The sequence below is a fragment of the Oncorhynchus nerka genome, linkage group LG27 (genome assembly GCF_034236695.1).
Source record: "Oncorhynchus nerka isolate Pitt River linkage group LG27, Oner_Uvic_2.0, whole genome shotgun sequence".
NCBI lineage: Eukaryota > Metazoa > Chordata > Actinopteri > Salmoniformes > Salmonidae > Oncorhynchus > Oncorhynchus nerka.
The window spans coordinates 26,397,109-26,684,735 of record NC_088422.1 but is presented as its reverse complement, the minus strand read 5'-3'; the positions used below and the strand labels follow the sequence as shown (position 1 = coordinate 26,684,735).

At 43.1% G+C, this 287,627-nt stretch overlaps 15 protein-coding genes and 3 pseudogenes across 27 annotated transcripts in view; 11 read left to right on the top strand and 7 right to left on the bottom strand.

Annotated features, from left to right (window-relative positions):
• Positions 1-9,572: 9,572 nt before the first annotated feature.
• On the top strand, positions 9,573-27,732 carry LOC115111485 (protein phosphatase PTC7 homolog). 2 transcript variants are annotated; one of them, XM_029637578.2, is made up of 6 exons: positions 9,573-10,255; positions 15,979-16,158; positions 22,817-23,015; positions 23,872-23,995; positions 24,124-24,246; positions 24,469-27,732. In XM_029637578.2, the coding sequence occupies exons 1-6, from the start codon at positions 10,054-10,056 to the stop codon at positions 24,505-24,507; spliced, it is 867 nt and encodes a 288-aa protein (XP_029493438.1). In that variant the 5' UTR covers positions 9,573-10,053; the 3' UTR covers positions 24,508-27,732. The 2 variants fall into 2 exon arrangements, with proteins under 2 accessions (XP_029493438.1, XP_029493437.1); XM_029637577.2 differs by having other exon boundaries at positions 9,576-10,255; positions 24,124-24,253.
• A 5,665-nt stretch (positions 27,733-33,397) lies between these two features.
• On the bottom strand, positions 33,398-37,763 carry LOC135565105 (cell cycle checkpoint control protein RAD9B-like; annotated as a pseudogene).
• Positions 37,764-49,667: 11,904 nt separating this feature from the next.
• On the bottom strand, positions 49,668-59,026 carry LOC115111010 (ubiquitin-conjugating enzyme E2 G1-like). Its single transcript, XM_029636897.2, has 6 exons — positions 58,897-59,026; positions 55,115-55,217; positions 54,911-55,008; positions 54,603-54,781; positions 54,374-54,476; positions 49,668-54,264 (listed from the first exon to the last, which is right to left on the bottom strand). The coding sequence occupies exons 1-5, from the start codon at positions 58,937-58,939 to the stop codon at positions 54,390-54,392; spliced, it is 510 nt and encodes a 169-aa protein (XP_029492757.1). The 5' UTR covers positions 58,940-59,026; the 3' UTR covers positions 49,668-54,264; positions 54,374-54,389.
• Positions 59,027-63,134: 4,108 nt separating this feature from the next.
• LOC115111484 (anaphase-promoting complex subunit 7-like) lies at positions 63,135-68,639 on the top strand. Its single transcript, XM_029637576.2, has 11 exons — positions 63,135-63,589; positions 64,635-64,821; positions 64,992-65,111; positions 65,267-65,378; positions 65,490-65,643; positions 65,772-65,914; positions 66,074-66,191; positions 66,821-67,017; positions 67,165-67,389; positions 67,530-67,680; positions 67,801-68,639. Exons 1-11 carry the CDS (start codon positions 63,489-63,491, stop codon positions 67,988-67,990), a joined length of 1,698 nt encoding a protein of 565 aa, XP_029493436.1. The 5' UTR covers positions 63,135-63,488; the 3' UTR covers positions 67,991-68,639.
• Positions 68,640-68,940: 301 nt separating this feature from the next.
• On the bottom strand, positions 68,941-99,825 carry LOC115111483 (sarcoplasmic/endoplasmic reticulum calcium ATPase 2-like). Of its 2 annotated transcripts, XM_029637575.2 has the most exons (21): positions 99,356-99,825; positions 95,962-95,979; positions 95,672-95,754; positions 93,414-93,518; positions 91,755-91,893; positions 82,762-82,842; positions 81,944-82,029; positions 81,140-81,604; positions 76,457-76,545; positions 76,233-76,335; positions 76,004-76,135; positions 75,788-75,907; positions 75,449-75,667; positions 73,531-73,866; positions 73,195-73,415; positions 72,895-73,097; positions 72,616-72,701; positions 72,387-72,520; positions 72,127-72,244; positions 71,912-72,032; positions 68,941-69,677 (listed from the first exon to the last, which is right to left on the bottom strand). In XM_029637575.2, the coding sequence occupies exons 1-21, from the start codon at positions 99,471-99,473 to the stop codon at positions 69,664-69,666; spliced, it is 2,991 nt and encodes a 996-aa protein (XP_029493435.1). In that variant the 5' UTR covers positions 99,474-99,825; the 3' UTR covers positions 68,941-69,663. The 2 variants fall into 2 exon arrangements, with proteins under 2 accessions (XP_029493435.1, XP_029493434.1); XM_029637574.2 differs by having other exon boundaries at positions 68,941-72,032.
• Positions 99,826-102,586: 2,761 nt separating this feature from the next.
• ift81 (intraflagellar transport 81 homolog) lies at positions 102,587-124,589 on the bottom strand. 2 transcript variants are annotated; one of them, XM_029637572.2, is made up of 18 exons: positions 124,012-124,589; positions 123,486-123,589; positions 122,220-122,400; positions 121,516-121,605; positions 121,318-121,383; positions 120,884-120,994; positions 120,540-120,624; positions 119,747-119,910; positions 119,492-119,587; positions 114,817-114,963; positions 111,857-112,006; positions 109,973-110,101; positions 108,228-108,317; positions 106,252-106,338; positions 105,971-106,042; positions 105,782-105,867; positions 105,340-105,385; positions 102,587-104,361 (listed from the first exon to the last, which is right to left on the bottom strand). In XM_029637572.2, exons 1-18 carry the CDS (start codon positions 124,153-124,155, stop codon positions 104,179-104,181), a joined length of 2,031 nt encoding a protein of 676 aa, XP_029493432.1. In that variant the 5' UTR covers positions 124,156-124,589; the 3' UTR covers positions 102,587-104,178. The 2 variants fall into 2 exon arrangements, with proteins under 2 accessions (XP_029493432.1, XP_029493433.1); XM_029637573.2 differs by having other exon boundaries at positions 124,002-124,073.
• A 299-nt stretch (positions 124,590-124,888) lies between these two features.
• On the top strand, positions 124,889-165,041 carry LOC115111481 (breakpoint cluster region protein-like). The gene is given in 25 exon segments (XM_029637568.2): positions 124,889-125,016; positions 125,203-126,397; positions 126,400-126,846; positions 142,444-142,622; positions 143,427-143,531; positions 143,736-143,921; positions 144,691-144,798; positions 144,984-145,041; positions 145,282-145,334; positions 146,134-146,274; positions 152,584-152,705; positions 152,846-153,011; positions 154,769-154,888; positions 155,089-155,164; positions 155,263-155,367; positions 155,516-155,590; positions 156,132-156,229; positions 156,325-156,456; positions 158,689-158,748; positions 159,082-159,191; positions 160,557-160,696; positions 161,088-161,222; positions 161,371-161,476; positions 161,622-161,784; positions 163,105-165,041. Coding segments are annotated over 24 exon segments (3,882 nt in total). The 5' UTR covers positions 124,889-125,016; positions 125,203-125,490; the 3' UTR covers positions 163,195-165,041.
• A 3,259-nt stretch (positions 165,042-168,300) lies between these two features.
• On the top strand, positions 168,301-195,825 carry LOC115111480 (cytospin-A-like). 4 transcript variants are annotated; one of them, XM_029637564.2, is made up of 16 exons: positions 168,301-168,512; positions 174,702-174,861; positions 175,242-175,380; positions 175,497-177,139; positions 179,332-179,539; positions 179,850-179,923; positions 180,128-180,303; positions 181,609-181,793; positions 181,949-182,052; positions 183,087-183,177; positions 183,724-183,819; positions 184,054-184,204; positions 185,003-185,105; positions 188,190-188,306; positions 190,583-190,642; positions 191,327-195,825. In XM_029637564.2, exons 2-16 carry the CDS (start codon positions 174,712-174,714, stop codon positions 191,414-191,416), a joined length of 3,387 nt encoding a protein of 1,128 aa, XP_029493424.1. In that variant the 5' UTR covers positions 168,301-168,512; positions 174,702-174,711; the 3' UTR covers positions 191,417-195,825. The 4 variants fall into 4 exon arrangements, with proteins under 4 accessions (XP_029493424.1, XP_029493427.1, XP_029493426.1 ...); XM_029637566.2 differs by lacking the exon at positions 168,301-168,512 and having other exon boundaries at positions 170,492-174,861; positions 181,609-181,775; XM_029637565.2 differs by lacking the exon at positions 168,301-168,512 and having other exon boundaries at positions 170,493-174,861.
• LOC115112603 (U2 spliceosomal RNA) lies at positions 172,222-172,379 on the top strand (annotated as a pseudogene).
• A 10,795-nt stretch (positions 195,826-206,620) lies between the features above and the next one.
• LOC115111479 (adenosine receptor A2b-like) lies at positions 206,621-217,242 on the top strand. 2 transcript variants are annotated; one of them, XM_029637563.2, is made up of 4 exons: positions 206,621-207,039; positions 208,917-209,001; positions 211,310-212,033; positions 215,277-217,242. In XM_029637563.2, exons 3-4 carry the CDS (start codon positions 211,699-211,701, stop codon positions 216,256-216,258), a joined length of 1,317 nt encoding a protein of 438 aa, XP_029493423.1. In that variant the 5' UTR covers positions 206,621-207,039; positions 208,917-209,001; positions 211,310-211,698; the 3' UTR covers positions 216,259-217,242. The 2 variants fall into 2 exon arrangements, with proteins under 2 accessions (XP_029493423.1, XP_029493422.1); XM_029637562.2 differs by having other exon boundaries at positions 208,917-212,033.
• Positions 217,243-221,516: 4,274 nt separating this feature from the next.
• LOC115111009 (uncharacterized protein C22orf15-like) lies at positions 221,517-227,718 on the top strand. 2 transcript variants are annotated; one of them, XM_029636895.2, is made up of 5 exons: positions 221,517-223,572; positions 223,840-223,926; positions 224,742-224,864; positions 225,093-225,167; positions 225,335-227,718. In XM_029636895.2, the coding sequence occupies exons 1-5, from the start codon at positions 223,548-223,550 to the stop codon at positions 225,466-225,468; spliced, it is 444 nt and encodes a 147-aa protein (XP_029492755.2). In that variant the 5' UTR covers positions 221,517-223,547; the 3' UTR covers positions 225,469-227,718. The 2 variants fall into 2 exon arrangements, with proteins under 2 accessions (XP_029492755.2, XP_029492754.2); XM_029636894.2 differs by having other exon boundaries at positions 221,517-223,926.
• On the top strand, positions 226,170-245,177 carry LOC135565104 (beta-ureidopropionase-like; annotated as a pseudogene).
• Positions 243,601-248,382, bottom strand: LOC115111477 (protein GUCD1-like). Of its 3 annotated transcripts, XM_065011507.1 has the most exons (7): positions 247,160-247,536; positions 246,862-246,972; positions 246,547-246,631; positions 246,278-246,443; positions 246,032-246,123; positions 245,665-245,906; positions 243,601-245,350 (listed from the first exon to the last, which is right to left on the bottom strand). In XM_065011507.1, the coding sequence occupies exons 1-7, from the start codon at positions 247,164-247,166 to the stop codon at positions 245,259-245,261; spliced, it is 795 nt and encodes a 264-aa protein (XP_064867579.1). In that variant the 5' UTR covers positions 247,167-247,536; the 3' UTR covers positions 243,601-245,258. The 3 variants fall into 3 exon arrangements, with proteins under 3 accessions (XP_064867579.1, XP_029493417.1, XP_029493418.1); XM_029637557.2 differs by lacking the exons at positions 246,862-246,972; positions 247,160-247,536 and adding an exon at positions 248,301-248,382; XM_029637558.2 differs by lacking the exon at positions 246,862-246,972 and having other exon boundaries at positions 247,160-247,529.
• On the top strand, positions 247,894-249,335 carry LOC115111478 (small nuclear ribonucleoprotein Sm D3). 2 transcript variants are annotated; one of them, XM_029637560.2, is made up of 4 exons: positions 247,894-248,040; positions 248,326-248,451; positions 248,713-248,905; positions 249,172-249,335. In XM_029637560.2, the coding sequence occupies exons 2-4, from the start codon at positions 248,326-248,328 to the stop codon at positions 249,234-249,236; spliced, it is 384 nt and encodes a 127-aa protein (XP_029493420.1). In that variant the 5' UTR covers positions 247,894-248,040; the 3' UTR covers positions 249,237-249,335. The 2 variants fall into 2 exon arrangements, with proteins under 2 accessions (XP_029493420.1, XP_029493419.1); XM_029637559.2 differs by having other exon boundaries at positions 248,322-248,451.
• A 9,836-nt stretch (positions 249,336-259,171) lies between these two features.
• Positions 259,172-265,893, bottom strand: LOC115111008 (P2X purinoceptor 4-like). Of its 2 annotated transcripts, XM_029636892.2 has the most exons (13): positions 265,621-265,893; positions 265,056-265,203; positions 264,837-264,908; positions 264,641-264,713; positions 264,273-264,369; positions 263,770-263,850; positions 263,404-263,545; positions 263,008-263,144; positions 262,750-262,840; positions 262,543-262,608; positions 262,346-262,450; positions 262,095-262,202; positions 259,172-261,907 (listed from the first exon to the last, which is right to left on the bottom strand). In XM_029636892.2, the coding sequence occupies exons 1-13, from the start codon at positions 265,851-265,853 to the stop codon at positions 261,431-261,433; spliced, it is 1,830 nt and encodes a 609-aa protein (XP_029492752.2). In that variant the 5' UTR covers positions 265,854-265,893; the 3' UTR covers positions 259,172-261,430. The 2 variants fall into 2 exon arrangements, with proteins under 2 accessions (XP_029492752.2, XP_029492753.2); XM_029636893.2 differs by lacking the exon at positions 263,770-263,850.
• Positions 265,894-267,222: 1,329 nt separating this feature from the next.
• Positions 267,223-269,300, top strand: LOC115111475 (taste receptor type 2 member 40-like). Its single transcript, XM_029637555.2, has one exon. The coding sequence runs from the start codon at positions 267,245-267,247 to the stop codon at positions 268,208-268,210; it is 966 nt and encodes a 321-aa protein (XP_029493415.1). The 5' UTR covers positions 267,223-267,244; the 3' UTR covers positions 268,211-269,300.
• Positions 269,301-269,328: 28 nt separating this feature from the next.
• Positions 269,329-272,389, bottom strand: gstt1a (glutathione S-transferase theta 1a). Its single transcript, XM_029637556.2, has 5 exons — positions 272,208-272,389; positions 271,581-271,668; positions 271,244-271,400; positions 270,421-270,597; positions 269,329-270,235 (listed from the first exon to the last, which is right to left on the bottom strand). Exons 1-5 carry the CDS (start codon positions 272,317-272,319, stop codon positions 270,035-270,037), a joined length of 735 nt encoding a protein of 244 aa, XP_029493416.1. The 5' UTR covers positions 272,320-272,389; the 3' UTR covers positions 269,329-270,034.
• A 13,262-nt stretch (positions 272,390-285,651) lies between these two features.
• Positions 285,652-287,627, top strand: part of LOC115111470 (stromelysin-3-like) — a 17,052-nt gene continuing 15,076 nt past the window's right edge. The window contains exon 1 of the mRNA XM_065011506.1: positions 285,652-285,933. Within this exon, the coding sequence (XP_064867578.1) occupies positions 285,823-285,933 (111 nt within the window). The 5' untranslated portion in view covers positions 285,652-285,822. The remainder of the gene's footprint in view (positions 285,934-287,627) is intronic.

Sequence of the window (287,627 nt, the reverse complement as noted above, 5' to 3'; positions counted from 1 at the left end):
ATGTTGACCTGTTTAAAGGTCTTATTCACAGCGGCTGCGGAGAGCGTGATCACACAGTCGTCCGGAACAGCTGGTGCTCTCATGAATGTTTCAGTGTTATTTGCCTCGAAGCGAGCATAGAAGTAGTTTTGCTCGTCTGGTAGGCTTGTGTCACTGGGCAGCTCTCGGCTGTGTTTCCCTTTGTAGTCTGTAATGGTTTGCAAACCCTGCCACATCCGACGAGCATCGGAGCCGGTGTAGTATGATTCGGTCTTAGTTCCGTATTGACACTTGATGGTTTGTCGGAGGGCATAGCGGGATTTCTTATAAGCTTCCGGGTTAGAGTCCCACTCCTTGAAAGCGGCAGCTCTAGCCTTTAGCTCAGTGCGGATGTTGCCTGTAATCCATGGCTTCTGGTTGGGGTACGGTCGCTGTGGGGACGACGTCAACAATGCACTTATTGATGAAGCCAATGACTGATGTGGTGTACTCCTCAATGCCATAGGAAGAATCCTGGAACATATTCCAGTCTGTGATAGCAAAACAGTCCTGTAGCTTATCATCTGCTTCATCTGACCACTTTTATTGATCTAGTCACTGGTTCTTCCTGCTTTAATTTTTGCTTGTAAGCAGGAATCAGGAGGATGGAATTATGGTCAGATTTGTCAAATGGAGAGTGAGGGAGATCTTTGTACGCGTCTCTGTGTGTGGAGTAAAGGTGGTCCAGAGTTATTTTCCCTCAGGTTGCACATTTAACATGCTGACAGAAATTTGGTGAAACAGATTTAAGTTTCCCTGCATTAAAGTCCCCTGCCACTAGGTGCGCCACCTCTGGTTGAGCGTTTTCCTGTTTGCTTATGGCGGAATACAGCTCATTGAGTGCGGTCTTAGTGCCAGCATCGGTCTGTGGTGGTATGTAGACAGCTACGGAAAATACAGATTGAAACTCTAGGTAGATAGTGTGGTCTACAGCTTATCATGAGATACTCTACCTCAGGCGAGCAAAACCTCGAGAATTCCGTAGATATCGTGTACCAGCTATTGTTTACATATATGCATAGTCCGCCACCCGTTTTTTTACCAGATGCTGCTGTTCTATCATGCCGATACAGCGTATAACCAGCCAGCTGTATGTTGATAATGTCGTCGATCAGCCACAACTCCGTGAAGCATAAGATATTACAGTTTATAATGTCCCATTGGTAGGTTAATCTTCCTCGTAGATCGTCAATTTTATTTTCCAATGGTTAGCTAGTAGAACGGAAGGCAGGGGGGATTTTATTAGATCGCCTACGAATTCTCAGAAGGCAGCCCGACCTCTGTCCTCTTTCTCTGTTGTCGCTTCACGCAAATGAGAGGGATTTGGGCCCGTTCCCGGGAAAGCAGTATGTCGTTCAATATGGGCTCGTCAGGCTCATTAAAGGAAAAAGCTTCTGCCATTTCATGGTGAGTAATCGCTGTTCTGATGTCCAGAAGTTATTTTCGGTCATAAGAGACAGTAGCAGCAACATTATGTGCAAAATAAGTTACAAATAACGCAAAAAAACAAACATAAAAACACAATTGGTTAGGAGCACGTAAAATATCAGCCATCTTCTCCGGCACCGTCAGGATATGTACACAATTCTTGGAAGCTGGAAATTAGGCCCAAATCTGGATTTCACATGACTGGGAACACAGATATGCATCTGTTGGTCACAGATACCTTGGCTGTGCGAAGTTGCTGGATATTGGCAGGAACTGGGACGCACAGTCGTACACATTGATCCAGAGCATCCCAACATGCTCAGTGGGTGACATGTCTGGTGATTGTGCAGGCCATTAAATAACTGGGACAGTGGCCTTTGATTGTCCCCAGCACAAGGCGCACCTGTGTAAATGCTCACTAACATGGATGTAAACAAATTTGTGCACAACATTTAAGAGAAATAACATTTTTGTACGTATGGAACATTCCTGGGATCTTTTATTTCAGCTTATGAAACATGGGACCAACACTTTACATGTTGCATTTATCATTTTGTTCAGTCAACATTTTCACCATTTGTTTGCCATGCGCCGTTGATAAAAATAGCCTTTATTGCAATGCATTCGATTTATCCATTGATTTATCATTGTTTGCTTTTGTCAGTCAGCTGTTTAGAGGCTCATTGCTTTGTTTTTCTACTGCGCGCATGTATTGGTGTTGTCTGTGCCATCTGTGGCCAGAAGAAGTAGACCATTTATGTATCTGTATTATTTCCATAGTTACACTTAGATCCAGGAATCATGCAGGGTTTAAGTTCAATGTTCTAATTCAATTGTTAAATAGTTGATAATTATTAATAATTTAAATAATTAAAAAATAACACGGTCATGCCATTAATGTAAGGAAAGAAATTTGGTGTTTTATGTTACAGGATCTGTGAAGACTCCAAGCATTCAACTCGTGAATTTATGGACAACTCATAAACTACGGTGGAAACATGGTTTGATTCAACTCGTGTATTATATTGAAAGAAGGCTACCTGTTCTGCGTGTGTTCATGGGTGCCTCTGCTGAGAGGGTAGGCTACCGGCAGGGGTGTAGGCCTAGTGGAGGGTAAACGCAACTAAACGCAGTTTTACCCACCATTTTCATAAAATGTTATTGAAGGCAACCAAATCCCTTACATTAGTCTTAATATAGCTGACTTTATTCACACAAAAAGTTGACTTTATTATTGAAATATTGCCACTTTAAACCACTCAGACAGAACTGACTGGGTAGCATTAGCAGACAGACGATGTGAAAAGGGGTCCCCAATTTTAAAGTCTGGTGGGCCTCGAAGTAGACATTTTCCATTACTGCCACAAGGTGCCAAAAATCCAGCAGACTCTTCGTCCAGCAGACTCTAACCCTCGCTCCGCAAAGAAGTCATCATGCTTTTCTGTCATCAAAGTTTCATAAATATGAACTTAATTATTTGAAAACGTATTTAAACAAGTTTAAATGTATTGAAAACCTGAAAAGTAATGGATGATTAAGTGTCAGAATCGATGACCTTATAAGGAAACTCAAATTGCGTAAATGAGATGGAGTTGAAGGTGCACGTCGGAGAGGGAAGCCGAGGAGCGCGCATGTTTGAAATTGAAAAGTGTCACGACAGCGTTTGATAAAGAATAACATCAGCAGCTGCATTATACGTGGGATGCACAGTTTAGCGCTACATCCCGAGGGGTTCGTGCTGATTGTACGGAGATTGTGACAGCCGGGTAAATGGCGTTCCTTAATTAAGAAAGGGGGGGACGATTGACCAACTGAAGGGGACGATTCCTGGTGTTTGTGATGCTTGTCTTTTGGTGCGACGCAGACGGTGGTGAAACAGAAGAGTCATTGTCTGTTCTTTTGAGTTTTGATGTTGTGTCTGCCTGACAAAGTGATGTTAGGATATATAAGTTATCCCGTAAGAGCTTTTGTACCGAATACATTACGTTATTACAGGTGTCAAGCTGTTATAATTATTATGAAAAAACAATATCCCCATTTTAAATAGAACTGTAACTAAGTAAACGTATACTTTGTTTTATTATATCTGATTAACAATATGAGTTCATAAGGTGGGGTTGTGAGACACGGACAAGGAGTAATTAAAGTTAATGAACACCATTCCAACTAGGAAGAAACAAATGGGTTGTGGACTGTGTAAACACATAAGGTCGTTAACCTATGGTTGAACCTACAGAAACTTAGCTCTGGGGTTTTTAGATAAGACAGTGAGTGCATTCCTAGGTTTTCTGTTAATTAGAACTGTCAGCTCAGTGGTGATCGATAATGTTGAGGGGTCAAAAGTTACCTGGGAGTGTGTTAGTAAGTTAGAATTAACTCTTCACCTCACTTTGTCCCGGTCAAGAGGAGGAGATTCTGTTAAAACAATGAAATTATGTCATGATTTGTATATAAACTGTTGCTCGTGGTAAAGTGGCAGCGCACTCCGAGAATAAATTATGTTACCTATTATTGAAAGACTGGTCTCCTTCAAATTTTATGCAAACAAGAATCTTACAAATTCTCATAAAATAGATTAAGGGTTTTCAATTAATGAAAACACATTGGCATCATTAAATTACAGTAACACAAGCTAATGTCATACTTTCTAGGTCCATACCCAAACAGTTCGAAGTACTAATTTAAAAAATGACTCTCTCCAGAAATAAGTCTCACTGTTGCTGCCTGCTACCGACCCCCCTCAGCTCCCAGCTGTGCCCTGGACACCATTTGTGAATTGATCGCCCCCCATCTAGCTTCAGAGTTTGTTCTGTTAGGTGACCTAAACTGGGATATATTAACACCCCGGCAGTCCTACAATCTAAGCTAGATGCCCTCAATCTTACACAAATCATCAAGGAACCCACCAAGTACAACCCTAAATCTGTAAACAAGGGCACCCTCATAGACGTTATCCTGACCAACTGGCCCTCCAAATACACCTCTGCTGTCTTCAACCAGGATCTCAGTGATCACTGCCTCATTGCCTGTATCCGCTACGGGTCCGCAGTCAAACGACCACCCCTCATCACTGTCAAACGCTCCCTAAAACATTTCTGCGAGCAGGCCTTTCTAATCGACCTGGCCCGGGTATCCTGGAAGGATATTGACCTCATCCCATCAGTTGAGGATGCCTGGTCATGCTTTAAAAGTAACTTCCTCACCATCTTAGATAAGCATGCTCCATTCAAAAAATGTAGAACTAAGAACAGATGTAGTCCTTGGTTCACTCCAGACCTGACGGCCCTCGACCAGCACAAAAAGATCCTGTGGCAGACTGCAATAGCATCGAATAGTCCCCGCGATATGCAACTGTTCAGGGAAGTCAGGAACCAATACACGCAGTCAGTCAGGAAAGCAAAGGCCAGCTTTTTCAAGCAGAAATTTGCATCCTGTAGCTCTAACTCCAAAAAGTTCTGGGACACTGTAAAGTCCATGGAGAACAAGAGCACCTCCTCCCAGCTGCCCACTGCACTGAGGCTAGGTAACATGGTCACCACCGATAAATCCATGATAATCAAAAACTTCAACAAGCATTTCTCAACGGCTGGCCATGCCTTCCTCCTGGCTACTCCAACCTCGGCCAACAGCTCTCCCCCCGCCGCAGCTACTCGCCCAAGCCTCCACAGCTTCTCCTTTACCCAAATCCAGATAACAGATGTTCTGAAAGAGCTGCAAAACGTGGACCCGTACAAATCAGCTGGGCTTGACAATCTGGACCCTCTATTTCTGAAACTATCCGCCGCCATTGTCGCAACCCCTATTACCAGCCTGTTCAACCTCTCTTTCATATTGTCTGAGATCCCCAAGGATTGGAAAGCTGCCGCAGTCATCCCCCTCTTCAAAGGGGGATACACCCTGGACCCAAACTGTTACAGACCTATATCCATCCTGCCCTGCCTATCTAAGGTCTTCGAAAGCCAAGCCAACAAACAGATCACTGACCATCTCAAATCCCACCGTACATTCTCCGCTGTGCAATCTGGTTTCCAAGCCGGTCACGGGTGCACCTCATCCACGCTCAAGGTACTGAACGATATCATAACCGCCATCGATAAAAGACAGTACTGTGCAGCCGTCTTCATCGACCTGGCCAAGGCTTTGCGACTCTTGTCAATCACCATATTCTTATCGGAAGACTCAGTAGCCTCGGTTTTTCTAATTACTGCCTTCCCTGGTTCACCAACTACTTTGCAGACAGAGTTCAGTGTGTCAAATCGGAGGGCATGTTGTCCGGTCCTCTGGCAGTCTCTATGGGGGTGCCACAGGGTTCAATTCTCGGGCTGACTCTTTTCTCTGTATATATCAGTGATGTTGCTCTTGCTGTGGGCGATTCCCTGATCCACCTCTACGCAGACGACACCATTCTGTATACTTCTGGCCCTTCCTTGGACACTGTGCTATCTAACCTCCAAACGAGCTTCAATGCCATACAACACTCCTTCCGTGGCCTCCAACTGCTCTTAAACACTAGTAAAACCAAATGCATGCTTTTCAACCGTTCGCTGCCTGCACCCGCATGCCCGACTAGCATCACCACCCTGAATGGTTCCGACCTAGAATATGTGTACATCTATAAGTACCTAGGTGTCTGGCTAGACTGTAAACTCTCCTTCCATACTCATATCAAACATCTCCAATCTAAAATCAAATCTAAAGTCAGCTTTCTATTCCGCAACAAAGCCTCCTTCACACACGCCGCCAAACTTACCCTAGTAAAACTGACTATCCTACCGATCCTCGACTTTGGCGATGTCATCTACAAAATAGCTTCCAATACTCTACTCAGCAAACTGGATGCAGTTTATCACAGTGCCATCCGTTTTGTTACTAAAGCACCTTATACCACCCACCACTGCGACCTGTATGCTCTAGTCGGCTGGCCCTCGCTACATATTCGTCGCCAGACCCACTGGCTCCAGGTCATCTACAAGTCCATGCTAGGTAAAGCTCCGCCTTATCTCAGTTCACTGGTCACGATGGCAACACCTACCCGTAGCACGCGCAATAGCAGGTGTATCTCACTGATCATCCAATTTGTAAGTCGCTCTGGATAAGAGCGTCTGCTAAATGACTTAAATGTAAATGTAATCATCCCCTAAAGCCAACACCTCCATTTGGCCGCCTTTCCTTCCAGTTCTCTGCTGCCTGTGACTGGAACGAATTGCAAAAATTGCTGAAGTTGGAGACTTTTATCTCCCTCACCAACTTTAGACATCTGCTATCTGAGCAGCTAACAGATCCCTGCAGCTGTACATAGTCCATCGGTAAATAGCCCACCCAATTTACCGACCTCATCCCCATACTGTTTTTATTTATTTACTTTTCTGCTCTTTTGCACACCAGTATCTCTACCTGCACATGACCATCTGATCATGTATCACTCCAGTGTTAATCTGCAAAATTGTAATTATTCGCCTACCTCCTCATGCCTTTTGCACACAATGTATATAGACTCTTTTTTTTCTTTTTTTCTACTGTGTTATTGACTTGTTTATTGTTTACTCCATGTGTAACTCTGTGTTGTTGTCTGTTCACACTGCTATGCTTTATCTTGGCCACGTCGCAGTTGTAAATGAGAACTTGTTCTCAACTAGCCTACCTGGTTAAATAAAAAAATTAAATAAATAAAAAGCTTATGGGCATGTGGCAGCTGTGTGTAGGAGGGAGGTTCCTAGGTGTGATAAGTGTGCAGAAGGGCATGAGACAAAGGAATGTGTAGCATTGGAGAAAGTAGTGGTGTGTGTTAATTGTAGGGGTGTCCATGGGCTGGGGATCAGAAATGTCCTATGCGAGAGAGGCAGGTTGAGGTTTCCAGGCTTAGAGTAGTGCATAAATTGTCATGCTGAGGCAGTGAAGATGGGTGGTGTGAGTAGTAGATCTGTACCAGTAATGAGGGATAGGCCAACAAGAGATATGTTTCAGTAAGAGTAGATATGTACCAGTAAAGAGGGATAGGCCAACAAGAGATATGTTTCAGTAAGAGTAGATCTGTACCAGTAAAGAGGGATAGGCCAACAAGAGATATGTTTCAGTAAGAGTAGATCTGTACCAGTAATGAGGGATAGGCCAACAAGAGATATGTTTCAGTAAGAGTAGATCTGTACCAGTAAAGAGGGATAGGCCAACAAGAGATATGTTTCAGTAAGAGTAGATCTGTACCAGTAAAGAGGGATAGGCCAACAAGAGATATGTTTCAGTAAGAGTAGATCTGTACCAGTAAAGAGGGATAGGCCAACAAGAGATATGTTTCAGTAAGAGTAGATCTGTACCAGTAAAGAGGGATAGGCCAACAAGAGATATGTTTCAGTAAGAGTAGATCTGTACCAGTAAAGAGGGATAGGCCAACAAGAGATATGTTTCAGTAAGAGTAGATCTGTACCAGTAATGAGGGATAGGCCAACAAGAGATATGTTTCAGTAAGAGTAGATCTGTACCAGTAATGAGGGATAGGCCAACAGGAGATATGTTTCAGTAAGAGTAGATCTGTACCAGTAATGAGGGATAGGCCAACAAGAGATATGTTTCAGTAAGAGTAGATCTGTACCAGTAATGAGGGATAGGCCAACAAGAGATATGTTTCAGTAAGAGTAGATCTGTACCAGTAATGAGGGATAGGCTAACAGGAGATATGTTTCAGTAAGAGTAGATCTGTACCAGTAATGAGGGATAGGCCAACAAGAGATATGTTTCAGTAAGAGTAGATCTGTACCAGTAATGAGGGATAGGCCAACAGGAGATATGTTTCAGTAAGAGTAGATCTGTACCAGTAATGAGGGATAGGCCAACAAGGGATATGTTTCACTAAGAGTAGATCTGTACCAGTAAAGAGGGATAGGCCAACAAGAGATATGTTTCAGTAAGAGTGGATTTTTAGCATTTATAGCAATGTTTATCAACTATACTGCAGGGATGGCACTTAAGTCGCAGAAAATTGAGGTTGTGGTGGTAGCTGCAGAGAGGTATTTGGGTGTGAGAGACTTGACATCCGAGGAGTTACAGGGTGTGTTAATTAAGTGATGTCCCATCCTTTCAGGTTGGTGGCATTATATTTTTTATTTAACCTTTAACAAATCAAATCTAATCAAATCAAATTTTATTTGTCACATACACATGGTTAGCAGATGTTAATGCGAGTGTAGCGAAATGCTTGTGCTTCTAGTTCCGACAATGCAGTGATAACCAACAAGTAATCTAACTAACAATTCCAAAACTACTGTCTTATACACAGTGTAAGGGGATAAGGAATATGTACATAAGGATATATGAATGAGTGATGGTACAGAGCAGCATACAGTAGATGGTATCGAGTACAGTATATACATATGAGATGAGTATGTAGACAAAGTAAACAAAGTGGCATAGTTAAAGTGGCTAGTGACATAAGAATGCAGTCGATGATCTAGAGTACAGTATATACATATGCATATGAGATGAATAATGTAGGGTAAGTAACATTATATAAGGTAGCATTGTTTAAAGTGGCTAGTGATATATTTACATCATTTCCCATCAATTCCCATTATTAAAGTGGCTGGAGTTGGGTCAGTGTCAATGACAGTGTGTTGGCAGCAGCCACTCAATGTTAGTGGTGGCTGTTTAACAGTCTGATGGCCTTGAGATAGAAGCTGTTTTTCAGTCTCTCGGTCCCAGCTTTGATGCACCTGTACTGACCTCGCCTTCTGGATGATAGCGGGGTGAACAGGCAGTGGTTCGGGTGGTTGATGTCCTTGATGATCTTTATGGCCTTCCTGTAACATCGGGTGGTGTAGGTCAGTTAAGAACACATTCTTCTTAACAAGGCGAGTCAGTTAAGAACACATTCTTATTTACAATTGCGTCCTAACCCGGCCACCCCTGGACCAATTGTGCACCGCCCTATGGGACTCCCAATCACGGCCGGATGTGATTAGGCCTGGATTCTCATTAGGGTCTGTCGTGTCTCCTTTTGCACTGAGATGCAGTGCCTTAGACCCCTAATCCACTTGGCATGAGGTAGGACTAAATATATTAAAATAGTGGAGTAGGGTGGTATTATTATAACATTTTTTTGTTAGTGTAGTGTTATGGTATGTGTTTATTTATTTGTCAAGCAAAGTATATAGTAGGTGGTGGTAATGCAATATATTGGATGCCAGCCGCCGTGAAACCTCCTCGAAGAAGAAGTAATGAGATGGACGTCAGCAGTCACAAGACCACAACAGAGTAGATCACTCTGGCTCGCTCCCCAGTCGCAGATGTGTATAATGTGGGCTGTTCTACAGGCACGATGGCTATGACAAACTTGGAACGTCTCTTGGGATCTGGATGTGTGATCTCCGTTGAATTACGGCACAGGCGTCACTAAATTTGCAAGAACTCTTCAGACTAAAGAATACACGTCTCGTCTGGGGGCGTTATCACATCAGCTTGCGCGCGGCTTTGTCTGTGCATGGCTAATGTTATTGTCAGGCTATCTAGCTGACTAGTCCAAGCATCACAGTAGAACGCTAGAAAGACAATATTGTGTGGCTACATCGGCGCTAAACTAGCTAGCTTGGCGCTTTAGTAGGAGCTGGTGTGTATGTGATGTTGTCCGTACTTTCGTACGGTAGACTTGTTGCCAGAGCTGTTATTGGCGGACTCTCTCAAACGGATAGCAGTGACTACAGCCTGGTAACTGCAAGATGCGGGTTTGGGAAGGATTTTCGAAAAGGTATCTTGAAGAAAGGGATGTGCTATGGTGACGACGCTTGCTTTATTGCCCGACATAGATCTGCCGATGTTTTGGGTGAGTAACAAACTAATTTGGCAAAAAATGCATAAATTACATTGACAACTATTCTGTAAAGTGACGATGTAACCTGTCAGGTTGTTTAGCTTGCTTAATAGCTAGCTAACAGGCCAGACAGTGCACATTTGCTAGATAGTTTGTAATCTTAGTGTTGCATATTGTCAAACAATAAAAATAAAAAACAGGGACACAACTTTTTATTGTAATGACCAATGCATTAACTATTCGCTTAGCTTCAAGCCAAGAAAATAATGTACTGCTTCAAGCCAATATTTTTTTTACTGCTTACTGGGTTATCTGCCATCATTGCCATCTCATTAGTATCAGCCTTGTTCTGCTCCCCTTTGAGGGGTCCTGGAAGTGAGGGGGACAGCCATAACCATTTATGGACTCATTAAGAAATATATTAGACAGATGGAGAGTATTGGCAATTGTTTAGGACTTAAAATAAAATGTTATTTGTGACATGCTTTGTAAACAACAGGTGTAGACTAACAGTGAAATAGTTACTTACTGGCCAGTCCCAATAATACAAAGAGAAAAATAAATACACAATGTGTAAAGATAACTTGGCTATATAAAGTACCAATTCAATGTTTGAGGTAATTGAGGTAGATACAGTGCATTCGGAAAGTATTCAGACCCCTTGATTTCCCCCCCCACATTGTTACGTTACAGCCTTATTCTAATATGGATTAAATAAATAAATCCTTAGTCTACACAACACCTTTTGCAGCGATTACAGCCTCGAGTCTTCTTGGGTATGACGCTACAAGTTTGGCACACCTGTATTTGGAGTTTCTCCCATTAGTCTCTGCAAATCTTCAGGTTTGATGCGGAACATCATTGCACAGCTTTTTTTGTGATCAGGGTCAAGTCTGGGCTCTGGGTAGGCCACTCTAGGACATTCTGAGACTTATCCCGGAGCCACTCCTGTGTTATCTTGGCTGTGTGCTTAGGGTCGTTGTCCTATTGGACGGTAAACCGTCACCCCAGTCTGAGGTCCTGAGCGCTCTGGAGCAGGTTTTCGTCAAGGATCTCTGTACTTTGCTCCATTTCATCTTTCCCTAGATCCTAACCAGTCTTCCAGTCCCTGCCACTGAAACATCCCCACAGCATGATGCTGCCACCAACATCCCTCACCGTAGTGATTGTGCCAGGTTTCCTCCAGACATGATGCTTGGCATTCAGGCCAAAGAGTTGTTATGTGAAGGATGTTATGTGCCTTTTACTGAGTAGTGGCTTCTGTCTGGCCACTCTACCATAAATGCCTGATTGGCAGAGTACTGCTGAGATGGTTGTCCTTATGGAAGGTTCTCCCATCTCCACAGAGGAACTCTGGAGCTGTCAGAGTGACCATCTGGTACTTGGTCACCTCCCTGACCAAGATCTGTACCTCAACGCAATCTTGTCTCAGAGCTCTACGGACAATTCCTTCAACCTCATGGCTTGGTTTTTGCTCTTTTTTTATTTGACCTTTATTTAACCAGGCAAGTCAGTTAAGAACTAATTCTTATTTTCAATGACAGCCTAGGAACAGTAGGTTAACTGCCTGTTCAGGGGCAGAACAACAGATTTGTACCTTGTCAGCTCGGGGGTTTGAACTTGCAGCCTTCTGGTTACTAGTCCAACTGTGGGACATTATATAGTCAGCTGTGGGACATTATATAGACAGGTGTGCCTTTCCAAATCATGGCCGATCAATTGAATTTACCACAGGTGGACTCCAATCAATGGAAACAGGATGCACCGGAGTTCAATTTCGAGTCTCATAGCAAAGGGTCTAAATACCTATGTAAATGAGCTATTGATGTTTTTACTTTTTATAAATTTGCAAAAAAAATCTAAACCTGTTTTTGCTTTAATAATGGGGTATTGTGTGTAGATTGAGTATTTTTTTTAAAATGTAATCCATTTTAGAATAAGGCTGTAATGTGGACCAAGTCAAGGGGTCTGAATACTTTCCGAATGCACTATATGTACACACATTGAGTGTACAAAACATTGGTAACACCTGCTCTTTCCTGGAGATGAAAGCTATGATCCCTTATTGATATTGCCTGTTAAATCCACTTTAATCGGTGTAGATGAAGGGGAGGAGACAGATTAAATAATGATTTTTAAACCTTTTGCTTGAGACATGGATTGTGTATGTGCCATTCAGAGGGTCAAGGGGCAAGAGTAAATATTTAACTGCCTTTGAGGGGTGTGGTGCCAGGTGCACCTGTTTGAGTGTGTCTAAGAATTGCAACGTTGCTGGGTTTTTAACACTCAAGTTTCCCGTGTGTATCAAGAATAGTCCACCACCCAAATGACATCCAACAAACTTGGCTCAACTGTGGGTAGCATTGGGGTCAACATGGGCCAGCATCCCTGTGGAATGCTTTTGACACCTTGTAGAGTCTATGCCCAGACAAATTGAGGCTGTTCTGGGTACAACTCAATAGTAGGAAGGTGTTCTTAATGTTTTGTACACTGTATAACTAGGAATAGGGACTGGGCAACATGATGGATAATAAACAGTAGCAGCAGCGTATGTGATGAATAAAGAAAATAAAAATAATAGTCCGGGTAGCTATTTGGTCAACTTTGAAACTATTTAGCAGGTAGAATCTGTTCAGGGTGCTGTTGGTTCCAGACTTTGTGCGTTAGTAGTGCTTGCCGTGCAGTAGTAGAGAGAACAGTATGACTTGGGTGGCTGGAGTCTAACCATTTTTACGGCCTTCCTTTGACACATCCTGGCATAGAGGTCCTGGATGGCAGGGAGCTCAGCCCCAGTGATTTCCTGGACTGTACGCACTACCCTCTGTAGCGCCTTGGGGTCGGATGCCAAGCGGTTGCCATACCAAGCGGTGATGCAGCCAGTCAAGATGCTCTCAATGGTGCAGCTGTAGAACTTTTTTTGAAGACCAATGCCAACATTTTCAGCCTCCTTGGGGGAAGAGATGTTGTCATGCCTTCTTCACGACTGTGTTGTGTGCGGTCCATGATGGATCCTTAGTCATGTGGACACCGAGGAACTTTAATCTCTCAAACCACTCATCTACAGCGCGGCGACGTGAATGGGAGGCTTCCTTTTCTTTTTTTCTCTTGCTTGTTTATTTAGTTTTTACTATGTAGGCTACAACCAGTCCATCTCAGACAGATTTGGTTTTTCATTCACACATTACCCCAGGCCACAATATATAGGGTGTACCTAACTGGTCCTGGACCTCAGGAGAACACTGTTACAAAACATTCATATATACAGGTAAGTGCCAAAATAAAGCTAAAGTTCGGCACCAAAGTCTACACCTCTTCGTCGGTGATTGGTCAACATTGGAGATTCTTCAATAAAGTATTTGTCATTCAACGAGTGACGACTCGTTTTCATGCATATGTTTATATTGAAAAATACTGCACCAAACATCTTAATGTAAAATTGCGCGACTAAAATATTTTTGGCAAAAACGTCCAATCAAATTCGGACTATTTTGAGGAAGTATATAGTTGCTATGGTGTCTCAAAATGGACAAACAGTACTATTGCTCCGTGTCTTCTCATTTTTCAAGCAAAGGTCTTTTTAAGTGAGTATGCAAACACACTCGTTAAAGTTCGACTAGGCGCCAGGCGAGCTGAAGCATGCTGACGCCTTTTTAGGGTAATGTGTGTGTGTGTGTATATCTCTCAGTTGAAGTCATAAGTATACATACACCTTAGCCAAATACATTTAAACTCAGTTTTTCACAATTCCTGACATTTAATTCCATGTCTTAGGTCAGTTAGGATCACCACTTTTATTTTATGAATGTGAAATGTCAGAATAATAGTAGTTATTTATTTTAGCTTTAATTTCTTTCATCAGATTCCCAGTGGGTCAAGGTTTACATACACTCAATTAGTATTTGGTATCATTGCCTTTAAATTTTTTAACTTGGATCAAACGTTTCGGGTAGCCTTCCACAAGCTTCCCAAAATAAGTTGGGTGAATTTTGGCCCATTCCTCCTGACAGAGCTGGTGTAACTGAGTTAGGTTGTAGGCCTTCTTGCTCGCACACGCTTTTTCAGTTCTGCCCACACATTTTCTATAGGATTGAGGTCAGGGCTTTGTGATGGCCACTCCAATACCCTGACTTTGTTGTCCTTAAGCCATTTTGCCACAACTTTGGAAGTATGCTTTGGGTCATTGTCCATTTGGAAGACCCATTTGCGACCAAGCTTTAACTTCCTGACTGAGGTCTTGAGATGTAGCTTCAATATATCCACATAATTTCCCTACCTCATGATGCCATCTATTTTGTGAAGTGCACCAGTCCCTCCTGCAGCAAAGCACACCCACAACATGATGCTGCCATCCCCGTGCTTCACGGTTGGGATGTTGTTCTTCGGTTACTTTTAACAATTTCCACAAACTTATAAACATTTACTGGAAGAACTGTGCAGATACAAAGTTTGGTACCAGAATAAAACTGAGGGAGATTTTACTGTAATTCTGTTAGTTTTGCAAAATATGTTTTTTATTTTTTCCCCGGCATTTAAAACATTATTTTCAAAGTTTTCATTTACTTTGTCAATTGTTCAAAATAGTCATTGTGCATAGGGTTGTATTGGTTGTTGAACTTTGGTTTTAGTTTGGCATACATTTTAAAGGGAAGACATCGGCGTCTCCACGTAATTCTGTTACTGTGGAATTGCCCCGGCCATAACAAAAGCCAGAAAATCCCCCTTGACTAGATAGAAAATCACCATCCACTTGAGGCTACATGTTGTTCTCTGTGTGGTTTGGGAGGAAGTTGTGAGGCATGCCATGTCTCCTCGTTGTCACTACCGGTAGCCTCAGGTTGGCAGGGAGAGAATGAGGGAGAACCCTCCTTGTATGGTCACAGCAAGAGCCGATTTTTATAGTGTCTGGAAGCAGCTGGATAGACTTGCCTTTCTAGGAAAAACATGGACTGCCAGACTAACTTCCCACACTTTAGGCAGAGGGACATTTCAAAAACCAGAGAAAACAAATGTTTCATGTTTTTATGACGTGGGATAATGTGACCTCAAGCTAGTGTAGGGGCTTGTTGATAATGTAACTTGACAACTGTTGATAATGTAACTTGACAACTGCAGATAATGTCTAACTTCCAGTTTTGCATAGTTATCAAGTTGTTTATGTACCAGACTGGCCAAATGATCAATGGAGATTATTCCAGGAAATAGGCCTGTTTCTCAAATTGACCTTTCGTAATAATAAGCAGGTCAAAGAAATGTTTATCTGAAGTGTCCCTTGTCTCATTCGGAGCGGCAGGTAGCCTAGTGGTTGGACTAGTAACTGGAAGGTTGCGAGATCGTATCCCCGAGCTGACAAGGTAAATATCTGTTGTGCTGCCCCTGAACAAGGCAGTTAACCCACTGTTTCTAGGCCGTCATTGTAAATAAGAATTTGTTCTAAACTGACTTGCCTAGTTAAATAAAGGTAACATTAAAATTATTCTGAGCACTGTTATGCTGTACACTTGGTGCATTGTTTTGGTGTATGTGCCTATTGTTTCTCCCGTCACAGCTGCGTGACAACGTCTAGTTCTTGTTTCCGACCAATATGACCTCTTCCTTTTGTAGAAAACGTCTCAGCCAAGAAACTGTAGTCTTCTGGGAATGTCTTAGTCAGGAGTGTTAAGAATAATCATAATCCAATCCTGATTCTTTCCTATCCTGTGTTATCCTCTTTTTAACCAAACTGTTTGTGGTCTCAGGCGTTGCAGATGGAGTGGGGGGTTGGAGAGACTACGGGGTGGACCCATCCCAGTTTTCAGGGACCCTGATGAAGACGTGTGAGCGGCTGGTAAAGGAGGGACGCTTTGTTCCAGGCAACCCTGTGGGCGTCCTCACAAGCAGCTACTACGAGCTCCTACAGAACAAAGTGCCTCTGCTAGGTGAGTAAAAACAGCCCTTGAGGAACACTGTTTTGTGAACCTGGAGGCTGGTGCAAAAATAAATCACTAGTATCCGCCTCATGCTTACTAGATTAGGCATTTAGAGTAGAGCAGCGGTTTCCAAACTAGGGGTCATGACCCTGATATGAAAATGGGGTCGTGGGAAAATTGGCAAAATCTGAAGGAAAAAAATATACACTACTGTTCAAAAGTTTGGGGTCACTTAGAAATGTCCTTGTTTCTGAAAGAGAAGCAAAAAAAATGATCCTTTTTAAAATAACATTGTTAATGTTGTAAATGACTATTGTAGCTGGAAATGGCAGATTATTTATGGAATATCTACATAGGCGTACAGATGCCCATTATCAGCAACCATCATTCCTGTGTTCCAATGGCACGTTGTGCTAGCTAATCGAAGTTTATAATTTTAAAAGGCTAATTGATCATTAGAAAACACTTGCAATTATGTTAGCACAGTTGAAAACTGTTGTTCTGATTTAAAGAAGCAATAAAACTATCCTTCTTTAGACCAGTTGAGTATCTGGAGCATCAGCCTTTGTGGGTTAGATTACAGGCTCAAAATGGCCAGAAACAAAGAAATGTCTTCTTAAACTTGTCAATCTATTCTTGTTCTGAGAAATGAAGGCTATTCCATGTGAGAAATTGCCAAGAAACTGAAGATCTCGTACAACGCTGTGTACTACTTCCTTCACAGAACAGCGCAAACTGTCTCTAACCAGAATAGAAAGAGTGGGAGGCCCCGGTGCACAACTAAGCAAGAGGACAAGTACATTAGTATCTAGTTTGAGAAACCAACGCCTTACAAGTCCTCAACTGGCAGCTTCATTAAATAGTACCCGCTAAACACCAGTCTCAACGTCAACAGTGAAGAGGCAACTCCGGGATGCTCAGACGAGCCAATAAAAGATTAAAAGGGGCAAAAGAACAGATACTGGACAGAGGAAGATTGGAAAAAAGTGTCAAGGACAGACGAATCTAAGTTTGAGGTGTTTGGATCACAAAGCGGAACATTCGTGAGAAGCAGAAAAAATTTAAAGATGCTGGAGGAGTGCCTGATGCCATCTGCCTCCACCATGCTTGACAATGTGATGGTCTGGAGGTGCTTTGGTGGTGGTAAAGTGGGAAATTTGTACAGGGTAAAAGGGATCTTGAAGAAGGAAGGCTATCACTTCATTTTGCAATGCCATGCCATACCCTGTAAATGGCACTTAATTGGAGCCAATTTCCTCCTACAACAGGGCAATGACCCAAAGCACAGCTCCCAACTTTGCAAGAACTATTTAGGGAAGAAGCAGTCAGTTGGTGTTCTGTCTATAATGGAGTGGCCAGCACAGTCACAGGATGTCAACCCTATTGAGCTGTTGTGGGAACAGCTTGACCGTATGGTACAAAATCCAACTTTTGAGAGGTGCTTCAGGAAGCATGGGGTGAAATCTCTTCAGATTACCTCAACAAATGGACAACTAGAATGCCAAAGGTCTGCAAGGCTGTAATTGCTGCAAATGGAGGATTCTTTGACAAAAGCAAAGTTTGAAGGACACTATATAAATTTAAACATCATTATTTATAACCTTGTCAACGTCTTGACTATATTTCCTATTCATTTTGCAACTCATTTCATGTATGTTTTCATAGAAATGACCTTGTTTTCCAAGTGACCCCAAACTTTTGCACTGTAGTGTATATACAAAATATACATAGATGGATAGATCTATCATATCGTCTTTTTATATAAAAATCATTGCATTGTGGATAACCTTAAATATACACTACCGGTCAACTTTTAGAACAGCTACACATTCAAAGGATTTTCTTTATTTTTACTATTTTCTACATTGTAGAATAATAGTGGAGATGTTAAAACTAAATTAAATAAATATGTGAAATAACACATATGGAATCATGTAGTAAGCAAAAAAAAAGTGTTAAATATTTTTCAGTTTATTCAAATAGCCACGCTTGGCATTTTCTCAACCAGATTTACCTGGAATTCTTTTCCAACCGTCTTGAAGGAGTTGCAACATATGCTGAGCACTTGTTGGCTGCTTCTCCTTCACTCTGCTGTCCGACTCATCCCAACCCATCCCCATTTTGTTGAGGTTGGGATTGTAGAGGCCAGGTCATCTGATGCAGCATTCCATTGCTCTTCTCCTTGGTCAAATAGCCCTTACACAGCCTGGAGGTGTGTTTTGGGTCATTGTCCTGTTGAAAAACAAATTATAGTCCCACTAAGCCCAAAGCAGATGGGATGGCGTATTGCTGCAGAATGCTGTTGTAGCCATGTTGGTTAAGTGTGCCTTGAATTCTAAGAAAATCAGACAGTGTCACCATCAAGCACCCCCACACCAGAAAACCACCACCTCCATGCTTTACGCTGGGAAATACCTATATGGAGATCATCTGTTCACCCACACCGCGTCTCACAAAGACATGGCGGTCGGAACCAAACATCTCCAATTTGCACTCATCAGACCAAAGGACAGAGTTCCACCGGTCTAATGTCCATTGCTCGTGTTTCTTGACCCAAGAAAGTCTCTTCTTCTTATTGGTGTCCTTTAGTAGTGGTTTCCTTGCAGCAATTTGACCATGAAGGCCTGATTCACACAGTCTCCTCTGAACAGTTGATGTCTGTTACTTCAACTCTGTGAAGCATTTATTTGGGCTGCCAACTCCTAATGAACTTATCCTCTGCAGCAGAGGTAACTCTGGGTCTTCCATTCCTGTGGCGGTCCTCATGTAAGCCAGTTTCATCATAGTGCTTGATGGTTTTTGCGACTGCGCTAGAAGAAACTTTCGAAGTACTTCAAATTTTCTGCAATGACTGACCTTCATGTCATAAAGAAAGGATTGGATGTCGTTTCTCTTTCCTTATTTGAGCTGTTCTTGCTGTAATATGGACTTATTGGTATTTTACCAAATAGCCCTTCTGTATACCCCCCCTACTTTGTCACAACACAACTGATTGGCCCAAATGCATTAAGAAGGAAAGACATTCCACAAATGAACTTTTATCAAGGCACACCTGTTAATTGAAATGTATTCCAGGTGACTACCTCATTAAGCTGGTTGAGAGTGCCAAGTGTGTGCTAAGCTGTCAAGGCAAAGGGTGGGTATTTGAAGATTCTCATAACTTTCTTTTGCGCTTACTACATGATTCCATATTAAAACTATGACATAACACATCTTCTATTATTCTACAATGTAGAGAAGAGTAAACATTTAACTCTGTTTTAAAACTTTTGACCGGTAGTGTAAATGAAAGATTATTCAAATCTAAAATATATATAATTCAACTAGACAGCATCCTTGGATCATGGGAAAAGGCCGCACTTGACCATTGTATCCCTCTGCCATATGGAAGCATTGTATGATACACCGAGAGCAACTGGTGGCAAAAGAGCTGAGCACAGAACTGACATATACTGCAGCAGGTAATTGATTGTAATACTGAACAAAAATATAAACCCAACATGCTACAATTTCAGAGATTGTACTTCGTTAGAGTTCATATAAGGAAATCAGACAATTGAAGTAAATTATTTAGGCTCTAATCTATGGATTTCACATGACTGGGACGCATACAGATATGCGTCTGTTGGTCACAGATACCTTTAAAAAAAGGTAGGGGCGTGGATCAGAAAACCAGTCCGTATCTGGTGTGACGCACTGCCTGAGGCAAATGGTGGTCACATCTCCTTTACAAAGGTTTGATCAGCCTGTTGATTGTGGCCTATGGAATGTTGACCCACTCCTCTTCAATGGCTGTGAGAAGGTGCTGGATATTGGCGGTGAACTTTAACACGCTGTTGTACACGTGGATCCAGAGCATCCCAAACATACTCAATAGGTGACATTTCTGGTGAGTATGCACGCCATGGAAGAACTGGGATATTTTCATCTTCCAGGAATTGTATACAGATCCTTGCGACATGGGGCCGTGCATTATCATGCTGAAACATGAGGTGATGTCGCCACAACAATGGGCCTTGGGATCTCGTCACGGTATCTCTGTGTATTCAAATTGCCATCGATAAAATGCAATTGTGTTCTTTGTCCATAGCTTATGTCTGCCCATACCATAACCACACCGCCACCATGGGGCACTCTGTTCACAATGTTGACATCAGCAAACTGCTGGCCCATGGTTGGACGTACTGCCAAATTCTCTATAACGACGTTGGAGGCGGCTTATGGTAGAGAAATTAACATAACATTCTCTGGCAACAGCTGTGGTGGACATTCCTGCAGTCAGCATGCCAATTGTACGCGCCCTCAAAACATCTGTGGCATTGTGTGACAAAACGGTGCATTTTTAGTAGTGCCCTTTTATTGTACCCAGCACAAGGTGCACCTCTTGTAATGATGCTGTTTAATCAGCTTCTTGATATGCCACACTTGTCAGGTGGATGGATGATCTTGGCAAAGGAGAAATGCTCACTAACAGGGATGTAAACAACATTTGAGAGAAATAAGCTTTTTGTGCATATGGGAAGAAAAAAAATCTTATTTCAGCTCATGAAACATGGGACCAATACTTTACATGTTGTGGTTATATTTTTGTTCAATGTACATCAAACCACATCCACTGCACACATGCCTGTTTTCATATCTCCACATATTTTTGCAATCAGAGTATGATAATGTTCTATTTCACATGGAGGCTTGGTTATCAAGGGGGGAGTGTTGGAAATATTTTTTTGTATTGAGAGAGGAATGGTTGTCATTCACAAACAAAAAACTAGCTTCGAATGGAACATTTTGAAGTCAACCAACTCGGAATTCCAACTCGTGAACAGCCGACATGATCACTGACGTCATGATTTGACCTTGTATTTTTCAGAGGTCCCAGTTGTCTTTAGAGCACCATCAGTGCTCTCGTTTTAAAACCAAATATCGTTCCAGGCTGGATGTTACACCAGAGGTGAGGTGCGCGCTGTCAGCCACGCCCCCTGACTTTGAAAAACTCCAACGCGACATGAATCAAGCCACACCCATCTCATTAGTGGTGGTGAGAAGAAACATAGTCAATCGCAAATTAGTATAAAACAGCCCCACATTAAAAGTATGTCTTCAACACACCATCACAATCAGAAATACGTTTAGAAAGTTTTTCAATTGACTACCATAGCCCCAAATAAAAAAGTTAACATTGGCTGTTAAGTACATTTCATTCACATTTGGGATCGCAAGAATTTTCAGATATCAAAATGGTGTCGTGGGCCTAAAGTTTTGGAACCACTGCAGTAGAGGGAACAGTCATGGGATGGGCTGTTATTTTCGGTCTGTGTGGTTAGACTAAGTGGCATGGGGCGCTGCTATTTAGATAGGATATTTGCATCATGAGTCAGATAGCTGCTGCATGCCTCTTACTATTTTTGTTGTTACTATGTAAAGACTAGTAGCCTATTCCTACTACCAGCAACTCCGCTCCAGAATCTCGTCTTGATCAGTGCTTTGCTAGAATGAAGCAGGCAGAAACATGTGGGAGAAAGAACTGCGTAAGGAGTCCAGAACGGTCTGTCTCGGTCTGTACTTTTTCATCCCATGTCGCATGTAGAAGACAAAAACAAGTTTGTGTTGTATTTTTCAATTGCGGTCATGAGGCCAACAGTAATTGTATTACTATTGGAAAAACATTCAAGACCGGGAGTCAGAGCGTGAGGGGGTTATATGGAGCACCCATAGCACATTCTGGTGGTCCAAACTAGATGACTCCTTAGCAGGGTGTGGCTGCACACAGAGCCATGTTTTCGCCGGTTCGGTTTACTTTTATGTTTCCTTAAATTTTATCCTTCCAAGGCCTCCCGAGTGGCGCAGTGGTGTAGGGCAGTGCCAGCTGTGCCCCTAGAGATTCTGGGTTCAAGTCCAGGCTCTGTCGCAGCCCGCCGTGACCGGGAGGCCGATGGGGCAGCGCACAATTTCCTCCGACACATTGGTACGGCTGGCTTCCGGGTTAAGTGGGCAATTGTGTCAAAAAGCAGTTTGGCTTGGTTGGGTTGTGTTTCGGAGGACGAACGGCTCTCGACCTTCGCCTCTCCCGAGTCCGCACGGGAGTTGCCGCGATGAGACAAGACTGTTTGGAGAAGACTACTTAGATACCACGAAATTGGGGAGAAATCTATTCAACTTCATTAGTTACAGATAGAATCACTGTCGTGGAAATTCTTACACGGGGACACCTGAAGTCAATCTTAAATGAATTGTTTGTCAGTGCACCGGAGAGGTTCCAACCAACTCAATGCACCATAGTACACATGTCAATCAAGAGCTCTACCTGGGCAGTCCCAGCAGTTGTCTTATATATGGCTATACAGACAAGTTATATTTGCATTAATTAATCATTGCCTAGTTAAATGAAGGATTTTTTTTTTTATATATATAAATGTGACCGACCAATACTGTTTCATAACATGTGACAGACCAAGACCTCAAGGCTTTTTTCTCTCTAAGCTGAGCCCTTGAAACGGAAATATTTAGTTCGTTCTCAAACACGGTCTGGGCAAATTGCAGCTACTGATAGTGATCATTTGTACAGTCAGCCACTTGCATGAACACAGAAATTGGTTATTAGAACAGCACAAAAATTCAAATCCCCATTACACCACCCATATATTCATCCGCTTGTGTTTCCCTCCAGGCAGCAGCACGGCTTGTATCGTGGTGCTGGACCGGCAGAGTCACAGGCTTCACACAGCCAACCTGGGAGACTCTGGCTTCCTGGTGGTGCGGGGAGGAGAGGTAGTGCACCGCTCCGATGAACAGCAGCATTACTTCAACACCCCCTTCCAGCTCTCTATCGCCCCGCCTGAGGCAGAGGGGGCTGTCCTCAGTGACAGGTCAGTGGATTCTGTTGAAGCCATATTTTGTATTGTAAAGAAGCTGTGGTTTGGCTTTGAAGCACAGAGAGTCTCAGCATTGGTTCAGCCCTTGAGCTGCTCCCTGGTTTGTCCAGTTTTGCTGCAGCTTTGAGTGTCCAGTACTGCCACAGTCCGTGTGCATGCAGGCCAGGGGCAGCTGGGGCCGTGTGCTGCTGTCTCATGCCATCAGCTGCGCTAGATACTCCAGTGTGGTGTGGGTGTTGGATCCCTGCTACTGTCCCAGCCAGCTCAAAGTGTCATCAGACACACAGAGGGGTTAACTTAGGGCCCTCCTCACAGCAGCCAATCCCAGGTCTGCTGGCCCAAAGGCTTTCTGACCCCTGTATTCTAGAACAGGGAGATTATTTAAATTGGTAGGTGTTTTGTCCTATTTCACATTATACGCATGTGTGAATTGGAAATGTTTTTTTTGCTTATCCCAACTCCCCCCGTGGGCTCACGGCCAGGGTCTGCCGTTATTAATGGTGTCCCTGGAGCAGTTAGGGTTAAGTGCCTGAGGCAGCATTTTTAGCCCTTGATGGGCAGACAAGATGTTCATTGTTTTATTTAGAGCTAAATCTGTGACTGTAATCATGATTATTTTGAAACTTGTATTACTAAAGCCTTAATGGAAAGACTGCTGGGTTACAAATGGTTTGTATGACAGCCATGACTGGCGGGGAGTCTGGGGCAGAGAGAATTTAAGGCCGCTTTCCAAGGAATTGTATAATCATGACAGGTAACTAATGCGCCGCAAGACTTATTTCCCTACGTTGTGTTGATATGCTCTTGTAAGACTTCCACACTGACTCAGTGTCTCTCTGTGCCCCTTCAGTCCTGATGCTGCAGACAGCTCCTCCTTTGACGTCCAGTTGGGGGACATCATTCTCACAGCCACAGATGGCCTCTTTGACAACATGCCCGAACACATGATCCTACAGGAGTTGAAAAAACTGAAGGTACACCCTCTCATAAATCCTTGCAGTACCTGTGTGCAACAAACATGTTTACAGTAAGTAGAGTATTGAAGTGGAGGAACCAGACATTCCAAAAATGTTAACACTATCCTCCATTTTGTTTTTTGCAGAACACTAACTATGAGAGTATCCAGCAGACAGCCAGGAGCATTGCAGAGCAGGCCCATGTTCTGGCATACAACCCCAACTACATGTCACCTTTTGCACAGTTTGCCTGTGACAATGGACTGAATGTAAGAGGTAATGATTATCACTTCATGTGAGTGGAAATTGGAGACAAAGCCAAGGTAGTCCTCATTTCAGTCCATTGGCTCCATTCCTGCCCTGCTTCAGGGAGAATGACACCCAGAGAGGAATAAGAAGTGACTGATCCCTTGTTTTTTTACTAGTTTTCCTTCCATTAGGGATGATACATTTGATTGTTCCCTGACTGCATCTCCTTCTCGTTCCCACAGGAGGAAAGCCAGATGACATCACTGTGTTGCTGTCAATAGTGGCAGAGTACCCAAACTAGAGATTGTATGGAGGCTAGTATTGTCTGCCTCTTGAAGATGTCAGACTGCTTTGGTTCCTGCTGGCGGGGATTAAGGACTGATGTTGGTGGCTGAGCTGCCCTCCTGAGACCATCATTCCTCCAGGATTCAATCAGGCCCATCTCTCAGATGGAACACTGACAATAGATGCACTGACTTCACCATCAGAACTGAGTGTTAATCTTTAATAGATTGAAGACATGGATGAATAAAGCAGAGGGTTGTCTGACACATCTGCTAGGCTACCTGCTGCAAAGTATCGATCTTGGAAAGTCTCTAGTTGTCTTTGACCTAATCCCTGTTCAATGGGATAAAGGATGTAGTCGTGTTGAAGATGAAGCTCTGGCTCTCACATGAGGAACAAGTCTGTTATTTTGAGATTTGGGCTGTAAAACAAAGCCCAGAAGGTAGAGATTAAGAATCTGGGTCAGTAGTAGCCAGTCAAGTTGATTGGGTCAGGAATGAAAATCTATGGATTGTACATGTGAGTGTTCCATCATGAGCTGAGCTGATTTGAAGACCGTAAGTAACATCAGAATACGATACTGAAAGAGAGGGGCTCTCCAGTTAGACTGGTCCATGACTCGCTGACCCCTGTCCCGGTCAGAGGAATAAGGCAACCTCCGAGTTATCTACAAAAGAGAACTTTAGTTCAAGAGGACATATGAGATGGATGTGGTTCTGTACAGAGATGAGAGATTAATGAATATACTGTACATAATAAACATTGCATGAGAATAAAAGGAGTAATAGCACAAGCAATAATAATTTTGACTGTATAAGGAGATGGTGACATAAGCAAAGGACTTGTATAACACAGTATCCACTATAACAACAAGCAATAGTAACAAACAGTAAATCTTTAAGGTTCAATATCTTCACTCACCACTGTCCACACACTCATCACTCTTGTCCACTTGGAGAGAGACTGAGGAGGCTCTGACCTGAGCAGGCAGGACTGTCAGGTGTCCTGCCCTCTAGCAACATATTGGTGATCTAGTAGCAGAGGGCACTGGGTTTGGGGATCCCTTAGTCTCTCTGGCACCAGCAGTGATTGGTAGAGTGAGCTGCATAAATTTAGAAAACTCACAGGCAGGAGAATCCTTAAGATCTACCATCAAGTCTGAATAATAAGGCCTCAAACAACTTTCAGTGACTCAGATTAAACAAATCAAATTAATAATACATTATATTGAAGGGCAAACATTTTTATGTAGGCATAAGGGCATGTGTCTATGTGATGTGAATGAATGTTGTTGAAATGTTTTGGTATATTTTTGGACAAGTGACATTTTAAGTTGTTTGACTGATCTAATGGATTGTATGAAGACCAGGTGCCGTTGCTGCATATCAGTTTCTGACTGTTCACTGTCCCAGGCCTGCTGTTTTCAACTCTTTTTCTCTCACTCTCAACCTCAATGCTCTGCTATGAAAAGCCAACTGATATTTACTCACAAGGTGTTATACTGTTGCACCCTCTATAACCACTTTGGTTATGACTCTGCTGGTCATCTATGACCGTTTAAACATCTTTAAGAACGATCTGGCCTTAATGGCCATGTACTGTTATAATCGCCACCCGGCAGAGCCTGGTTCCTCTACGTGATTCCAGCCTTTCTAGAGTTTTTCCTAGCCACTCACTGTGCTTCTACATCTGCATTGCTTGCTCTTTGGGGTTTTAGGCAGGGAATCTGTATAGCACTTTGACGACTGCTCTTGCAAAATGGGCTTTATAAAATTTGAGTGCAATTTGGGTTGTACATGGACCAAGTTAATTGTTTCTAAGGATGGGACATTTTGACTTGATGTTTCTGTTAAACCTATCCATTTTTATTTGTCACATACACATGGTTAGCGGATGTTAATGCGAGTGTAGCGAAATGCTTGTGCAGTTTCCTAGGAACGCGAAGCGAGGCGGCCATCTCTGTCGGTGCCGGAAGTACTCACTCCTGCTGTGATGCAAAGGGTGTGACTGCAAGTGATGTGGAAGATTATTGTGTGATAGAGTAACCTCTAGCCTGTCTGATTTTATATTGTATACATGTGGAATGTTTTATTTTTATTTCATCTAGGCTACACAGCTTTCTTTAGTATCCACTGGGATGCAATGGTAATGACCATTTACGCACAAGGTTAAAGAAAGCATATCTGAAAACTCACAGTGGATGTTGGTCAGGTGACCATGTTTTTTAAAACTTGTTTGGTAGGAATCTGGACTGCGCACAGCTTCAATTTAGCTTTAGGCATAATTGTTCACAATCAGCATTTGTCTCATCAGTTGTCCCTGCTGTAAAGCTCCAATAGGACATTTCATTAAGTGATAATAATCAGGTCACTTATTTCATCTTTTAATTGCAGGTTTTCATTGTTGCTGCAGACAAATGCACTGTGCATTTACAACATTACTTGTGTGCAGCAACATTTAAAGAGTAACATGTACTATGCACATGTTGATTTAAACAGCTAATGAACACAGAGCAGAAACTGACAAGTAGCCATATGATTCACACTTTTCCCTTCATGCCCTGCTGTCTTAATTAATTTACGCCATCTGATCGGAGACCTCTCATTCCCTTTCAATGTGTTCAATGCTTTTCACCATGGGACATGTGTGAATGAACAAGCTATTTTTAAGGCTTGAAAAAGTATGACATGATCTCAGAATCCTTCATATTCTGTGTATCATCTGAGGTACCCTTGGTGGTGTTCTTGTTGATGTAATGGGTGCACCCTCACTAAAGGCTACTGTCCTGCTTCAAGGGCTCTCCCCTAACTAGGAAAAAAATATTGATTCTGGTACAAACTGGCTATCAGGTATTTCATCATTAACAATACCCTGCATGCCTTTCATATTGCGCAGGGAGATGAAAGGCATCTGCACTGGATGACAAATGTTTTTGTAAGCATTATGGCACTAGAGGTTGACAACCTCACCAACCTTAAAGTACAAGCAATTCTCCCTGCAATTCTCCCTGTCAGATGGCACTATATCAAAGCTAGCTTCCCCATGATGTCCGGGTCTCCACTGGCCTAGTGACCTGACCAGACAGTTTTGTTCTGTTGGCCAATTCTAGACTTCAGTTCAAAAAGCAAAGTTTGTTACAATGAGAGCTGCTTGTATCTTTATTTTGATTGTACAGTTCAATGCAGAGGCAGGTTCTATTAAACATGTTTTCAAAGCTGTCATATTTAAAGAGTATAGTATTTATTACCCTTGTTCTTTTCCTTTAACAGAAGACCCTTGTCATAGGTTCTTCTTGTGTCAGTATTGTTTGTTCACTGGTCTCTGAAAGTTATATTTACTTGCACAGTAGTCTGAACATGTCCTGAGATAATGAACACATCTCAAAAGCACACGAGCATCTAGAACAAGAACAGGCTACAATTGTAATACCAGCTAGGTAAGCTATACTGCTATACTGTTACACATGATCATGTGTTTCTGATAGAGAACTCTCCATAGTTGTTCTCTCTTCAGATGGAACCCTGAAGAGAGGGTAGCAATTCACTACTGTGACTTGTCAATGCCTCTGCCTCAGTACCACAGTGGACCAGACTCACTATGAGCCTGTTTCCCTCGCAGTTGTCTGCTCTTATGCAACCAGAGGAAACTGCCTGAAGCTACAAGAGAATGCTCAGTGTGATCTGTATGTTTAGTTACACATTCCACAGGTGTGGCATCCATGCGCTTGGCTTGAGGAATGTTTTCATGGACAGGTCTAGATCAACTACACTGTACATCACTTAAAAGAGATTCTGATACTTTTTAGCCAGTAGTTCTGAAAGTAGCACTCACGAGCCAAAAGTGGACTCATGTGCAGATATGTGCACCACATCATTGCTCTCTCTCTCTCTCCTGTGTGTACATCTTGCTAGCTGTCACTCATGTTTATGCATGTATGAACTACACATCCAGCCCAAAGTGGGAGTTAAAAAATAAAAAACATTCTCGCAAAATGTCTGGAGTCTTTTTGTTTTTGATGTCTGACTTTCAAATCTACTCTCCTCCTTGCAAAATATGCACATATACCATTGGAATAACTTATTTGTAAGTAAAAAAAACAAATGGCCATATTTTATGAACTATCATTTAAAGCACTCAAATTTAAATATTAAATACAATTACATTTGTCATGACTGTCCTGTGAGGATCACAATGGGTCAGATCGGCTTGGCAATGGTTACAATAACCAGACCTTCTCTCACCCACAGAGGAGGGAACTGGGCCGGTTTGACAGTTCACACCCTGTTGTAAATTTCAGGAGAAGAGGGCTCCTTCTCCCCCTCCAGTAAAATCCACCAGAGGAATGTCTTTGTTAATAGGCTTTTCCCGCTGATAGTCAAAAGTGGAGACTGGAACAATAATTCTAACATAAGAATGTGGGGAGCTATAAAAAAAACTCATACAATTTTTATGACATCACAAAATGAAAAGCAGTATGGATGAAATACTGTAACTTGAAAGTATGGCCTCCTGGGTGGCGCAGTGGTTAAGGGTGCTGTACTGCAGCACCAGCTGTGCCATCAGAGACTCTGGGTTCGCGCCCAGGCTCTGTCGTAACCGGCCGCGACCGGGAGGTCCGTGGGGTGACGCACAATTGGCCTAGCGTCGTCCGGGTTAGGGAGGGCTTGGTCGGTAGGGATGTCCTTGTCTCATCGCGCACCAGTGACTCCTGTGGCGGGACGGGCACAGTGCGCGCTAACCAAGGTTGCCAGGTACACTGAGTTTCCTCTGGCACATTGGTGCGGCTTGGATGTGCGCTGTGTTAAGAAGCAGTGCGGCTGGTTGGGTTGTGTATCGGAGGACGCATGACTTTCAACCTTCGTCTCTCCCGAGCCCGTACGGGAGTTGCTACTACAATAGTAGCTACTCCAATTGTTATTGGATACCACGAAATTGGGGAGAAAAAAAACTTGGAAAGTATATCCCCTTTATCAAGTTTCCATATAATATGAAAAATGTATGTATTTTTAAGATATGAATGTGATTTTTGGAGCCATAAGACTCCCCAAGAGAGAGTTAGTTTTACATAACTTTGTGCACAGTAAGTAGCCACGCCCCGATTGAGGTCAGAGAGCATGTCAGCCTGATGGAACCGTCCCCTTCGGCCAGAGTGCATAAAAGGATTGCCACAAAAATAACATTACAACAAGAAAGACGGGGAATTGCAGCCACGTCTAAAGTGGTTTAAACGCAGAATCTCAGAGACCAGGAAACAGGGGCTAAACATTTGAAATGGTTGGAACTTTGAACCTCAACACAAGGTGAAGAAATAAACTCACCTTCCTTTGGACCGGAACATTGCCGGGTTGCAGCTGTTCATGTGAAGGGGTCTGAGTCCTGAACCCTGAGTAATCGGCACGAGGCGTGGGCGAGAGGCTCGCCTCCCAGACAATCACTGGTGCGGCTGGTTAGCTGCCCTCATCACCAATGGGAACCACCGACATGGCTGGCCATCTTCCAGAGTGAACAACAGTAGAAGATTGATGTGATAGTTTAAGCTCTTTAGAGTTTAATTCAAGAGATGGTAATTATTTAAATAACCTCTTCCATGGTGCCCCAAATCCTAATGAGTTAATTGTTACATTATTAATTGAATTGGGTAACAATTAAACATAGTTAGTTGATTAAATAAATAACAGTCATCAGATTAATGAAAGTAAAGTCAAGACACTACACAAAGGAAAAAGACAAAATATGGTCTGCTGAAAAAAATTGCAGGGTACAAAAATAGTTATTGGCTGGTTCATTGTTCTATGGTAACTTACAGTGCACCACTGACACTGTCATATCCCCCCATCTTCTGTATCACTGGAACACACCAGACTGGGCAGCACAAAGGTACAACCATCACCCTGCTCACAGGACAAGGTCCCAAAGAGGAGGGAGCGAACCTAAGGAACCAAAACACAATTCATTGTTAATAGACAGCTGAGCAGACTACGAGTATGAGAAAAACAATCACCAAGCTGTAAAACAGTTTTCAACATATTGTCAGCAGTATGGTCTGGCAGTTCTTAGGTACAATTGCTGGGAATATTAAGGCTGTGCAGCCCGCCAGACACCTTGTATCCATCACAATTCATCCTGTCTGTCTGAGGGCAATCACACCTCACATGGTGAGTCATTATTGCAAATGTCTTTCTAATTTAAAGGTTGAAGTAAGGCATTATCCATAATTTGGCACTTACCAAAGTATAGTACCAGTCAGAGCCTGCCAAAATACCAGAACACAGTGGCTTGAGGGCACAAGCGGAGGTCCACCAAAGTTCAAACTCTGTTCTAATTTATCTTTGGGGAACATTTCTATTAAATCAAATCAAATGTATATAGCATTTAGCCCTTTGTACATCAGTTGATATCTCAAAGTGCTGTACAGAAACCCAGCCTAAAACGCCAAACAGCAAGCAATGCAGGTGATGAAGCACGTTGGCTAGGAAAAACTCCCTAGAAAGGCCAAAACCTAGGAAGAAACCTAGAGAGGAACCAGGCTATGAGGGGTGGCCAGTGCCGGGTGGAGATTATAACAGAACATGGCCAAGATGTTCAAATGTTCATAAATGACCAGCATGGTCAAATAATAGGTCTGGGACAGGTAGCACGTCCGGTGAACAGGTCCGGATTCCATAGCCGCAGGCAGAACAGTTGACCTTGGAGGAAGCAGGAGTTGTGATGCCAAGACCTCTGTGTGTGTAATGTGGTGTTCTGACTGTCAAAATCTTCTTTCATGAAGGCTGCTCCACTGAACACTGGGCTTCCCTGGCTGGATATTAGCAACTTGCCTGCAGAGGGAAACCCCTGGGCCAGGGGGGGACCAGCATCTGCCTCACCCTCTGGAAGCTCTGCAGAACTTCCACACCCGAGAGCATATAAGGACCATTACTCTAAGTCTGCCTTTAGCATTTCCCTCTAGTGACCTGCCTATCTTTATATACAGTTTAAGATTTAAAACAGATTATGCCTGTCAGTCTTAAATCAATATACATGAACTAACTACATTTGTGATAGTCAACAAACTAAAGCAATAGGTCTACTGTATTCTAATAGACATACAGTAGATACCCAATAGAAGTTAGATGAGATAGCGTGCAATGTCTGGTGGATGTCCTGGATGGGTGGGAAACACGGGCCCGGTGATGTACTGGGCCGTTTTCACCCTCCGCTGGAGGGCCTTGCGGTCGTGGATGGAGTAATTCCCTTACTAGGCCGTAATACAACTGGTCAGGACGCTCTCGATGGTGCAGCGGTAGTATTTGGAGAGGACCCGGGGTGGCTTGCCAATTTTCATGCACAGCGACCAAATGAACCAATCAATGAAAAGAACACCCTCCCTACAATCAAACACGGGTGAAGTTTGACAATGCTGTGGGGTTTCTTTGCCACCTTTGGTACTGGGGGCCTTGAAGTGCGCAAGGCATCATGAAATCAGGAGATATTTGTGTGTTTTGGAGTCCAATGCTCAACCCAGTCCAAAAACTGGGTCTCCATTGAAGGTTGTGGGTATTCCAGCAGGACAACGACCCCAAACACACATCAAAAAGCACCCAGGAATGGTTCAAAAAGAAATGCTGGACTGTTCTGGAGTGGCCAGCAAAGAGTCCAGATCTGAATCCCATTTAAAACCTATGGCGAGATCTGAAAACAGCAGTTGGTGGAGGGAACCCGTCAAACATTGAAGAATTAGAGCAGTATGCTGCTGGAGAGTGGGCCAAATTACCAGTAGAAAGGTGCAACAAGATCGTTTATGGTTACAGGAAACATTTGTCTGCAGTTATCTTGGCCAAAGGCTGTGCAACCAAGTACTAGCTCCAGGGTGTCTATGCCATTTGTCTTAATTTAAAAATTAAAAAATAAATTGTAAACTTAAGTTTACAAAATAAAATTGGTTCTGCAATGTTGAAAATCCAATAACAAGGTGTGGAGACCAAAAGTGTTTTTCAGTTTCAACTTATTTGAAGAGAAATAGGGAATTATCTAAGAAAAGTGCAAAAGTGTCACTATATTTGGCCAGAACTATATGTACAATTCATTTGAAAGCTGTGGGTACATAACACAGGACATGTTTAAGCTTGGGGAGAGAGAGGGAGCCCTGACAGGCGTTAACTACATGGTCAACATGGTCTGACTGGGACGGGTGCAAAACCCACCTCAGGCAGCTCAGAGCAGACACTTAAGAGAAATAGATAGAGGCGGGCAAGGAGAGCCACACTGAGTGACATCATCGCCACAGCAACGTAACAGGTTAGTGACTGTAGGGGATGTAGGGATTACAGCCTGTCAGTCTGTCTGGCCTCTAACCCAGCCAGCACGTCCTTGCCCCAGATAGCCAGGCTCTGTTAAACTACCACGACACTGTTCTGTAACACAACACCCACTGATGCACCAAAAAAAGCACACGATGGCAAACTGCCTCCAGTAAGGATGACATCACTGGCACAGCTAGTTCTAGGATTCCAATATACTCTACTGTGACTGTCACATGATTGGACAAGCGCTTTAAGGCTATTTACGGCTGTTTGCTTTTTTATATGCTATTGAGAAACTGCTTCTCCCTAGGACAAAATGTCCTCCATTTTTCCACAACATGCTCCCTAACAAGGGCTTCCCTATCTATTTGAAATAATTTTGCCAATGTCTATTTGAAATAACTCGGCCACTTCTACATAAAACATAATTTAATTTACCCTTATGGTTGCCCTGGTGACGACATAATAGACGATGCAGATAGAAGCAGATTAAGAGCAGCAAGTGATACTGGTGATGTTGTGTATTACACAATGATGCACCAAATACAGAACCTCCCCTATTGGTGGTGGTGTAATTACTGTATAATAAATGGTGATGGGTACCTTAGTGCAGCAGGAGCCTGGGCCTCTGTAGCCTGGGAGGGGTCCTGCTCTCTGGGTGGACAAAAGTAGCCAACACCACACTGACCTCCAGCACCATATCTTCCACACTGAAGGACACAGGCCTGACAGACAGCAGAGCACAGCATCAGCATACCTGTAATCAGGGCACTGAGATTTCTCCAATCATGTGAACAGACCGGGAAAAACTCTGGACCTTATTTAGGATCTAAGTAAAAAGAGGTATAATCACAAGGACCAGGATACTTACTTTCATGCAGCGTGTGGGCAGACAAGTGGGCAGACTCCCGTAGACCATGTGATTAAGAAAATTACAGAAATCCCTAGAGAAGAGGTTAATATATTAAACACATGCATGTTTGGAGACAACTAATGTTCATCATTAACTGATGTCTCAAAGTTTGATCATTCACCACACATGAATTGATTTGATTTGAAAATAACAGGTCATGGTGTATCACAACATTCTGCTACACAACATTCTGCTACTCTGCTAGACAGCAATGTACATTAGGTGACAGGGCAAATTTGACCAATGTCATGCCTCTTCAACCTCATTAGGCTGAAGAAATATGTATTGGCCCCTAAGATCCTCACAAACTTTTACAGATGAACAATTGAGAGCATGCTGTCGGGCTTCATCACCACCTGGTACGACAACTGCACCGCACGCAACCGTAGGGCTCTCCAGAGGGTGGTATGGTCTGCCCAACGCATCCCTGGGGCAAACAACCTTCCCTCCAGGACACCTACAGCACCCGATGTCACAGGAAGGCCAAAAAGATCATCAAGGACAACAACCACCCGAGCAATGGCCTGTTCCCCCCGCTATCATCCAGAAGGCGAGGTCAGTACAGGTGCATCAAAGCCGAAAGACCGAAAGACTGAAAAACAGCTTCTATCTCAAGGCCATCAGACTGTTAAATAGCCATCACTAGGCGGATACCTCCCAGTTACTCAACCCTGCACCTTAGAGGCTGCTGCCCTATATACATAGACATTGAATCACTGGTCACTTTAATAATGGAACACTAGTCACTTTAGTAATGTTTACATACTGTATTCTATTCTACTGTATTTTAGTCAATGCCACACCGACATTGCTCGTCCTAATATTTATATATTTCTTAATTCAATTCTTTCACTTTTACATTTGTGTATTGTTGTGAATTGTTAGATACTACTGCACTGTTGGAGCTAGGAACACAAGCATTTCACTACATCCTCACTTGCATCTGCTAAATATGTGTATGTGACCAATAAAATTGGATTTGATTTGTTGATGTGTATGCTAGCCATGACCTTTGAAGTTGTAGAGGTCAATCACAGTGAAAGGGGTAATCATGTTTTCAGTTGACTCGCTGTTTCCCAAGCCCAGAAACTAGAGCCCCTGTGTGTGACATTAGCCCCTCTAACACACTGTGACAGGTAAGAGAGCAATGTAGAGACTGGCTCACTGTCCAGCAGGCTAGCAGTCCATAGAAACAGCTAAGCATGGCTTTGCTGGGTAATGAAGGGACTTCACAATAGGGTACCCCAACAACATTCCAGGATGTTAGGGTCGGGTGAAAGGTTGTGGGTCGAACCACAGATTGAAACTCATTATTTGTACTTTATATTGACACAAACAATTATATTTCAAGTTAACACATATTTATTTTGCTATTGGATCAATGTTTATGTATACTTGTCCTCTGAGGACTTGGGTTTATCTGGAGCATGCATGAGAGTTAGGTAATTAATGCATGTGCTCTACTACTTATTACTGTCTGTTCACAAAAAATCTACACGTGCAGAAAAAAACATATCATATTATAACTTGATTCATTACTGTCATAAAACAAAATCTCACCCAGGAGGGGTCAATTCTATTGAAAATTATAGGGTACAGAGTCTCCTGGACACTTGGGTCTAGTGCAGTAAATAAGACCCCTTAAAAATGAATTAACCCTGGGTCTGCAAGAATAGACAGTGACTCGCCCATATATTTACAAGCTCATGTGACAGAAAATGTAGGACCTTCTCAAAATAACCCCGTTATACTCAGCTCCTTCAGGCAGAAGGTTATGTCTTAGTCAACTCCAACCTGGAAGTAGTCAAACTCACTGGGATCTAAAGACATCTCAGTGTGCATGGCTTTCATTCCATCTGCACCCAGAACAATGAGGAGTTATGAACAATATGTTTCTGATGTTTGTATGTTTTTCATACTGTGTAGACAGTGCAGTTTCCTCTTCACCACTTTCCTCTTCATAGTAGTTTTTCAGATGGACTCTCAGCGGAGACATGGACAGAGTGATCTCCTCCTGAAACACCGGGAAGTGCATCACCATGCTGCCTAGATGTCTGGCCCAAAATAATAATAGAAATGTAATACAATAATAATAATAATATATTATACAAATGTTAATTAAATAAATAATCATCATATACCCTGTAGTAATTCCTAGACAGTATCTGAATCACTCTTCATAAACGTCATATGAGGAGATAGATTGGGGTATGTTATGGCAGCTCACCTGGCCTGGGTCTTCAGTACGTTGGGGCTGAGGTGAGAAGGAAACACTGCTTGCAGAGCTTCACTCTCCTGGAAACACAGGTTATGTGTTTTGGTGATATCTGTCACAAGAAGTATGATACACACCGCTGTTGCAAAACACCGCCATCTAGTGTTAATACTATGCAATGCAATCTGAAAATTCTGATGAGAAATCCACTTTGTTCCAAAATCATTATTGAGTTACTCAGTAACTTTTTTGAAATTGTTGCATTGTTGCGTTTTATAATTTTGGTCAGTAAATATGTTAAGGACTTGTATGTTGGTGAGCAACATCCAGTACCTACTGACCAAAATTATAAAACGCAACAATGCAACAATTTCTAAAAAGTTACTGAGTTTAAGTTCAATCAGACAATTGAAATACATTCATTAGACCCTAATCTATGGATTTTACATGAGTGGGCATGGGCGCAGCCATGGGTGGGTCTGGGAGGGCATAGGCCAACCTACTTGGGGATCAACCCACTTGCGAGCCAGGCCACTGGGGAGTCAGGCCCACCCAATCAGAATGAGTTTTTCCCCACAAAAGGGCTTTATTACTGGGCTGTTGTTGTGAGACGTACTGCCAAATTCTCTAAAAAAACGTTTGGGGTGGCATATTTAGAGAAATTAACTTTCAATGCTCTGGCAACAGCTCTGGTGGACATTCCTGCAGTCAGCATGCTGATTGCACGCTCCCTCAAAACTTGAGACATCTGTAGCACTGTGTTGTGTGACAAAACTGCACATTTTAGAGTGCCCTTTTATTGTCCTCAGCACAAGGTGCACCTGTGTAATGATCATGCTGTTTAATCAGCTTCTTGATATGCCACACCTGTCAGGTGGATGGATTATCTTGGCATGCTATTGGACTTTTCTCCTACTAAGTCTTCAGTGAAACTGGAATATCACCCGGTTATCTGGGAGGTTGATGGATATTTGACAGCGATCCACATTACGCTCAATAGTAGCCAGGCACAGAAACAATATGGCACCACCGACTAAAACCAATGGATGTATATTAATAAACAGCTATTATAAAGTCACACATTTTACAAGAAATTATGATGGACTGTTCCAAACGGCTGTCAGAGTCATATATCTCCCCTGAGGCCTGAGATAACTTGGGGTCATATTCAGCAGATTCAGAACTGCTTGGCCATTACCTTCATTACCTATTTGTATTTGACAGTTCCACAGTCCTGGGCTGGTCCTGTGTCTGGGCTGTAGTGTTGGAAGAACAGTGTGGTGAAGAGGAAGCAGTCGTAGGCAGAATGGGCACTGCAAACTACAAGAGACCAGACCAAGCAGATAATGATAGACATATGGTTAGGGTTAGGACAGGGCAATGCTATGTACCACTTTAAATTGACAAAGCTTTGTAAATCAATTATGTTTACACCTTTCACCATAGGATCCAAACATAATTTATCACCTATGCATGCCAGGGCATGAATAGCCTTCCCAAATGCTGTCAAAAAGAGACACTGTTTAGTGGATGGAATTCACCAAGCAGTAATAATGTGTCAATATATTTAGCTAGCTGACACAAATGTTTCCATTTTAGCTAGCTTAGTTACCCCGGGAGCAATCAGCAGTGGCTGGTTTGAGTACAGTAGGCAGTCAAAGAGCTAGCCAACTTTAGAGCGCTAACTAGATAACGTTAAAGAGCTAGGTTAGCTAGCTAATTAACCTAACGTTAGCTACTAACTATCCAGGTTTGGCACTTTAGCTATTTACTTTGAACATTTATGCCCGTGGTTAAAGTTAATATAACTTTCACACCGTTTCCTTCAATGACACACTTCATTTTGTTCGCCAAGCTCAAGTAGCGTTAGCTACCACAATGTTGTATGTTTTGGTGCAGTCACTGCTTCTCTTTTTATTTATTTTTTATTTTTATTATTCATAATACAAAAATCAACTTACATTGCTACATCAAACATGTCTAGCAAACCAAACACAGGTATTAACAATGCTAAAACATACAAAAAATATAAATAGCAGTATTTTATTTATAAGCATTTTTTTTTTCGTCTTTGTATCTGTGCCTTTGTAGACTTTTTAAAAACAAATTTATTAACAACAAATCAATACATAAAGCACATGAGGGAACACAAGCATACATAGATTACAAACAATGGACAATCAAGCTAGGGGGTACAATATCACATTACAATTACACAAGGACCTTAAGGGACATGCATATACTTACAATTCTAACAGCTTTTTTGTTAGTAGAGCATTTAACCGTCTTAAAATACAGTTCAATTTCTTTTTGTAGGGTACGAAAATGTGGTTTTCTGTTTGTAAATTTACATTTGTGTATATGAAATTTGACCAAAAGAATAATGAAATTAATTACATAAAAATGATTCCGCTTATTTCTATTGTATGTAAAGAATCCAAACAGTACATCTCTCCACAATAGTGTAAAATCTTCATAAATGTGTTCAATTATAAACCTACTGATGTCTTGCCACAGTTTTCTTACATGCATACAATGCCAAAAAAGATGCACAACTGTTTCTGGGTGGTCATTACAGAAGGAGCAATTTGAGTTGATGTTTTCCTTAAACTTCTTCATATAGTGGTTGGCAGGATAGTATTTATGAATAATTTTAAAGGAAACTTCCTTAATTTTGTTAGCAAGTAGGTATGTGTGTGGCAACATCCAAACTTTTTTCCAACAGATATTATCAATAAATCCATTCCAATAAGGCATGACATAAGGTATAGATACAACATCCTGCTGAAACAAGGATCGTATCGCTCTGTTGTTGAATGGACCAAAAGAGAAACAAATCTTTCCTACTGATGAGTCAACAGGGTCAACAGAAGGTAGGCTCTGAGGGTCAGGTCTTGACATGTTCCTGAATAACATAGCACACCTGGGGGAATGGCATCTAAAACAATTGCAAAATCTTTAGGTGTTACAGGGACCTTGTAAAGTGATAAGAATTCTTTATAACTGAGTAAAAGACCCTCTGCATTTACCAGTTGGCTCACCAATAGGATATTATTTCTGAACCAATATTCTAAAAACAGAGAGGTATTTTTATACAATATATCCCGATTATTCCATATATAATATCTGTGTGGAGAAAAATTGTGTTTATAAATTAAGGACCATGACAAGAAAACCTGCCGATGAAAAGCAGAAAGTTTCACTGGAACTTTGTCAATATTATAATTGCAAAACAACATGAAAGTAGAGAAGACATGATGAGGAATAAAATTCCAGATAGAAGTGGGTCTTCTTAGGAATTGTTTTATCCAATTGATCTTGAAAGTATTATTTAAAGTAGTAAAATCCAGAAAATTCAGTCCACCATTCTCACAAGTGTTCATTACAACAGTTTTCCTAATGTAATGGGTACGGTTTCTCCAAAGAAAGTTGAAAAGCATCTGGTCTATCTCCTTGCTTATTTTACGGTCAAGATATAAAGATAGAGCACCATATGTTAGTCTAGAGATACCTTCAGCCTTGGTTATTAGGACTCTACCTTTTAAAGATAAGTCCCTCTGTAGCCATTGATTTAGTTTCTTCTGGGTTTTTTTAATAAGAGGGTTAAAATTTAGTAAGCCTCTAGACTTCTGATCTTTTGTAATGGTTATGCCTAAATATGTAAATTCTTCTTTTACTGGAATACCATAATATGAAGGTGTCACACAATCTTTGACAGCCATGAGTTCACATTTCTTATTTATAAGCAGTCACTGCTTCTCACTCAGTTTGTCTGTCAGCTATGTGACGTCATGTCGTTTGGTGCTGATATTGAACCGGTGCTGGTGATCATAGAAATAACGAGTTCCATGGAAACTAATGAACGACGTAAAAGGTGTGTTCCATGACACGCTAACAGAGTGGAACTGACCTTCCACAGAGTTGCATTATTTTCCAGGGAACGCATAGAGCCCCGAGTTGATTATCCCTTTTATACAATTTGTCACTAGAAATGTGTTCATTTGACGGTAGAAATGTGTTCAACATCCACTGAAGTAGATAGCAAGTTTACTAGATAGCTACAGTAGTTGTCGTGGTAACCAAACAAACAAACTTGCTAGTTTAGCTAGTCAAACCATCAGTCCTAGCTTGTTATTATGAAAATCGAATTCAATAATACCAATACTGTTTTCACTTCGACTTTTGCTTTCAAAAGCAGCTCAAACAAAACATGTAAAAATGAACTACAGCCATTGAATTCTACTGTGCAAATATACCGTGCGTTATAAGGAAATAATGCATGCCCTAGAATTTGTATTTATTATTTATTTTATTTCACCTTTATTTAACCAGGTAGGCAAGTTGAGAACAAGTTCTCATTTACAATTGCGCCCTGGCCAAGATAAAGCAAAGCAGTTTGACACATACAACAACACAGAGTTACACATGGAGTAAAACAAACATACAGTCAATAATACAGTAGACAATAAGTCTATATACAATGTGAGCAAATGAGGTGAGATAAGGGAGGTAAAGGCAACAAAAAAAAGGCCATGGTGGCGAAGTAAATATAATATAGCAAGTAAAACACTGGAATGGTAGATTTGCAGTGGAAGAAAGTGCAAAGGAGCTAAATAAATAAATACAGTAGGGGGAGAGGGAGTTGTTTGGGCTAAATTATAGATGGGCTATGCACAGGTGCAGTAATCTGTGAGCTGCTTTGACAGCTGGTGCTTAAAGCTAGTGAGGGAGATAAGTGTTTCCAGTTTCAGAGATTTTTGTAGTTCGTTCCAGTCATTGGCAGCAGAGAACTGAAAGGAGAGGCGGCCAAAGGAAAAATTGGTTTTGGGGGTGACCAGAGAGATATACCTGCTGGAGCGCATGCTACAGGTGGGTGCTGCTATGGTGACCAGCGAGCTGAGATAAGAGGGGACGTTACCTAGCAGGGTCTTGTAGATGACCTGGAGCCAGTGGGTTTGGCGACGAGTATGAAGCGAAGGCCAGCCAACGAGAGTGTACAGGTCGCAGTGATGGGTAGTATATGGGGCTTTGGTGACAAAACGGATGGCACTGTGATAGACTGCATCCAATTTATTGAGTAGGGTATTAGAGGCTATTTTGCAAATGACATCGCCGAAGTCGAGGATCGGTAGGATGGTCAGTTTTACAAGGGTATGTTTGGCAGCATGCGTGAAGGATGCTTTGTTGCGAAATAGGAAGCCGATTCTAGATTTAACTTTGGATTGGAGATGTTTGATATGAGTCTGGAAGGAGAGTTTACAGTCTAACCAGACACCTAGGTATTTGTAGTTGTCCACATATTCTAAGTCAGAACCGTCCAGAGTAGTGATGTTGGAATGCCCTTCAAGCCAATCAGAAAGGAATATTCAACAATGCCATGGTATAAAAATGAATATTTCTGTGATCAGTTATATTAGCTTTTGGAATATAGACATGCATAAATGTGCAACAAAATTCATTCCTATTACTATGGTGCTGATGTTGCGTGCTAGTTAGGCTGACACCAGATCTCAAAGTCTTTCACATCAGCTTCAAAACAGCAGGTAGCTCAGAGATAAGAATATGCTCAAACTCATACCATTACTTAACCCTTAAACTGAAAATGTAGAGTTATAAACAATTAATTACAATTAACCGTAATCACATATAAATAATGAAGAGATATTAAATGTAGCCTGTAGTATTTACATGGCTAATAAACTACTGTATGTGATAGTGCTTATACACATTCAGGGTTGGTAAAGTTAATTTCTAAATGTAATCCACTGTCTAAATTGTAATCAGTAACGTCATTTATGGATTACCCAAACTCAGTACTTTTGGATGACTTTCCCCTTAAAAAGCATTCGAAGAAGCCAAAAGGAACCATCAAATGCATTGTGTATCATCATAGCGGTATTTGATATGTGGTCAGACTCGCTCAGGTGGAACAAACTTAAAAGTGTGCCCTTTTTTAAATGCTGAATTTAATGTTATTGAGAAGAACTAAAAAGGTATCAATGTATTTTTTTTCTCTCGTTAACATCCTTTCTGAATTTAAAAGTAATCACCTAGTTCTTCAAAAGTATCTGTAATCTGATTACAATATTTTAGCTGGTAAAGTAACAGATTACAGGTTGTTTTTTTGTAATCTGTTACTCCCCAAACCTGTACACAGTTTACAGGCAGACAGAAATTAATTTACCAATAAGGAGTATGAAAGTATTTTGAAATGTTAAATATTATACTACAGCTCAATACATTGTCAGATTAATTAAATGTTTAACTGGCTTAAATATAATTACTTAAAATGCCATCTTCTAACTCTGCACTGTGACTTGGCAATCTTTGAGAGGATAACTTTAGAGTGCACTGTGGTGCCCTTCCTCTGTCCATATGGCTTGATCCTAGAATCCAGAATCTCGCTCATTGTCCATCTTGAACATGAGCTTTAAGTAGCGGTTATCCATTAGTATTTCTGATACTAATGAAAGATGGGCAATAGTTGGTCCATATTTAATTCTAAAGTAAATACAGTTACAACACACCTGATTAAATACACCTGTGCAGTGTAACAGTATAGCTTCCGTCCCTCTCCTCGCCCCAACCTGGGCTTGAACCAGGGACCCTCTGCACACATCAACAACTGACACCCACGAAGCATCCTTACCCATCACTCCACAAAAGCCACGGCCCTTGAAACGCTATTAGTACACACCACCGCTAGCTATTTCAAATTGGTTACAGCAGCACATAAATATAGTGTTGCTTCATCAGTCTTCTCACGTGGTCAGTGCTGTAGACATTTGCAATGGTGGAGAGATAAAGTTTTTGTCCAGTTGTGAGGGTTGGACGCTGGAACATGATTACAATATTTAGTATAACACTACATTTAAATTGAGAAATATATTAATTATGGTATATGGTAAATAACTTGCGGACATGTTACCTGTAGTAATTATGCAGTCACCATGGACTTAGTGTGGTTTTCACCTGCTGGTTGTCAGAGACCTTGAAATGTGCTGTCCTGTGCGTCTCCACCCTGGCGTTTAGTTCCTTATACACATGCTCAGTGTCTGTCATATACAATGCATTCGGAAAGTATTCAGAACCCTTCTCTTTTTCCACATTTTGTTACATTACAGCCATATTCTAAAATTGATTAAATAAAACAATTCCTCATCAATCTACACACAACACTCCATAATGACAAAGCAAAAACAGGTTTTTAGAAATTGTTGAAAATGTATTTAAAATAAAAAACAGAAATAGCTTATTTACTTAAGTATTCAGACCCGTTGCTATGAGACTTCGAAATTGAGCTCAGGTGCATCCTGTTTCCATTGATCATCCTTGAGATGTTTCTGCAACTTGATTGGAGTCCACCTGTGGTCAGTTCAATAGAAAGGACATGATTTGGAAAGGCACACACCTGTCAATATAAGGTCCCACAGTTGACAATGCATGTTAGAGCAAAAACCAAGCCATAAGTCGAAGTAATTGTCTGTAGAGCTTCGCCACAGGATTGTGTCGAGGCACAGATCTGGGGAAGGGTAACAAAAAATGTGTAGCATTGAAGGTCCCCAAGAACACAGTGGCCTCCATCATTCTTAAATGGAATACGTTTGGAACCACCAAGATGATTCCTAGAGCTGGCCACCCTGCCAAACTGAGCAATCAGGGGAGAAGGGCCTTGGTCAGGGAAGTGACCAAGAACCCAACCTCCAGATTTTCTCTGTGGAGATGGGAGAACATTCCAGAAGGACAACCATCTATGCAGCACTCCACCAATCAGGCCTTTATGGTAGACTGGACAGACGGAAGCCACTCCTCAGTAAAAGGCACAACAGCCCGCTTGGAGTTTGCCAAAAGGCACCTAAAAGACTCTCAGATCATGAGAAACGAGATTCTCTGGTCTGATGAAACCAAGATAGAACTCTTTGGCCCGAATGCCAAGCCTCAAGTCTGGAGGAAACCTGGCACCATCCCTACGGTGATGCATGGTGGTGGCAGCATCATGTTGTGGGGATGTTTTTCAGAGGCAGGGACTGAGAGACTAGTTATGATTGAGGGAAAGATGAATGGAGCAAAGAGAGATCCTTGACGAAAACCTGCTCCAGAGCACTCAGGACCTCAGACTGGTGCGAAGGTTCACCTTCCAACAGGACAACGACCCTAAGAACACAGCCAAGACAATGCAAGAGTGGCTTCGGGACAAGTCTCTGAATATCCTAGAGTGGCCCAGCTAGAGCCCGGACAAGAACCCAATCAAACATCTCTGGAGGGACCTGAAAATAGCTTTGCAGCGGCACTCCCCATCCAACCTGACAGCTTGAGAGGATCTGCAGAGAATGGAAGAAACTCCCCAAATACAGGTGTGCCAAGCTTGTGGCATCCTACCCAAGAAGATGTGAGGCTGTAATCGCTGCCAAAGGTGCTCCAACAAAGTACTGAGTAAAGGGGCTGAATACTTATGTACATTTTATATATACAGTTGAAGTCAGAAGTTTACATACTTCTTAGCCAAACACATTTAAACTCAGTTTTTCACAATTCCTGACATTTAATCAGAGTGAAAATTCCCTGTCTTAGGCCAGTTAGGATCAGCACTTTATTTTAAGAATGTAAAATGTCAGAATAAGAGTAGAGAGAATGATTTATTTCAGTTTTTATTTCTTTCATCACATTCTCAGTGGGTCAGAAGTTTACATACACTCAATTAGTATTTGGTAACATTGCCTTTAAATTGATTAACTTGGGCCAAACATGTCGGGTAGCCTTCCACAAGCTTCCCACAATAAGTTGCGTGAATTTTGGCCCATTCCTCCTGACAGAGCTTGTGTAACTGAGTCAGGTTTGTTGGCCTCCTTGCTCGCACACGCTTTTTCAGTTCTGCCCACAAATTTTCTATGTTATTGAGGTCATGGCTTTGTGATGGTCACTCTAATAGCTGGACTTTGTTGTCCTTAAGTCATTTTGCCACAACTTTGGAAGTATGCTTGGGGTCATTGTCCATTTGGAAGACCCATTTGCAACCAAGCTTTAACTTCCTGACTGTTGTCTTGAGATGTTGCTTCAATATATCCACATAATTTCCCTACCTCATGATGCCATCTTTTTGTGATGTGCACCAGTCCCTCCTGCAGCAAAGCACCCCCACCACATGATGCTGCCACCTGTGCTTCACGGTTGGGATGGTGTTCTTCGGCTTGCAAGCCTCCCCCTTTTCCCTCCAAACATAACGATGGTCATTATGGCCAAACAGTTCTATTTTTGTTTCATCAGACCAGAGGACATTTCTCTAAAAAGTATGATCTTTGTCCCCATGTGCAGTTGCAAACCGTAGTCTGGCTTTTTTTATGGTGGTTTTGGAGCAGTGGTTTTTTCCTTGCCAAGTGGCCTTTCAGGCTATGTCGATATAGGACTCGTTTTACTGTGGATATAGATACTTTTGTACCTGTTTCCTCCAGCATCTTCACAAGGTCCTTTGCTTTTGTTCTGGGATTGATTTGCACTTTGACACTAAAGTACGTTCATCTCTAGGAGAAAGAACACGTCTCCTTCCTGAGCGGTATGATGGCTGAGTGGTCCCATGGTGTTTATACTTGCGTACAATTGTTTGTACAGATGAACGTGGTACCTTCAGGAGTTTGGAAATTGCTCCCAAGGATGATCGAGACTTGTGGTCTACACTTTGTCTTGGTCTTGGCTGATTTCTTTTGATTTCCCCATCATGTCAAGCAAAGGCACTGAGTTTGAAGGTAGGCCTTGAAATGCATCCACAGGTACACCTCCAATTGACTCAAATGATGTTAATTAGCCTCAGAAGCTTCTACAGCCATGACATAATTTTCCAAGCTGTTTAAAGGCAGTCAATTTAGTGTATGTAAACTTCTGACCCACTGGAATTGTGATACAGTGAATTATAAGTGAAATGATTTGTCTGTAAACAATTGTTGGAAAAAATGACTTGTGTCATGCACAAAGTAGATGTCCTTAATCGACATGCCAAAATTATAGTTTGTTAACAAGAAATTTGTGGAGAGGTTGAAAAACAAGTTTTAATGACTCCAACCTAAGTGTATGTAAACTTCCGACCTCAACTGTGTGTGTATATATACAGTGGGGAGAACAAGTAAATCAAATCAAATTTATTTGTCACATACACATGGTTAGCAGATGTTAATGCGAGTGTAGCGAAATGCTTGTGCTTCTAGTTCCGACAATGCAGTAATAACCAACGAGTAATCTAACCTAACAATTCCAAAACTACTACCTTATACACACAAGTGTAAAGGGATAAAAACTATGTACATAAAGATATGAATGAGTGATGGTACAGAACGGCATAGGCAAGATGCAGTAGATGGTATAGAGTACAGTATATACATATGAGATGAGTAATGTAGGGTATGTAAACAATGTGGCATAGTTTAAAGTGGCTAGTGATACATGTATTACATAAAGATGCAGTAGATGATATACAGTACAGTATATACATATACATATGAGATGAATAATGTAGGGTATGTAAACATATTAAGTAGCATTGTTTAAAGTGGCTAGTGATATATTTGACATCAATTTCCATCAATTCCCATTATTAAAGTGGTTGAAGTTGAGTCAGTGTGTTGGCAGCAGCCACTCAATGTTAGTGGTGGCTAACAGTCTGATGGCCTTGAGATAGAAGCTGTTTTTCAGTCTCTCGGTCCCTGCTTTGATGCACCTGTACTGACCTCGACATCTGGATGATAGCGGGGTGAACAGGCAGTGGCTTGGGTGGTTTTTGTCCTTGATGATCTTTATGGCCTTCCTGTGACATCGGGTGGTGTAGGTGTCCTGGAGGGAAGGTAGTTTGCCCCCGGTGATGCGTTGTGCAGACCTCACTACCCTCTGGAGAGCCTTGCCGGTTGTGGGCAGAGCAGTTGCCGTACCAGGTGGTGATACAGCCCGACAGGATGCTCTCGATTGTGCATCTGTAGAAGTTTGTGAGTTCTTTGGTGACAAGCCAAATTTCTTCAGCCTCCTGAGGTTGAAGAGGCGCTGCTGCACCTTCTTCACGATGCGGTCTGTGTGGGTGGACCAATTCAGTTTGTCTGTGATGTGTACACCGAGGAACTTAAAACTTACTACCCTCTCCACTACTGTCCCATCGATGTGGATAGGGGGGTGTTCCCTCTGCTGTTTCCTGAAGTCCACAATCACCTCCTTAGTTTTGTTTATGTTGAGTGTACTTACAAAGCATGTAGAGATCTGTAATTTTTATCATAGGTACATTTCAACTGTGAGAGACGGAATCTAAAACAAAAATCCATAAAATCACATTGTATGATTTTGAAGTAATTAATTTGCATTTTATTGCATGACATAAGTATTTGATCACCTACCAACCAGTAAGAATTCCGGCTCTCACAGTCCTGTTAGTTTTTCTTTAAGAATCCCTCCTGTTCTCCACTCATTACCTGTATTAACTGCATCTGTTTAAACTTGTTACCTCTATAAAAGACACCTGTCCACACACTCAATCAAACAGACTCCAACCTCTCCACAATGGCCAAGAACAGAGAGCTGTGTAAGGACATCAGGGCTAAAATTGTAGACCTGCACAAGGTTGGGATGGGCTACAGGACAATAGGCAAGCAGCTTGGTGAGAAGGCAACAACTGTTGGCGCAATTATTAGAAAATGGAAGAAGTTCAAGATGATGGTCAATCACCCTCGGTCTGGGGCGCCATGCAAGATCTCACCTCGTGAGGCATCAATGATCATGAGGAAGGTGAGGGATCAGCCCAGAACTACATGGCAGGACCTGGTCAATAACCTGAAGAGAGCTGGGACCACAGTCTCAAAGAAAACCATTAGTAACACACTACGCCATCATGGATTAAAATCCTGCAGCGCACGCAAGGTCCCCCTGCTCAAGCCAGCGCATGTCCAGGCCCGTCTGAAGCTTGCCAATGACCATCTGGATGATCCAGAGGAGGAATGGGAGAAGGTCATGTGGTCTGATGAGACAAAAATAGAGCTTTTTGGTCTAAACTCCACTCGCCGTGTTTGGAGGAAGAAGGATGAGTTTAACCCCAAGAACACCATCCCAACAGAGGTGGAAACATCATTCTTTGGGGATGCTTTTCTGCAAAGGGGACAGGACGACTGCACCGTATTGAGGGGAGGATGGATGGGGCCATGAATCGCGAGATCTTGGCCAACAACCTCCTTCCCTCAGTAAGAGCATTGAAGATGGGTAGTGGCTGGGTCTTCCAGCATGACAACGACTCGAAACACACAGCCAGGGCAACTAAGGCGTGGCTCCGTAAGAAGCATCTCAAGGTCCTGGAGTGGCCTAGCCAGTCTCCAGACCTGAACCCAATAGAAAATCTTTGGATGGAGCTGAAAGTCTGTGTGCCCAGCTACAGCCCCAAAACCTGAAATATCTGGAGAAGGTCTGTATGGAGGAGTGGGGCAAAATCCCTGCTGCAGTGTGTGCGGACCTGGTCAAGAACTACAGGAAACATATGATCTCTGTAATTGCAAACAAAGGTTTCTGTACCAAATATTATGTTCTGCTTTTCTAATGTATCAAATACTTATGTCATGCAATAAAATGCAAATTAATTACTTAAAAATCATACAATGTGATTTTCTGGATTTTTGTTTTAGATTCCGTCTCTAACAGTTGAAGTGTACCTATGATAAAATTACAGACCTCTACATGCTTTGTAAGTAGGAAAACCTGAATAATCGGCAGTGTATCAAATACTTGTTCTCCTCCTTTTTTAAAAATTAACTTGCAAAAATGTCTAAAAGCCTGTTTTGGCTTTGTCATTATGGGGTGTTGTGTGTAGACGAGGGAGAAAAACAATTTAATCAATTTTAGAATAAGCCTGTAACGTAACAAAAGGTGGAGAAAGTCAAGGGATCTGAATACTTTCCGAATGCACTGTAGATGAGTGTGTTAATGAAGCCTTGATCTGAATGAATCACACAATGTTTGTTTTCATTTTTGATTGAGTAACATGTTAATGGGTAGGCTATTAGCTCAATCATCAAGTGTTAGATTTATTCACCATATTAACATTTCGATATGCCACAAACAACAATTAGAAAATATATGAACTCCTATAGGCCTACCTCCTGGCTTGTGACGTCTAATGCAGGCTATTGCATTTCAGGTCTCGGTTTCACACTGTATTTGACACACAAAACACCCTATAGTTTCAGACAATGCAAACATGCATAAGTTGAACAACCAGTAGGCTATACATACCCATATATATGATTCTACATGTTATTGGACTCTGCAGACCTAGAACAATGAAATAATAGAAACTTGACCTGAGATGTTTACATTGAAGGCAATATTACAAAAGTTTGAATAAGTAATTAAAAACAGGTCTATACATATAAATTAAATTAATTACCATTCATTACAGAAGCATAAAATTAGCTATTTTTGTAAGCCTACCTTGTTGCTAAAATGCAGCTACCACTGCGTTTTAATCAGACAAATGTAACCTGTTTTTCATGACTTTGTACTGACATTCTCTCCTGGTCACTGTAACAAATCAAGGTCAATTTTAATATTAGTAGTTACAAGTATCAAGCTTACAGAGCCATGGTCGCATGACCAGGAGAGAATTTCAATCCTTTGGGCGGATTCAGTGCAGCCTTGACAAGAGGTTATATAAAGTAATCTTGCCATCCGATTAGACTATCACTAGATAAATACAACTAAATAGGTCAAACAAAAATACAAAAAGACCAAGAGTATATGACAGTTAATACATTTTATTGAGCTCATGTCAAATACACATTGGATAAACAAAGTGGTAAAAACAACAAACGAGGGATAAGGTGAGATATCAGGATTACTTGGATAAACACCATTGTGATTATCTGAGTGTATTGCTTCAATGTTTTAAATGCACTGAGTCTCTTTTGTAAATACAGTGATTAACAGTCTGAGGTGGTCATGTTAGCAAAACTAGAGGAAAAAGGTCATTTATGAGTCATAAAGCCTACACAGTACCATACATTTTACATCATTTGTCACATCCAATCATATGAATATCTGCATTTGTATGCCATCCCAGCCTAGCTAATTTGTTAGCAAGTAAACCTGCAAACATGATTGTATGTGTCATTAGTTGTTAGTTTAAGTATTGGTCAAGGCTATGACATTGATGATGATGATTTGGTGTAGGTTTTATGGTGGCTCTAATGAAAAGAACACTATCAAAGCAAAGTAGGATTATCAAGCCTATGGCAAAGCCCCCCACCACAATTTAAACATTGATTGTTGTGCATAATCTTAAATCAACATGCACCATAATTGTCCATATTAATTCACAATAACACTTGATTCCAGATTACTTGGAATTTTCATTCCTTTTCACATATCAACGAGGACATGGAAAACATACAGCTGTCTGGGTTTTCCGTGCATTTGCAAGATAGAACAGCTGCCTCCGGGTTAGAGAAGGTGTAGCGGTCTGTGTCTATTTGTCAATAACAACTGGTACATGAGATCTAATATTAATGAAGTCTTGAGGTTTTGCTCCCCTGAGGTAGAGTATCTCATGATAAGCTGTAGACCACACTATTTACCAAGATAATTTTAATCTATATTTTTCGTAGCTGCCTATTTACCACCACAAACCGATTCTGGCACTAAGACCGCCCTCAACGAGCTGTATTAGGCCATAAGCAAACAAGAAAATGCTCATCCAGTGGTGGCGCTCCTAGTGGCCGCGGACTTTAATGCAGGGAAACTTAAATCTGTTTTACCTAATTTCTACCAGCATATCAAATGTGCAACCAGAGGGAAAAAAACCTCTGGACCAACTTTATTCCACACACAGAGACGCGCACAAAGCTCTGACTCGCCCTCCATTTAGCAAATCTGACCAGTTCCGGGATTCTTCAGGTGTCGTGAGGAGTACACCACATCAGTCACTTGGCTAAATCAATAAATGCATCGATGATGTCGTTCCCACAGCGACCGTACGTACATACCCCAATCAGAAGTCATGGATTACAGGCAACATTCACACTGAGCTAAAGGCTACCACATTCAAGGAGCGGGACTCTAACCCGGACACTTGTAAGAAATCCCGCTGTGCACTCTGACGAACCATCAAACAGGCAAAGTGTCCATACAGGACTAAGATCGAATCGTACTACACCGGCTCCGACGCTCGTCGGATGTGGCAGGGCTTGCAAACTACTATGGACTACAAAAGGGAAGCACAGCCGTGAAACAAGCCTACCAGACAAGCTAAATAACTTTTATGCACACTTCGAGGCAAGCAACACTGAAGCATGCATGAGAGTACCAGCTGTTCCGGATGACTGTGTGATCACACTCTTCGTAGCCGATGTGCGTAAGACCATTAAACAGGTCAGCATTCACAAGGCCGCAGGGTCAGATGGATTACCAGGACGTGTACTGCGAGCTTGCGCTGACCAACTGGCAGGTATCTTTACTGACATTTTCAACCTGTCCCTGGCCAGGTATGTAATACCAACATGTTTCAAGCAGACCACCATAGTCCCTGTGCCGAAGAACACCAAGTTAACCTGCCTAAATGACAACCGACCCGTAGCACTCACGTCTGTAGTCATGAAGGGCTTTGAAAGGCTGGTCGTGGCTCACATAAACACCATTATCCCAGAAACCCTAGAACCACTCAAATTTGCATACCGCCCCAACAGATCAACCAATCAAATGTATTTATAAAGCCCTTCTTACATCAGCTGATGTCACAAAGTGCTGTACAGAAATCCAGCCTAAAACCCCAAACAGCAAGCAATGCAGGTGTAGAAGAACGGTGGCTAGGAAAAACTCCCAGATGACGCACTATTGCACTCCACACTGCTCTTTCCCACCTGGACAAAAAGGATAACCTATGTGAGAATGCTATTCATTGACTACAGTTCAACACCATAGTGCCCTCAAAGCTCATCACTACGCTAAGGACCCCGGGACTAAACACCTCTTCTGCAACTGGATTCTGGACTTCCTGACAGGCAGCCCCTAGGTGGTAAGGGGAGGTAACAACACATCCGCCACAGTGATCCTCAACACGGTACCCCTCAGGGGTGTGTGTGCTCAGTCCATTCCTGTACTCCCTTTTCACCCATGACTGCATGGCTAAGCACGACTCCAAAACCATCATTAAGTTAGCCGACGACACAACATTGGTAGGCCTGATCACCGACAACGATGAGACAGCCTATAGGGAGGAGGTGAGAGACCTGGCAGTCTGGTGCCAGGACAACAACCTCTCCCTCAACGTGATCAAGACAAAGGAGATGATCGTGGACTACTGGCTGTAGTGGAGCAGGTTGACACTTCCTTGGTGTCCACATCACCAATGAACTGTCATGGTCCAAACACACCAAGACAGTCATGAAGAGGGCACGACAATGCCTATTCCCCCCCAGGAGACTGAAAAGATTTGGCATGGGTCCTAAGATCCTCAAAAAGTTCTACAGCTGCACCATCGAGAGCAACACCACCTTGTATGGCAACTGCTCGGGCCCCAACCACAAAGCGATATAGAGGGTCAAAGCTTCCTGCCACCCAGGACCTCTATACCAGACAGTGTCAGGGGAAGGCCCTAAAAATTGCCAAAGACTCCAGACACCCTAGCCATAGACTGTTCTCTCGCTACCGCAGGGCAAGCGGTACCGGAGCACCAAGTCTAGGTCCAAAAGGCTTCTTAACAGCTTCTACCCCCAAGCCATAAGACTCTTGGACAGCTAACCCCCCCATTTTTACGCTGCTGCTACTCTCTGCTTATTATCTATGCATAGTCACTTTACCTCTACCTACATGTACATATTATCTCAATTACCTTGACTAACCTGTGCCCCCTCACATTGACTCTGTACCGGTACCCCCTGTATATAACCTCGCTACTTTTATTTTATTGTTGCTCTTTAATTATTTGTTATTTTTATTTATTGTTTACTTCAGTTTATTTTAGTAAATACTTTAACACTTTTTCTTAACTGCATTGTTGGTTAAGGGTTTGTAAGTAAGCATTTCAGGTCTACACCTGTTGTATTCGGCGTATGTGACAAAATTAGATTTGATCAACAAACCAACAGCAAAATCCCATATAATAAGACAAAACAACTCTAGATGCCTTCTGCATATTGTGAACTGTTTTAACGAATGGTGTAATTGCATGCCTCCCAGTGATGTACCACCTGGTTTCACCAAGAGTAAACAGATGGTATATGGCAGTTATTATCATGAGACTTTTGATAGTCCTTAGAGCAAAGAAAAACAGGTTGTCCAAGAGGCTGCACCCATAACTAAAAATTAGACTGCCTTAGTTTGAGGCTTTTGTAATCGTATCATCTGAATACACAAATCAGAATATAAATATTGGGGTAATTGTGAATTGTACAAGATCTGATCAAATACACATGCACCAAGAAGCCAAATGTGCCACCCATCACCCAGAAACAACCTCAGAGGGTCAAGTTCTAAATCACTTACAGCTCCCATGTAACACTAGACTAAGAACAAATAAAACATCCATAAAACCTGAAAACAAATGTGTAATCCTTTTAAATTGAGGTAAATTCAGATGCCAGCAAACCGGTATATCCACTGAATAATCATAGCTTAAGTCTTAACATAACTTTTTGGTTGGTTCGGAAAGTTTCATTAAAACGGAATGAGTAGGACCTCAGACCTCAGACTGGGACATGATTGGTAGCAGACATTGTGATTATCTGGGTAAAGGACCCAGTCAACAAGCACACTCACAAACCCTCCAGGGAGAGAAAAACCACCACGAGAGAGTAGAACTAACATTAGGCAAGAGGGATCAAATGACTGTGGAACGACAAAAACATGTTTGACAAGGTTTTGCAGGCAGGCCGACATTATGTAAAGGTGATTGTGTGGATGGGACACTTGGTGAGAACCTAATAACGAGAAGAACTTTCACGTCTTTTAAATTCTTCAAGCACAACAAACAAATTGCATATGAAACCTCATACGAAGTAGAAAAACTGTTAAGCAGCAGATAAAAAAGCATGTTAATTTACAGTAGTGACATCTTACATCATTGCAACCCTGTACATGTGACTATTAAACTTGAAATCTAATCTATATTTTTCCAAAATAAATTCACTTACATTTAGAATTCCAGTTAGGAAATGGAGGGAAATTTTCACTGGTAGGTTTCTCAAATTCATTCCTCTTACGAAAAACAACGACCTCTGAGAAAAAAAGAAAGAAAAGAAAAAGTGTCTGACCAACCAAATCCCTTCAATGGCAAAAGAAGGGGTGCTGAAGCCTTTTGCTGAACGGACTATTTTCCTTCTGAACCCATGTCCTTTAGCTGGATGGAAGAGAGGAAAAACAGAACATTACAAAATACTGACTGCATTTCTTTCAATAGCAACAAGACTGGGTGAAACACAGATTCTAGGTGTATGTTGCTTACTCACCCATTGAGTTTGGGTTCTAGTCAAATGCCATCTCCTGGCTTTTCCGTACACAGCAAGCCACCTTCCTCTTGAATTCACCATTTGGATCCTCCCTCCACTCTTTCTGTGGGACCAGCGCAAACTCCATTTCAAAATCTCAAGAGCACAGTTGTCCTTGTCACAGGTTTTGGACGTACTTGGCTACTGTAACACACAGTCTGTGTTAAATACATGTATTATTACAACTCACCGCAGCATCCACATTAGCAGGCGATTCACTGTTTGGGTCGGCCAGCATGGAGATTACACTGATCATAATCGTCTCTACAGTGTGGATAGGAAGCCAACGTTCCTCTGGCTTCTCATAGCCAAACTTGTCCTCTCCTGGCTCATGCAGAATTGAGATACATACATCGCCATTCTTTGCCACTAAGAAAGAGATGAAAAGTCATTATATACATTAGCAAACATGGTAGGAGACACATAAATCCCACTAATGATTATAAAATATTACAGTGCAAGGTTTAGTAGGGCTCAAAGTGTTAACAGTGTGTTTACCATTAGGATGCCAGATTTCAGTGATGAACTTCAACTTGGGAGGCCGTAGAGGATAATCATAGGGAAAGGTCAGGTATGCTTTAAAAAAACCTCCTTCGCTGTAATAGAGAGAACAGAGAAAGCCAAGCAGTCATCCCCATCTGAGAGTACATTTCAAATATGTACTCCTCCTCTTTCAGAATAGCAACCTGTGTCTTAACTTACAAAAGGGTGTCTTGTGGCCCTATGATGACAACCTCCCATTTGTATATATCGTCATCGTCTATTAGGCCAGCTGAAAAGCCCTCCACTGGGTTCTTGTTGAGTTCTGAAATAGAAAGACACAAGGTAACAAAATGTAATAAACTAAGAAAAAAACACAGAAAAGTGGAATGCTGTGTAGACAATGAGTGATTGTCAGTGGTGCCAATTGAAAAAGTGGCCTGTATGTTGCCCACATCAGGTGCACATGACTATCCATTGGCTGAAATAATGTGCATGATGTCTAAGAAAATATAAGTTAAACCTGTTTTCTAAAATACAGAAAGGGAGGGGGTTAGTGTACAATTGAATTAAAAACGTGTATATCAGGCATCCCCAACTGGTGCCCCTGAGTTGGTTTTATTTGAGCCCCCCCCCCCAAAAAAATAAATAAACACACTCTCCCGCTATCTCTCTCAGAATGACCTTCTTGATCCAAATCAGTCAGGTTTCAAGACTAGTCATTCAACTGAGACTGCTCTTCTCTGTATCACGGAGGCGCTCCGCACTGCTAAAGCTAACTCACTCTCCTCTGCTCTCATCCTTCTAGACCTATCGGCTGCCTTCGATACTGTGAACCATCAGATCCTCCTCTCCACCCTCTCCGAGTTGGGCATCTCCGGCGCGGCCCACGCTTGGATTGCGTCCTACCTGACAGGTCGCTCCTACCAGGTGGCGTGGCGAGAATCTGTCTCCTCACCACGCGCTCTCACCACTGGTGTCCCCCAGGGCTCTGTTCTAGGCCCTCTCCTATTCTCGCTATACACCAAGTCACTTGGCTCTGTCATAACCTCACATGGTCTCTCCTATCATTGCTATGCAGACGACACACAATTAATCTTCTCCTTTCCCCCTTCTGATGACCAGGTGGCGAATCGCATCTCTGCATGTCTGGCAGACATATCAGTGTGGATGACGGATCACCACCTCAAGCTGAACCTCGGCAAGACGGAGCTGCTCTTCCTCCCGGGGAAGGACTGCCCGTTCCATGATCTCGCCATCACGGTTGACAACTCCATTGTGTCCTCCTCCCAGAGCGCTAAGAACCTTGGCGTGATCCTGGACAACACTCTGTCGTTCTCAAATAACATCAAGGCGGTGGCCCGTTCCTGTAGGTTCATGCTCTACAACATCCGCAGAGTACGACCCTGCCTCACACAGGAAGCGGCGCAGGTCCTAATCCAGGCACTTGTCATCTCCCGTCTGGATTACTGCAACTCGCTGTTGGCTGGGCTCCCTGCCTGTGCCATTAAACCCCTACAACTCATCCAGAACGCCGCAGCCCGTCTGGTGTTCAACCTTCCCAAGTTCTCTCACGTCACTCCGCTCCTCCGCTCTCTCCACTGGCTTCCAGTTGAAGCTCGCATCCGCTACAAGACCATGGTGCTTGCCTCTCACGGAGCTGTGAGGGGAACGGCACCTCAGTACCTCCAGGCTCTGATCAGGCCCTACACCCAAACAAGGGCACTGCGTTCATCCACCTCTGGCCTGCTCGCCTCCCTACCACTGAGGAAGTACAGTTCCCGCTCAGCCCAGTCAAAACTGTTCGCTGCTCTGGCCCCCCAATGGTGGAACAAACTCCCTCACGACGCCAGGACAGCGGAGTCAATCACCACCTTCCGGAGACACCTGAAACCCCACCTCTTTAAGGAATACCTAGGATAGGATAAAGTAATCCTTCTCACCCCCCCCCTTAAAAGATTTAGATGCACTATTGTAAAGTGGCTGTTCCACTGGATGTCATAAGGTGAATGCACCAATTTGTAAGTCGCTCTGGATAAGAGCGTCTGCTAAATGACTTAAATGTAAATGTAAATATAGGAAATCAGTTCCAAATATTCCCACACATAATAGAAAGACATATGTGATCGTATACAAATGTAAGCAGGGTTTGAAATGATCATGTTTATGTCAAATATATCTATTTGGGCTACTTGCTGTCAATTTGCAGTCTACAAATTATTTGTAATTACACTACATGACCAAAAGTATTTGGACATCTGCTTGTTGAACATCTCATTCCAAAATCATGGGCATTAATATGGAGTTGGTCCCCCCTTTGCTGATATAACAGTCTCCACTCTTCTGGGAAGGATTTCCACTAGACGTTGGAACATTGCTGCGGGTACTTGCTTCCATTCAGCCACAAGAGCATTAGTGAGGTCGGGTACTGATGTTGGGCGATTAGGCCTGGCTCGCAGTCGGTGTTCCAATTCATCCCAAAGATGTTCGATGGGGTTGAGGTCAGGGCTCTGTGCAAGCCAGTCAAGTTCTTCCACACCGATCTCGACAAACCATTTCTATATGGACCTCGCTTTGTCCACGGGGGCATTGTCATGCTGAAACAGGAAAGGGCCTTCCCCAAACTGTTGCCACAAAGTTGGAAGCACAGAATCGTCTAGAATGTCAGTGTATGCTGTAGCATTAAGATTTCCCTTCACTGGAACAAAGGGGCTTAGCCCGAACTATGAAAAACAGCCCCAGACCATTATTACTCCGCCACCAAACTTTACAGTTGGCACTATGCATTGGGGTAAGTAGCGTTCTCCTGGCATCTGCCAAATCCAGATTTGTCTGTTGGACTGCCAGATGGTGAAGTGTGATTCATCACTACAGAGAACACGTTTCCACTGCTTCAGAGACCAATGGCGGGGAGCTGTTGACATTGCGCATGGTGAACTTGTGTGCAGTTGCTCAACAATGGAAACCCATTTCATGAAGCTCCCAACGATCAGTTATTGTGTTGATGTTGCTTCCATAGGCAATTTGGAACTCGGTAGTGAGTGTTGCAACTGAGGACAGATGATTTTTACGCCCTTCAGCGGTCCTGCTCTGTGAGCTTGTGTGACCTACCACTTCGCGGCTGAGCCGTTGTTGCTCCTAGACTTTCCACTTCACAACAACAGCACTTACAGTTGACCTGTGCTGCTCTAGGTGCCACGTTGACAGTCACTGAGCTCTGCCATTCTACTGCCAGTGTTTGTCTATGGAGATTGCATGGCTGTGTGCTCGATTTTATACACCTGTCAGCAAAGGGTGTGACTGAAATAGCCGAATCCACTAATTTGAAGGGGTGTCCACATACACTCAAGAAAAAAAATCGTCCCGCTGCTGAATCTAGTTGATGATCCCTGGTGTATATGCTAGCTGTTAACAGCTCATGGAGTTTGCTACAGTGTGGCCATTGCCAGAACCAGTGAACTGGCTAATAATTATGTGATGTTCCCATCACTGACAGATGGGTATGGGGCTGATTATTCCTTTGTTATCTTGTCAGCTAGGTAGTAGCCTATAGCAAGCCAGATCATGTAAATCGCTAACTAGGGTTGTGATTTACAGCAGAGGTTTGTGTAAGATTAGATTAAGGCTAGATAACGCTAGTTATTTCCACCATACCTCGAATCAGTAACAAAAGGTTGATTTTCTAGCTAAATTAGCCAGCTAACGCTGCATGGTGACGTTCTCACTAACAGTCAAAATGCTAATGATAGCTAACCTTAGTTCACCAGTTTAGACTTGTTCAATGCACAACGTTAGATGGGGCTAGTGAAGTTGAATTCAGTCATCTTAACAAATATGATAAATTAGCGGAAAATATTATCTAGAATGTGTTTTGCAGCCGAGATAATTGGATCGCGCTAATGTAATGTAAACAAACAATCATGACTGCCGTCGAGGAAGCCTGGCCATGGAAAGTTAGCTAGGCTAGTTTAGGAGTTATTTCTTTCTTTGAATCTTTGGCTTACCTGCCAATTGCTTTCGAAGAAGTAGTGCTGATTGTTCAGTCATGGTATGTGGGCTTCAACAAAAATAAATGCTTCGCCAAATAGACCGGCACAGTGTACGCGTCATACTACCCATAAAAACCTAGCGGTAAAACCCGGTAATGGTTCCAATCGTTTTTTCCCCATTCATTTTGTGCATCGGGAATTTTAGAACTACTTCATATAAGGTCTGTGTTTCGTGTAGATTTACCCTGGCGGACGTTTTGAATGCCATGCAATTCTCTATCGAACAAGTAGAATATTCTCAATAGATTGGCCTCAATTTACTCCCCCAAAAATGTAAATGCTAATTAGCAACAGAGAAGACCTCAGCAAGACTACACATTCCTGCAGAAAGCTACTGCATGTCATCTCTAGCCCAAGCCATGAATTTGCATCCCCTTTCTCTGTTTTAGCTAGCCACTAACTACACTTTAGCTAGCTAGTTAGCAGAGCAGTAGATCAACAAATGGTTGTTTTACTTAGCCTAGATAATTGTTTGCACAGTATGTGACGTTGGTGTCTTTCAGACCTTATGGCATTTTTCATGGATGAGCATAAGAACATTAAAAGGGGAGAAGACCACTAAAAGTCTGGCCATGTGGAGAGGGGCAATTTACCGGTTTGCGTTTGGTCAGGGCCAGCATGAGGGATAACGTTTGTGTCAGTGAGTCTAGCTATTAAGTTAAGTTTGAGCATCATAGCAGTAATGTTTTCTATACATTCTACAAAGGAAAGAGCCACTTAATCAATTATATAATCATTAACCAGATACCAGACTGACAAGTGATAACTCAGTACTAGAATGCTGTCATTGATGAGAATGAATCAAAAAATCAAAATTGACTTTGTTTAGACATCCAGCCTGTATTGTAGTTTCATGACCAGAGACAGATCTTCAAAGGCACAGTATTTATTTATCCTGAGTGGTACATGCGTTCACACAGTCTTGATTTATAGGATTCTTCCCACTGTATGATTAATATGTCAAGTGATAAATTCCGAAGTTATCAATTAAGTTTATGGAAAAACTGCAATTGTCCTCATGAAAATGACAGTTTATTAAATATTCTACAGCTGTAATGTCATCAATCAAATCAAACTTGATTTATATAGGACATTTCTTACAACAAATTCATTTCAAGGTGTTCACTGTCTTTGGATGGGGCGTTGTCTGTAAAGTGGGGCACAGATAACGAAGGAGGGCATCAAGGCTTTCGAAATGGCTACAGGGATGGATGTGCAGTAGTCAGGGCTTTGGGTCACAGGGTCACACTACCTCACCGGAGTGTCGGATGGGCACCACAGCAGTGGTGGAGTTTAAGTGTCCCTATGGTGCAAGGGACCTTACCATTGAAGAGGCAGTGAAGTCTAAGGATTTCTATATCAAGGAGGGAGTGTATTACAGCCTCTGTAAAGACCATCCTTACTGGCATCAAGTCCAATGTCAACTCCACATTACTGGAAGGGACACCTGTTTCTTCCGTTATGTGAACATCCGTAACCTCCTTCACCAAAGCCGTTATGCTATAAATGCCATTATGCTATAAATTGTTATTTTATGGTTTAAGTGATCAAATGAACTAGCAAATATTTCATATTTGGCAATTACTACTTCAGTAGGGAATACACTTTATTCAGTGACCTTAGGTAAAGATACTTTTTGATCTGATCAACACATTGTTAAAAAAATGTATGAACTGCAATTGCTAAATAATTCCAATAGATGGAAGCGTAAGACCACGAATGACATTTCAGAAAATTATTTTTCTCCTATCTTGGCCAGCCGGACCAACCTAACTACCTGGCCGCCAGACCTAGCTGCTTGGCAGACCAGACCTACCTGACTGGCCAAAATAGCATGCAACCAAAGACTATATGTCCCATGATTTTCAAAAAATGGTCACTCATGACTTTACAGGTATTAGGCCTGTGTTGCTTTTGGAAGAAGAAAAAATATATTATACTGAACAAAAATATAAAGGCAAAATTTAAAGTGTTGGTCCCATGTTTCATGAGCTGAAATAGAAGATCCCAGAAATGTTCCATATGCACAAAAAGCTTAAAATGTGCAGTTTTGTCACACAACGCCACAGATGTCTTAAGTTTTGAGGGAGTATACATTTGCCAAGCTGACTTCAGGAATGTCCACCAGAGCTGTTGCCAAACAATTGAATGTTAATTTCTCCACCATAATCCTCCAATGTCATTTTAGAGAATTTGGCAGGACGTCCAACCGGCCTCACAACCACAGACCACATTGATGGCGTTGTTCCTGTACCCAAGAAGGCAAAGGTAACTGAACTAAATGACTATAGCCTCGTAGCACTTACTTCTGTCATCATGAAGTGCTTTGAGAGACTAGTCAAGGATCACATCACCTCTTCCTTACCTGTCACCCTAGACCCACTTCAATTTTCTTACCTGCCCAATAGATCCACAGACGATGCAATCACCATCACACTGCACTATGCCCTATCCCATCTAGACGAGAGGAATACATATGTAAGAATGTGGTTCGCAGATGACACAACAGTAGTAGGCTTGATTACCAACAATGACGAGACAGCTTACAGGGAGGAGGTGAGGGCTCTGAGAATATGGTTACAGGAAAATAACCTCTCACTCAACATCAACAAAATAAAGGAGATGATCGTGGACTTCAGGAAACAGCAGAGGGTGCACCCCCCTATCCACATTGACGGGACCTCAGTGGAGACGGTGGAAAGCTTCAAGTTACTCTGCGTACACATAACTGACAAACTGAAATGGTCCACTCACACAGACAGTGTGGTGAAGGTGCAACAGCGCCTCTTCTACCTAAGAAGGCTGAAGAAATTTGTCTTGTCACCCAAAACCCTCACAAACTTTTACAGATGCACAATCGAGAGCATCCTGTTGGGCTGTATCACAGTCTGGTAGGGCAACTGCACCTCCCTGAACCGCAAGGCTCTCCCAGAGGGTGGTGCTGTCTGCACAACGCATCACCGGGGGCAAACTACCTGTCCTCCAAGACAACTACAGCACCCGATGTCACAGCAAAGCCAAAAAGATCATCAAGGACAACAACCACCCGAGCCACTGCCTGTTCTCCCCGCTACCATCCAGAAGGCGAGGTCAGTACAGGTGCATCAAAGCTTGGACCGAGGGACTGAAAAACAGCTTCTATCTCAAGGCCATCAGACTTCTAAACAGCAATCACTAACTCAGAGAGACTGCTGCCTACACAGAGACTCATATCACTGGCCACTCTAATAAATGGATCACTAGTCACTTTAAACAATGCCACTTTAATAATGTTAACATATCTTACATTACTCATATGTATATACTGTGCCTATTGCACCTTGCCAATGCTGCTCAGCATCGCTCATCCATATATTTCTATGTACATATTCTTATTCCATCCCTTTAGATTTTTGTGTATTAGGTAGTTGTTGGGAATTGTTAGTTTACTTGTTAGATATTACTGCACTGTCGGAACTAGAAGCACAAGCATTTCGCTACACTCGCATTAACATCTGCTAACCATGTGTATGTGACCAATAAAATTTGATTTGATGTTGTGTAATTGTTAAATATTACTTGTTAGATATTACTGCACTGTCGGAACTAGAAGCACAAGCATTTTGGAGTGGGTCTAGGGTTTCTGGGATAATAGTGTTGATGTGAGCCATGACCAGCCTTTCAACGCACTTCATGGCTACAGACGTGAGTGCTATGGGTCGGTAGTCATTTAGGCAGGTTACCTTAGTGTGCTTGGGCACAGGGACTATGGTGGTCTGCTTGAAACATGTTGGTATTACAGACCTGGCCAGGGACAGGATGAAAATGTCAGTGAAGACACTTGCCAGTTGGTCACAGCCCTTAGTCGTGGTATGTTAGCCATATATCACACATCCTCGGGCCTTATTGTTTAATCATGGCAGTCAAAACAAGTTACATCGACATCCATTGATGGAAAATGATCTGGAGAGTTTAATAAGGGCGATTGATCTTTTCTCTTGTGACATTCTTAAACTCGCAATAATTATTATTTTGATAGAAAACCGAATTTTGCTTAATAGCCTACGTCATTTAAAAAAATCCTTAATTTGCTCGATAACGTTATGGGGAAACAAACATTTATTGGATAAATGTGGCAACACCCCTCTTTCTGCGAAAACCTTTTTGGGGCAAGTTTTCACATCTGCGTAGGTTTTCAGATTTCATTGGGCTAGACATTTTAGTTGGACCTGACAACCCTGACAATTTTCCTGTTTGACCGCTAGCGTATTACAACTCATACTGTGGTACTCTATTCGCCTGAACAGGACAACTTTGTGTCCGTTTAAGGTTTTAAAACGTATTACTTACATTTTTGTCATTTATACAGAGGAGAAAAAACTGTCATATTTATGACACGTAGCAATGATATGTTTTTATAAAAGAAAAACATAATTGAATGGTCCTTCAACTGACGGCGCCATATTTAATACATCGCAGTTTATGATGATAGCTAGCAAGTAAACTACCTGTCTGCAATCGTAAACTTTAGATTTTTATCTTAAAGCAAGCCATCAAACTACATCGAAATGAACGTCATAGATCATGTGAGGGATATGGCCGCCGCGGGACTTCACTCAAACGTTCGGATAATTAGTAGTTTACTGCTGACAATGAGCAATAACAATCCGTAAGTAACAGTATAGTATTAGCTAGCTGGCTAGCTACTGAACATCCCTCTGAGGTATTAGCTACCCAACTAGTTATTCACTCCGTTCGATCATCTTCAAAAGCATATAATTCTGTACAATTGATAACACATGTCCTAATCAATGCATGCTTATCGTCACGAGCCAAGCTGACAAGGACGCAGTTGGCAGTATTTATATCTAGCTAGCAAGCCAACTAGCTTAAGATGGGTATTTACGTACACTGAACAAGAATATAAACGCAAATATTTTGCTGAGTTGCAGTTCATATAAGGAAATCAGTAAATTGAAAAAAAAATGCATTAGGCCATAATCTATGGATTTTACATGACTGGGCAGGGGCGCAGCCACGAGTGGGCGTGGGAGGGCATAGGCCCACCCACTTGGGAGCCAGGTTAACTCACTGAGGATCCTGCGCAGGTGTGGTTACACATGGTCTGTGGTTGTGAGGCCGGTTGGATGTATTGCCAAATTTTCTATTACAACGTTTGAGGTTGCTTATGGTAGAGGAATTAACATTAAATTATCTGGAAACAGCTCTGGTGGACAGTCCTACAGTCAGCATGCCATATCCATGCTCCCTCAACTTGAGACATCTGTGGTATTGTTGCGTGACAAAACAGCACAGGCCTTTTGTGCCCAGCACAAGGTGCACCTGTGTAATGATCCTGCTGTTTTTCAGTTTTTTTTTTTATACACCACACCTGTCAGGTGAATAGATTATCTTGACAACAGGTAAAATGCTCACCAATTGCGATTTAAACACATTTGTGCACAAAATTGGAGGGAAATAAGCTTTTTGTGCATATGGAACATTTCTGGGATCAGCTCATGAGACATATGACCAGCACTTTAGATGTTGCATTTTATATTTTTGTTCAGTGTAGTTGTATCTGGATTAATAATGTGACTATTTGTGAAAAGATTTTGTATGTTGATTGCTAATTTCCTTGACCACTTCATATAGTTATTGTCAGACAAATACTGTGCCAGAGGGTGATGCATGTACCACATCTGTTCTTTCAGAGAACTGTTCTCACCATCCCAGAAGTACCAGCTGCTGGTTTATCATGCAGATGCCATCTTCCATGACAAGGAGTACCGTAATGCTGCTTGCAAGTACAACATGGCACTGCAGCAGAAGAAAGTGCTCAGCAAAACTTCTAAAGTGCGGCCATCTACCGGGGGAACTGCATCCTCCTTGCAGTCACAGGTGTGGAAGGCTCCCAACTCTGTCAATTACAACATATCTGGCTGTAGCAACAGGCATCCATGTCATTCATTAAAAATAATGCACATTTGACTGCTCTACAGACTATTTGTAATAGTGTACAATGTGCATTGCCTTCTGAATTGACCAAATGCCATTATTCTTTATTTCAGAGTTTTCCCTCAGAGATTGAGGTCAAGTATAAGATTGCAGAGTGCTACACCATCCTGAAGCTGGATAAGGATGCAATTGCAGTGCTTGATGGGATTCCATCTAGACAGAGAACCCCAAAGGTAGGTTGCTGTTTTGAGGTCCCCTCCTGAAAGCCCCATCCTCTCTCAATGACACCCAAGCTTGCAGTGCCGTTTTATGACTATTTCAATAAAGTAAAGCAGCCCAGATTCTTGTGAGGAATTTCCGAATTGCATATTTGTTTATCTTTCCTCAGATCAACATGATGCTGGCTAATCTGTACAGGAAGGCTGGACACGAACGCTCTGCTGTCACAAGCTACAAAGAGGTCCTGAGACAGTGTCCCTTGGCACTGGATGCCATCATTGGTGTGGACTAGTTACTGGGATGTTTCTGTAGTGCGTCACACAGACATGCCAAAATCCCATGTTGTTGTGCTCTTCATTTTGAAGGGTTCTTTTAACTCGTGTCTGTTGTAGGTCTCCTGTCTCTGTCAGTGAAGGGAGCTGAGGTGGCGTCCATGACTATGGATGTGATCCAGAGTCTTCCCAACCTGGAGTGGCTCTCTGTGTGGATCAAATCCTATGCCTTCATACATGCAGGGGACAACCACAGAGCAATCAACTCCATCCGGTGAGCAGACCAGTTCCTCATCCCACCATGGGAGTGTTATTCATTTCATGAATCATAATCTCCGGTGTTGTTAAACTATGGCTCTCATTCTGGGTGTTGTGTTTCTGTTTCCTGATTCTCCTTCTCAGCTCCCTGGAGAAGAAGTCTCTAATGCGTGACAATGCGGACCTGCTGGTGAGCCTGGCAGATGTGTACTTCAGGGCAGGCGACACAAAGAACTCCATCCTGAAGTTTGAGCAGGCCCAGATGCTGGACCCTTATCTGATCAAAGGTACTGGACAGCAGACATCAGAAAACCCATCACTGACTAAATAAATCAGTTTCCTAGGACTCACTAAGCCAGTCTAGCGATTCTTATGTAAGACATTAACTATTAGGTTTTTATTTATAGTTTAACTAATTCAGTTATGTTGCCTTTACTTACTGTCAGGCATGGATGTATATGGCTACCTTATGGCACGTGAGGGGCACCTGGAGGATGTTGAGGTCCTGGGAGGAAGGCTGTTCAACATCTCAGACCAGCATGCAGAGCCCTGGGTCATATCTGGGTAATATCTGGGTAATACGGCTGGGAATTGCCAAGATAATCATGATACTTAGGTGCTGATACGATATCTGCTGCGATTCTCATGATTGTATATGTATTGCAATTCGATGTTCCAAACATATTGCTCACTATACAGTGCATTCGGAAAGTATTCAGACCCCTTGACTTTTTCTAAAAAAAATTAGGTTACAGCCTTATTCTAAAATGGATTACCTCATCTATTCACAATACCCCCATAATGACAAAGCGAAAACAGGTTTATGTATAAAAAAAACATACCTTATTTACATAAGGATTCAGACCCTTTGCTATGAGACTCAAAATTGAGCTCGGGTGCATCCTGCTTCCATTGATCATCCTTGAGATGTTTCTACCACCTGTGGTAAATTTAATTGATTGGACAAGATTTGGAAAGGCACAAACCTGTTTATATAAGGTCCCACAGTTGACAGGGCATGTCAGAGCAAAAACCAAGCCATGAGGTCGAAGGAATTGTTTGTAGAGCTACGAGACAGGATTGTGCCGAGGCACAGATCTGGGGAAGGGTACCAAAACATTTCTGCATTGAAGGTCCCCAAGAACACAGTGGCTAAATACATGTTCCTACCAATCTGGTTTTTGGTGGCTCAGATGTCACAGCTTCTACAGTAAGCGCTACTCCCGGGCCCTCTACCTGGGTGCCAAGGCCATCCAGCTGAACAGCAACAGTGTGCAAGCCCTCCTCCTGAAAGGGGCAGCACTGAGGAACATGGGCCGAGTGCAGGAGGCCATCATCCACTTCAGAGAGGCCATGCGCCTGGCGCCCTGCCGTCTGGACTGCTATGAAGGCAAGGGGACCTTCTTGTTCTGATCGCATCATTGTAATGAACATCTGTTTTCATCTTGAACTGCCCCCACATAAAGCTGCAACATCAGATGTTGTTTTTTGTTTTGTTACTAGTATTGAGTTAGTCATGAGCCTTCTCTGTCCCCAGGTCTGATTGACTGTTACCTGGCATCCAATGGGATCCGAGAGGCAATGGGGATGGCCAATAACATCTATAAGACCCTGGGAGCGAATGCCCAGACTCTGACCATCCTGGCTACAGTCTGCCTGGAGGACCCTGTGACCCAGGAGAAGGCCAAAACCCTGCTGGACAAGGCGCTAGCCCAGAGGCCTGACTACACCAAGGCTGTGGTCAAGAAGGCAGAGCTGCTAAGTATGTGGCTTGGTAGCAAACCCTGAAGTTCTATTAGTTGTTTTGCTGTAGAGATTTAGAACCATTGTATCTTTGTCATTTTTCTTTTACTGAAGATGTTGGGGACAATAGATGATATTGTGTTTGTTTTCCCATTTAAGGTCGGGAACAGAAATACGAGGAAGGGATTGCTCTTCTCCGGAATGCCTTGGCCAATCAGAGCGACTGTGTGCTGCACAGGATGCTGGGGGATTTCTTGGTGGCGGTCAATGATTACCAAGAGGCTATGGACCAATACAGCATAGCACTTAGGTAATGTTACACCAAAGTCCAGGGTTTTACACAACTCATGATTCTCAAATATGTAAATGGTGCACTTCGATCTTGAGACTGCACATGTTTCTCTATCATCTGACTCCATCCGTCTTTCAGCCTGGACCCGAATGACCAGAAGTCTCTGGAAGGAATGCAGAAGATGGAGAAGGAGGAGAGCCCTGCTGATGCCACTGTGGAGCTGGATGGAGATGACATGGAGGGCAGTGGGGAGGATGGAGAGCTGGAAGGCAGTGACAGTGAGGCAGCCCAGTGGGCAGACCAGGAGCAGTGGTTTGGCATGCAGTGACCCAGGCCCACTGCAGAGACACAGCAGGGGGCTGGGGGAATATGCCACACATGGGCATCATGGGTTCCTGATATAATGCTCCGGTGGACTCTATATGGGTGTATACAAGATACAAGTGTATAAAGCCCCATCTCAGGGTTATAGACGTCATCATAGCAGCCACTGAGGTTTGGGGAGGATGCATTTTACAACCCAGCAGCCCAAAATTATAACCTGCCATTCCACGTCTCCTTCCCTTTGCGATCACTGATTAGTTGGTAGGTGAAAATGAATGTTACTAACCTATTTCATACCCATCAGGGGTCCAAGAGTAAAGGAGATGAGGCTATTTAGGATTGTTGGGCCATGGCCCCGGAGTTTCCTTGTTTGTTGGGTTAACACAAGATAATCTGAAGCCAGTAAATCATTGAAATTGTTTTTTTCTGTTTGTAATATTTGCATGTAAATAACACATATTGGTGTGAAACTGGTGACATACTTTCCCTTCTGAATAATCAGGTAATTTAAGACCCGTCTCAATGTTGTGTGTCAATCATGGGGTCATTTAATTTGACACATTCTTTGCAAAGTAATGTTAGTTTTCCACTGCAGATGTTTAACCATGTGGTGTGTGTGTGTAGGAGATATAAAATCATGACGTCTGGTCTCATGCCCTGACATTTTATTGAAGTTTGTGGTAATTTGGTAATAGTGACTTGAGTAACAGTTCTAGTCAACTCGTCCTCCAGTACCCCCCAGACAAATGCATGTGATTCAATTAATTGAGGGCTTGATGATTAGTTGACAAGTTGAATCGTTTGCTTGTCTGGGGCTAAAATGTGTCCCGTTGAGGGTACAAGGACTGGAGTTGGGAAATACTGCTCTAAAACCGCCTTGTATTTAGGCTAGAAGCAAGGTAGCTTCAAATGAATACACATCTCCAATCTGGCACATAGAAGATCAGCAACATATTAATGTAGAATTGCTTTATTTACCTGAAACCACAAGTCATGACTATACAATCGTCAGCTCTGAAATGAGTTTGGCACACGTGTGCCAATGAAGCGACTGACTTCCTTTCAGGGTAATGGATCTATCGCCACACCTCCGCCTTCCCAGATGCTTCAAAAATGTTGCACATTACAGCGCAAAGAAAAGTCTATTTGGTTATTTTACACATCCCCCCCAAAAAGAGTTCCTTAGGAAAAGATAACATTTGTACTATTGTCCATTTAATTTATCAATACATTAATTATTACACATCTGATAAAATGGCTGCTTCAGAGGACATACATCATGGAAGTGTACATTAAGATAACATAGGAACTCTGTGTCTAGTTTGAAGGCTGCATTTACACAGGCAACCCAATTCTGATATTTTTCTACTTTTGCCAATAATTGGGCAAAAGACCAGAAATGGGCTGTCATGTGTAAACGCAGCCTATGGCTCTTCATGTAGTAAGGATGGAGGGACCTGGGATTGGTTCATTTGATTCCAAAAACATTTATACCCATTCAGTTAAAAAATATATACCATTTGATGACTTTTTTTGTCATGTAATTGCTTATGAAATGTATCAATCATGTCTTGATAGCTCTTCTTTATTGACATGCAGGTCTTGGAAGATGTGCTGCTCAAAACACATGCACAACACTAAAGCAGTTCCTACAAGGGATTTATAGGAGGAGCGGGCTTACACGGCACTAGCTGCAGAGAGAGGAGAGAGAAAGACAGGGAGAAACCAAATCAATCATAGGACAGACAGAAACAAGGCATAGGTCAAAAAAGCAAAGATGCAAACAGAGACATGTCTCTCTCACTGGGAATTTAAAAAGGGATGGTGAACAGAAAGCCATTAGGTCATCTACTGCTTCATTTCCTACAGTCATGTCTAGGGCCATGCCAAGTGCAAACAGAAAGATGAGAATAAATGCAGTAAGACATTCAGTGGTGTAAAGTACTTTAGTACTTTAAAGTAATTTTGCTTAAGTCTTTTTTTTGGTGTGTGTGTGGGGGGGTAATCTGTACTTTACTATTTGTCAACTTTTACTTCACTACATCCCTAAGGAAAATTATGTACTTTTTACTCTATACATTTTCCTTGACACCCCAAAATACTCGTTAAAGTTTTGATAGCTTAGTAGGACAGAAAATGGTCCAATTGACACACCCTACTGCCTCTGATCTGGCAGACTCACTAAACAAACGCTTCATTTGTAAATGAGTGTTGGAGTGTGACCCTGGCTATCTGTAAATGCATAATAAGCTATTTTAAATGATATACTTACATATCTAAAGTAAGTGTATTTAAAATCAAATACTTTTAGACTTTTACTCAAGTATGACAATTGGGTATTCTTTGCACCACTGATTGGAAGAAATAGCAGTTGTTTTAAGAACACTCAAGCATTTACTGGCATGGTATTGGGAAAAGCATGCTTTCTAGGAATACCCATTACCTAGTGTTTCTAAAACACGTTCAAGTAAAACTAGTGTAAAAGTTATGGAGCATCTTTAAAACTCTATACACATAGATACTATTTTGTGTTATATGTACAGACTCTTCTACAAGCCAGTCATTTTAGCATTGGGCCTATATACTATGGCCAAAGCAGTCTGCTTAGTGATCCACCCCAATAGGGAGTGCTGACCACAACAATCCCATCAAAGCATCCATCTTGTGCTAAACTGATAAGAAAATCCACCACTTGGTGTGTTTATACATATTAAAGTACAGTATATGCACAGTACTTAATCTATATAATTATTGTAATAAGACACTACAGTGTCCATAAATGAAGACCAAACATAAAAAAGTTAACCTTAATGAAAAGACAGAATATATTGTGTTCAAGTAAACGTGTTTAACGACAGGCTTGTCTATATTACAAAAAACTGCTTTGAATTGAACTAAGGTAACATTTACATATTTCTCCTAACCTTAACCTCAAGGAACATCAAAAGAACACAGATTAACCTTAAAAAAGCAACATAAAAAGGCAAATGAGGGCTCTAGATTTCCTTATTTACAAGCGAAATGGCGCATACCTCAACACTCAATATGACAATGTTTATGAAAAGCTTACTGAGGAAAACAGGTAGTAATCAATTGTGATATCAATAGCATTGAGGTAGCTGTGCTCTAGACTAGAGCAGAAAATAAACACAAAAAAAGCAAACAGGGGAACGAACAATCATTAATTTGGTGAAGAAATCCCCGTTATTCATGCCTGGACAGAATACATGCAGTTTTGGTACAGACTTCTGATTCAGTGCAAATGATGGTCCTTACAGTTATGGCACAGCATAGTTATCTACAAGTTCTTCAGAGGTCAAAGTTCACACTGAAAAAACAAGTGAAACGTTTGAGTTCTGTGCGCTGCCCCCCCGCCTTCCCAAAGCTACAAAAATCTTAATTTTGATAAAATAGTGTTAATTCTCTGTACACAGAACAGCTCCTAAATAGCAGTTTTTTTTTATGCCTGTTCAAAAAGAATGGGGAGCAAAAAAAATAACCAAAAGCTTGATATTAAATTAAAGACATGGCCAAATGACAAACAAAAAACATTAAAAATATGAATAAAAAAGCGGAATGGTGAAAATGTCCTGGAGACGAACCAGCAGAGGGCTCACAGATTACATCTGTCATCAACACAGGTACAAATGTTGACTTGAGCTCTCACTGCAGTTGATGTGGTTGTTGTAGTTGATCCTGGTTAATGGGGGATTTTGTTAGACGTGTGTTAATCTCCACTCACACTGGTGCACTGGGAGGGTTGTGTGGTGTAGTCAGGACCAGAACAGGGCAGACACGTTAGTGTCGATGCTGTAGAGCCACAGCACCAGGGGGAGGGTGATGCCCACAAAAGGCCAGGAGATGCCCTCTGTGCATGCAGAGAGGGACCAGCCTTTGCTGGCTGACTTAGACTCTGGCTGGTTACCGGGTTCCAGGTAGTTCCTGGCCACGAACTTTAGCAGCTCATCCAGCAGGATGACGGGCAGGGAGATCTTCAGCACCACCAGCCACTGGGTCAGGTCCAGAGGGGTGATCTGGAAGATGACCTGGAGAGATAGAGGAGGAGAATGAGGGATGGAAAGAGAGTGAATATGGGGAACCTATAGATTGACCTGGTTGATATAAGTAAAGCTGACTTACGGGCAGTGGCTCCACATAGAGGATGAGGAAGTGGAGGGACATGGAGAGGCAGATGGCCCCCAGCAGCCAGATGTTCTCCCAGGGAGGCATACGCAGCAGGGACTGGTTCTCTGACAGGCTGGGAGAAGGTCACATTGTGGATCAGATTAGTCAAAACTCTATATTCTATTCTTGTACTTACAAAATTTGGAGCTGTCCTCCACTGAATGCAAATTATTTTTGAAGATGAAAGAAAGCTAATGTCACTGCAGGAGACTCACCTGTTAAGGGCATTGCACATCTCAATGGTGACAAGCACAGACAGGGCCATGGTCATGGGGTAGGGGGACTCAAACACATGACACTCCAGGTCTGAGAAGTCAGGGTTGTCAGGGGAACACTGCAGGAAGTGGCTCTGTGGGGGAGGAGTCAGACACGAGAGACATAAGAAAGGCTGGGAGGTAAAACACCATTTGGACAGTAAAGCTGACATCTAGGAGTTAGTCTCACCAGCTGGTACAGAGAGATCATAGGGCCATCCTCAGCAGCCACGAACCACCAGGTAGCGGCTCCCACGGTGGCAGCTCCCACATAGCCTGAGGACAGAGACACAGCTGACTGACTGTGGGACAGACTAGTTCTATAACTAGGAAGACAATGGACAGGCAGAGAGGTGCACAAGAACAGTATGTGGCAGGGTATGCCAGTAGCAGTGAGCTTGAGAAAATGTTAAGATTGAGCTATCTGATATAGAATTGGAAACAAAGCACAACAGTCCCATTAACTCACAGCCGATGGCCAGGTATCTGAAGAAGAGCCATCCGGAGATGAGGGGCTCCTTGGCACTGCGGGGGGGCTTGTTCATGATGTCCAGGTCTGGGGGGTTGAAGCCCAGTGCAGTGGCAGGGAGACCATCTGTCACCAGGTTGACCCACAGCAGCTGAACGGGGATCAGAGCCTCAGGGAAGCCCAGAGCAGCAGTCAGGAAGATACTGCCCCCATAGAGAAACATCATTAACCTCCACAGGAGCACCATAAAACCACTAGAGACATCACTTTGGTAGGAGGAGGTACGTAAATGACACTCACCAGACGACCTCTCCCACGTTGGAGGAGATGAGGTAGCGGATGAACTGTTTCATGTTGTTGTAGATGGCCCTGCCCTCCTCCACAGCCGCCACGATGGAAGAAAAGTTGTCATCGGCCAGGACCATCTCAGAGGCTGACTTGGCCACGGCAGTGCCAGAGCCCATGGCGATGCCAATCTCTGCCTTCTTCAAGGCAGGAGCATCGTTCACTCCATCACCAGTCTGTGGGAGAAACAACAGATACTTAAGGGTGGATAGGAGGCTACAAGACAACAGTAATATATATAACAGCTTTGCATGTACAGTAAGGATGTGAGTGGGGGGGGGGTCAGTGTACCATGGCTGTGATCTCGTCCATGGCCTGCAGGAACTCAACGATCTTGGACTTGTGGGAGGGCTCGACACGGGCGAAGCAGCGGGCGTTGATAACAGCATCGCGTTGGGCCTGAAGGGACAGGTCGTCAAACTCGCGGCCAGTGAACGCCATTTTGTCCACGTCGTCTTCCTCACCCAGGATGCCAATACGGCGGCAGATGGCCACGGCAGTGCCCTTGTTGTCGCCGGTGATCATGATGACGCGGATGCCGGCTAGGCGGCACAGCTTGATGGAGGCAGCCACCTCGGTCCTGGGAGGGTCCAGCATGCCAACGCAGCCCACGAAGGTCAGGTCAGACTGGGCAGAGAAACACAAAAACAGAGTCACCATCAGGTTTCCTACTAGAACTTTGCACAATACATCCAAAAGTTATGCTACACTGAACAAAAATATAAAAACGGAAACATGCCACAAGATTTATTGAGTTAAATCAGTAAATTTAAATAAATGCATTAGGCCCTAATCTATGGATTTTACATGACTGGGAATACAGATATCTGTTGGTCACAGATCCTTTTGAAAAAGAAGTAAGGGCCCAGATCAGAAAACCAGTCAGTATCTGGTGTGACCACCATTTGCCTCACGCAGCACAACACATCTCCTTCGAATACAGTTGATCAGGCTGTTGATTGTGGCCTATGAAATGGCTGTGCGAAGTTGCTGGATATTGTCGAGAAATGGAATACGCTGTCAAACATTTCGAACCAGAGCATTCCAAACGTGCTCAATGGTGAGGGACATTTTCAGCTTCCAGGAATTGTGTACAGAACCTTGCGGCATTGAACTGTGCATTATCATGCTGAAATGGTGGCGGATGAATGGCACGACAATGGGCCTTAGGATCTCATCACGGTATCTCTGTACATTCAAATTACCATCAATAAAATGCAATTGTGTTCGTTGTCTGTAGCTTATGCCTGCCCTTACCATAACCCCACCACCACTACGGGGCACTCTGTTCACATCAGCAACCGGCTTGCCCACACGACGCCATACATGCTATCTGCCTGGTACAGTTGAAACCGGGATTAATACTTGAAGAGCACACTTCTCCATCGAAAGTGAGCATTTGGCCGCTGAGGTCGGTTATGACGCCGAACTGCAGTCGGGTTAAGAACCTGGTGAGGACGACGAGCATGCAGATGAGCTTCCTCGAGACGGTTTCTGACAGAAATACTTTGGTTGTGCAAACCCAGTTTCATCAGCTGTCCGGGTGGCTGGTCTCAGACGACACCGCTGGTGACGAAGCCGGATGTGGAGATCCTGGGCTGACGAGGTCCTGGGCTGGCATGGTTACATATGGTCTGCGGTTGTGAGGCCGGTTGGACGTACTGCCAAATTCTCTAAAATGACGTTGGAGGCAGCTTATGGTAGTGAAATTAACATGAAATTCTCTGGCAACAGCTATGGTGGACATTCCTGTAGTCAGCATGCCAATTACACACTCTCAAAACTTGAGATTTCTGTGGCATTGTGTTGTGTGCCAAAACTGCACATTTTAAAGTGGCCTTTTATTGTCCCCAGTACAAGGTGCACCTGTGTAATGATCATGCTGTTTAATCAGCTTCTTGATATGCCACACCTGTCAGGTGAATGGATTATCTTGGCAAAGGTGAAATTCTCACCAACAGGGAGATAAACAAGTTTGAGCACAAAATTTGAAAGAAATAAGCTTTTTATGCGTATGGGAAACTTCAGGCCTTTTATTTCTGCTCAAGAAACATGGGACCACTTTACATGTTGCATTTATATTTGTCTTCATATGATATTAATAGGATCCAGCAGTATAAGTTAGATATGGTATCTACACATAACAAATGCCTTTTAGCAAAATGCCTGTCAACTCCTACTCTATGCAGTGGTGATGAGTAGTGCTCACCTCATAATCAACGAAGCGGGCACAATCAACCAGCACCATGTCCTCCTTCCTGGGTGGGGTGTCCCGGGTGGCCAGAGCCAGGCAGCGCAGGGTGTCACGCCCAGTCCCGTACCCACGGATCGTAGACATGATCCTCTCTTTGATTCCCGGGGTCATGGCAACCTTGCAGGTGCCCACTCTGACATGAGTACATCTGTCAATAACTCCCTCGGGGGCACCCTGTGGGGATTAAAGTGTTTTAAAGGTTGACACACAGATTCAAAACATGGGTGACTTAAAAACACTAACACTTGGTTCAATGTGAGTCAAACATAGCAGTTTATAAAAATGTGGGGATACCTTGACAAACATCTTTCCAAGTGAGGAGCGGGCCTTGTTGGGGGTGCAGTACACAGACATTGACTTCCTGTCTCTGGAGAACTCCAGGGTGAATTCCTTCTTCATCAGTTGCATGATCACCTGACAAGACAACACACCACTCAGAAAACCTGCTAACAACCGGCTGTGGAGTACCACACCATTTAATTGTTCAATGGTTGAAGTTAGTGTACATACAGAGTTGCAGGCGTTGGCCCTGTCGATCTTGGTCAGGCCTTTGACATCAGTGTCAAACGCATTCATCTTCTCCACCAGGCAGGTGAGAGCCGTCTCTGTAGCCTCGCCAACCTTCTCATACACACCTTTGGCCTGACAACACAAACATAAGCCAATCAGTCAACGCTACTCAACATCCTTTAATGATCCATATTAAGGAGGAGATAAGCAGTCAGGTATGCACACAGACCTCATTGAAGTCCAGAGAGGAGTCATTGCACAGGGCACAGATGGTGGCAATCTCCACTAGACCATCATACGCAGAGGACTTCACTAGTCTGCCATCCTGGTACCTGGAGGGAGACACACAGGCCAGGAGACAAGATTAACTCCCTCCAACGTTTCATGTAATTGGAAGTAAATAAATAATTGTCTCTTAAACGGACTGGCGTTAAGAGAGTATTTGGTACTTACACTTCTCCTTCAGGTGCGTAAGTAGAGCCAGTGATGGTGAACTCATTCAGAGAGCAACTGTTCCCATCGGCCTGGTCAATGATGAACATCTGGAGACCCCAACACAGACAAGGAAAGTTAGGGCTGACTCACACACAAACTAATCATCTCACACCAAATTGTATTAGTCACATGCAACGAATACAACAGGTAGACCTTACAGTGAAATGCTTACTTACAAGCCCCTAACCAACAATGCAGTTTAAAAAAATACAGATAAGAATAAAAGATAAAAGTAACAAGTAATTAAAGAGCAGCAGTGAAATAATAATAGCAAGACTATATACAGGCGGGTACCGATACAGAGTCAATGTGCGGGGGCACCGGTTATTTGTTGTAGTATGTACATGTAGGTAGAGTTATTAAAGTGACTATGCATAGATGATAACAGATGGGGTGGGGGGCAATGCAAATAGCCTGGGTAGCCATTTGACAAGATGTTCAAGAGTCTTATTGCTTGGGGGTAGAAGCTGTTTAGAAGCCTCTTGGACCTAGACTTGGCACTCCGGTACCTCTTGCCGTGCGGTAGCAGACAGAACAGTCTATGACTAGGGTGGAGTCTGACCATTTTTAGGGCCTTCCTCTGACACCGCCTGGTATAGAGGTCCTGGATGGCAGGAAGCGTGGCCCCAGTGATGTACTGGGCCGTTCGCACTACGCTCCGTTGTGCCTTGGCAGTCGGAGGCCGATCAGTTGCCATACCAGACAGTGATGCAACCAGGCAGTGATGCTCTCGATGGTGCAGCTGTAGAACCTTCTGATTGGGAATAGGTTTTGTCGTGCCCTCTTCACGACTGTCTTGGTGTGCTTGGACCATGTTAGTTTGTTGGTGATGTGGACACCAAGGAACTTGAAGCTCTCAACCTGCTCCACTGCAGCCCCGTTGATGAAAACGGGGGTGTGCTCTGTCCTCTTTTTCCTGTAGTCCACAATCATCTCCTTTGTCTTGATCACGTTGAGGGAGAGGTTGTTGTCCTAGCACCACACGGCCAGGTCTCTGCTCTCCTCCCTATAGGCTGTCTTGTCGTTGATCAGGCCTACCACTGCTGTGTCATCGGCAAATATAATGATGGTGTTGGAGTCGTGCAGTCATGAGTGAACAGGGAGTACAGGAAGGGACTGAGCACGCACACCCCTGAGGGGCCCCCGTGTTGAGGATCACCGTGGCAGATGTGTTGTTACCTACCCTTACCACCTGGGGGCGGCCCATCAGGAAGTCCAGGATCCAGTTGCAGAGGGAGGTGTTTAGTCCCAGGGTCCTTAGCTTAGTGATGAGCTTTGAGGACACTATGGTGTTGAACACTGAGCTGTAGTCAATGATTAGCATTCTCACATAGGTGTTCCTTTTGTCTAGGTGGGAAAGGGCAGTGTGGAGTGCAATGGAGATGGCATCATCTGTGGATCTGTTGGGGCTGTATGCAAATTGGAGTGGGTCTAGGGTTTCTGGGATGATGGTGTTGATGTGAGCCATGACCAGCCTTTCAAAGCACTTCATGGCTACAGACGTGAGCGCTACGGGTAGGTAGTTAAATAGGAAGATTACCTTCGTGTTCTTGGGCACAGGGAGTATGGTGGTCTGCTTAAAACATGTTGGTAATTACAGACTCGGACAGGAAGAGGTTGAAAATGTCAGTGAAGAGACTTGTCAGTTGTTCAGCGCATGCTCGCAGTACACGTCCTACTAATCTGTCTGGCCCTGCAGCCTTGTGAATGTTGACCTGTTTAAAGGTATTTTTCACAGATTTGCCAAATGGAGGGCGAGGGAGAGCTTTGTATGAGTCTCTGTGTGTGGAATATAGGTGGTCCAGAGTTCTTTTTCCTCTGGTTGCACATTTAACAGGCTGATATCCGTTTGACCAAATTTCTTTAAGTTTCCCTGCATTAAAGTCCCCAGCTACTAGGAGCGCCGCCTCTGGGTGAGCGTTTTCTTGTTTGCTTATGGCGGAATACAGCTCATTCAATGCTGTCTTAGTGCCAGCCTCTGACTGTGGTGGTATGTAAACAGTTACAAAGAATATAGATGAGAATTATCTCGGTAGGTTGTGTGGTCTACAGCTTATCATGAGATACTCTGCCTCAGGTGAGCAATAGCTCGAGACTTCCTTTAGACATCGTGCACCAGCTGTTGTTTACAGAAATACATAGACCGCCGCCCCTCGTCTTACCAGACGCCGCTGTTCTATCCTGCTGTTACATCATATAACCAGCCAGCTGTATGTTGATGTTGTTGTCATCATTCAACCACGACGCCGTGAAACATAAGATGTTTGTTTTTAATGTCCCGTTGGTAGTTCAATCTTCTGTGTAACTCATTGATTTTATTGTCCAAAGATTGCACGTTTGCTAGCAGAATGGAGGGAAGTGGGGGTTTATTTGATTGCCTGCGAATTCTCAGAAGGCAGGCTCACAAGGCAGGCGCACCTTCGACCCCTCTTTCTCAGCCTCCTCTTCACGTGGATCGAGGCCTGTTCCCGAGGAAGCAGCGTATCCTTTGCGTCGGGCTCGTCAGAGTCGTGAAAGGAAAAAGAGGATTCTGCTCATCCGTGGTGAGTAATCGCAGTCCTGATGTCTAGAAGTTATTTTCAGTCATAAGAGATGTATGGTTATAACATTACATTAGAGGCCGTTTATGAACTTACACTGTAGATGGCAGCAAACACCACATAATAGCTGTAGATCAGCTATCACAACTATACTCTCTGGGCTGGAGGGATTTAGATGCCCTATGGCTGTGTGGGGGCTAAGGCAGGAGTCTAGCAGTGAGCAGTGCTTGTTTGGTTTAGTCTATAAGTAAATAGTGGAGGCCATCTGTCAGGGAGCCAGCGTAAAGAGAAGAGTGCGCTGAAGCCTGGAGGGCTGGGCCTTTTCCCACAGGAAGAACTGGACTGGTCCAAGCCTAGTAGTAGGGACGTGCAAACTAACACCACGTCACAACAGCCAGTCTGCTGGGACACACCAGCAGTTTCAGTCAGAGAGAAAGGATGAAGGAAGAGTGATGGTAATCATTCATGTTCTTTTCCAGCTGGAGGCCACACTTCAGAGAGCCCTGCTGACGTCAGATGATTAGAAAATAGCATTACATCCTCTCGCTGAATACATTAGGCTCAAGTCGTGAATTCAACACAAACTATTTTGTGGAAGATTTTCCAAGCATCACTGACAGATGAAATGGGAGATGGGGGTTGTTTGGTGGACACTGGGTAGTAACCTGAAAAAGGCATGGTTCTCTTTCAGTTCCTAGCCCCTACACCAGAGACCCCATTCTCAAACTACTGGGATAGGTGAAAGCAATGTGGAGAACTCGTCACAGCCTAAAACATGTGTTCCTTAAACAAATGTCATCATCACTTCATGGAAACAATGAGATAGGTACAGTAGGATATAATATAATTTACTAGTGTATTATGGCATCATGCATCCTAACAACAACTGCTCCCTGGGCGCCGATGACATGGACGTCGATTAAAGGGATACTTCGGGATTTTGGTAACGAGGCCGTTTATTTTCTTCCCCAGAGTCAGATGAACTCATGATGCCATTTTTATGTTATGCATCCAGTATGAAGGAAGTTGTAGTTTCGTGATCCAATGCTAACGTACGTTAGCGCAATGGCTGGACGTCTATGGGTATCCGCTAGCACAGGGCTCTTCCAACCCTGCTCCTGGAGTGCTACCATCCTGTAGGTCCAACCCCAGTTGTAACTAACCCGATTCAGTTTATCAACCAGCTAATTATTAGAGTCAGGTGTGATAGATTAGGGTTGGAGTGAAAACCTACAGGATGGAAGCTCTCTAGGACCAGGGTTGGAGAGCCCTGTGCTACCAGATACCCATAAACTTCCAGCCATTGAGCTAACTCTAACTTCATACTGGACACGGAGACATAAAAATGGTATCCACGAGTTCAGACTCCAGGGAAGTAGATTTAAAAAAGCCTCATTGTCAAAATCCTGAAGTTTCTGATTCAGAAGGGTTGGTTAAAAATCAGAAGACAAATTTCAGTTGAATGCATTTAGTTGCGCAACTAACTACACATCCCATTTCCCCTAATAATTTCAGTCTGCACCAGAGGTGAAAGGAAGTGACTACAGAGGGACATACATTAAAACAGACCAGAGACCCATGGAATGCTAGTTCAAACAAAATGTATTATGGGAAATAAATGGCCGCTACCAAATAAAGAACCTCTCATCCAGAAACATTTGATAGACATAGACCTACTAAATAATGCAACAGGTCAAAGTTTAAAGGAGTGGAGTCAGCAGTTCCAAAGATCTGTGCATATTCACCAAAAAGAGAATAAACATGCTCATGAATAATGAAATGTCTCTCTGCTCTGGGAAAGAGCTGTAGGTGTGTTGGGGTGCCACTCAAAAAGTGGGAGGGACTGGATGCTCCGCAGAGCGGTGACGCAAGGTCAGTTATGCAAGAGCACCGCGGATGAACACCTAATGGCTGACTGTCTATCAAAGCCGCAGCGCATCGCTGCCTCACCACCTCTTTGTAACACATCTCACTCTTGATTCTCCACTACAAAAGAGCCTTCTGCACACATACACATACTCTGAAACAGTATCACAGCAAGGTAAAGCAAGAGGCAGACTTCCCTGTCCAGTCAGCATGTAAAACAACCAACCAGACTCACCCTGCAGACAGACATCTGGTTGGTGGTGAGGGTGCCGGTCTTGTCGGAGCAGATGACAGAGGTGCAGCCCAGGGTCTCCACAGAGGGCAGGCTGCGGACGATGGCGTTCTTCTTGGCCATGCGGCGGGTGCCCAAGGCCAGGCAGGTGGTGATGACAGCAGGCAGACCCTCAGGGATGGCGGCCACGGCCAGGGCCACGGCGATCTTGAAGTAGTAGACGGCGCCGCGGATCCAGGAGCCTCCGTGGACGGGGTCGTTGAAGTGGCCGATGTTGATCATCCACACAGCGATGCAGATCAGGGAGATTACCTTGGACAGCTGCTCCCCGAACTCATCCAGCTTCTGCTGCAGGGGGGTCTTCTCCTGCTCAGTGGCTGCCATCTCATCACGGATCTTACCAATCTCAGTGTTCACGCCCGTGGCCACAACCACACCAATAGCCTTGCCAGACGAGATGTTGGTGCCCTGAAAACACAAAAGTGGAACGTTATGGCCACACAAATCACACACGCTTGAGGAGAGCAGACTAGAATATTCTAACTATATTTACAAACCAAAATAAAATAGCAGGGTCTGTATTTTTAAGTACATTTTTGATATTGAGTGATGCTGGCATAATTTGTTAATGACGTTTAGGAAAGTTAAGGGATACCTGCATCAAGCATGTTCTTCAACTCCATTGAGCTTGACTGAAACAAGTGACTGAAGGAGAATCTCAAACTACGAGCTGATGTTGGGGAGTTCAATCATCATACAGCCGCTACAAGGAGCAGTAAGGAGTGAAGAGAGAAGAGTGTTGCTTACGGAGAAGAGCATGTTCTTCTTGTCCTGGTTGACAGCTCGAGGGTCAGGCACTGGGTCCGTGTGCTTGATGACAGAGACCGACTCACCTGGAATCACAGCAGAGAGCAGCGCAGGTCACGTATCACACGGATTTCCCTTTGGCTGTGTCTAAAGCCTCGGGGAAAAACTCTATCAACTTCAAATCATAGACTCCCACTCCACAATCAATGTGTAACATTCATGGCTCTTGGTGCGCATGGTGCAGGGCACAGCCTCTGATCATAATGTGGATCAAGTGGAAACCCTGGCTCTAGACTCAGAGGAGGTGAACTCGGTTAATTAAACGGTGTCATGATATTCAATTATTAATAAGTCTTATTTTGATAAGCTAAAGTAAAACAAACTTTTGTTGTGAGGTGGGGCTGAGCAGTTGGGTTTGAACAGACTCCTACATTCCTCACGTATTACAATATTACCAGTCTATGGAGGTGATGTGTTAGGGACATGACTCTCCAATCAAATGAAGTTTGGAATAACTTGGTTCTGGAGGAGGAATAAACAGTTCAAGTTTGCCTATGTGGAATACAGGCAAATAAACATGTGTCAGGCGACAATTAAAAGTGAGTCATACAGTATGCTTGCAGGCTCTGAGGAGCTCATACTCAGCAAAGACAGCTGTAGAACACCTGAAATTAGCATACAATGTCATTACACAGGAAGAGAGAGTTTTGTTATGCTTTTGGTGTAAGACAGTTTGTCTATTTTGACTAGAGATGTAGAGTAGCCTAAGTTTGTTCGGTATAGAAAAACACAGTGCAGCAAACAGCCGTGTGTCTTACCGGTCAGGATGGACTGATCTACTCTCAGGGTTGTAGATTTGATGGATGTAAGACGGATGTCTGCAGGAACCTTGTCTCCAACTAGCGAAGGGGAAACCAGACATAAAGACAGAATTAGAGGCACACAGATTAAAAAAACATCATAGACGGACAATGATGCATTGCACATTTTGCAAGCAGGGAAAACTAGACAGATAATTCACGACCTCCATAAACTTCTGCCCATTACGTCGAGTCATTGTAGCAGCACACAACAGATACTATACAGTTACAGGTCTCAAGACAAGTAAACTGGTTGTGGATGTGCAAAGTCATATTCAAGTCGAAGCCAATACTAAAAGCAGAACATTATAAAAAATACAGATCCTGCAGAGTGCTTAGATTATTGGACCTTGAAGACCACCCAGCCGTTCTCTGAAATAGAGAAGTCATTTATTCAGCATCAGTGTTAACTGACAGACTATAGCTCATTTCAGGGTTGGTTGCTGTGCCACACAGAGGCAGAGTACTGGGCTTCTATTGTAGCGGAGAGAGGAGAGCCAGAGCAGCATGAGGAAACAGAGGACCGGTGAGCCATAAAAAGGCCCTTCCCAAAGGAGACAGACAATTTGGGCCACATCTGAATTGTGGCGACCTGATTCTGCAACCTATTAGTACATAAACGCTGCAGGGCACAGTTCTACAGAAAAACACATACCACAGACCTGGAGACTTAACATGGTATTAAAATGTATTCAATGTCCTTCAATCATGCCCTTTCTTTTCAAGACACAGTGAGTATTGGAATAATATGGCCAATCTGGGTGATTGAGGGAGACTGGTGGAAGCCAGGGAAGAGAAACATGTTCATGACTGAACAGACAGTAAACTAATCCGATCCCCCCCTGTGCCCTTGAGAGGAGAGAAAAATAGCATGGGATGAACAATACGCACAGCCAAAAATGGGAAAACTATTTAAATATGTTCCCCCAATGAGCTGTCCAAACGATCTGGCCTTAATGGCCATGTATTGTTCTAATCTCCACCTGGCACAGCCAGAAGAGGACTGGCCACCCATCGGAGCCTGGTTCCTCTAGGTTCCTGCCTTTCTAGAGAGTTTTTCCAAGCCACTGTGCTTCTGCACTACTTGCTTCTTGGGGTTTTAGGCTGGGTATCCGTTTCAGCACTTTGTGACAACTGCTGATGTAAAAAGGCTTTATAAAATATTTGATTGATTGGTTTAAATGCCAGCTACTTTCCTGTCCTCCCCACTGCACAGGAAGAGGTGGAGGAGATAATACCAGCTGCTGTCACTCAGACATGGAGCCCCATTTTCCAAAACTCATTGACGCAACAGGAGTGGTGCTTAGCACACAGTACACACTTTAACCTCAAACTCCTTGTTTTCAAACCTTCAAATTAACAAGTGGGTGTCCCTAAGCTGTCACATATTAAAGCTAGACACACAAGCCTCAACACCAACAAGCCCTTGGCTCAGAGAGAGAGAAAGAAAGAGAGAGATGCGAGCAGTTGGGTGTGTGTGTCAGGCCGTATTAATGCTGACACTGGTGCCAGGAGTTCTGGACCATCAGTGGACATGGGCCAATCATGAGAGAGAGACAGACCGCTTTTCTCAGAAATAATTGTGTAGAGCTCAATGGCATCTTTCAACTGTCTAAATGTGGAACAATGTGTTTCACTTCTGAAAAGGTCAGGAGACCTAACTCACAGAGGGAAGTATGCAATGGATTGGCCTTGGATGGGCTGCAACATCAAATTATCATCAGGCTCACTTGAAAGCTATTCAGACAAAGGCAAACAGTTACAGAATATTATCTACAGGCCAAAGAAAGATAACACATTTGGGAGGAGTTTCAAAATACAATCTGACACCAAGCTGAACTGAAAGAAAACATGACCACAGTCAAACGTTTCCCCCCATAACGGCCACATCCTTAGGGTTGTGCAACACTTCCTGTCCCAAGACACATTCAAATGTTTTAAGAAACACTGGTGACTACAGGGAGTAAAGCCAATTACAATAACACTTGATGTCCTTATGGGGGTACAAAACACGTAAGATTGTCCTGGTGCAGTTAGCCAGGTCTGCAGGCCTGCTCTGGATGAAGTCTGTGTGAATACATCAGCTATCCCTTTAAGTCAACATCCTACTTGGTACCAGGCCAAAAGTCTCCTCAAACATGAACACCTTTTCACCCCAAGGCTTGCCAACAAGTGATTCTCCACGCCGAGGAGATTGAGACAGGCCGCGTAGCAACAAGCGGCACAGACACAAGAGTCTGTGAACCAGTGCCAGACATGACTTCCAGGGGTGCCCTTCTTTACAACTGTGGAGTGGGTCCAAGCAATGCTGCCACACTAGGAAGACAGAAAAACTGCTTTCGCTGACAGACTGACACAGGCCCTGCTGTGTATGACTGCATGACACGGCAGGTTTCTCTGTGGACAATCCTGAGGATGCAGGTGCTTATGGCAGCTACAACAAAAGGTTTAAATAGCTCATTCTGATTAGGCTATTTTAGAAGCACTTGACGGCGAACTACGTCCTAGAACTCTTCAAGTCCTCTTAACCAGCTGTTCTTGTCTAGAAAGCGTTCACCACTAACCAAGTGTACAGTACACTAACAATTCAAAAGGCCAAAGAACTTGTTGAATCAGAGAAAATTAGAAAAGGAAAAAAGAGCATGAGAGACCATGAACACTAGCCTAAAGCTAGTTGGAGTAACAACCATGTGTCTGGCTTTAATCTCTACTTCCTGTTTTCAGTGGTTGTACTGAGATCTCCAGTCTCCTCTCATAACCAACAGAACATGGCTGTGTGTAGGACAGTACAGTACACTACAAACAGACCACCATGTCCTGTCCTGGGCCAGGTTTGGTTGCGGTGGCAACAGGACACTGCGACGGAGCCACGTGACACTTAGATTAAGACCAGCGGCCTATGCTGTGTGAGATGTAGACCAGATGCTGCCCGACTAACAGCGTTCTGCTGGGAGATAGGAAGGAAGAGCAGAGGTCAGGGGTCAACATGCCTTCAAACTCTCTATGGCCTCTATATGCTGGGACACATCATACACTAGACAAAGATTTTTATTCAGACATTGAAATGGATCGCTAAAGACCTCTCTGGATGTCCGGTCCCAGTGCGTTGTTGCCATTAACACCATGAAAAGGTTGTAATTAAACCCTCTACTTAGCTTAATGAAAAGGGTGTTGATAACTCGTCCTGCCTTCCCTCTCCACACAGCAGTCTTCTTAATATTCTAATGCACTGTTCCACATGTGGCCATGAGAAGCTGTGTACAATGCTACAGTCTGACCACAGTAATGTATTCTGAAAGAAGAAACTCTGAAGGGTACTAATGTTTCCTGTTGTCTTGAGGTCAGCCTCTTCCTTGTTAGTGGCTCCGCTTAAGAGTCTCTCCAGGGTCATACCAGCATGTCTTCCCCTTTACAACCAATTCTAGAACCAGACAGCATAGCGCAGATTCCCAGCAGTCAATGCAGGACATGCCTCAGGATTAGCTGCCACTTGAACGCGAGGACAATGTAAAAACAACAGTCAGAAAATTGCAGTGGCTTAATAACTGTTGGTTGATACCAGACCTGGGTTCAAATACATGTGTATTTGAGTATCTAGTATTTAAAATAATCTGTGTTTTTTTGTTGTCCAAAACAAGTACTTTTATTTGAATGGTTTGTAAAAACCATATAAATACAATTTGGTAGACTCTCTGTATCCCACTCATAATTATCTTTAAGGTCCCTCAGTGAAGCAGTGAATTTCAAAACGGATTCAACCAAAGTCCAGGGAGGTTTTAATGACTCACAAAGGGCAGCTATTGGTAGATGGGTAAAAATAAAACAAGACATTGAATATCCCTTTGAGCACGGTGAAGTTATTAATTACACTTTGGATGGTGTATGAATACACCCAGTCACTACAAAGATACGGGCATCCTTCCTAACTCAGTTGCCAGAGAAGAAGGAAATCGCTCAGAGGCCAATGGTGACTTTAAAACATTTAGAGTTTAATGGCTGTGATAGGAGAAAACTGAGAATGGACCAACATTGTAGTTACTCCACAATACTAACCTAAATGACAGAGTGAAAAGGACGCCTGTACAGAATAAAAATATTACAAAACATGCATCCTATTTGCAATAAAACACTAAAGTAAAACTGCAAAAAATTGGACAAAGAAATTAACTTTATGTCCTGAATACAAACCGTTATACTTGGGGCAAATCCAACACATCACTGAGTACCACTTCATATTTTCAAGCAAAGTGGTCGCTGCATCATGTTATAAGTATGCTTGTCATCGGCAAGGACAAGGGAGTTTAGGATAAAAAAGAAACTGCGTAGAACTAAGCAAGGCAAAATCCTAGAGAAAAACCTGGTTCAGTCTGCTTTCAAAACAGACCAAATTAACCTTTTAGCTGGACAAAAACCTAAAACACAAGGCCAAATCTACATTGGAGTTGCTTTCCAAGAAGACAGTGAAGCCTCAACGTGTTCCTGAGTGGCCGAGTTACAGTTGTAACTTAAATCTGCTTGACAATCTATGTCTAGCAATGATCAACAACCAACTTGACAGCTTGAATAATTATTTATGTGCAAACATTGTACAATCCAGGTGTGCAAAGCTCTTAGAGACTTACCCAGAAAGACTCACAGCTGTAATCACTGCCGAAGGGGATTCTAACATGTATTGACTCAGGGCTGTGAACACTTAGTGGGGCAAAAAAAGTATTTAGTCAGCCACCAATTGTGCAAGTTCTCCCACTTAAAAAGATGAGAGAGGCCTGCAATTTTCATCATAGGTACACTTCAACTATGACCGACAAAATGAGAGAAAAAAATCCAGAAAATCATATTGTAGGATTTTTTATGAATTTATTTGCAAATTATGGTGGAAAATAAGTATTTGGTCACCTACAAACAAGCAAGATTTCTGGCTCTCCCAGACCTGTAACTTCTTTAAGCAGTGCTTTGTCCTCCACTCGTTACCTGTATTAATGGAACCTGTTTGAACTTGTTATCAGTATAAAAGACACCTGTCCACAACCTCAAACAGTCACACTCCAAACTCCACTATGGCCAAGACCAAAGAGCTGTCAAAGGACACCAGAAACAAAATTGTAGACCTGCACCAGGCTGGGAAGACTGAATTTGCAATAGGTAAGCAGCTTGGTTTGAAGAAATCAACTGTGGGAGCAATTATTAGGAAATGGAAGACATACAAGACCACTGATAATCTCCCTCGATCTGGGGCTCCACGCAAGATCTCACCCCGTGGGGTCAAAATGATCATAAGAACGGTGAGCAAAAATCCCAGAACCACACGGGGGGGACCTAGTGAATGACCTGCAGAGAGCTGGGACCAAAGTAACAAAGCCTACCATCAGTAACACACTACGCCGCCAGGGACTCTACGTCGCCAGTGTCCCCCTGCTTAAGCCAGTACATGTCCAGGCCCGTCTGAAGCTTGCTAGAGAGCATTTGGATGATCCAGAAGAAGATTGGGAGAATGTCATATTGTCAAATGAAACCAAAATAGAACTTTTTGGTGAAAATTCAACTCGTCGTGTTTGGAGGACAAAGAGAGTTGCATCTAAAGAACACCATACCTACTGTGAAGCATGGGGGTGGAAACATCATGCTTTGGGGCTGTTTTTCTGCAAAGGGACCAGGACGACTGATCCGTGTAAAGGAAAGGATGAATGGGGCCATTTATCATGAGATTTTGAGTGAAAATCTCCTTCCATCAGCAAGGGCATTGAAGATGAAACGTGGCTGGGTCTTTCAGCATGACAATGATCCCAAACACACCGCCCGGGCAACGAAGGAGTGGCTTCGTAAGAAGCATTTCAAGGTCCTGGAGTGGCCTAGCCAGTCTCCAGATCTCAACCCCATAGAAAATCTTTGGAGGGAGTTGCCCAGCAACAGTCCCAAAACATCACTGCTCTAGAGGAGATCTGCATGGAGGAATAGGCCAAAATACCAGCAACAGTGTGTGAAAACCTTGTGAAGACTTACAGAAAACGTTTGACCTCTGTCATTGCCAACAAAGGGTATATAACAAAGTACTGAGATAAATAAGTATTTGGTCAATAATAAAAGTTTTCCACCATAATTTGCAAATAAATTAATAAAAAAATCCTACAATGTGATTTTCTTCCCTCATTTTGTCTGTCATAGTTGAAGTGTACCTATGATGAAAATTACAGGCCTCGCTCATCTTTAAGTGGGAGAACTTGCACAATTGGTGGCTGACTAAAGACTTTTTTTGTCCCACTGTATGTAAATTTGTTATTTTTTAATAAATTTGCATTTTCATTTTGAAAAACACGTTTTCACTTTGTCGTGATGGGGTATTGTGTGTAGATTGGTGAGAAAATCTATTACTTTGAAGACACTATATATTTAAATAATATTGAAATACATTTCATGTTCAATCAATTGAGCTCTATTTTGCTAATTGTAGGCTACTGTATAAAAATTGCCTCAATACATTTCATGATGCGTAACATGCGCGCAAAATTGTGCCAAATCTTGATTTAGTGCATTATTATAGGCTAAGCATTAGAATAAGCCACCTCAATATTTGAAGCCATAGGTGATAATATCTCTAGGAGCTTATTCGTCGTCAGTATTGTGGCACAATTCTAATGCTAAGGTAAGATTTGAATGGAGAAAGCTGATCTGATCTTTCGATCCTATCAGTAGCTACATGCTCCAATGGCTCACTTATTAAACACTCTCTCTACGGGGTGTTTATGGAAATGCATGTTACATCTTCAGCCCTTGTAGGAAAGGTGCATTGTTAAAACACTCCCTAAGTTCCATCGCTATCGGGAAACCGGGCGCAGGGCTAAATGAACAGCAGATTGAACTTGAAAAGGGGATGCTGATGCAGTAACATACAGATCCCTCCACCTTACTCATCTAAGTCCCAGACAGCCATTGTGCCGCCTGCAGACAAGCTGGGGACAGCAAATACCTGGTTGGACCTGACACTTGCCAAAAGACCCCACAGCAGGCCACACAAAATGCCATGCTGAGTGTCTGGAATCCCAGGCCATGGAGAGTAGTGATGGGTAGGGTCTCTGTGTGTTGGGCTTGGAGGTGGGCGGGGGTGAGATCGCGATCCACCACTGACACAGACTTCCCTACAAGGTCATCTTGCTGTCCAAACAATAGAAGCAGCTGAGATCCCCCCCATCCCACCCCACACAGACTTGCCCCATCAGTATCTGGGCCCTTACTGTACTGAACATACACCAGCCAGGGACCAGACCAGACTCTCCTCAGTCCTGTGGAACTGCAACACCTCTGGCTATAGACACATTATGTTGATGACTACTAGCTATGTGTAATAAACACATCGACAAGTGGAGCGAGAGGCTGGCTGTGTCAGGGCACACAGTGGTACCCTGACAGGCAGGGCCAGAGATTGGCCCGTTTAGTATTCTGCTCACAGCTCAGCCAGTCAGCGCAGCCTGCGTCCTCTGCCTCAGCAGTAAGCTGGCATCTGCGTCATGACCAGCCTTCCTGCATGGCAGGGGGTCACACTGGGGATTTGGGCAAACATTCAGAAAGGAGCCTCACAGAAACCAATCTGAAAAGGCTCTGCAGGATTTCCCCAATGTGCTCTCTAAGCTTAGGTGACATTCTCAATCTCCACCTGACAGCCTCCACAATGCATCACTCTGACAATATCTGCTTTGCCAACTGTTCCCTTGAAGAGAGTCTGGTTTCCGAGCAAGGCCGTTAGCCATTTTCCTGAGCAAACATACAACAAAACCATAAGTGACCTTCACTCTACACAACTAATGACGCCTATACTCAATCATATTTTTACACAGCAAGGACCAGCCAAGGATTTCTGTGCAACAAATAAAGGCAAATATACAGAACACGCACGAATACATCCAGGATCCACTTTGATAACCATACCATCATGAAGGTATTGTTAAACATTAACCCCCAAACCAAATGTTCCGTCACTCTAAAACAATAGGTTTCATAGAAACGAGCAAGCAGCAAATGCACCGTGCTGCCGGTGCCCTTCTCAAGGTGAGTTTGGAGTCCCACGTCATACACAGCATCACTTTTCCCCAGAAAGGATCTACCGTCACTGCCTGCTATAAATACACCATGATTCCATAATCTAGACAGGCTAAAAATAAAACCCACCACTATGCACAGAAAAACACAGTATCACCTCAGTGGCTTAGGGTTAAACCAAGTACCATGATAACATTAGCGCTTCAAGGACTCCAGTATTTTACTGCACATCAGTTGACTACATCTATGTCCATCCCCTGCTGCACTGCAGCCACATGCTTTTCAGGACACAATTCCTCTGAAAATCAATCAGAAACGTCTCTCTCGCTGCTAAAGTCACCGACTTGGGGTAAGTCATACCAGGCTCTTTCATGAGCTGCATTGAGGAAACGTGAGGTTCAGTTTACCGGCTCCAATGGGAATGTGCTAGCATGACGCTATGGTTGAACACAATGGGAGCCTCGTCAAGGTGGTGTGCCGTGTACCTTCATGAGGTTAGCACCCTAGGAAACACGCTCATGTGTTTCGAGAGGTCCTTAGCACCACTAGTGCCTAGTCCTTTGGGACAATGGGTTAATAGAAACATCCCAAAATACATCTCTCATGTAGGGTGTCACCTCTGCAGTGGGACTGGGGGAAGAGGGCAATTTAAATGAGATTTCTCTGTTAAAATGTAAGCCTAACCATTCCTGGATTCACGAGTCCAGTTAAAAATAAAATGTACCCGAGTGAGAAGTCAAACTATGCTGGTTTAAGTGAAAATAGATTACAAGGAGTGTCCTTTTTTTCCTAACGAAGACTAAGAACTGTTTTTGCTTCAATCTTAAATAATGGTTATTCATAAGCCAAATGACTGAATCACCAAAAATTATGTGGGTTTAATGCATCCTACAGCACTGAGAAAGACAGGGCCAACTTACCAGCAACCTCCACGATGTCTCCAGGCACGATTTCTTTGGCCTTGATCCTCTGAACGGTCTTCCTGTCCTGGCGGTAGACCTTGCCCATCTCAGGCTCGTACTCTTTAAGGGCTTCAATGGCATCCTCAGCATTGCGTTCCTGTGTAGATTAGAAACGTTGACTGTTTGGTTACATATTACATACCGAAATAGATGATCTGATGACATGTTAGAAGCCAATTCAAATCAAATAAGCCTATTTGACTTTTCACCATCCCACAAACTGCAGATATGGGACTTCTTTAAAAGGCACAATCTGTCACTTCAACAGCCTAACCATGGCACTTTGTTTCATTAACTCTGATGGATGTGGCTGTAAAAATGTAACCACAAAGTCATAGACAGCAGGAAATATTTTAGAGATTGTGCATGACAAGGACCAGGGGATCCCTTTGCATATTTTACACTCTGAAAATAGTCCATTTCTGTACTGATTATGCTTAAGAAAACAGAAGTGTAAGTTGTTAACACTGCGTCATAGGGGAATGTCACATTTATGAGAACAACAGCTAAATAAGAAAATCCACACACTGTGCCAATGTCACGTTTGTGTTTACTCAATAACTTGGAGGAATAGAATGCTTGGTTCTAAAGTCCACATTTCCTGACCAGCTTCAACATATAAGTGCTTCTGCATTGCTTGCTCTTTGGAGTTTTAGGCTGGGAATCTGTATAGCACTTAGTGAAAACAGTTTATGTGAAAAGGGATTTATGAATGACATTTTACTGATTGATATAAGTTAATAAAGAGCCTATAATTGTCTATTGAGCATGGTAATTTAGGGCTACAGGGACAGATGTTAGAGTCTACTCCATGGCACACAGTGGTTTGGAAATTCCTCCTAGGAGCTGCCTGACAGTGTAGGCAAAGTCAACCAGTGTGACAGACATTCTAACTGACACTAGAAATTGGGCATCAAAACTGAGTAAGCAAGACACCTATGAACTTGTTGTTTGAAACAGAGTGATTGACAATATTTTATGCTCATTCTATGGCTGCGCATAAATGCTTTATGGATTGGATTCAAATGTTCAAGGTAATTTGCTCACAAACATGCCATCTATGTTGACAGACAGCTGAGGAAATGTAACCTAGTTCTCCTGGACGAAATCACGCAGGCCAGAAATATGCATGAGTTTAGACTGAATTAATAAATCCTAAGGGAGCATATAGCCTTTGTGTGTTGCTACAGGCTGAGTTCTCTTTGCAAAAACTGCAAATATGGATTAGAGAATGGCTAAGAGACCATTGTGTATAAACATCAACAAAGCAACAGACTTGTCAAGGCTGGGCGAGGGGGGTTGTCACTTTGGTCTCATCTAAACTGTCGCAAATGTTGTCAATGACCCACTTCCTTCCTCTGCCCATTTACTTTCTATTGAAAAGCATGACATTAATAAGAGTTAAGCGTAAAGCGGACATGTGACCAGCAAGCAGAATGTATGAGATTTGTGGATACTCCTACCTGTAACTTTTTAATGGTGGCCTGTTTTGCCTATAGTCACTAGCTAGCAGCATACAAGCAAATCAAGAGTTTCTAAATACTTGTCATTGCACCTCCACACGGACATTCAAGATACTGTAAAAGAGGTCAAAATGATGTAATGTGAGTTGCTCACCTGCCACACACCCACTATGGCATTGGCTATAAGAATGAGTAAGATTACAAAAGGCTCCACAAAGGCTGTGATTGTTTCTTCTCCATCCTCGAATAAGGCCAAGACCTAACGGTAAACAAGACAACGAGATGATCAATTATTGCACATAGTACAGGAGCACGTACCAACATTATTCCCCCTGGATACTTACAACTATGAATTTAAATAATCGTGTTAAGAAAGCTATGATTGAAGTGAAATATGAATATGTGAAATAAGGTTGTGCTAAATGTCATGGAGAAAGCATAGCTGTTAAAAATACAGACAAACTTCATCCATGCCTGCCAATGGACCCAAACATAGTAGAAGTACACAATCTGAAATGACTAACTTAGCAGTGGCAGTCACATTGACTTTTTTTAAATGTAAAAGCTTTGAGCTAATAAGTGCAAAAGTAACCATTAACCTCATTTTAATCTGCCAACATGATTTAATTTGAAACTTTTCTTCAACAATGTGCAATATAAGGAGGTGATTATTGAACCAGAATTTAATTAAATCATGCTGCCAGATTTAATTGAGGTTTATGGTAAAAGTTGCACATAAATTGCATTTGCACTACAAAACTGTCAATCAAACACAGAAAATATAGTAGGGATACAAAGTTTATAAAAGATGGACTGGATTTGTAATGCTGTATCAGTGTCAGCACATCACATAACAGTACATTTGGCTAAATTAATCAATGGCCCTCAGTATCATACACAGTATGCATATCAAATGAGCAGTTGAAACCAACAGGCAACCATCTTACCACCTCAAACCAACCCCCCACAAACATTAAACCAGTTACCAGGAGGACCACTGCTTCTGTAATCAATCACAACCCACACATTGTGCATTTAGTAAAGCTCTTCTCCAACTCAGCGCTACTCCTCTCTCACAAACAGGAGATAAAAACACTCTTCTGGGAGTGGGACTCATTTGAATAATGTCCCTCTTAACTGCTGAGAATAAGAGCACACGAATTCACTTCAACGAGACAATTCTGCATAACACAGACACCATCATGAACAACCTGCTGCACCAATTTATTTCACTGTCTTTTAGCCTTTTATTACTCCCACAATCAGATCTGACCACCGACCAAAAGTATGGGAGTGAGGGGCATGGTGCATTCATCTGGCGTGTGCCCTCCCACTGAAGGTAAGAGCCCAAATTTGGTCTTCAGTGGTGCCCTGTCCCCCGGACAGCAGCCACTGACACCTTCATATCGCACGGCTGGGCACACTACATACCAGCTCCTCTATATCACACACACACACACACAAACCAGGGATGATAGATTCCAGCTCTTGAACCCTCCATATTGACCTCAAAAGGACCACATCTCCTCAAATCAATGCGCATGGTATCTGACATTATATTTTCCAATGCAAAAACATCCGTCTGTCCACTACCTAAGAACATGAATAGTAAACAGATGTAGCAGTACAGTGATAATACTGTAGGACTATGGAATTTAGGCTAGATCACTGTATGCTGTCAGTTACATTTCCACCAAACCATTTAGCTTGTGTATAGGCAACTTACTACCAATAACGATGTAACGTTAAATGTCAAAACACGAGGCGAAAGGCAAACTACCAGTGAGAACCCTGATAGAAGTGATTACGCTAAAGACGACTCAAATGTCTTGTTAGACACATGGTGATAGCAACTCGATTCAAGCAACTGCTGTTGTCACCATTCCTCAGATGTGTAGCTAGCCTTCTCAGCTGTTTAGCCACCTGATCTATGAATGTAACCTCAGCAGAGGCATAAAAACAGAAGACATTTGCACTTGCTGTCCACACCTCATGCCAAGAGGCCAAACAAACTTTCCCTTTCCATTAGACAGCCCACTCCTACTCATTAGCTTTTTTTCAGCAACTCCAGACAGCAAGCATAAGATCAGATGATTTAGGTGTTTGCTTATAAGAGAATTGACACAGCTACATAATAAATCAAAGCAATCAAATGCATTCAAAAGTATATTAATTTAAACCTTTACGGTGACAGCAAGAATACTGTGACTAAATTCCCCAGAGTGACATGCTTCTAATACAGACATCAATCTATACTTGTCTAATGTAAAATGTTGGTTGATTGATATCAAGGGCTAGCCTATTAAAAGGGGGAAAACTGACCCATGGCAAGCAGTAGCAGTACCAAATTTAGTGTGCCCTCAACCCCATCTCAGGAAGAAGAAAAATAAATTGTCCAGGTGATATACTTACAAAAGATATACAAGCTGCCAGCAGAAGAATTCTTACAAGTAAATCTTCAAACTGTTCAACAACAAGCTCCCATAGAGACTTCCCTGTAGAATGAAAGGTGTTAAATGACATGAAATCAATAAAAAAAAATCATGCATCACATAGGCTGCGTTTACACAGGCAGCTCATTCTGGATATTTTTTCACTAATTTGGTCTTTTGACCAATCAGATCAGCTCTTTTGCAAATAATTGGAGAAAATATCAGAATTAGGTTTAATTTTTACAACCAACTATTTTTAACAAGTGTTACCTTCTTCAGCAGGTAGCTCTGAGATGGTCCAATCCAAAGGGCACCAGGGAAAAGAGAACACACCATTAGGGAAAATGGTTTAGTAATATTCTTACATTTTGACAATCAATCATGACATGGCATTGCAATTTGTTGATCTCCACCTCGGCTTTGACTACCACCGACTCCAATGACTCCCACTAACCCCCTATGTCCTGGTTTAGATTGCCACCAGGAATTTGAAAAACAGGGACTTCATTTAATTGCATTCACTGCGTGAAACCACAGCCTTGAGTTTGGCTGAGTCATTAACGGTAGCAAAAGCATAGAGGGTAAGAACATTGCCCACTCAATGTTTGAATTCATGGTGGTGTAGGGATTATTTTTAACCCATCTTCTCAGAGGTCACCTTGAAAGTTGTCAGACATCCAATATATAATCTTGTGTATATCTCTGACATCCTCCCTATATGCTGTCTCATTATCGTCGGTGATCAGGCCTACCACCGTCATGTCATCGGTTGTGCCCGGCCAGGGAGTACAGTAAGGGACTAAGCACGCATCCCTGAGCGGCCCCTGCGTTGAGGGTCAGCGTGGCGGATGTTGTTGCCGCCTACCCTCACCACCTGGGGTCAGGAAGTCCAGGTGGGAAAGGGCAGTGCGGAGTGTAGTAGAGATTGCGTTGTCTGTGGATAAAAACAACTCGATTTATATTTTCCATTACCAACCATGTCCTGAGAACACATGATATTACAGTTCTTCAGCTCACATTGATAGGATAGTCTTGATGGAGCTTGCCCAGTTTATTCTCCAGTGACTGAACGTTCACCAATACAACGGAGGGTAGAAGCGGTTTATCCACTCGCCGACGTAGTCTCGTCAGGTATCCCACACGTCAACCTCTAGAAAGCTGTTTATTCCTTTTACGAGTGTCTGTGATTTGGGCCTAGTCTGGGATGAGCAGTATGTCCTTCCCCGCCGACTCATTGAAGTACAAATCCTCATCCAAATCGAGGTTAGTGATCACTGTTCTGATGTCCAGAAGCTCTTTTTGCTCATGTTAATTTTTTTTAGTTACGATCAGCAACAAAAAAATACAAAATAGCACAATTGGTCAGGAACCGTAAAAATAAAATAACTTTAATTTGTGTAAACTTTCAAAATAAAAGTATGTGGACTACAGAAAACCGAGCACGCCCCCATTCACATCGACAGGGCTGTGGTGGAGTGGGTCGAAAGTTCCTCTGTGTTCATGTCCCTAAGGACCTATTATTGCCCAAACACACCAACAGTCGTGAAGAGGGCACGACAACGCCGCTCTCACCTCAGGGGACTGAAAAGATTTGTCATGGGTCCGCACATCAAAAAGTTCTACAGCTGCATTACTGAGAGCATCTTGACTGGCTGCATCACCGCTTGGTATGGCAACTGTTTGGCATCTGACCGCAAGACATTATAGAGGATAATACGTACGGCCCAGTACATCACTGGGGCCGAGCTCCATGCCATCCAGGACCTCTATACCAGGCGGTGCCAGAGGAAGGCTCTAGAAATTGTCAAAGACTCCAGTCACCCAAGTCATAGACTGTTCTCCTGGCTACCACACAGCAAGCTATACCAGAGTGCCAAGCCTCCTGGACAGCTTCTACCCCCACACACACTTTCACATACGCTGCTGTTTATTATCCATCCTCAGTGCTTAGTCACTTTTACCCCATACATACATGTACATATCATCTCAATTACCTCGTACCCCTTGTATATAGCTTCGTTATTTTGTGTTAAAATTCCTTTTACAAAAACTCTGTATTGTTGGGAAAGGGCTCGTAAGTAAGCATTTCACGGTAAAGTCTACACCCGTTGTATTCGGCGCGTGTAACAAATAAAATTGTACTACGTTGAAAGCCATTGTGTTGGCTACATTTTAAGAAATGCACTTAATAAAACATGTTATTGGAATGACTCAATAGAGCCTGAAAACTTTAATTGGTCTCATGCTGGGCAACAGGTATAATACAGAGTGCGGGTAACTCCTTACTCCCCCAACTCCATTTACTGCAATGCAAAACACTCTATATGGGATACTTATTGGGATGTGGAGAGAGAAAAAAAACATTACTACCTGTTTCAGATACACTGGGATGAAAAATACTCAGTAGGGTCTTTGCTAACCAAATGTTTGTAATTTTGGAGGGGGACTGTGTCATACATATCCAGCAGCACTTTGTTCTCCACCTCCATCATAATGCACTGTAATAGACTTTACATGGGGTACATATTGGCTTGTAGAGAGAAAACAGGTCTCAGCTATGGATGGGGTGGAGAACGAAGTGCTTCTGGATATGTATGACACATTCCCCTCAAAAACTACATATATTTGGTTAGTTAAGATCCTACCGAGCATTTTCCAATACACTTTAGTTGAGACAGGTAGAAAAGTTCTCTATAGCCCAAAGTGTCAACATATTACTTATTTTTTTTACACCAATAATGAAGAAGTTAAAACATTTGTTTTAATAAATTATTTATTATTTTGTTGGCAAAATAAAAGTTGCCATTGACTAAAATGCTAATTATTTTGAATGAGTTACCACATTGCAATACGGACTTTTATTCTGAAGGCTTCCTCATTACAATACACACATGACGTCATAATTTGTGGTGCCACCAGAATACTACTAAATAACCATCTAGAAAAACGACAGACCACAGGATCCTTTAAACCAGCTTTCGTTTTAGCTAACGATAGTTAGCCAGCCAGTCTGCGAGCATCGTTATAGCTAGCTACATGGGCCTGTGCGGGCGGCTATCCTGACCAAATGCACAGGTCAGCGCAGCGGTCTTGCACCCTTGAAAATGAACTAATTGGACAATTACCCCGTGTAACTACTTAGTTAAGTAAAATGTGTAAATGTAAGATTGAAACCCACAAGGTAGTATACAATGACGTATACCAATGACCAAGCTGGGTGTGTGCTGACGTTTAGCTAATGACGCGTTCAAAATAACTGAACTGGGAAATCTCAGACCAGTGGGAACTCGGGAAAAGAACGAGCTCCATCTGGGAAAATTCGTGTTGAACGGTTATCCAACAGAATTCCAAGTCGGGATCTCGGGCCTCTTTCTAGAGCTCCAACTTTCAGACCTGAAAATCACTGACGTCATAATTTGACCTATTTTTTCCCCGTTGTCTTGAAAGCACCATAACAAATGACCGTACGTTATCTAGACAAGGGTTACCCAAACTTTAATTATTTGAATCAAACTGTGTAGTGCTTGGACAAAAACCAAAACGTGTACCGGGGGAGTGCCATGGACTGAGTTTGGGAAACCCTGATCTAGTTCCCTTGCGAGTGAAATATAGTTAGCTTAAATACCGGTACCAGTAGTAAAAGTGTAGCTAGAGGATAACGTACCGTTCGAGCCCCATTTCTCCTTCTGACGTTTCACCTGGTCCAAACCAAGTCCTGTGCTTTCGTTGACAGAAAAATCGCTATAAACTTCTTCAACACTCTTTGTGTGAGCGTTATCCATGGTGGACTATCGGCTCCTTATTTCGTTTAACGTTACTCAGCCGCCTCAGTCTCTTTAAAAGTCAACAATTTCAGAAGAAAAAATACAGCTTGCCAACTATGAAATATGCATTCAGATAACTGCCTGATGACACGAATAGTAAATTGTTAGCCTTATGAACGAAACATGACCCTTCGACGAATGTTCATGTTACTTTGGGTGTCCTCTTATCTCCCCAAAAATGGTGGAAAAGAATGCCGCAATCGCCACTGTTGAGGGCTGCATTCACCCAGTCCAATCCTTGCGCTACCCTCGGTTTGCGTTGGTCTACCCTCTCAGCTTCAGTGGTAACACACTGTAGTGCTCATCTGTTTTGTTCAAAAGTGCCTCAACACTGCCCCTTGCATGTTCAGTATGTGGACTACTCTCATTGGACGGAAGTAGTCCGGAAATGTTCTCAAAAGTAAGGATTTACCAAGAGTTTGATATTAGCAGTCAGTGACAAACACGGCCAAACAACAATACTCTGTAGTAATCTGAATATGATGCAGAAAATCTGGTTGATGCATTTCCCTTTCCCAGGATCAGTAGGCCCTAGTTCAGGCTTCTCCAACTCAAGGTCCAGAGGTGTCGACCTTCAAGCTTTTATTCCAGTGCATCATTAACAGACCATGTTAAAATAAAATGTAGCATGGGATTTAGTCTGGGCCATAATTAGCTGAGTCATAGGGCTGTTATATAAGCCTGCATGCTCTCCAGTGCCAGAGTTTGCTCTGAATGGTTAAATTAGCAAAATAAAAAGCCATTGACTATTTACTGTGAACTATATCAAGATACTTTGACATGGGATACTGACCAGGCTGGATATTGTCTATGGAAAGTCTATGTACCAGTATAGATTGTGATCCACACTGAGTTTGCATACCTAGCCACAGCCATTATTTACGTACATTAGTATGACCAACAACAATGAGAGTGACTGGACCCTAGCAGCATGCATATATTTGAATGCACTCACCTCACCTGACCTCACTTGAAATCATAATTTGATGTGAACAAAGGCAGCATTTCTTTGTCAAACCAAGTGATGCAAAGCAATCACAGGCAAACTACTATGACGGCTTGAACTATGTCAGCGAAGGGCACAAGGTTAAGATGACACCCCCACTGTGTTTATTAGGGGTAATTCTTGTAACAGGACTGTCTTGTTTAATCTGTTGACACTTCTAAATGAAGCCTCCAGTGGAACAAGGCCGATCCTGTTGTTCAGTTATAATTCTATCCCAACCAGTTCCGAGTCAAGCTGCCTTCTGGAATTCACACGCGATCCATCTGGCACAGGGAGGGACCATTAACTGTGGCTGTCAGGACAGTCTGCAGTATATTGAGTTACACTACATGACAAAGTATGTGGACACCTGCTTGTCGAACATCTCATTCTAAAATCATGGGCATATGGAGTTGGTCCCCTTTTTGCTGCTACAACAGCCTCCACTCTTCTGGGAAAGCTTTCCACTAGATGTTGAAAATGTTCTTCCATTAAGCCATAAGAGCATTAGTGAGTTTGGCTCACAGTCAACCTTCCAATTCATCCCAAAGGTGCTTGATGGAGTTGAGGTCAGAGCTCTGTGCAGGCTAGTCAAGGTTTTTATTTATTTAACTAGTCAAGTCAGTTAAGAACAAATTCTTATTTACAATGATGATGTTGCTGTTCAGGAGTAGAACAACAGATTTGTACCTTGTCAGCTCAGGGATTCGATCTAGCAACCTGTAGGTTACTGGCCCAACGCTCTAACCACTAGGCTACCTGTCGTCTTCCACACAGATCTCGACAAACCATTTCTGTATGGACCTTGCTTTGTGCATGGGGGCATTGTTATGCTGAAACAGGAAACGGCCTTCCCCAAACTGTTGCCACAAAGTTGGAAGCACAACATCTTCTAGTATGTAATTGTATGCTGTAGCATTAATATTTCCCTTCACTGGAACAAAGGGGCCCAAACTGAACCATGAAAAACAGCTCCAGACCATTATTACTCCTCCACTTAACTTTACAGTTATCACTATTCATTGGGGCAGGTAGCCAAACCTTTGTCTGTCGGACTACCAGATGGTGAAGCGTGATTCATCACTCCAGAGAATGCTATCCCACTACTCCAGAGTCCAATGGCGACGAGCTTTACACCACTCCAGCCGACGCTTGGCATTGCACATGGTGATGTTAGGCTTGTGTGTGGCTACTCGGCCATGGAAACCCATTTCATAAAGCTCAGGACGAACAGTTCTTGTGCTGACGTTGTTTCCAGAGGCAGTTTGGAACTCGGTAGTGAGTGTTGCAACCGAGGACACAATTTTTACACGCTACGTGCTTCAGTGTTCCCGTTCTGTGAGCTTGTGTGGCCTACCAATTCGTGGCTGAGCCATTGTTGTCCTTCACAATAACAGAGGTGAAAGTCACGGAGCTCTTCAGAAAGGCCATTCTACTGGCATTTTTTGTCCATGGAGATTGCATGGCTGTGTGCTCGATTTTATACACCGGTCAACAACAGGTGTGACTGAAATATCAGAATCCACTCATTTGAAGGGGCGTCCACATACTTTTCTATTTATAGTGTATATGCTATACCCAGAGGAAGGAAGGAGACACATCAGCATTTATAGACAGGTATTCAGAATGATTGATTTGTGAATAGGAGATTTATTCTAAGGATGACCGGTCAGTTTGATTTATCATTGATTGTTTTCCATCCCTTTTAGAAGGCTGTGACTAGTCAGACAGAAATACAACCAATAAACTTTAAATCAATAAATACATGCTTTTGGTGAAAAGTATTTTTAAACCTCCCGCTTTGGACTGGATGTGTCAATACATGCATAATCTTACCTCAATTAGAACCCTTTGAAAGTGACTACTGAACAATGTATTTTTTTTTCCCCCAAACACCCTAGGTGTGTGATGAGCTTCAGCTCCTCACGAATTGAGTGAAGATGCACACACAGCAGAGCAAGAGCAATGACGTGGTGTACATATCTGCACATATGTGACGTAGTATGCAATTTTAATGAACCACTTTTGGCTCATGTGGCCTACTTTCAGAACTACTCGCTAATAAGTATACAAAAGTTCCAGAGAATCTCTATAAGAATATATTTTTATGAACAAAGTTAAATGAGAAGTACAACAGGATATTATGTAACTCATATAATATATATACTGAACAAAAATATAAACTCAACATGTAAAGTGTTGGTCCCATGTTTCATGAACTGAAAAAAAAAAACATTTTCTTTTCATACGCACAAAAAGTGTATTTCTCAAAATTTTGTGCACTAATTTGCTTGCACCCCTATTAGTGAGCATTTCTCCTTTGCCAATATAACCCATCCACCTGACAGGTGTGGCATATCAAGAAGCTGATTAAACAGCATGATCATTACACAGGTGCACCTTGTGCTGGGGGCAGTAAAAGGCCACTCTAAAATGTGCAGTTTTGTCACACAACACAATGCCACAAATGTCTCAAGTTTTGAGGGAGCATGCAATTGGCATGCTGACTGCAGGAATGTCCACCAGAGCTGTTGCCAGAGAATTGAATGTTCATTTCTCTACCATAAGATACCTCCCAAAAATTGAGAATTTGGCAGTACGTCCAACTGGCCTCACAACCGCAGACCACGTGTGTCCACGCCGGCCCAGGACTTCCAAATCCAGCTTCTGAGTGGAGGGTGGTGGTTCTGAGGAGTATTTCTGTCTGTAATAAAGCCCTTTTGTGGAGAAAAACACATTCTAATTGGCTGAGCCTGGCTCCCCAGTGGGTGGGCCTGGCTGCCAAGTGGGTGGGCCTATGCACTCTAAGGCCCACCCATGGCTGTACCCCTGCCCAGTCATGTGAAATCCATAGATTAGGGCCTAATTAATTTATTTCAATTGACTGATTTCCTTATATGAATTGTAATTCAAATCTTTTAAATTGTTGCATGCAAATTTTTGTTCAGTATAATTTATGGAACAAATAAAGGTGTTACATAGAGGTGTTACAAAGAAATATACTTCACCAAAGTACAAGATGCAAGAAAATGATGCTTGATTAGTTCACTCTGCACTGTTCCATCTGAACCAGAGGCCCAGTTGAATTCCAAAACTGGCAAGCTCCTTTACCCAAGGTGTGGCTGTTGTTTCCCAAAATAACTGAGTGCAGCTGCGTCCCAAGTGCAACACATTGTACGCTGTTATCTTTAGACACATAGGTTTAAACTGTATTCTTAAAATGGAGGCTGTGGATTTGTTTAAAGTCAGAGGGCCAGAGAGAGTTAAACATCTTATCTGGCTGAAACCTCCTGGTACATGTGTCCCTTTGGTTCTGGATTCATCAGGCAACTCTCACAATATCATCACCAGAAAGGTGTTCCTCACAGGAGATAAATCAGTTAAACTAAATCCTACTTTGGGATTATTTACAAACAACACAAATCGCTAACTAAACCAGGATTAACACAGATTGGATGAATGGAATCCTTTTAACTGTAGGCAATGAAAGCAGAGTAGTTTTGATACACGAAGAGTAATTATCTCACCTAAAAATATATATAATGCAAGACAAACAGAACAGATTAATGAACTATAATTGGCAAACTAAATCCAGTAGTTAGATGAGTGAGAAGTCCTGGTCATTGTGGTAGAGCTTAGTGTACCAGAGTTGGCCCTGCTTTAATATTCTCCTCGTCCTCACAGCACCAGCCTATCCTCACCGCCCTCCTGGATGACCTGGCCAATGGAGGCTTGGCTCTGGGCCCTCAGGAAGCACTGGCGCTTGCACTCCATCAGCTGTTCCAGGTCGCGCCACATCTTCACCTGCTTCATGTTCGGCCCATGGCTCTCCCTCACAGTCTTCTGCTGCTCACGCAACTTCTGTTGTTGTCCAAAGGGAAAGACTAAAAATTAATGTCAGCCCAACATGCATACAGTGTATGATCAGCATTGTTAAATGGCCTTTTTTCAGTTGAATACCTTTTCATTATAAGTTGCAAGGCAAGCCATCCTTTTAAAATTAACGGGAAGCTTGACCAATCAAATACTTACTACTTAGAGGAATTAGCATATAGCCTATTCATAACCCTAAAAAAGAAGTAGCTTGTCACGAATGTGACAGGGGTGGGGAAATGTAGATGAGTGTAGATGAGGACTAGGACAGAGCTAGGGTAGAGAGAAATCAGCATGCATCCCTCCAGCTGCTCCAGTGATGAGGATGGACATTGTGTTATACAAGCTGCACCTATACTGGTGTGTAGTAAAAATGTTTGTATGAGCATGGACTTATTTCTATTACAGCATATTGTGTAAGTCTATAGAAGGGGGTGAGAACCATGAGCCTCCTAGGTTTTGTATTGAAGTTAATGTACCGAGAGGAGGATGGAAGTTAGCTGTCCTCTCGGCTACACCATGGTGCTACCCTAGAGAGTGCTGTTGAAGCTACTGTAGATTTTCATAAATAACAGTGTGTTTTAATCTATTATTTTTGACGTGAATATATTTAGTATAGTTTTATTTAAAAAGGATTACTTTTAATGTTTCACAATTTTTATGAAATTTACTGTGGAGGTTGGTCCTCCCATTCCTCCTCTGAGGAGCCTCCACTGCTGGTCTACTGCAGCAGCACATCTACATTACAGTTTGTCTACTGGGCCAAATGGTTTAGCAGGAATGCAGCTGAGCCCCCTCTGCCATACCCTTCCTCCTCTCTGGCATCCCTCTTATCAGGGTGAAGAAGGAAGGAACCCAAAGCATGGTGCCTGTGTTTGCAGGGGATCCATTTCAGATGCCAGTGCAGCACAGGATTGGCACCGTGCCTGCACCCTGACAAAGCACAAACAGCACCTCTATGCTCACCTTGCCCAGGGACTCCTGCTCTGCAATGTTCTTCATGTACTGCTCCCTGTGAAACAGCCAGAGGGTCAGAGTTCATGTGAGCCTTTTCACTTTCGCAAGCTCAATGCTGCTATTATGACATTACTGTGAGTTTTACAAGGAAAATACTACCTAGTAGTTGAATAACAACATAGCAAACATCCATAACATATTTTATTAAACCAGTAATATAAATAGATTTACATATTTTTCTATAGCAAAGCAATACTTCTGGACACACTTGGAAATGAGGGTGACCTATGAGGGTGAATCTACTAACAGACTGCTGTAAGTGTGTACTTTGAGGGAGGTATAGGGGGAGGTGGGTGGCAACAGTAGCATACGGTATGCACCCATTGTGTTGTAATCGTAGCATATGGAGGTGACTGTAGTAATAGAAATCCTAAGCAGCTGGCAGACTCACCTGATGGTCTTCCTCCTCTCTTGCGGATCCGGAGACACGTAAGCCTTCATCTCCTCTGCTGCTCGCTGCATTTGCATCTCAATGATCTGTGAAGAGAGAGAGAGATGGGCAGAGAGAGAGAGAGAGCTCTGGTTGACGGTCACAGAACAGGTGTTGGGGAAGGGGTTGTTTGCTACCTGAACCCCTTACCTCTTTCATGCAGTTGATATAGTGGTATCGGTTTTCCTCCTGAGCCATCTCCTCCCTCAGTGCTCTCACCTCCTGCAATGGAGGTGGTGAATGAAAACATGTGGCAATAGGAAACTGAAGCATCAGGCCTGAAGCATCAGATGCTTGTTGCTATGGCAGTACTGAACTGGTCCTCGCGCAGAGCACATTCCAATGATGTAAATAGAGAAGATTTGATATGCTGATCTGTTGGGTGTGTTGGTAGATAGACCAGGGGTCTACACATAGCATTCATATTATACCTGCTCCAGTTTGGATCGGTTACTCTCCAGACCTGCAGCACAGCTGTCATACTGGGCCTTCTTTTCCTCATACTCTTGAGTTAGGTCCTGTCATGAAAGAAATACCCATTCACAGATACATGAACCCAAAGAAATACCCATTCACAGATACATGAACCCAAAGAAATACCCATTCACAGATACATGAACCCAAAGAAATACCCATTCACAGATACATGAACCCAAAGAAATACCCATTCACAGATACATGAACCCAAAGAAATACCCATTCACAGATACATGGACATATTCAAAATAATTTAAAAAGACAGAGTACAATGACAACACTTTTTACCATTCTAGTATGTTATGTATGCATAAGTTCTAGTTTCCCCAACCCCTTTCATATCATTATCAGATCAAAGCCCATGTATTTGCACTGTTTTACTTAAGCCTAAGCTCTAGCTGAGTATATTCATACATTTCTGACGTAACTTTTCATCATTAGTAAATGTTAGCCAGTATGATGGTCAACCAACTCAGGGAACACAATATGGAAAATATGATCCCCAGCTTTAGCTGAGAGATGTGAGGTGCTTTCCCTGTCGTACACTATGCACATAAACTGTTTCAATTATCGTTAATGGACTCCACAACAATCCTGCATGAAGTCAACAGCAGCTGGCTGATGCCTCAGGGTTTTCCCCGCTTCTTTTGTCAAATCTCTTGGCCTCATGTCATGATTTGTAATGCTTTTTAATCTGTGGTTGTACTGTACCTGTCAATAATTGACACACCTACTAATTCAAGGGTTTTTCTTTATTTTGACTATTTTCTACACTGTAGAATAATAGTGAAGACATCAAAACTATGAAATAAACATATGGAATCATGTAGTAACCAAAAGTTTTAACAAATCAAAATACATTTTACATTTGAGATTCTTCAAAGAAGCCACCCTTTGCCTTGATGACAGCTTTGCACACTCTTGGCATTCTCTCAAACAGCTTCATGAGGTAGTGGAATGCATTTCAATTAACAGGTGTGCCATGTTAAAAGTACATTTGTGGAATTTCTTTCCTTGTTAATGGGTTTGGGCCAATCAGTTGTGTTGTGACAAGGTAGGGGTGGTATACAGAATATAGACCTATTTGGTAAAAGACCATGTCCATATTATGGCAAGAACAGCTCAATAAGCAAAGAGAAACGACAGTCCATCATTACTTTAACACATGAATATAAGTCAATGCGGACAATTTCAAGAACTTTCAAAGTTTCTTCAAGTGCAGTGGCAGAAATCATAAAGCGCTATGATGGAACTGTCTCTCATGAGGACCGCCACAGGAAAGGGAGACCCAGACTTACCTCTGCTGCAGAGGATAAGTTCATTAGGGTTACCAGCCTCTGCACACTCTTGGCATTCTCTCAACCAGCTTCACCTGGAATGCTTTCCATTGCTCGTGTTTCTTGGCCCAAGAAAGTCTCTTCTTCTTATTGGTGTTCTTTAGTAGTGGTTTCTTGACTGCAATTCAACCATGAAGGCTTGATTCACGCAGTCGCCTCTGAACAGTTGATATTGAGATGTGTTTGTTACTTGAACTCTGAAGCATTTTTTTGTGCTTGGCATATGTGGGAACTTCTTCAAGACTCTTGGAAAAGCATTCCAGGTGAAACTGGTTGAGAGAATGCCAAGAGTGTGCAAAGCTGTCATCAAGGCAAAGGGTGGCTACTTTGAAGAATTTAAAATCTATATTGATTTGTTTAACACTTTTTTGGTTACTATATGATTCCATATGTGGTATTTTATAGTTTTGATGTCTTCACTATTATTCTACAATGTAGAAAATAGTAAAAATAAAGAAAAGCCCATGAATGAGTAGGTGTCCAAACCTTTGACTGGTACTGTACATTTAGGTTATTCTATAGACACAGATCTGTGTAATGACACAATTTGAAGATGAAACTGCAGACAAAGTTTTATAGCATGTGACGTTCACCTGACACTGCTGTCTCAAAGGCCTCAGTTCCTTTATTATCGGAGCAAGGGCAGACTTTTTCTCCACTATCGTTGAGTTCAGTTTCTTCACCTGAAAAAAAGCATCACATATTTCAACCCATCTGCCAACATCCTGATTTGGTGGAAAAAGTAATCCACATAAATGTCAGTTAAAGATGACTATGACCATAATAATCATTATAAACTCAGCAAAAAAAGAAACGTCCCTTTTTCCGGACCCTGTCTTGATCCATCAGTGCTCAGACTGTCTGCAATAGGCTGAGAGAGGCTGGACTGAGGGCTTGTAGGCCTGTTGTAATGCAGGTCCTCACCAGACATCACCGGCAACAACGTCGCCTATGGGCACAAACCCACTGTCGCTGGACCAGACAGGACTGGCAAAAAGTGCTGTTCACTGACGAGTCGCAGTTTTGTCTCACTAGGGGTGATGGTTGGCTTTGCGTTTATCGTTGAAGGAATGAGCATTACACCAAGGCCTGTACTCTGGAGCGGGATCGATATCGTCATGGTCTGGGACGGTGTGTCACAGCATCATCGGACTGAGCTTGTTGTCATTGCAGGCAATCTCAAAGCTGTGCGTTACAGGGAAGAGTTCCTCCTCCCTCATGTGGTACCCTTCCTGCAGGCTCATCCTGACATGACCCTCCAGCATGACAATGCCACCAGCCATACTGCTCGCTCTGTGCGTGATTTCCTGGAATGTCAGTGTTCTGCCATGGCCAGCAAAGAGCCCGGATCTCAATCCCATTGAGCACATCTGGGACCTGTTGGATCAGAGGGCGAGGGCAGGGCCATTCCCCCCTAGAAATTTCCAGGAACTTGCAGTTGCCTTGGTGGAAGAGTGGGGTAACAGCTCACAGCAAGAACTGGCAAATCTGGTGCAGTCCATGAGGAGGAGATGCAATGTAGTACTTAATGCAGCTGGTGGCCACACCAGATACTGACTGTTACTTTTGGATTTTGTTCAGGGACACATTATTCAATTTCTGTTAGTCACATGTGTGTGGAACTTGTTCAGTTTGTGTCCCAGTTGTTGAATCTTGTTATGTTCATACAAATATTTACACATGTTAAGTTGCTGAAAATAAAACGCAGTTGACAGTGAGAGAACGTTTTTTTTTTTTGCTGAGTTTATGTCACCTGTGTTGTACACAAGCAGGGGCCTTACAGGGTGTGCATTCAGAGGCAAAGCTATCTAAGGCCAAAGATTGTGAAGTGAGTGAAAGTCAACTTTATGGCTACAGCCAGGAATGTTTGAATCATTGGCAGCAGCACAAGTGTGCAAGCTGCCAGCTTTAACCACAAGCCCTGACTACCCTTTAAATAATTTCAAAAACATCTTGGACTGGGGCCTAAACGGCTGCAAATGGTTCTATTTGGACTTCAATGCAATGGGATGACAGATTGATAAAACAGAGTGATTTGGTGATCCAATTACTCTTCATTTCCCCACAAAAAGACAGATTAATTACACACAAGTCTTATTTCAAAAGGTATCAAGTCACTAAATCAATGCAAATAAATCAATGACACAAACAAAACAGGACTAGGACACTTCTGGTAAAACAAATTGTGCTGTGTTTGTGTATCCCATTAGAAGGGGCATCTGAACGCAATCAGCATGATCCTGTGACTGAGTATGGGCGGTCTGGAGTGGGGAAAGATCTGTCACTGTGGTAAAGTGAGATGCTACTCAGATAGTGGCTCCGATCCCGATATAGTCACCATTTCTGACATGTCGTCCAGCGAGCGCCCCTTCATCTCGTCCAGTTCACTCTTGATGGCTGACACTCTCTCCAGTTCCTCCTGAGTGTCACTGTACCCAGAGATCCCCTTCTGTGCCTCCATGGATTGCTAAATGGACCACAATAAGAGCATGAGAAGGCATATGGGGTGACACATCAGTAACTACACCAAATATGACAGCCTTGTAATGCAGCAGCATAAAATGATGCGATTGTATCCAGTGTTAGAATCCTGAGGCAAATGTCAGTTTAGGGACTGGACCTGGCAAGAGTTCACGAGAAATACCTGGCATTTGAGCAATGTAGTCTACACACCCACATGAGCTGGAAGGCAGTAAGATGAAATCAGTGAATTCAAGTTAATAATTTGCAATGAGTAAACCTCCATGTAATGTATACAGTGGCTCACCTGACTTAATTGTTAATGATTCGTTTGCACCATGTCAACAAATGTAAGCCTATAGCTATAACTCAGAAACGGTGGTTGAGGAAGTTCCGCAGCATTATCAAGGACCCCACACACCCCAGCCACGGACTGTTCAATCCCTTAGTCAGACAGACGGTGTCGGAACATGAGGTCTGATACCAACAGGCTCAGAGACAATTTATCTACAAGCCATCAGACTGCTGAACACTTGAACTAGACTGACCACCTGCACTGACTTTCCACACATGCACACAGACACCCACCCGCACAGACATCCACACATATATTCATGCTACACACACATCACAACTGCACAATTTAAACACTTGGCCCCAATCCCCCCTTCCCTGATACATGTGTAAATATTGGACTATAAATTGTGCCATCCTATATTATGCTTACGCTAAAAATCTACTATTCTACTGCCATTTACTTTATGTTTGTACTCGTATCTTGTATTATTTCTTATTGTTGTTGTATTGTCGAGAAGGAACCTGCAAGTAAGTATTTAGTTGGAAATACTGTGTGTACATCCTGTACATACGACTAATAAAACTTGAAACTTGAAACAGTGACTGAGTTACTCCCTCTCTGTCTGGTAGGATATATAGCAGCATGGAGCCTAGTCCTGAAATGACCCCTGGCGCCTGTGCTCTAAGCACTGTGAAGGGTTGTGTCCACACAAACAGGCAGGGGGCAGCTCAACACCTGGGAGTAGAGGCCACTTTGTTCTCCAAGAAGAGAAGATTACATGCGGTTGAGATAGCAGGACGTGTGTGTGGTCTATTTTATGAGTGAGAAATCTGTGATCTATGAAAAGAAACACAATTTCCTTCCCATGTAGCACCCATCCCTCTCCTGCAGATCTGTTCACAGATAAAGACAATGTAAATGACCTCATTAAATTACATTATAATATTTGGTTCTGATATGAATAGTTCACAGTTGCAAGCAGGGCTTCTAGTGAGTTTTGGGTTATACAGTAGGCTATAACCAACATTGTTGCAGTAAATGGTTCATAGTTGTAGGTTGAAGGGGTAACAGTTGGACTGGGGTGACTGGGTGGGTGAGTGATGGGAACAGGAATGCAGGTGGTGAGAGGAGAGAGGGCTCAGATACTAATATCCACTGATTTAAAAAAATACCAGCGTCAGACAGAGAGAAGAGCAGATTCAGCCATCGCAAATAGCAGCAGCCCAGCCCTTACTGTGTAAGCCAGGCTATCAGCAAGTCAGAGGCTGGGAGGGAACGGAGGTGTGAAGTCATTTCCAGGAAGGTATGTCACTTTACTGTTAATGTACATTGCATGAACAAGGGCAGGATGGAAAGGTAAGTGTCCCACTATACACATACAGGGGCTTCTATGAGGTATGGAGGGGAGCAGGTATGGTGGTAGGGTGGATTTCTGCGAAGGGGATTGCTGTGGTGCATAGTTACCAGTTGCTGTTGGCCAACCTCGTGCCTCTGTTTTAGGATTTCCTCTGTCCGCTGCAAGACCCCATACTCAGCTCTCAGCTCGGTAATCTCCTGACGCTTCTTCTTGAACACCGTCCCCTTGCTGCGCAGTTTCCCCACAAAACGTTTAAACTGAGAGGAATCGAGAGAGACTATTGTCATGAATGATATGCATGTCAAAATGTATTCCTTCTGGAGAATCCCAGAAAATGTCCTGTAAGTCACTTGGGGCATGCATGGCTTGTGCGCAAGAATGTATGGTTTGTTTTATTTTGGGACATCAAGGGCAGACAAGGTTGAGAGGGAATTAGCAGCCAGAATAAGGCTGCGTAGCATTCCCTCGTCACATACAATATGTCCCCAAAACAGCTGCTAAATTATACAACACAACTTTGAAGGGTTTGAACTATTTATCATGACCCTGTGTCAGACACACACATACTCTGGACAGGAGGATAGTTCTGGAAAATGCAGCACATTGGGATAGTTAAGCAGTAAGGCCCGAGGGGGTATGGTATATGGCCAATATACCACGGCTAAGGGTTGTTCTTACGCACTACGCCTGGATACAGCTTTTAACCGTGTATTGGCCATATTCCACAAACCCCAGAGGTGCCTTATTGTTATTATAAGCTAGTTACCAAAGTAATTAGAACAGTAAAACTATTTTTTTTGCCATAACCATGGTATACGGTCAGATATAACACGGCTTTCAGCCAAATCAGCATTCAGTGTTCGAACCACCCAGTTTATAATAGATAATGAAACATTGTGCCCATTCAGTATATGCACTGAGCATATTTATAAATAGCAGTAACCTACTATATGTGAAATCCATTTTGGCAGGGTGAATAGCTTTTCCAGACTGAGCAAACATCTGTTATTTACGTTGGGGGAATTTGGGGTGTAAGTGAACACAAAGCATTATTATTTCCATGACAGACTGACCTAGTGATGTCACTTGTTAAATCCACTTCAATCATTGTCGATGAAAGGGAGAAGACAGGTTAAAGAAGGATTTTTAAGCCTTGAGACATGGTTTGTGTATGTGTGCCATTCAAAGGGTGAATGGACAAGACAAAGGGTTTACGTGCCTTTGAACGGGGTATGGTAGTAGGTTTGTGTCAAGAACTGCAATGCTGCAGGGTTTTTCATGCTCAACAGTTTCCTATGTATATCAAGGATGGTCCACCACTCAAAGGATATTCAGCCAACTTGACACAACTGTGGGAAGCACTGGAGTCAACATGGGCCAGCATCCCTGTGGAATGCTTTCAACACCTTGTAGAGTACATGCCCTGACGAATTGAGGCGGTTCTGAGGCCAATAACTCAATATTAGGAAGGTGTTCTTAATATTTTGTACACTCAGTGTATGTAATGATGGAACACTAGCACCATGGTGGACTAGTTTGTAGTGGGTGTAAAAGCAAGCTCACTGAGGATGAGCAGTTGCTGGGTGACATGTGATGACATGTTAGCAGCATAATGGAAAATACCTCTGATAAGGTGCTCATTTCCACCATGACCCATGGACCCGGGGAGAGACAGATAAGCCCAGTGTGACTAGACCCTTTCCATTTACCATAAATCCCCTGACTCCTCCTCCATCCGGGTTCTCACCTACTGTTACCATACTGAGAAAAAGTCAGGTTTAGAGTTTCCTTTCACATCAAACACACGCACTCATTATCCAGAGGAGCAGATGAAACCACACACATTGAACAGGGCACGGAGGAGAGCAGGGAGAAAGTGGATGCTATTTCAGACATGCAGCTCCTGTGCTTCGCCAGCCTGTCCAGCTGTCAGCGCAATGTTTTCACTGAGTGTGGAACGCCTGCCCATAAACCACTCAGACAACATATGGGTACAGCACATGCCCTATGCATCAGCTACCACCAACTATATAGACCTGTTAATGGCCGAAGGTCGCGCTGCAAACAGGAACAGGCTTAGTCTGAGATGTGAAGAGTGGTCGTTCTCTTTATCCTTGATCTTACAGAGCCAGGCACAGGGTGTGTTGACACACAGGAGTGATGGCTCCTGGCACTATGTTGCAGAGGCAAAAAGGTACTCAAATTTGAGAGACCTTTCTCTGCCAATGGTTTATACTAAGTGATCTAACCAAACATGGCGTCAAAGCACGCATGGCTCTCGACCTTTGCCTCTCCCGAGTCCGTAGGGGAGTTGGAGCTATGGGACAAGACTAACTACCAATTGGATATCACGAAAAAGGGGTAAAAGTACAAAAATATAAACAAAACCTTATGTCAGTTTGTTTTCTTTGCGGTAAAATATCCTCCATAGATGTCAAAGTTAGTTGAAGGATTTACACTGAAATAGTTTGTTTTGCTGAATTAATTAAGAATATTTACACAAGAGATATAAAAATAAAATACATTTCAGACAGTTTGTTAAATACTGTCCTGGTTCCGGGTAGCCCCTGTTGTGGTCTATTTTTAACCTTGCATGGGAAAGTGGGAGAGTGAGGGGAGAGGGATAAATAGCATTAGCCTGTAAGCTCCACTATGTTTACATAAGAGCAGAAATAGCGTCTCATGTTTACTGGGATCCACAACTACCGCACGTCACCCTTATCAACAAAGATTATGTATCGGAGTAGACGTAAGCAAACAGTAGAATGTTTAATCAATTTACCCCTAAAGATGGAAAATATATGATCTCTGATGCATTTTACTATCTTTTGAGAAAGTTTGGATAGTGATGTTCAGTTTTGAGTGGTGGGCAATTGAACAACGTTGCAAGTGAATACTGAGCAGATTGTATATAGTGGTAGCAGTCTTTTTGCTGCAAAATGACAAAAGTATATGACCCTATTCCACAAACATTGACTGGTGAGGAAGGTGATTACTATTGGTGTGGATGATGATGTTCAGACAAGAGTATTGAGCTGTGAGAGGCGGTTAGTTACTGTAATGTTACCTCATCTCCCCGGATGACCTCGTCTCCGTCCTGGTCTCGTGCCTGGCTGTTCTTCTGGTTCAGCTCTCTGTCTAGTGCAGCTAGCTCCTCCCGCGCCTCCTGCAGCTCCTCCGCCTTCGCCTCCTTCTTACGAGTTATAATCGATGCCTGAAGAGCCACAACAGTCATATTATTACAGATACAGTCAATACAGATACAGCCAGTATATATACGGTGCCTTCGGAAAGTATTCAGACCCCTCGACTCCAACATTTTGTTACATTACAGCCTTATTCTAAAATGGATTTAAAAAAATGTTTAACTCAACAATCTACGCACAATACCCCCTAAATAACAAAGCGAAAACAGGTTTAGACATTTCCGCACATTTATTTAAAGTAAACAACAGAAATACCTTATTTACATTAGTATTCAGACCCTTTGCTATGAGTTTCGAAATTGAGCTCAGGTCCATCCTGTTTCCATTGATCCTCCTTGAAATGCTTCTACAACTTGATTGGAGTCCACCTGTGGTAAATTCAATTGATTGGACATGATTTGGAAAGGCACACACCTGTCTATATAAGGTCCCACAGTTGACAGTGCATGCCAGAGCAAAAACCAAGCCATGAGGTCGAAGGAATTGTCCGTAGATCTAGAAAAGGGTACCAAAGCATTTCTGCAGCATTGAATGCCAGTGGCCTCTATATTTCTTAAATGGAAGAAGTTTGGAACCACCAAGACTCTTCCTAGAGATGGCCACCTGGCTAAACTGAGTAATCGGTGGAGAAAGGCCTTGCTCAGGGAGGTGACCAAGAACCCGATGGTCACTCTGACAGAGCTCCGGAGTTCCTCTGTGGAGATGGGAGGACCTTCAAGAAGGACAACAATCTCTGCAACACTCCACCAATCAGGCCTTTATGGTAGGATGGCCAGACGAAAGTCACTCCTCAGTAAACGGCACATGACAGCCTGCTTGGAGTTTGCCAAAAGGAACCTAAAGACTCTCAGACCATGAAAAACAAGATTCTCTGGTCTGATGAAACCAAGATTGAACTCTTTGGCCTGAATACCAAGTGTCACCTCTGGAGGAAACCTGGCTCCATCCCTACGGTGAAGCAAGTTGGTGGCAGCATCATGCAGTGGGGATGTTTTTCAGCGGCAGGGAGACTAGTCAGGATCGAGGCAAAGATAAACAGAACAATGTACAGAGAGATCCTTGATGAAAACCTGCTCCAGAGCGCTCAGGTCCTAAGACTGGGGCGAAGGTTCGCCTTCCAACAGGACAATGACTCTAAGCACACAGCCAAGACAACGCAGGAGTGGCTTCAGGACAAGTCTCAATGTCATTGAGTGGCCCAGCCAGAGCCCAGAATTGAACCCAATCTAACATCTCTGGAAAGACCTGAAAATAGCTGTGCAGCAACGCTCCCCATCCAACCTGACAGAGTTTGAGAGAATCTGCAGAGAAATGGGAGAAACTTCCCAAATACAGCGCCAAGCTTGTAGCGTCATAACCAAGAAGACTCGATTCTGTACAGTAATCGCTGCCAAAGTACTGAGTAAAGGATCTGAATTCTTATAACATTTCAGTTTTTAATAAATTAGCCAAAATTTCTAAACCTGTTTTTGCTTTGTTATTATGGGGTATTCTGTGTAGATTGATGAAGAAAAAAATGTATTTAGTCAATTTTAGAATAAGGCTGTAACGTAATAAAATGTGGAAAAAGTAATGGAGTCTGAATACTCTGAATACGTCAAGTTTGGACACACCTACTCATTCATGGGCTTTTCCTTATTTTTACTATTTTCTACATTGTAGAATAATGGAAGACATCAAAACTATGAAATAAAACATATGGAATCATGTAGTAACCAAAAAAGTGTTTATATTTTAGATTCTTCAAAGTAGCCACCCTTTGATGACATTTTGAAATTTTTCGCATTGACTGACCTTGTGTTAAAGTAATGATGGGCTGTCGTTTCTCTTTGCTTATTTGAGCTGTTCTTGCCATAATATGGCCTTGGTATTTTACCAAATAGGGCTAACTTCTGTATACCACTCCTACCTTGTCACACAACTTATTGGCTCAAATGCTATTATCTTTTAACAAGGCACACCTGTTAATTGAAATGCATTCCAGGTTACTACCTCAAGAAGCTGGTTGAGAGAATGCCCCCCAAAAAAGAAAGAATTAACCCCTTTTTTCTCCCCAATTTCATGGTATCAAATTGGTATTTACAGTCTTGTCCCATCGCTGCAACTCCTGTACGGACTCGGGAGAGGCGAAGGTCGACAGCTGTGCGTCCTCTGAAACACGACCCTGCCGAGCCGCACTGCTTCTTGACACAATGCCCGCTTAACCCGGAAGCCAGCTGCACCAATGTGTCGGAGGAAACAGCGTGCATTGCACCCGGCCTGCAACAGGAGTCGCTAGAATGCAATGGGACAAGAACATCCCTGCCGGTCAAATCCTCCTCTAACTCGAACGACGCTGGGCCAATTGTGCGCCGCCCCATGGGTCTCCCGGTTGCGGCCGATTGCGACAGAGCCTGGACTCAAACCAGGATCTCTAGTGGCACAGCTAGCACTGCCTTAAATCACTGCGGAGGCCCTACTTTGTAGAATCTCAAATCTATTTTGATTTGTTTAACACTTTTTGAATGTAGTAACATGAATTCCAGGTGTTATTTCATAGCTTGATGTCTTCACTATTATTCTACAATGTAGAAAATAGTAAAAAAATTAAGAAAAACCCTGGAATGAATAAGTGTCCAAACTTTTGACTGGTACTGTATATATATCCATTTATTCTAATTCACACAAAATAACCAAGCAGAACATGCACACATTTCACAGGTATAGAATAGGTATAGAACAGTGAAAAACCAGAGCAGTTCATCCTAGATCTGCCTCACCATAGCAAAAGAGACAACAAAACAAAGTATTAAAATATCAATATGATAACATGAATAAATATGTTGATGAAAAATAAAGTTGCCTCACTACATCAGACAACATCAATCATCCACAAAAGTTCAAACAGCCAGCAAACGCTTAACCATACACAAACAGCCAGCTCATACAAATTCATATAGCTGACAAAGATATGTCTGATTTAAACATGTTTACACATGTTAAGTTCTGAAAATAAACTAAATAAAATATTTGTATGAACATAACAAGATTCAACAACTGAGACATAAACTGAACAAGTTCCACAGACATGTGACTAACAGAAATGGAATAATGTGTCCCTGAACAAAGGGAGAGGTCAAAATGAAAAGTAACAGTCAGTAACTGGTGTGGCCACCAGCTGCATTAAGTACTGCAGTGCATCTCCTCCTCACGGGCTGCACCAGATTTGCCAGTTCTTGCTGTGAGATGTTACCCCACTCTTCCACCAAGGCACCTGCAAGTTCCTGGACATTTCTGGGGGGAATGGCCCTAGCCCTCACCCTCCGATCCAACAGATCCCAGACGTGCTCAATGGGATTGAGATCCGGGCTCTTCACTGGCCATGGCAGAACATTGACATGCCTGACTTGCAGGAAATCACGCATAGAACGAGCAGTATGACTGGTAGCATTGTCATGCTGGAGGGTCATCTCAGGATGAGGGAGGAGGATGTTTCCCTTTAACGCACAGTGTTGAGATTGCCTGCTATGACAACAAGCTCAGTCCGATGGCGCTGTGACACACCGCCCCAGACCATGACAGATCCTCCACCTCCAAAATCGATCCAGCTCCAGAGTACAGGCTTTGGTGTAATGCTCATTCCTTCGAAGATAAACATGAATCCGGCAATCACCTCTGGTGAGACACAACCGCGACTTGTCAGTGAAGAGCACTTTTTGCTTGTCCTGTCTGGTCCAGCGACAGTGGGTTTGTGCCCATAGGCAACGTTGTTGCCGGTGATTTCTGGTGAGGACCTGCCTTACAACAGGCCTACAAGCCCTCAGTTCAGCCTCTCTCAGCCTATTAGTCTGAGCACTGATGAAGGGATTGTGCGTTCCTGGTGTAAATTGGGCAGTTGTTGTTGCCATCCTGTACCTGTTCCACAGGTGTGATGTTCGGATGTACCGATCCTGTGAAGGTGTTGTTACACGTGGTCTCCCACTGCGAGGACAATCAGCTGTCCGCCCTGTAGCGCTGTCTTAGGCGTCTCACAGTACGGACATTGCAATTTATTTCCCTGGCCACATCTGCAGTCCTCATGCCTCCTTGCAGAATGCCTAAGGCACGTTCACACAGATGAGCAGGGACCCTGAGCATCTTTCTTTTGGTGTTTTTCAGAGTCAGTAGAAAGGCCTCTTTAGTGTCCTAAGTTTTCATAACTGTGACCTTAATTGCCTACCGTCTGTAAGCTGTTAGTGTCTCAACAACCGTACCACAGGTGCATGTTCATTAATTGTTTATGGTTCATTGAACAAGCATGGGAGACAGTGTTTAAACCTTTTACAATGAAGATCTGTAAAGTAATTTAGATTTTTATGAATTATCTTTAAAAGACAGGGTCCTGAAAAAGGGACGTTTCTTTTTTGCTGAGTTTAGTATCAATGACAGAGAATGGCATTCTGAAATGTACACAACATTCATCCTAGGTAATTGCTGGTGTTATGTCATATAATAATAACGCTACTCTATATCTGAAGAATGTGATAATAGAAAATAAGAAAAAAATAAAAGAATCACCTGTTGCCTGAAGAGAGACAGTTTATCATCTATGGGGTCGTTTCGCATCATTCTTTTCTCAATCAGCAGGTTTATTTCAATGTTGTTTTCTCGAATCTGGACAAAATGGGGAACAGTCAGACTTAAACTTTCAATTTGTCAGAATCAAACTTTTTGGCTATTGTCAGTCATTCTTGTTGTAATATGTGTGAACCAAATTTACCAAACTTGCAAAGCTCAATAGCTTAATTGCTCAGGTAGGTAGAGATATCTCACCTTGTCCTCTAGTTCCCCAAGCTCAGCTTGGCCCATGGCCGGTTCAGACACCACCTTCTGCAGGTACTGCACCATCCGCCTCTTACTCTCCAGCTCCTTGGGCAGTTTGTCAGACACCATGTAGGAGTTGAACTTGATCTCCTCTTCAAGCCTCTTCATTAAGCCTGAGACAGTGACAAAGACAAACCTCATTCTTACACCTTTGATCAGGATACCTCATTCTTTGAAACACAATGAGGCACACCTGCTCATTGAAGTAAATGAGGGTGATATGCACATCTTAAACTTGAGACACCTGTTCATCATAATCAGATCAAGAGTGTATGCATAACACTGTCTAAATTAACTATCTCAAGGGCATGTAACCTCAACATAGATTGTGCTCTTAAATGCTGCTGTTGAGCTCTGATGCGCAGTAGGCCTACTGTATATGAGACCGAAAACCATTACAAAATAGTCACATTAGGAAATGTTTTGATATGTAACATTTTGAGTCATTGGATTGTCAAATTCTTTGTTGGTGTGCCACATCTTTGCTTTCGTCAATTTTTAAACTGTAAATGTGTAAATCTCCTGTGTGATTGTAAAAATGCTACTAGTAGATCAGGACAACAACAACAAAAAAGAGGCAAGTCCACATATGGTGAGCTCTAATGGAGCACATAAAAGATCAGCATGATTACAGGGCCTTAATACAGGTGAAACAATTAACAGAGATTCAGCCTGACCTGATGTGTCCCTGACCTTTCAACCAGCTGTGGCGTTGAGGGTGATGCAGAACATGCCTACTCACTCTCTGGCTTGGCATCTGCTGCTGCCTGTCGCAGGTCCTTCAGCTGCTGCTGAGATCTCTGCAGTCTCTGTTCTGCCTGGAAAAGCTGAACATATCCAAATGGCAACACACACTTATCAGCATCTAAAAAAAACAACATCATGCTGATAAATCTACTTGTAGGTGGATTTGGGATATCTAATTGACAACCATCTGTGATAACATGTAGACCTTTCCCCTAAAGTCTGTATCACTTATTTGTACTCTGTATGCAGTAAAGTTGATCATATGGATAACAAAGCCTGTAAATTGGAAAGGTAGACAAAACAGGATGTAAACTAGACTAAGAAAAGTCAATTCATTACTTGGTTCTTCTGCTCTTGCTTCTGTTGAGCCAGAGACTCTTCTCTCTCCTTTTCCACCCGTAGTTGTCTGGCCAGTTCCAGCATCCGCTGGTGGTTGGACACTGACTCCACCTGTTGGACACATAAAAAACTGTGATACTGTGCCGGCATCTGAGTTTCACCTCACACGACTGCCAGGAGCCACTGCTGCCACTGACTCAGTTCCCCCTTCTGGCATGGCTTAAAAGTATGACCTCTAAATGATCACTCCATTACTCATCTGCCCTGTAAAAGGGTGAAGCATTGAGCCTGTCAGATGCCTGTCTCGTCTCATTACCACAAGGAATCTTTTGGCGTGTATGAGAGGTCATGTTTTCATTACTCTGTGAATCCCTGTGAGTTCCAGGCATTATGACAGGGTGGGCTTCCTCAAACAGACTGCCTAACTGCCTTACCCTCTTCTTCAGCCTCTCCACTCGCTTGATCAGCTGGTCCTTCTCCTCCTCCATAGCACCAATGTCCTGAGGTTAGGGAAAAGATTGTGTTTTAGCACTATGTCTGTGCACATATCACCATCTGTGGCTTAACTTAAGAGAATTCCATATGATACTAAGTGATGAGTGGAAAACATAAAATGTTGTTCCCGTTTTTACCTTTCTGATCTCTGCAGTGGAAAAGCCAGAGCTTTTCAGTTGCTCACACTCCTTGTGGTAGGTCTTGAATCCTTCCACTAATTCTTCATACTACAAAAACAACAGATCAAACACTATGAATCATATTTCTCAGTTATGCACATAGCATCTGTCAGAAACGCAGTGACCTTTAAATAATAAAATAATGGTTTTAATTATCTCTTTAGTCTAGCAAGAAGAGGAGCCAAGATCTCATGTTAAATATTATGCTGCATTCAGAACCTAATGGGAAGGTGGCATTTACCACGTATGACTAGGAAAAATCTACTTGAACATCCCTCCAACTGGTAATTACTAGTGGGAAACTCATCTATCATCCCTGAGCTCTGACTTCTCACACATGCTGACCTCTGACATCACGTACTAAGGTAGAACAGCATTTTCGACAGTTAATGAAACAGCAAAACATTTATTTTTATAAATAATCTATTAATGGTTTTTTTAAACACAGTAATTTGTTTGCAAGCATTATAGCAGTACTTTTAGTTTATGGTTGATGCAGCTTGTTGGCCATGAGCCAATACGTGTTTCTGAATGAGTTGAAAACACGTGAATGCATCACCTTCCCTCTTGGTTATGAATACAGCATTATGCTTGCACCTTGAAGTCAGTGGGCAAATTGTTTTGCATGGCGGGCCAACGAATTTGCCCAATGTTAAACAAACCTGGTGATAGGTGTCAGTGATGACATCATCCTGCAGGAACTCAGCAGGCACCTCCAGCTTAACCAGGAAGCGAGCCAAGTAAGCCCTCTTCTTCAGCTCTGTGACCCTCTGCAGCAGCCAGTGAAGGATAGGGTGTATCACAGGCTTACTGCCCGTCACCAGGCCCTGTCTGAAACTGCTCCTGTATTTAAAAAGAGAGGACAGTAAACACTCTGTTTTCTAATGCTGAAATCTGCCTGACGAGTAGGCAACAACACGTCTGCTACGCTGATCCTTAACACTGGGGCCCCTCAGGGGTGTGTGCTTAGTCCCCTCCTGTATTCTCTGTTCACCCATGATTGCGTGGCCAAACGTGACTCCAACACTATCATTAAGTTTGCTGACGACACAACAGTGGTAGGCCTGATCACTGACAACGATGAGACGGCCCATAGGGAGGAGGTCAGAGAACTGGCAGTGTGGTGCAAGAACAAGAACCTCTCCCTCAATATTAGCAAGGCAAAGGAGCTGATCGTGCACTACAGGAAAAGGCGGGGCTGTAGTGGAGCGGGTCGATAGTTTCAAGTTTCAAGATTTGGCATGGGTCCCCAGATCCTCAAAAGGTTCTACAGCTGCACCATCGAGAGCATCCTGACCGGTTGCATCACCGCCTGGTATGGCAACTGCTCGGCATCTGACCGTAAGGCGCTACAGAGGGTACTGTGAACGGCCCAGTACATCACTGAGGCCAAGCTTCCTGCCATCCAGGACCTATATAATAGGCGGTGTCAGAGGTGTCAAACCCCAATATTGTCAGAGACTCCAGTCACCCAAGTTATAGACTTCTCTGCTACCGCACAGCAAGCGGTACCGGACCACCAAGTCTAGGACCAAAAGGCTCCTCAACAGCTTCTACCCCCAAGCCATTAGACTGCTAAACAATTCATAAAAATTGCCACCGGACAATTTACATTGACCCAACCCCCCTCTTGTACACTGCTGCTATTCTCTGTTTGTTTGTTACCTATGCATAGTCCCTTCACCCCCACCTACATGTACAGATTACCTCAACTAGCCTGTACCCCTGCACACTGACTCTGTACCGGCGCCCCCTGTACATAGCCTCGTTATTGTTATTGTGTTACTTTTTATTATTACTTGATAAATATTTTCTTCTTCTTGAACTGCACTGTTGGTTAAGGGCTTGTAAGTAAGCATTTCACGATAAAGTCTACACTTGTTGTAGACAAATAAAGTTTGATTTGATTTGATCAGAAGAATACTTACGGCTCAGACATATTCCCAGGTGGTTTGTATTTCAACATCCCCAGCAGAGTGAACATTCTCTTTGCTGTCTGGTCAGGCATTTCTTCACGGATATCAATAGTTTGCTGAAATAAATAAAATATGATTTACATGTAATTCACACATTTTACACACACTTTGGTTGACTGGTAAACACAATAGTAGTGGAGCTCCAAATGGGGCAGGTGTCATCATCAAGATATTACGCCTAAAATGGTATTATCAACTGGGACAACTATATAGCCCCACATAGCCTGGTTCCTCTCTAGGTTTCTTCCTAGGTTTTGGCCTTTCTAGGGAGTTTTTCCTAGCCACCGTGCTTCTACACCTGCATTACTTGCTGTTTGGGGTTTTAGGCTGGGTTTCCGTAGAGCACTTTGAGATATCAGCTGATGTACGAAGGGCTATATAAATACATTTGATTTGAATTTGATTTGATATACACCACTGGACAACTCGTGATCAAGTATGAGGTTGTTGTGTACATTGCAAACATACATTGTCTCACCTTAGGGTCTATTTCGGCCAGAACATCGTTGAGAATTTGCAGAAGTTGCATTGGCTCCAGTGAGTCAAAGGTGATCAGGTTAAAGTTTTTCTTGAAGGGGTCTTTATTCAAGTGCTCAACAATAAATTTAAGTTGCTCGCTCATCTTGAAATCAACTGGTCAGCTAATGTTATTGCGAGGAAAATAACTTTAGGTGCAAGCTAGTGAAGACGATTAGCTAGCAAAAAGTCAGAATCAACCTTAGCATTAGCTTGCTAGCTATTTACTAGCCTAGCTACCGTTACTTTCCGAGGTGGATAGCTTGAAGCATAGCTAGCTACACGCTGACAAGCCCGTTCGTATGCACAAAGTGGCCAGCTGGCTTGTCCCCTTGTTTCTTTTGAGAAAAACTCGTTTTAAACCGCTAAGACAACGTGTACAGTCACAAGGCAATCCGTCTTGGAAACCAGACACAAGCGTCCTCGAGCTGGTTGCTAACAGGAATTATTTCGGCTTGTTCAAGAGGGTCAGCCTGCAGTGGGTTCAGCCTGTGGAACATGCTGCGCAAGATTCTGCCAAGTGCACACGCAGAGTTGCATGCGGGTTCTTGTCCGTCTGGATTTCTCTTTTGTACCAGTAGATGGAGACAAATATCATTATTTCAGGCGGTTTGTAGCCTACTTACCGTAATAATACAACATTTCTGTTTTTAATCTTTCAAAATAGCAAAAGATTAGTCTACATTATTACTTACATAATATAGATAGACCATATAATCATATTTTCCAGTTGTTTTGCAGCTTGGCTTTATCTTTTGTGTTCTCGACGTGCCTGCGTCTTTAAAACTGGACACATCAAAGTCCCTCCCTCTCTTTTCAGCACCAACTCAATAAAGAAAATGACCAAAACACAGTAACCGTAGCCAGTGTGCGATCCGACGAAGTGTATCTAATGTCTAGTGGGTGTAAGGTTAACGAGAGAACATTCAAACTAACTTTCAATCGGGTGCAGGATAACGAATTACCGGTAACATTAAAAACATCTATTACAGTGGAAATGTTTAATTGTTCTTGGACTTTCACTAAATCATTGAATGGAACTTCTGGATAGGACAGTGATTCTGCTTTCACGATGAATGAAGAGTAATTGTTTGTGACCTACATTACAGAAGATATGGAAGGACACTTATTCTTTGTTATTCTTTTGTTGCAGGTATCTGAACTGGCTCCTTTTGAGAACAGGCCTCATGTCATTCTCACTGGTGCCCGTAAACACTCGATCTGACTATAATATAATGGTGCATGATAAGTAGACATTTTTTTTGCATGAGTCTTGTGAAAAATGTATTCAGTCAGTGGAGTGTGGAAATAGCTTTTAATGGCCATTATAAGTCATGCTTTAGAAATTATTTTGATTGGAAACGTATCATATAGTTTAGTAGAAACTTAGTTTATACTCTATTACTCTATTCTCAGTGGACTAGGTAAAACAAAACAAACTATGGTTGAACCAGTAGGTTTTGTGGAGGCTTGGAAAGCCCAGTTCCCTGAGTCAGATGCCCCAAGCATGGAGCTGAAATCATTGGGGGATATTGAGCAGGAGCTGGAGAAATGCAAGTCATCTATCAGGCAGCTGGAGTTAGAGGAAAACAAAGAGCGCTTTCAGATGATCTACCTGCAGACATTACTGGCCAAGGAGAGGAAGGCTTATGATGGGCAGAGATGGGGCATCAAGAGGATGTCCCTAATGACTATTGGAGACCAATCCAGTTTTTCAGACACCCAGACATCCCACATAGATGAGGAGCCTACAGTGGAGGAGCAGCCGAGAGAGGCAGTCGACACAGGGAGCTATAAACAGTATCCAGAGGGAGAGGTAGATGGGGTAACTCCCTTCGAACAGAGGGGTGAGTTGTGCCCCCACATGCCTACTGTGTGTCCCCCAGACACAGATCTGGACAGGGACAGGGTGGGCATGAGCTCAGTAGCAGCACTGAGGTCCACCTTCGAGCGCATCAAGATAGCCAACTCTCACACAGCTGGAGATGGGAAGGGGGTTGGAGGGACAGAGAGACCCTTCTACGTGAACATGGAGTACCACCATGAGAGAGGCCTCGTGAAGGTCAATGACAGGAAAGTCTCAGATAAGATCAGCAGCCTGGGCTGCCAGGCCATGCAAATGGAGCGCAACAGGTCCATGCACTCCCTGCCCGGGAACCTATCCACTGCTATGGGGGAGATCCGCAGATCTGTGCTCAGATGCAGGTCCACAGAGGGCGGCTGTGGCTACAATGGGCTGTATGATGACACAGAGGTGAACCCACATTTCCTCAAGGACAGTGTGATCCGTTCCAATGGGGGGAGACAGCCGACAAACTGTCAACCCTACACCAGTGTGTATGTTGGGGGTTGATGGCAGAGGGGGAGGGGAGGGTCATTCACATCAGGGACCACAGTGTGGAGGAGGACTCACGCCAAAACTGGCCAAGGCGCTCCTACTCACCTGGCAGTTTTTACGATGCTGGGGGCGGCTACACCCCAGACTGCAGCTCCAATGAGAACCTGACGTCCAGCGAGGAAGACTTCTCCTCTGGCCAGTCAAGTCACATGTCCCCAAGTCCTACCACCAATCACATGTACAGTCAGAAAAGTCATTCACCTTCCCAGATTTCCCAGCAGTCCTTTGACAGCAGCAGCCTGCCCTCCCCACTGTCTCAGAAACGTCTGAAGCAGGAAGTGTTGGTGTCCGAGGCCTCCATCGTGGGTGTCCGTAAAATAGGCCAGATCTGGCCCGGTGATGGGGACTCCACTACGTCCAGTAGGACCTCGCATGACAACAGTCTCCATGGAGATCTGGGTAGGTCTACAAGGCCATCGTCTCTATACTGTCCTTTTGTACTCAAGTCTTTTATTGACATTTTATGTAAAAAAGCACAAGAACTGTTAATGCATCCTTAGGGCTCAATAGCCACTGCCATTTCATGTGTTTATTAGAGATGCCTGTACTTGCCCTAACCTTGATCTCTCCTCATGCAGCAATGTGCTTATATGTGCAGCTGCAACATGATGCTATAGTGTACTATAGCTCTGCCAAATTTGTTTACATATGATTATATGAAACCATTAGCACAGCCCACCTTTGCAAAGCACCGTAGTGATTGTGTGGTTCTTTGTGGATTATACGACTGTTTTCTTTTCACTTTGTAAGCATGCCTGCCCCCTTTCCCCCTTCTGTTCTCTACCATTGAGTGTTGTAGTGCTCATCTAGAGATGCCCTGATTGAGACTGTGCGTGCCCTCAGGCTGCCCAGTCGCTCGGCCCTGTCCACCCGGAGTGTTTTTGTGTCAGCACACATCAACATTGTTGTCCTTGTCTAGGAGTAATTCACTTAAAAGGGTTTGTGTAGCGTGATACGTTTAGGGAGGCTCTTTGTTGGGGGTGGGGAGGGAAAGGGCTGATAACTCTCACTAAAAAGAGGATGGAGGGCTCATCGTCAGATGGCTTCCCATCAACATTTCAGTCCTCAGTGTTTCCTGTTGTGATGTGTGAACACAATAGGAGAGTCACTCATGTCGAACGTTTTGACACTGCAACAATGTTTAAGTGGGATAGGGTGGTACTAGGTACTGCAAGGACAGAGAAGAGCGAGTTCAATGCAAAATATTTATTTAAGCATCAATACATGACAGGGTGTATGTTTTATAAAACACTTTGTTCCAGACAGCTGAGGAAAAACAAACATATGTTCTCCCTCTCTTATTAAGCCTGTGCTTAACTGCTTTGATCTGGTCTTGAAAATATTATTTTGGTGGAGATGAAAAAAGCCAAATGTTGATTTCCTCTCCGTTAGTCTTTAGAACTGATTTCCTTAGCCACAGACTGACAGGGAAAGTTCACGATTTGATATTCTGTCTTCTTCCCTGTGTTGTTCTTAGTCTCTAAATGAACAGTCATTGAGATATTTTTGGTTGCTCAGGTCTATGATGACTCAAATAGGTATAGACATGTCTAAGTGAATGGCTGACTCAATGCCACATATTTCCTCATATCACATGATTTCACTGAAGTCATAAAAGCAGACTCTCGGTTGTAGTAAATCAGTCAGGGTCATTCATTGTCTTCCATTTCCGACATGCTAGGCTCAACTAATAAAAGCTATGATAATTCAAATGAGAAGAGCAGAAACCGTTTTTTTTTTGGTAGCAGTTGTTGAGAATAGGCTGTTATGAAAGGTGATAGGCTGGAAAGCATAGGATTGTAAACCAAATGTGCAATGAACAAGCAAATAATCAGGGAAATAATCAGCATGAGAACAGTAAGCCAGTGTGTGGCTCTTCTGACAAAGTACACAAGTCCATGAGACTTGTGGTCAAATATTTTGCTTTAGGACAGTGCAATAACACTGTAATGTGTGGTTTTCCTCATTGTCTTACCATTTGATTGTTTCTTCACAATAACACCTATTTACCAATGCAGCTTGACCTGTAGAAAATAGGGAAACCGGCTGTCAGATACAGAGAAAGTTGCGATTGCTACAGCTTTCTGATTAAAAGTCCAGCAAAAACATTGAGCCTGTCCCTGGAGTGGTTCTCTTAAAGGCCATGTTGCTGAGCATGTCCCTGGAGTGGTTGTCTTAAAGGCCATGTTGCTGAGCCTGTCCCTGGAGTGGTTGTCTTAAAGGCCATGTTGCTGAGCCTGTCCCTGGAGTGGTTGTCTTAAAGGCCATGTTGCTGAGCCTGTCCCTGGAGTGGTTGTCTTAAAGGCCATGTTGCTGAGCCTGTCCCTGGAGTGGTTGTCTTAAAGGCCATGTTGCTGAGCCTGTCCCTGGAGTGGTTGTCTAAAGGCCATGTTGCTGAGCCTGTCCCTGGAGTGGTTGTCTTAAAGGCCATGTTGCTGAGCCTGTCCCTGGAGTGGTTGTCTTTGCTGAGCCTGTCCCTGGAAGGCCATGTTGCTGAGCCTGTCCCTGGAGTGGTTGTCTTAAAGGCCATGTTGCTGAGCCTGTCCCTGGAGTGGTTGTCTTAAAGGCCATGTTGCTGAGCCTGTCCCTGGAGTGGTTGTCTTAAAGGCCATGTTGCTGAGCCTGTCCCTGGAGTGGTTGTCTTAAAGGCCATGTTGCTGAGCCTGTCCCTGGAGTGGTTGTCTTGAAGGCCATGGCTGAGCCTGTCTTAAAAAGGCCATGTTGCTGAGCCTGTCCCTGGAGTGGTTGTCTTAAAGGCCATGTTGCTGAGCCTGTCCCTGGAGTGGTTGTCTTAAAGGCCATGTTGCTGAGCCTGTCCCTGGAGTGGTTGTCTTAAAGGCCATGTTGCTGAGCCTGTCCCTGGAGTGGTTGTCTTGAAGGCCATGTTGCTGAGCCTGTCCCTGGAGTGGTTGTCTTAAAGGCCATGTTGCTGAGCCTGTCCCTGGAGTGGTTGTCTTAAAGGCCATGTTGCTGAGCCTGTCCCTGGAGTGGTTGTCTTAAAGGCCATGTTGCTGAGCCTGTCCCTGGAGTGGTTGTCTTAAAGGCCATGTTGCTGAGGTAACGGTCCTGCTGCAGGATCACTTCATGCAAACCGTGCTTTGTGGATTAACAGAGATCTGGATTTATTTTCTGATGTTGTAGGAACATTATTGCATACATCGCTGGATCAGTGCTGTGATAAGCAGTCGTTTTGAGGCGAGCATGACAAACTGCTGTCCTCTGTTGTGGGCACTGACTTTTTACAGTGTGTGGGAAATGTCATTTTTAGTTTTATCATAAAACTCCTTGCAGCATTCAACAAATTCCATGTAATCTGCTACAGCTATTTTATAATGACAATGTTATAAAGGGCCACTGTGCTCTAGTTACGTAAGCGTTCTGGTGAATATTTACTGTAGCTTTAGGAGGGTTCGTATGTTCCTTTCAGATGGCACTGCCTTCATTTTAATTAGTTAAAGTTGCAATATGTCATTGCTACATTTTAAGAAAAAAAACAACTCAGCGATGCGTTTTTTTTCTGTGACTGCATGAGCAAACAACCAGTCAAACATGGGGTGGCATTGACTACCCAGCATACCTCTAGTGTTTTACTGTCTGGCATTGTGGCATACTTTGGGTCTGCCTGAGGAGGAGGAGGAACAGCCCTAGTATTGGGTACAGTACTGAATGGCATAAATGGGCCTCTGTCCTTGCCACACTGACTCTACAAACCCTGCTACACCTCCCACTTGTAATCATCGGAAAACAGCCAGTCTAAAATGTACAAATCTCTAAGGTCTCTTTTTCCTAGAATAGCCTAGGAATTAGAGAATGAGCACCAGTCTCGTCATATGTGGAGATCTAGGCCAATTGTCACTCCTGGCTGTGAATAGAGCTGCTGGTTAGCTGTGAATAGAGCTGCTGGTTAGCTGTGAATAGAGCTGCTGATTAGCTGTGACTAGAGCTGCTGGTTAGCTGTGAATAGAGCTGCTGGTTAGCTGTGAATAGAGCTGCTGGTTAGCTGTGAATAGAGCTGCTGGTTAGCTGTGAATAGAGCTGCTGGTTAGCTGTGAATAGAGCTGCTGGTTAGCTGTGAATAGAGCTGCTGGTTAGCTGTGAATAGAGCTGCTGATTAGCTGTGAATAGAGCTGCTGGTTAGCTGTGAATAGAGCTGCTGGTTAGCTGTGAATAGAGCTGCTGGTTAGCTGTGAATAGAGCTGCTGGTTAGCTGTGAATAGAGCTGCTGGTTAGCTGTGAATAGAGCTGCTGGTTAGCTGTGAATAGAGCTGCTGGTTAGCTGTGAATAGAGCTGCTGGTTAGCTGTGAATAGAGCTGCTGGTTAGCTGTGAATAGAGCTGCTGATTAGCTGTGAATAGAGCTGCTGGTTAGCTGTGAATAGAGCTGCTGGTTAGCTGTCAATAGAGCTGCTGGTTAGCTGTCAATAGAGCTGCTGGTTAGCTGTCAATAGAGCTGCTGGTTAGCTGTGTGGCTTAAAGGAAGCCACTTCTATGGTTTGTCTGCTTTGCTATAGTTAATTATCACTATAACATAGGCATATGCCAGTGGCCAGTACTTTGACTCATGGCTAATCATGAGTACATTATAAAAAGGTCTACTGGGGATTGTGTTGTTAGAATGTCTGCACTTTGAGTGAACCTGTGCCAGGTCAAGAGGAGCTTCCACTTAATATAAATTAGACAGGTCTGTATGTCTCATTTGACACTAATGAAAAGCTTTCACTCAGGTGGTCTGATAGAACCACTATCTCTCAGCGTGTCTGGCCTCAGTCCAGGGCTGTATTTGCAACCACAGGAGAAATCACAGAGGCGGTGGTGGCCCACCCTCCAGGTTTACGATCCAATCATGAATATTTCAGAGCTCCTGATGAAGCTCACACTGTTTCTTTTTTGTACCTGAATGTCAACATTCTGAGTCTTTTAGTGGTTAAGGAAGCAAAAATGATTTCACCTCTCCCTCCCATTGAGTTTACATACAAGATACGTGTCCAACAATTTAGATGAAGTGGCGCCAGCACAGAAAATGGAAAGAGCTCTTGTGCACCCTGACTGAGTTCTGTGTTTCGTGTCACCTGTCCTCTCGGGTGGGTGACTTGGTAAAATGGTACAGAATGGAGTGTGCCTGGAGAGCTGGCAGGGGATCATAGCAGCAGGCCAGGGACCTGCCAACTGCAGTCAGATGGAGTGAAGGGACAAACACACCATTAATATCTGAAATAAGCAGGCCCTATCCAGTTCAAGTTACACCAGCATAGGGGTTAACGGTTGGGCAGTAGCCTACTTGGCGCAATTTCAACCCTTAACTCTGAAACATGAGAAATACTGTCAGATTGAACAGCACATTGAAAGTATTTGTGTCTACCCCAGGCTGTTTTCCATATCAATATATTTTCTTACAGATAATGGTAAAAATGCATGAGAAATGTTTGATCTTTTGGCCCTCCCTCCAGGCCTCCTCCTCCTCTCTAATCCTCCCTCGTGCTCCGTCTCCGTCCCCTTCTGGTCCCCTGGTCTTAGCTCCCTTTACAGGTCCTATTCAAAGGGCCCTCTGTGCTGCTGGCTGGCAAGCCACATGTTTATGGAATGTTTCAGCTGCTTGTGGGGTGTGGGGGAACACAGCGATGGTAATGTGCTATATGAGATGAGCTCACCTCTGCACAACCTGCCTGGGCCATGTTAGACTAATTAGTTTGTGGATGTCGCTTCTGGCAGACAGTACTATTTCATGTATTTACTTTAACAAGATGTACTGTAGAACAAATACGCATGTCTACAAGCATGAGTCCTTAAGAAGATTCCTCCTGGAAGCTAAACAGCTTTTCTTGAAATTGCTCTGAAAGCACAATTATAGGGAATAATCATGTTTAGTTCCTGGTCTTTGCTCCCATTTCCTGGTTGTCCACAGTGCTGAGTGGAAAAGCCTCTAAACCTGGCCTTCTGTGTGTCCAACTCTTAGACTGTCTCATGTGAGTGCATCTGTTTGGGTTGAATTTTGTGTGTGTCTGCAATCTGTTTTTCTTGTGGTTTATTGGAAAAGAGAAGATAAGACACGGGTGTTGAGATCTGAATAACTTATGATATGAGGGGAAAACACATTTTGTGTTGGTTGCCTCTTTTCTCCCTCTTTTCTCCCTCTTTTTCAGCTAGTATCACACCCTCACTGTATCAGTCAAGTTTGTGTGTGCACACAAACACAGTACCAGTACCAGTCAAAAGTTTGGACAGCCCTACTCATTCAAGGGTTTTTCTTTATTTTTACTATTTTCTGCATTGTAGAATAATAGTGAAGACATCAAAACTATGAAATAACACATATGGAATCATGTAGTAACCAAAAAAGTGTTAAACAAATCTAAATATATTCTTCAAAGTAGCAACCCTTTTTGCCTTGACAGCTTTGCACACTCTTGGCATTCTCTCAACCAGCTTCATGAGGTAGTCACCTGGAATGCATTTCAATTAACAGGTGTGCCCTGTTAAAAGTACATTTGTGGAATTTCTTTCCTTACTGCTTTTGAGCCAATCAGTTGTGTTTTGGATGATTTGGACTGCAAAGTGAAGGAAAAGCAGCCAACAAGTGCTCAGCATATGTGAGAACTCCTTCAAGACTGTTGGATAAGCATTCCAGGTGACTACCTTATGAAGTTGGTTGAGATAATGCCAAGAGTGTGCAAAGCTGTCATCAAGGCAAAGGATGGCTACTTTAAAGAATCTAAAATATATTTGTATTTGTTTAACACTTTGTTTTGGTTACATGTGTTATTTAATAGTTTTGATGTCTTCACTATTATTCTACAATGTTAAAAATAAAGAAAAACCCTTTAATGAGTAGGTTTGTCCAAACTTTTGACTGGTACTGTTTATCCTGTAGGTCACAGACTGGAGCAATTATTGAACCTTGATATTCTGTTATACAGAGCATTACTGTGACCACCCTGAGCTATTTCAACACGCTGATTAGTAAGTGTGGTGGGCTGGGCAGCTGAGTTCTGACCTACACTGCTCAATGGCTGGTGCTAATTTTAGGCTGTCCCATAACCGATCTGAGCAGAGCTGGTGGGCCTCACTACTCTTACTGGGCCTGTGGTCGGGCTCCCTCCCACTTCAACAGGGCACTTCAGATGTGCCAGAATGTGCTGATGGTTGGTTGGCTCGCACTCTGCTGATCTGCCGAAACACCCAGTCAGCTTCTTTCAGGGCTGCAGTGCCACCGCCCCGTTGCAGGTGCCACGTTTTCAGACCTTTTTCTTTTCAACCTGATGGGTGAAGCTCAGTCAGAGAGAAACCAGATGTGCTGAAATGAAGTGTATGCAGTACTGAAAGATCTCCACCCAACCCATCCCTTCCTGTGTTAGCTGTGAGGGATGAAAAGACCCCTTCGTAGTAGTGGGATTGAAGTGCAACTCTTTGTAGGCTGAGGATTAGTAAAGCAGATCTGTATTGATAAACCTGTATAACTTTCTACTTGTATATCCCATACATGCTGGATGGTAAAAGACATGGTAACACTTGTTTCCTCTCGGTTAGCTGACAGATGTCTCTCCAGTGATCACACGATCAGGATGATAATCCATTTAGTGGAGCAGGAAGTTTCCAAAGCTCTTAACAGCATCATTTATAAAATATAAAAAATGTTTAGAAGGTGCCATATCTTTTCTAATCTATAAGCATGCTGTCAGAGGTGACAGAGACTGTCATTGTGCTACAATCAATACTACAGTTATTATTCCTGGACCATAATGTCCCAAATAATCAGTCTTAAAGGGAATATTAGCCCCTTCTTTGGAGAATCCTTTAACATTTGTGTCTCATTTTAACAGATTTTTTCATCTCAATTCTGGTGGTCAATTGAGAGGAATCGGTGTACTCTGTTTTGTCCATTGCTTCCCATCCCGGTTAATGCGTGTCCAGATGGGACTGGCAGGATCTCTACAGGCTGTCACTCTGATCACTGTCTGGACCATTTCCTCCTTTTTAGTTATTTCCAGAACAAATGCAGAGTTCATCCTTCTCTCCATAGAAATATTTAAAGTGTCCTTTAGCCAATGCAGTGAAGTGTGACAGTGCTTTGATGATTACATGGAGATTCTAAAAGCAGCCACATTCAGCTTCAACACAATCAAGCTCTGTCTTAATCCAAGGGAGAAAGAAAAGGGAACTATATCTTCAAGACAAGTCTTTTTTTAAATGTATTTTTTAGCATTCATATGGATATCCTGTATCCCGCCAAAACTGTGTGAACCCTGCTCTCTAAGCAAGGTCACATCACAGTTGTGATGTTGAATTTCTGTGTTTATGATTCTGTGGATTTGTCCTGCTAACACATGTCATTCCCCTTCTCTCTGGATCATAGTCGGTTCATCTATCTATACATGTGGATTAGGATTACAGGTCTGGGAATATGTCCTTGATGCTTTTGTTGTGTGTGTTGCGTCAAACCTCTCATCACTCTCCACAATTGTTGCATCCACAGGGACAGAGTGCATGTTGACAGTGCACAGGTTATTCTCTGGAATAGGATTTAAGAGCATGTTAACCTGTTATGTTTGGAATCCTAGCAGACAGCTATTTATAGGTCAGCCTTGTCCTATTGTAAAAGATAAAAGAGAAGCGGGTTTGTAGTAGTGTGGCCAAATGGCTCCCTCGGGAACTACTAACTTGTACACTACACAAACACAACTTCCAGATCCAGCCAAAGCTTTTCTGAGCCTGATAAACTTTGGCTTCCTAAACCCAAAGATCAGAACACTGGCAAATTCAATAATGCTGAAAGAACCTCTAAATTCTGCATGATTCTCTACTAAAAGTCCAGAGAAACGTTGTCCTTTGCTGCGACATCTAAAACCCTCTCAGCCCCAGCTGTTGGTTTGAGCACTGTTATGCAATGTTATTAGAATATATTTGTTCCAGCTCTATTGCACATTAGTAACCATTTTGAGGTTAATTGAGGAGAGACACAGATACACTCTACCACCATTCAACCACATGTTTGAAGAGTAAACCCCTCTGCTTTCACTATTACTAGGGAAGCTGTTTTAACAGTTATTATTGTTAAAATGTCATTAATATATATATTTTTATTTATTTTTTATATATTTATAAAAAAAATTGATAGCAATTTCACATTTTTGATAGCGACAATAGCATTTATATTTTGTTATTTACAGTGGGGCAAAAAAGTATTGTCAGCCACCAATTGTGCAAGTTCTCCCACTTAAAAAGATGAGGCCTGTAATTTTCATCATAGGTACACTTCAACTATGACAGACAAAAGGAGAAAAAAAAATCCAGAAAATCACATTGTAGGATTTTTAATAAATAAATTTGCAAATTATGATGGAAAATAAGTATTTGCTCAATAACAAAAGTTTATCTCAAAGTTTATCTTAAGTTTATCTTATATCTGTTATATACCCTTTGTTGGCAATGACAGAGGTCAAATGTTTTCTGTAAGTCTTCACAAGGTTTTCACACACTGTTGCTGGTATTTTGGCCCATTCCTCCATGCAGATCTCCTCTAGAGCAGTGATGTTTTGGCACTGTTGCTGGGCAACTCCCTCCAAAGATTTTCTATGGGGTTGAGATCTGGAGACTGGCTAGGCCACTCCAGGACCTTGAAATGCTTCTTACGAAGCCACTCCTTCGTTGCCCGAGCGGTGTGTTTGGGATCATTGTCATGCTGAAAGACCCAGCCACATTTCATCTTCAATGCCCTTGCTGATGGAAGGAGGTTTTCACTCAAAATCCCACGATACATGGCCCCATTCATTCTTTCCTTTACACGGATCAGTCGTCCTGGTCCCTTTGCAGAAAAACAGCCCCAAAGCATGATGTTTCCATCCCCATGCTTCACAGTAGGTATGGTGTTCTTTGGATGCAACTCAGCATTCTTTGTCCTCCAAACACGACGAGTTGAGTTTTTACCAAAAAGTTCTATTTTGGTTTCATGTGACCATATGACATTCTCCCAATCTTCTTCTGGATCATCCAAATGCTCTCTAGCAAACTTAAGATGGGCCTGGACATGTACTGGCTTAAGCAGGGGGACACGTCTAGCACTGCAGGATTTGAGTCCCTGGCGGCATAGTGTGTTACTGATGGTAGGCTTTGTTACTTTGGTCCCAGCTCTCTGCAGGTCATTCACTAGGTCCCCCCGTGTGGTTCTGGGATTTTTGCTCACCGTTCTTGTGATCATTTTGACCCCACGGGGTGAGATCTTGTGTGGAGCCCCAGATCGAGGGAGATTATCAGTGGTCTTGTATGTCTTCCATTTCCTAATAAATGTTCCCACAGTTGATTTCTTCAAACCAAGCTGCTTACCTATTGCAGATTCAGTCTTCCCAGCCTGGTGCAGGTCTACAATTTTGTTTCTGGTGTCCTTTGACAGCTCTTTGGTCTTGGCCATAGTGGAGTTTGGAGTGTGACTGTTTTAGGTTGTGGACAGGTGTCTTTTATACTGATAACAACTTCAAACAGGTGCCATTAATTAAACAAGTGCCATTAACGAGTGGAGGACAGAGGAGCCTCTTAAAGAAGAAGTTACAGGTCTGTGAGAGCCAGAAATCTTGCTTGTTTGTAGGTGACCAAATACTTATTTTCCATCATAATTTGCTAATTAATTTATTAAAAATCCTACAATGTGATTTTTTGTCTGTCATAGTTGAAGTGTACCTATGATGAAAATTACAGGCCTCATCTTTTTAAGTGGGAGAACTTGCACAATTGGTGGCTGACTAAATACTTTTTTGCCCCACTGTATTAGAATCTGGATTACATTTGCGTGCTCCTACATACAGTGCTAGTGAAAGTCTACAAACTCCTTGCACAGTTTTCACATTTTGCTGCCTTAAAATTTTATCTAAAAAATATTACATTTGATATTTTTCGTATTGATGTACACAACCTACTCCACATTTTCAAAGTAAAATAATATTGATATAGAAAATTCCATTATTAATATAAAACGTGATGAATATACACAGTTTATTTTGGTACACCCATCTAATACCGGTTCAATCCCCCCGTTTCCTTCAGAACAGCTTGAATTCTTCGGGGTGTTGACATTGGTATCAAGGGACTTAACGTGTGCCAGGAAAACATTCCCCACACCATTACACCACCGCCACCAGCCTGTACCATTGACACCCGGCATGATGAGGCCGTGGACTCATGCTGCTTACGCCAAATCCTAACTCAGCCATCAGCATGACCAAACAGGAACCAGGATTTGTCGGGCCAGGCAATGTTTTTCCACTCCACAATTGTCCAGTGTAGGTGATCGCGTGCCGACTGGAACCTCTTCTTCTTGTTTTTAGTTGATAGGAATGGAACCTGTGTGGTCTTCTGCTGGAATAGCTCATCCGTGACAAGGACCGACGAGTTGAGTGTTCCGAGATGCAGTTCTACACACCACTGTAGTACTGAGCTATTATTTGCCTGTTTGTGGCCAGCCTGTTTGCTTGCATGATTCTTGCCATTCTCCTTTGAACTCTCTAATCAACGAGTTGTTTTCGACCACAGGACTGCCGCTGACTGGATGTTTTTTGTTTGTCGTACCATTATTGGCCAACCCTAGGCACTGTCGTGCGTGAAAATCCCAGGAGGCCGGATGTTGTGAAAATCCCAGGAGGCCGGATGTTGCTGAGATACTCGAACCCGCGCCCCTGGCAACGACGATCATACTACTCTGAAAGTCACTTACGTCACTAGTTTGGCCCATTCTAATGTTCAATATAAAAGTAACTGAATGCCTGTCTGCCTGCTTTATATAGCAAGCCATGGCCTTGTGACTCACTGTCTGTAGGAGCGAACCATTTTCGTGAACTGGCCACTGACTATGTTAAAACGGCTTTCCATACTAATACTGCACAGAGGAAACTGCATTAGCTCTTTGGTAATCCCACAGAGCTGTAGCTGATCTTCTTTGTTAAACGTTTTACCATGATTTAACTTAGGAAAAAGTCAATGCATTAGACACAGGGTTGGTTCAAGGACAGCAATCCCAGAGTTGATATATGATATTTAATATTAATTTAAATGTGTACGTGTGGAAGGAGGGGGATGTTTGTGTGAAAAGGTGACCGTGTGCAGAATGTCTGTTTCCTGCTCTGAAGTTGATGTATTTGCTGAATGTTCTGGACAGACCTGCCTGGACACTTCCTTAGCAACAGGCCTTGCAGTCTGAGAACTAAGCTGTACTGAGGAACTAGTCTATTGTGAAATCCTCTTCACTCAATGTTGGGAAGCTTGCCTGCTTTTTCATGCTACCATGGATAACTATTCTGCATGGTTTTCCCAGAGCCATGTAAATAACTGTCTCTGTGAACATTATTTTAGTTAATATCAATTAATGTAAGAAATAACATTTTAAGACATGTTTTATAGTTTATGTCCATTTTACGGAACTATATTTGTGTCTGTATGATTGGTCAGTGTGTGTCCATTGACCATGATTTCCAGGCCTCTGTGGCAGTGTGAGAGGTTATTCACCCAGGGTCACTGCTGTTGTATAATCTGACAGATACACAGTGTGGCCTTTCACATTGACTTCCCCTGTATTCCCCTTGCCTGCTCCTCCAGAGTAAACACAGTGGTTTCTCTCTGCTCTGCCCCTTGCCTGCTCCTCCAGAGTAAACACAGTGGTTTCTCTCTGCTCTGCCCCTTGCCTGCTCCTCCAGAGTAAACACAGTGGTTTCTCTCTGCTCTGCCCCTTGCCTGCTCCTCCAGAGTAAACACAGTGGTTTCTCTCTGCTCTGCCCCTTGCCTGCTCCTCCAGAGTAAACACAGTGGTTTCTCTCTGCTCTGCCCCTTGCCTGCTCCTCCAGAGTAAACACAGTGGTTTCTCTCTGCTCTGCCCCTTGCCTGCTCCTCCAGAGTAAACACAGTGGTTTCTCTCTGCTCTGCCCCTTGCCTGCTCCTCCAGAGTAAACACAGTGGTTTCTCTCTGCTCTGCCCCTTGCCTGCTCCTCCAGAGTAAACACAGTGGTTTCTCTCTGCTCTGCCCCTTGCCTGCTCCTCCAGAGTAAACACAGTGGTTTCTCTCTGCACGGCCCAGTGTTTTTGTTCAGGTTCTTTGTCATGGTCTCTGGGGGTGTCCCACTGTCAGCCTGACTCAACCAGCCCCCGACCACTCCACATGGCTGGGTTCCATCTGCCTTCCTTGCTTCCGGAATCCTCTCTTTCCTGTTTTCTAGCAGAGGTGAACTACACTGAGCAAAAATATAAACGCAACAATTTCAAAGATTTTACAGTTACAGTTAAAGTAAGGAAATCAGAAATAAATTCATTAGGCCCTAATCTATAGATCTCACATGACTGGGAATACAGATGTGCATCTCTTGGTCACAGATACAGTACCTGGTGAGAACACCATTTGCCTCATGCAGCACGACACATCTCCTTCAACATAGAGTTGATCAGGCTGTTGATTGTGGCCTGTGGAATGTTGTTCCACTCCTCTTCAATGACTGTGTGAAGTTGCTGGATGTTGGCGGGTACTGGAACACGCTGTTGTACACGTCGATCCATAGCATCCCAAATATGTTTAATGGGAGTATGCAGGCCATGGAAGAACTGGGACATTTTCAGGTTCCAGGAATTGTGTACAGAACCTTGCAAAATGGTGCCGTGCATTTTCATGCTGAAATGTGATGGCTGTGGATGAATGGAACGACACTGGGCCTCAGGATCTTGTTGCAGTATCTCTGTGTGCATTCAAATTTCCATTGACAAAATGCAGTTGTCTTTGTTGTCTGTAGCTTATGCCTACCCATACCATAACCCCACCTCCACCATGGGGCACTCTGTTCACAACGTTGACATCAACAAAACGCTCGCCCACATGATGCCATCGCTGTCTGTCATCTGCCCAGTACAGTTGATGCCGGGATTCATCCGTGAAGAGCACACATCTCCAGCATGCCAGTGACCATTGAAGGTGAGCATTTGCCCACCGAAGTTGGCTACAACGTTGAACTACAGTCAGGTCAAGACCCTGGTGAAGACGACGAGCATGCAGATGTGCTTCCCTGAGACAGTTTGTGCAGAAGTTCTTTGGTTGTGCAAACCCCCACTTTTATCAGCTGCCCGGGTGGCTGCTCTCAGATGATCCCGCAGGTGAAGAAGCCGGATGTGGAGAACCTGGGTTGGCGTGGTTACACGTGGTCTGTTGTTGTGAGGCCGGTTAGACGCACTGCCAAAATCTCTAAAACGCAATTGGAGGTGGGCGTTCCTTCAGTCAGCATGCCAATTGCACGTTCCCTCAAATTGAGACATCTGTGGCGTTGTGTGACAAAACTGCACATTTTAGAGTGCCCTTTTATTGGCCCCAGCACAAGGTGCACCTGTGTAATGATCATGCTGTTTAATCAGCTTCTTGATATGCCACACCTGTCAGGTGGATGGATTATCTTGGCAAAGGAGAAATATGTGCACAGAATTTGAGAGAAATATGGTTTTTGTGCATATGGACATTTTCAAGGATCTTTTATTTCAGCTCATGAAGGGACCAATACTTTACATGTTGCGTTTATATTTTGGTTCAGTGTAGTTATCTCTGTGTCCACTTCTGAACATACAGTATTTCAGCTACATTCAGCTATTTTAACACTGAGGCCTCACAGACAAACAAACACCACAGCTTGTATCATTCCACTGGTGGTGCTTGTGCTTCTGCCACACTGATACTGACAATGATGGTAGATGTTGTTGATGAGTCAAAGTGACAATAAAAGGGATTGAACTGTTCTTGATGCAAAACTATATAGATGAATAATAGCGGAAACAACTAGACAACAGCAGCTAACACATCAAGATAGACCCCTGTGTTGCATTGTGTCTGCAAACACTTCCACCCAGAATGTCTGCTTTGCTGTGATTGTGAATAAAAGGGGGTGTTTTCTGGTCTGTGTCTAACACCTACAGTGCAAACCAGAGAGCAGGAAGAGCTGCGGTTAGTCCTCTCTCTCTGTAACGGGGCGGTCTAATGTAGCCTTGGCCACTTCCCTACACCTTGGATTTATTCACCAACAATGAACTTGAAAACCACACAGCCACAATCCGACATGGTTGAGATGGAAGGAGAGGAGAAGATATGATGACGAGTGGCGGAACTCCCATTGTCCCAAATATCTGTCCCTCAGGCTACTGGTTCACCTATGGCTACTGAGTGATCATTAAGAAGCAATTCCTCTTTGATTGCTTGCATACTCTGTGCCCTCCCTCGAGTTTTTATTGTCATCGAGTTGATATGTAAATAAAGCATTACTATGGTTAATAAGCTCCTGTTCAGTATATCTGCCTTTAACTGCTTCTGCATCTGTACAGTTAAAGTATGTCATGTACAGAGAGTAGAGGGACTGACTAATGCTTCTCCTCACCACACAAGTGAATCAGAGTTTTTGCTGCGATTCTCCTGGCTTATCCTCTGCTGTGGGATGGTCCCTGTGTGTCTGGCACAGTCTCTGAAGATCAGAGGGGATTTGATGCACAGAGACACAGAATGTATTGGAATAGAGCACATGAGAGTTTGAATGACAGAGCTGTTTTCATCAGGTCATTCTAGTTATTTTGAATGTACAGTAGCTTTTATATAATACCATTGATATACAGATATGAATAACTTTATTTTATTTTAGTAATATTTTTACGCCCTTGTGTTTGATGTTCTCTTTTTGAGCACCATATTCTCGTCTCAACAAAGGATTATTGTTTTTAAATAAAAAATATATATATATTTCAAAGAGCAGATGAATATAGACACATATTTTTTGGAGGGAGGTGATGTTCCCATTAAACCGGTCATGACAACTGATCACACATTTCTATCTTCTTTCACTGCCTGTTCAGTGGCTTTAATGGTGTTTTTAGAGGAGAAGAGAGAATGTCTTGCATGTGAAGGGTGTGAAGTGTCAGAGAGAGATTCACACAGTGCCACTGTCTTGGAACCTACTTTACACTACCACACCTAATCCCCTCCATCTGTCTGCAATTATCCCAAAAGTCCCCTACAGTGGGACCCCTCCTTCCTATGGCTATGACCTGGAGCAGGCGGAGGAGCACCAGCAGCACCATGACCTCCTGCCTTTCAGCACCTCACCCACCTCCTCACCTCGCCTCCGCTCCAAGAGCTGCAGCAGCCAGCACACACACTCCTCTGGCTCCCTGGAGTCCACCCAGTCGGTAAGGTTATTGCCAGTTTATCATACACCTCCATCTTCTACTCTTAAAGCCCATGTGTCTGATTTTTCCACCCAGTGCAGCTGTCTGTTAATGCCCCCGTCCTCTATAAGTCTGCATTGGGCTCTCTGAGTGTATTTAATAGAGATGCTCTGCTCGTTCCAACCACACTTTCACTCACCCTATAAATCTCATCCACCTCTATTGTACTGTACCTAGCCAATCTCCGGTGTCCCCTAGGTCCTCCTCTGATGTGCTCAGCTCTCTGATCTTCAAAGGTGCCCCCTTAGTATTCCAGCTGTGGAATGTCAGAGCTATTCATTTCTGCTCTGTGCATGAGCTCCATATCGACCGACCACAGGCGGCTGGTGGCACCTTAACGGGGGAGTACGGACTCATAGTAATGGCTGGAACGGAATAAATGGAATCGTGAGCGACAGACTGTCAGAAACCTAACTACTGATGCCTTTGACCCATCAGTAACTACAGGTCCCATCCTAGGCTAGGAAAACAATTGTTTCCCTCCACAATACAATGGATCTTTGACCCTGGCCTCTGCCCTCTACCCTCTACATCTCCAACAGGATTTAATCAAATGTATTGGGTTGCCATGAGACGACAGTCTCTACTCGTAGCTGTTTAGCGGGTCTCATTCAACACCAAGGGGAATTAGGGAAGATCTGCTCTGGTTACAATTAGAATCACCAAATAAGCCTGGTAGAAGTGAATCCCCGGTCTGTCGCTCTCACTGTCTCTCTCTTTCTCTCTCTCTCTGCCATTCACTGTTAGTCTCATTCTCACACACAGACAGAGCTGGATCAGGAGAAAGAGTTGGAGATGCGGAAGTGGGTTTTGTCAGGGATCCTGGCCAGTGAGGAGACATATCTCAGCCACCTGGGGGCTATCTTACTGGTAAGAGACAAGACTTTGAGCTAATTGAATATGACACACCTCACTGTGATGAACAGTGATTTCAGAGCATTGGGACAGTAAAATGTTGGATGGACAGACGGATGGATGTATATACACACACACACACACACACACACACACACACACACACACACACACACACACACACACACAGTAATGCTTGTCTTGCATTGATTGTCCCAGCCCATGAAGCCTCTGAGGGCAGCGGCCACCACCTCCCAGCCGATGCTGACCATCCAGCAGATAGAGACCATCTTCTTCAAGGTGACAGAGCTCCATGAGATCCACAATGACTTCTACGATGCCCTGCTACCCAGGGTTCAGGAGTGGTGCCACAACCAGTGTGTGGGCGATCTCTTCCAGAAACTGGTGAGCATTATTATTGTTGTGTAAAGACCTAGGAAATGCTGTTATGGTTCTTTTGTGTTAGTTCTTCCAGATGCATTTGTTCCTTTGTTCATAATTACAAAAATGTGAAATAGACCTCCCCCCAGCCACAAACTGCATTCTTCTGTGAGTAAGCAGATATTTATCCAATAAGTAAGTCACTTTTAAAGACAATATTAGTAGACTTCCTTTGATCATTAATAATACTGAAGAGAGATTTAAAGAGTAGAAAAGGGGAGTTGGACTGGCTATAATGTGTGGTGGATGCTGGACCCCACATGTGAGCAGACTGCCTGGAGACATCTCCCACACAGATAAAAGCCTGGCTATAGCACATAACAGGCAGTAAAGGAGGACAAAACATCACTAAGAGGCTCCTGACTGCAAAGAGCTGCCTCAGTATGACAGTGGAGGAAAGGAAGATGCATGAAAAAAATCACATAATTTGTCATTTTTTTAATGACTGTTTGCACGCACACTCGCTGCCACGTGTGTGTGTGTGTGTGTGTGTGTGTGTGTGTGTGTGTGTGTGCGCAGTCATAAAAAAAGGACAAATTATGACTGATAGGATGCATGTTATCAATGCTGTTTTTGTTGAAAGGCCATACCTCGTCTGATCGCTATTCTCAGCACCATGAAAAGGGAAAGCAACTAGTATGACCGGAGTAGAGAGCAGCCAAAACTGGGTACATGAATCCAACAACAGGTTAACTACATTGTATCTACTCTCTATTGTCTCTCTCTATTAAAGGCCAGCCAGCTAGGAGTGTACAGGGCCTTTGTGGATAACTATACGGTTGCTGTGGAGACGGCTGACAAGTGCTGCCAGGCCAACATACAGTTTGCTGAAATATGTCAGGTATGTATTGTATTTTATATGTCTACTTTTACAAGGGCAACGTTTCGGATAGAATACCTCATCCCCAGGCTCAATTGCTAGAACCGGCTGAGTGGACAGAGATTAAAATAAATATTACTGTGATGCTGTGTTGAAATAGTGTACTCGTATCATTATGCCTTTCTCAATTCCTGTTGTGCCCTCAGAATCTTAAGGTCATAAGCACCAAGGAATGCAAAGACCAGGCAAAAAATTCACTGGAAAGTAAGTGCAATTTCATTATTTTGAACAATTCACAGTCAAAATGAACTAAACCTTACATTTATTTAAATATCTATAGTTCAAGATTATGAAGAATTCAACCCTCTAGTTATTTGAATTCAGAAAGAGTGGTACATGCTTAGTTAAAGCATATTGAATATGACCCTCAACCTCAAGGTGTCCTATGTTGTTAGTTCTGCGTTGCCTTGGACTTTATATACTTTATGACCCTGTCCCCCTCAGCTCTGCTCTATAAACCAGTGGACAGAGTCACCCGCAGCACCCTGGTTCTGCATGTAAGTCAAATCAACACACTGAACATTTTTTCCCTTCAGACCTGAATTTCTTTTATGAAAACAATGCTTCACATATCTTAGAAAAAGTGATCATAATTTATCTCAAATTAATGTATTTTTTCTTTCTCTATTTCACATTTTCTCTTTCTTCTCTTCCTATCTTTTTCTTTCTCTCTTTTGCTCTCTCCTCTTTCTTTCTCTTTCACTCTCTCTCCTTTCTTATTTTTTTAATTCTTTATTTCTATCTGTCTCCCTTTCTTTCTCTCTTTATTTCTTTCTTTCTCTCTTTTTTTCTTTCTTTCTCTTTCTTTCACACTCTCTCCTCTTTCTCTTCCTTTCTTACTATTTCTCTCATTCTTTGTTTCTCTCGTTTCTTTCTTTCACCCTCGTTTCTTTTTTCTTTTCCTCTTACTATTTCTCTCCTTTCTTACATTTTTCTTTCTTTCTTTCTTTCTTTCTTTCTTTCTTTCTTTCTTTCTTTCTTTCTTTCTTTCTTTCTTTCTTTCTTTCTTTCACTCCTCTTTCCCTCTTTCTTTATTTCACCCTCTTTCTCTCCTTCTTTTTCTTTCTTTCTTACTCTTTCTCCTCCTTTTTTACTCTTTCTTTCTCTCTCCGCTCTTTCTCTCTTTCTTTCCATCTTTCTCTCCTTTTTTTCTTACTCTTTCACTCTTTTTCTATCTCTCTCTTATTTTCTTTCACCCCCCCTCTCTCTCTCCTTTCTTTTTCTTTTGCCTTTCTCCCCCTTTTTTTCTTTCTTTCTTTCACCCTCTTTCTATCTTTTTCTCTCTTTCTCTCTCAGGACCTGTTGAAACACACCCCCTCCAGCCACTCAGACTATCCACTGCTGCAGGATGCCCTGAGAATCTCCCAGAACTTCCTGTCCAGCATCAACGAGGAGATCACCCCACGCAGGCAGTCTATGACAGTGAAGAAGGGAGAGGTCAGTGTGGCAGGCTATGACATGAGGTGGCATGCATTTTGGACAACTGACTGTCCAAACAGAAAGTTTCAAGTGACCAAATCGAATTTGTGTATGTTCAGACAGCAGTCATTTGCTTAAAAGGCTCCACTAGTTGTCACAGTAACGACGGGTGTGTGCGTGCAGTAGGGTAGGCTGATTGGTGCTTGTGCTTCCTGTCACTCAGAAGTTATGTAGCAAGCTAAGGTGACAACAATGCCTGCCATGGACGTTTGCTTTGAATGTTCAAAATCATAATGTAAGAAGACTTTTAAAGCCTCAAAGGATAAGATGATCCAACTTTCAAACGATACCTTTTTGGCTAGCCACAGCAGTCAACTAGCTAGCTAGCACATTCACTAATTTATTTGTAACCAATTAACAAGCTAGTTAGCTACCACATGTTCTTGTCAAACTGTCAGCAGAATAGCTAGCAAGAAACAATATATGCTGAATAAAAGTCTAAAAACCACTTGAGGGCAAATCAATCAGATTTGGCAAGGAATCAGATTTGTCAGATTCTGTGTGCTTTTTTGCAGGAAAAATATCAGATTCGAATCAGATATGCAAATGTATAGGATTTGAGTCGCTTCAAACTGCCAATGTGAACATGGCTTTAGAGGCACACAGACACCCGAACCTGGTCTTGTGGCTATCTGGACCTCCCTTATAATGCTTTCATACTTGTCTTCTTTTCAGACACTTTGATGTCACACTGCACCATTCCATAAGCAAAATAGTGTCAGATTACACAGCCTGCGTCTTGTCCATTCAGACAGTTACAGTAGTTAGCATAATAAGATAGATAGGAATACCTAGGATAGGATAAGGAATACCTAGGATAGGATAAAGTAATAAAGTAATCCTTCTCACCCCCCCCCCCCCCTTAAAATATTTAGATGCACTATTGTAAAGTGGCTGTTCCACTGGATGTCATAAGGTGAATGCACCAATTTGTAAGTCGCTCTGGATAAGAGCGTCTGCTAAATGACTTAAATGTAAATGAAATGTAATAGATTCCCCAAGCAACACAGGTTCAGAGCTATACATTAGGAATCTGAGGGTTACTGTAAATTAGCCAATCAGTGCTTCTCAGTTCCTGTAAAAGCCAGGGAAAAGGTGTGTCTGTAAACTCCAATAAACCTGCCTTGTCAGTCAGATTCCTGATGAGTCATCTCTGCCTGTCTGGTTTATTAGTGGGGGAAGTGGAACATAGAGGAAGCTCATGACAAAATAATATGGTTCTGACCAGGAAAGCCCATCGCCTGCCTACATCCTTGTCCTGGCTCCCCCACTCCCATCCTCCTTTCCCACTCTGAAGTCTGCTTCCCAGAAATGACCTGTAGCACGTCTTATCAAGTATCTGTCCACCCTTTCCCGTGGCGGCACGTACTAGTTACTTACCCTCACTCCCTCACCCCTGCTGAATTTAATCTATTATTACTGGAAACCTGTCCAACTATGTCCATCAGACTTCTTATAATAAGTAAACGTGAGAATGGAACTCAGACAAATTACATTTCTGTATGGGTTGGCTCTATTGTAGTATTCCACAATTCATAGGCCTCTATTTGCTAAAGGCAAAATAAATGTAGTACTTGTAAGTGACTGGAGTTTGGTAGCTAACTGGATAAACTTACTGTGGTGATTGAAATCCAGGGTTTGATTTAGTTGGGCCTAGGGTTGCAACGGGTCGGAAACTTAGCTGTAAATTTCTGGAGATTTTCCCTGGGAAGTTAAGCCCCAGAATTTTGGGAATTTTGCTTAAATTCATCAAAAAGGTTAGCTTATAACAGTGAACATGTTTTTGTGGGATACACATAAGGCAATTCTAGGTCTTGTGGCATATTTTGGTTAAACTATCCCCAATTAAATGGAATTGCAACTCTCTGCATGCACAGTGCACTCTTCCATCACATATCCTCCTGATTCTCAAGCTCTTGCACACTAGTGAGATGCTATTGAGCCCACACAACTACACTGTCTGAGCCAAGGACTACATGCTTTCTGGTAAGTTTTGATTACAATACTGGGTGGGGTGAATATATTTTATGACATAACAACAAAATCATGTAACTAGTAAATAGTCTACAGCAAAGTGTTTTTAAATCATTTCTAACTTGTTAACAATTTCTGCTAGTTAGTTGCTATCATGTGGGTTTTAGATTGCTTGAGCCTGCTAACTAAGGAGTGTTAATCCATACATGTTAAATACAATAAAAAATATCTTACAAAGGAGTTGTTTAATCTAACTGCTTAACTATTTATCTGTATATGGAATTGTATATATTTTTCTTCTAATCTTGGAGACATTTCACTGCAGCTGATGTAGAAGGAAAAGCTGGATACAATTGCAAATACTGTGCCAAATCATATGTGAAGAATGAAACAAAGATGCAGAATCACCTGGCCAAGTGCATAAAGTTCCCTCAACGCTCACAACAAGCAACCTCTTACAAAAGTCCCTCTACTTCTATTCGAGGTGAAAATGATGAATCGGACACCTTATCGATAGCAACAGCTCATGGTCCTCCTGGAATCAGAATCATTTTATTCCCTTCTGTTGTTCAGTGAAATCTTCCCATGTGAAGAGTCAACCCATTTAATTAATGCTCAATTCATAATAAAATGTCTATTGGATGGATTTAATCATTTGAAATTATGTCTACTTATGATAAGGTAAAAGGTTTATGTTTCTGTCTCTATATGATATGGTAAATATTTCTAATGCAAAAAACATCTACATTTTAATGGTATTCATATTAATTTTCATATATTCCCAGGGAAAGTTTCCACCTCCTAGTTAGGCCCATCTTACCAATTTTGTCATCAGATAGTCATCCTCCATTTTGAGATATGTCAACGTAACCGATGACCATGTAAATACAGTGACCATAAATTACATAAAAATGTAAATGTAAATGTAATAAATCCACGAGGGCATCTCCCTGGTGGAGTTTTCCTTGTTTTTGCATAAATGTGGTTAGGATGGATTGGTAGAGTCCCACATGGGTGCTATTTAAAAAAAAAAAAAATGATAAGCAGCTTACCGTTTTACCGTAGGGTCAAAGGTCAGTATTAACAGTCCAAGCATTCACAGCCCCGCTCTGGCCACAGGAAGAGCAGATGTCACTGCATCAGTTACCAACCGCCCACTGGACTGACCGGGCAGGCAGGATTATTAGGATCTATTCCTGTAAACACTGGCTCTTTTCTTTAACGAGTCCGACACAAAGGATATACTGCTTTCTCGGGAACTGCCCAAATCCCCGTCATTTGCATGGAGAAAAGACGGAGAAAAAGGGGGAGGAGGTTGGGCTGCCTTCTGAGAATTCGTAGGCAAGTGATTAAACCCCCGCTGCCATCTGTTCTATTGGCCAATGGGGTGTGTGTCTATTTGTCAATAACAGCTGATGCTCGATGTCTAATATTAAAGAAGTCTCGAGGTATTGCTCGCCTGAGGTAGAGTACATTATGATAAACTGCAGACCACACTATCTATCAAGAGAGTTCTCATCTATATTATTCGTAGCCGTCTATTTACCACCACAAACCTATGTTGGCACTAAGATCGCACTCAACCAGCTGTATAAGGCCATAAGCAAACAAGACAATGCTCATCCAGAAACAGCTCTCCTAGTAGCTGGGGACTTTAATGCAGGCAAACATAAATCCGTTTTACCGAATTTCCACCAGTATGTTAAATGTGCAACCAGAGGAAAAAAACTCTAGACAACATTTACTCCACACACACAGATGCATACAAAGCTCTCCCTCGCCCTCCATTTAGCAAATCCGACTATAAATCTATCCTCCTGATTCCTGCTTACAAGCAAAAACTAAAGCAGGAAGTACCAGTGACTCGCTCAATACGGAAGTGGTAAGATGACGCGGATGCTACGCTACAGGACTGTTTTACTAGCATAGACGGGAATATGCCCCGCATATCATCCAATGGCGTTGAGTATACCACCTCAGTCATTGGCTTCATCAATAAGTGCATCGACAACGTGCGCGGACCAACTGGCAAGTGTCTTCATTGACATTTTCAACCTCTCCCTGACTGAGTCTGTAATACCTACATGTTTCAAGCAGACCACCATAGTCCCTGTGCCCAAGGAAGCAAAGGTAACCTGCCTAAAAGTATTACCGCCCCGTAGCACTCACGTCCGTAGCCATGAAGTGCTTTGAAAGGCTGGTCATGGCTAACATCAACAGCATCATCCCAGATAAGCTAGACTCACTCCAATTCGCATACCACCCCAACAAATCCACAGATGATGTAATCTCCATTGCACTCCACACTGCCCTTTCCCACCTGGACAAAAGGAACACTGATGTGAGAATGATATTAATTGACTACAGCTCAGCTGGTAAGGGTAGGCAACAACACGTCTGCCATGCCGATCCTCAACACTGGGGCCCCCCAGGGCTGTGTGCTTAGTCCCCTCCTGTACTCCCTGTTTATCCACAACTGTGTGGCCAAACACGACTCCAACACCATCATTAAGTTTGCTGACAACACAACAGTGGTAGGCCTGATCACTGACAATGATGAGACAGCCTATAGGGAGGAGGTCAAAGACCTGGCAGTGTGGTGCTAGGACAACAACCTCTCACTCAATGTGAGCTAGACAAAGGAGCTGATCATGGACTACAGGAAAAGGCGGGCTGAACAGGCCCCCATTAACGTCGACGGGGTTGTAGTGGAGCGAGTCGAGAGTTTCAAGTTCCTTGGTGTCCACATCCCCAACAAACTATCATGGTCCACATACACCAAGACAGTTGTGAGGAGGGCACAACACCTTTTCCCCCCTCAGGAGACTGAAAATATTTGGCATTTGGCATGGGTCCCCAGATGCTTAAGTTAAGTTCTACAGCTGCACCACCGAGAGCATTTTGACCGGTTGAATCACTGCCTGCTGCTTGCTTGGCACCTGACAACTGCTTGGCATCTGACCGTAAGGCGCTACAAAGTGTAGCCATAAGACTGCTGAACAATGAATCAAATGGCCACTGAGACTATTTGCACTGCACTGTTGGTTAAGGGATTGTAAGTAAGCATTTCACGTTGTATTTGGCACGTGACAAAAAAGTTTGATTTGATTTTCTTTGATAACAAGACACTGATTTAACTTGTCTTTCATTTACGCTTTTTACAACCAGGTCTCAAATCTGTTTGAGGACAGATGTTTATTTATGAGAAGAGACTATCTTTATCCCAGCAGCTTCTAGAAGTTAGTTAAAATATTGTTACTATTCAGCAGAGGTGAGACCTATTTCCTTATTATTCGAGTGACAAGCAAGTCACAAGGTCTGAGTCTCAAGTCGAGTCCAAAGTAGAACGGGTTGAGTTTCAAGTCAAGTCCAAGTCGTAAATTCTAAGAGCGAGTCATAATTTTTTTCAAGTCAGGAAAAAAACAACATATACGTGCAATGACTGAAATACAAATGTGTCTATTTATTGAGACTACCAGAGGGCTTTTTCATTATTCTTGTCTACAACAAATTTTGATTATGTAATTAATTTTAACAACAAATTCCAAATTCAAGTAAATGATCAATTATCAGACCAGTAGCCCTATGCTAGAAATTGTTGCTTGATGCAAAAAAAAACTCACTGTGCTAGCTCACTCGACCTGTTGATTGAAAGTCCAATCAGAGGGCCAAGTGTGCCTTTTAACTAGCCAATCTGCTTTTTTTGCAAGTGTGACGCTGGCATGCAGTTGTCTCTGGCTGCTTGGACAGTAGAGACTCTGTGCCACAAAATGAGTGACGTTTTGTAAAACGTTACAAAACCTGGCCAGATAATTTCAAGTCAAAGTCGAGTCTTGAGGCTCCAAGTCCAAGTAAAGTTATTTTATTTTTTGTCAAGTGTCAGGTCATCAAATATGTCATGGGACTCGAGTCCTCACCTCTGCTATTCAGTGCAATTATTCCTTTTAGAGATGCTCCTCCTGTCTAGAACCAGTCAGGCCACATACATCAGATACTGGTTCCACTTTAGGGCCATAATAACATGTTGTGACCATGTGTCATATGTAGGGATACAAAATTCCAGCAACTTTCAATAAATTCCCTGGTTTTCCCGAAATCACGGAATTTTGCAACCCTAGTCACGTGATTCATCAGAGTACATTTATTGTTTATGAAACTCACTCGACAACTACTGATTCTGTGTTCTGGGTATAATCTGTGTTCTGTGAATTGATTGAATGAGGGGGTTAAGGGTGTGAATATGAATAGATAAAATATCCAATGAATGTGTGATTCCCTGTTTTGCCTCTGTAGAACCGTCAGCTGCTGAGGGACTGCTTCATGGTGGAGCTGGTGGAGGGATCCAGAAAGCTTCGCCATGTCTTCCTCTTCACAGACTTACTTCTCTGTGCCAAGTTGAAGAAACAGACTGCAGGGTAAGTGTAGAGGTACTGATGGACCAGATGGTTTGTTTAATATCCTGGCTGTGGTGTTCCTTACGTCTGTGTGTGTGTGTGTGTGTGTGTATGTGTTTGATGGTTCTTGTGTGTGTGTGTGTGTGTTTGTCTCTCTCCAGGAAAGGCCAGCAGTATGACTGTAAGTGGTACATCCCACTGTCAGACCTCACCTTCCAGACCATCGAGGACTCGGAGGCCACGCCCATACCCCAGGTCCAGGACGAGGAGATTGACGCCATGAAGATCAGAATCTCACAGATCAAGAATGAGCTCCAGAGAGAGAAGGTGACAACAGATATCAGAAAGAGGGGAAGTCCCTATAGTGTTATAACGGATCACTTTATTATAATAATGTTGAAACACTTACATTTAAGTCATTTAGCAGACGCTCTTATCCAGAGCGACTTACAAATTGGTGCATTCACCTTATGACCTCCAGTGGAACAGTAGTGCATCTAAATCTTTTCAGGGGGAGGGGGGGTGAGAGGGATTACTTTATCCTATCCTAGGTATTCCTTAAAGAGGTGGGGTTTCAGGTGTCTCCGGAAGGTGGTGATTGACTCCGCTGTCCTGGCGTCGTGAGGGAGTTTGTTCCACCATTGGGGGCCAGAGCAGCGAACAGTTTTGACTGGGCTGAGCGGGAACTGTACTTCCTCAGTGGTAGGGAGGCGAGCAGGCCAGAGGTGGATGAACGCAGTGCCCTTGTTTGGGTGTAGGGCCTGATCAGAGCCTGGAGGTACTGAGGTGCCGTTCCCCTCACAGCTCCGTAGGCAAGCACCATGGTCTTGTAGCGGATGCGAGCTTCAACTGGAAGCCAGTGGAGGGAGCGGAGGAGCGGGGTGACGTGAGAGAACTTGGGAAGGTTGAACACCAGACGGGCTGCGGCGTTCTGGATGAGTTGTAGGGTTTAATGGCACAGGCAGGGAGCCCAGCCAACAGCGAGTTGCAGTAATCCAGACGGGAGATGACAAGTGCCTGGATTAGGACCTGCGCCGCTTCCTGTGTGAGGCAGGGTCGTACTCTGCGGATGTTGTAGAGCATGAACCTACAGGAACGGGCCACCGCCTTGATGTTAGTTGAGAACGACAGGGTGTTGTCCAGGATCACGCCAAGGTTCTTAGCGCTCTGGGAGGAGGACACAATGGAGTTGTCAACCGTGATGGCGAGATCATGGAACGGGCAGTCCTTCCCCGGGAGGAAGAGCAGCTCCGTCTTGCCGAGGTTCAGCTTGAGGTGGTGATCCGTCATCCACACGGATATGTCTGCCAGACATGCAGAGATGCGATTCGCCACCTGGTCATCAGAAGGGGGAAAGGAGAAGATTAATTGTGTGTCGTCTGCATAGCAATGATAGGAGAGACCATGTGAGGTTATGACAGAGCCAAGTGACTTGGTGTATAGCGAGAATAGGAGAGGGCCTAGAACAGAGCCCTGGGGGACACCAGTGGTGAGAGCACGTGGTGTGGAGACGGATTCTCGCCACGCCACCTGGTAGGAGCGACCTGTCAGGTAGGACGCAATCCAAGCGTGGGCCGCGCCGGAGATGCCCAACTCGGAGAGGGTGGAGAGGAGGATCTGATGGTTCACAGTATCGAAGGCAGCCGATAGGTCTAGAAGGATGAGAGCAGAGGAGAGAGAGTTAGCTTTAGCAGTGCGGAGCGCCTCCGTGATACAGAGAAGAGCAGTCTCAGTTGAATGACTAGTCTTGAAACCTGACTGATTTGGATCAAGAAGGTCATTCTGAGAGAGATAGCGGGAGAGCTGGCCAAGGACGGCACGTTCAAGAGTTTTGGAGAGAAAAGAAAGAAGGGATACTGGTCTGTAGTTGTTGACATCGGAGGGATCGAGTGTAGGTTTTTTCAGAAGGGGTGCAACTCTCGCTCTCTTGAAGACGGAAGGGACGTAGCCAGCGGTCAGGGATGAGTTGATGAGCGAGGTGACCAGATCATGACTTCATAAGAGCCATTAATGACTGAGACAGTGCTATACATTGAGACGGCAGCAGCTGCCTGAGTGCTCTTCTTCTATATGCGTCTGTGCAGAGAACCACTAAAGGAGGGAAGGCGATAGAGCGTTTGAGGAAGAAGCTATTGGAGCAGGAGTCTCTGCTGCTGCTCATGTCCCCCAGCATGGCCTTCAGAGTGGCCAACAGGAACGGCAAGGTGAGCCAGCCACTGACTGATTCCTCTCTCTCTCTGCACCTATGGTCCTGCAAGGTCATATCTAACAACTACACAGCTCATTGTTTGTACTTTGAAATATTTTGGTCCGGGATCTGCTGCCCCCTACAGGTGTAGAAATGTGGTACAGCATTGCTAAGATGTCTGTTGTATTGTACAGCATGTTCCTTTGTGTGTTTCAGGGCTTCACATTCCTCATCTCGTCAGATTACGAACGTGCAGAGTGGAAGGACATCATCCGCGAGCAACAGAAGAAGTGTGAGTGTTCTCTGCAACATAAGCAATGCTTGTGACAATCCCATAATTGAGCTGATGGTGGCCGTCAGTCTCTCTCTGAACTCCATTCCCTCCTGCAGGTTTCAAAAGCTTCTCTCTGACCTCCCTGGAGCTGCAGATGCTCACCAACTCATGTGTGAAGCTTCAGACGGTCCATACTATACCAATGACCATGAATAAAGAAGGTAGGCCATAGACACAACTGATACAGTATTAGTAAGGATGGAAGGCTGGTTAGTAATGCCACACTTATAAATAATAAGAGAGGGAGATGTTTATTAGTATTGTTTTTGATTGAACAACTCTCATGACTTTTCCCTCTCCTCTCTTTAGAAGATGAATCGTCTGGATTCTACGGTTTTCTGAATGTCATTGTTCACTCTGCATCAGGCCTCCAACAGAGCTTGAGTAAGTGGCTCAGTTGTGTATTTTCTCCATATTTTTGGTGTCCTACCCTGATCACCTTGAATGGAGTATAGCCAAGGCTGTCCTTCCCTTCCGCTGTCAGTCTCCTCCAGTCCGGCTGTCACCTGGCAGTCAGCAGACATTCCCATGGGGAGCAGCTGCTGGGGAACAGTCAGAACTCTGAGGATTAACAAGGAACACTGTGGTCCGGCCACAGCTGGTCTGGATGGAAAACCCCTGTCGTCTCACTCTGTGTCCCAAATACAGTCACGCGTACAGCTCAGATGCATACAGTTTTTCTTATTTTATAACAAATCTGACCTGTTAATCCAGATGTAAACATACTCTGGAGATGAAATATTATCCTCAGTACTTACCAGATTCAGATGACATGGCAAGTTGTATTGTGAGGATTGTCATAAAGTATGGTTTAACAGTGTAGGGCAAAGTACATGTATACTCCTCCATCCAGGTCTTACTGTGACTCAGTGTGTATCCCTATTAACCACGCTAACTCCCATGAACTGTTTCTTCTTCCACACAGATCTCTACTGCACTCTGGAGGTGGACTCCTTTGGCTACTTTGTGAACAAAGCCAAGACACGAGTGTACAGAGACTCCACACAACCCAAGTGGAACGAGGTGAGGATGCCACGTGCCAGTTATAGTGTCCTGTCTATTCAGCCTTATCTGCTGGATTGATTTGTACGTGTTTTTTTTTTGCTGTTTCCCTGCAGGAGTTTGAGATTGAGCTGGAAGGCTCTCAGACTCTGAGGCTGCTGTGTTATGAGAAGTGCTACAACAAAGCCAAGCAAAACAAGGAGGACGGAGAGAACACAGACAGGATCATGGCCAAAGGACAGATACAGGTACGGACTGACCGTATGAAGCACATTTTGTGTTGCCTGTCACGCTGGTCTACAGTGTCAACAGTGACATAGCTGAATTAACTAATAGGCCACAGTGGTGAAAATGACTTATCTAGTATACCAGCCCCAATAGCTTCCCTGTCTGTGGATAATCCCACCATATGTGGTTCTGTGGTGTGGAAAAGGAAAAGGACTGTGGGGGATGCTCCTGGGTCACCTCAGCCTGACTGGTGATGGGGTGTTGTGACAGAGGGGGATTACAGTTGATAAGGGAAACGGGCTGACCAAATGTAGCCCCTGGTACATATCTATCCAGTGGAAGTGAGACAGAGCGGGACCCCTCTCAGAAGAACCCTGAAAACATCCAATACAGAACATTGTATGTTTGTCTTTTGAATAGACAATGTGCTGTTTCTATTGTCTTTTTGGACAATCCACAACCAACGTGGTCCCACACTTCAATTCAATTGTGTGTGACCCTCTGGCCTGGGTCTGATCTGTTTGTGGAATTTGAGATAAGTGCTGATTGGAGAGGCAGTCTGAACATTGTGTGTGCATGTGTGCCCAAATGTTTGGGGATTAAAAAGAGACAGATCAGATGTGGGAGGGTTTGGTTGAAAGGAGAAAGGGTCAGACAAAGGCGCTCAGTTAGGAGGAGCCAGTAGACCCAAAACATATCTACCAACTAACTGGTGACTGATGAGGATCCTGTAGGAGGCTTGGGGTTGTAGTGCTCATAACAACCTCTGAGCAGCCGCCAGCGTGTGTCCATAATCACAGGAGGAGGGGATTCTCAGGAGTTAATCCACAGATCCATCTGGGAACTGGAACAACAGGGAGGCAGCGTGGTCGAGTGGCTGCCTTTGTTCAACTTATTTTTTATCTGGCGTGGAAGGATTGATAGCATGACAGGGTTAAGAAGTTGATAGGACACACACACTTGTGGGGGACTCTACTGGACCACTAAAAGACTATGCGGGCCTCAGGATTCTTTGAGACAATCCAATAACCATATCAGATCAGAGGGATCCATGCTGTTAGTTGGGGATTGTTTAGGACAGAGTGGCTGATTTGGAAGATTCTTTTCTGGACTGCTGTCTTGTTTTGTTTGTCCCATTGTTTGGTACAGTACATTAGTGGTGAAAGTAGAGTGAGCGACTGAGTCTCAACTAAAAGAATGGGTGAGACCTGTACTGAAGAGCTGATTCTGGTTCAGACCAGCAGTCAGTTCACTAGCAGCTGTTCTCTGGAGGATGAGGGGGACATAGGTCCCAGGAAGCCCCCAGGCACAGGGGCACGGCTGTGGGGCAAGGTCCGCAGCACTCTGCTCAGACAGAAGGTAAAGACATGGCACACATAAGAGAGAGAATGGTCTTTCTTTATTTTTGTCATGGATGGTATTTGATTAGGAACATTAATAGAGGGTAGGGTAGATATATTTTAATATGTACATGCATCCTTAGTTGGTACATATTTTAAGTATCCTTGAATGTGTTATATTCTCATACTTAATACTCTATTCTCTTTTGATAAGTCCACTGCCTTATGTAAGAGAGATGTCCACAGAACAAAAAGATTAAGATTATCAGAGTTATATTGAGTGTCTGTTGGTTCCTTGGCTGAGAGGACATCTGTCATGGTTGGTCATCTGAATACCATGAGATGATGTTATCACAACACTTGTGCCTGACCACTAGAAATAACTGTTGGCAGCTTGGTATTAGTCAGATGATTAAAATAGCACAGTAACTTGAGTTGACACTACTCAACCATATGGAGTTTATGTAAGGATGAGGGAAAGTGATGAGTAACTGATATGTAAGATCCAGGCTTACTGATTGGAAAGAAATGCTAAATAACCATCTTCATCATTGAATCAATCCTTTTGTCCAGTTTTAGCTTTTCTTCTGTGAAATGATCATTTCCTTCTAATATGGACAGTTTCATTAAGTTTTGATTTGTTATATTCTGCTTTATTCTCTGATCAATTGGAATGGATCAAGAGGCTAACTGTGCGAAACATTCTTACAAAGCAGGATTTAGAGTGGTTTAAATATCTCATTGGTTCTTAATAATAAAATGGATGTCATTAATACAGTACTATAACATGTCTGTACTGAGATAAAGACTGCATCAATCCCACAGCATCATGATGTCCATACAGCGTCTGTCTGCACAGTGTTACTGGGTCAGATGATTGCTCTGACTGACAGATGTCTCCATATTTTCTAGCTGGATCCCCAGACCCTGCAAAGCAAAGACTGGCAAAGAACAGTCATCACCATGAACGGAGTATGTATTACCAGCATAGAAAATGTTAAATCTTCACTGTTTTGCACAAATCTTTTCCGAAACAACAACATCTTACTGTTTTTTATTTTGCAAAGGGAGCGTTTTTGGCACCACTTTATTCTCCAGTGGCTAGTGTAAACCTTGTTGAATAAGTTATCTAGGCCTGTATAACATGGTAATTACAATGGTTTTTCCCATGATGATTACTGGGGTATAAAGACTTTTCAATATTAAGTGTGACCCCTGTATTTACATGTACTGTGTTGATGATGTTACATGCAATAGTCTTCATTTCTCTGACTGCTGGCTAATTCTTAACTTCTCTTGGTGCAGATTGAGGTGAAGCTGTCAATGAAGTTCACCAGCAGAGAGTTCAGTCTAAAGAGAATGCCCTCGCGGAAACAGTCAGGCGTGTTTGGGGTGAAAATAAGTGTTGTAACCAAGTGAGTGAATGTGTCTTTGTTAGCCTCTGTATAATCTCAGCACCCAGAACCAAATCAGCTCATGTTAAACCTGTCATGAGAGCCCCAGCTCCTGTAATGCATACCACATTTCTGTGACCAACTCAGATCAGACCTAATATTGCCAAATTAATGGGATACCTCCTCCAACCTCCTTCACTTTCAATGTAAGGCCAGGAATAACTCTCAAAGACATGCCTTGTTTGGGTTTTTCTATTTTCATAGGGATCCCAAGGCTCTCATGATAATTTGTAAAGTAACTCTAAACTCCAGTCCCTTATGGGCAGCTTTTATTTGAGAAAACATCATTTTATAGTGCTGAAGATGCAATACTGCAGGATGGACGTCTTTTTAGTGTTCAGTTTACTATCTTTACTCTCTAGAAGGCAGCGGCCATTTCTCCATACTGGGAACAGGTTTTACATACTGGGGAACAGGTTTTACATACTGGGGAACAGGTTTTACATACCGGGGAACAGGTTTTACATACCGGGGAACAGGTTTTACATACCGTGGAACAGGTTTTACATACCGTGGAACAGGTTTTACATACCGGGGAACAGGTTTTACATACCGGGGAACAGGTTTTACATACCGGGGAACAGGTTTTACATACCGGGGAACAGGTTTTACATACCGGGGAACAGGTTTTACATACCGGGGAACAGGTTTTACATACTGGGGAACAGGTTTTACATACTGGGGAACAGGTTTTACATACTGGGGAACAGCTTTTACATACTGGGGAACAGCTTTTACATACTGGGAAACCGGTTTTACATACTGGGAACAGGTATTACATACTGGGGAACAGGTATTACATACTGGGGAACAGGTTTTACATACTGGGGAACAGGTTGTACATACTGGGGAACAGGTTGTACATACTGGGGAACAGGTTGTACATACTGGGGAACAGGTTTTACATACTGGGGAACAGGTTGTACATACTGGGGAACAGGTTGTACATACTGGGGAACAGGTTTTACATACTGGGGAACAGGTTGTACATACTGGGGAACAGGTTTTACATACTGGGGAACAGGTTGTACATACTGGGGAACAGGTTTTACATACTGGGGAACAGGTTGTACATACTGGGGAACAGGTTGTACATACTGGGGAACAGGTTGTACATATTATATTATTAAACAGATATTATATTGAAACAGAAAAAGAATCTCAATATAGTTTATGCACTACCACAATACCTAAACACCAGCTGTGTAGTCAGAAATGAGATTGTTGTGCAGTCACAGGTAACAGTAGTGTAAAGCACTGGACTTCTCCTGCATTGATCCTGTTTTAATCCTGTTGTTTGTGTGTTTGTGTGTGTGTCCTTGACAGACGGGAGCGGTCCAAGGTGCCCCTTATCGTGAAGCAGTGTGTAGAGGAGATCGAGCGCCGGGGCATGGAGGAGGTGGGAATCTACCGGGTCTCAGGGGTGGCTACAGACATCCAGGCCCTAAAGGGTGCATTTGATGCCAGTGAGTACACAGACCTTGGATCTCCTCCATAGCAAATAATACGCAGGTTGACGTTTATTGTCATGAGTCTTGTACTGGAGGCAGAACTGAGCGATTTTCCCTTAGATAGGCCAACTGCAAAATCAAAATATGCTATATTGTAAAAAGTCATGACAATAAAACATTTGTTTTTTTGTCCTCAACATAACTTTAATCAGATGTTATGACTTTGTGGCTGTGACAGCTAGTGAGCACTCTGCAGAGCTGCCTCCATAACGTGACCAACAACGCTAACCTGCAAATAATACAGCAGGAGGTATACAATGTCATTAATGGATTGCTATTATTTATACGGTCTTGCAGCTTACTGTTCCCCCATGATTATCATTCATTTCCTTCCTGTGACTGACAGACAATAAGGATGTGTCGGTGATGATGAGTGAGATGGATGTGAATGCCATTGCTGGAACGTTAAAGCTGTATTTCCGTGAGCTGCCGGAACCTCTTTTCACAGATGACCTGTACCCCAACTTCGCTGGAGGCATCGGTCAGTCTCTCCTTGTAACCTCAAAGCCTACCATTTGCTTTTCATATTGTCATAGTGAATACAGCATAAGCGTGAAATTTAACAAACCATTAAACATAGATCAGGTAGTACAGTTACCATAAAAAAAGCTAACTGTATCCTCTTTCAGCCCTGTCAGACAGTGTGGCTAAGGAGAGCTGTATGCTGAACCTGCTGCTATCACTCCCAGAACCCAACCTGGTCACCTTCCTCTTTCTGCTGGACCACCTAAAGAGGTATAGTCCCCCAAAGTGGCATCGTATTCTGTTCTGTCACATGAATACAGTCAGATATCTGTCATTCAAATCCTCTTGCTAATCTCTCCTTCCTTTTTCTCTGCATCCCACAAGCTGAGACTTCATCTCATCTGTGTTCTTACAGGATTGCTGATAATGAGAGCGTTAACAAGATGTCTTTCCACAACCTGGCCACGGTCTTTGGCCCCACCCTGCTCCGCCCCTCTGAGAAAGACAGCAAGATCCCAAGCAATGCCACACAGCCCATCACTATGAATGACAGCTGGTCACTGGAGGTTATGTCACAGGTACTATAGTGTCTATTGAAAGGAAGCTTCGATGTTGATTTTTGTTGCTGAGGTAGATTGAGGTACACCACATATTCAAAAACATGTGGACACCCCTTCAAAATTAGTTGGTTCTGCTATTTCAACCACACCCGTTGCTGACAGGTGTATAAAGTTGGGCACACAGCCATGCAATCTCCATAGACAAACATTGGCAGTAGAATTGCCTTACCGAAGAGCGCAGTGACTTGGCACCGTCATAGGATGACACCTTTCCATCAAGTCAGTTCGTAAAATTTCTACCCTGCTAGAGCTGTCCAGGTTAACTGTAAGTGCTGTTATTTTGAAGTGGAAACGTCTAGGACCAACAACGAGCGGCCTACCACTTCATGCCTGAGCCAAGCTCACAGAACGGGACCGCCGAGAGCTGAAGCTCGTAAAATCATCTGTCCTCGGTTGCAACACTCACTACTGAGTTCCAAACTGCCTCTCGAAGCAACGTCTGCACAATAACTGTTCGTCGGGAGCTTCATGAAATGGGTTTCTATGGCCTAGCAGATGGACACAGGTCTAAGATCACCATGCGCAATGCCAAAGCGCAATGTAAAGCTCATCGCCATTGGACTCTGGATCAGTGGAAACGCGTTTTCTGTAGTGATGAATCACGCTTCACCATCTGGCAGTCCGACGGACGAATGTGGGTTTGGCGGATGCCAGGAGAATGCTACCTGCCCGAATGTATAGTGCCAACTGTGAAGTTTGGTGGAGGAGGAATAAAGGTCTGGGGCTGTTTTTCATGGTTCAAGCTAGGCCCCTTAGTTCTAGTGAAGGTAAATCTTAATGCTACAGCATACAATGACATTATAGATAATTCTGCCCTTCCAACTTCTGTTTTAGTATGATAATGTCACCGTGCACAAAGCAAGGTTCATACAGAAATGGTTTGTCGAGATCGGTGGGGAAGAACTTGACTGGCCTGCACAGAGCCCTGACCTCAACCTCATCAAACACCTTTGAGATGAATTGGAACGCCTACTGCGAGCCAGGCCTAATCGCCCAACATCAGTGCCTTACCTCACTAATGCTCTTGTGGCTGAATGGAAGCAAGTCCCTGCAGCAATGTTCCAACTTCTAGTGGAAAGGCTTCCCAGAAGAGTGGAGGCTGTTATAGCAGCAAAGGGGGGACCAACTCCATATTAATGGCCATGATTTTGTAATGAGACGTTCGACGAGCAGGTGTTCACATACTTCTGGTCATGTGGTGTATTTGTAGAGCCCATAAGTCTGTGTTATGATTCTAATTATCCCTTTCCTCTGCTCTGTCCCTTTCCCCTTCTGTAGGTACAGGTCCTACTGTATTTCCTTCAGCTTGAAGGCATCCCAACACCGGACAGCAAACGTCAAAGCATCCTTTTCTCCACTGAAGTATAGCGGGAGCATGGACATTTCCATATGAGGAAGAATTTGACCAAATTTTGCCTTCCATGGTAAATTGTTGGCTGTGACCAAGAATGGCTGCGGCAGGAGCTAATTAACAACTTTCTGATCAAAGTGTTACCTGAACGTAACATTTTTAGTTGGTCCAAACTTAGCTCCAATTTGAGAAAGTTTAGGCATAACTTTAAATTATGTTTTTGCTTAACTTGTCTCATATGTTTATTCAACTAGAAGTAATAATTTTGGGCAAACTAAATAATTATTTTGGGCCAACTAAAAATGTTACGTTCAGGTAACACTGATTGAAAAGTTGAGTAAACAAAAAAAAAAGCCTCTGGAACCAGTTACTTAGTAATAATTAGTTGAATCCAAAAAATGTTTTTACTGTGTGCTTGAGCAGCAATGGCTGGATTACAGCGCAGCTCCTCGAAATGGCCACCAGATGGAGGTAACAGCACATTCCATACTAGAACTAATACTTCATTACCGTGACCAAAGCCATTCCAATATGATCAATGATCCTAATGTCATCCTTACCATGTTGACATCAAACAAACATCAAACACAAAGAAAACCATTGAATGTGGTCAGATCAAAGCACAGGCCATTCCTTTATATGATTTTCAAAGGTAATAATAGTTTAACCAGATGATGGAAGTGAGGCAAATTGTCAACTCCATGATGCAGCTGTTGCAAAAGAGAAAAACATTCTCTACTACAGTATATTGCACACTGATATTCTGATTAATTTGGGATCTTTAGATATTTATACTTTCATTGTCATTACCACATATTAGGTGTGCTGAGCACTTACAGATAGTGTGTCAAAATGTATTTATGTTACTTATATCCGACAATCAAGTCATTTTAGAGGTACTGGTTATCCACTAATGAGCACAATTCTCAAAACCCGAAAGATACAGTAGTTAAAATCCTTATTATGGAGCTAATTCGTTAGGCCTGTTTCATTGTGCCCCCCCCCCCAAGGGGTGTTTACCAGATGTTTATGCAAATGCTGTCTTTATTTTGTAAGAAATGTGAGATTGATCACACTTTTAAGTAGGTATATTTAACATGCAGGCATGTTGACTTAAATATGTTTTAAATATTTTTCTCTTCAACTGCTGCCTATGTGATAGTTTTGGTTAAGAGATTTCTGGCAGGTTATAAAAGTGGACCACAAACGTTTATCAGAGTTTTGTTATCTTATAAAGGTCCTACATTGGCCTTAAGCATTTCCTCTTTAGGATCATTTATATTATGATCTGATGTAATTAGAGCTCATTAATCTGAAAACGCCATCCCTTCACAGGAGGAATTTAGTTTTTATTTCAGAAGGGTTAAAACCACAGACTGTTCAGTGTTGTCATGTGGAACTGAGACAGAAATAGCACTGAGCTAAGCTTTGTCTCTTTATTACATTTTAGTGGTAGCCTACCCTACCCTGGTATTGATCCACTAATATTCAAATCTCCTGGGTATGAAAACAAATATGGGCATTGTGACGGGCACCATTGTCTTCTGTTGTGTTATTTTGTTTCTAGTCAAATGTATAATGGGGTTTACTGTTCTCTGCCTGGTGAGCTGTAACTTCGAAAGCTCTTGGAAAATGTATCTGTGCTGGCAAAGTGAAAATCATTCCAAATGTTTACAGATATCTGAATTGAGATGTTACGCAAGTTAAGATACCATTATAGCACATATGAAACTGTTAGGCTAACTGACTGTTTGCATGTAGCCTATCAGCAATCACTTAATTGACATCTCTTTTTCCTTCCAGACACTGTTGTAGTCATTATCCCAATCATGTATGTACATGTACAATAAAGAGTTGATTTCCATGTGCTTTGTATTTTTTTCTTGATTTTCTGTCGTCTGAGAACATAATTGAACTACATTTGTTTGTTCACGCGTTGTATGTAGGTCTACTACACCGTATGTGGATGTTTGTTCTCTTTTCCTCACAATGTATTAGCTACAAATATTCTTCAAACCAGCTGCATGAGCTACAGAGATTAAATACATGTTCTTCATCAATCTGTTCTGGAAGAGCTGCAAAATCTGGACCCCTACAAATCAGCCGGGCTAGACAATCTGGACCCCTACAAATCAGCCGGGCTAGACAATCTGGACCCCTACAAATCAGCCTGGCTAGACAATCTGGACCCCTACAAATCAGCCGGGCTAGACAATCTGGACCCCTACAAATCAGCCGGGCTAGACAATCTGGACCCCTACAAATCAGCCGGGCTAGACAATCTGGACCCCTACAAATCAGCCTGGCTAGGACAATCTGGACCCCTACAAATCAGCCGGGCTAGACAATCTGGACCCCTACAAATCAGCCTGGCTAGACAATCTGGACCCCTACAAATCAGCCGGGCTAGACAATCTGGACCCCTACAAATCAGCCTGGCTAGACAATCTGGACCCCTACAAATCAGCCAGGCTAGACAATCTGGACCCCTACAAATCAGCCGGGCTAGACAATCTGGACCCCTACAAATCAGCCTGGCTAGACAATCTGGACCCCTACAAATCAGCCGGGCTAGACAATCTGGACCCCTACAAATCCGCCTGGCTAGACAATCTGGACCCCTACAAATCAGCCTGCCTAGACAATCTGGACCCCTACAAATCAGCCTGGCTAGACAATCTGGATCCCCTACAAATCAGCCGGGCTAGACAATCTGGACCCCTACAAATCAGCCGGGCTAGACAATCTGGACCCCTACAAATCAGCCGGGCTAGACAATCTGGACCCCTACAAATCAGCCTGGCTAGACAATCTGGACCCCTACAAATCAGCCTGGCTAGACAATCTGGACCCCTACAAATCAGCCTGGCTAGACAATCTGGACCCCTACAAATCAGCCTGGCTAGACAATCTGGACCCCTACAAATCAGCCGGGCTAGACAATCTGGACCCCTACAAATCAGCCTGGCTAGACAATCTGGACCCCTACAAATCAGCCTGGCTAGACAATCTGGACCCCTACAAATCAGCCTGGCTAGACAATCTGGACCCCTACAAATCAGCCGGGCTAGACAATCTGGACCCTCTCTTTCTAAAATGATCTGCCGAAATTGTTGAAACCCCTATTACCAGCCTGTTCAACCTCTCTTTCGCATCGTCTGAGATCCCCATAGATTGGAAAGCTGCTGCGGTCATCCCCCTCTTCAAAGGGGGAGACACTCTAGACCCAAACTGCTACAGACCTATATCTATCCTACCCTGCCTTTCTAAGGTCTTCGAAAGCCAAGTTAACAAACAGATTACTGACCATTTTGAATCTCACCGTACCTTCTCCACTATGCAATCTGGTTTCAGAGCTGGTCATGGGTGCATCACAGCGACGCTCATGGTCCTAAATGACATCACAACCACCATCGATAAGAGACATTACTGTGCAGCCATATTCATCCACCTGGCTAAGGCTTTCGACTCTGTCAATCACAACATTCTTATTGGCAGACTCAACAGCCTTGGTATCTCAAATGATTGCCTTGCTTGGTTCACCAACTACTTATCCGATAGAGTTCAGTATGTCAAATTGGGGGGCCTGTTGTCCAGACCTCTGGCAGTCTCTATGGAGGTGCGTCGGGGTTCAATTCTTGGGCTGACTCTCTTCTCTGTGTACATCAATGATGTCGCTCTCGCTGCTGGTGATTCTTTGATCCACCTCTACGCAGACGAGACCATTCTGTATACCTCTGGTCCTTCGTTGGGCACTGTGTTAACTAACCTCCAGATGAGCTTCAATGCCATACAACTCTCCTTCCGTGGCCGCCAACTGCTCTTAAATGCAAGTAAAACTAAATACATGCTCTTCAAACGATCGCTGCCCGCACCTGCCCGCCCGTCCAGCATCACTACTCTGGACGGTTCGGACTTAGAATATGTGGACAACTACAAATAACTAGGTGTCTGGTTAGACTGTAAACTCTCCTTCCAGACTCACATCAAACATCTCCAATCCAAAATTAAATCTAGAATTGGCTTCCTATTTTGCAACAAAGCATCCTTCACTCATGCTGCCAAACACCCTCGTAAAACTGACCATCCTACCGATCCTTGACTTCAGCGATGTCATTTACAAAATAGCCTCCCAACACTCCACTCAATAATTTGGATGCAGTCTATCACAGTGCCATCCGTTTTGTCACCAAAGCCCCATATACTACCCATCACTGCGACCTGTATGCTCTCGTTGGCTGGCCCTCGCTTTAAACTCGTCGCCAAACCCACTGGCTCCAGGTCATCTACAAGTCTCTGCTAGGTAAAGCCCTGCCTTATCTCAGCTCACTGGTCACCACAGCAGCAGTCACCCGTAGCACGCGCTCCAGCAGGTATATCTCACGGTCACCCCCAAAGCCAATCCTTCCTTTGGTCACCTCTCCTTCCAGTTCTCTGCTGCCAATGACTGGAACGAACTGCAAAAATCTCTGAAGCTGGACACTCTTACCTCCCTCACTAGCTTTAAGCACCAGCTGTCAGAGCAGCTCACAGATCACTGCACCTGTACATAGCTCATCTGTAAATAGCTCATCTGTAATATGTATTTATTTACTTATTTATCTTGCACCTTTGCACCCCAGTATCTCAACTTGCACATTCATCATCTGCACATCCTACCATTCCAGTGTTTAATTGCTATATTGTAATTACTTTGCCACCATGGCCTATGTATTGCCTTACCTCTCTTATCCTACCTCATTTGCACATGCTGTATATAGATTTTCCTACCCTATTATTGATTGTATGTTTTGTTTATACCATGTGTAACTCTGTGTTGTTGTATGTGTCGAACTGCTTTGCTTTATCTTGGCCAGGTCGCAGTTGCAAATGAGAACTTGTTCTCAACTAGCCTACCTGGTTAAATAAGGGTGAAATAAAATAAATACATCTCATTCATATATACTGTATAACCTGCCCTCAACTAGAGTTGGGCTCTAGATGGAGATAGTTTGGTTGCCAACAGCCATATAAAATCCACAGAAGAAGAAGATGGAGATAGAAGGGCTAGAATACGCATCTATGAACGATGCTCTCCAGACCAGGGCAAGGCTCTGGGAAGGGGTTTTAATGTATGGGCAGGGACGTCCCAAGGATCCCGGATTGCACTGACCAAGCAAGAATCAGGCTGCTGTTAGTTGCTGCATTGACAACTGAAAAGCATCGTGTCAGATGGACATATTGGGATAATCTCCAGTAGCTATCTGTCTCGGCTACAAAGCTTTCTTCAGATGTACTCGCACCCCGGAAGTCATCTTTAATCTTCAAGGATCAAATGGAAAAAGCCAAGAACAAGGTATGACTTTTAGCCAGCTAGATAGCTGTTAAGCTAATGAAAACCTTGCAGCGTTCACGTCTCCTGGAACATTCAACTAGCTAGGTGGGTGTATTTTTGTCTAGCTAATTAGTTAGTATTATAGCTGAATAGTTTGACGCAGCTAACGTTAGCTAACTTAAATGGTTAGCGACGGTAGGTAGCTAAGTTAGCTGACAACTCATGAGTGGCTGTATTGATTGATTTGCGTGCTAAAACGATGGCTAGCTAACGTGATTAGAAAATAGAGCTAAAAGTAATGTAGTCCTTGTCGTATAATGATAACTATGTCTGCTAGTTAGTCATATACAAGCACTGGGAAAACAAGCGTTTGGCTAGGTAACAAAATGTTGGCAGCAAGCTATTAGATTGATAGCTGACAAGCAAGGTAAGTTGGGTGACATTCTGTCAACTGTTCTATTTCAAATGTCATTACATTAGTAACCAATTGTCATGTAATTAAATGTTTGATTCCTTGAACTTGAAGCATGTCACTCATTACCGCATGCAATTTAGAGATTTCTTTAAAGGCTATACTTATTTTTGTTAAAACGCACACTGTTCTCGTACAGTAGAATAATTGTGAGTCTATCTTTTAACTGACAACTTTATTTGACTTAATAAAATAATACTTTTTGGGCAACCCGACCAAACTCGCATAAATGTTAAAAATCTGTAATTCTCATTGAAAGTAAGTCTAAAAAGCTGTTAAAGTTTCGTTTTTGCATATTTTATACTGAACAAAAAATATAAATGCAACGATTTTACTGAGTTACAGTTTATATAAGGAAATCAGTCAATTGAAATAGATTTAATTAGGCCGTAATCTATGGATTTCACATGACTGGGCAGGGGCGTAGCAATGTGTGGGTCTGGGAGGGCAGGGGCCAATCTGGGAGCCAGGTCCAACCAATCTGAAAGAGTTTCTCCCCACAAAAGGGCTTTATTACAGACAGAAATACTTAGGTCCGGGTGGCTGGTCTCAGACGATCCCGCAGTTGAAGAAGACGGATGTGGAATTACTGGGCTGCCGTGGTTACACGTGGTCTGCGGATGTGAGGCTGGTCGGGCGTACTGCCAAAGTCTCTAAAACAACGTTTTTCTTATGATAGAGAAATTAACATTAAATTCTCTGCCAACAGCTCTGGTGGACATTCCTGCAGTTAGCATGCCAATTGCACACACCCTCAACTTGAGACATTTATGGCATTGTGTTGTGTGACAAAACGGCACATTTTAGTGGCCTTTCGTTGTCCCCAGCACAAGCTGCACCTGTGTAATGATCATGCTGTTTAATTAGCTTCTTGATATTCCACACCTATCAGGTGGATGGATTATCTTGACAAAAGAGAAATGCACACTAATAGCGAAGGAAACAAATTTTTGCACCACATTTGAGAAATAAGCTTTTCGTGCGTATGGAAAATATCTGGGATCTTTTATTTCAGCTCATGAAACATGGGACCAACACTTTACATGTTGCATTTTATATTGTTGTTTGGTATAGTTTTGGTTTTGTACACCAGCTGTTAATACAATATTTTTGGTTATGGAAAATGTATTTCACAGTGGTTTAGATGGTACAATGATTCTCTACACTAGCTTGTTTTGTCACAAACTGAAATTAAGTGAACTGTTAGAATTTTAGGCCCCACCAACCAGGAAATGGTGGGGAAATGTCTGCGTAGTGCATCATTAAGCTATATTTTTATGATCTGCTCTTCAATGTCTTTTTTTTTTTCAATTTAAAGTTTTATTAAGTTTTCTTGTTTTTCAATCAACCAACAAAACACATTCCACATTCACAGATGTGACAAGCTTAAAAAAATAAAATAATAATAATACATTTGAAAAAAATAAAATACAATTAAAATGAATGATAAAGTCAAATAAAAACATTTTTCTTAATCTATTTATTTTCCTTGGTGCATATATATATATATATATATATATATATATATATACATACATACATACATACATACATACATACGCACACGTACTCAAAAACGAAATTAAAATAAAAACACACAAAAAAACAACACTTGCAGCAGCACTATCAAGGTTCTTATCAGCTATTTCAAGCATTCGCTGAGACGACGGGCCAATAATTCGTTTTTAGGTTTTACAGTACCTTACACAACATGTATCTGCGCATTTCCCTAGTCACCCCGTTCACTCTGTCCAGTTTGAAATATAGTTGAATAGTGGAGACCAGAGTCTATCAAACTTGGGCTGTCTCTTGTGGAGGTCATAAGTGAGCTTTTCAAGAGGAAGAAAGTCAACAATCTGGTCAATCCACATTTTAAATGTAGGGGGGGTATTAGAGGCCCACAATAGAAGAATACATTTCTTAGCAAAGTATGTAATAGTCATGAGCAAATTTTCTCTGTCAGGATCAAGAACAAAGTCCTGCTGGGCATTAAGAAGATAGATACACGAGGTCATATCAAACTGTACCTCTAGTATTTTCTGTGCAGCAGTATGTACAGATTGCCAGAATCTGGCAATCTCCCTACAGCTCCAAAATACATGCATATAGGTTCCACTTTCAGAGGTACATCTTTTACAGTTAGGATACCTATCTGTTTTCATTCTATGGAGTCTCAAAGGAGTATAATAAAATTTGTACAAAAATTTGTAATTAAGATTCTTTCATTTTTACATTGGTAGAGGAGCAGTATACCCTGTCGCAAACCTCCGCCCATAACTCATCACTTATAGTCAGACCAAGGTCCTTTTCCCAGATTATTGGAGGAGCTTCCTTTCTCAGAAAGGAGTCTATAAATGTAAGATATTTAGCCTTTAATGGATTGTGCTGTGACAAGAAGGGTTTCAACTTCATTCAACTGAGTTCTAAACCTCCTCTTGGAGGTAAATGAAGAAATTACATGTCTAATTTGAAGATGTTTTAAAAAATGGGATCTTGGCGCATCGAATTCACTGCAGAGCTCTTGAAAGGATTTCAGTGTAGTGGTTTTCTGATGAAATAGGTCTGAAAAGGTCCTGATTCCTAGAGTATGCCAAAGATTAAAGTTGGCATCCCTCAGGGCTTTTGGCAAGTCTGGGTTGCCTATTATAGGCGAGTGAGAACATATTTGGGAGGAAATGCCCAGGTATTTCTTACAGTCCCTCCACGCTAGTAGGGTGCTGTAAATCACAAAGGTTTTGGCTATGTTGCCCACTTCACTAAAGTTATTAATGAATATAATTGAGCTTAAGGGCAATGAACCACAGGATTGGGCTTCTATCTGAATCCACGTTGACTCTTGTCTGTTTGTGATCCATGTTAGCATGTTGCGGATTTGGGCAGACCAGTAGTACAATTGAAGGGAGGGAAGGGCAAGACCACCCTTAGATTCAGGTTTCGATAGAGTGGAAAACTTGATCCTAGGTTTTTTTATTGCCCCATATAAATTTGGTGATGCTTTGGTTCTCTTCAATGTCTTGTCCAAGGAATGTGACTTATGCAATAGGTATTAGGCCTAGCCTACTCCTCCGTGTCTCTGCAGCCTGCCTTCTGGAAAACTGTCCCAAAGTGAAAAATCTTCAGTTCTTGGAAATGTTCCTCTTGCAGTTTGAAAGGAAACCCCTGCCAAACAAAGCACATTCTTAAAGCTGGAGGTTCCCTCAGCATTAGCCCTTGGTCATGACACTCAGTTCCATTATATATAAGTCATTGGACGAAGGCAACCCTAATCAAGTGTAGTATCTGTTCTTATCAGTTTATCTAATACATCCCCTGTCGGGGGATTACTTATTAAATGGGGTTTTCAAATAGGGAGTGGGAAATGGGAGTTGCTCCACTTATTTATTTATTTAACATTTATTTAACTGGGCAAGTCAGTTAAGAACAAATTCTTATTTACAATGACGGCCTAGGAACAGTGGGTTAACTGCCTTGTTCAGCATCTACCTGGTATTGAAGTACCCCCGGGAATGGTGCACCACTTTTCAGGGGGTTGCCAGGTCAAATCTCTGGTCTGAAGTGAGCTGGCAACTGGAGGGTTGCTGCTGGTATCAAGTCCTAAATGCCATTGCCAGCTGTTGTGCCCTTGAGAAAGGCACTTAACCCCCCAAAACAACTGCTCCACAGGTGCCCAGTGTGGCAGCCCCCTCCTCCAACCTCTCCTATCCTGTAGAGGTATGTGTATCTTTTGGACGGGTTGAGATAAAGTGGAAGTCACATTTCGGGTTGGACCTTGTGATCTTAAAAGGAAAAATGTCTTGGTTGGATCTGTTAGGACTGGCTCTTCGGCTTTGGAAGATGTTTGACTGTGAGATCAGAGGTTAGTATACTCAGTGTATGTCGACTATAAGAAAGGCATTGAAGTATTACTTCACACCTGAACCTGATGGTCTACAGAAGACATTCCATCATGTTACTCTATGAAGAGTGAGCATAGACTGAAGGTCAGTTTATTCCCCAGTCTCTGTCACCCAGTCCCATTCATTCATAGTTACAGAAAAGAGCAGTGTGTTTGGGTGATCTGGTTTGACTCCCATCTGAGCTACAGACAACTGCTACAGACAACTGTAGCCTACCCAGTATGTGTGTTGAGAGCGCATGTCAGCAGCTGGCAATATGCATTGCACAATCCAAACAGAGGTCAGATGGAGGTGAGAACAGGCCTACGCACACCTGACTGGAATGTATAGGCTTCAGTATGACACTCATTGTTGCAAGATGTCCCTATTTCTGTGTTTTTGTTTTGCATTATAGGGGCAACTGTAAAGGAATATTCCAATGCTAATTTTTACATTAATACTGCCAATAAGTGGAATGTTTATGTTACTGTATTTCCCTTTAGTTATTTCAACATTCACAGTCTGGCCTGTCTCTTGCCCTCTGGCTGTTCAGGAATGTGTACACTAGATATACTTCAATGGGGGGTCTGAATAAACAAGCACCTCCCCACCACAGCGTTGCAACACACACACACACTTGCGCACAGCTGAGAGACATTAGGCAGAGTTTAGGCCCACTCCTCATGAGCACAAGCCCTCTGCTGCTCTGCCATAAATGAGGTGAGGGAGGACAACGGGGAACTGTTAGAAAAGCTCTGGAAAGATCTCATAACTCCAGCACAAGGACCAGACGGCGTGTTCTCTTTATTTGCAACTCTTTTTGATGGATTATGTCAGTTAAAGAAGAAAGAATTGAAAGAGTTTTGGCTTCAAGTTGGAATTTCTTAATACGCCAAACAAAAGAGTTTAGGAAAAGTTCACTTTGTCACAGGCACAGATAATTGTCTTTAACCAGAAATGCTCCCTATATAATTTATATTTTAAAATGAAGCAAGTATAATATTTACTCTTAACTTTTTGTCTTCTTAATTGATTAAACAATGAGAGACTTTCCAGGCAGAGAGTTGGTACTTCCATCTGCGCCCATCTTAAGAGCAGGCACAAAGACACCCAGAAAGCATGTTTTGGTTTAATGGTCACATAGGCTATGCAGTGAGGTATAGTATAGCCAGAAGCAGCAGGTTGGGTTCGATCGTAGGAATCTTAGGGGAGAGCATACAGAATAAAGGTTTTACTGAGACTCCCCCTCGTCTCCGGCAGTATAATTTAAATTGAAACTATGTCCATATCTCTAAGAACTGTATTGCCTTGCTGAGCCTTTTGGAAAGCCATTACTCTGCTAATTGGTTCACCCATTTAGCAGATTTAGTTTATTTTTAGGCTATTCTCAGTGATATTCTCTTGCAATGTTACACAACCATTTTATTGTATTTTTTTCCGGATGAAAAAGACTGCCTCATTTGTCCTTTAACACTGTTTTATTAGCTCTGCTGTCATAAAGCCCCACATACTTTCCCTACCTTGGTCATCCTGACAGCAAGGCCAGTTGTCCATGCACCTGGGTGAGATGTGAGCTAATACACATGGATTGTGTATTAAATCTTCATCTGTGACAGTAAGAACTTCTGACCGCAGAACAACCCCAGTTAGACCCAAACCAGCCAGTGACTGCCATCTAGTGGAGTTGACAGTCAGGAAATCTGAGACTGAGCAAGATGAATTCCAAAGGAGAAGGCCTTGTTTTCCAGACTTGTGGAGATACAGTGTTTTCCTTTTTATGGAAATTGTTTCAATGAAATGTAGTTGATTGTATTCTTTCCACTGATATGTTGTCCTTAACCTCTTTTGTGTGTCCACACTGAGGTGTAAATGTATGGGCATCAGAGAGCCCAGTATGAAGAAGACAGGCAGGCCGGTGGGGACTAAGGCTCAGAGTGGAGAGAGGGGGAAGACTGAAGGCACTGCTACAGGAACCACCGGCAAGGCTGCAGCCAAGACCACCACAACAGCACCACTGTCAAAGGTACTCTTCTATTATCTCTCACTACACTTTTTGTTACTAAGCCAGGGACACTTCTACCATATTATGTATTAGAAACTGGATAGTTCGAGCTCTGAATGCTGATTAGCCATGGTATAGCAGACCGTATAGCATCGGTATGACAAAACATTTCTTGTTACTGCTCTAATTATGTTGCGTCGTGCCTAAGAACAGCTCTTAGCTGTGTTTTTTTTTGCAATATATACCCCCCCCCCATGCTTTATTGCTTAAAAATACAATGGCCAACACCCATTTGTACATGTTTACCATGGTACCGAACATTGCTAAGTTATTCTTCTGGTGGCTGGCTGGATCAGTGGGACTGGTATTAAAGTGATCTTTCTCATGTGATTGTTCTCCAGGTTAAAAGCAATGATGATCTGCTAGCAGCAATGGCAGGGGGAACTCCAGCTACGAACCGCACTGTGACCAAGAATAAGAGGACTGCCTCCACGGGGAACAGCAATGGTAACCCAGACAGTAAACCAAAGACTAGCACAGGTATTATCTGTTTATATCTTTATATTAGTTGACTAACCTCTAATGCTCTAGTATATTTTCATCATATTTATTATTACTCTGCATTTCATGCTTGCTCTGTTCTCCCTCTTTACAAGGTTCCTCAGCCAAACGTGTGACGTCCTCGACCTCCAAGGAGCCCAACTCATCGAGGGATCGTCTGCGGACATCCAGAACATCGCCTAGTAAGAAGCAGTCATCAGGGGCAGGGCAGGGAGATGTGGCCCAGGGAAAGCGCTCTCGCAGCCAGCAGCTAGCAGAGTCAGAGGGCCGCATGAACAAATCTAAATCAGACAGCCAGATCAGTGACAAGGTGGCCCTGGAGGCCAAGGTGGAGGACCTGCTGGGTTTGGCCAAGAGCAAAGACGTGGAGATCCTGCACCTACGCAGTGAGCTGAGAGATATGAGGGCTCAGCTGGGCCTGGGACGGGAAGAGGTGCCCCCAGAGGAGGGAGAAGGCGGAAGGGGGGATGAGAAGCCCCTGGAGAGGGAGGTGTCGGCCATCACAGCAGCGGAAGTGGAGTCCACGCTGCTCCTCCTGCAGGAGCAGAACCATGCCATCCGTGAGGAACTGAACCTGTTGAAGAGTGAGAACCGCATGCTGAAGGACCGACTCAATGCGCTTGGCTTCTCCCTGGAGCAGAGGCTGGATGGCTCTGACAAGCTCTTTAACTACGCCTCCCTGAGCCCAGACCTGGCTGCCAGCAGCAGACACAGCGATGGCAGGTGCACTGGTACCCTCACTTCCTCTGTGGAGGGCTCTGCTCCGGGCTCCCTGGAGGACCTGCTGACGGACCAACAGCACGGCGGTTCATTGGACAACTTGGACAGTGAGTCCAGCGAGGTCTACCAGGGTGTCACATCCAGCGACGACGCCCTGGACGCCCCCTCCGGAGCCTCCTCCTCCTCCGAGTCTGAGAGCCTGCCCAGCCGAGAACGCTCGTGCCGGGGCAGCAGCGGCAACGCCAGCGAGGTGTCTTTGGCCTGCCTGACAGAGCGAATCCACCAAATGGAGGAGAACCAGCACAGCACGGCCGAGGAGCTGCAGGCCACACTACAGGAGCTGGCTGACCTGCAGCAGATCACCCAGGAGCTGAATGGAGAGAACGAGAGGCTAGGGGAAGAGAAGGTAATCCTCATGGACTCTCTGTGTCAGCAGAGCGACAAGCTGGAGCACTACGGCCGGCAGATTGAGTACTTCCACTCTCTGCTGGACGATCACCACGTGTCCTACGTCCTGGAGGAGGACATCAAGAGCGGCCGCTACATGGAGCTGGAGCAGCGCTACGTGGACCTGGCCGACAACACCCGCTTCGACAGGGAGCAGCTACTGGGGGTGCAGCAGCACCTCAGCAACACACTGAAGATGGCTGAGCAGGACAACGCCGAGGCCCAGGAGTTGATCGGCGCTCTGAAGGAGAGAAACCACCACATGGAGCGCATCATGGAGTCAGAGAGGCAGGACCGGGGGGCCATGGTGGCAGCGCTGGAGGAGTACAAGGCGGCGGTGAGCAGTGACCAGGTAGAGCTGAGCCGCTGCAGGGCCCAGCTGGACCAGGAGAGGCAGAAGGTGGCTGAGCTCTACTCCATCCACAACTCTGGAGACAAGAGTGACATCTGCCAGCTACTGGAGGGTGTTCGGCTGGACAAGGAGGAGGCAGAGGGCAGGGCTGCCAAACTGCAGGAGGACCTTGGCCACGCCTGCAGTGATGTCACCAGGTTGCAGGACACCCTCAATAAGGTGAGTCCACGCACACACTATCCTACAGAGGTAGTACACTTTCCTTCATCCAACCCTTTTGATGGTTGCTTCTGTCTCCTGTATCCAACTTGTGAAAAGTTCATAAAAGTCCACTTTCCTCTATACCACCTTAAAGTAACTGTCCATTGTTTTTAATTCATTATGAGTGAAATAGTTTTCCTTCCAATTTTTTTTTATTAAGTATGTTAAAAAGCAGCTTTTCTGTGTTTGAATGGTATGGGTCGTACCCAACAGCAGAATGGTGTGGCCGTATAACGGTCATTAAGAATATTCATGACAAGTAAACAGCTGATTGGCCAGCTCAGCAAATGAGCCAACGTGACATCACGTTATGAGGAAATGGAAAGCATTTTTTAGGTGGGGTTTAAGTGTTTGTTTTCTTTAATTTATGCTTATAGGATGAGTCAACAACATTATTTGGGTATGAGTTAACAGAATATGAACTTTTAAAAGTTACATTTTCACTGGACAGTTACTTTAAAGCTTTCATAGAAATGCATCTGTCTGCTTTATGCACTCACTGGTCAGTTTATTAGGTACACCCATATAGTACCGGGACAGACCCACCTTTTCCTCCAGAACAGCCTGAATTATTTGGGGCATGGATTCTACAAGTTGGAAAAGATCCACAGGAATGTTGGTCTATGCTGATGTGATGGCATCGCATATTTGCTGCAGATCAGATGGTGGTAGACCACCGCCACCAGCCTATACCATTGACACCAGGCAGGATGGGTCTTTGAATTCATGCTATTTATGCCAAATCCTGACTCTGCCATCATAATGACTCAATAGAAATAAATCCATTCTAAATAACAAATGAGTAAATATCGCACCCCGTGTTCAAGAATGGCCCTTTTCTCGCTCATTTTACTTTATTTGAAAGCAAATTCATCTTCAAAATATTGTTATTGTTTTAAACAAAGTGATTTATTATTCATTTAGAATTATATGAAAGCCCCTTGGATATTCACGCCCATATTATTAACCCTGTTATTAGCAGGACAATATATATTGGTCATAGCTCCTGATTGGCACACAATGGGATTGCCTTGCAGTTCTCCAGCTGTATCCACTGAAAGGGTGCAAGGTTAAAGGCACGAGGGCAGGGGGCACGGGATGGGCCGCAGAGCCACGCACAGAAGACCAACCTAGCCCATGGGGAGGGGGGGTGCTTAGTGCCAGTCTGCACGTTAAAAGTAAAACAATGTAACTAATAATGTCATCTTTATACTTTCGTTAATAAAATAATGATAAAAATACTCTTTCAAAATGCCGATGTTTATTTAGTTATGGATCCATAACAAATTACTATGGGAATAAATATCGGTGAATTACAGAAATATCCTCTGTATGTAATTATTGGCGGAGAGTCACTTCATATTTTTCAATATACTGTAGGCCTACCGTAGTGTTGAGTAATGTGCTGTTAAAAGCGGTGTAAGTCTTATTTATTTAAAGAGCATATTGAAGTTAGAAGCAAAAGCCTTCAACTATTTTATCACTGTTTTGCACTGCTCTGAGACGAGCGTGGGAACTGGTCTTGATAAATCAATGAGATTTTTATTTTGACTGAATTTCTGTTTGGGTATTGGTTAGATGACAATTATTCAATTAGTGTGTAGAAATGTTATGCTCTTAGTGTAACCTTTATTTAACTAGGCAAGTCCAGTTAAGAACAAATTCTTATTTACAAGGACAGTCTACTCCTTCCTCCCCGTCGGGGAATTGAACCCCGGTCTCCCACGTGCCCGCATGACACGGGGATTCTTTAGCTAAATAGCCCAGTACTGTAGCCTACTCCCGACCGTCACGTTGTACAGCACCATTTTTTCCGTTCCATCCTAATGGAAATTCAGAGGGTTTTTCTTGGAATAGAAACACAATTTTTATTAAATTAATTTAGCAAGATTTCTTAATCAGTCCCATATACTATTTTCTTTCAAAAAAGGTTTTCAATTCTCTAATACAGCCACTATTGAAGGCTATCAAATGCTTCTCAAAGATGCCCTCTGGTGGTCAAACTAGCACTAACTAGCATTAATGGCACCAGTGGTTCACTGAACCACTGTATTCCCTCACCACTGGGGGGGGGGGGGGGAAATGAGTATTCATTTGGGCCATTAGTTAATGAGAGAATTGATTTCTTCTTTCCTGGGTGGTGTGTGCAGCTGGATGGGGAGTACCAGGACTTCCAGGAACAGGTACAGAAGCAGATGGCTGAGCAGAAGCGTGGGCTGGAGAAACAGCGCGGTGAGCTGCTGGAGAAGGAGACTGAGATCGGGGACATGAAGGAGACCATATTTGAGCTGGAGGATGAGGTGGAGCAGCACCGAGCAGTCAAACTCCACGACAACCTCGTCATCACAGACCTGGAGAGTGAGTGGGCTCGGCCCAGGGGGGGGAAACATGGCACAGCATCATAGATCCACGTCATCATATCACTGGAGCTGCACAATGCATTTTCCACTTTTGCCCACATGGTGGCTGTCAGGCTTCTTGCAGCCTGAGGAAAGTGTGAATAGTCCTCTGTTAGAATAAGAGATTTCTGTACTCGCACCTTTGTTTATTTGTGTGGTTATAAGTCACTCAGGCTAATAAAAGGCACACGTATCTTCCTGTGCTGCGTGTGAATATATCCTGTGGCCTGTTCACATGAACTCAGCCATGTATCTGCTTCCTCCCTCAGACTCTGTGAAAAAGCTACAGGACCAGAAGCATGACATGGAGCGGGAGATTAAGATCCTCCACCGGAGGCTGAGGGTGAGTGGACAGGGCCATCTGAGGACCAGGGTTCACTGACACGGTCAAGCACAGCAGCACTATGGTTTGGGCCATGTTCATTACAACTGGAATTCACTAGAAAGCAATATAATGACGTTTGGTTCCCCCAAAAAAATTCAGCCTCAGCATTCAGAGGGCCGTATCTCATGATGCGCTTGTTTTTGTTTCGCTGTATGTGTTCAGGAAGAGTCGGCAGAGTGGCGTCAGTTCCAGGCTGATCTGCAGACGGCCGTGGTCATCGCTAATGACATCAAGTCGGAAGCACAGGAGGAGATTGGGGATATGCGTCACCGTCTCCGCGAGGCCCAGGAGAAGAACGAGAAGCTGGGCAAGGAGCTGGAGGAAGTCAAGAACCGCAAGTAAGAGACACTGAGGAACACGCTGTGCTTGATTTCTCTAGTGTCTCGTCAGCCGACGCCAGCTGGATTGTGATCATTTAAAAAATAAAATAATTTAACCCAGGTAGGGTAGTTGAGAACAAGTTCACATTTGCAACTGCGGCCAGGCCAAGATAAAGCATAGCAATACAACATGAGTTACACATGGAATAAACAAACATAGTCAATAATACAGTAGAACAAAGAAAACAAAAGTCTATATACAGTGAGTGCAAATGAGGTAAGATAAGGGAGTTAAGGCAATAAATAGGCCATGGTGGCGAAGTAATTACTAAATAGCAATTAAACACTGGAATGGTAGATGTGCAGAAGATGAATGTACAAGTAGAGATACTGGGGTGCAAAGGAGCAAAATAAATAAATACAGTATGGGGATGAGGTAGGTAGATAGATGGGCTGTTTACAGATGGGCTATGTACAGGTGCAGTGATCTGTGAGCTGCTCTGACAGCTTGTGCTTAAAGCTAGTGAGGGAGATATGTGTCTCCAGCTTAAGAGATTTTTGCAGTTTGTTCCAGTCATTGGCAGCAGAGAACTGGAAGGAGAGGCGACCAAATGAGGAATTGGCTTTGGGGGTGACCAGTGAGATATACCTGCTGGAGCACGTGCTATGAGTGGGTGCTGCTATGGTGACCAGTGAGCAGAGATAAGGCGGGGCTTTATCTAGCAGAGACTTGTAGATAACCTGTAGCCAGTGAGTTTGGCGACGAGTATGAAGCGAGGGCCAACCAATGTGAGTGTACAGGTCGCAATGGTGGGTAGTATATGGGGCTTTGGTGACAAAACGGATGGCACTGTGATAGACTGCATCCAGTTTGTTGAGTAGAGTGTTCTAGGCTATTTTATAGATAACATCACCGAAGTCGAGGATCGGCATGCATGAGTGAGGGATGCTTTGTTGTGAAATAGGAAGGTGATTCTAGATTTAATTTTGGATTGGAGATGCTTAATGTGAGTCTGGAAGGAGAGTTTACAGTCTAACCAGACACCTAGGTATTTGTAGTTGTCCACGTATTCTAAGTCCGAGTCGTCCAGAGTAGTGATGCTGGACGGGCGGGCAGTGATCGGTTGAATAGCATGCATTTAGTTGCGTTTAAGAGCAGTTGGAGGCCATTAAGGGAGATGTATCTGCAGGTTTGGGTTTAACAGTGATAGTCACATTGATTAAGCTGGATGTGCTGGTCTGTATTTTCATACACATGAAATGGGTGATGTGACACCTGATGTGCCTTGGTCTGTATGTGTGTGTGTTTGTTTATCTCCTCAGGCAGGATGAGGAGAGGGGCAGGGTGTATAACTACATGAATGCAGTGGAGCGGGATCTGGCTGCACTGAGGCAGGGTATGGGCCTGAGCCGTCGCTCCTCTACCTCCTCAGAGCCCTCTCCCACTGTCAAAACCCTCATCAAGAGCTTCGACAATGCCTCCTCACAAGGTACCCCAACCTGCGAGTGTAAGATATGGACCCCTTTCCTGACTTCTAATTTGACCTGTACATTCCTAGTAATGAGCCTACCAAGCATCACTGCTCCTTATACAGTGTAGTTCTATTACTGTGGGATTTCTACCTGATGTGACTGATTTTGTGTCTTCTTCTGTTCACAACAGGCCTAGTCCCCCCGACCGCTGCCCCTGCTGTCACATTACCACGCACTCCCCTGAGTCCCAGCCCCATGAAGACCCCTCCTGCAGCCGCCATCACACCCATGCAGGTATATCACCTGGAACATTTGACCCACTGACCCATTTCAGTGTGTTTATTTGCATGGCGAGCTCTAAATGTAGGCATCTGGTCAAACACACACACAGAATCCCTGGCTTACACTAGACCTGTCATTCACACAGAACTACTTACCAAGGTCTAGATCGAATGGAGTGTTTTTAGAACCCACCAGAGCAGTGTAGGATGGGGAGTGGTGCAGTAGTTAAAGAGTTACTCTGACCACCAGGTCAAGAGTTGTTCTATATTCACAGTGTTTATAGACCTCCAATACTCTACAGGTGGCATTTCCTATTCTGGCACTTTGTCACAGCTGGGCTTGCCTCATACACAGACCGTGAGATGGAACAGACATTGAGTTTTTGATTGAGAGTATTGTCCCACTCTAATTCCATTACCTCACTTTCCCTTCACTTACATTTTGGTAATTTTGTGGATTCTCTTATCCAGAGTGATTTACTATCAGTGCATCCACATCATCCATAGATTCCTTCTCAGTGCATTCAATTGCCCCATACATTTTTTTTTTCTCATGTTTTAAACTCTGGTTTAAACTCTCACACATTTTTGAGAACATAATGAGCTTCATGGCTCAAGGACTACCACCTTTGTCATGAACTTTGCGGTGCTATACAGTAGACGGACACATTCAGGTCCAGGTGGGTACCATGTAATTACTGTGGATAAGAGGGGGGAAATATGAGCCTTCGATATTTTACATGCATTATTCTAGTAGAGAATCTGGTGTTCTCATATAAAAGGATCAGAGTTCAGGGGGAGATGGGGTTTTCTGTTTCCTCATATACAACTTTCATAAGTCTTCAGTCTTGTTGTTGCATCTTTCTTTTTTTTACCTCTTCTGCAGTCACAGGATTATTGCCAGTGGCTGGCTGCTAGTGCTGCTGTCAAAATGACCTCAAGCTGGGCCTTTTTCCAGAAATGGCAAACAGTAGGCTACTTCTGTTGGGAGGATGAAGACATTTTGTATGTGAGAGTTTTAATCAAATGATTGTTGGTCTATTTCAGAGACAGTCCATAACTGGGTCCATCTCAGCAGCCAAACCCCTCTCCTCTCTGAATGACAAAAGGCCCAGCTACACAGACATCAGCATGCCAGGTGAGTCAGTAGCACAAACAAAGCTCCATGTCTGGATCTCATTCGGTCTCTCTTGAACAAAATGAGAGAGGCGTTTAATATGTCACAGGAAAATAATACAATTTCATCTTGGACATTAGACCTCAGTGAGTCCTCATTATGTGGCTATATCTCAGCGAGTGTGGTGGTGCCTTGCCTCAAGCAGGGGGGCTGGTGTAATTAGCCCCTGAGGAGGCGAGCGTGCAGTCAGTCAGCAGAGCTTCATGTTGACTTTAATATGGTGAGGGAGGTGTAACACAGCACCATGGGTGGGTAAACATGAAGCCCTGCTAACTTCATGTTCAAAGGCCTATAACTGTGAATGTACTATTGTGGTCATAGCCTCCAATGTTTGGTTTAATGTCCCGGCTGTTTTCTTGCCTGGAAAATTAACTTCCTTCCATGGTGCTTGACAGTTCCAGGCCTGGAATGTTGCTTTTGACCCCACATCCCTCTTGCTTGAAAGTCATAATTGTTTCTTGACTGGTTGTGGGGTTGTTAATATTGCCACTGTCCTTCCCTCCACAGCAGAGCATCATCTTAGGGGCTCCTCTGCCAGCCGCCCTGCCTCTGCTCTGCAGAGGGTCTCAAACATGGACTCATCTAAGGCCATGGCCATATCAGGTATCAAAGTCATGTAAATAGGAATCGACCTTGAAATAAATCCGCAATTCTTCTAAATGGTTGCCAGTAAAATTAAGTGCATTTTGAGAAAGAAATCAATGACATTTGACAAAATATTTCATTTAATTGCTTCCCCTACCATGCACACACAGCACAGATCAGACTTTTGAGGTGTCACTTGCTGTGAAGACGTGTCAGCCACACTGTATGGTTGTCTGTTTGTGTGGTGGCCAGTGTCCCGCAGGAGCAGTGAGGAGATGAAGAGGGACATCTCTGCCCCTGAGGGTGGCACCTCGTCCTCTCTGATGGCCATGGGCTCTACTTCCTCCCTGTTGTCCTCCTCTCCCACCGCCTCCGTCACCCCCACTGCACGCAGCCGCCTCCGGTAACAGCCTTATCAGCTCCATACTTTCATACCATACATAGGAGTCCACTAAGTCCTTTGTATGGTTAACATTCTATTTTTACCAGTTCTGTTTTCGAGTCCACTTAAAGCTAGACCGATTCAATCGAGTCAAACCCAAAACCCGGGAGGCGTTTGAGAGCGAGTCAAGACCGGACCAGAAAAATGCACAAAAAGTCAAATTCAAGACCTTGATTGTAATTGTGTCAAATCGCCACCATAATAAGAGTTGAAAATGTCCAGTGTTTCTGTGTGTTTATATTTAGACATTCAGAATGCAAGCTGAGGGCAAATAGGGAGCCACTCTCCAACTTCCCCAGTCTCCCAACTTCCCCAGTCTCCCAACTTACTAATAGTGAGAATGCTAGCAAAGCAAGGAAATTCGGACGAGCGCAAACAAAGCTTGAGGATATTTTTTCAACAGAAGTAAAGGACAGTAATGTTGAAGTAGGAAGCCCAGGTAGGTAAAAAGCTATTAATGTGTCCTAAATTAAGTGTGGATAGTAGGCCTGATGAAGTGGTTTTATGCGCTTATTGAATGAGAGCTGATAATTATTAATGGTCTCGGGAGGAAATGACGAGTCCTGATTTGTCCGAGACCTAGTCGAGACTGAGACACTCAATGTGTGGTCTGGAGACCGGTCTCGAGTACTACAACACTGATTTTGACTATAGCATTTAGGCTTTAATGGACTTTGTGGACTAGCCAGGTACATGGAATCTGGATATGTGTATTAATTCAAATGACTCTCTGCCCTTTCCTATGTGACGTGTGTTCAGAGAGGAGCGGAAGGACCCCCTCTCAGCGCTGGCCCGGGAGTATGGGGGTTCCAAGAGGAACGCACTGCTCAAGTGGTGCCAGAAGAAGACTGAGGGGTACCAGGTATGTGTTGTTCAGTCAGAACAGACGGGTTGGGATGAGAATGATATCTCGTGTCATTTCACCTTTCATGTCACTGACTCACCTGTTGATAATAATTTATTTAGTTAAATATCTCAACAGTGAGACTGATCCTAAGGATGTTTTTAAGAAGTTAAAATATATCTCGTGTGAGGTTCATTAATGACAGTCTAATTCAATAGCGTTGAATAGCGTCAGAATGTCCTTTATTCCTCCAGAGTCTAGTTGATTGAGTTTTAAAAGCCCCTCTCAGACACCTATATCAGTGCATCCTTTATGCTCTCCTTTTCAAGTCCTAAACCATTCTCGATGTCATGAGGACTTGTCAGTTTTATTGTGTTGTCCTTATGGTTCCTCTCCTACTCTAAAGCATGGAATTGGACCAACAGTGCCTGGGAACTGCTTCAAGCGTCATCCAGAGAGGGAATAAACATTTAGCTACTATAAATCAACTATATTGATTTGTTGAGTTTTCTATCTAGGGCACGTTTTTAAGACTCACTCTATCATATTGAAACAGCTTTGTTTTCAATGGTCTTGTTGGTTCTGGTGCAGAGAGTGAATGGTTGTCATGGTTCCCCCTTTACAGAGGTCCTCTTCAGGAATTGTGCCAAATTACACACGTCCTTTCAACTGCCTGACAGAAAAGCTGTTGTTTGCCTGGCTGGGAGGAGAGCATTGGGATGTAATGCATTGCGCTAGTGGGATGGAAACTAACCATCTTTGTTTTTTGTGGGGAATTATTTTGTTGCTGTAGCTGAGGAAACAATCCTGCCAGGATTATAATGTGCTAACAGAAATCTAGTTTCTATCGCACTCTTTCTCTCTACCACACTTGCTGTCTCGACCAACTAAGTGCTCGGCTATGAAAAGCCAACTTACATTTACTCCTGAGGTGCTGACCTCTTACACCCTCTATAACCACTGATTATTATTTTACCCTGCTAGTCATCTTATCTGCTGGTCATCTATGAACGTTTGAACATCTTGAAGAACTATCTGGCCTTAATGGTCATGTACTCTTTTAATCTCCAGCCGGCAAAGCCAGAAGAGGACTGGCCACCCCTCTGAGCCTGGTTCCTCTCTAGGTTCCTGTCTTTCTAGGGAGTTTTTCCTAGCCCCTGTGCTTCTACATCTGCATTGCTATATCTGTATAAGCACTTTGTGACAGCTGCTGATGTAAAAAGGCTTTATAAAATATATTTGATTGATCATTTCTTCTGGTCAGAATAACTTGAGCAGACACATCACACTCAAATCAACATACACTAAGTATACAAAACATTTAACACCAGCTCTTTCATGACATAGACTGACCAGGTGAAAGCTATGATCCCTTATAAATGTCACTTGTTAAATCCACTTCAATCAGTGTATGAAGGGTAGGAGATGGGTTAAAGAAGGACTTTTAAGCCTTGAGACAATTGAGACATGGATTGTGTACAATATGTGTGCCATTTAGAAGGTGAATGGGCAAGAAAAAAGATTTACAGTGCATTCTGAAGGTAATGACCTTTTTCCACATTTTATGTTACAGCCTTATTTTAAAGTTGATAGATAAATAAAAATTCTACGCACAGTATCCAATAATGACAAAGCGAAAACACGTTTTTAGACATTTTGAACATTTCAAAAACAGTTACCTTATTAACATAAGTATTCAGACCCTTTGCTATGAGACTTGAAATTGAGCTCAGGTGCATCCTGTTTCCATTGATCATCCTTGTGATGTTTCTACAACTTTACTGGAGTCCACCTGTGGTAAATTAAATTGATTGGACATTGAACATGATTTGGAAAGGCACACACCTGACCGTGCATGTCAGAGCAAAAACCAATGATGAAGACCGCTTGTCTGTCAATGTTGGTTATTGAATTATTTCATCTGAGCTCCTAGAGTGTGCAGCTCTCCTTTTTCAAGTGTTCTACTCCACTAACCAGCATCTCGCCTAAACGGGTGTGAGTTTATTTCGCTTCCAGAGCAAAAACCAAGCTATGAGGTCAAAATAATTGTCCGTAGAGCTCAGAGACAGGATTGTGTCGAGGCACAGATCTGGGGAAGGGTACCAAAACATTTCTGGGGATATTTTTTAGCGGCAGGGACAAGGAGACTAGTCAGGATCGAGGGAAAGATAAACAAAGCAAAGTACAGAGAGATCCTTGATGAAAACCTGTTCCAGAGCGCTCAGGACCTCCGACTGGGCGAAGGTTCACCTTCCAACTGGACAACAACCCTAAGCACACAGCTATGACAATGCAGGAGTAGCTTCCGGACAAGTCTCTGAATGTCCTTGAGTAGCCCAGCCAGAGCCCGGACTTGAACCCGATCAAACATCTATGGAGGGACCTGAAAATAGCTGTGCAGCGACGCTCACCATCCAACCTGACAGAGCTTGAGAGGATCTGCAGAGAAGAATGGGAGAAACACCCCAAATACAGGTGTGCCAAGCTTGTAACGTCATACCCAAGAAGACTCAAGGCTGTAATCGCTGTCAAAGGTGCTTCAACAAAGTTCTGAGTACAGGATCTGAATACTTATGTAAATGTGATGTGTCAAGAACTGCAACACTGCTGGGTTTTTCACACTCAAAAGTTTCCCTTGTGTATCAAGAATGGTCCACCACCCAAAGGACATCCAGCCAACTTGACACAACTGTGGGTAGCATTGGAGTCAACATGGGCCAGCATCCCTGTGGAACGCTTTCGACACCTTGTAGAGTGCATGACCTGATGCATTGAGAATGTTCTGAGGGCAAAAAGAGGTGCAACTCAATATTTGCAATGTGTTCTTAATGTTTTGTACACTCAGTGTATACGACCTCATCCTTCAGAGAAACGAGGTCATTCTCATAAAACAGCTTGTTCTTGGGGAACACAAGCCTGTTTATTTGAGACATTATAGCCACCAGTAGGATGAAGCAGCATGGTGCTTTTAGGACCAAGGTCTGGGACCTGACCCAGTTATATATTGTATTATCAATACCAAACTCCTCCTGCATCCCACATGTCTTTACACTGTACATTTGCACTACAATGAAAATAACCCTTTGCCCCCCTTTCTGGCAGAACATCGACATAACAAACTTCAGCAGCAGCTGGAACGACGGCCTTGCGTTCTGTGCTGTGCTACACACCTACCTGCCTGCTCACATCCCCTACCAGGAGCTCACGAGCCAGGACAAGGCAAGCCTACCTCCTACTATGGTGGTGGTGATGATGATGATGATGATGATGAGTAACAATGTGTCAAAGAACTATGTCCAGATTTCCATCCAACCATTACATGTGGAAGAATTACCTGACTAAAATAAGTCACAACAGGGCTTATGGAAACAGGAAATGTTGGTGCAAATTCACAAATGTCGACAGACAATTTGTTTCGTTCGACCTGGTGGGATCTTTTTGTGACTAAAATGAATTATTCAAGAAATGCAGTGGAAATGCCTTTATGTGCAAATATTGATATAATAACATCATATGAAGTAAACTCTGAGTCACAAGATAATATGGGCCTACCACCACCACGTGGAAAAGCATCAAAAGTTTATTTGGTTGAGTGTACGGTAATAATGCAAATTTACAATAAGGCTAAATATCAAAGGTAGGCTATTATGTGAATGCTGATGACATGATGGCCGGTGCTTGGCTGCCAAATATTAAATAAAATTCTTGCTCTTTTAAAATCATATAACCCCCTGTCCACTTTCAGCCAAGTCTAGAGAGCGTGTGCTAAAGCCAGGTTGTGCAAGTTTGCTATTTATCGCAACAATTTTTGTGACAAAGTCATCATTAGAGTTGAAGTTGCGATGGAAGCCCATTTAACTTCGTTTTTTTTATTCGGTACATGGGAACATAACCACAAGTCATTTTATCTGCACCGCGTCAGCACGCACGTGCTTTTATCTGCACCGCGTCGGCACGCACGTGCTTTTATCTGCACCGCGTCGGCACGCACGTGCTTTTATCTGCACCGCGTCGGCACGCACGTGCTTTTATCTGCACCGCGTCGGCACGCACGTGCTTTTATCTGCACCGCGTCGGCACGCACGTGCTTTTATCTGCACCGCGTCGGCACGCACGTGCTTTTATCTGCACCGCGTCGGCACGCACGTGCTTTTATCTGCACCGCGTCGGCACGCACGTGCTTTTATCTGCACCGCGTCGGCACGCACGTGCTTTTATCTGCACCGCGTCGGCACGCACGTGCTTTTATCTGCACCGCGTCGGCACGCACGTGCTTTTATCTGCACCGCGTCGGCACGCACGCACGTGCTTTTATCTGCACCGCGTCGGGCACGCACGTGCTTTTATCTGCACCGCGTCGGCACGCACGTGCTTTTATCTGCACCGCGTCGGCACGCACGTGCTTTTATCTGCACCGCGTCGGCACGCACGTGCTTTTATCTGCACCGCGTCGGCACGCACGTGCTTTTATCTGCACCGCGTCGGCACGCACGTGCTTTTATCTGCACCGCGTCGGCACGCACGTGCTTTTATCTGCACCGCGTCGGCACGCACGTGCTTTTATCTGCACCGCGTCGGCACGCACGTGCTTTTATCTGCACCGCGTCGGCACGCACGTGCTTTTCTCTGCACCGCGCTTTTATCTGCACCGCACGCACGTGCTTTTATCTGCACCGCGGCACGGCACGCACGTGCTTTTATCTGCACCGCGTCGGCACGCACGTGCTTTTATCTGCATCTGCACCGCGTTTATCTGCACGCACGCACGCTTTTTATCTGCACCGCGGCACGCACGTGCTTTTATCTGCACCGCGTCGGCACGCACGTGCTTTATCTGCACCGCGTCGGCACGCACGTGCTTTTATCTGCACCGCGTCGGCACGCACGTGCTTTTATCTGCACCGCGTCGGCACGCACGTGCTTTATCTGCACCGCGTCGGCACGCACGTGCTTTTATCTGCACCGCGTCGGCACGCACGTGCTTTTATCTGCACCGCGTCGGCACGCACGTGCTTTTATCTGCACCGCGTCGGGCACGCACGTGCTTTTATCTGCACCGCTGCACCGCCGGCACGGCACGCACGTGCGTGCTTTTATCTGCACCGCGTCGGCACGCACGTGCTTTTATCTGCACCGCGTCGGCACGCACGTGCTTTTATCTGCACCGCGTCGGCACGCACGTGCTTTTATCTGCACCGCGTCGGCACGCACGTGCTTTTATCTGCACCGCGTCGGCACGCACGTGCTTTTATCTGCACCGCGTCGGCACGCACGTGCTTTTATCTGCACCGCGTCGGCACGCACGTGCTTTATCTGCACCGTGTCGGTTTGATGGAAACTCTGGTGGGAAAATGTGCATATTGTTTTTATGTAGGTTTTTGAATATTTACATAAATCTCTCACCAATTGGATGAGAACCTAGCTATTGTTTACAGTTGTCTCATTAATCTGTCATCAGGGATCATTATAGTGTGTTTTTGTCTCCCTATCTTTAGAGGCGAAATTTCACACTAGCCTTCCAGGCTGCAGAGAGTGTGGGGATCAAGTCCACTCTGGTAAGTGAAAGATTAACTGAACTGAATATTTTCACAGGATTATATTTAAAACTATATCTGACAGCTTAAAAAAAAATCTAATTTTGAATAGAGAATCTTTCAGGATAATTTCACCTTTAAAAATCACCACAATGTCACTGGCAAGGTTGTGAATTGTGGCCTGCTATTCTATTGCATGTTGAGGATGGTATGTTTTCTGTGAGGCGTTGAGATTGTGAACTGTACTCATGGCTCTTATAGGCACACTCCTGTAGAGAGGATCTTTAGGATGAAACTGCCTTCATTGAGCAGGCTTGCAGGTGCAGTTTCATAGCATCACCTGGACAGCTATTTTAGCCCTTTTCACAAAATAAGTCCTCACATGAGTGTATATCCATAGCTAGGTATAAAGCAGGCCCTCTGTGAATTGTCCTGACATTTGTTTTATGGGTTCACTTGGTTCCAGAAATAGAAGATGCAAGCTCTTATTTTCAGAATTTATGCCACAAAAGCACTTTTCTGACCTCCACAGTTATTTCTAGTCAGATTGTGTAACTCTGACTTAGACAACAACAGCATGTTATTTCAAGTTTTTATAGAAATAAATGATACAAAGATGAACAAATGGCAACGACTTTTTCCAAGGCATTATGTGTCTTAACGACAAAGCTTCTGTCACCCCCGTGGTCTCATTCTCTGCTGCAGGACCTCAATGAGATGGCCAGTACTGAGAGACCAGACTGGCAGAGTGTGATGACCTACGTCACGGCCATCTACAAGTACTTTGAGACCTGATGTGATTTCCCCACCCAACACTGCAAGCACAACCTGCAGCCCTGCTCGGAAGCTCCTCTGACCTCACTGCACCTCCAACACTTCAACTCGACATTCAACTCTGGTGTTATAGCTCACTTCACTGAACCACCCTTCATCCCAGCCGTGCCACACTCCGGCCCCTCTGTCTCTGGTCCAGAGGCCTGCTAGTTTTGAATCGCCATAAGAAACATATACAAATAAGCTCACTGCAAGCTATTCATAATATTGCTATTGTGAACAGTCTTGCCCTTTTCACTGACACCTTAAGTGTGATGGTGACACACAGCTTAAGGGCACTTCAAGCACCTATTCAGGGCCTGCTCTGTTGGGGATTCTATTTTTACTCTGATCCGTTACTGGATAACCCGGTTGAGATGACCCTTAATCCAAATGATCTGGTTAAACCAGTTGGAGAACATGCTACAGACTATCCCAGTCGTTGTGCCTTGCACCCAGCCTTTACTCTTCCAGCCAAGGGGTTATCCAAAATGTTTCAGCCAAACCATACCCATTGTGTGTAGTATGTTCATGGCACTTATTTTCTATGGAAATAAGAGGGACAAATGGAACACTTTGTCAGGTGCAGGTTCATCTTTTGTCATGGATTAAGTGCCTGTTTAAATCGCATCACTGACTTCCTAAGAGAGGTTGTAGCAAAAATGTCTCAATGAAACTGTTTCAATGCTCCATGCTTTCAAAGCATCTTTGGAGAAATCGAAGTGAAGCTTTTTAGAAACACTAGTTATTGAGCAGTTGTATGAAAAACACTAGCTACATCATAAGGGATAAAGCTGTCAGGTGCTCTCACGATCACCTGTTAGATTCAAGCTACAATGTTGATATGCTTTTGGTCTGTTTTTAGGAGCGTGAACATTGCTACAGTAGCATTTTGTATTGGTAACAGAGACCAATGAACTTTACGGGACCAACACAATGCCTCTCCGTGACAGCTTTCTCACATAGAACTGTCTTAATCCTGAACCAAAAAAGGAATGTGTTTTTTCTTTATGTGAAGTCCAGGGCTAGACTTGGCAAAAGCCCTGCTTCTTGGTGATTTGATTGGACTGTTTGGCCAGGATGTTGAGTCTCAAGGTTGAACATTCTTCATAGTCACTTTTGTTGTCGTCATCAATCAAGATTGGGAAAGTTTTTCAACTGCAAAATGCATCAGTTTTGCTGCTGGACCCAAATGTATTAACATATTGTTAGTGTTGACACATTACTTCCACCAACAGCAGACTGATTTGCATTCCATACATTGAACTCCCAGGATTGTTCACAGTCCAGTGCTCTTGAACTATAAGATTGATGTGTTATTAGATACTCTGAGCTCAACTCACAATGGATTTAACTAATCGTGTGTGTAAACAAACTTTTTGTAAGTTGATATATTCCATCTTGCCAGTAACATTTACCTAGCCTACAAAGACATTTGCACAGCAAATTATAACTACAAGAAATGCTTAAGTAACACCTATGTAAATTATATATCTGCGCTATCTTCACCAAATTTACTTCATTGATATAAAGCCTTACTAACATTAATGTGGAACTCAATTCTATGTAGTTTACATAGTTGTCAAGAAAGATATTGGAATGAAGAATGACTGTCATGTTATTGTGCCTCTGCTTATTAGTTTCTGTGGGTTTATTAGTGTGGTTTAATCCACCATCCAGTATAGCGAGGCAAGTGTTAGAAATGTTAAAGGACATTATATATACAAAAGTATGTGGATACCCCTTCAAACGAGTGGATTCGGCTATTTCGGCCACACCCGTTGCTGGCAGGTGTATGGAATCGAGCACACAGCCATGCAATCTCCATAGACAAACATTGGCAGGAGAACGGTCTTGCTAAAGAGTTCAGTGACTTTCAACCTGGCACTGTCATAGGATGCCACCTTTCCAACCAGTCAGTTTGTCAAATTTCTGCCCTGCTATAACTGCCCCGGTCAACTTTATAATTGTTTTATTTTGAAGTGGAAACGTCTATGAGCCGCAAAGTGGTAGGCCACACATGCTCACAGAACGGGACCTGGAGTTGGCTCACAGACGTTGGCTGGAGTAGTGTAAAGCTTGTCGCCATTGCACTCTGGAGCAGTGGAAACGCGTTCTCTGGAGTGATGAATCACACTTCACCATCTGGCAGTGCGACAGACAAATGTGGGTTTGGCGGCTGCCAGGAGAACGCTACCTGCCCGAATGCATAGTGCCAACTGTAAAGTTTGGTGGAGGAGGAATAAAGATCTGGGTCTTCAGGCTGCTTCCAGTGAAGGGAAATCTTAACACTACAGCATACTGACATTTTAGACAATTCTGTGCTTCCAACTTTGTGGCAACAGTTTGGGAAGGCCCTTTTCCTGTTTCAGCATGACAATGCCCTTGTGCACAAAGCGAGAAATATCTAGAAATGGTTTGCACAGAGCCCTGACCTCAACTTCATAAAACACCTTTGGGATGAATTGGAACGCCGACTGCAAGCCAGACCCAATCGCCCAACATCAGTGCCCGACCTCAGTAATGCTTTTGTGGCTGAATGGAAGCAAGTTCCTACAACATCTAGTGGAAAGCCTTCCCAGAAGAGTGGAGCTGTTATAGCAGCAAAGGGGGGACCAACTCCATATTATTGTCCATGATTTTGTAATGAGATGTTTGACGAGCAGGTGTCCACATACTTTTTGGTTATGTAGTGTATGTGACCAATCTATGACTTCATCACACTGCTGCACTGATATCTCTCATAAACTCATAACATAAGCTGGCTTGTTGCCTTTCGTTTGTTTCCAACCACACTACTGTATAATTTCAGAATGGTACAGGAAGCTGTGGATACTCCCTCGTTGCCGTACCACCTTAGTTTAGGTCCCCATACATCTACGATATAACACACTTGCATGTGGCGATGAAACTTTTGAGGGACTTTAAAAAATGAAAATGATATATATTTTTTTAAATATATTTGAAAGCACATTAACTCCGGTCTGCTTGCCAGGCACTGCATGGTGATTGAGGCACTCACTGACCAAGCACAACTAGGAGCATGGGTGGTCGTTTTTTTTTTTTTTTGTCGATCAGTGTGGTTGGAGAGTAAGACTGTGTTTAAATTGTAGGGAGGGATTGTATGGATGAACACTAATTTGTGAGAGCGCATGAGCTGTGATTTTGTAATGTACAGTATTTACTGTTGAACATTGCATAGTATGTTACCTCTAAATCTCATGTATTTATATTTCCCATTGCCATTACTGCAAACCTGTGGCTAAAATCTGACTTGCATTGGATCCAAACAGTAGTTGGTTTGCTATGATTCTATTATGTGAAGCTCCTCTGCTACTTCTTGCCAAGTACACAATGTAATAATAATTGGGTGGGTGTGCTTACATTTGTCCTATTTCACACATGTACAAGTGTGTATTATACGCATGTGAATTTGAAATGTTTTTGCATATCCCTAAGACACCCTCGGAATGTCTCTTGATCGTGTTCCAATGTACATTGGTATTGATAAGTGGTACAGTGCCATCAAAGTATTCATACCCCTTGACTTATTCCACTTTTTGTTGTTACAGCCTGAATTCCAAATGGATTAACTACATCTACTGCACACAATATCCCATAATGACAACGTGAATGCATGTTTTTAGAGATATTTGCAAATGTATTAAATTAAATACTGAAATATCTAATGTTTTCACACCCCTGAGTCATTACTTTGTAGTAGCACCTTTTGTTAGTGATTACAGCTGTGAATCTTTCTGGGTAAGTCTCTAATAGCTTTCCACACCTGGATTGTGCAACATTTGCCCATTTTATTATTTTCTAAATTCTTCAAGCTCTGTAAAATTGGTTGTTGATCATTGCTAGAGAACCCTTTTCAGGTATTGGCGTAGATTTAAATAAACTTACTCGGCCACTCAGGAACATTCACTGTCTTCTTGGTAAGCAACTCCAGTGTATATTTGGCATTGTGTTTTAGGTTATTGTCCTGCTGAAAGGTGAATTCATCTGTGTCTGGTGGAAATCAGGTTTTCCTCAGATTTTTCTGTGCTAAGCTCAATTCTGTTTCTTTGTTACCCTGAAACTCCCTAGTCCCTAACGATGACAAGCATACCCATAACATGTTGCAGCAACTACTATGCTTGAAAATATGAAGTGGTACTCTAATTTGCTGTATTGGATTTAACCCAAACGTAACACTTTCTTCAGGGGATTTTTTTTTTTTTTTTTGCCGTTTTACTTTAGTGCCTTGTTGCAAACAGGATGCATGTTTTTGAATGTTGTATTCTGTACAGGCTTCCTTCTTTTCACTCTGTCAATTAGGTTAGTATTTTGTAGTAACTACAATCTCAGTTTTCTCTTATCACAGCCAATAAACTCCATGCAACCTATTATGTGAGTTAAGCACATTTTTACTCCTGGACTTATTTAGGCCATAACAAAAGGGTTGAATACTTATTGCCTCCGTTTTAGCTTTTCATTTTTAATTATTTTGTAAAAAAATAATCTAAATTTCACGATTCCACTTTGACATTATGGTGTTGTGGGTAGGCCTGTGACACACTTCTCAATTTAATCCATTTTAAAAGCAGGCTATAACAGCAATGTGGAGAAAGTCAAGGGGTGTGAATACTTTCTGAAGCCACTATATGTTGTAATTTATGAGGATTGAAACCTTTCCCTAACATTATAGATAATACAATGTCAAAATATCAGACTATCATTTTGACCACTGAAGAACATACAGTTGAAGTCTGAAGTTTACATACATTTTAGGTTGGAGTCATTAAAACTCGTTTTTCAACCACTCCACAAATTTCTTGTTAAACTATAGTTTTGACAAGTTGGTTAGGATATCTACTTTGTGCATGACACAAGTCATTTTTCCAACAATTGTTTACAGACAGATTATTTCACTTACAATTCACTGTATCACAATTCCAGTGGGTCAGAAGTTTACATACTAAGTTGACTGTGCCTTTAAACAGCTTGGAAAATTCCAGAAAATTGTCATGGCTTTAGAAGCTTCTGATAGGCTAATTTACATAATTTGAGGCAATTGGAGGTGTACCTGTGGATGCATTTCAAGGCCTACCTTCAAACTCCGTGCCTGTTTGCTTGACATCATGGGGAAATCAAAAGAAATCAGCCAAGACCTCAGAAAAAAAAATTGTAGACCTCCACAAGTCTGGTTCATCCTTGGGAGCAATTTCCAAACGCCTGAAGGTACCACGTTCATCTGTACAAACAATAGTACACAAGTATAAACACCATGTTACCACGCAGCCATCATACTGCTCAGGAAGGAGATGTGTTCTGTCTCCTAGAGATGAACGTACTTTGGTGTGAAAAGTGCAAATCAATCCCAGAACAGCAAAGGACCTTGTGAAGATGCTGGAGGAAACGGGTACAAAAGTATCTATATCCACAGTAAAATGAGTCCTATATCGACATAACTTGAAAGGCCGCTCCGCAAGGAAGAAGCCACTGCTCCAAAACCGCCATAATAAAGCCAGACTACGGTTTGCTACTGCACATGGGGACAAAGATCATACTTTTTGGAGAAATGTCCTTTTGTCTGATGAAACAAAAATAGAACTGTTTGGCCATAATGACCATTGTTATGTTTGGAGGAAAAAGGGGGAGGCTTGCAAGCCAAAGAACACCATCCCAACCGTGAAGAGCGGGGTGGCAGCATCATGTTGTGGGGTTGCTTTGCTGCAGGAGGAACTGGTGCACTTCACAAAATAGATGGAGTCATGAGGAAGGGAAATGATGTGGATATATTGAAGCAGCATCTCAAGACATCAGTCAGGAAGTTAAAGCTTGGTTGCAAATGGGTCTTCCAAATGGACAATGACCCCAAGCATACTTGCAAAGTTGTGGCAAAATGGCTTAAGGACAACAAAGTCAAGGTATTGGTGTGGCCATCACAAAGCACTGACATCAATCCTGTGGGCAGAACTGAAAAAGCGAGTGCGAGCAAGGAGGCCTACAAACCTGACTCTGTTTGTTATAAAAAATATATTTCACCCTTTATTTAACCAGGTAGGCTAGTTGAGAACAAGTTCTCATTTACAACTGCGACCTGGCCAAGATAAAGCAACGCAGTGTGACACAAACAGAGTTACACATGGAATAAACAAGCGTACAGTCAATGACACAATAGGAAAAAAGAAAGTCTATATACAGTGTGCAAATGGCGTGAGGAGGTAAGGAAATAAATAGGCCATAGTAGCGAAGTAATTACAATTTAGCAAATTAACACTGGAGTGATCGATGTGCAAGTAGAAATACTGGTGTGCAAAAGAGCAGAAAAGTGTTTGACCCAAGTTAAACAATTTAAAGGCAATGTTACCAAACACTCAATTAGTATATGTAAACTTCTGACCCACTGGGAATGTGATGAAAGAAATAAAAGCTGAAATAAATCATTCTCTCTACTATTATTCTGACATTTCACATTCTTAAAATAAAGTGGTAATCCTAACTGACCTAAAACAGGGAATTTTTACTAGGATTAAACTTCAGGAATTAAGAAAAACTGAGTTTAAATGTATTTGGCTAAGGTGTATGTAAACTTCCGACTTCAACTGTAGCTAGTGCTAGAGTTCATTCAATAAGTTGCTAATTTTCCGTGGCTTCTTTAGACTTTATTTTGCTCAGCATGTTCTTCTGCTTATTTCTTCACTACATCACAACAAATGTGAAAAGAACTTCAAGCATGTTTTATTTTGTTTTACGGGTCCATTTGTTATAAGTTCATTGTGTTTACTTGAAAGGTTTTAAATGTTTCTAAGCCTTTCTTTTCTTTCTTATTAATGGTGCTTTTTGCATTCAAATGAATGTCATTCTTGCCAGAGTTTTACTCGGTAATAAGGAGACCAAGAGATCCATGGCGTCTTATTCTGGTTTTAAGAAGTCATGGTTGCCACTTAATTGCCGAAGGAGTATCTTGAAAGAAAGACGTGTCCTGTTGATTTGATACTGATAATAAAAAGGGTATGGTGTTGTGTAGGGAAGTAGACCAAATGCTCATGTATTATGATCCTCTTTCTCCTTTTTAGAAATGGTTGATTAAGGTTTTCGATATGTGTTTACATTTTATTTTGCAGAAAGTAAAATTAAAGGATCACTGCAACAGGTACGTGTTTTGTGAACACAATTGTTCATGTGGTTATTTCAGTCATATCTCCTTTTATAGAGTAAAAGGCTATGATTTAACTGTAGCACTATATGTGTTATAATCAGATTGCTAGTCTGACGTTTTTAATGAAGGCACTGCTAAACAAAACGTAATTCCTTGAATCCTCTCTTATGAAACAGGAAACAGTAATACTCTGTCTCTGATTCTCTGTAAGAGGGCATATTAAACTACTTGTGTAATTTAGATCATGGTATTATATCAAATTAGATTGGGACATTCATTGTTTGATAAAATAGTGTTTAATTCAATCAGCTAGCCAGTGGGATTTGGAATACAGCCAGCAGCCTTGTTCTGGTAATTATTTATACATACATACATACATACATGCAGTAAGAGTCAAACGTTTGGACACACCTACTCATTCCAGGGTTTTTATTTTTACTATTTTCTACATTGTAGAATAATAGACATCAAAACTATGAAATAACACATGGAATCATGTAGTAACCAACAAAGTGATAAACAAATCAAAACACATTTGAGGTTTTTCAAACCAGCCACCCTTTGCCTTAATGACAGTTTTGCATACTCTTGACATTCTCTCAACCAGCTTTACCTGGAATGCTTTTTCAACAATCTGGAAGGAGTTCCTGCCTATGCTGACCCACTGCTAAGAGCATCGTTGGTGGCATGTTCGTTTTTTTACATGATCCAGTTGGGGGAGCTGTCCAGTTCCCTGGCGCTGAAATCGATGCCGCTCTCATCTTATGCAAACACCACTTTCATGTGAAACGTAGGCTAGGCCTATACATTTCGCAGACTATTTTCTTTGAATAAAAATAACACAGTCTACAAACTAACCAAATTTCGTAACCTTAATTGATTACAATCCCGGTCGTTGTTTTGTTTCTCCGCAGTGCTTTAACACACTGCAACACAATGTTATGACTTGGGCCCGGTTTCCTGATAGCGATGGAACTTTTGAGGCTTATGATTGTTTTCATGATGCATCTTTCCTACAATGGCCGAAGATGTAACTTGTGTTTCCCAAAACGCCACGCAGATAAAACTGTTAAGTGCGTCGTTGGAGCATGTGTCGATACTGATAGGATCAAAAGAAAAGGAGTGCTGCTCTTGAATCAGCTTTCTCCTTTCAAATCTTTCAGTATCTCACAATACTGACGACGGATAAACTCCTAGAGAGATATTATCGCCTACGGCTACAAATATTGAGGCGGCTTATTCTAATGATTACCCGATGTCACAAGAAGGCCAAAAAGATCATCAAAAACATCAACCACCTGAGCCACGGCCTGTTCACCCTGCTATCATCCAGAAGTAGAGGTCCGTACAGGTGCATCAAAGCTGGGACCGAGAGACAGAAGCTGTTTTTCAATCTCAAGGCCATCAGACTGTTTAAATAGCCATCACTAGCCTGCTTCCACCCGGTTACGCAACCCTGCACCTTAGAGGCTGCTGCCCTATAGACAGACTTGGAATCACTGGCCACTTTAATGTTTATGAACTGCTTTACTGATCTCATATGGATATACTGTAGTCTATTCTACTGTATTTTAATTCATACCACTACGACATAGCTCTATTTATATATTTCTTAATTCCATTCTTTTACTTTTAGATGTGTATTCTTGTGAATCGTTTTTAGATACTACTGCACTGTTGGATCTAGGAACACAAGCATTTCTCTACACCCGCAATAACATCTGCTAAATATGTGTATGTGACCAATAACATTCGATTTATAGGCTATTTGGAAGAGTTGCAATAAAACAAAACTTTATTCAGAGCAAACAACAAATGTAAACGCCTGGAGTTTGCTAAACGGCGTTGGCACTTAGTGATAAAATAATTTATATGTTTGAAGATGATTAAATAATTCTACCCTAAAACGTAATCATTAGGGAGTATAGGTTATGTAGCATGTAGAAGGAATAATTACAGTATTAAACATAAGTCCAATTAGGTTGGACTGGGAAAGAGAGAAATGTGTGTGTGCCTAAGAAAATACAGAAGAACAATTAAAGTGTGTTTGAACCGACCTGGCTAGGACTCTGAGAAACTTATGAGGACAGGGAGTACTTCAAATCAAATGTATTTATATAGCCCTTCTTACATCAGCTGATATCTCAAAGTGCTGTACAGAAACCCAGCCTAAAACTCCAAACAGCAAGCAATGCAGGTGTAGAAGCACGGTGGCTAGGAAAAACTCCCTAGGAAGGCCAATACATAGGAAGAAACCTAGAGAGGAACCAGGCTATGAGGGGTATCCCAGTCCTCTTCTGGCTGTGCAGGGTGGAGATTATAACAGAACATGGCCAAGATGTTCAAATGTTCATAAATGACCAGCATGATCAAATAATAATAATCACAGTAGTTGTCGAGGGTGCAGCAAGTCAGCACATCAGGAGTAAATGTCAGTTGGCTTTTCATAGCCGATCATTAAGAGTATCTCTACCACTCCTGCTGTCTCTAGAGAGTTGAAAACAGCAGGTCTGGGACAGGTAGCACGTCCGGTGAAAAGGTCAGGATTCCATAGCCGCAGGCAGAACAGTTGAAAATGGAGCAACAGCACGGCCAGGTGGACTGGGGACAGCAAGGAGTCATCATGCCAGGTAGTCCTGAGGCATGGTCCTAGGGCTCAGGTCCTCAGAGAGAAAGAGAGAGTTAGAGAGAGCATACTTAAATTCACACAGGACACCGGATAAGACAGGAGAAGTACTCCAGATATAACAAACGTACCCTAGCCCCCCGACACATAAACTACTGCAGCATAAATAATGGAGGCTGAGACAGGAGGAGTTAGGAGACACTGTGACCCCATCCGATGATAACCCCGGACAGGGCCAAACAGGCAGGATATAACCCCACCCACTTTACCAAAGCACAGCCCCCACACCACTAGAGGGATATCTTCAACCACCAACTTACCATCCTGAGACAAGGCCGAGTATAGCCCACAAAGATCTCTGCCACAGCACAACCCAAGGGGGGGCGCCAACCCAGACACGAAGTTCACGTCAGTGACTCAACCCATTCAAGTGATGCACCCCTCCTAGGGACGGCATGAAAGAGCACCAGTAAGCCAGTGACTCAGCCCCTGTAATAGGGTTAGAGGCAGAGAATCCCAGTGGAGAGAGGGGAACCGGCCAGGCAGAGACAGCAAGGGTGGTTCGTTGCTCCAGAGCCTTTCCGTTCACCTTCACACTCCTGGGCCAGACTACACTCAATCATATGACCCACTGAAGAGATGAGTCTTCAGTAAAGACTTAAAGGTTGAGAATGAGTCTGCGTCTCTCACATGGGTAGGCAGACCATTCCATAAAAATGGAGCTCTATAGGAGAAAGCCCTGCCTCCAGCTGTTTGCTTAGAAATTCTAGGGACAATTAGGAGGCCTGCGTCTTGTGACCGTAGCGTACGTGTAGGTATGTACGGCAGGAGCAAATCAGAAAGATAGGTAGGAGCAAGCCCATGTAATTCTTTGTAGGTTAGCAGTAAAACCTTGAAATCAGCCCTTGCCTTAACAGGAAGCCAGTGTAGGGAGGCTAGCACTGGAGTAATATGATACATTTTTTTGGTTCTAGTCAGGATTCTAAGCAGGCGTATTTAGCACTAACTGAAGATTATTTAGTGCTATATCCGGGTAGCCGGAAAGTAAAGCATTGCAGTAGTCTAACCTAGAAGTAACAAAAGCATGGATTAATTTTTATGCATCATTTTTGGACAGAAAGTTTCAGATTTTTGCAATGTTACGTAGATGGAAAAAAGCTGTCCTTGAAACAGTCTTGATATGTTCGTCAAAAGAGAGATCAGGGTCCAGAGTAACGCCGAGGTCCTTCACAATTTTATTTGAGACGGCTGTACAACCATCAAGATTAATTGTCAGATCCAACAGAAGATCACTTTGTTTCTTGGGACCTAAAACAAGCATCTCTGTTTTGTCCGAGTTTAAAAGTAGAAAGTTTGCAGCCATCCACTTCCTCATGGGTGAAACACAAGCTTCTAGCGAGGGCAATTTTGGGGCTTCACCATGTTTCTTTGAAATGTACAGCTGTGTGTCATCCGCATAGCAGTGAAAGTTAACATTATGTTTTCGAATGACATGCCCAAGAGGTCAAATATATAGTGAAAACAATAGTGGTCCTAAAACGGAACCTTGAGGTACACCAAAGTTTACAGTTGATTTGTCAGAGGACAAACCATTCACAGAGACAAACTGATATCTTTCCGACAGATAAGATCTAAACCAGGCCAGAACTTGTCCGTGTAGACCAATTTGGGTTTCCAATCTCTCCAAAAGAATGTGGTGATCGATGGTATCAAAAGCAGCACTAAGGTCTAGGAGCACGAGGACAGATGCAGAGCCTCGGTCTGACGCCATTAAAAGGTAATTTACCACCTTCACAAGTGCAGTCTCAGTGCTATGATGGGGTCTAAAACCAGACTGAAGCATTTTTGTATACATTGTTTGTCTTCAGGAAGGCAGTGAGTTGCTGCGCAACAGCTTTTTCTAAAATATTTGAAAGGAATGGAAGATTCGATACAGGCCGATAGTTTTTTTATATTTTCTGGGTCAAGGTTTGGCTTTTTCAAGAGAGGCTTTATTACTGCCACTTTTAGTGAGTTTGATACACATCCGGTGGATAGAGAGCTGTTTATTATGTTCAACATAGGAGGGCCAAGCACAGGAAGCAGCTTTTTCAGTAGTTTAGTTGGAATAGGGTCCAGTATGCTGCTTGAAGGTTTAGAGGCCATGATTTTTTTCATCATTGTGTCAAGAGATCTAGTACTAAAACACTTGAGTGTCTCTCTTGATCCTACGTTCTGGCAGAGTTGTGCAGACTCAGGACAACTGAGCATTGGAGGAATATGCAGATTTAAAGGGGAGTCCGTCATTTGCTTTCTAATGATCATGATCTTTTCCTCAAAGAAGTTCATGAATTTATTACTGTTGAAGTGAAAGCCATCCTCACTTGGGGAATGCTGCTTTTTAGTTAGCTTTGCGACAGTATCAAAAATACATTTTGGATTGTTCTTGTTTTTCTCAATTAAGTTGGAAAAATAGGATGATCAAGCAGCAGTGAGGGCTCTTCGATACTGCACGGTACTGTCTTTCCAAGCTAGTCGAAAGACTTCCAGTTTGGTGTGGCGCCATTTCCGTTCCAATTTTCTGGAAGCTTGCTTCAGAGCTCGGGTATTTTCTCTATACCAGGGAGATAATTTCTTATGACAAATGTTTTTAGTTTTTAGGGGTGCAACTGCATCTAGGGTATTGCGCAAAGTTAAATTGAGTTCCTCAGTTAGGTGGTTAACTGATTTTTGTCCTCTGACGTCCTTACTTCTCAAGGTTCCCCTAATCTCGGGGGAATGGAACTGTCGGCTAGGTAGTGATACACAGTGGTGAGAACTATGGAGAAGGATAAAACTCACCTACTGTTTGTGTGTATGTATGTGCGTAGGATATCTGCTGTTTATGTGAAAGTATGTGCGTAATTAAGGAGCCTGGTATAAAATGGATGTCTTTGTATTCTTGACTTTAGAACGTTCTCTGAATAAACTGTACAGACCTTTTGCATAAAGCTGAGTCTTTGCCTAATTATTATTATACCCACGGTCTTACAAACCTCGGGGATTGGTCAAAGCTATTGATTGATTGATAGTTATTATCATTGGGATTGAAAATTCTCATGACACTTAGATTGGAACTGGGTGCTATGGTCAGATAAGATGTAAATATAACTTTTTGTCTACACACACCAGTGGTGGTTTTGGCTTTGAAAGAAGGATGCATATGCAGAAAAGAACCTCATACCTACTGTAAAATATGGTGGTGGATCTTTGATTTTATAGGGATGTTTTGCTTCCACTAGTCCTGGGGCTCTTGTTAGGGTCAACAGCATGAAGAACTCTACCAAGTACCAGGACATTTTAGCCAAAAACCTGGTTGCCTAAGCCATGAGGCTGAAACTTGGCCTCAAGTGGATCGTAAAGCTAGACAATGACCCAAGCACACATTAAAATCCATAAAGACATTTTTAATTTACCACAAAATCTACATTTTGCAATGACCATCTCGGTCTCCGGACTTGAACCCCATTGAGAACCTGTGGTTTGAATTGAAGAGGGCAGTCCATAAGTGCAGACCGAAGGATATCAAGGCTCTGGAAAGATTCTGTATGGAGGAATGATCTGAGTTCTAGAAAAAGGCTAAATGTTGTTATCCTCACAAGGGCAAGGTACACAAAGTATTGAAAACGGGTGCCAATAATTGACACCTTTTTAAAAATTACTTAAACATATTTGAGCAATTGTATAAAATATAGTTTTTTTTCCGTAGGCCTACAATATAGCTCAGTATTTGTATTTATAAAGTATTTTTTGCCAATCATTTTGGAGGTGACTAGCTAGAATATATCAGTTAGCTAACCATTTACAATAACAGCAGTTCTATCGGGAATCAAGGTAAGACCCAGATGCAGACATGTCAAATTGACAATGGTTTAATATTCCAACAGGGGCAGGCAATAGACAGGTCAAGGCAGGCAGGGGTCAGTAAACCAGAGGTGGGGCAACGGTACCGGACGGCAGGCAGGCTCAGGGTCAAGCAGTAGGGGGAGAAAAAGAGAGACTGGAAAAAGCAGGAGCTGAGTACAAAAATGCTGGTTGACTTGTCAAACAAGAACTGACATACAAAGAACACAGGTATAAATACACAGGGGATAATGGGCGAACCCCCCTCTTCTGGAAACAGAAGACAAAGGGCTGTGAGACATAGGGTTGACTCTGGGCTTATGAAAGCTGGGATGTATACGAAGGGTACGGGGCAACAGAAGACAAACAAACAAGATCCCGGGTGGATAGCCATACCTTCTGCCCGAGACAATGCCGGTGTCCGATGGCGATCCTCTGGTCATCGATACCTGGAGGTGGTCTTGAGGAGGGCCGACCAGGCTTTCTTGCATGTATGATGACAGCGGCGGACAAACATCTGGTCAGAAGGTACGCCGACCTCTTCCTCGGGGAAGAGCGTGGTCTGATACCCCAGGGAACACTCAAACGGAGATAGGCCCGTGGCAGAGCAGGGAAGGGTGTTGCGGGCGTACTTGACCCACAACAGCTGCTAGCTCCAGGAGGTGAGGTTGAAGGAGACCAGGCAGCGCAGAGTGGTCTCAAGATCCTGGTTGGCTCGCTCCGACTGGTCATTGGACTGGGGGTGGAACCCAGAGGACAGGCTGGCAGACGACCCCATGAGGGCGCAGAATGCCTTCCAGAACAAGAACTGAGGCCCCCAGTCGGAAACCATGTCCACGGGCAGTCCATGGATCCGGAAGACGTGCTACACCATGAGCTGGGCCATCTCCTTGGCCGAGGGTAGTTGGGGGAGAGGAATGAAGTGAGCGGCCTTGGAAAACAGGCAGTGGTTGCAGAAGACCAGCCGGAGCTTACCGAGGAGTCTTATTCTGAGCACAGATCGTGCAGGCGGAGACAAATGCGGCGACATCCGGAACCATCATAGGCCACCAAAAGCGTTGTTGCACGAAGGCCGGGGTCTGACGGGACCCCAGGTGGAATGGGCCCACTCCAGGACCACAGCGCAGACAGTGTTAGACATAAACATCCGATTACCGGCTTGACATTCTTGGATCCCGGCCAGTACGGTTGAACCATGTGAACAGCAGGACCCATCTGGCTTGCCTGGAGTTGAGGCGCTTGGCGGTGCGGAGATACTCCAGGTTCTTGTGGTCGATCCACACGATGAATGGGTGTTCCGCCTCCTCCAACCAGTGCCTCACTGCCTCACGATTCCCCACATCTTAGTTATTTTCCGTTGAGGCGATGGGAGGAGGCGCAGGGATGTAGCTTGAGGTCCAGGGCAGAACACTGGGATAGGACCGCCCCCACTCCAACATCAGTAGCATCGGCCTCCACCACAAACTGACTGGAAGGTTGCAGATGAACCAAGATAGGGGCTGTGGTTAAGCGATGTTCGAGGTCCGGCAACGCCAGGCCAATGACATGCATTCCACATTTAACCCCACCCACATGTGAAAATCCAAATATCAAATTGTGTTTGCGTTTATAAGAAAAAATAAGAAATCCGTTTTAAAATGTGTGTCTAAAACCAAAACAACTGTCCGTTTTCTCATTCTGTGTTGCTCGGTTTAGTGTAGAAAAGTAATTATCCGCACGAACACCGACCATGCGATCACGTGGTGTAAATCTGGTCAGCCTGAGGTATTGAACGGAGAATCGGTAGTGAAACAGTGGGAGCGGAGCGCACAAGTAGCCTAAAAATTGAGTTTCCCATTTCTTATTCTTCACAACGGGTTTTCGAGGAATTATGTTATTTTATTAAGCGATGATTATAAATATGATGCAAACTCATTTCTAAAAAGATTGTAATTCATTTCGAATACGACGAGGCATACATTTAAAAAGGTACGTTTTTTTTTATTGAACATAGAATTGGATAGAAGTCAAGGGGTTTGCATTTAGATTATTTTAACTATTTAATAAATAGCCTAATTAAACATTTTGTTAGACAATGTAAGTTTATACAACAGTTAGTGCTGGTGCAATCAAAATGATTTTCGGCCAGGTACACAGACACGGGGCAGCCTATGCAAGGCTTACAGTGCCTTCAGAAAGTATTCACACCCGTTGACTTCTTCCACATTTTGTTGTTACAGCCTGAATTTAAAATGGATTAAATTGACATTATGTTTAACTGGCCTTCACACAATATCTCATAATGTCAAAACGGAATTATGTTATTTGACTTTTTTACAAATTAATAAAAAATGATAAGCTGAAATGTCTTGAGTCAATAAGTATTCAACCCCTTTATTATGGCAAGCCTAAATAAATTCAGGAGGAAAGATTTCCTTAAGTCACATAATAAGTTGCGTGGACTCACTCTGTGTGCAATAATAGTGTTTTAACATGATTTTTGAAAGACTACCTAATTTCTGTACCCCAAACATACAATTCTCTGTAAGGTCCCTCAGTCGAGAAGTGAATTTCAAACACAGATTTAACCACAAAGACCAGGGAGGTTTTCCAATGGCTCGCAAACAAGGGCACCTATTGGTAGATGGGTAAAAAAAAATAAAAGCAGACATTTAATAACCTTTTGAGCATGGTGAACTTATTAATTACACTTTGGATGGTGTATCAATAAACCTGGCCACTACAAAGATACAGGCATCCTTTCTAACTCAGTTGCCAGAGAGAAAAGAAACAACTCACCATGAGGCCAAAGAGGATTTTAAAACAGTTACAGAGTTTAATGGCTGTGATAGGAGAAAACTGAGAATTGTAGTTACTCCCCAATACTAACCTAAATGGCAGAGTGAAAAGAAGGAAAACTGTACAGAATAAAAAATATTCCAAAACGTGCATCCTGTTTGCAGTAAGGCACTAAAGTAAGCCTGCTAAATATGTGGCAAAGAAATTAACTTAATGGTTTGAAAATGAACCGTTATGTTTGGGGCAAATCCAACACAACACATCACTCAGTACCACTCTTCATATGTTCAAGAATGTTGGTGGCTGCATCATGTTATGGGTATGCCTGGTTCAGTATGCTTTCCAACAGACACTAGGAGACAAATTCACCTTTCAGCAGGACAATAACCTAAAACAGAAGGCCAAATACAGGATACACTGGAGTTGCTTACCAAAATGACGTTGAATGTTCCTGAGTGGCCTAGTTACAGTTTTGAATAAAATCGTCTTGACAATCTATGGCAAGACTTGAAAATGGCTGTCTAGCAATGATCAACAACCAACCTGACAGAGCTTGAAGAATTTTGAACAGAATAATGTGCAAATATTGTACAATCCAGGTGTGCAAAGCGCTTACATACTTGGATTAATTAATTGATAATAGATGAATAAAATGGAGTTAGAAGGGTGAACTAGAAGTCCAAACACTTGGAATTCTATCCAATTTGGAAAAATGTCTAAAAACATGTTTTCACTTTGTCATTATGGGGTACTGTGTGTAGAGATGGGTGAGATTTGTTGTATTTTTATAGATTTTGAATTCAGACTGTAACACAAGAAATGTGGAATAAGTCAAGGGGTATGCATACTTTCTGAAGGCACTGTATATTATGGATAATTGTGCCCAATACATTTTGGGAAGTTTTTTAATCACTTTATGTATTTCTAGATATTATGTTTACACAGATCCCGTTGTGTGTTATGTTGTTTGTAAATCATTGTATTTAAACATGAATGTGACTGTCCTTGTCTAGCAGTGTATCAGTGTTTTGTTACTTGTCATGTTTTGTGTTTTTTGTGGACCCCAGGAAGAGTAGCTGCTGCTTCTGCAAAAGCTATTGGGGATCCAAATAAACAAATACTCCCTCTTTGATAGGGAACTACAGGATGGAGGTGAGTAGATAGTTAGGGATACTAATACTGTCACTTACTGGTAAGGATAATGTTGATGGGTGTGCCAAGTATATTAGGTTTCCATTTTACCACAGTGGTAAAGTGGGAGTCAGATTCCTTATGTTCTCTGGTTTCCTCAGCAAACAGTCTTACATGAAGCTATTAATGTGCACTTATTGAGATCCTGTATATTAAGTTGGTTTATCTTCATGGGAATGATTTAATTAGCTTTTTGTGTCAAGCTTGAACATATTTTGTGTCAAGCTTAAAGTAACTGTCCAGAGAGAATCTAACATGTATAAATTCATATTCTGTTAACTCATACCCAAATAATGTTTTTGTTTCATCCTATGCTCATATTTGTGACCAAAGCATAAATTTGATATAACGTTGTTTTTTTTAACCCATCCTCAAACTTGTATCGCAAACAGACCATTTTTTTTTTTTTTGCTATTTCCTCATAGAGGATGATGTCATCGATGAGCTGGCCAATCAGTGGTCTACTTACATAATTATTTTATGACCCATATACACCCACACCCTTCTGTTGTTGGGGTACGTCTACACCATTCCAACACAGAAAAGCTGCTTTTTAACATGCTTTATCATAATTTCTTGGAATTACAACAATTTCACGTAATTAATGACCCTTCATATTTCATAGAAATCTGGAAACACTAGACAGTTACTTTAAATAATACTTTAAATCTGAGATGCAGTATCAAAGCACTACCCTTGGTTTAAATCCAACCACCAGGGTCCACTGTTCAGCAGAATACAGTCAGAGCTCTTGTTTGCTACAGCTGTTTCACAATGGAATAAAAATGAATTTAACATTATAGACTATACTTGGGACTATTCATACCCCTCATGTGCTGTCAAAGGGGACAACTGAAATACCCTGTTATTACCTCGTTTTTGACTGCTGTTGTAAGGTGACTTAGATAGGGTCACATATGCAGTCACATTGAGATGTCACTTCTAATCCAGTTGTAAACTCTACATTGAAGGTACCACTTTGTACCTTCCCTGGTCCTTTTGTGACTAGGTCTGTGTGAGGGTGATCAAAATGTTGCCTTTTCTTTTCACGACTGCATTATAGGCTTTTTGCAATGCAAAGGGTTTTTCCTACAGTATACTAGTCTATGGCTATCAGATCTGTCACTGTTGGGTTACATGTGCTCCAAGACTGACACTATTTGCAACAGCAGCCTCTGTGCCTTATACTGTATGTGTGTGATAAATTTAAAACAGTAACTGAGATTGGTCGGAAAAAAACTCAGTTCCACCTGAATGGAAATGTTTCTGAGAGGAAAGGCCTTTCAGTTCCATCACAACTGCTCTCTCCTGAAACCATGAGTAACCTCAGAAAACATCCTTGGCTTCACTGTGGGAATTCTCCATAAACATGATCAGAGTTCTGTATGAAAGGAGTTTGGAAACCTCTTCACACTCATATTTAATTCCAGGAAAATTGAGCGTGGCACAGTGACCACAGTTGATTGACAAATTAGACCTTGTTTAAAACAATTGTCATTTCAAGTGTAGATTATGCCTGCTGTAATCCCAAAGCACATACTGTACTACTTTAATTGTTTTTATTCGTTTTGTTGTTTTTCTTGAGCATGACGACACCCTTCTCTAACGAAATTTGAATGCTTAATTTGGTGTCCTGATAACCTCATTTAGTGATTCTGTCTCTGGATGTCCTCAAGACTACTTTCTCCTTATCAGGCAGGGGTTGGATGATCTCAGGGGGACATAGAAAATTCCAGTCCCTGAAGCATCTGACTGCTTCCTCTCTCTGGTACAGCTGACATTTAACTGTCACTATGATAGTGGCTCCATAACACCACCGTGTCATCATGAGATTATTTCCTCTAGCCCTGGTTTACAGATTAGTGACTGTTGTTAATGGTAAAAAGGAGGATTGGTGGAAAGTCAGTTATCATGTGTTAACATGACCACTGCAGTTGCTCAGGTAGTGTAATGTAGTCAGTATACTGTAGTCAGATGTCAGTGCTTACTATTGCAGATCTTGATGTTGGTTCGGATCAAATATCAATGATGATGACCGGCAGTTGTATGGGGAATGCAGTACATTGTCTATGTAAAGTAAACTACAATTGTTATTTGACTTGCTACATTGGAAATTCCAGAGTATCATGGCAGACAATACATTGTAATTTATTGTTTGACTTCAAATGTGGTTAATATTTGATGGAAAGTCTCTTATTCACTGGTATTTTGTGTAGTCATTTCTGCATTCAGCATTTCCACTTTATTTACTCTTTCTTCCCTTTATCAGCAGCAGTATGACACCCATGTGATCACTTCCTGGCTCAGTCTGAGCCCCATCTGAGTTTCACAGGGCTGAATCTTCAAACAGTGGCGGGGAAGGACTTGAGAGGAGAGGGCCAGACAGGACAGCAGATACCATAACAGAAAGGAGACTGTCATGCCTTATATGTTAAGTGAGGAGAATGCCTTAGCCTTTGGACTGCTTATCTGACCACCAACTGTGTGGGACTTCTAAGAGGCTTTAAGGTGAAGTGGTCTCTGTGTGGATTGCTCAGCCATAGTCCCAGGCAGTGAGATACACCCTATAGAGTAAGCGAACTGCTGCCAGGCTGCAGCTATGGACCTTGAGGAGAGTGGTCCTCCCTCCTCCTCAGTGACCTCGCTGCTCTTCTCACCATGCTGAACGAAGCTGCGTCTGTCATCTACATTGTGCTGGAGCTGCTGATAGCTGTACTGTCTGTGTTGGGCAATGTGCTGGTCTGCTGGGCCGTCTGTCTCAACAGCAACCTGCAGAGCATCACCAACTTCTTTGTGGTGTCCCTGGCGGTGGCAGACATTGCTGTTGGAGTGCTGGGTATCCCCTTTGCCATCGTCATCAGCACAGGCTTCTGCTCCAACTTCTATGGTTGCCTCTTCATTGCTTGCTTTGTGCTGGTGCTCACCCAGAGCTCCATCTTCAGCCTGCTGGCCATTGCCATAGACCGCTACATCGCTATCAAGATACCCCTCAGGTCAGTTCCAAATTGTATGAACATAACAGAGAGTGTGCTAACCCTTTTAAACATATTGCTGCTGTCGCGCTGCTTTCCACTCCCATATACGGAGAAAGAGGTTAGACCAGGGGTGAGCAAACAACTTTTTGGGGGAAAGTATTATTTTAGGTTTAAAAAAAAGTAGAAAGTATGTAGAAATGATATTGGACCCTTTATATTTTAAATAACTGCCATTTTTCTGTCCCCAAATTGATGCTGACTAACAAATTGGCCCACAAGAAATCGGAGCTGCCAAATTTCGAAATCCCTATGTGGCCCTCGAGTCAAAAAGTTTCCCACCCCTGGGTTAGGCTTTTCAAAGATTTAAATCTACCCTTTGAGGCTGTATAGGGTTATTGATTGATTTGCCTACCCAGGTTGCAGGTACATTGTGTAGTTCATGCTTTATGCCAGTAGCACATTGCTACATTTTTCTTAATCTTAAAATCTGTGTGAGATATTTTCAGAATAGAGTAGCAGAGGACCGTGCTATTTTTAAATGACCTTTAGGTTTTTGGACCAAATGGCCAGATGAGCTTTTGATTTCCTCAGTGGAACCAGCTATAGTCTCCTAGGAGGCCATCTCACCCAAGACCAGTTAACTGCAATCTCCTCTTACTAATAGTTTATACAGACCATGATCCCCATTCAGAACTATAAGCATGTAAAAAATAAAATAGCTGTTCAGACCAGTCATTTATTTTCCTTGATATACAAATATAAATTACATTATTCCCTAAAATGTATTATTAATCAGTAATTACTTATACACTTTCTGGATAGTGTGTGTAGATTGTTGCTCACACACTCTTTTCAACCTCACTCCGGCATATTTGATAGTGTGCATTACCTAAAAACAACATGCCATTCACTCCATTTTTGTTGCGTCCAAGATTTCTGTTCTGTTGTGTCCCTGGGATGTGTTAAGGGCATTTGTGCATGTCTGTGTTGCTGCACGGGGGGATTGCTGTTTTCTCACAGCTAACCTTTGAACCTCAACGTCTAGAGAATGTGACAGAAACAGGCCCAAAAAAATCAGCTGCACTCCCACACTGACCAACAGACACTTGAAATAGACTTCCCTTCTAAATACTGACGTTTTGTTTTTAAGTTTCTTTTTATAACTTAGATGAGAGGTTTTCCCATAAAAAGATAGTCTAACCACATTTCCATCCAAACATTTCATGCAGATGAATTACCTGACGCATGAAACAAGTCACAACCGGGCAATGTTATATATGCCGACAGACAATTTGTTAGTTCGACATGGTGGGATCTCTTTGTGTCTGTAAAATCAATTACGCAAGAAAAGCAGTGCAAATGCCTTTATGCGCAAATATTGATATAATAACCATCATGTCGAAGTAAACTTAGTCACGCAATGATACACAATATATACAAAAGTATGTGGACAGCCCTTCAAATTAGTGGATTCGGCTATTTCAGCCACACCTGTTGCTGACGGGTGTAAAATTGAGCACACAGCAATGCAATCGCCATAGACAAACATTAGCAGTAGAATGGCCTTACTGAAGAGCTCAGTGACTGTCAACATGGCACCGTCATAGGATGCCACCTTTCCAACAAGTCAGCTTCAAGTTTCTGCCCTGCTAGAGCTGCCCCGGTCAACTGCAAGTGCTGTTATTGTGAAGTGGAAACTTCTAGGAGCAACAATGGCTCTGCTGGAAATGATAGGCTACATAAGCTCACAGACTGGGACCGCCGAGTGCAGAAGCACATATTGCGTAAAAATCGCCTGTCTTCAGTTGAAACACTCACTACCGAGTTCCAACTGCCTCTAGAAGCAAGGCCGGCACAATAACTGTTCATCGGGAGCTTCATGACATGGGTTTCCATGGCCGACTTGCCGCACACAAGCCAAAGATCACCATGCGCAATGCCAAGAGTCGCCTGGAGTGGTGTAAAGCTCTCCACCATTGGACTCCAGAGTGATAAATCACGCTAAACCATCTGGCAGTCCGACGGACAAATCTGGGTTTGGCAGATGACAGGAGAACGCTACTAGCCCGAATGCATAGTGTGAACTGTAAAGTTTGGTGGAGGGGAAATAATTGTCTAGGGCTGTTTTTTATGGTTTGGGCTAGGCCCCTTAGTTCCAGTGAAGGGAAATCTTAACGCTACAGCATACAATTACATACTAGACAATTCTGTGCTTCCAACCCAAGTTTGGGGAAGGCCCTTTCCTGTTTCAGCATAACAACGCCTCCGTGCACAAAGCGAGGTCCATACAGAAATGGTTTGTCGAGATCGGTGCGAAATAACTTGACTGGCCTGCACAGAGCCCTGACCTCAAACCCAACATCTATGGGATGAATTGGAACGCCGACTGAGAGCCAGGCCTAATCGCCCAACATCAGTGCCCCACCTCACTAATGCTGTTGTGGCTGATTGGAAGCAAGTCCCCGCAGAAATGTTCCAACATCTAGTGGAAAGCCTTCCCAGAAGAGTGGAGACTGTTATATCAGCAAAGGGGGGGACCAACTCCATATTAATGCCCATGATTTTGGCATGAGATATTAGATGAGCAGGTGTCCACATATTTTTGTTCATGTAGTGTATGTTGTGTTGTCCTCCCACTACGACTCGGGAAAGCATGCAGTTTATTAGGCTACAGATGAAAGAATTGATGATGAACTTTGCAGTGTGGTGGATGTTAAAGGTGATGAGCTTGATGCTCCTTTCCAATAAATATCAAGGGTCTTATTCTGGTGACATGATAATCGATGCTTGGCTGCCATTTGACAAATAAAAATAATATTGCTCTTATCCATAATAATCTCATAATGTAGGTAGCCTACCTGCTGTATCTGTGAGCTGTTGGCTAGAGTGCATGTGTCAAGACTGGAGTGGGCACTTTTGCTGAATACCACAACAGTTTTTGTGACAAAACCATCAGTAGATTTGAAAATGTCATCACGCACAGCCTTTTATCTGCAAAAAGTATGTTTGATGAAAACATCTCTGGTGGGAAAATGCGTATATTGTTTAATAAAGATTTGAGAATATTCTCATTAAAATTGGTCGCAAATTGGATGGAAACCTAGCTAATGATATGCCCACTATTATAGTGTTTATTATTTAACTCACTATCCCTTAACCTCTGGGGGAGTCTAACCCTCCAGAGAGAACTTATCCTCCTCCAGCCAAGAGAGCCCATAATGTGTGTCTTACTGACAGTCCATATCTTTATTATTCCCACAGGTACAATAGCCTGGTGACAGGCCAGCGTGCCAAGGGGATAATTGCTGTCTGCTGGGTGCTGTCCATCATCATCGGCCTGACCCCGATGCTGGGCTGGAATAAGTCCACTGAGCGCCCCAACAGCACCTGTCCCCCAGGCCTGATGGAGTGCCTGTTTGAGGATGTGGTGGTCATGGACTATATGGTCTACTTTAACTTCTTCGCCTGTGTGCTGATGCCTCTGCTGCTCATGCTGGTCATCTACCTGCGGATCTTCATGGCAGCTCGGCATCAGCTGAAGCTCATAGAACTGAAGGCTGTCCACGGGGGGAAGTCCCACTCCACCCTGCAGAAGGAGGTCCAGGCGGCTAAGTCGCTGGCCATCATCGTGGGCCTGTTTGCCATCTGTTGGCTGCCGCTGCACATCATCAACTGCTTCACCCTGTTCTGCCCTCAGTGTCCCCGCCCGCCCCTCTGGATCATATACGTTGCCATCATCCTCTCTCACGGCAACTCAGTGGTCAACCCCTTCATCTACGCAAACCGCATCCAGGAGTTCCGCCACACCTTCAAGAGGGTCATCCGCCGCCATGTCCTGTTCCGCCGGGATCTGTTTGACAGTGGTGGCAGCAGCCACACCTCCACCCACAACAGTATCAGCGGCTCAGTAAGGGTTAAGGCCAATGGCCTCCGCTTCGACCTCTGTCATAGCCATACCAAACCTGCAGGTGACGTTCTGAAGCCAGCGCCCATTCACAACCACCCTCTTACCGTGATTAGCTCCCACAATGACAGGGAAAGCCCCCCTGTGCCACAGCCTCTCAGACAGACACATACACACCCGTTATGTCATCCCCTGCAGTATGGGGACCAGCAGCAGCATTCTCACAAAGGTCCGGAGGTGGAAGAGGTAAAGGACAGGCAGGATCTCTCCCCTGTCCAGGTCAAAACACTGTTCTATAAACATAAAACCTGCTTCACTGAGCTCACTGAGGTGTCCTAATGGACACAGAATGGGCATTAGACAGCTACAAAGGATCCTTATCACCTGGTCTTTGGTGTGAAATTACTGCTGATGTGTACATTTTTTTTGAGTCAGCTCAGAGTAGATTACTGGGCAGTCAGGCTCACAATCTGAGGATCAGAGTTTGGTTGTATCCAGATGGTCTAATTCCACATACTTGGAGGCATTCTATCGCCAGGGATTGTAACCGTTGGTCCTAAATGAGTACGAAACGAGGACCAACACAAAGGCAGGCATACAAAGCCTACTGTACATTCACCATGCGGAAGAGAACAACTTCTTTTGGGGGCATGAACAATTCTATTTCAATTTGTAAACAAAAATCATTTTAGTTATTTATGGAAGAAACGTTAATGTGACTCGAATGGTTAAATGTGATTCTGTTTACGATGTTTATTCTCTTGCTCTGTGACGTGTCTGGTGCTTAAATCGGGATCCTCACAATTGACTTTTGTTCTATGATAACTGGTGAGGTTTTATTAAATCACCTTTATGATGAGTATTGTGTGTTTGGGGATGGCAGGGATGTTCCAGGTTCGTGATGAGGGGACGGTACTACTGCATTGATTTAGAATGTTTGTGCACCATACAGATGGACATGATAAGAGCAATCTCTTAGATGTTCAGGTTTATGATCTTGCAAATGTATGAATGCTCAAAAAATGATCTGCGTGTTTTTAAATGATAATGGTTTTAAACTATTTTGAGGAATATCTAAACTACTGGGCACTTTCTCAACTTGTCTAACTGTCAGTAACACAAACCAAAACTGTTGAGCTGATCGTTGAGATTACACAGACAATTAAATGGACAAAATAATTCATCAATGACACATACAGCTTACATTTTTCACTGAATATACTCTCAAGAGTTACATAGCTATGGCATTCTCTGCATTTTCACATTTTCAGATGCAATACAGGACGCAATACCTCCTGTTTGAAAATAAATATTTGTATGTAATTGTTATCTCTAAGTGTATTTGTTTGCGTTTCCATGTTGCACTGTTTACACATTACACATTATATAAATTCCGGAGTTCCAAATTGAGCAGCTGCTGAAAAATGAGCTCCTGTATATATTGAGATTTAAATGGTTTTTAGAGTGAAGTACATCGAAAAAATCAAGAGAAAACTGCAAGACTCAATAGAAGACAAAACAAGGAACAAACCAAAAAGACAGGCTTTTGAAGAAGTAACTATTTTTCATAAAATTGTACAGTTATCTTAGCTAGCTGAATTGCTAGCTGAATTGTTTACTTGTTGCTAAGCAGTTGCTAGGGACTCTCCTGGAAGAAGCTAGCTAGCTTACAAAGAATAACAACAAAAAATATCTAGTTAACAGAAGAAAGGAAGACAAAATAAGGACAGAAGAAAAAGGAAAAGAAAAAGGACAACAAAGTGAAACCTCTAAAGAAACAAGAGACCATAATACAAGAAACAGCACTATAGAGAGATAGAACAACAACAACGCAGCCACTGCCAGCTAGCCTACTTCAGCAGTACTGTATCATTTGAATTATTTTAGTCAATAAGATTCCTGCTACGTAAGCTTAACTTTCTGAACATTCGAGACGTGTAGTCCATTTGTCATTCCAATCTCCTTTGCATTAGCGTAGCCTCTTCTGTAGCCTGTCAACTATGTGTCTGTCTATCCCTGTTCTCTCCTCTCTGCACAGACCATACAAACGCTCCACACCGCGTGGGTCGCGCCACTCTAATCTGGTGGTCCCAGCGCGCACGACCCACGTGGAGTTCCAGGTCTCCGGTAGCCTCTGGAACTGCCGATCTGCGGCCAACAAGGCAGAGTTCATCTCAGCCTATGCCTCCCTCCAGTCCCTCGACTTCTTGGCACTGACGGAAACATGGATCACCACAGATAACACTGCTACTCCTACTGCTCTCTCTTCGTCCGCCCACGTGTTCTCGCACACCCCGAGAGCTTCTGGTCAGCGGGGTGGTGGCACCGGGATCCTCATCTCTCCCAAGTGGTCATTCTCTCTTTCTCCCCTTACCCATCTGTCTATCGCCTCCTTTGAATTCCATGCTGTCACAGTTACCAGCCCTTTCAAGCTTAACATCCTTATCATTTATCGCCCTCCAGGTTCCCTCGGAGAGTTCATCAATGAGCTTGATGCCTTGATAAGCTCCTTTCCTGAGGATGGCTCACCTCTCACAGTTCTGGGCGACTTTAACCTCCCCACGTCTACCTTTGACTCATTCCTCTCTGCCTCCTTCTTTCCACTCCTCTCCTCTTTGACCTCACCCTCTCACCTTCCCCCTCTACTCACAAGGCAGGCAATACGCTCGACCTCATCTTTACTAGATGCTGTTCTTCCACTAACCTCACTGCAACTCCCTCCAAGTCTCCGACCACTACCTTGTATCCTTTTCCCTCTTGCTCTCATCCAACACTTCCCACACTGCCCCTACTCGGATGGTATCGCGCCGTCCCAATCTTCGCTCTCTCCCCCGCTACTCTCTCCTCTTCCATCCTATCATCTCTTCCCTCTGCTCAAACCTTCTCCAACCTATCTCCTGATTCTGCCTCCTCAACCCTCCTCTCCTCCGTTTCTGCATCCCTTGATTCTCTATGTCCCCTATCCTCCAGGCCGGCTCGGTCCTCCCCTCCTGCTCCGTGGCTCGACGACTCATTGCGAGCTCACAGAACAGGGCTCCGGGCAGCCGAGCGGAAATGGAGGAAAACTCGCCTCCCTGCGGACCTGGCATCCTTTCACTCCCTCCTCTCTACATTTTCCTCTTCTGTCTCTGCTGCTAAAGCCACTTTCTACCACTCTAAAGTCCAAGCATCTGCCTCTAACCCTAGGAAGCTCTTTGCCACCTTCTCCTCCCTCCTGAATCCTCCTCCCCCTCCCCCTCCTCCCTCTCTGCAGATGACTTCGTCAACCATTTTGAAAAGAAGGTCGACGACATCCGATCCTCGTTTGCTAAGTCAAACGACACCGCTGGTTCTGCTCACACTGCCCTACCCTGTGCTCTGACCTCTTTCTCCCTCTCTCTCCAGATGAAATCTCGCGTCTTGTGACGGCCGGCCGCCCAACAACCTGCCCGCTTGACCCTATTCCCTCCTCTCTTCTCCAGACCATTTCCGGAGACCTTCTCCCTTACCTCACCTCGCTCATCAACTCATCCCTGACCGCTGGCTACGTCCCTTCTGTCTTCAAGAGAGCGAGAGTTGCACCCCTTCTGAAAAAACCTACACTCGATCCCTCCGATGTCAACAACTACAGACCAGTATCCCTTCTTTCTTTTCTCTCCAAAACTCTTGAACGTGCCGTCCTTGGCCAGCTCTCCCGCTATCTCTCTCAGAATGACCTTCTTGATCCAAATCAGTCAGGTTTCAAGACTAGTCATTCAACTGAGACTGCTCTTCTCTGTATCACGGAGGGCATCCGCACTGCTAAAGCTAACTCTCTCTCCTCCGCTCTCATCCTTCTAGACCTATCGGCTGCCTTCGATACTGTGAACCATCAGATCCTCCTCTCCACCCTCTCCGAGTTGGGCATCTCCGGCGCGGCCCACGCTTGGATTGCGTCCTACCTGACAGGTCGCTCCTACCAGGTGGCGTGGCGAGAATCTGTCTCCTCACCACGCGCTCTCACCACTGGCGTCCCCCAGGGCTCTGTTCTAGGCCCTCTCCTATTCTCGCTATACACCAAGTCACTTGGCTCTGTCATAACCTCACATGGTCTCTCCTATCATTGCTATGCAGACGACACACAATTAATCTTCTCCTTTCCCCCTTCTGATGACCAGGTGGCGAATCGCATCTCTGCATGTCTGGCAGACATATCAGTGGGATGACGGATCACCACCTCAAGCTGAACCTCGGCAAGACGGAGCTGCTCTTCCTCCCGGGGAAGGACTGCCCGTTCCATGATCTCGCCATCACGGTTGACAACTCCATTGTGTCCTCCTCCCAGAGCGCTAAGAACCTTGGCGTGATCCTGGACAACACCCTGTCGTTCTCAACTAACATCAAAGCGGTGGCCCGTTCTTGTAGGTTCATGCTCTACAACATCCGCAGAGTACGACCCTGCCTCACACAGGAAGCAGCGCAGGTCCTAATCCAGGCACTTGTCATCTCCCGTCTGGATTACTGCAACTCACTGTTGGCTGGGCTCCCTGCCTGTGCCATTAAACCCCTACAACTCATCCAGAACGCCGCAGCCCGTCTGGTGTTCATTCAACCTTCCCAAGTTCTCTCACGTCACCCCGCTCCTCCGCTCTCTCCACTGGCTTCCAGTTGAAGCTCGCATCCGCTACAAGACCATGGTGCTTGCCTACGGAGCTGTGAGGGGAACGGCACCTCAGTACCTCCAGGCTCTGATCAGGCCCTACACCCAAACAAGGGCACTGCGTTCATCCACCTCTGGCCTGCTCGCCTCCCTACCACTGAGGAAGTACAGTTCCCGCGCAGCCCAGTCAAAACTGTTCGCTGCTCTGGCCCCCCAATGGTGGAACAAACTCCCTCACGACGCCAGGACAGCGGAGTCAATCACCACCTTCCGGAGACACCTGAAACCCCACCTCTTTCAGGAATACCTAGGATAGGATAAAGTAATCCTTCTCACCCCCTTAAAAGATTTAGATGCACTATTGTAAAGTGGCTGTTCCACTGGATGTCTTAAGGTGAACGCACCAATTTGTAAGTCGCTCTGGATAAGAGCGTCTGCTAAATGACTTAAATGTAAATGTAATTACAATTACTGTACAGCTTTCCCAACTATTGATCAATAAGCTTTCTCAACTATTGATCAAAAGGCTTTCCCAACTATTGATCAATAAGCTTTCCCAACTATTGATCAATAAGCTTTCCCAACTATTGATCAATAAGCTTTCTCAACTATTGATCAATAAGCTTTCCCAACTATTGATCAATAAGCTTTCCCAACTATTGATCAATAAGCTTTCCCAACTATTGATCAATAAGCTTTCCCAACTATTGATCAATAAGCTTTCTCAACTATTGATCAATAAGCTTTCCCAACTATTGATCAATAAGCTTTCCCAACTATTGATCAATAAGCTTTCCCAACTATTGATCAATAAGCTTTCTCAACTATTGATCAATAAGCTTTCCCAACTATTGATCAATAAGCTTTCCCAACTATTGATCAATAAGCTTTCCCAACTATTGATCAATAAGCTTTCCCAACTATTGATCAATAAGCTTTCCCAACTATTGATCAATAAGATTTCCCAACTATTGATCAATAAGCTTTCCCAACTATTGATCAATAAGCTTTCCCAACAATGGATCAATAAGTGCAGAGAAAGTTCTTTTTTTTACCTTTATTTAACTAGGCAAGTCAGTTAAGAACAAATTCTTATTTTCAATGACGGCCTAGGAACAGTGGGTTAACTGCCTGTTCAGGGGCAGAACGACAGATTTGTACCTTGTCAGCTCGGGGGTTTGAACTTGCAACCTTCCGGTTACTAGTCCAATGCTCTAACCACTAGGCTCACCATGGCTTTGCTCCAAGCAGGGAGGAGTTTTGGACAAAGGGAAGTGAAGCTCCGGAGGCAGGCTTGCTGGTGAGTCTGGGGAGGGAGCAGACTAGAGCAGACAGGCCCTCTATGGGGATTTATGTCCCCTATCACAAACTGTGAGATCCTCAGATTTCTCCAGCTTTCCCAGCTTTTATCCAAATTCCCTGATGATTCCAGGTTACAGGGTTACAGGGCATTCTCCTTTTGATATTCTCTCAGGGGCTTCCTGAAATGACATTTGAATGTTTTTTTAAAGATGCTCCCAGCCTAGTTGACTGGTGTTTTCTGCACAACAACATATTGTCTCTCCCCCCATTTCTGACATAACTCAATCAGATTTCAACAACCCACCCTTTTAGCTGTGGCCATTCTGACCAATACATCTCTCACTCACCACTTACCTGTTTTACAGTGTCATCCTCACTCACATTTATTTTTATTCCAGTGTTACTGTACTAACCTCCACTGTTGATATAAGAAAACGTATGAACATGTATGCACTCACTACTGTAATTCGCTCTGGATGAGACCGTCGGCTAAATTACTCAAATCTAATGTAAAATGATATACCTGTGACTGTCCTAAGTGACCTGGGGGGTTATGTTACCTTCCTGTCATGACTCAGTGATGATCATTGGTCCTGATACTGTACATGGTGTACTGTACATTTGGCCATGAGTAATGGTGCTCACTGAACAAGACTAATCTAATTCTGTCACTAAGTGGTTCTAGTGCCTCATTCACTGTACAATCTATCAAGTGTTCGATGGTCTGGTATTCTTGGCTCACCTGATTGATAGTGTGATTTGAGCAATGCAATTCTCTTCATGGTCATAGAGGGGGAAATACTAGTTTATTCATAGTTCAGTGTTGATGGTTTAACTCTCACCAGCCCTGCTTGATGTAGCATATACAAGTCAGCAGGCCTTGCCATGAATGGACTTAGGTCCTCAGATGATCTACTGTACCTGTCAGTGTTATGGTGGTAAGTAGAGATTGTGTGAAGTGTATTCAATACAACTTGTGTGGTATTTGTGAAGTAAGAGGAAAAGCTGATTCCTGCCCCTAACATCTTTAAGCATAAAGACAGAATATTGCTCTCTTAGAGTTGTTGTGATGAGGCTTGTGGTAACAACTGGCTTGCCATTGTAATTCGCTAGATAGTAGTGTAGCATTGTCTCTATAGGTCATACACAGTCTTGTTTTCAATTCCAGTTAGTGGTCGGCTGACAATAAGTCATCCCCCACAGTATGTATAGCTGTCAGACCACAGTGTTCAACAAGTAGCAGTAAAAACTCTGTCTGTATATTGACTCCATGGATACAAACAAAAACAGTCCCTTCACATAAAAGGCTTCCTGTCATCTCATCTTTTGAAAGGAGAAGAGAGAAGAGTGGGTGTCAGAGGGGTTATCATGGGGGAATGCGAGGTCCCTGCAACAGTTCAAAACTGTTTACATGTCTGGTTAAAATTCCAAACAGAATATTTACCCTGTCAACTGTTGGTTTGCTCAAAGCAACTGCAGAAGCCATTCACAATGGCCAATCCCTCAGTGCCAAAGCTTTGTCACTAAGTGTGATTGTAGTCAACAACATTGATTTAACACCCCCTATTGTGGCACTGTGTGCTTAGCCCAAACGCATTACTTCTTTTGGCTCTATGGAAGAGGCGAGTGCTTCAGCTGCTTGTAGCGACATTACAGGAGGGGGCTATAGAGGTCTGGTCTGAAGCATTTTGTATAGAGAGAAGGAGAAATGTTTGTCACAGTGCAGTTTGGAGGTAAGTAAAAGATGGCGCTATATCATCATCATGATTTGATTGAGTATAATTCCATCATCTCTGTGGAGGTCAACAGCTGACCTATAATGAAATGTCCGACATACGGTAATGGAGAGCTTTGTTGATATAAACGGATCATATGAGAATAAAAACTTTAAGAAAATCATTGTGGGGATTTAGATGTGACAAATCAGATTACTTTAATGAAGTATGGGGTTATAGATAGAGGACGTGTACAAAAATACTTCTCTTTTATTACTTTGAAAGAGGCCCAAACAGAATTGTTTAACCTGAACTGCAGGATGATAAACTTCATCCACAGTTTGAAGGAGAGGTGTGATCTGGATCCTCAAGGTACTGTCCTGTACTTCTCCCGTAGAGAAACATCATTTACAGTTCAACTTCTGATGTGTTTCATCAAATATCACATTCCTAATTCAACCTGATAGTGTGGTTACAGTATGAAAGAGTGATACAAACAGTACTGGATATACATTAAACCGTACATTGCAGTGTGAGGTTTAATGTAAACTCAGCAAAAAAATAAACGGCCCTTTTTCAGGAACCTGTCTTACAAACAGAATTTGTAAAATTCCAAATAACTTCACAGATCTTCATTGTAAAGGGTTTAAACACTGTTTCCCATGCTTGTTCAATGAACCATAAACAAACAATGAACATGCACCTGTGGAACGGTCATTAAGACACTAACAGCTTACAGATGGTAGGCAATTCAGGTCACAGTTATGAAAACTTAGGACATTAAAGAGGCCTTTCTACTGACTCTAAAAAACACCAAAAGAAAGATGTCCAGGGTCCCTGCTCATCTGTGTGAACGTGCCTTAGGTATGCTGCAAGGAGGCATGAAGACTGCAGATGTGTCTCTGAACAATTATTATTACATTATTCCATTTCTGTTAGTCACATGTCTATGGAATTTGTTCAGTTTATGTCTCAGTTGTTGAATCTTGTTATGTTCATACAAATATTTACACGTTAAGTTTGCTGAAAATAAACGCAGTTGACAGTGAGAGGACGTTTCTTTTTTTTTGCTGAGTTTATATGGTAACTCTGACAGATTGTTTCCTGACTGAGTAAATGTCATAAGTGAATATGCAATATACCGAGGGAGCCCAGTGTAAAGGTCACATTGAAGATGTACTCTGCAGACTGTGTGGACCTTATGGACAGGACAGGGGAGCTGGTGAACCTGAGTGACAAGGAGGAGAGCATGGAGCAGGCCAGCAGTCTGATGAAGAAGAGGCACAGCTACGTTCTCATACGCATCTGCAGTGAGTCTCTCAAAATATGATGAAGGCACTAGGCTTCACATGTCCATATTAAAAATCCCATGGGATGAAAGTTTGGTTTCTCACATTGCTTGCCAAACACTATTACTATGCCTACTAATATGTTATAGATAGGTTGTTAACATGGCTGCAATAAATGTTATTATTACTAAAGATATTTTACAGTAATGAAACGGATTAACTTTAATTCACTTCATATTTTACCCCCAGAAGGTGACGGGACTGAAGGGCAGAAGTATGTGCCACTCTTAAATGACCTGGACAAGAGCCATCCTGAGTTAGCAGGTAATGCCAAATGACTCTCTTGCCTAGTTACTGTACATGTGCACCGCCCTTGCCTTGAGAAAACCCACATCAAGTCTGATTTAAGACTATGAAAAGGGGTGGCTAATATGTACGTTTGTATGTACTGTCTGCACCCGTGTTACTTTTGTACAATTGTTCTACCTCAGAGGTCCTAAAGAAGCTGTCCAACCCCTGTAAGGAGCGGGACAGAAAGGCTGTTCCGTCAAGGAAAGGCTCTGTTAACCAGACCTGGAGCAAGGCCACCGCTGGAAACAAGAAGAGCCATTCTGGAAAACTTTGACTATGATGAGAGGAGAGGAGGAAAGGTGAAAATTATGGTGATGGACATGCATGAATAAAACGATGTGATCCACATACTAATACAGTAAATGTGTTGGTGCTGTGGTACTATTCACTCCGATTCTTTTTTTAACAAAGGTACATTTAGGTTGATAAATTAACATTCCAACATATCCCAACGGGTAATGTAAGAATGTTGCATGTCTGCTGTGCATACTAGAGGCTGGTATAGGTCCAGAAACGTTTTGTACTCATATAGGACTATGTGTGAGAGTTAGGCTATATGGACCACTTATTAAATGCATAAATCTACTTATCCATGTATTCACAACAATTAATGAAGTTAAAATAAAATAGAACAATTGTTGAACAACTAGTAAAGGTAGCATATATATTTGTAGATACGGTGCCTAGTGTTATACCACATAGTTTTCTATACAATACAAGCTTTGTCTATACTGTACCTGACCTGTCATAGACTTCCTAACTGTAGTCAGTGTAAAGCGTGACTCATCATCTTCATGATGATATATGACAGAGAAACGTGATAGAATCGGACAGGTTGCATAACCACAGCAAAAGTAAAAATATGACTATGTTTATTTTGCCCAATAGACGACGGGGTGGGCTTACTGGGCTATCGGTTTCACTAACAGAAGCACAAGGTTTGGACAGTGGAACTTGTACAGAAGGAGCCTCACAATGCCGGGGTCTGAGTTTGAATCTTTGGAGAAGATACTGGAGACACATATTCCAGATGAGGAATTGAAAGAAGTGAAACGAATCTTGTTTGGAAAAGAAACCAAGTGAGTTGTTGTTGAATTCTGCACTCGGCCCTATCAGGCTGCAGAAGTCTCCTTGTCTGTATGCTGAGCCTGGTCTCATAGACTAGACGTAACATAGTAAAAGTAAATCCGGGGCATGCAAATTAGTATGATATCTAAAGTTTGGTACGGTTACATGAGACAGAAGGTTACTTAAGGCAAAAACAAAAGGAGAGTGGTTGGTCGGGGTGGATGGGTGAGTGCAGAGCATAATTTGAGACGGATCCTGCCAGAACAGGATCCTGCACCTCTCCGTTTTGGACTGTTTCATTCCGTAAACCCATTTGTCAAGATCTGGTATCTCTATTGCCATAAAAAATAATTGTCCGTTTGCAATGTAAAAATTATAATAAAAGCAATCAGAGTTCATTCAAGTTGCCTCCTCCGTAATTCTCCTGCCCCTTAAAAACGTAATGTGAAAAAGTGTCTGATATTCCACGAATTGATTTGAGTCGGGCCGGCACAGGGTTTATTGTTTGCGAAACATGTAGCCTATAGACCAATGCGTGGCCTTTGCTGTGGTGAGAGAGAGAAGCACACCTGTATCTCTCACATAACTTTTTATGATCTCTGTCCCTCTCTCTGCTCTGATGAACATGAGCCTGCAACTCTCATCTCTCCAGCATTACAGTTCATCATTTATTTCCTTATAGAATCATAGCCGCGGGAAGGGAGCTGGATGTATCCCAGCACCCCTGATACATTTAAACACTTTTGCCAAAGTTATAGAATTACTGCTGCCTGTTCAAAAATAAGTGAAATAATTCAGAAGACTACTCCACGAGTAGGCCTATAATTTAGCCACAGAGGATCAATATCTTATTTTATATTTTTGCCTCGCTGTTGATTGTGTGTAGCCCAATCACAATCGCCTACAGCTGGGAACGTGCAGAAAATTGTTCAGTGAACAGAACGTAGCTAAAACAAGCCTTTCCCAATATTTGAAATACAATCACCGGAAAACACAAATTGGAAAGTAAATGGCTCCTGTTGAAAAGAAGCTTGCCACACCTGTACAAAATGTGGAAAACAACACAGTGAAAGAAATTACAGGATAGCGTGTGCCCCAAACCATCACAGCACAATTGCTCCACTGTCTGTATGTCCCCTGTATACCTACTGTGCAAGTTAAGGTGATAGAAGATGGACTAAATTACAATACATACAAGTTAAAGGTGAAACCGTCCCTTTGTAGTAGACAGAAAATGAGATGTCATTGTATTCTACTCAACTCATGACTTTTTTTTACAGTTCATATTTCAATTTCATACATTGTCGATATATCCCTTTCCCACCCCCTCCCTATTGCCCCTGCCTCACACAAATTCTTATATGTATTTATTTTCATTTAGAGGGTATTTTTACATATTCTTTAAACATATCCCTTTCCCATTTTGAATGTATAATCAAGTAAAATAAACCTTTACCGTGTCTCTTGTACTCATATATTTTGCACTTAAAACAATTAATGTTTTGAAGAGGGGACCATAGAAATGACAGGAGAGTCTGTATAACTGTCCCTTTGTAGAAGACAATTGTAAGCAAAAGCTTATATTCACACCCCACATTTGAGTGAACTACAAATTAGTAACAAATGTGAAACTTAAAACACATTTCAGCAATGTCCAAATGTCTGTTCCTTTGGAATAAATAATTGTTAGCATTGGTTAGACCCACATTCAGGCTGGGGAGTCACCTCAGAGCAGTTTGTCATAGGCTATAGACAATATAGCTCAGAGGGTCCTCCAAACACACAAGCATCTACACTGTCTTGGTAGAGGGGAACAAGTTGAACTGTGAACAATACTGAACAAAAATGTCACGCCCTGGTCTTAGTATTTTGTGTTTTCTTTAATATTTTTGGTCAGGCCAGGGTGTGACATGGGTTTATTTATGTGGGGTGTTTTGTATTGGGGTTTTAGTAGGTATTAGGATTGTGGCTTAGTAGGGTTGTCTAGCATAGTCTATGGCTGTCTGAATTGGTTCTCAATCAGAGGCAGGTGATTATCGTTGTCTCTGATTGGGAGCCATATTTAGGCAGCCATATTCTTTGAGTGTTTCGTGGGTGATTGTTCCTGTCTCTGTGTATTTCACCAGATAGGCTCAGTCACTTGGTTTTTTCTTTTCAATTGTTTTGGAAGAGAAGAGAACGAGCGCCATTCTCCTTGCGGAGATGGTGCTAAATACATCAACACGGTCGGTCCCTGGGATTGGGCTGGCCAACACGATTCGGTTTGCTTGGAAGGAAAAGGAGTTTGAGCCTTTAGGACGGGAATCCTTTGGAAGGATAATATTGATGGGGATTCTAAAGCTGACGGTGAAGGACGTGTTTTGTTTCCAAGGCAACTCGTTGGAGGGAGCATACGACGTTGCACTATATACAGAGGAAAAACACGATGATATCCTGAGAAGGGCAAGAGCAGTGGGAGGTGAGAGGCCGATGTGCCACTACGAAATAACAAGCCTGGCGAAGAATAACTTTAGGGTTGTAACTGTAAACATTTACAACCCTTACGTTAAGGACGAAGAGGTGAGGGCTTTTCTGGGGAGATACATGGATAACGTCTCCTCAGCAAGGCACCTCAAAGACTCCCTTGGGTTTTGGAATGGGAGGAGAGGCTTCCAGGCCCTCCTCAGAGAGGACCCAAAGGGACATGGTGGCTACCTCCATCCTCCTGCTATGTTCTCCCTAGGGGCTGACAGGGGACGTTGTATTATGCACGTCAGCCCCCATTTTGCAGACGCTGTATGGCCTATGGTCACATATTCGCCTCATGCAGTGCAAGAAAATGCAGATTTTGTGCATCTGAGGATCACGAGGCGAGGGATTGTGACAAGCCTAAGACGTGCCATGGGTGTGGCTCGTCAGCACACCTGTGGAGGGGGTGCCCGGCCCGTCAGAGGTCATATGCGGCTGGGGGGAGCAGGAGCGGGGGATGGGGAAGAAGAGGAGGGGAAGGAAGCACGCCTCATGACCAGAGTTCAGGTCCAGAGGGGAAGGCCACAAGGAAGGAGGAGGAGCCAGAAGCGGCGGATGGAAGAGAGAGGAAACGGAAGGCACGGGAGTAGGAGAACCAGAAAAAGCGGCGGAAGAAGGCAACCGAGTGGAGGAGCATGAGAGAGAAGAAAGCGAGGGAGGAGTGGTGGAGAAGGAGACGGTGGAAGAGAAAGTGGACTGGGGGAAAGTGCCATGGTGGAAGAGATGAGGGGTATGGTGGAGGAGCTGGCGGGGGGGTATCTCTTCACTGCCGCCATCACCAAAGAAGAGTATGAAGAGGAGGGGGCGATTGGCCGACAGTGAGGGGGAAGGGATGGCCAAGAGAGTGATGGGGCGGGAGAAACCTCTGGGTTGCTGCTGGTTTCCCCAGGCCCTCAACTTCTGTTGGGTGGGGACACACATAACAAGACTCAGGACTGGGTACAAGAGGAGGTGGGGAGTTTTTGTTTGGGGACTCAGCCTCCCCAATTTTTTTCCAAACCAGCTGCAACACTGGGGAGGGGAGGATTGTGGGGGTAGACCCAGGGTGCAGGGTACCCGGAGCCAAACACTATTCCTGCATCCTGGGAGGGTGATATGGAGGAAGAGGGGGATGTCGGGATTACGGATGGTGTTCTCACCGGTAGATATGGAGCAGGGGAGCATCGGGTGAGTCTCCTGTTTTATGTTTTTTTCTGTCTGGGTTTAGAATTTGAGTGTATTACATGTATTTATTTTTCATGGAGTCTAATTTTACTTTTGTTAGTTTAAATGTAAGGGGTTTAAGGGATTTTGTTAAGAGGAGGGCGGTTTTAGTTATTTGGAGGGTGTGGGGTTTGATTTTTGTTTTTACAGGAGGTTCACCTGAGGGATGGAGGGGATGTTATTAGGTTTAAGAGGGAGTGGGACAAGGGGGAGTCGGTTTGGGGTGTTGGGGGTGCACTCATCGGGGGTAGGGATTTTGTGTGGGCACAGGGAGGTAAAAGTGGAGGATTCTTTTGTGGTAATGCAGGGGAGGGTTATAGGGGTGGATGTCACGATAAGGGATTGTAAATTTAGGTTAGTGGTGGTGTATGGGCCACAGGTGGTGGCAGACAGAAGGGAGATGGTGGACTGTCTGACGCCCCTGTGTGTCACAAATAGGAAATTAGTGATAGGGGGATTTTAATACAGATTTAGGAAGAGGGGGATAGCAGTGCGGGCGCCATTGCCAGGCTAATGGCTTGCCATGGTCTGGTAGATGGTGGTCTGCACACTACTCGGAAAATGGACGGTCCTACATGGCGTAACTCCAGGGGGGTTGAGCGGAGGCTCGACTATATTTTTGTACCCAGGTCTTTGGGTAAGTTGTCTGGGCGGCTGTTGCCTGTTTTCTTTTCGGATCACGACGGGGTGCTCCTGCAGGTGGGGTCGCCAGTCTGCCTCTTTGGTAGAGGGTACTGGAAGCTAGATCGGGATGTGCTGGAGGAGCAGGCTTTTGTTGACGGGTTTTATGGTTTCTTTTGGAGGCTTGAGGGCCTCCGGTCCATGTGCGAGGGGGTGTTAGAGTGGTGGGAATTAGTTAAGGTGAGGATTAGGGCTTTTATAATAGGGTATTGCAAGAGGAAAAAAAGGGAGGAGAGGAGGAGGTGGATCGTATCCAGAGGTTAATTGAACTCGAATACGAGGCAGGCAACCTCGGCGGGTCGTTTGACTGGGAGAGATCCGCAACCCTAAAGGCGCAGCTCAGGGAGTTGCAGGAGCGGAAGGCTCGAGCTTTCCTTGAGCGAGCGCATAGTGGCTTTCTAGAACATAATGAGACTTGTTCTGCTATGTTCTTTAAGTTGGTTAGGGCAAGACAGAGTAGGAAGGTAATGCATGGTGTTAGGGAAGAAAATGGTAGTATAGTTAGAGAACCAGAGGATATGGTCAGGGTGACAACTGATCATTTCAAGGTTTATTTAAGGAAAGGGAAATAGATGTAGAGCAGGGAAATGTGTTTTTTAGAACACTTGTCCAGGCGGTTGCCGGAGGACATTAGAGAAGTGATGGAGGCCCAGATCTCACTAGAAGAGGTTGAGAGCGCTCTTAGGAGGATGGGAAAAGGGAAGGTGCCTGGGATAGATGGGCTGCCGGCTGAGTTTTATCTCAAGTTTTGGGGTATACTTGGACCAGTGGTCCTCGACGTCTTGAAGGCCATCCTTGAGACGGGGTCCCGGGGGATAAATGGCTGTTGGTGTGCTGTCACTTTTATATAAGAAGGGGGAAGTAACAGACCTTGGCAACTGGCGGCCGTTGACCATGCTGTGTGTAGATTACAAGCTACTTGCAAAGGTTTTAGCAGACCGGTTGCGCACAGCCCTTCCCTACGTCGTTCATGAGGATCAGACGTGCGGGGTAGAGGGCCGCTCTATTAGATGGAACCTACAGTTAATCAGGGACTCCATCGCTTGGGTTGAAGATAGAGGTCTGCCTTTAATGGTAGCAGCGCTAGATCAGGCGAAAGCCTTCGATCGCGTGAATAGATCCTTTTTATTCAGAGTGTTAGGTCGATTAGGATTTGGGGAGAAGTTTATAGGATGGATTCGTACATTATATGTCGGAGCGGGGTGCCGAGTTAGTGTAAATAGTCACTTGGGTGATGTTTTTGACCTCTCGTCTGGGGTCAGGCAGGGTGCCCACTCTCGGCTCTCCTCTTCGTTCTGTACATGGAGCCTCTGGGGGCTGCCATTAGGGCAGACACAGGGGTGGAAGGTTTGCTGATCCCTGGAAGTGGTGGGCTGCGTGTTAAGATGACGCAGTACGCCGACGACACTTCCTTGCTGTTGTGCAAGGACTCGTGCCTGACAAGGTCCCTTGCCATCTTTGGGGATTTCACCCGAGCGTCGGAGCAGTTCTGAACCATGCAAAGTCTTCAGTCAAGTTTTTCGGAAGATGGCGCGGTAGAACGGATGTGCCTGGGGGTTATCTCTCTGTGAGGGGGCCCTGAGGATTCTCGGGTCCATTTTGAGACCTCCGGCTCAGCGACGCTAAACTGGAACATGCGTATCGCAGTGGTACAGAGGAAGCTAGCAATGTGGAAAGCTAGGTATTTGTCTTTTATGGGCAAAGTCCTGGTCCTAAAGGTGGATGTGTTGCCGTCTCTTTTGTATTTGGCATACATCTACCCATTGCCGGCTTGTCTGAGGAGGCCTCTAGTGAGGCTTGTGTTTCAGTTTATGTGGAGTGGCAGGTGCGAGTGGGTCGCCAGGGCACGCATGATCTGTCCCATCGGGGAGGGAGGTAGGGGGGTACCACATTTCCCCCTCAAGCTGGACTCAATTTTTGTTTCCTTCTTGTTAACGGAGCTTGCTCAGCCAGTGATACACCCGTCCGGTTACCTCCTGCGGGTGTTTTTCTCGTATCAGGCGAGAAGCATAAGGAACAGCTGCCGTGGCACTTTGGTCATGCGGCCAAGTGGCTGCTTGCGCACCCTGAGGTTGAAGTTGCCCGAGTAGGTTTAGATCACAGGCACCTGTACGAGGAGGTCAGAAAGGCAGGGAGTCCGGCGCCTGTAGTGGGCATCTTGGAAGTGGTCTGGGAGGGAGTGCAGGCGCGGGGTCTGGATAACAGGCTCAAGGACCTGAATTGGTTGAGCCTTCATAAGTGTTTGCCGGTACGTTCCATCTTGTACCGGTATAATTTGGTGCAATCCCCCACCTGTCTAAGATCCTCTTGTGGCAGGGAGGAGACTGTGCGCCATGTCTTTTGGGACTGTGCCTTTGCCGGAGTAGTATGGGCTAGGGCACGGGTGTTGTTAGGTTTGGTAAAGGGGGATTTTGTATTGACGTGGGCCAGGTTAGAGAGGGGTGTAGGGAGAGCGAGAGGGACAGATAGGGACAGGTTTCTGCTCTGGCTTCTCATGAGTCTCTTTAAACGGGGGCTGTGGGAAGCAAGGCAGAACATGGTGAAGACAGGGAAAGATTGGGGGGTGGAAGGGATAGTGAGGAGGGTGGAAGGAGATTTGAGGGGGAGGATGAAGAGGGAGGAGAGGAAGTGGGGGCAGCATGCTGCTCGGGAGAGGTGGAAGGGGGGGTTTAGGGCTGGGTGTCATTTAGATTTGTAAGAGGATAGATTAGGGACGGGGAGATAGGGAGAGGTATTTTGTAGGGTAACGGGGAGGGAAGATGCTCCCCTGAGGTTTTGTTTGTGGTTTATGTTTTAGTTTAATTAGTTTATTTAAAATACCATTATTTGTGTATGTATGTAAATTATGAGTTGTAAAGAATGAATGGTATTGAAGATAATAAACTATTTTTATAAAAAAATAAAAAAAAAAGATAGGCTGTATAGGTTTTCTCGTTACGTTTGTTGTTTTTGTATTGTTTGTTTTTTCGTTGTCATTAAACATGTATCAAAAATACCACGCTGCATTTTGGTCCGATTCTCCTTCGACAGAAGAACCGTAACAAAAAATCTAAACGCAACATACAACAATTCCAATGAATAGTCCAGTTAGCCATTTGATTAGATGTTCGGGAAGCTTATGGCTTGGGGGTAAAAGCAATTAAGAAGCCTTTTGGTCTTAGTCTTGGTGCTCCAGTACCGCTTGCCATGCGGTAGCAGAGAGAACAGTCTATGGCTGGCGTCTTTGACAATTTTTAGGGCCTTCCTCTGACACCGCCTGGTATAGAGGTCATGGATAGCAGGCAGCTTAGCCCCAGTGATGTACTGGGCCGAACGCACTGCCCTCTGTAGTGCCTTGCGGTCGGAGGCTGAGCAGTTGCTGTACCAGGCAGTGATGCAACCAGTCAGGATGCTCTCGATGTTGCAGCTGTAGAACCTTTTGAGAATCTGAGGACCCATGCCAAATCTTTTTCATTTCCTGAGGGGGAATAGGCTTTGTCGGGCCCTCTTCATGACTGTCTTTGTGTGCTTGGACCATGTTATTTTGTTGGTGATGTGGACACCAAGGAACTGGAAGATCTCAACCTGCTCCACTGCAGCCCCGTTGATGAGAATGGGGGCGTGCTTGGTCCTCCTTTCCTGTAGTCCACAATCATCTCCTTTGTCTTACGTTGAGGGATAGGTTGTTATTCTGGCACCACCCGGCCAGGTCTCTTACTTCCTCCCTATAGGTTGTCTCGTTGTTGTCAGTGATCAGGCCTACCACTGTTGTGTCGTCTGCAAAGTTAATGACATGTTGGAGTCGTGCCTGGCCATGCAGACGTAGGTGAACAGAGACTACAAGAGGGGACTGAGCACGCACCCCTGAGGGGCTTCAGTGTTGAGGATCAGCGTGGCAGATGTGTTGTTACCTACCCGTAACACCTGGGGGCGGCCCGTCAGGAAGTCCAGGATCCAGTTGCAGAGGGAGGTGTTTAGTCCCAGGATCCTTAGCTTAGTGATGAGCTAAGCTAAGGATACTGGGACTAAATATATACTATACGAAACCTAACATAACATATCATACAAAATGGAATGTTTCAGATACATGTACAGAATAATATGAAATGCTATGATACCAGGTTGCCATGGGACCATAGAAAATACAGTAGATTGCATTTCATAACTATGTGGACAATATGTTCTCATCCATGAGGTTTAGCCACATTTTGACACTGCTGTTATAAAGTGAAAAATATATGAAAATGTTGATGTCTCAAATGTTGATATTCAATTATTCGTTTGGAGTCTACTGTTCAGCAGAGTGAGTCATTTATTTACAATCAAGTGGACTTGATCAAAACAGTGTCCTTTCAACCAACCCCTGTCATAGCGCCTGTAAATGGGGGCAGTATTGAACCCTGGTTTTAATGTCTATGATTGAACCTTTCATAGGGGCAATCTTCAGTCTTTAGTATATATGGACATTAAGCAATCCACACACTATCTGCCTGGCAGGCTGGTGCCACCTAGCAGCAATGGCAAAATAAAGGCATGGTTCAATCAAAATTGTGTAGTATTTTGTTAATTACTCAACTGTTAATACAATCACACAAAGATGCACTTGTTTGTAGGGTTTACCAGCATTTCATATAGGTGTTGCTGAGGGTCTGTGAAACCAGATGAGAGTCACTTCTGTCTGGATAATTAGGTTTAGCTGACCTTTAAAGCACATTTGACAATCTCTTGCAGGAAGTTTGATCTCCCAGCATGTGAGGTGGAGGCTGCATTGGAGAGGGACTTTGAGCTTCATGGGTACTTGCTTGATGCGTCTCCGGAGTAGCTCAGGCCCCCGAGAAACGTCCTCATTCAGAACCGCATCGTTCTGCCCACTGATGCCCCTGTCCTGGTTCAGATTAGAGAGTAATGACTACTTAGGTTCAATCTCTTTACCAACCAAAGCCTGCTGCAATATTGTTTGCGTCTATGGCACTCTCTCGTTCTTCTCGTTATATGTGCATGTAAAGTTATCCATTTAAATTCAATCGCTTTTTCACAGCATCCCTTTTGATTTACTCAAAATGTTTTATGTTTACCCATGGAAAAAGTGGTCAGAAAAGTATTTTTCTGAATGCTAAAACAACCTGAATGCTAAAACATACCATGAGACATGCATGTCTTCATCGCTGGAAAATATAAACGGTTGAGTTCGATATCATTTTAAAGCTTACAGTTTAGTCACACTAAAAAATGCTTTTAAATAAAAATGTATATTTTAAACCTTTAATGAAAATGATCTAAAAACACGTTAACTCAGATTTAGTTCATGTTCACATATGTTGTAGCTTAGGCCCTTTTTCACATCTGAGGTTTTTGTGTTGTGCCCGCCATCGGTTGAGACACGACATGCTCTTGAATACAGGGTGGGTGTCATTTCAACCATAGAAATATCATTCAGAGAACAGACCATATCCCTTCAGACCACTGCAATTTAGCTGGTACACCATTAAAATTGAATAGAAATGTTAACTTCTAATTACTACCACCGGTCCAACCATCGTTGAATATTGAACTTAATGGCCATGTTTCTTATGGAGGATTGACAGTATAATCTAAAACAACAGATATTCCCATTCAAGTCAACATCCTCTGGTGTGTGGACCTCTAACCATCTTTGTCGTACCATTTGAAAGTTGACGTCTCAATATATTCCCATTTTAGTACATTTATCAGCCAAAACATGACACCCACCCTGTATTCAAGCGCACGTTGTGTCTCAACTGATGACGGTCACAACACATAAACCTCAGATTATGTAAAATAGGGTCTAAGCTAAAACATGACCTATTTTTTATTTGTATAACATTTTTGACAACCCTGTTTGTAAACTTTTTAATTATATTAATCTCAACCGTTTATCTTTTCCAGTGATGACATGGATGTTTCATCGTATAGTGGGTCAACTTTGACCACCTTTTTCTCTTGAATGATTTGGCATTCAGTCCAAAAAGTAACTTTCTGAGCCCTTCTACAATTGGAAAATATGTATGGAACGTTTTGTTCAAATCTAATTGGGTGCTGTCAAAAAGTTATTGAATTGAAATGGATTTACCCAATTGCAATTTGAAGTCCTTACTATGAGCAGTGTTGAGAAGACGCATGGGGCTTGGTGACTGATCTCTGTGTTCATCAATGAAGGCCAGAATGGAGTAAATGGAATGGTATCAAACACTATTCCATTCACTCCATTCCAGCCATTATTATGAACCGCCCTGCCCACGGCAGCCTTCACTGGTGTTCATCCCTCTACCCGGATAATAGCACTCCACAAAAAGATTGGTGAGATGGTCGATGTGGCGGCCATGTGTGGGGTCAACATTGTCTCCTTTCAGGAGGCCTGGAGTGAGTGAGATTACAGATCTGTTTTACTGAGGTAGCCTATTGGAGCTTTCCATACATTTTCTTTGTGCAATCTGTTACAGAGAATAAGGATACAAATTGTGCTTGTTCACTTTACTGTACTTTAACTGGATCAGCCAGGGTGATAGGATCTGGGTATACGGCAGAGTCCTTAATTGGTCAAAGGGACATCAGCAGCACACCAAACACAGTCTGTTATCCTATTTGTTTGGGGTCCTAAACAACATTATGATGTGTTGAACATGTGATGAAAGAGGTGTGCATTCCTATGGCCTCTTGCCCATTTAGAGTGTCCTAGTATAGCATAAATACACCAAACACACCCCCAAGTGCTCCATCAGGGAGGTGACCCCCATCCCCACAGCTATGTGCAACAGTAATAAGCATACACAGAGATTTTCATCAAAATGCTTCCCATGGTGTGAAGACAGATCACGTGATACATTTTTGGAGCATCGTATGCTTATTTTCTGTCCTCTGAGAGATATACTTATATGAACAGTTATGTTTAAGTGCTCTCTAGTGTGTATCTCCATTTTACGGCTCTGAGTTTTTAGAGATGATCCTGCTTTGTTCCCCATCACAGGTACTCCCTTTGCCTTCCGTACCTGGGAGAAAGAAATGTGGACAGAGTCTGCATAAGGTGGATACACCACCCGCTTCTGCCAAGAGGTTAGAGGTCAAGGGTCATCCACGGCACAAGAATATACCACATCCAATGCAATACTGCTAGTGACTCATACTCTGAGAACAGTCATAGTAGAAGCCATTTAATAGTATGGGTAGTAGTAAGTATGCATAATTTAACTGTAGTTTTACAAATCCCTGCAGTCAAATGACCTAGTGGCCTCATGGGTGGAATGTTATTCATATTTTTCATAATTTCCATATTAATAAAACAAAACAATTGTGGCGCAAATCCTGTGTTTCTATATCAAACAGTGTTGTTATATTTCAGTCTTCTGTGATGTATATAAAGTGTCATATTGAGTTGCAAACTAAAAATGTTATACATTCAACTCTATATCTGACATGGTCCAGGTGTCTTCTTTTTGTAAGCCCATAACCATGTGTGTAAGGTGAGTACTTTTGTTTCAGAGTAGATTTATTTGACTACCAAGAAACACTGTGTGACCCTGATTTAGCCCACTGCAGTATAAGGTTAACAGATATGAAACTGTAGTCAAATAATGCCATTGTATAGATTAGAGATTGGTATCGCTCCTTAGTGTATTATTTAGCATGTGAAATAATGTTCCATTATGTTTAACGACAAGGCACATTCTACAACATAATGTAGGCCTAGCTGTTGAGAAAGAAAGAGTGATTGTACTCTGGGGTAGTTTGCATGCTGTCATCTAATTCATGCATAGTGAATAATAGATGTTTGTGGTGGGAGTTCATGCTCAGTTTGGGGTCTAGAACATAAAAACAGCTCCAGTCTGATATGAGCATTCCAGCATGTAGCTGTGCGCTGTCAAACACATATGCCTCTGTGTTTGCATGTGTGTGCGTGCATGTGTTTGTGCTGATGGAGATGGGCAATTCCAGCCTTTTGTCTTTGTATGATGACTCATGTCTTAAACTCTACTCTTGTTTTGTCTTCAGCTGGCAAAGGTATACAACAGCATAGTGATATCGCCCATTTTGTAGCGAGAAAAGGTACACAACGTACTTTGGAACACAGCAGTAGAGGTCTCCACTGTTGACGTTGAGACTGGTGTTATGTGGGCACTATTTAATGAAGCTGCCAGTTGATGACTTGTGAGGCGTCTGTTTCTCAAACTAGACACTCTAATGTGTCTAGTTTCATGCTCAGTTGTGCACCGGGGCCTCCCACTCCTCTTTCTATTCTGGTTCTGTGAAGGGAGTGGTACACAGCGTTGTACGAGATCTTCAGTTTCTTGGCAATTTCTCGCATGGAATAGCCTTCATTTCTCAGAACAAGAATAGACTGATGAGTTTCAGAAGAAATTTCAAACCCACAAATGCTGATGCTCCAGATACTCAACTCGTCTAAAGAAGGACAGTTTTCAGCTGTGCTAACATAATTGCAAAAGGGTTTTCTAATGATCAATTACCCTTTTAAAATGATAAACTTGGATTAGCTAACACAACGTGCCACTGGAACACAGGAGTGATGGTTGCTGATAATGGGCATCTGTACGCCTGTGTAGATATTCCATAAATAATCTGCCATTTCCAGCTACAATAGTAATTTACAACATTAACAATGTCTACACTGTATTTCTAATCAATTTGATGTTATTTTAATGGACAAAAAATGTGCTTTTCTTTCAGAAACAAGGACATTTTTAAGTGACCGCAAACATTTGAACCGTAGTGTATGTGTACATCAAGTCCCGAGCAGATAATTGGGTACATGTTAATTGAATAGTGTCCCATTTGTTCATCAAACAATAATTCCTCATGTCTCTGGCATTCCGATCTGTAAGCCAACAGGAAGATGAATTTAGAGCCTGTAGCTCACCCCTGACAAAAATAAATTAGTGTTAATTGGAGCGGGTGCACTTTGAATACATGGAAAAGGCCTTTTAAGAAACCCACCCTGCTATATATGTTCTACACTTGCTGCAGCCCTGCAATGTACGGCCTGAACACAACAAAGGTTCCCTGCTTACGACCCCATCTCTTTTATCTGCCTGTGTGCTTGTCTCATTAGATGCATGTCCATACTCAGAGTGAGGAACAGACCTTTGTAATTAGGGCTGTCAGGAGGACTGTTCCAGCCATCTTTGTACTTTATACTCTAAAGTTGCTTGTGTCTGTCACACACACACACACACACACACACACACACACACACACACACACACACACACACACACACACACACACACACACACACACACACACACTATACTCTTCCAGCTGCCATCCCACAATGGTGTGTCTACAGTAGGAAGACATACTCATTACTTGCTGAACACAACGGGCTGTTGTTTCATTTCTCAAGAAGTTAATAATCATGTCATGTCATCCACTAAACCTATTATTTCAGGTCAAGGATTCTGTATGTTCATGCAGATGACAAGGCATGCATGACATGTGCATTGCTCATGTTCATTGTCCTACACTGACACCTACAGTATCAACCATTTCCTTAGGAATACATTAGATTTGTAGAGCTTCTGAGAATTTATTTGAACCTTCTTCTTTTGTATTTTTCTTCTATATTTCCTTGCATGTAACCCTGTTAAAATGACCTCTTACATTTTTTATGGCAAATATACTATACTGGATGCAGATATGCACAGACTTTTGCTTGGACTTTTTCCCCCTCCCTAACTCAGTCCACAAATTACATGGAGGGCGACACTGGCCACAGAGTTTGGAAAGATTGCTATGAACATCTACTATGGGCACCATCACCCTCTCAACTGGTTCATGTACAGTATGAATGGATTGAGATTTGATTAGATTTTTTATTTATTAGGATCCCCATTAGCCGATGGCGACAGTTAGTCTTACTGTGGTCTGAAACATACTGAAAAATACAATACAGACAAAAGACTTTACAATTGACATACATTTAAAAACATTAACATGTAGTGTAATTTGTGCATCTATCAGTTACACGTGCATGTCAGTACATACACACAACAAGTAGGTCACATTGGGAGAGGCATTGAGCCGTGAGGTGTTGCGTTATTTGTTTTTTTTTAAACCAGGTTCACTTGTGCTATATTAGATGGAAGGGAGTTCCATGCACTCATGGCTCTGTATAATACTGTACGTTTCCTTGAATTTGTTGTGACTGTGAAAGACCCCTGGTGGCTTGTCTGGTGGTGTAAGTGTGTGTCGGTGCTGTGTGTAAGTTGACTATGCAAACAATTTGGAATTTCCAACACATTGTTTTTTATAAAAGCAGTTAGTCTTTCCTCAACTCTCAGCCAAAAGAGACTGGCATAATATTAGCCCTCTGATTACAATGAAGAACAAGATGTTCCGCTCTGTTCTGGGCCAGTTGCAGCTTAACTAGGTCTTTCTTTGTGTAACATTCGTTGTCTTCTTCTGATGAGGAGTAAGAGAGGTCGGACCAATTTGCAGCGTGCTAAGTTTTCAATTTAAATAGACAAACTGAACACTACAAAAATACAAAATAACAAAGTGACACAAACGAAATGGTCCAGTGTGGTAACAAACACTAACACGGAAAATAATCACCCACAACTCAAAAGTGAAACCAGGCTACCTAAATATGGTTCTCAATCAGGGACAACGATAAACAGCTGCCTCTGATTGAGAACCATACCAGGCCAAACACAGAAATCCCAAAACATAGAAAAAGGAATATAGACAACCCACCCAACTCACGCCCTGACCATACTAAAACAAAGACATAATAAAAGAACTAAGGTCAGAACGTAACACTTTGCAGCACTTGACCATACTGTAATACTGGACAATAATCAAGATAAGATCAATCTAGAACCTGCAGGACTTGTTCTGTGGAGTGTGAGCATCTCTTTATTATGGACAGACCTCTCGCCATCTTTACAACCATTGAATCTATATGTTTTGACCATGACTGTTTACAATCTAAGGTAACACCAAGTAATTTTGTCTCCTCAACTTGTTCAACAGCCACACTATTCATTACCAGATTCAGCTGATATCTAGAACTTAAGGAATGATTTGTACCAAATACAATGTTCTTAGTAGTAGAGAGGTTCAGGACCAGTTTATTACTGGCCACCAATTCCAAAACAGACTACAACTCATTGTTAAGGGTTTCAGTGACTTCATTAGCTGTGGTTGCTGATGTGTATATAGTTGAATCATTAGCTTACATGGACATACATGCTTTGTTAAATGCCATTGGTAAAAATAGAAAAGAGTAGAGGGCCTAGAGAGCTGCTCTGCGGTACACCACACTTTACATGTTTGACATTAGAGAAGCTTGCATTAAAGAAAACCCTCTGAGATCTATAAGATAGATAGCTCTGAATCCATCATAATATTATGGCAAAGGTTGAAAACCCATAACACATACGTTTTCTCAACAACAACTTATGGTCAATAATGTCAAAGGCTGCACTGAAATCTAACAGTACAGCTCACACAATCTTCTTCCTATTGATTTATTTCAACCAATCATCAGTCATTTGTGTCAGTGCAGTACATGGTGAGTGCCCTTCTCTATAAGCATGCTGAAAGTCTGTTGTTAATTTGTTTACAGATAAATAGCATTGTATTTGGTCAAACACAATTTTTTCAAACAGTTTGCTAATAGCTGGCAGCAAGCTGATAGGTCTGTTGTTAGAACCAGTAAAGTCTGTTTTACCACTCTTGGGTAGCGGAAGGACTTTGGCTTCCCTCCAGGCCTGAGGACAATGACTTTCCTCTAGGCTCAGATATATAAGCAGAAATCCTCTTCAACTCAGTGAGCCCATGTGGTCAATTGAGGCTAGGAATGCAGCTATAGCAAACCACTGCTTCACCTGTGGAATCAACCTTGTTGGGACAGTAAATACCACCAAAGACTGGTTTATGTTGTTCCACATGATCTCTTTTACAACCTCTTATTACTGAGCCAAGTCCTAGGGGCATTGAAATCTATTCCATTCTGCCCTCTACTGCCTCCATAGTCCAATTATCCATGATATACTGGTATCCTCTCTTTTGTGTGTAGCCTCATACAGTATGCCACTGCCAGACAATATTACTATATTATGTATGAACCATCATAATGCAGATTTCTGAAGAGGATATCTCTCTTGTTTTATGTAGGAGCACTTTAAGAACGAGTTCACCTCTGGGAATGGGAAAAAAAGGTATACATCTTTCAGTTTTTTTAGGACAGTGTAGTATCATGCATATTACTGCATATCTGTTTTTCAACTAAGTACTCAATCAACACTGTATCTTTCTGTCAAGAATGTGACATGGATGTCTGCATGAATAGAGATACTTCTGAATAAGTAAAGCATACAAAAGGGATATCCAGAAATGGGTCAGGTCTATACCAGCGTCATTGACAGTGAGCCTCAATGGCATAGACCCATGTTTGATATATGAGCCACACCCAAGTGCAGTGTGTCTGTCTGCCATTTACATTCTGCATCCAGAACAGGCCCGGGGCCTACTGCCATGTTAACAAGTGTCATGTTGCTGAACGTTAGCCTCACAGCACATTCATATCCATAGACCTCATGATCTGTGCATAAAGTTGCATGTTGTCTACCTGTGAAACACTAACAGACATCACTGTCTGGTCTAACCTGTATCATGTTCAGTTACGCGATAACAAAACCCTGGTATATTACATTTGCATAAGTAGTTTGCACTACTATATCTGCAGATGACTGGGAGGTATGGGGACTATTCAGAGGAGCTCACCAGGGCAACCAAGCATGACTTCAAGCCAAACATTATCAAGAAGTAGAAGATCGACATGACCTGAAGGTACACCTAAACAAAGAGACGTGCTGCACTGTAGACAGTAGGCTATCTCAATAAGAGGACATGAGGTCAATGTTGAGGAAGATATGATTAGTGCTATCAAGATTATTAACAGACCAAACAAGCCAGCTAAACCAAAGAATGTGTTCAAATTATTTTAATGAGTACAGTACATAAATGGAATTGTATATTTCATAAAAATAAAGCCATTTTAACACATTCCATTTGTTCATAACAAAAATACACAAGCAGGAATAAATCATTGTCATTCCATCTAGATTGGGAAAATATGTTATCATGGTAAAATGAAAATTAAATAATACATAATTATGGCTGGTACAAAAACCAAAGTGCAATAACATCATCCATGATACCAAAATATAAAAATAAATGTTGAAAGAGAATAATGAAGTCATTCTGTGTGTTGTCTCCACTTGATTGCTATTTTCAACAGAAAATATCTTATGATCTAATAATTCCTTTAAAACTCAGAAGGTAGTGTTGAGTCATATACTGAAGCAAAACCTGCAAGGCATCCATCTACCGAGTACTTCACACTTTCCACTGTTTCTCCATTCTCCCTTTTCCAAACTCAAAGAGCATGGAGATCGAGGCATGTAGTGCAACACTGAAAAATGTCAGATAGTGGAGGCTGGTGGGATGAGCTATAGGAGGATCAGGCTGATTGTAATGGCTGGAATGGAATTAATGGGACGGATTCGAACATGTGGTTTCCATGTTTGATACAGTTCCATTAATTCCATGCCAGCCATTACAATGGGCCCATCCTCCTATAGCTCCTCCCACCAGCCTCCACTGCCTTCAGTTGAAACTATAGCTGATTCTCTATAATAATCTCCTTGATGTGAATGACACTGACATGGACTGTAATCATCGGTTCACACAACAAAAGCAAAGTCTGTACAAAGCAGCAGGCTGAGGTTGAACATGATGTCCTGATGACTGACACCTAGGCCTGCCAGGCAGATTTGGTTCCATAAACAGGAAATGGGTCAAGGTGTATTGCATTAAAGAAAATACATTTGTAACATGGGTTTGCTAACACATCAGACTCTATTGACATTAATTACCTGAGTCTTTCAAAAACAATTTCTCCCTCTATTCCATGTTATTAGAAAATACTAAATAATACATGAAGTTCAACAAACAGTATGAAAATAACTATTAATAAAATAAGACAAGGCTAGTCTAAGGGGAGGAAAGCAGCAATACATGGCCCATCAGACTTGCATGACATCAGGTAAAACCACAGAGAGCATCATGTTGCCATAAGCCCTTGTATGTGCATTGTTTTGTCCTCCTCTACAAGTCTAGAATCAACTTGAGTGTCATGTTATTTTTTCCACCCAGCATTAGAAATTGGATTTCAAGTCTTGCACTGCTCACCCTTCACACGTCAATTGGTAGAATCAACTAACTGAAGTAAAACTAAAAAATGGGACACAGGAAAAATTCCTTTATTCTATTTCATCTATCTGCTTGTCCCCCAACCAACTTAAAACCACACTTTATTTATGTCTTCAGTGATTATTCCTTTACACACTGACGACATGGGCTATGTGAAGTGAGGCAGGTGTGGTGACGTTGGAGTGATGTGTGTTCTGTGAGCAGTCAGTTAGCACTGGAGAGGACAGCCCGGGACCATCTACAACACTGGGCAAGAGCTGGAACCAGCAGTCCCAGTTCAGGGACCTGTAGACCCACTGATGTGTCATCATAGTGAGGATGGGGCACCATAGCGATGTGGATACCATCTGCATCTTCATTGTCCCTAAGCCATCAGCTCTCCTTGAAGATGAACAGAATATCCTCATCTGTCCCGTAGCTCATTCGAGCCTCTTCAAAGTTACTAATGCTGGTGCAACACACGCCTGTAAGCAAAACACACAAAGGCTTTCTGTCAATGTGATATTTTCACTCTTACTCTTACTCTCTGTGCTTACTGACAAGAACATGGTTAACTTTTCACCCTCTGGTTACATGTTCATGCAAAGCCCCATGTAGGGCACAGAGTCAGGTACAGGTGTTATGTTATTGTGCAATTTATTATGAAGCACTTAGATTTAGAACTTGGAATGCCAAAAAACACTATGTGATTTATTCCACACTTATACTTAATGAATATATGGGTCTAGTAAGTCGGTGGCCCTGTCAACTGTTGGAAATGTGTAGAGGGAGGACTAACGGTCTGAGTAGGCAGGGTTGTTGTAGAAGATGCAGCCAGTGCTCCGGTTGAAGCCGCACACCACCACAAAGTGACCCTGGTATTCTGGCTTCCTGCAGAAGCACTTCTGGCCCACAGGCAGGAAACAGCAGTACTTGACAGGCGAAGAGCAGAGTTCACACACCAGAACCACAGCGTTGACCAGCACTATGGCCACATGGCCCTGGTAAATATGTTCCTGGATTTCCTGAATTGTCACAGAGCTACAGGTGACATTCAAAAAGGCAGAAAGTTAGCATCTCTTAGTTATTTTCTGTCTAGGTCTGTAGATTTGGAACAATTTGTCTTTTTCCTTTATCCGTGCAAGTTTTTCACAAAGTTAACTAACCACTTATTCACCACCACAGCCTTGCTTTCAGCCTTTAGGAAGAGTTCGTTGACTCTGTCTTCCTCAGTGTCAAAATGCTTTTTGTAGAAGGACTGGAAACAGATGAAAGAAACAAACATAGTAAGTCTCTCAGGTACGTATTAGTTAAGGACATTTGTTATGGTGTACTACATGATAATTAAATGTACTTAACCTTACATTATAACTATTGTACTTGTGATGGCCTACAAAGTGTTGACTCATTACCTGATTCCTGAAGCCCTTGTCAACACCCAGTGTCTGAGTGCAGAAGCGGTGCCGGACCCTCAGCTGGCACATGAGGTAGGCCAAGTCAATTGTCCAAACACTCTGCGTCAGCTTCAACTCCCAGCAAGCACCCTGAAACTCCTCATCACTCACAGGGTGGAGGTACCTGCCAAATTATTGTATATGATGAAGTCTTCACCAACACAATGCACTGTAGTCAAAATGCAGACCCATGTCTGTATGCAGTATATGATGAAATGTCCTCATACTTCAAAACCATTCTGGAGCAGGCTAATCCACAGTCCCAGTGGTACAGCTGCCGAATGACGGGTACATTCAGCAGGACAGCATCATCTGTCAAAAACAAGATGTGATGAGGCTGATGGAAATAATTACACAATCTTAGCTACTGGGCTCACCAGGCCTATAATATGTCAGTTTCTTTCTGTTGTGGCAAGCTTCTCCAAATTAATTAAAATCATGTTTACAAAAGTAAATAACTACTGTAGCTAGCTAACTAATGTTTTTCTAATGGATTGGACATTCCTTTAGCACCACTGATAAACACAGCAAGTGTTATTTACATTTGACAATGTCATGAGATGGATGGGATGCCCTGGTTCGATCCCGGGCTGTAACACAACAGGGCGTGATCGGGAGTCCCTTAGGGTGGCGCACAATTGGCTCAGCGTCGTCTGGGTTAGTTGAGGGTTCGGCCGGGGTAGGCCGTCATTGTAAATAATAATTAGTTCTTAATTGCCTTGCCTCGTTAAATAAAGGTTAAATAAAAAAAGGAATTGGTGGTTAGCTAGCTAAGTTAGGTGGGTTCTACTACCAAACGTGACATTTCGAAAACACTCTAGATAACTAGAGCACACGTACCTGACATTCTGTTGGTTTGTTCTTTGCTGCTAGATGCAAATCACAAACTAGTTAGACTTGCTTACGGTCGGTAGCTAGTTAATCCTCCGGAGTTGGATTGCCTCATGAGGGTGTTGGCTAGCACTGCCTGGCGCTAGCAACCAAATCAGTGAACCCTAGAACATATCATTATTTACATCTAGTTGGTCGACTTAATAGTCAATTCGCCCACTAACTGTTAGATCATTTAAAGTGGATTCGTGTGAATTGTTTAGTGTTTTCTTGTACTGATCGCTAAACTAGTTCTGTTCAGATAGCTAGCTGGGTTTCTTCAAATAATTGATACGAACGAGGATTGCGAGTCAAACTCACTTCCGGTGGCTGGTAGCGCCCGCACACCCGAATGTTGTTAATAGCGCGCGCACACACACTTAAAAGTGGATCCAGAAACTACACTGCCACCAAAATAACCCTGGTCGCAAACAAGAACAACATCTATCACAGAGTGTATCCCACATTATTCGAGTCGCTTAATTGTTGTTCAAACTATAGATGGAATATAAAAAAACGTAATAAATTGGATTGAGCGTTGTCTGTAAAAGAAAAAAGCTTTAGTAGTAGAACTAAACTGCACCATTGGCAGGACATCAGTAGGTGGCAGCACATACAGTTCTCGCTCTAGTTTTCACCCTGCATCGCCACAGATGGAACAATGAGCTATTAGTTATAAAACATCTTTGCCATGGCTATGAATGAGTCAAACAGGAAATACACGGGGCTGGAGAGGCTAGCTTTCAAACAAGCAGGACATCTTTGCTATTCACCCATAGCTAGACCTAAATACAAATATTAGCTATCTAGCTTAATAATTTTCCACGAACTTGTTTGCGAGGATTTAAACGGTAAGATATTACGGTTATCATCATCTATCTAGCTATTAGCATTATAGCAGTGCACACGGAAATTAGCTAGCTACAGTACGTATCATTCGGCGCTAACGTTAGATATTTATCGTTAGCCAACGTTAGCTACCAAGCATAGCTAGCTAACATCCAGCTAGCCAATTCCATTCATCCTGTTTTAGCTACTAACGTTTAACTACTGATTTTAGTGACAAATAACATCAACCAGAAGCTGTTTTATATTTGACTAAAATCATTACTGTATTTGTGGTGGTGCTCAGAAAGATGTCCATTGGAGTGCCAATCAAAGTCCTTCATGAAGCTGAGGGCCACATCGTTACCTGCGAGACCAACACCGGGGAGGTGTACCGGGGGAAACTCATTGAAGCTGAGGACAACATGAACTGCCAGGTAATAAGCGTCTCAAACGTTAAAGTGGATTTCATGCCTAACACGAATTACAATTGTATAGAAAGTATCATTCTGAACATGTTGCATCAAGTTATCTTAAGTTCTAAGTTCTTACTAGTCTATATTTGAATATTATGATTTATAAATAAGCATATATTTTCCCTGAATCCCTCATAAAGTAGTCCTCTACAACCTACTCCCAACCCCTCCCTTCCTAATCTAATTTGATGTATTTATCATTCAACATTCTGTCCCCTCCAGATGGCCAACATCACAGTGACTCACAGAGACGGCCGTGTAGCCCAGCTGGAGCAAGTGTACATCCGAGGCAGCAAGATTCGATTCCTTATTCTGCCAGACATGCTGAAGAATGCACCAATGCTAAAGAGTATGAAGAACAAGAACCAGGGAGCTGGAGCTGGGAGAGGCAAAGCTGCCATTCTCAAAGCACAAGGTATAGATTTTATTACATTCTGGGCCTAATCAGATCTTCTTTGATTCCAACTGGCCTGCGTGCGCCATCATGCCAACTCATTGTCAGTCATTGTGATGCCAAACATGTTTGGCTTGACTATGATAGCAATTGAGTTGGCGTTAGCAGGAGCACAAAGAGATCTAGGCCCAGGCTAGTATCCTGTTGGATTTGCTACATAAATTATGGAAGCAGATTATTGTAATAATGTATGTTGATTGAACAATTTGCCTTGTCTCCTCTCCCAGTGGCTGCTAGGGGTCGAGGACGTGGAGGGATGGGAAGAGGAAATATATTCCCGAAAAGGCGATAATTGTAAAAATTATTTTCTACATTCTATAACACCGCTTGTTTGTTATTTTGTTGATAAATGATGCAAAATACCATTTCCATATTAAAATGATTTTCTTAATATTGATATGTTCATTGTTATCAGGTAGCAAATAACTTTAGAGTAGCCATTATAGATTCCGACCCTAAGCTTGCTTACAGCTGCACTGGGGTCGATCAGGTTTCCTGTTTAGATTAAAACACAGCGGAGCCGGTGCGAGATATGGCTCGGGAAACGTACCTCAATGTAGGGATGAGAAATGAGTTGTATGCCGAATTGTCCCATTATCCCAACTGTAACATTGAGGAGATTGAACGACTGCAAGTTTAAGTAAACTGCTGTTTTTGTTCTCATGCTAGCTAGCAGTAGCCACTGCCGCCATTATGGAATGTTCCGTTGAACAACAAAGGAGCTGATTGGCTGACACTGCCATTCTAAAACGGCTGCTCTTGCTTCTGCTACCTAGCATTAGGATGAAAAGGACAGTTTTCTGTAACTAGCAGCCGTTCAATCTTATCGGTGTAACAGTTGAGATAAAGGGACAATTCGGAGTACAACTCATTTCTCATCCCTGGATTATGGTATGTGCACATACCACATAAGCAAGCATTCTGACTAACCTTCAGAGCAGTTTGATAGGTCGTACACTGAAGAGGCTTAGTTAGAAAGTTAAGGAAATACGAGTGTATGCATGATGTTTAGTAGCAGGGGCTGGATATTGGAGGTGGGTAAAGGTCTGGACAAAAAAAGCATGGCTTCAAGGTCCTTGTTTACACATTATCAGTGGTTTTGTAGTACTTTGCAAACCTGTGGAAATAAGTCTTATTGAAAAGCTATATTTATTCCCTTTAGAATATTGTGCCCACATGTTCATTGATCTCACCTAAAGTTGTATCCAGGGGCTACAGTTGAAGTCAGAAGTTTACATACACTTAGGTTGGAGTCATTAACTCATTTTTCAACCACTACACAATTTTCTTATTAACAAACAATAGTTTTGGCAAGTCAGTTAGGACATCTACTTTGTGCATGACACAAGTCATTTTCCCAAAAATTGTTTACAGACAGATTATTTCACTTAATTCACTGTATCACAATTCCAGTGGGTCAGAAGTTTACATACACCAAGTTGACTGTCTTTAAACAGCTTGGAAAATTCCAGAAAATTATGTCATGGCTTTAGAAGCCATGACATAATTTGAGTCAATTGGAGGTGTACTTGTGGATGTATTTCAAGGCCTACCTTCAAACTCAGTGCCTCTTTGCTTGACATCATGGGAAAATTTTAAAAAATCAGCCAAGACCTTAGAATTTTTTTGTTGTAGACTTCCATATGTCTGGTTCATCCTTGGGAGCAATTTCAAAATGCCAGAAGGCACCACGTTCATCTGTACAAACAATTGTATGCAAGTATAATCTCCACCCGGCACAGCCAGAAGAGGACTGGCCACCCCACATAGCCTGGTTCCTCTCTAGGTTTCAGCACTTTGAGATATCAGCTGATGTACAAAGGGTTATATAAATAAATTAGATTTTGATTTGAAGTATAAATACCATTGGACCACTCCGCTGTCATACTGCTCAGGAAGGAGATGCGTTCTGCCGCCTAGAGATTAACATACTTTGGTGCGAAAATTGCAAATCAATCCCAGAACAACAGCAAAGGGCCGTGTGAAGATGCTGGAGTTAACAGGTACAAAAGTATCTATATCCACAGTAAAACTAGTCCTATATCGACATAACCTGAAAAGCCGCTCAGCAAGGAAGAAACCACTGCTATAAAATCGCTATAATAAAGCCAGACTACGGTTTGCAACTACACATGGGGACAATGATTGTACTTTTTGGAGAAATGTCCTCTGGTCTGATGAAACAAAAATATAACTTTTTGGCCATAATGACCATCGTTATGTTTGGAGAAAAAGGGGGAGGCTTGCAAGCCGAAGAACACCATCATGTTGTGGGGGTGCTTTGCTGCAGGAGGTACTGGTGCACTTCACAAAATAGATGGCATCATGAGGTAGAAAAATTATGTGGATATATTGAAGCAACATCTCAAGACATCTGTCAGGAAGTTAAAGCTTGGTCGCAAATGGGGGTCTTCCAAATGGACATTGACCCCAAGCATACTTCCAAAGTTGTGGCAAAATGGCTTAAGGACAACAAAGTCAAGGTATTGGAGTGGCCATCACAAATCCCTGACCTCAATCCTATAGAATATGTGTGTGCAGAACTGAAAAAGTGTCAGAGTAAGGAGGCCTATAAACCTGACTTAAACCTGAAGCTTGTGGAAGGCTACCCGAAAAGTTTGACCCAAGTTAAACGATTTAAAGGCAATGCTAACAAATACTAATTGAGTGTATGTAAACTTCTGACCCACTGGGAATGTGATGAAATAAATAATTCTCTCTACCATTATTCTGACATTTCATGTTCTTAAAATAAAGTGGTGATCCTAACTGACCTAAATCAGGGAATTTTTACTAGGATTAAATGTCAGGAATTGTGAAAACTGAGTTTAAATGTATTTGGCTAAGGTGTATGTAAACTTCCGACTTCAACTGTACATTGTTCTCAGAGTTTTTATGTCCAGCCTGCGGAAAGAGTACTTAGGGCCACAGGTCCCAGCTCCAGCCAAGCATAATCCCAAGAACGCCACCCTTAACAACATAACCATGATATAGTCTAATTTCAAAATTCAGCTATTTAGCTAATTTTACACAGAATATACAAAACATTAAGAACACCTTCTCTTTCTATGAAAGACTGACCAGGTGAAAGCTATGATCCCTTATTGATGTCACTTGTTAATTCCACTTCAATTAGTATAAATGAATGGGAGGAGACAGGTTAAAGAAAGATTGTGTGTGTGTGTGTCATTCAGAGGGTGAATGGGCAAGACAAAATATTTAAGTGCCTTTGAATGGGATATGGTAGTTTTTGCCAGGCCAGGCGCATCGGTTTGTGTGAATAACTGCAATAATGCTGGGTTTTTCATGCGCAACAGTTTCGCGTGTGTATGAAGAATGGTCCACCACCCAAAGGACATCCAGCTAACTTGACACAACTGTACAAAGCATTGGAGTCAACATGGGCCTACATCCCTGAGGAACACTTTTGACACTTTGTGTAGACCATGCCCCGACAAATTGAGACTGAAGTGGGGGGAGGTGCAACTCAATGTTAGGAAGGTGTCCCTAATGTGTACACCACAGAGTTACACTACTGCCCAAATAGCCTATAGCCTGATGGACATGGACAAAGCCCTTATTAAATTGTGACACAAATCAAACACGGCATAACTGCTGAGAATAAGTTCAAGAATATCTAATATGGGCTTATGCAGAGTCAAATCTAAATGGGACCTGAAAAAAGAAAGTGAGTGGCTACATGTTAAACCCTGATAGCCATGGTCTGAATGTCTTCCACAGTTTCAGTGACCATGTCTTGAAGCGGAAGATGGGACAGTTGGGGTCTGATGTGCGAATGAAATCACATTGCTTCAGATATGAAGGGTTAACATCAGCCAAAATGTTTCTTCTGCAAGAGACTAACGGAGAAAATATGGGGTATTCTGCAGAATAAAATAAAACTCTTAAGCAGGTGTCCTGCCTTTATTCCTTTATTCCTACATCTTTCACTTGAGTCCAACACAAACATACAGTGCCTTTGGAAAGTATTCAGACCCCTTGACTTTTTCCACATTTTGTTACGTTACGTCCTTATTCTAAAATGGATTAAATAAATAAAATCCTCAGCAATCTACACACACTAACCCATAATGACAAAGCAAAAACTGGTTTTTAGAATTAAAACAGAAATACCTTATTTACAGAAGTATTCAGACCCTCAAAATTGAGCTCCAGTGCATCCTGTTTCCATTGACCATCCTTGAGATGTTTCTACAACTTGATTGGAGTCCACCTGTGGTAAATTCAATTGAACATTATTTGGAAAGGCACACACCTATTTATTAAATCCCACAGTTGACAGTGCATGTCAGAGCAAAAACCAAGCCATGAGGTCGAAATAATTTTCCGTAGAGCTCCGAGACAGAATTGCATCTAGGCACAGATCTGGGGAAAGGTACCAAAACATTTCTGCAACACTGATGGTCCCCAAGAACACAGTGGCCTCCATCATTCTCAAATGGAAGAAGTTTGGAAGCACCAAGACTAGAGTTGGCCGCCTGGCCAAACTGAGCAATCAGGGGAGAAGAGCCTTGGTCAGGGAGGTGACCAAGAACCCGATGGTCACTCTAACGAGCTCGAGAGTTCCTCTGTGGAGATGGGAGAACCTTACAGAAGGACAGCCATCTCTGCAACACTCTACCCATCAGGCCTTTGTGGTAGACTGGCCAGACGGAAGCCACTCCTTAGTAAAAGGCTCATGACAGCCTGCTTGGAGTTTTCCAAAAGGCACCTAGAGGACCGTCAGACCATGAGGAACAAGATTCTCTGGCCTAAAGGAACCACGATTGAATTCTTTGGCCTGAATTTCAAGCGTCACGTCTGGAGAAAACCTGGCACCATCACTACGGTGAAGCATGGTGGTGGCAGCATCATGCTGTGGGGATGTTTTTCAGCAACAGGGACTGGGAGACTAGTCAGGATCGAGGGAAAGATGAATGGAGCAAAGTACAGAGAGATCCTTGATGAAAACCTGAGCCAGACCTCAGACTGGGGCGAAGGTTCACCTTCCAACAGGCCAACGACCCTAAGCACCCAGCCAAGCCAAGACAACGCAGGAGTGGCTTCGGGACAAGTCTCTGAATGTCCTTGAGTAGCCCAGCCAGAGTCCGGACTTGAACCTGATTGAACATCTCTGGAGAGACCTGAAAATAGCTGTGCAGCGACGCTCCCCATCCAACCTGACAGCTTGAGAGGATCTTCAGAGAAGAATGGGAGAAACTCCCCAAATACAATTGTGCCAAGCTTATAGCGTCACCCAAGACTAGATACTGTAATCACTGCCAAACGTGCGTCAACTAATTGAGTAAAGTGTGATATCTCTGTTGTTTTTCATTGTCATCATGGGGTATTGTGTGTAGATTGATGATGGAAAAAAACTATTTTATCCATTTTAGAGTAAGGCTGTAACGTAACAAAATTTGGAAAAAGTCAAGGGGTCTGAATACTTTCAGAATGCACTGTAATGTGTTCTTATTTACTCAGGTAGGTTAGTGTCTATTTCAAGAGGACACCAAGATGGCACCTCACAGTCTCTGAGTAGTTTACGCATAGCCCTGTCTACATACCTTTGAAGAGATTAATATGATTAGAGACATTGCTATATAGTTATTCAAATATATTGCAGGATGATTCAGAAAATGTTCATTCATTTTAGGACACATTTCTCTGGAGCAGTAGATATGTATTTACTTATGACACTGAATAAATGTTTCAGCCATCTCTTTGCTGGTTGCTGCCCTTGTTAACAATTCTACGAGGATTCATCAGCAAGACATGGAGGTTTACCGTTGTCACGGACATCACTGGATCCCTCTGTGCAGTCACTGTCTGACATGCAAATGGTGGGTTGGCTGGGGAGCTTAAGAAGATACAGGATCACATTTCACTAACATTCAAATACCTTTTTGACTACAATTGAAATAAAGGTTGTATAAGGAAATTTATTAATGTGTAACTACAGTCTCATTATACATTTTACAATATATTTTTAGTCGTGTTCAATTCAAACAATAACATAATGTTTCACAATATAGCCTAATATACTTTTCAGTATATTTTAAAGAAGAAATCAGAAACGTACCTTTGGACAGCTCAGTTGAGTTTGATTGGGGGTGACGATCATGTTAATCTGCCAGACAAAGATCACATTTTCCTCAAACAAATCCCCTTATTCACAAATATAAAAACAGTTAAATACAATTTGAACTGAAACTGATCAAAAGGTGATACACTGTGGATGAAGTGTATTGAGTATATGATGCTACCTGAGAGGGGATGTTGTAATCAGACAAATCCCACACACAGGCACCCAGATCAGAGATGTTGGGGAAGGCAATGTCCTTCACCTAGGTGGTGACAGAGCTGATCACTGAGTCAGTCTCCTGGTAAGACTTTTGCACCGTACAGACACACCTGCAGTATAACAGGTTAGACACGACACAAGAGGAAACAAGTGTAGAGACAAATTGATGCAATCACACATCATCCACTCTGACTTAATATAGATGGCTTTGTAATAGAAACTGAATTATTGAAGCCCCTATTTACCCAAACACATCCAGAAACTGGATTTAATCTAAAGACAGCTCCCACCACTTTGTTCTTAGCCACAATAATTCCTCATGTTTCATAATCAAACAAACAGCAGAGGCAGCTCTGACAGCTACAGCAGACTGTCTTCTGAGTTATGGATATACTGTAGCAAACTAGCAATGGGAGTAATACAAGAGGTAAACAGGTCTCACATCCACAGCCTGCTTAGATAATAGTAAAATCATCTTCATGGCTAGTAAGAAAACTACAACTGACCAGTGGTCATACATGTTTTTGGGAGGGGCTTGCCTGTTTTGCAAGTCATTTTGGCATTAATACGTGTCACATATCAGTTAGCAAACAATGTAAAAAAAAAATATATATATATAGTATAAATTCAGCAAAAGAAGAAACATCCCTTTTCAGGACCCTGTCTATCAAAGATAATTCGTAAAAATCCAATTAACTTCACAGATCTTCATTGTAAATGATTTAAACACTGTTTACCATGCTTGTTCAATGAACCATAAACAATTATGTACCTGCGGAACGGTCGTTGAGACACTAACAGCTTAGAGACGGTAGGCAATTAAGGTCACAGTTATGAAAACTTAGGACGCTAAAGGGGCCTTTCTACTGACTCTGATAAACACCAAAAGAAAGATGCCCAGGGTCCCTACTCATTTGCATGAATGTGCCTTAGGCATGCTGCAAGGAGGCATGAGGACTGCAGATGGCAACAACAACGGCCCGAGTTTCACCAGGAACGCCAAATCCCACCATCGGTGCTCAGACTGTCCGCAATAGGCTGAGAGAGGCTGGACTGAGGGCTTGTAGGCCTGTTGTAAGGTAGGTGCTCACCAGACATCACCGGCAACAACGTCGCCTATGGGCACAAATCCACCGTCGCTGGACCAGACAGGACGGGCAAAAAGTGCTCTTCATTGACAAGTCGTGGTTTTGTCTCACCCGGGGTGATGGTTGGATTCCCATTTATCGTCGAAGGAATGAGCGTTACACCGAGGCCTGTACTCTGGAGCGGCATCGATTTGGAGGTGGAGGGTTCGTCATGGTCTGGGGCGGTGTGTCACAGCACCATTGGACTGAGCTTGTTGTCATTGCAGGCAATCTCTTAAAAAAAAATTTTTAACCTTTTTTTTACCCCCTTTTCGTGGTATCCAATTATTAGTAGTTACTATCTTGTCTCATCGCTACAACTCCCATACGGGCTCGGGAGAGACGAAGGTCAAAGGCCATGCGTCCTCCGAAACACAACCCAACCAAGCCGCACTGCTTCTTAACACAGCACGCATCCAACCCGGAAGCCAGCCGCACAAATGTGTCGGAGGAAACACTGTGCACCTGGCGACCTGGTTAGCGTGCACTGCGCCCGGCCCGCCACAGGAGTCGCTATTGTGCGATAAGACAAGGATATCCCTACTGGCCAAACCCCCCCTAACCCAGACGACGCTAGGCCAATTTTGTGTCGCCCCATGGACCTCCTGGTCGCGGCAGGCTGCGACAGAGCCTGGGCTCGAACCCAAAGTCTCTGGTGGGGCAGCTAGCACTGCAGTGTAGTGCCTTAGACCACTGCGTCACCCGGGAGATTACAGGCAATCTCAACGCTGTGCGTTCCAGGGAAGACATCCTCCTCCCTCACGTGGTACCCTTCCTGCAGTCTCATCCTGACTTGACCTTCCAGTATGACAATGCCACCAGCCATACTGCTTGTTCTGTGTGTGATTTCCTGCAAGACAGGAATGTCAGTGTTCTGCCATGGCCAGCGAAAAGCCCGGATCTCAATCCCATTGAGCACGTCTGGGACCTGTTGGATCGGAGGATCAGGGCTTGGGCCATTCCCCCCAGAAATGTCTGGGAACTTGCAGGTGCCTTGGTGGAAGAGTGGGGTAACATCTCACAGCAAGAACTGGCAAATCTGGTGCAGTCCATGAGGAGGAGATGCACTGCAGTACTTAATGCAGCTGGTGGCCACACCAGATACTGACTGTTACTTTTGATTTTTACCTCCACCTTTGTTCAGGGACACATTATTCCATTTCTGTTAGTCACATGTGTATGGAACTTGTTCAGTTTATGTCTCAGTTGTTGAATCTTGTTATGTTCATACAAATATTTACACATGTTAAGTTAGCTGAAAATAAACACAGTTGACAGTGAGAGGACATTTCTTTTTTTGCCGAGTTTATCATTGAGTTAAGAACGCTGCAAACAAACATGGTCTCTTTTTGTTTTCTTGAGTAAGGCAGCTCCAAAATGCAGGTGATTCAGCCTAGCTCAGTGCTTTCTGTGGTGGTGGGGAAAGCCAGCAGAAAATATGGCGTGTTGCGCTTTGATTGGCTCAGTGTTCTGTCACTCATGGGGAAACTACGTCACCGTGAAGTGTAAGGGGAGACTTCAAACATTCTAGGCCTTTGGCTGCTGACATTAGAAGTACCCATCCAAGAAGACTCAAGGTCATTGGCCACAGATAAAATGACGTCAAATCACATTTACATTTACATTTAAGTCATTTAGCAGACGCTCTTATCCAGAGCGACTTACAAATTGGTGCATTCACCTTATGACCTCCATTACATGTACAGTAGCTTTGATTGGACTGATCATGTCAACATCATACTTTCACAATCTTAGCTAGCAGTCATCATCATGAATCAAGTTGACAATCTACTGATAAATCCTTTTTAATCCTTGTCACATGAAGATAAATAATGAAGAGAAATTATAGATAAAACTTATCGGTGCTCATCGGCCATTGGACAAACATTACACAACAAGTTAGAAATCGCAAATTTAAACAATGAGTGGTTCTGAAGTCCAAAAATGTATTGTATTCTGCTGCATTAAATTATGTAATATGCCAGGGAGTTATGTATACTGTAGCTAAGAAAGTAATAACGTTACTTAGTGTATGTTGTTTAGTAAGTTGTTAGCTGCCCATGTGCCTCAAGCTAATAATTTGGTCCCTTTTCCTCTCTTAATTAGCCTATTGCCTGTTTTTAGAGAAATGTAATCATCAAATATTGTAAGAGCTTTCATTGTCTGCTTATATGCCCCATTATTTGTCTTAATGTTCTGACTTGGTGTACAGGGAAAATACTGTAAGAACTCATTGTCTTTATCGAAATTACGGATTGCCGCTTATCCGTTTGTCATCCCCTTATGCCATAGTTTGTACATTTCAAATGTCAGTAGAAACCACATTTGTTTAAGTAAGTCAGCCATATCAGCTATGTTTTAAAAAAAGGCAGTAAATGAGGCTGAATGAACTGTTTCGCTGCCAGACAAGGCTCTCCTGACAGCCAGGTGTAGCAGTAGTAAGGTGTTGGAACTGCTGTTGGGACTCTGCTGTTGAGACAGCTCTATGTAGGCCAGTTTGTGGGAACCGTTTGTCACCGTTATAGTGCAATTCATGTATTGTTTAGTGTTGTGTTGTGTAGTGGCTTTGCTGGCATGCATCCCACCTTTTTTTATGTTTTTGCCCCACGTAGATTTACATGCTAAAATCTCCACTGCAACGGACGCTGGCTCATTTCGCAAATCTAACTCATCTGAGTAGAGGCATAATAAAACTACTGTACATCGACTACAATGGATCCATAGAAACGGTATGTACTATTGTATTCACACAAGAACTGGAGAAGATGTGAAATTACATTATCATCAAGTCAACAATATTTTCAAAATTACATTTATTGCACATGGCAAAAAAGATTTGTTCAATATAAAAAAGAATTGAAATAGGTTACATGTATGCAGACAGACAAACAAAATGAACACAATTCCTTCTCCAGTTAGCTCCAGTTCATTGTCATCTAAGATAATGGATCTTCCACAATCTTTTTTAGTTTTAAAATTTAAATATATATATATACAGTGGGGAGAACAAGTATTTGATACCCTGCCGATTTTGAAGGTTTTCCTACTTACAAAGCATGTAGAGGTCTGTAATTTTTTATCATAGGTACACTTCAACTGTGAGAGATGGAATCTAAAACAAAAATCCAGAAAATCACATTGTATGATTTTTAAGTAATTAATTAGCATTTTATTGCATGACATAAGTATTTGATACATCAGAAAAGCAGAACTTAATATTTGGTACAGAAACCTTTCTTTGCAATTACAGAGATCATAAGTTTCCTGTAGTTCTTGACCAGGTTTGCACACACTGCAGCAGGGATTTTGGCCCACTCTTCCATACAGACCTTCTCCAGATCCTTCAGGTTTCGGGGCTGTCACTGGGCAATACGGACTTTCAGCTCCCTCCAAAGATTTTCTATTGGGTTCAGGTCTGGAGACTGGCTAGGCCACTCCAGGACCTCGAGAGGCTTCTTACGGAGCCACTCCTTAGTTGCCCTGGCTGTGTGTTTTAGGTCGTTGACATGCTGGAAGACCCAGTCACGACCCATCTTCAATGCTCTTACTGAGGGAAGGAGGTTGTTGGCCAAGATCTCGCGATACATGGCCCCATCCATCCTCCCCGCAATACGGTGCAGTCATCCTGTCCCATTTGCAGAAAAGCATCCCCAAAGAATGATGTTTCCACCTCCATGCTTCACGGTTGGGATGGTGTTCTTGGGGTTGTACTCATCCTTCTTCTTCCTCCAAACACGGCGAGTGGAGTTTAGATCAAAAAGCTCAATTTTTGTCTCATCAGACCACATGACCTTCTCCCATTCCTCCTCTGGATCATCCAGATGGTCATTGGCAAACTTCAGACGGGCCTGGACATGCGCTGGCTTGAGCAGGGGGACCTTGCGTGCGCTGCAGGATTTTAATCCATGACGGCGTAGTCTGTTACTAATGTTTTTTGAAACTGTGGTCCCAGCTCTCTTCAGGTCATTGACCAGGTCCTGCCGTGTAGTTCTGGGCTGATCCCTCACCTTCCTCATGATCATTGATGCCCCACGAGATGAGATCTTGCATGGAGCCCCAGACCGAGGGTAATTGACCGTCATCTTGAACTTCTTCCATTTTCTAATAATTGTGCCAACAGTTGTTGCCTTCTCACCAAGCTGCTTGCCTATTGTCCTGTAGCCCATCCCAGCCTTGTGCAGGTCTACAATTTTATCCCTACACAGCTGTCTGGTCTTGGCCATTGTGGAGAGGTTGGAGTCTGTTTGATTGAGTGTGTGGACAGGTGTCTTTTATACAGGTAACGAGTTCAAACAGGTGCAGTTAATACAGGTAATGAGTGGAGAACAGGAGGGCTTCTTAAAGAAAAACTAACAGGTCTGTGAGAGCCGGATTTCTTACTAGTTGGTAGGTGATCAAATACTTATGTCATGCAATAAAAAGAAAACATGAATTACTTAAAAATCATACAATGTGATTCTCTGGATTTTTGTTTTAGATTCCGTCTCTCACAGTTGAAGTGTACCTATGATAAAAATTACAGACCTCTACATGATTTGTAAGTAGGAAAACCTGTAAAATCGTCAGTCTATCAAATACTTGTTCTCCCCACTGTATATATTTTTAAATTGTACCTTTATTTAACTAGGCAAGTCAGTTAAGAACAAATTCTTATTTACAATGACGGCCCATACCAGCCAAACCCGAACAACGCTGGGCCATTTGTGCACCGCCCTATGGGACTCCCAATCACGGCGGATTGTGATACAGCCTGGATTCAAACCAGGGTCTGTAGTGACGCCTCTAGCACGGAGATGCAACGCCTTAGACCGCTGCGCCACTTGGGAGCCCTTTTCATCATTCATGGTCTCTAGACAGTGGGATGGATAGACACAATATCTATAGGCGAGAATAATGATCAAGTTGAAAATGTTAACCTTAATGCAGAATGGAAGATTAGGTAAATACAGTACAAATGTATGATACAACTGTTACATGATGAGGACCAGTCTCTGATTTCTATATAGAACACTGCTTTCTAGAACACTGACTCTCCCTCTTCCCTAAAGCTATGTGTTAGGGCTGGCTGGACTGGGGAGAAGTAGTTCTTCTGGGTCTCATGCCAGTGTACTCTCCATCTTGGCTGGAGTATTCCTCTCTGATTCTCCACACACTACAACTGGGTATGACAGGAAGGCTTTCTCTGGGTGGGGCCCCAAATCTCCAGGTGATATACTGATTGTAGGCGCAGTGGCGCATGGCGGTGGTCCACTGCTCCCCCTCGGTCAGCTCACAAAGAGGCTCCCTGTACAGCAACACTGCCTCCAACAAGGGCCGACTCAGCACCAGCTGTTCAAACAAGGAGGAGGTGGTGATGCAGCGACCTCTGCTCATCCTGCAGCACAGCTGCTCCTGGGGATGGGTGGAGGGGAGGCAGCAGCCACACAGACACCAGGCTGGACGGCTGGGCCGAGGGAGAGCCTGGGGCTGCTTGTCTATGCTGTGCCCTTTCTGCAATACACCAGCCATGGCACTCAGGTGCCTTATGTCGTCCTGACAACAAGAGTGCAATACATACATATTACAGTAGTTATGTGTACTTATATACAATAGTTTTACCTTGCTCAGTAACTGTGTAAAAGACAAGAGAAGGGTAACATAAAGTGATCTTAAAAGTGAGTATCTACTGTATCAGGGGGTGAGAAAGGCACTACATTTGGGAAAACACAATTATGCTAACCTTGAATGGGTGAACGGACATGGGCTTCACTTGTTGTAAACTTTTCCTATGTGATCTTTTCACCACTCTTATATGGTTCTCGTCCACAAACGAGACACAAAGAATGCACTGGAACACAGAAGGAGAATAGTGCCATTGTTCAGCGTCTCACCACATATTTACATCCAACATTCAGTCAATGGGAATGCAAATGTTGCTGTGGATTTGAGGGTATGTACAATCCCCAGTGGGGAATGCCATCCCACTCCTACCTGTTGTCTGTCCTGAACAGATTCAACCTTTTTCTCTGAGTAGTTCTGTCTGGCTTCTTTAGAGAAGCAGCTGGTCCCAATGAGCCAGTCAATGAATAATGTGGTCTGGGGAAAGTCACAGTCAATGTAGGCTTCTTTGCCTGTTAAAATGTTGAATTTCAAAAAAAGTTGAACAAAAACTTCTGAATAAAGCTCACCAGTGCATAATAGGATAGAGTTGATCCAATATAGATGATCAGTTGGATTATGCTGAATTTTCCTGCCTTTAAAAGAACACACATGATAAATTACAATTTTTTATTATTCTGATTCATGCACTGATTAGAATAATATATGCTCATTCATTAGATTACCATCATCATTATTGCAGGTTTGAATGATAAGACTTAATGAGTCATACAAACCTTTCCGAATACCATGACATCAAACCTGATCCCAAACGCTTTAAACAGGGTCCTCTCCCCAACACCTTTTTCTGTCTGATATCTAGCAAACCTGCCAACACATGTTGTTATAAAACTGTAAAAAACTATGTTACACTGTAATATCTGGATGCACCGATGTCTACAATTACAATTTTCCATAATCTCATTTGAATTGGGTCAACTGGCCATGTATGGTCTATGACATTCGGCCTAAAGAACACGGCCAGTCACAATTACCTGAAGTTGAGACCAGGGTACAGAGTTCTGTTGCTCTCCTTCTCATCCAGCCGGCGGAAGGAGTATTTGGGCAGACAGTTCCGCAAGAACCCGTCCAGATTACAATCCCACTTCATTTGGATCCCAATGACGCCACCCTTTGGTGAGAGAGCATGGTGAAGATGATCTACTCAACGTCAACCTTACCTGACAATCATGTAAACCCTTTCACATCTGAAGTAATTAAGGTGATTTCATTCTGTAATTCATTAAGTAATCAAATATGTCCAATGTTATGAATTGCCAGTATGTGCAATGCCAAAATAGATGCAGACATCAGTGATATACATACATAATTGAGCGTCATAGAGTAAGTTTGTGGTTATTTGAGAAATTCCCTCTAACAGAGCAGCCCACCTCAACTGCCATCTCTGAGAAGTTCTCTCTGGCCTCCTGCACAATGTCCCCGAGGCGGAAGATGGGGCACCAGGGGTCTGTACGCCTGTTAAATTGGCAGTGCTTCAGGTAGCTGTCCGTCATCTCAGGGAGGATGTTCCTTCTGTGAGACAAACACACATTAGTAAGATCAGCTGAATGTAAAGACGGTGCTCGTTTTCCATCTGTTTATGAATTCATGTAATTCTGTTTTTTGTGATTATGACCCTTTGAGTATGTAAAGGTGGGGTGGTGAAGGTTACTCTGAATATAATATATATAATATACTTAACTGTGGTATGCAAGCTAAAAATACAAATCTATTCACATTGAATTGGGCAGTCTCACCTAATGAAGTTAAAGTTTGGGAATCTGATGTTGTTCTTGATGAGGACTGTGAAGTTCTCAGCTGATGCCAAGAGAGCAGGCCTAGATGTCAGAGCAGTTATCAATTGCACTATTGAAGCATAGTTGTGAAAAAAATATGTTTTTACAGCTGACGGTTTAGGGCTCTATTCAATCTTTAAAGCTGAAGTGTTACAGATTCCGTGATAGAGCCCTTTTAATTTTCATTCCAAAGTTGTTGTGAAACTACTTTGAAACAATGTTCCTCATCATATTTGACTATACACTCATGCAGCGGTAATGTGGTGAGCTTCCTCCACATTAGAGGAACTAAAGTATAAATATAGCTGTCAGGCAGTGGTCTATGTAGAAGTGAAGATAACTTGATTTACTGAGTAACTAACCTCTGCAGAGACTGCAAGTCAAATCACACTGAATATGATGAGAGGGGGAAGGCAGGCACACATACTGATAATGAGAATACAAATAATAGTGAGCTTATTTACTTGGGGGGCGTTTTCTTGGTTTCTATGGGGCACCATGTAGACACCTCACATGTTTTCTGTTTTACATCAAACTTCACACATGCACCTGTCTGAACCCCTGAAAGGAAAGCAAAATGTGGAATTTAGAATGAGTTCAATTTGAACTATTATATGGTTCACGTGACAAATCCTAGCTGTTCTATTATCATGTGTCTACATGTTTACTACTACTGTGTAACCCAGAGAGAACAGAGCAGCCCATCTGAAACCTCAACACATCAGGGACAAATTCCTCCCCTCCTTGCAAGAACTAATGGTCTAACCAGATAGAGATGACACAAACAGAGGAGAATGATCAGGAGAAAAGTTGTAGACAGCTGTAGTTGTACCGTGGCTGTTCTGATCCCAGAACCCCTTCACACAGTCCTTGTCTGTCCAACACACTTTTCCGTAAGGAGGGACCTGTAATACACAGACTCCTGGGAGATGAGTTGGTTCTAGTCATCAAGTAGTGTGGTTAATAGAAGTGATATCAGACATTATAATTTACAGGAATTGGGTAGGGATGTCCTACTGGCACTCTACCTCAGGGCATTTTCCTTGCCTTTGATTTTTTGTAACAATGACATTGGTCACCACGAAAAATGAATTCTTTCCCTTAAACAGAAAGTCCAACAAATGTATAGAAAGTCAGAACCAATGTACAAATATATGCATGTATAATACAAATCTAATATGTGTATAATATACAACAATAAAACAACAATATTCGTAAAACACAAACGTATGAATGCACACACACACCTGTGATGGCCCACTGTAATCTACAACATCCCATACTATATCACCAACATCTGGCAAGCTGGTCATGGCCACTCCCTTGACCTTAGCAGTAACAGAGCTGACCACATAGTCGTGTTCTTGGTACTCCTTGTTCCAGAACATTACAATGCTACAATGTAAAACAGTATTTTATTATAGAATGTTGGAAATTGGAGTAAATGACTTTTATGTGTCCCTGATAGATTTGAAATACTATTGGTATGGCTAGAAAATGTGGATGGTAAATAAATAAATACAAATAGTAAATACAATTGATACAAGTAATACATCATTATTTTAGAATGTATTCACTATCTATAATAACATTCATTTTGAAATATTATTGGTATGGCTAGAAGATGGACATATTAAAATAAATAGTTAATACAATTGATAAAAGTAATACATCATTATTTCAGAATGTATTCGATATCTAAAATAACATTCATACTTTATTTTCATGCACACATTTTTGATCAAGGTTCGTGGGCGTTCCTTGTCTACTACCGTTATTACCGCCAACTGAATCCTTCTGCAGAATACTCACCAGATGAACATCAGTATGACTCCGTTAAATGTCCATTTCAGCGATCCCAGCCTTGCACTTTGTATTCGGACCAGTTTATGTGTTTCATACTCACATAGATTTAGCAGTTTACACGGCATTTTGGATGTTGTCAGAGAGAGTGAATCTCTTTCTTCTGACTCATACTGGTTCTTCTCCTTCCTGAGTGGGTCAGTGATCACATGTACATCTGCATGGAGCTGTTTCAGTTCCATTGACCAAACAATATTCTACGTCTTTGAAATTCAAGACTGGTCCAGTCGTCGTTGTTGTATAGCATTATGCATGTATCCCTGTTGTGCAGCCAAAGCTGGAACAAAGTAGCGTTTGTCTATTGTTTTATGTTATTTGCTACTTTGAAATGATTTGATCGTTTATTACATGAAAATGACACGAATGCATTCATATGAATGAAAGACTAACATATGAAGTAGGCCTACCATGGGGTACACCGATAAATTAGATTAAATGAAGATTTCTGTCACTATCAGTATTTGCAAATCAAAGGGTCACATATCCCTATGAAGGAAGTCATTGTATCTGGGCATGGCTGTATCCGGACCACTTAACTTGATTGTGAAGATGTGCACTGCATCCTAGTCCAGATATGATATAGGCTACAGTAGGCTTGATGTTTTTTTTATGCAGTATGAGTGACAGTTTCTTTGGGGTGAAAGTTGTGCCAAACAAGTTTCCTGATTTGGTGCCCAATCAAGAAATCATTTTAAACTCTAGATAGCAGTAAATAATTAGTATGGAAAGGAACTGGATGTATTTGGCCACCACAGGAGCTTGAAAATGAGGACGATATAATTGTGTCACATACTAGCTTCAGTTTTTGCTTGTGCAATTATGCCTGAGAAAAATATAAAATCTGGAGAAAAGAGACTATGCGCTCAAAACCATTTGCATTGTGAATGACATGACATTGAAACAGGATGAAAAGCACAAAACTTCATTTTGAATAAGCTAACTTGTACAAATGATACAAACATAATGGATTTGAATAAGGAAATACATTCAGCCTCATCAGGCAAAGGAAAATAAAATACATATAATTTCCATGGTTTAAAAATGTAAAACCACCCCCAGAAGATTCTTGTAAGTAAATGACTGTCTGGTCTGTAAACAAAAACCATGGCACGATGGACAGTGGCAAGGCAGACAGTAAGTAACATGTCATGTTTATCCTCACTAGGGACAATGAGAGTGGTTGAGATGATACAAGTATTGACTATCTTGCATTCCTACTCCTTCCCTCCATCTTCAATTGAATCTGTGTCTGGTTACAGCATTGCAAATCCAGTAATAGTCTACATTCTAGTCAATGTATACTTCATGCATGCTTTTCATAAAAACAAAATGGTCATGAATAACGTGACTTGTCTTCCTCATGGCTAATTTGTGTTTTCAAATTCTGCTGTGGAATGGCCATGCCCTACCATCAATCAACATTGTCCCTCATTTACATTATCTCAGAGAGTCATTACTCACAGAAACAGATTTGCATAGGAATACTCATTTTCTCTATAAAATGGTATGTGAATAATACTCTGCTTCATAACAAAGAGGAATTCTGCCAAATCGTTCTCATCTGGTTATAACTATGGGTTCTGGACAACATGAAGTCCAGCTGTATGGTATAGCTGTCCTGGTCGTTATTGGAGTGCTATGGAACGCATTCAACTTGATAACAACCATGTTCCAGCAGTGGAAGGCTGGTGGTGTTCAGACTGTGGGACTGATCATCTCCACTATCTCCCTGGGTAATGTTTTCCTGCACCTCTCCACCTTTGGCATCGTAGTCACTATGTGGCGTGGGGTGTTGTGTTGGGATGATCTACCCATGTTCTTCTGTGCCATGTTGTATGTGTGGCTGAGCAGTAGCTATTTGAGCTTCTGGTCCATCGCCTGGCTGAGTGTCCTCTATTGTGTGAAGGTGGTCAACTTCACCTCTGAGCTGTTCGCAAAGATCAAGACAAACATCTCACCCATCATCAACGTGGCTCTTGCAGTGACCTTCCTGAACTCCTGTGTGATGTTTTCCCCCTTCTTCTCCCTTACTTACCGTAACGAGTCATACATAACACCTGTGACAAAGAACACCACCTGTGTGATTAAGACACCTCTATTCCCCACTTGGATCAACATGAACCTTTATGTGCTAGTCTTCATCTGCTACCTGGCTCCGTTACCTGTGATGGTGATGGTTCCCTCCTCCATCAGACTGGTGGTCCATCTCTGCAAACACACGCTGGAGATGAGAAAGAACAAGACCGATGTTCAGAGTGCTGACTCCTACCTGCTGGTGTGCAAGCTTACTGTGGCCCTGGTGGGTGTCTACATAACCACTCTGACCATCATCTCCCTGTTCTACCTCTCTAAACTATATGGCTCTGACGTTAGCATTAACTCACTCCTGCTGGGTTACTCCTTCTATTGCATAGCATCAGGCGTTCTCTTGACTATCTCCAATAAGAACCTGCGGGAGAAACTCTGGACTCTTTTCTGCGGTACCAAGGCATCAAATGCATCAAGCAAAAGCCTGAGTGGAGAAACTGGGGCAGCTTGATATGCTTTTGAGTTTTAATACATTGTCTCCTTTTCAGTTCTTCAGGACAGTGTATTATGTCACAATATACTTAATGTTTGTCATTGCCAGATATTACAAGCAAGTGCTAATTATTTTGTTGTAAAATTCCTTTTTGCTACTGCTGTTGTTGTCTTTTTATGCTTAGGTGTACTGGGTTTCATAGTATTTGACTTTTACGTAGCGGTGCATGTATTGGCTTTATTTGTCTTTTTATATTTTTTATGTATTTTCTTATTGATGATTTGCACAAATTAAGGAGTGTGGCTTTATGTACAGCGCCTAGTGAAAGTCTACACTATTTCAATGTCAGTTTCATTTTTCAGAGGGACAATTATACAAATGTTAATGCCGAAGACACACCAGCATGGTGCTGAGTGTTCCTGAGTTGACCAGTAGCAGTCCTGACTTGAATCTGTTTGACAATCAGAGGCAAAGTTTGATTATGGCTGTCCATCAATGATTCCCAACCAAATTTCCTGAGCTGGAGCAATTTTAACAAAAACAATGGATAGAGTTGTGCAGATTTGGTAGAATCTTATTCAAAATTATTCACAGCTGTAATTTCTGCCAAAGGCGCTTCCACCAAGTACAAACTCTGGAGTGTGAAGGCATGCAAATCTTATGCAAGACATCTTTCTTTAATATTTTTATTAACTAAGAAAATGTTCTATAAATGTAACTTTGTTCATGTGAAGCAGGTTGGGTAGATAAGCAGGGGAAAAATCCACTAAAATCCCATTTTTTCCTTTTTTAGATCTACATAATTTTATTAAGGCAGCAAAAGGTGAAAACTGTGCAAGGGATGTGTAGAATTTCACTAGGCACTGTAAATGAAATGGGAAGAGTTTGAAGAATGTTCTTTCAGGTTTTGGACTTTTGCATATCTCATCAAATAGTACTTTACATTCTATTGTTAATTGGGCATTTTCTTTTTAGAACTAAACCGTTTTGGAAAAATGGGACGAGTTTAAAGAATATTCTTTCAGGTTTTGGACTGCAGAACCTTTGCATCTCTCACCAAATAGTACTTTACATTCTATTGTTTATTTTTATTTTTAAGAATTAAAAATCATTCGAAAAAATTGGAAAAAGACAGATTAGATTTTATTTGATTTATTATCAAGAAATTAAATGTTTATTCTAATAACAGCTTGGTCTCATAGACTAGACGTAACATAGTAAATGTAAATCCGGGACTCTCAAATTAGTATGATATGTTATATTTGGTATGGTAACATAAGACAGATGGTTACTTAAGGCAAAAAGTAGGGTGGTTAGTCAGGGTGGCTGGATGGGCGTATAAAGGGAACGTCTAGCAACCCAAAGGTTGTGTGTTCTGAATCTCATCACGGACAACTTTAGCATTTTAGATCATTAGCAACAACTTACTACTTTTTAGCTACTTTGCAACTACTTAGCATGTTAGCTAACCCTTCCCTTAACCCCTAGCCTAGTTAACATTAGCCACCTAGCTAACGTTAGCCACAACAAATTGGAATTCATAACATATCATACGATTTGCAAATTTGTAACATATTGTATGAATTGCAATCCGTAACATATCATATGAATTGTAATTTGTAACATATCACACAAAATGGTTGAAGGAGTTCCACAAATTAATACATACAATACGAAATATAACATATCATACTAATTGGAGTATCGGATGTGCGTTTACTATGTTACGTCTAAACTTGGGTTCAGGTTGCTAATAAAATGTGCAAAGACAGACAAAAATTAAGACAAAAATGAAAAGCATTGTCACACAATACTTGGTGGTCAAAATGTTCTCATCATGAGTTAGTTGAACATCTTCTGTATCTTTGGCTTGAGAAATTCCAGCATTCCATTGTTCTCAAAGGTTTGAGGCAGGCTGGCCACATCCATGATGGTCTTGTGAGCTTCGTCAAAGAGAGCCTCGCCAAGCTCAATTTTTACCCTGTCTCTCCAGGCACCGAGAGTGGGCCTGTTCTCAAACAAATCCAGACCAGTGCCAACCGGCTGAAAAACATGCACACACAGGAAAACCCATATCATTTCAGGGAAAGTACAGCACAAATCTGCAACCAAAGACATTGGGAGGGACATTTACAACAGTTAGTGAGAGAATCCCTCACACAATAGCTTCAAAATCATGCACAACTCACTCTTCCCTACCCTTTCACATTTTACAAATGTAATGTCACCTGCATGATCTCTACTATTGCCACCAGGTCTGCTAGTGAGATCTTTTCCCCAATGATGAAGGGTCTGTCATCCAGGAACTTCTCCTCAAACACCTTCAGAGACAGTGTCAGGTCCTCCATAGCAGAGTCCATTTTCTCCTTAGGGACGTCTGAACCAGTTATGATGGGAACTATTGCCTGAAAATATGTAAATATTTAAAAAATTTCACTTGTGTCTATACCCATACTTATTCAATATGGTTTAAAGGTAGACTGAGCAAAATGAAGTTGCCACGAACAGCACCGGAGATATTGAAATTAGCAAGTTGCAACACTGTTCACAGTGTGGTAGCCAGGGCACCAAAACAACAAAGAAGTTGAGCCTCGCGCTTCAATGCTCTTAGTTGTTCCGGAAATCGACCCACTATGCTGTTTACTTTATGCACCTGAGTCATGTGATAAAATGTCTATTCACCAATGATGCTAATGATTTCCTTCAGTCATTAACTAAGTTATTACGTAAGAAATGATTTGTGTACAAATGGTTCAATTACCAGCCAAGGTCCACACTTAGAAAAAAAGCTTACAAAAGGGTTCTTGGGCTGTCCTCATATGAGAACCGTTTTTGGTTCTCCTATGGAACAGAACCAAACCTGAAACTTCCGTTCCAAACCTGTGGAACGGAACCAAACCTGAAACCAAAAGGGTTCTACCTGGAACCAAAAATGGTTCTTCAAAGGGTCCTCCTATGAGGACAGTCTAAGAACCCTTTTAGGTTCTAGGTATAACCTTTTTTTCTAAGTGCAGTTCCACTTACAGGACATATTGGATGTTTATATCTTACCCTGAACCAGAACACCTTTGAGCCATGGGCTCGCATGGCTGCGTGTTGCCAAGACAGGTACTCGTTGACCCGGGCTCGCTTTTGCAGGTCTGCTGGGTACCAGTGGTCTGAATCTGAGGTGCCAAATTTTTCAGCCAGGTACTTTAGGATGGCAACACTAAAAATAAGGAGAGATATACAATGAATTGAAGGAACTCCCTAGAAACCTAATTAGAGTCGACCCACTAGGCACCCACTTATTCAACGTCTATTCCACGTTGGTTCAAAGTCATTTCATTGAAATGTTGATTCAACCAGTGGGAAGTGTCTCTGTGTAGATTACTGTAGGCTACTTTACCTCTCTGTAAGAATGAAGTCTCCATCTCTCATGACCGGAACCTTTCTCACCGCACTGATCTTACCAAAGTCTTCCCCATACTGCTGGCCTGAGGAGCAAAACAATTGTGACACTGATTTATCCAATATCACTTTTAAGAAAATATAGTTATTTTGTTGTTATAATGAATTTACACATATAGGATGATGATTATCTTTGTGAAAAAACTTTTCCATATACAGTATGTCTTTCATGTTTCATGACTTCTAATCTAGTTATTGGGTCCAGTTAGATATTACCTTCTGAATAAACAAACAAGGTCATTATGTAACAAGTTCAAAGTTTGCAATTGGTTGTTTTCACCTAGAAGTTTATGGCCTACATATATACATATAAAATCGAACTTTCATTGTCATAATAGGCTAGGCTACTTCCTAACTGTATTTGCAGTAGGCCCATATTTACTAAAATGGTTGGGTGGTTGCTTCAAAATATTTATTTTTTTGATTTACCTCGAATAGAATTTCACTATATTTGAACATATTTTATACACACCAAAACTCTGTTGTGTAGAAGTCGTCAACATAAATACTATATATTCAATATAAACGTTATAAATCACATTCCAAATATCTCGCAGTAGCCTACCTGTAGCCAGATCGACAAACTTGAAATCAAACGGAATGTTTGTTTTCTTTGCAAAAATGAACACAGAGCGACATGGCTGAGAGTGCAGATCAAGATACAATTCCAACGGCATTTTCACAGATGTAGAAGGGATGTTATGTACCGAATCTCTTCCCAGCACCCGCTATCCTTTATGTTGGTATGGAGCCCCTCCCATATAGTCAAATGATTATAAAGGGTTCCGACAGTTCAATGTGGTGTCTGCTTCTGGTTGTCGGGTCAGGCGTTGGCAACATTTTGTAAATGTTTATAAAATTATCCAGACAAAATAACTGAGCCATAAGGCGACTCTGTGCAATGGACCATGCTATGATTCAGTTATTATTTGCATATAGACTGTTTTATTATAATGTCATATAATGAGCAATGTCTCAGACAGTTATTGTTTGCGAGTCTGGATCATTTCATGAACACATTTTTGGGCACTCACTAAGTGCAATTTACATTTTTTTTATTTTACCAAAGTTGATGACCAGTGATACAGCTGAACCAGTAGTGCAGTTGATAACTAGCGTTTCACCACAGTATTGATCATGTTATAAGTAGGTCAAGTCTTTTGTTTACTAAGATAATGGGCCTTTAAGACAGATTTGGGAGGAAGGCATAAGTCCAGAGACTCACCCAGGGACATCACGCACCCCAAAAATTTGAGGTGTCACAAAGTACATGAGTACATGAGGATGGCATTTTGCATTTTATAAAAATCCGAAACAGCTTTTTCCTACAATCTAGAGCCATAATTGTTATGCTTAATTCTATGTAAAAATATATATTTGTATTTATATGTATATTTTTCTGCATAGCTAAGCAATACCACTTGAGCTGTCTGTATTGTTTTTAAATAAACTAAATATGCTTGAAATCTGTGTGAAAGATTGAAAGGAATGTGAGTCTTATTCAGTACATTTAGTTATTGCATGCTTTTCTCAAGTCTACCAACCTTGCCAGCAGGTATGCCAGCTAAGATAGTTAGACAAGCTAACTACTCTAATTTGATAGCCTGAAATGGCTTCTTGGTAGTTAGTTATGAGGTTGGGAGATTAGGAACTTATCTGGGCTAGCTAAAGCCTACTTCAGAAAATTCCTAGATGGCTAGTGGTATTACAGAGAAACAACAACAACAAAACATTATGTGAAATTATTATTATTGGAAATAGGACAAATCTTACGGGGCATGTTCCCCTGTGCCCACTATGGGTATGACAACTCTGCTCTCAGCCCCCGGAGACAAGGGCCTGGTCTAGCAATGGTTTTGGTTAACTGGCAGTCCATTTAAACTCTTTCATCTCCACTTGGAATGCAGTAGACTCCTGTAACATTTAGCAAATGAATAAATGGCCTCAACAGCCTTGGAGAGTACATGCGTGTCCCTGATGACAGCATGTGAATATTGTCATTTTTGTTCAGCAGTGTCTCAGAACACCTGACATAGATAGCCCTGTTGCCCAAGTTGCAGATGTTTTTGTCACTTCCACTCTGCATGCACAGTTCTGTCAAACCAATTCAAATCACATTTTATTTGTCATACCCTTTTAAAAAAATAGAAAAATAATAACACGAGGAATAACTACACAATGAGTAACGATAACGCCGCTATATACACAGGGTACCAGTAGCAAGTCGATGTGCAGCGGTACAAGGTAATTGAGGTAGATATGTACATATAGGTAGGGATAAAGTGACTAGCCAAGAGGATATATGTTAAGCAGTAGCAGCAGTGCATGCGATGAGTCAAAAAGGTTATTGCAAAAGGGGGTCAATGCAGATAGTCAGGTTAGCTATTTGGTTAACTATTTAACTAATTATTTAGCAGTCTTATAGCTTGGGGGTAGAAGCTGTTCAGGGTCCTTTAGGTTCCAGACTTGCTTCGGCTACTGCTTGCCATGCGGTACCAGAGGGAACAGTCTATGACTTGAGTGGTTGGAGTCTTTGACAATTTTTACGGCCTCTAACACCTCTTGGTATAGAGGTCCTGGATGTCAGGGAGCTAGGCACCAGTGGTGTACTGGGCCGTACGCACTAGAGGTCGACCAATTAATCGGAATGGCTGATTAATTAGGGCCTATGTTAAGTTTTCATAACAATCGGAAATCTGTATTTTTGGACACCGATTTGGCCGATTTTTTAAATATTTTTTTTACACCTTTATTTAATCTTTATTTAACTAGGCATGTCAGTTAAGAACACATTCTTAATTTCAATGACGGCCTAGGAATGGTGGGTTAACTGCCTCGTTCAGGAGCAGAACAACAGATTTTTACCTTGTCAAGGTAAAAGGGTGTTTCAATCTTGCAACCTTACAGTTAACTAGTCCAACGCTCTAACCACCTGATTACATTGCACTCCACGAGGAGCCTGCCTGTTACGCGAATGCAGTAGAAGCCAAGGTAAGTTATTAGCTAACATTAAACGTATCTTATAAAAAACAAACAATCAATCAATCATAATCACCAGTTAACTACACATGGTTGATGATATTACTAGTTTATCTAGCGTGTCCTGCGTTGCATATAATCGATGCGGTGCGTATCGTTGCTCCAATGTATACCTAACCATAAACATCAATGCCTTTCTTAAAATCAATACACAGAAGTATATATTTTTAAACCTGCATATTTAGCTAAAAGAAATCCAGGTTAGCAGGCAATATTACCCAGGTAAAATTGTGTCACTTCTCTTGCGTTCATTGCACGCAGAGTCCGTGTATATGCAACAGTTTGGGCCGCCTAATTTGCCAGAATTTTACGTCATTATGACATAACATTGAAGGTTGTGCAATGTAACAGGAATATTTAGACTTAGATAGACCACCCGTTAGATAAATATGGAACAGTTCCGTATTTCACTGAAAGAATAAACATCTTGTTTTCGAGATGATAGTTTCCGGAATCGACCATATTAATGACCTAAGGCTCGTATTTCTGTGTGTTATTATATCATAACTAAGTATATTGTAATGACCTGACTAGATCATAAATGAACAATTGTCCAGACAGCGGCTTGAGTTTGCGAATTGACGGTTTATTAAACCAACTTTACACAGGCTACTGTTTGGGCCGTAGCACACGCCAAATAGATGACAGATAACCCACAAGCCAATCGTGACCTTCTCTTGTGAAGCCCAGACGTAAGAGAGAGAGAACAAAGGCTGAACCTGGTCTTAACTTCCAATGCTCCACCCCCCTGCCCAACCCCCCTCCACGCCACTCCGCCAACCACCAGGATGCCCGGCATCAGAACATTCCAGGCATTCCCGTGATTGGCAGATAGCAGGTTGATTGACATGTCGGACCCCGCGAACACCGGGTACTGGTCAGTACAACACAACCACCTCCTAGCCTAACACATAACACACAGCTGTCTGTGCGGGTCGCTACAATATGATTTGATAGAGCAGTCTGACTGAGCGGTGGTAGGCAGCAGCAGGCTCGTAAGCATTCGTTCAAACAGCACTTTCGTTCAAACAGCACTTTCGTGCATTTTGCCAGCAGCTCTTAGCAAGCACAGCGCTGTTTATGACTTCAAGCCTATCAACTCTCGAGATTAGGCTGGTGTAACCGATGTGAAATGGCTAGCTAGTTAGTGGGGTGCGCGCTAATAGTGTTTCAAACATCACTCGCTCTGAGACTTGGAGTAGTTATTCCCCTTGCTCTGCATGGGTAACGCTGCTTTGAGGGTAGCTGTTGTCGTTGTGTTCCTGGTTCGAGCCCAGGTAGGAGCGAGGAGAGGGACGGAAGCTATACTGTTACACTGGCAATACTAAAGTGCCTATAAGAACATCCAATTGTCAAAGGTTAATGAAATACAAATGGTATAGAGAGAAATAGTCCTGTAATTCCTATAATAACTACAACCTAAAACTTCTTACCTGGGAATATTGAAGACTCATGTTAAAAGGAACCACCAGCTTTCATTTATTCTCATGTTCTGAGCAAGGAACTTAAACGTTAGCTTTCTTACATGGCACATATTGCATTATTCTTTCTTCTCCAACACTTTGTTTTTGCATTATTTAAACCAAATTGAACATTTCATTATTTATTTGAGGCTAAATTGATTTTATTGATGTATTATATCAAGTTAAAATAAGTGTTAATTCAGTATTGTTGTAATTGTCATTATTACAAATAAAATAAAAAAATGTCCGATTAATCGGTATCGGCTTTTTTTGGTCCTCCAATAATCGGTATCAGTGTTGAAAAATCAGAATCGGTCGACCTCTAGTAACGCAATACCCTCTGTAGCGCTTTGCGGGCCCATTCCAAGTCTTTTCAACTTCCTGAGAGCGACGAGGCGTTGTCGTGCCTTCTTGCCGACTGTGTTGGTGTGTGTGAACCATGTTAATCCCTTAGTGATGTGGAAACAGAGGAACTTGAAGCACTCGACCTGCTCCACTACAGCCCCGTCGATGTGGATGGGGGTGTGCTCAGCCCTCGGTTTTCTGTAGTCCACGATCAGCTCCTTTGTCTAGCTGATGTTGAGGGAGAGGTTGTTGTCCTGGCACCACACTGCCAGGTCACTGACCTCCTCCCTATTGGCTGTCTCATCGTCATCAGTGATCAGGTCTACCACTGTTGTGTCTTCAACAAACTTAATGATTGTGTTGGACTTGTGCATGGCCACACAGAAGTGGAAGAACAGGGAGTAAAGGAGGGGACTAAACACGCACCCCTGAGGGTCCCCCGTGTTGATGATCAGTGTGGCGGATGTGTTGTTGCCTACCCTCACCACTTGGGGCGGACCTTCAGGAACTCCAGGATCCAGTTGCAGAGGGTGTCCCAAGTGTTCAGTCCCAGGGTCCTGAGCTCAGTGATGAGCTTGCGGGGTACTATGATGTTAAAGGCTGAGTTGTAGAGTTTCAGGTGTTTTTGTCACTTCCACTTTACGTGCACAGTTTTGCCCAATGTATTATTATTATTTTGTGTAACAATACAGAGGCGGATGCAAGATGCAAGCAACGATGGTTTAATGAATACAGGTTACAGCAGCAACAGGACAGACAGACTGTACTCAGACGGAATCCGACCCAGGGACTAGGGCGCATCCTCCTATGAAAGCGTGCTGAGAAACCCAGGGGAGAGTGTCCGGATGGGTAGGAAGGAGCACAGCAGATAATCCACACAAGGGCGGCGAGAGATGAGCACGGACACACGACACAACCTCAGGGAAGTAACAACGATCTGACAACAAGAAACACTGGTTACAGAACATATAAAGGGAAGATAAGTGATTCCAGCTGGCGCAGACAATCAGGCCGAGATTGGGAACCACGCCCACACAAACACGGGAGAGAGAGAGAGAGAGAGAGAGAGAGAGAGAAAAGGAAAAGGAGGCAGTGGATTCATGAACCGTGACAATACCCCCCCCCCCCCCCCCCCCCTAGGAACGCCTCTTGGCCTTCCCAGGCGAATTTACCTGTCGATTGAAATCATCGATAAGGGAGTGATCCAGAATGTCCCTAGCAGGTACCCAACTTCTCTCCTCCGGGCCGTAACCCTCCCAGTCCACCAGGTACTGGAATCCGCGTCCCCTCCTTCTAGAGTCCAAAATACGATTGACAGAAAAGGTGGGTTCCCCATCAACAAGTCGTGGCGGCGGGGAACCGGGACCGGCGGGTTAATGCGTGCCTGAAACACAGGTTTTATTTTAAACACATGAAAGGTAGGATGAATTCTCCTATACGCCGGAGGAAGCTGGAGCCGGACCGCCACCGGACTAATGATCCTGGTGACTTTGAACGGGCCGATAAATTTGGGGGCAAGCTTGTTCGAAACGGATCGGAGTGGAATGTTCTTAGTAGAAAGCCACACTCTTTGGCCAACGACGTATACCGGAGGCTTCGACCGGTGGCGATCGGCCTTAGCCTTGGTGCGCGCCCCACCCGGAGAAGAGTCTCACGGGCTGTGCTCCATGCGTGACGGCACCTCTGGATGAAAGCGTGAGCGGAGGGAACAGACACCTCGGACTCCGTACTGGGAAAGATAGGTGGCTGGTAACCTAAACTACACTCAAACGGAGAGAGACCCGTGGCTGCCACTGGCAACGAATTGTGAGCGTACTCAACCATAGAGAGTTGTTGACTCCAGGAAGAGGGATTCTTAGAAACCAAACATCGCAACACTCTCTCCAAATCTTGGTTGGCCCTCTCCGCTTGACCGTTGCTCTGGGGATGAAACCCTGAAGACAGGCTGACACTCGCTCCCAGTAACCTACAAAACTCTTGCCAAAACTTGGACACAAATTGGGGCCCCCTGTCAGAAACTACGTCCATCGGCAGACCATGTAAGCGAAAGACGTGATCCACGACAGTTACCGCTGTCTCCTTGGCAGATGGTAATTTAGGCAAGGGAATAAAATGAGCCGCCTTCGAGAACCGGTCCACCACGGTCAAAACAACCGTCTTGCCCTGGGAGGGCGGGAGGGCGGTAACAAAATCTAGCGCGATGTGGGACCAGGGTCTCGAAGGGACCGACAGCGGTTGGAGTAACCCATCTGGGGGTCGATTGGAAGTCTTCCCAGTGGCACAAACCGAGCAAGCCAAGACAAAACTGTGAATGTCACGAGCCATCAGTGGCCACCAAAAGCGTTGCTTAACCAAAAAGCTAGTGCGACTGACTCCTGGATGACACGCTACGTTGGAGCAATGCCCCCACCGAATAACATCGGACCGACACCCCTCCGGCACAAACAACCGATTAGGCGGGCAACCGGGCGGAGGCGTTACCCCTTCTAAGGCCGTTTTGACCCTCGATTCAACCTCCCATGTGAGTGTGGAGACCACTAGGGTCCCGGGTAGGATGCACTCGGGAGTGGATGGGCGTTCGGAATGGTCAAAAATGCGAGAAAGGGAATCGGGTTTGACATTCTTGGAACCCGGGCGATACGAGAGAGAGAAATCAAAACGTCCGAAAAAGAGTGCCCACCGCGCCTGCCTGGAGTTGAGTCGCTTGGCGGTTCTGATATATTGTTGGCAGTGCTAACTTCACTGCCAACAACTCTCTGTTGCCAATGTCGTAGTTGCGTTCCGCAGGTGATAACCGATGGGAAAGGAACGCGCAAGGGTGCATCTTGTCGTCAGAAGAGGAACGTTGGGAAAGTACCGCACCTACCCCCACCTCTGAAGCGTCCACCTCCACCACGAACTGACGCGAGGGATCGGGAGCTATGAGGATGGGAGCCGAAACAAAGCGGCTCTTGAGTTTGACGAATGCAGCCTCGGCTGTATCGGACCACCTGAACGTCACTCTGGGGGAGGTTAAGGCGGTAAGAGGAGCGACTATCTGGCTAAAGTTGCGAACGAAACGCCGGTAGAAATTGGCGAATCCCAGAAACCTCTGTAGGGCCTTACGGGAATCTGGGCTTGGCCAATCCACCACAGCCTTAACCTTGTCAGGATCCATGCGAATACCTTCAGTCGAGACGATGTAACCTAGGAATGGAACGGATTGTGCATGAAAATGCATTTCTCCGCCTTGACAAAAAGTCCATTCTCCAACAACCTCTGAAGCACTCGTCTGACGTGCTGAACGTGTTCCTGGAGAGAAGAAGAAAAAATCAGTATGTCATCCAGGTAAACATATATGAACTGATCAATCATATCTCTCAGCACGTCATTTACGAGTGCCTGGAAAACCGCTGGGGAGTTGGATAGCCCAAAAGGCATGACCAAATATTCGAAGTGCCCTCTGGGGGTGTTAAACGCGGTCTTCCATTCGCCCCCTTATGCGAACCAAATGATATGCATTACGTAAATCCAACTTAGTGAACACGGATGCTCCCTGTAACCTTTCAAAGGCTGAGGACATCAACGGTAAGGGATAGGTATTCTTCACTGTGATGTTATTTAACCCACGGTAATCAATGCAAGGACGCAGAGATCCGTCCTTCTTCTCCACAAAGAAGAACCCCGCCCCCGCTGGAGAAGAGGAAGGACGAATGAATCCAGATGCCAGAGAACCAGAGATGTATCTCTCCATAGCCTCCCTCTCAGGAACAGAGAGTGAATATAACTTGCCTTTAGGCGGAGACTCACCTGGCAATAATTCTATTGCACAGTCATAGGGACGATGCGGAGGAAGAGAAGCAGCACGGGACTTACTGAACACCTCCTTCAGGTCGAGGTATTCAACGGGCACGTTAGACAAATCCACTGCCTCCTCTAGAAACACAGAATCAGACACAGACGAACAAGCAGACACTAAACAGGACTCAAGACATGTGTTACTCCACATGGATATAGAGTTATGACCCCAGTCAACTCTGGGGTTGTGTTGGGTGAGCCAAGGGTGGCCGAGAACTAATGGTGCAAGGGGTGAGTCCATGAGTAGAAATGATAGTGTCTCGGTGTGATTGCCAGAAGTGATGAGTGTGATAGGTTCAGTGGTGTGAGAAATGTTGGGTAGTTCTTGACCATTGAGAGCGTTGACGGATATCTTGTGCGTGAGTGAGGTGATAGGAATCTGGAGTTTGTGAGCGAGCTTGAAGTCCATGAAATTACCCTCTGCTCCTGAGTCCAGTAAGGCTTGGGTGTCGTGCGTGTGGTTGGCCCATCTTAGTCTTCCCGGGAGGAGAGTAGATGATGAGGTCTTCTCTGTGGTGACACCACCCGATAGTAGCCTCGTTCTTACTACCGGGCTTAATCTTTTACCGGGCAGGAGTGGATAAAGTGGCCCGCTCTACCACAGTAGAGACAGAGTCCTTGGGATCTCCGCCTCTCCCTCTCTTCCCGGGAGGGGCGAGCTCTCCCCAGCTGCATGGGTTCGTGAGCGGATGCTGAACTGGCCGTGTTCCCGCCGCTGGCATGCCAGCCCTCCGTGTCGTTATACGGTCTGTTAGGGCATGCTCGGCGGCCAACGCGACTCAGACGAGCGTCGACCCTCAAGGCTAGTTCCACTAGTCCATTTAAACTCCTGGGAAGGTCCAGAACATAAATCTCCTTCTGGATCCGGTCCTCCAGCCCATGCAGGAACATGTCCCACTGCGCCTCCTCGTTCCACTGACACTCTGCGGCCAGAGTGCGGAATTGGATGGAGTATTCCGATACTGAACGGTCTCCTTGGCGAAGGTCAGCGAGTAGTCTGGCCGCCTCCCTACCCGCCACGGCCTGATCGAAGACCCTTCTCATCTCCTCGGAGAGTGTCTGGAAAGAGGTGCAGCATGGGTCCTGGTTCGCCCACACCGCCGTTCCCCAAAGAGCCGCTTTGCCTGATAGCAGTGTGAGTACGAATGCTACCTTAGACTGTTCACGGTTGAAGGTCCGTGGCTGCAACGAGAAATGCATGGAACATCTCGCAAGAAAAGCTCTGCAATAGTCAGGATCACCTGAATAACCCTCTGGTGTCGGTAGCCGTGGCTCTAGCTGGGAATCCGGCTCTGGCGGGGCGGGTTGAACTGCCGGTGTAGGTGGCGCAGCGAGACCCCTCAGATGTTGTAATTGTTGGGTCAGCTGGGATACCTGCGTCGCAATGGCTTGTACTGCCCGACCTGTGCTGGAGATGTTCTCCTCTTGTTGATCCATTCTCGTGATACTGCGGAAATGAATTCGGTCAGACTCGTTGAACTCGCTGCATCCATGGTCTGGTCAGATCGTTCTGTAACAATACAGAGGGGGATGCAAGATGCAAGCAACGATGGTTTAATGAATACAGGTTACAGCAGCAACAGGACAGACAGACTGTACTCAGACGGAATCCGACCCAGGGACTAGGGCGCATCCTCCTATGAAAGCGTGCTGAGAAACCCAGGGGAGAGTGTCCGGATGGGTAGGAAGGAGCACAGCAGATAATCCACACAAGGGCGGCGAGAGATGAGCACGGACACACGACACAACCTCAGGGAAGTAACAACGATCTGACAACAAGAAACACTGGTTACAGAACATATAAAGGGAAGATAAGTGATTCCAGCTGGCGCAGACAATCAGGCCGAGATTGGGAACCACGCCCACACAAACATGGGAGAGAGAGAGAGAGAGAGAGAGAGAGAGAGAGAGAAAAAAGGAAAAGGAGGCAGTGGATTCATGAACCGTGACATTTTGTCATGATAGAGCATCAACTTGTATCTTGCTTGGAAAACAGGAAAAAAATTACTTATGAACAAAAATAGCTTTAAAGAAAATAATTAACTTGTCATGTAGAGCTTTCGTGATATCATTACACATAAAATCACAACCATATTTCATCGTGGTTTGATTTTCCTTAAGTTGCAGTAAGGGATCCAACCAAACTCCCACCTCAGTCCTTTGTTGTGGTAAGTCCCACAGGCGGACAAACCAGGTCACTTTGGGGGAGTGAAAGAGGGACAATGGTTCTCCCATAGGGCCAACTTTCATGACCCTGCTATTTCATGACCCTGCTATGAGACCAGGCTGTTGGGGACAGGTTACACACTAGAGCCCAGGTTCTGGTTTGCATTTAGGATGACATGTGGTCTTTGTTTTAAGAAAGGGGGCGTATCACCTAACCATAACATAACTGAACATGTGAGAATGGGTTTCTCAGGGATGTGATGTAATACATTGGTTGTTGAATTAACAATTCCTTCTAAAGTAATGACTGACCTGGACTGCACAATATTTTCCCATTATTATTTTCAAAATTCTTCAAGCGTTGTCAAATTGGTTGTTGATCAGTGCTAGACAACAATCTTCAAGTCTTGACATAGATTTTCAAGCTGATTTAAGTCAAAACTGTAAATCATCCAGTCAGGAACATTTAGTTCAGCTCTTTGCACCCCATCACTGTGAGGTATTGTTTGTTTTGTGACACACGTCTTTCGGAGCTCTGTTTTTCCCATGATTTACTCCTCCTGTGTATGATAGTTTTTGCCTGCCTCACTAATGACGCCTTTTGTCTATTCCCTGCCTGTACTTTAGCCTATCGGATTTCGTGTTCTCTACCTATTGCCTGATCTCCCGGACTACGTTACTAGCCTTTTCCCTGCCTGTACTGTTGCCTCTTTGGACCCCCTGCCTGCCCCTGGACCCAACTACCTGCCTCCTCCTGTGGTACTTTGCAATAAACACCTGCTGTGTCCTGCGCTTGAAACCAGCTCTCTGTCTCCCCTCGTATTCATTACATAGAGTGGTACTCAGTTATGTGTTGTATTGGATTTGCATCAAACATACCACTTTGTATTCAGGACAAAAATTGAAGTTCTTTGCACATTTTTTTGCAGTATTACTTTAGTGCCTTGTTCCAAACAGGATGCATTTTTTAAAATATTTTGTATTCTGTACAGGCTTCCTTCTTTTCCCTCTGTCAATCAAGTTAGTATTGTGGAGTAAATACAATGTTGATCCATCCTCAGTTTTCTCCTATCACAGCCATTAAACTCTGTAACTATTTCAAAGTCACCATTGGTCTCATGGCGAAATCCATGAGCGGTTTCCTTCCTCTCCGGCAACTGAGTTAGGAAGGACGTCTATCTTTGTAGTGACTGGGGGTATTCATACACCATCCAAAGTGTAATTAATAACTTCACCATGCTCAAAGGGATACACATTGTCTGCTTTTTTATTTTTACCCATCTACCAATAGGTGCCCTTCTTTGCAAGGCATTGGAAAACCTGGGTTGAATACTTATTAACATTTCAGCTTCTCAGTTTTTATTAATTTGTAAACATTTCTAAAACATATTCTGGAGTATTGTGTATGTGACTAACAAATATATACATTTGATAAATTCTAAATTCAGGCTGTAACACAACAAAATGTGTAAAAAGTCAAGGGGTGTGTAAACTTTCTGATTGCGCTGTACACAATAATACATGTGAATATGTTCATATTGTAAGCATAGATTAGCATTTACAGATGAACGAATATTAACATGAGTTGAGTATTAGGCTACTGTACAGAGAATGTCACTCCCACAGACTGGAGTTTGAAACAGACCTGATATGTTATTAAGGCTAAGGTTTATATATCAAACACCTCTTAGGATTTATAGCTGGCCCTCTCTGTAAAGACCAGTGTGATTTTCTCAGTGTTGCTCACAGGTGATATTAAACAGAAACCCTTTCCTGAGAAGGGAATACAAGGTCCTGAAGACATCACACTGGTGTTTGCCATTTGAAACAGACTGAGGCAGAAAGGCCTAATGCAGCCAAGCTTTAAAATTCATTTCACCTCCACCCAGCGGATGATCTCACTGGAGAGCAATGCAGCGCACAGTTTGGAGTCAAAATTCTAAACATACAGCAGAGGAAATCGATCCGTTCCAACATTATATAATCTGTGCATCTGATAAACAAACAATAGCTTCAATTCATAGTACATTGGGTAAAGCTATGTTTTTAGGTTCAAGGGCAAAATACTACAACAAAAGTATATTTTATGTGCTGTAGTTAGTGGAGCATAATGCTTGCAATAGTCCATACTATTCATTGAGTTCAGGTCACCTGAACAAAGGTATTCACCTCATCATGTATCTGTCTGACCAACAGGGGGCCAATGAGGTAGGTGAGATGAGGTGGTTGAGAGTGACGCTGAGGTCAGTGTTCAGCCACCTGGCCCTGGTTCAAGAGAAAAACTTAGTAGTGACACAGTTATAAACAGTAATCAACAAGGATGGGCACAGCACTGGATTATTGGGAATCTATTTCCTGGAAGGTCTTACCTTCTTGTTGGGTGTCCACTCAAGTCTTCAAGTCCTTGAAAAGCTTTAGTTAGTCAGCAATTTCAAAGTCATTCACACACACACGCACGCACACACACACACACAAACACACACACCTCTTTATACTATAACTTTCTGTTAACAAGCCCACTGTGGTTTGTGTGTTGTAATTCTTTTTCAGAAAAATTTGATTTATTAGGGCTTTTTCCCTGTGCCTACCTACCTGTATGTCAGTAATTAAATAGACTAGCCCTGTTAAACTCCCCAATCCTGTTATGTAATGCCCATCCTTACTGAAATGAACTTAAATAGAGTTTGAATGCCTTGCTGTGGCTTAAATGCCTTGCTGTGGCTTTTGCAGCTTTTTTTTGTGGCTGGTGTGACTGTTGTCAATTTGGAGATGGGCACCACTCCTAGGACCAACGTTTGGGTTATGAGAGTTGTTGTGACACATTATTTCCAAAATCAAAGACACAAATGGTGAATGGGCTGTTGATATATGGAAACAATCGCACAAGTTGTTTGTTGCAAACTAAATGTATGTAGCCTACAGTATGTGTCATTACCAGTTGGCTGAAATGAATAGCCATACATGTATTAATATCAATCCAAAAATAAACCAACACCTTCAATAGCGTTGTTGAAATATTTATTGATGAATAACACATTTGAGTTTCACATAAGTCGTTTTTTCCAAAGAGAAAATGCATTAGTTTCTTATTCTTTCAATTGCAGGTAGATCATCCGTTTTGAATCCAAAAAATCCATGTTAGCGCAGCACAAAATGGGTTAAATGTTACGTTGTTGCGGGTGGTATTATCACTCCAGAGTCCAGACTATAAAACGCGTATTTGAAGAAAGAACAAAGAATCAGAACCTATATAAGAGCCCACAAGAAGCTGCGCGGTCACTCTTCGGCTGAAGAGAGAGCTGAAGAAAGAGCTGTCCACGGGTCCAGAAGATGATGATAATGATGCAGACTTCTGTCCTATCTTGCGTCTTTACGCTGCAATGCCTCCGAAGCATGCATTGTTCGCCAGTGCCCGAAGCAATCAGGTACAAAGCGACGCCGGTGAGTGCAGAATACTTTAGTTGTATTACTTTTTCTTTGTTTGATAATATCTTTCAGCAGACACAAATAGCTTGATAGTGCAATTACTGGACGTTTCATCGGTGTTGCAAGTCACTGCCAATTATTATTAGTGCATTCCCAATTCACCTGCTATTTCAAATCATGCACACATGAGAGTGCAGAAAAGTTCTTAGTTGTGAATCCCAGTTTTCCAGGCTTTTTCGAATGTTCAGTGTGCTATACCCACACTACAGTGTGCTTTATTACAGTTATGATTATGCTTCGCCCTGGTTGACCGACACCAACCTGCTAAATGTTTAAAACCCATCTGTCAAAACAAATAATCTTGTAGATTTTATGCTCAGTATTATTAGAAGGGCTCTATGTCAATAATTACACGGAACCCAAACCGGCTGCGCGCGTGCGCTATCGTGCATGAATGTATTTTGTCCCCCCACACCAAACGCGTTCACGACACGCAGGTTAAAATAGCAAAACAAACTCTAAACCAATGACATTAATTTGGGGACAGGTCGAAAAGCATTAAACATGTATGGCTAGTTAGCTTGCTCTTGCTAGATAATTTGTCCTATTTAGCTAGCTTGCTGTTGCTAGCTAATTTGTCCTGGGATATAAACATTGAGTTGTTATTTTACTTTTTTTTTTAAAATCAGAACTGCACAAGGTCCTCTACTCCGACAATTAATCTACACATAAAACAGCCAACTGAATCGTTTCAAGTCATTTCTCCTCCTTCCAGGCTTTTTCATCTTTGAATTTATATGGTGATCACATCTAAACTTTCATAGTTTTACCACGACTACTGGCAAAACAGTTCGTCTTTCAAACACCCACGTGGGTATAACCAATGAGGAGATGGTGCGTGGGTTCCTGCTTCTATAAACCAATGAGGAGATGGGAGAGGCAGGACTTTCAGCTCGATCTGCGTCAGAAATAGGAATGACTTCTATTTTAGCCCTTGGCATCGCAGACGCTCGTTGGCGCACACGATGCAATAATTGAATAACATGGATTTCTAAATTTATTTTGCGTTGCTTGCGCACCCGACGTGTTCGGTCTGGTCAGCATGTTAGTGTTAAGATGATGAACCTGTGCAGTGGACAAAGTGTCATATCTTTCGAAGATGACCGATATGAAATGAGTATATTACAACATCATATTGGCAATCAGCAGTTGCTACATCCGTTTTTGGATTTATACAGTTGTGATATGTATCCATTGATTTTTTAAGAATATAATTTATAAATTACTTATGAGCTTAGATTAAGTTACCCGATCAAACCCTAAAATATAAGCTTGTTTCACTTGAATGTTTGTTAATAACAAAGTAAATGTAAACAAACACTATATAGCCTTAAAACATGGTTAAAACTATCATTTTGATGTCAAGGATGATCAGTCCTTGCATTCATAGCTCTGTCTATGAATTTGAGAGTGGTTACATGTTTCCAGCCCGTCCCTCAGCTTTTTACCGAAACAGGGCTGGGAGAAGCTTTATTATTATTTTTTCAATTGCTGATTTGCCCTTTAAACACTGACTCATTAATCCTAAACAAAAATATTTATCTGTCAAACACATAACCCTCCCAGGATGGGACTAAGTCTAAGCAATGTGGCATTTAGAAACTTCACAGAGCCACTGCCACAACATCAACACTGACATCTAAAAGCTT

Bases quoted from the DNA above. Each gene is read 5' to 3' on its own strand.
- LOC115111485 (XM_029637577.2), top strand. From the start codon at position 10,054: ATGTTGTCCGTACTTTCGTACGGTAGACTTGTTGCCAGAGCTGTTATT. The intron at 10,256-15,978 runs GTGAGTAACAAA...TTGTGGTCTCAG, and splicing joins TAGATCTGCCGATGTTTTGG to GCGTTGCAGATGGAGTGGGG. The intron at 23,996-24,123 runs GTACACCCTCTC...TGTTTTTTGCAG, and splicing joins AGGAGTTGAAAAAACTGAAG to AACACTAACTATGAGAGTAT.
- LOC115111010 (XM_029636897.2), bottom strand. From the start codon at position 58,939: ATGACTGAACAATCAGCACTACTTCTTCGAAAGCAATTGGCAG. The intron at 55,009-55,114 runs GTAAGTTAAGAC...TCTCTATTACAG, and splicing joins GGGCCACAAGACACCCTTTT to CGAAGGAGGTTTTTTTAAAG. The intron at 54,477-54,602 runs GTGAGTTGTAAT...CTGGTCCCACAG, and splicing joins CTGCTAATGTGGATGCTGCG to AAAGAGTGGAGGGAGGATCC.
- LOC115111484 (XM_029637576.2), top strand. From the start codon at position 63,489: ATGAACGTCATAGATCATGTGAGGGATATGGCCGCCGCGGGACTTCAC. The intron at 65,112-65,266 runs GTAGGTTGCTGT...ATCTTTCCTCAG, and splicing joins CTAGACAGAGAACCCCAAAG to ATCAACATGATGCTGGCTAA. The intron at 65,644-65,771 runs GTGAGCAGACCA...TCTCCTTCTCAG, and splicing joins AGAGCAATCAACTCCATCCG to CTCCCTGGAGAAGAAGTCTC.
- LOC115111483 (XM_029637574.2), bottom strand. From the start codon at position 99,473: ATGGATAACGCTCACACAAAGAGTGTTGAAGAAGTTTATAGCGATTTT. The intron at 91,894-93,413 runs GTGAGCAACTCA...TAATCTACACAG, and splicing joins CCATAGTGGGTGTGTGGCAG to GAACGCAATGCTGAGGATGC. The intron at 75,668-75,787 runs GTATCCCCACAT...TAATCCCCACAG, and splicing joins TTGGAAAGATGTTTGTCAAG to GGTGCCCCCGAGGGAGTTAT.
- ift81 (XM_029637572.2), bottom strand. From the start codon at position 124,155: ATGAGCGAGCAACTTAAATTTATTGTTGAGCACTTGAATAAAGACCCC. The intron at 122,401-123,485 runs GTAAGTATTCTT...TTTTAAATACAG, and splicing joins CCTGGGAATATGTCTGAGCC to GAGCAGTTTCAGACAGGGCC. The intron at 120,995-121,317 runs GTAAGGCAGTTA...TGTGTCCAACAG, and splicing joins TGGAGAGGCTGAAGAAGAGG to GTGGAGTCAGTGTCCAACCA.
- LOC115111480 (XM_029637564.2), top strand. From the start codon at position 174,712: ATGGGCATCAGAGAGCCCAGTATGAAGAAGACAGGCAGGCCGGTGGGG. The intron at 177,140-179,331 runs GTGAGTCCACGC...TGGTGTGTGCAG, and splicing joins TGCAGGACACCCTCAATAAG to CTGGATGGGGAGTACCAGGA. The intron at 185,106-188,189 runs GTATGTGTTGTT...CCTTTCTGGCAG, and splicing joins AGAAGACTGAGGGGTACCAG to AACATCGACATAACAAACTT.
- LOC115111479 (XM_029637563.2), top strand. From the start codon at position 211,699: ATGCTGAACGAAGCTGCGTCTGTCATCTACATTGTGCTGGAGCTGCTG. The intron at 212,034-215,276 runs GTCAGTTCCAAA...TTATTCCCACAG, and splicing joins GCTATCAAGATACCCCTCAG to GTACAATAGCCTGGTGACAG.
- LOC115111009 (XM_029636894.2), top strand. From the start codon at position 223,776: ATGAAGTATGGGGTTATAGATAGAGGACGTGTACAAAAATACTTCTCT. The intron at 223,927-224,741 runs GTACTGTCCTGT...TGTACTCTGCAG, and splicing joins GTGTGATCTGGATCCTCAAG to ACTGTGTGGACCTTATGGAC. The intron at 224,865-225,092 runs GTGAGTCTCTCA...TTTTACCCCCAG, and splicing joins CGTTCTCATACGCATCTGCA to AAGGTGACGGGACTGAAGGG.
- LOC115111477 (XM_065011507.1), bottom strand. The intron at 246,444-246,546 runs GTATGAGGACAT...ATAATTTGGCAG, and splicing joins TGCTCCAGAATGGTTTTGAA to GTACCTCCACCCTGTGAGTG. The intron at 245,907-246,031 runs GTTAGTTAACTT...TGTCACCTGTAG, and splicing joins GCTGTGGTGGTGAATAAGTG to CTCTGTGACAATTCAGGAAA.
- LOC115111478 (XM_029637560.2), top strand. From the start codon at position 248,326: ATGTCCATTGGAGTGCCAATCAAAGTCCTTCATGAAGCTGAGGGCCAC. The intron at 248,452-248,712 runs GTAATAAGCGTC...TGTCCCCTCCAG, and splicing joins AGGACAACATGAACTGCCAG to ATGGCCAACATCACAGTGAC. The intron at 248,906-249,171 runs GTATAGATTTTA...CTCCTCTCCCAG, and splicing joins TGCCATTCTCAAAGCACAAG to TGGCTGCTAGGGGTCGAGGA.
- LOC115111008 (XM_029636892.2), bottom strand. From the start codon at position 265,853: ATGGAACTGAAACAGCTCCATGCAGATGTACATGTGATCACTGACCCA. The intron at 262,451-262,542 runs GTGAGCTTTATT...GACTTTCCCCAG, and splicing joins CTCTATCCTATTATGCACTG to ACCACATTATTCATTGACTG. The intron at 261,908-262,094 runs GTTAGCATAATT...TCTTGTTGTCAG, and splicing joins TGTCCGTTCACCCATTCAAG to GACGACATAAGGCACCTGAG.
- LOC115111475 (XM_029637555.2), top strand. From the start codon at position 267,245: ATGGGTTCTGGACAACATGAAGTCCAGCTGTATGGTATAGCTGTCCTG.
- gstt1a (XM_029637556.2), bottom strand. From the start codon at position 272,319: ATGCCGTTGGAATTGTATCTTGATCTGCACTCTCAGCCATGTCGCTCT. The intron at 271,669-272,207 runs GTAGGCTACTGC...TTTGCTCCTCAG, and splicing joins GTTTGTCGATCTGGCTACAG to GCCAGCAGTATGGGGAAGAC. The intron at 271,401-271,580 runs GTAAAGTAGCCT...CCTTATTTTTAG, and splicing joins GACTTCATTCTTACAGAGAG to TGTTGCCATCCTAAAGTACC.